Source organism: Pleuronectes platessa, chromosome 20, assembly GCF_947347685.1.
Source record: "Pleuronectes platessa chromosome 20, fPlePla1.1, whole genome shotgun sequence".
Taxonomy (NCBI): domain Eukaryota; kingdom Metazoa; phylum Chordata; class Actinopteri; order Pleuronectiformes; family Pleuronectidae; genus Pleuronectes; species Pleuronectes platessa.
This window is the reverse complement of record NC_070645.1, coordinates 7,527,268-7,810,814: the sequence shown is the minus strand read 5'-3', so window position 1 is coordinate 7,810,814 and position 283,547 is coordinate 7,527,268. Positions and strand designations below refer to the sequence as shown.

Genomic DNA, 283,547 nt, shown 5'->3' with positions numbered 1-283,547 from the left:
TCTAGAGGGGGGTCGTCCGCAAAGACCTTTGGCACTACTGCCTTAATTAACCACCTTAAAGCCAAACACCCCGAGCAGCATGCTCAGTTTGAGCGAGCGACGGCTGCAGTAGCATCAAAGAGGAAAGCTCCGAGCAGCACCCACACTCCGTCCGTGGCCGCGGTCTTTGAAAAGACAAAAAAGTTCGCAAAGGACAATGCCAAAGCTAACACAATCACGAAGAAGGTAATGGAGTTTATTGCTTTGGATGATCAACCGTTTAGTGTTGTGGAGGACATCGGCTTTCGGAGACTTGTGGAGCACATTGAGCCCCGTTACACGATACCGAGCAGGCGGTATTTCTCGGACGTGTGCTTACCTGAGATGTACGACAGCGTTGCAACTCGCGTCCACGAGCTATTGGCTAAAGATAAAGATGTTAACCTCAGCTTCACGACAGACATATGGAGCTCGGATGTCAGCCCCACCAGCATGCTGAGCTTAACTGCACAGTGGGTCGATGCAGATTTCAAGTTACAAAATATAGTGCTTCACTCACAGGAGTTCAGAGGATCACACACGGCAGTAGCCATTTCTGATGCATTTGCCAGGATGTTTCAAACTTGGCATATCGACCCATCAAAAGTGCATGCAGTCGTGAGTGACAATGCACGAAATATGACTAGAGCTATGGAAGACAGTGACCTGAAAGGCATACGGTGCATGGCTCACACTTTACAGATAGCGGTCCACGAGGGTGTGTTAAGTCAGCGCAGTATTGCAGATATCATAGCGACAGGGAGGAAAATTGTAGGTCACTTTAAGCATTCCCCTCTTGCTTATTCTCGCCTTCAATCTGTTCAAGAACAGTTCGAAATGCCACCAAAACGGTTCCAACAGGATGTAAGTACTAGGTGGAACAATACTTATTATATGTTGGAGAGCCTTTTTTCACAAAAACGAGTCCTGGCTGCCTACGTAGCAGATTATGATCTGCCCTCTACCTTCACCTCATACCAGTGGCTGTTAATCGAGAACACGCTCTCTCTTCTCGCCCCGTTTGAGCAGATAACAAAGAAGATAAGTTCATCTGATGCATCTGCAGCAGATGTTATCCCATTACTTGCAGCACTCAAGCGTCTTCTCAGTAAAGAAGCAGAAACGGACCACGGAGTCAAAACAACTAAAAGTGCACTGTTAGAAGCTGTCAACAAACGTTTTAGTCAGGCAGACTCCGAACCCCTGTTCTGCATCGCAACAGTGCTTGACCCACGGTACAAGGATCACTACATTGATGTGGAGAAAAAACAGAGGGTTAGGGAAATGGTCCAGGCTGAATTGGACTTATTAAAGCCACTTGGAGACAGTGAAGTGACGCACAGAGAGGGGGGAGAGGGTGCAGAGACAAAAAGAATCCGCACCACGGAGGCAGTACGTGTGCCCTCACTCTCTGACATGTTTGAAGAGATCCTCCAGGAAAACAACCCAGATGCCAGGCAGACAACGAGTGCCACTGCTCAACAGCTGGACTCTTACTTGTCAGAAGTCCCCATCCCCAGGAGTGACAATCCTCTAACATATTGGAGGACCAATCAAGGACGCTTTCCTGACTTAGCACAGATGGCACGCAGGTAATAACAGTCAATAATGTTTACAGCACCTTTCAAAACATACTTACAAAGTGGTTTACAGTGGTAAAACAAAATGTATAATGTAATTAATGCAACATAAAACAATATAGGAATACTACAATGCAAGTGCACAAGAGTAATGGTGATGTACAGTAACATTTAAAACAATAAGCTAAAAGTATGGGAAAGGATTGGTTTTCTTTTTCTCTTTATTACTATTTTTTTATTGCTTGATAACAATGAACTGAACCTACAATGTTGTTTCCATTCCAAGGTACCTGGCTGCTCCATGCACAAGCACTGATAGTGAGAGGCTGTTTAGTGCTGCATCACATGTCCTTGATGAGAAGAGGAACAGACTGACATGTGATAAAGCAGAGAAGCTTCTCTTCATAAAGAAGAACCTGCCACTGTTCCTGTAGGAGTAGGCTAAGTAGACCTATGGCTTGATACAGGCACAGTTGTTTTGTTTTAATGTTTTTGTCTGTAAAGCAATTTGGGTTGTCTTGTCTCAGATGTCAGTTTCTTTCTGATGACAAATCTGTTCTGGTCAGGGATATGTTATGTACCTGTAAGTGTTTGATGTTACAAGCACACTTGCTATTTACCTCAGCCTTTACATTATTGTTTACATTATAGCCTACTGTTACTTAGTAGACTTGTGCCAACTTTTGCACTTTTTTGCACAACATGTCAGAAATGTTAAATAAACATTTACTTTCTTTGAAAATCATGTCTATGTATTTTATTTTTGCAAATTAAAAAAAATAAATAATGAAAAACTTAACAACCACATTCGGTATTCGGTATTCGGCCAAGCGTTTGATTATTATTCGGCTTCGGCTTCGGCCACAAATTCTCTATTCGGTGCATCCCTAATATGGACCAAATAGAAGAGCACTTGGCAGAAGAGATCCGGTAGTATGATCGCTTGTATAACCCGTCACTGACTGGCGGATCTGTCCGACAGAAAAAGGCTACGAGGAGCCGCAGTGGCGATCTAAATAAACAGTCGACGAAGAACAAGACGTCTCTTCTTTGTGTGTTTTGTCTTCGACAAACAACGTCAAGGCCGAATTATAGTCCTGCGACTGCAACCGCGGAAGGCCACGCAGTTGCATCGACGGACTCGTTTTGGTTTATGCTTCACTAACGTGTTGCGCGTGTTGCAACGCAATTCACCGCCAGAACACTAGGCGAGTATCTCATCTATTTGGTCCATTTTTCAGCCCGCAAGGCTTGTGATTGGTCTGCTAACTACATCCCGTCCGGAGTCTAGTTTCCGGTTTCATTCCCCACAATACGCGGTAATCACGGAAGATTTAGAAGAATGAATATGGACCAAATAGATGAGCACTTGGCAGAAGAGATCCGAAAGTATGACCACTTGTATAACCCGACACTGACTGGCTGATTTGTCCACCAGAAATAGGCTATGAGGAGCCGGAGTGGCGATCTAAATAAACAGTCGACGAAGAAGAAGACGTCTCTTCTTTGTGTGTTTTGTCTTCGACAAACCACGTTACTCCGCCTAGTGTTCTGGCGGTGAATTGCCTTGCAACACGCGCAACACGTTAGTGAAGCATAAACCAAAACGAGTCCGTCGATGCAACTGCGTGGCCTTCCGCGGTTGCAGTCGCAGGACTATAATTCGGCCTTTACTCCCTCCTGGCAGGTCTACCTGCTACTGCCATCCGTCCTTTGCAGCTCATTCAGAATGCAGCAGCTCGACTGGATTTTAACCAACCTATATTCACTCACACTACTCCGCTCCTCTGCTCCCTTCACTGGCTACCAGTGGCTGACGCGTCCGCTTCAAAATATTAGTACTTGCGTAGCATGCTGTGAACAGATCAGGTCCAGTCTACATCGAGGACATGGTTTAACGTCACACCCCAGTCCGTTCACTCCGCTCTGCTTCGGCCAATCGGCTCACTGCGAGTTAAACACTCATCAAAATCACGACTGTTTGCTGTCCTGGCTCCTAAATGGTGGAATGAGCTCCCAATCGACATCCGGACAGAAAAAAGTTTACACATCTTCCGCCGACAACTACAAATATACCTCTTCCCTCCACACCTTGAATATAAAAAAACTAACAATTTAGTAGCACTTAAATGGCACTTACTTATAGCACTTTGTAGTTTTGCTTTTTTTTTAAGAAATTGTACTTTCTTGATTCATGTTGTTCTGGGTTTGTAGCCTCGGGGTTGAATGCACTTATTGTAAGTCGCTTTGGATAAAAGCGTCAGCTAAATTATATATAATGTAATGTAATGTAATGAAGTCCCACGTTGAACAGAAAGCCGAGAGGAGCTTTGAGGTTTTCACAGCCGAGACATACAGGGTGCAGACTGTGACCGGGACTAAGTACTTCATTTGGGTAAATGTATATTACAACGATTATATCTAGAAATCCTGTCCACACAAGATGATACACTTGATTTTTAAGGAATGATCTCAGAGCTCTACAATTCACCCAAAATGAGTGTGACTTTCAGCCCTTGTTTTGCTTCAGCGGGCTTAAATGTCCTGGTTCACTGTTGTCGCTCTTGTGATGGAAATCTGAAAATACAAGAGGCTGGAACACCAAATGTGTCTATGTGTATTTTAATAGGGGGTTTCTGCAGAAAGGATCAACACAGAGAGACACAGGGATCTCAGGGCGAAGATGGAGAACAGTCAAATGCAAGGATCTTATATAGGAGAGCTAAGGCTGTTTGTCTTAGCCAGTTCGGACTTGTTCTGTATGCGCAGTTTGAGACAGGAATTAAAACACAATAAATGTTTTGCATATGTTTTCATTAGGTTATTGGACAGTCAAGAAAGGTCATACAGGTTTCAGTTCACAAACACTTCAGGTCATAAATCTCTTGGACAGGTATGCAAAAAGTTACTCTTCAATTACAAAACAAGTTTCAACCACACTTAGCTATTTTCCACTACACTCTCATGCCAAGTTTCTTTCTACATCTCAATTTTCTTTTTGAGAGTTATGCTCCAATGAGGTGCCAGCCAAGATCACACAATGGCAAGTAATAAAGAGACAACCAAGAATTAAACTCATTACTTTTGGCTGGCTGCTCTGTTCGGCGGAAAAAACCGATGTTTATCCTCAGGAGTTGCATGAGACCAAACATTTTAAAACAAGCAGACACATGTTCACCAGGTGAATAAAAAAGCTCACTATTGCTTCCTTGGAGGTCCATGTGGGAGGAGAGGAGCATGTTCACATCTGTGTTTTTAAGGCATTATCAAGTCAAGAAGGCAGCTGACGAACATGCAGCAAGAGAAGAAGGCAGAGGACCCAATGGACTTCTTTTAAAGGATCACAAACAAAACTCATCAGTTCAAATCACATTACACCAACAGCTCTGTATGTTTAACAGTGCTACCCAATTCAAACATGAAACAACATACTGTATACTTGCTGTAGATCATACTGACAGTCAAAATTTAACTTTTTTGAATAATTAAGCGATAATTGAATAAATTTGATTTGTTTTGCGTCTTTCAATGTGTGGCTTTTCTTTCTGTGCTGGTTTATGATTTGTAAAATAGCTGCAGGAACACACACTTGCTCCAGAAAGTCTTCACACACCTTCACATTTTGCACATTTTTTAAACCCCTATGTTTTCACCACTGTGGCACGTAAGCTGGAGCTGGAGCACAGGAGCTGCAGGAACCTAAGCTATAGTGGGAGTGCCACTGCCAGACGGCAGATGTTTCCTTTCTGCTTTCTGATATGTTTCCTGTTTAACAAAATGTATAAAAACCTTCCTTTTAAACTATTCGTAGCTGTACTCTGAAGCATTTTTTCTGACTGTGTAAACCTCTGCAGGGCTTATAATTAAAACTCAAAGACAACTCCGGTCCGAGAAACTCTTTATTTCACAACTCAAGATTAAATTTCCAATACAAAATGTGGGTGTATCAGAGGTGTTGCCTTATCTTGAATCCATGGAGATGATAAGAAATGATTTACTAATCAAATATAATGATGTAGTATCTCCAAATATTGTCTTTCTTACAAACGAATAATGAGTTAATTTTGCAAATAAATAATTGCCAATTCAAAACCATTACTCAAAACAATGACTTTTTATATCAAAACAATAACAAATTAAGTTAAATCATTACATTTGATACACAATGTGCAATAAGAAGATATCATCACATAAAAGCCATAACAACAACAAAAAATAAGAAGAATCAGTGAAGGGGAGACAACATTGCACAAGAGCAAAAAATGGTAATTAAATCAATATATCAGATGTAAAAAAGTGATTTAAAAGAGGTCACTGAATCTGCAAACCATCAGCGACGGATGAAAAGTTTAACATGAAAACCTTTTTGAGGTTACTAAACATTTATGTGTATTACACTACATTAAATGAAATCAAGAATACATTCCACTTACTTCTACGAATGTTACTTTAATGGTTTCAAATAGAACCATAATACATTGTATCCTCATGCAGTGTCACTCCCCACCCTTCTCCCCTGCAGGTGGGTGGTACGCTCCATAACATCATGTGATCACTGACTAAAGGTGACTCCCCTGTTAGAAGAATAAAAGACCCTTCTCGTTCTCGATCTTAGCTGCACTCAAGAGACGTGAAGATGTCTGTGGGAGGTGGACTCTCCGAGGTTCTGGAAGCAGATGGAAAAATCCAGTTGATCTGTGACATGGTGAGTAGAGAAACTATTGTTCCTCTCTCTTCTCTGGGATCAATTCACACATGGACAGGGTTTGCGTTTTATTGTGTTGTTCTTGTCGTTGTTGTTGTTGTTGTTGTCACTTATTGGTGTGTAGGTGAGGACCGAGGTTGAAGCAAGGTTACGGAAGAAGTACGACATGTTCAAAGCCGAGATTTACAAGATGCAGGTTGTGGCCGGGACCAAGTACTTGATTAAGGTAGAAAAAGAAGAACAAGTCCTGGAGGATGATACACACACATCACAGAAAATATCATCTTAGAAGTGGAAGTTCACCTAAAAATTTAAATCCGCTCTTTGTACACTCACCACTATGACGATCCAATACAATTGAAGTATCTGGTGACTACTTCTTCAAACGTTAAAAAAAACTATAGAAATAATAAAAGCCTCCATGTTGCTCCTCTGGTGTCATGTATAGTGTCTGTAGGGTCAGACATTCAAAGTCAGTAGCGGAATTGGATTTGGCTGCAACACTGTTTACTTACTGATACTTACTGATATCCACTGAGGTGCCAGTGTTATAGAAGAAGATGACACAATGCTGCTTTTTACAGGGTGACATTCAAAGACTAGATAGTGCACTTAGTGGAACCAGATTTTTTTCTCAGAGGAGCAAAACGAAGATGAACTCGCATTCATCGGGTGAACTAAAACTCTAACCCTTGTTTCCTTGCAGGTTCATGTGGGAGGAGATGATCATCTTCATCTCAGCGTTACCCATAAACTGCCATGTGATGGAGGGAACTGTCTGCTGACTGACATACATCAAGACAAAAGCCACCACGACCCCATTGAGTTTTTCTAAAGGGACCACAAACCAGACAAAGCATCCTATCAGTGCCTACAGGCTGTTCAATCAACTAATCTCACATTAACCCGGCTCTGTATCAAGCAAAGTTACCCTACATCTTATTATATACTGTCTTAGTAGTGTAGCTGGAGATGTTAGGAGAATGTCAAAAAAAAATTGTAAGCCTTGAATTAATTAAAAATAATTGAATAAATCTGATTTGTTCTTGTTTTTGTTTCTGTGCGGGGGGCGTTAGGATGATTCCAAGGTCCCAGCACAAACAGGGTCACTCAGAGAACACTTATTGTCATTATTATTAATTAGTTCATGTAATTAAAGTATTTATTAACAAGTTATGACTGAAATATAATAAGGGTTTATTTCTCCAGGACAGCCTTTATGTTTCACCCTCTCTCTGTTCAATGCGTGGTTCGGTCTTGTTTGATTTCCACATTTTCCAGTCAGCAGAACAGAGAGAGAGAGATTAGTGCCCATCCACTGTTTTTCTTACAAATAAATACCAATAAGCAGAATCAATAACAAGGAGCGAACACTGTACAACAGCAAAAACGTATTATAATAAAAGCTATATGTAGGGGGGAAAAACAATGACATCACATGCAAAAATGTGATTTAGAAAAAGTCACTGAATCTGCAAACCATCATATGGGATGGACGGAAAGTTTAACATGAAAACCTGACTGAGGTTAGTCAACATTTATATGTATTACGCTAAAACAATTGAGCTGTATCTAGGTGTACAATAATTATAATAATAAACTAGCAGGTACAGGGGAGGTTTGGTACTTTTAACAGTATACTACAACTACTACTACAACTACTACGACTACTACTTCTAATAATAATAATAACATGGATTAACCTTTACAAACATGTTTAAATTAACCTTTTGTCTGAGGTGAACATTCCTCGTTTGTTACTTCGACCGCAGACGCGCCTCGGACTAACACACATAGACAGTGAAGAGGGGGTGGAAAAAATACTCTAAATCAATAATTCATACCACTTACTTCTACTATTTTAACTTTAAATGGTTTCAAATAGAACCATATTTTATTTTATTTTCATTCGGAGTCACCTTATTTGATTTATAAATCGGTGTATAAGACTCCGTTGACGGCTCCTCTCCACCCCTCTCCCCTACAGGTGGATGGTACGCCCCAAAATATCATATGATCACTGACTCACGGTGACTTCCTGGTTAGAAGACTAAAAGACGCTTCTCGTAATTTTATCGTGACTTTTGCTGCGATCAAGAGACGCGAAGATGATGTGTGGTGGATCCTCTGAGGTTAAAGAAGCAGATGTACAAGTCCAGACGATCTGTGACGCTGTGAGTAGAGAAACCATTGTTCGTCTCTGTTCTCTGGGATCTATTCACTCATGGACAGGGTTGGTGTCACGTTGTGTTGTTTTTGTTGTTGTTGTTGATGACGATGTTGTTGTTGATATTGTAGATGAAGCCCCACGCTGAAGCAAAGGCAGGGAAGACCTACGAAGTGTTCACAGCCAAGTCGTACAAGACGCAGCTTGTGGCCGGGACCAACTACTTCATTAAGGTAGAAGAAGAAGAACAAGTCCTGGAGGATGAGACACACACATGATAGAAAATATCATCTTTAAAGTGGCAGTTCTCCCAAATATGAACATTCACTCTTTATACACTCTCCACTTTGACCAACATCCATAAATGACGTGGCTAAGTCTAAAAAGTTGTGTTGCCATTGCACCTTGTTATTGATACACAAACTTCTCCTTTGGCTATGTCTCATAACTGTTAAATTTTTACTTTATGGTGTTTCCAGAGCAGACGAGTGGAAACAAACTGTCTGACTCATAAAGCATAATTTTCAAATGCAGCAGGCTGCTGTTTACAGGGAGACATTCAACGACTAGACGGTGCACTTAGTGGAACCAGATGTTTTTCTCAGAGGAGCAAAACGGAGATGAACTCGCATTCATCTGGTGAACACAAAATCTAACTTTTGTTTCCTTGCAGGTCCACGTCGGAGGAGATGATCATGTTCATCTCCGCGTCTACAAAAAACTGCCATGTCATGGAGAAACCCTTGAGCTGTCTGAGATACAGCAAGACAAAAGCCACTCCGACCCCGTTGAGTATTTCTAAAGGAACCTCAAACCAAACAAAGCATCCTATCAGTGCCTAAAGGCTGTTCAATCAACTAATCTCACATTAACCCGGCTCTGTATCAAACAATGTTACCTTAATTATATACTTTCTTAGTAGTGTAGCTCATGATTTTAGGGGAATGTCAACACATTTTTGTATGTCGTGAATTCATTAAAGATAATTGATTAAATCAGAGTTGTTTTTGTTTCTGTGTGGGCGGGGGGGATTAGGATGTTTCCAAGGTCCCAGCACAAACAGGATTTGTTATTATAGTTATTATTATTAAGTTATGAATGAAATATACTTGGGGTTTATTTCTCCAGGATTACCTTTATGTTTCACCCCTCTCTCTGTTCAATGTGTGGTTCACACTGGCAGCGTGGGTCTTAGAGCTTTGTGTTTTTCAATATCCAAAATAAGTTTTGTATCATCAACCCTTGAGTAGTGGTCCGAAATGGGAAGATTTGAGAGAGAGAGACAGAAATAACACCCCATGCAAATAAGGACATATTTTCTAGCAGTTTAAACCAACTTCCCTCTTCTTTTTATCCATCTCCAGGCAGCATGTTATGACTAATATTTTGAAGTAAAATTAATTTTGTTTAAAAAATGTTTTATATATAGTGTCCATCTATGTCTCACAACAACGTTCGTCAGTAGCTTTGAGGACTTTTCCAGGCAGTTTGTCGGTTTAGGTTTCTTTCCGTGGGGGGTGATTGGGTGATGCCAGCATTATATTCTTCATAGGACCAAACATTTCTAGCTTCACCCCGAATACACCTCCATGTATTTGGAAAGCAATTTGAATAGTCTTTTGTCTGTAAACTTGCAATACCTGTTTCTTAGAAGATTGTGATTTATTCTTCTGAAACCCAACCAAAGTAAATTATGCACACCCTGCAATTCCATATGTTGAAACTCACCCATTAAACCCACAAACACGAGTTCAAATAAGCAACTGTTGTGTAACCACATTGCATTGACTTTACTCATAGTCATGTGTACCATGGGACTGATGTTCCTCTTTGTTCAGCACATGACTCTTTTTGTTCCCACAAACAAGTGTAACTAGTTTTGTTTAAACTTTACCTTGTTAAATCCTGGTTTGCTTTGCAAGGTAAAAACAAATTCTCTTATCTCATGAATTGTATTCTGTTTAATAAAACAACTGATGAGGAAATTGGGATGTTATGATATATATATTTAATGATAACTATATTGAGGCTTCTATCAACTTTTCTCTCACTATTCAGAGCTTACTTGAGCTTTAACCATTTACCTAAACCACAGCAACTAAAATGGCTACTTTGCTATGCAGGACTAAATCATTTTTTTTAATCTGCCCCAAAATCCTAATCATTTAATTTAGATTATTCATAAGAATTTAATCTTTATTTTTTCTCAGTTTTTCTGAGGCTGAGGTTTCACACTTGTTTTGGCTCCCTCCAGTCTAAGATCTGTCTTGATCGCCCTCTGCAGCATATGTCCTGAACCCTGCCTCCTGCATGTTAGCAGATGGAACATGGACCAAACTAGAAAGTCAAAGTACACATTAAAAAAAATTCTATCAACTTTGGCGTCACACTGAGGTTCGTTCAAATGTTCATTTTCTATTAAATTTTGTTTTAATTAGTTATTTAATACTATAAAAACAGAGTTAAACAACATGATTGACAGCTCAGACTGTCTTGTGAATGGACCTTGACATCGCAGCTCCACAAAATGATCACAAATGCGCAGACTCCGGCTCCAAATGAAGTCCAAGGCACAAGACGGTGGCACCCATATCCGAGATATTTTGGAAGAAGTGGAGACGGGTCGTCCCTCTTTTGAACAGTCTATTGTCTGAACTGAAACGGTGGCACAACAAACCACCTTCCTGCACATTTGCATTGGACAGCAGGGATTAAACTGTACCACTTATTTTCCTTTGGATGCAAAAAAGACAGATTCAATCAGACAGCCAACATTTCTCTGTCATTTAAAAAAAAAACTCCTTTTGTACACAGTTTCTCATTAAAGAAGCACACAGGGGACAGTTTTACAGCGATGGTAATGCAATAACAATAATCACAGAGGAATATACTCTAGGTGTGTTGGACAAGAGGTCAGAGAGGTCTCTCTGGGGAAGTGCCTGCAGGCAGGAGTCACAGTCTCAGCTCCAGTCTGGGTTTGAACCTCAAGTGAAGCAGCTGATCTCACTCAGAGCTTCATTTCACCTTCGGAGGCGTGTAGTGGACTCTGCACCTTTCACCGAAAACCTGAAGAAAAGGAATCAGCAACCAATGACGTGCTGTGTGACGCTGTGTTAATACAGGGTGTTAACACCGATTATAGGGAGCATACCTTCAGACTTTGATCATTGACAACTTCTTCAACATTCAGTTCTGACTGCATCATCTTTAGCTGGAGGAAAGAGGGGGGGTAAAGATAGATAAGTGATAAGTGACACGATCCTGTCCCAAACGTGAATATTTTCGTAAAAAAGGGTTAATCAAAAAATAAATTAAAACATTTTACATGTCATTTGTGGTATTTGTCCGAGCAGATGCAGGTCAGATTGTTATTTAAATTTTCCTGAATAAATGTTTCTCAGTGTCTTAGATCTCTGTTGCAGACACAGAGGAGAAATTAATCCAAACCAATGAAAACCCCCAAAGAGTGAATATAAAAAAACAGATTACAGCGAAGGTACTTCTGGGATTTAGTATTTGACTTTTACAAAGTCTGGGACTCATGAGACACAGAAAATGGTAAAAATAAGAAGCAACAGAGGCTGAAATATTGTGACTTTTGGTCTGTAGTATGGGACAAACTGTAAAAACACAAGATCCTACATTTCCCATTATGCTGAATAGTGTGGTCCATTAGATTCTCCTTTTCATCACTTTGTTTTAAAGTCCAAATCTTTCGTTTGTAGCACAGACTTTATCAAACACGAAAAAAGTTTTTAGGGCCAGAGAGAAATAATCTTATCAAGCTTTTCAAATGCTGGTAACCTTTTTTCAATAGATAACCAGACGTACTTTGGTCTGCTCCTTCCTGAGTTGTTTGAGGACTGCCAGGTCCTCGCCGTCTTTTGCCCTTTCCTCACGCAGCTGTCCCACCACTGCAGAGGTTTTGGCTATACAGGCCTTGATAGCTTGGTCTCTGCTCAGATGGGCCTCCATCATCTGTGTGGCGCACGGACGACAAAAGATGCATTGTGGCGGAAACTCTGGAAGGGACACTATGGAGGTCTATACTTCAGTCTTGGTCGTCACACTCACAGATTCATACAGCTGTTTGCATGTTTGTGTGGCATCAACTTTGCCTGAGAAGGAAACTGTGGGCACGGTGGTGTTCAGTCCGTGGACGATCCGGTCATCCATGTTGCGCATCACCTTCAGCACCTCCTGAGAAACACAGTGGGAGAAAGTGACACCCAGGAGCTTCAGGTCAACCCCAAACCATCCAAAACAAATATATATGTTTTTCATTCAAAATGTATTTGTGGTTTGGCTCTGTTCTGGTGCTCACAGCAGAGCAGCAGCTAAAAGCCCCCCCGGTATGAGCTTGGCCTATTGAAAACATAGGAGGGGATCAGCTGACCTCTCCGATGCTACGTTCAGTATTTAATACATGAACATAACATAATCCCATATATGGTGAATATTTTTCTCATTTCATCTGTGGATGTTTATGACTAATTGTCCTCTGGAGAGACTGTGGCCTCTCGCACAGCTGTCTGTCTGAGAACCTCCATGTAGAACTGCAGCTTCGTCATGTTAAAGATTCAACAGATTGGTGGATTGGAAATACATCTGAAAGCCTGAGGAGGTGATGGTGAGCAGTCATTTGTTTTTTATACAATTTGAGACAGTTGTCCTATTTTATCTTTACTTGTACTTTCAGAAATGAGAAGAAGTTACAACGCTCCGAATCCCATCATGACAGTGTTAAAGTTATTAGTGCTACTGAAGTGATCTACTTCAACCACATGCAGCCACTTCTCCGATCGGACCCACATCACAGTGATCATGAGGGTCACACAGGAAATACACGACACGACGCCGGAACCTCCGAACCACAACGACCCGGACTGACACCATCCCGGGACACGATCACACAAATTGAAAATCTCGTTGAAATTTACCTGGAACATTGAAAAGTCCTCACAGTTTAAAGTCGCACTGGGCGCCGCCATGGTGGACTGTGGGGTCCTGCATGGACCAGAAGGGCTGTTCAAGAAGGCGCCTGACTGAATATTAGGGATGTTGTGAAGCGCGTATCGAAGCTTTTGTTGATGACGTATGTGGTGACGTTCAAAGCCGGCCGTACCACGTGAATGAGTCAGGTAATGGTCCGCTGGTTTGGCGTGCGATTCGAAATATAAGGGGCAGCGAAACGCAATAGATTTATTCAATTCAAAGCTTCACACACCAAAGCCATGGTGTCTTTATAATCACTGCCTGTTTTGAATTTATTGTCCACTTGATGGCGCAGTAGAGCAAATGAAGCACCATGAAGCTTCGGCCCATTAGTGAACCAATTGGAGGGAAAGCGTCAATGCTTCATGAAGCTTCATCTGGCCGTCACTACTGAATATACGTCATGTTTTTTAACATTATCTTAAACAATACTAGTGCAATGGTTTCACACGAAACTACGAGATCAGCCAATCTGAGTCAAAAGTTTATTGTATTATCATATTTTCGAATGTTGAACAATCAACCGGAAACCAGAGAACCTGGAGAAAACACATTACATTTATTAAAAGGCACTTTGCATAGAAGATCAAGACCTTAACAATCATAGAGGAACACACAACTACCAAACATATAGGGTACTCCAGGCAGAAAAAAAGTCAATGTGGGCCATCAGCATTGACAGGTCAAGCACGCAGAAGCAAAGAAAGGGGAAAAAGTCAGAGGAAATTGGCTTCAGAAGCTGATCTTTGAAGGTAGATACAATATATTCTTCCAGTGCTGGGTCTTTCATTTCCAATTCCAAAACCACACTTATACCACTGTGCCACTTTTTGCAAATCTTTTTATAAATGACTTTGTCAAGGCACGTCATCGTTTTTGGGGTGATTTCAAAATCTTCATCCTTGATTTCGACCCATATTTTCTCGACCAGATGTTCCATGATGGCGTTTGGTGACCTGAGAGTGTTAAACACCTTTGCTTTATCAAAGATCCTCGAAACCACCTTCATAACAATTATCCTGAGACGTGATTTTCTTCCGTCCTCTGTTGGCTCTTGCTCTTCTCTGTATTCTTCCTTGAATTCAGGAGTGGTCACCTCGCTTTCTGAACCAGACTCTTGACGAGCTGCTGAAGGCAGACTGGCCCCACCGATTGGCCCCTCTGACACAGCTTTTTCTAATGTTTGTGTTATCACCTTGGAAGTGAGAGTTTCTGACTGTGTGTGAAGCCACCACCTCATTACTCCAAGGAAACACCACACAATGGCAAGGATGTCAGCTGATATGATAGCTCGTGGTGGTAAAACAATTATGCTTGTGCGCTGTGGTTGTGAGGCTTTTGGTTGTGAGGTGATCTTAGGTCTCATCCTATCAATGTGATTGTTGAGGATATTTTTCAGCTCATTGGTTAACTCAAGGGTATTACCACTGAAAATATCATCCATCCATTGAGACACATTCTGCCCCTGCTGTATCTCACCAACTGCTGTTGGAAGCAGAGCGTCAATATCACTCATGACAACCTGCATTGACTGCCTACTTAAAACCTTGTCAAAGGCTGGGTTGTCAGGACTGTTAAAGTACTTGATATTCAGTCTCTCCACAATATGACAAATGGACGCTTGGGCAAACTGCTTTGCAGCGCATGTCTTAATCCTTCCCCACATTTTCTTCAGAGACGGTGTGCTTTGGGCTGCTTCTAGATCAACTTGGTTTTGCGACATGATTTCTTCCACAATCACCTCAACAACGTCATCTGCAACATTCTTAATCTCCAGACTGGAGCCAGATTCCAACTGCTCATGATCAGAGTCGGAAATTTCCTCAGAAGAAGATTCGGTGAATTGAGAGACCTCATCCTTAATGATCTCCTGGACAATTTTGGATGTTGCAGACAGAAGACTTTCTCTGTCTTCTGAGATTGTCTTCCGGGATGAGGATGATTACTGACTGTCTTCTTTATTGACCAGTTGTTGGTTTTTCAGATTCTTCATGAGTCCTTGGATCATTTTGCCGGCCTGTTGAATCAGACATTGTAGTCTTTTTGGAGGTGTGACACGAGGAATAGTTTCCTTCACACTGCCCACGCTCATGGAAAGGACAGAGTTGACACACTCTGCAATCTCTTTAGCAATCAACCTTGTCAACTTCTCTGAGCTGGCCAGATTGACCTCATCTGGAACGTCAAGAGCCTGAACAAAAATCTGAGGAAGTTGGTTGCCCAAAGAGCAAATCACACTCTTCTCAGACAAAGGCACAGCTGTGCTCTCAAGACCCTTAAGGATGGATTCTGTCATCAAAATGACAATTTCCAGCAGCTTCTCTCCCAGTATGGTTATTGTGGCCACATCAGGTTTGCCTGCTTTCGAAAGATTCCATTGTTCAGATGTCATGCCTTGGAAATAGGACGTCACAATGGCTAAAATGCTGTCGATGTCCATATTCATGTTTCTGTTATTGCTTTTCAATACTTCTGTTATTGGCATAGTTTATAAACATAGGGTTGTAAATCCTCTCTGTGCTCTCTCTGTTTGCTGTGGACTACTTATAACATTCACCTATCATCTAGAGTAAAGGGAGAAATCAGAGATGAGATTATAGCACACACCAAAGAGAACACACATCATAGAGAACACACACCAAAGAGAACACACACCATAGAGAACACACACCATAGAGAACACACATGTTCTCAATGCTGTCGATGTCCATATTCTTGTTTCTGATATTGTTTTTCTATACTTCAATACTGTTATTGGCTTAGTTTTTAAAAATCAGGTCGAATATCCTGATGTTCCTGTGTATAGTAAGTGCTCTCTCTGTTTGCCCTGGACTACTTTGAACATTCACCTATCAACTAGACTAGAGGAGAATAACACACACCAAAGAGAACACATGCACCAAAGAGTACACACTAAAGGGAGAACACACTCACCAAAGACAACAGAGGCAACTCATTGTTTTTATGTCCTTAAGATTGATTTTGCTGACTTGTTTTTTTGGAAGTATAAACTAGAACATGAATAAATGACCTTGTTGAGAATATCAGCAAACTATACAAGGAAACATTGTCATGTGGAAAAGAGATATATATGGGGTTATATGAAAGACAATTTATGGATATTTATATATGTATAATCCTAAATATTTTTATTATAGATAAGAGACCGTTTATTTTTAAGGGTTCAGGGCTTAAGAGGCATAAATAAAAACATCAAGACATTAGGGTTTATTGAATATCTTTTTTTTGTTTACTGTTTTCTGTTTTCAAATGTTTGATTCTCAAAGAAACAGAAATAATCATGTTATCTTTAACTCTTTCTCTCGCAGACATTAAATTTGAGACTTTTCCCTCATAACTTAACAACTTTTTCAGATTGTATGTTTTCTTTTAATAGATAGGCGACTCACCGATACTAAGAGGTAGAATCTGTACATTGAAATAAAGACTTGTTTATATTGTAGAAAAGAAAAGTTAACGTGATGAAATGCTTCAGTTTAAGTAATTTCAGCACTGATAAAAATAGTTTTTTAGGAATCTTTTTTTAGCTCTTAAAGGAGTTATGGATAAATTAAATGCTGCACCGTTTGCATTGCACCCTGTCTATGTTGGCATTGCTATTCTAACAAAAGATCATAGCAAGACGTTTTTTAATGATCAATTAAAAGCTGAAGTAATATTCATCTGCATTTTTTCAGTATGCATAACGGGGAAATGTCTCTTTACTCTTTCAAGCAAAAATAAAGTGTTGTTTAACAAATCCACGACTTTTGTGGATTGTGCCTGATCATAAATGAAAGCTTTAAACCACCAGCTTTCATTTATGATCAGGCACCCATCTCCGGGCCTGATTACGTGACGGGGTCCTGCGGGGTCCTGTTGACTTTCACCAGCTGAGAAAGAAACTGCGACTGCTTCGCATCTCGCACTTTAATGGACCCGTGGACGCGTTGACTCGTGTTTTTCTCATTTCAACCATGAATCTCGTCAGGTCGCGCCTTTCCATTGGCAGATTATTAGGTTCGTATCGTTTCGTTCGACCTGTCGTGGGGTTTTCGTGTTGGTGACTGTATCGCTAATTTAGCTAGATTAATAACCCAACATTATACAACTCTTGTTTTAAAACCCACATGCTCTTTAGTCGCTGTGCCATGTTTCTAATGTGGACAAACATAAAGACGAATGCAAGTCCCGCATCGTGACATTTGTCCCCTGTTGAGTCACACCATTAAAAGTCAAACACTGTAAAATTGCAACACTGACAAAAATGAGACACCTCCACATTGTTATGTAAGTTAACATCACACCAGGAGGCTGCTGACCTCCTGTGTACTTTCTCGTTGTACTTGTGTATGTTATTATACTAATATTTCTTGCGTACTTTTTTTGTATCTTGCATAACATTTCATGAAGTTACCCTTAGCTTTAGAGAATTCCATCAGGGTATATATATACATGTGTAGGGCGTTACGCTGTTTATCAGTGAATATTGTACTGACAGAAGATTGTAGTCAGCAGATTCATTTGAAAATAATCTAACTTACATGTAAGGATTCTCTAAGGAAATGCGAACCCATTTAGCATAAAACAATCTGACCATTGATCACTCGTATCAATCAGTGACACTTTGAGTGTTTCAGCAGCTTGGATTTGGCTGAGAAATAATGTGCCGATGGATCTTCCAGGTGATGAAAAAGCAGAGTTTGTGGCAGACCTGCGGCACATTGCTCATTGTTATTATTTGATTTGAACAGGTCAGCGCTGCAGACACGTCACAGAAACATGGAGCCACAGAGGGATGTGCAATAAACCACAGGAGGTCAAAACAGAGCCTCTGCCTGCAGCCCCAGTCGAAGGTACTGCTCTGGTTCCAGTTCAACCACAGATATTTACATTTCATTTGCTCTTAATCTCTAGTCTAGAAAACCATTGCACGTCACATAAACATGGAAGTTACCACTATAAATGGAAAATTGAGCATAAATCAACATGGTTTGAAAGGACTACATTCATAGATTAAAACACTTCCATGTTTATTTAGATTACATTATATACGTCAGCAGTCACGTTGCAAGTGTGTGAAGGTCCCAATGGACGGGGGGGACACAGGAAGTGGGGTCAGATTCTGAAATGTGTTGGCTCTAATCGGGGGGCTTGTGAAGAGGAACATTTCTGTCTTCTCTTCACAATGTGGGAGTCACGGACTTCACGGACTTCCGCTCTGTTTATTTGTTCTTGATTGCATGCTGTGTTCTGTCATACAGCACCTCGTCCTGCGTTCAGAATCCCAGGCTCCAGACCCTCGAATATGGACAGGAGGATTTTGATCTGGTCGGGACGTTTCAAGACCCCAGACCAGATACCGGAGCTTGTGTCGTAAGTAGCCCTTTCCTGTTTATACCAGACCTCCCAGCACACTTGAATGCGATTGGCTTGGTGCGTGATTGAGTTAATTTTCTGAACAAGAAACGGAGAGAGATAACTAGATGAGCAGCATTGAGACTGCTGTAGGTCAAACCTGGGTTTTGTTTGTAGCTGGAGGTAATTACTGACAAAGGGTGGGGGTGATTTCTGATGTGCTGCTTTGATAAAAGACCTGATTGTCACGCATACAAACTGCAGACCCCCTCCTCTATACACAATGAACATAATACATGTTGAAAAGGAACACAAGCACACCACTTTTAATGCCATGCAAGATGTGCCTCGATGAAAAGCCTCGCAAAACATGTCAAAGGATTGACGTGTTCCAAATGTTTTTGTCACCTATAAAACGACGTGTGTTATGATGTCAAATTATATAACAAATTATAAAATTTGATCAAATTAAGTCTTATTACTATGTATACAGCATCGTGTCTTGGGCATATCGTATGAGCTGCTCCTCTAGAGTTTCCAGATCATGTCTTTCTCCTCCACAAGTCAGGCACTGTTCACTGTAAAATCTGTGAGAATTATCTATTCATGCTCCTTTTGACGTGACACAAAAAAATCTTTTTAGAGGTACAATGTTTATATTCGACTCCCGACATGTATTCCAAAGGCCTTAATTTATTAATGATTGTCTTTTTTTATTCATCTCCCTGTGACGCAGATACGAGATGATCGATGCTGCCCGAAACAAAGTCAGAGTGAAAATGTGCTATTTGATGATGGGGGCAACAATAGTGGCGTGTCTGATCACTGTGATCCTGGGCAAGCGGGTGAGTAGCAGTAGATGAGTGCATTGTTTGCATAGTTCTCCAGTATCTGTTTTTATGGGACGTTAAGTCAGGCGATCTGTTCACAATGTTGTGAAGGAGCAGTATTGGTCTGAGCATTTTCCCCGCTTTCAGCTTTGACTTAGTTTTCTTATGAATTAAACGTTAATTCTGTTTATTTATTTAAAGTGAAAATGTTTCGGACCTTATTTTTCTTTTTTTTCCTTTTTTGCAGGCGGCCGGACGAAACGAGTCCCTGACTGCTCAAAACATGGCGAAGAAAGCTCGGTGGAGGGAGGAACTCCACCAACAAGAGGAAGCTGCTGCTGCTGCTGCTCTGGCTGAGAAGGCTCAGTGAAGGACTGTGTGTCCCTTCACAACTATGTTCCCTTCCTACTGTATGTCTCACAACTGCAACGCGCTCCACTCCCATTCCTTTGGAGAAATGAGCAACCAAATGATATTGAAGCAGTCAATACTGAGTGCTTTTAACAACCAGCAGATTGACTCACAACAATGGCTTCTTTAATGAATTTTGAAACTCTGTGTTTGAATGTTTGGAGGTTAAAAAGTGGAATCTGTTTGTCAGGATGCTACACTGATAATTTGTGGTGTTATCACATATTTGGAGAATGGAAATATTAATTTTCAGACTACAAATCAGTTGCACAAACCCAACACATACCTCTCAAGCTCTCCAATATAAATGCCTTAGATATCTCTGTTTTTAAAGTAAGCTCAAAGGCAACGGTATTGTTTTTATCCGCCTTTTAAAGACTTATATGTTCTTCAGTAAATACCAACAACTGGCTCAGGCTTAACCATCTGTACAATCCTCTATCCTGTTCTGTCAATGTAATCAGGCTTGTTTGTGAGATGTCTTTGTACATAGTGAGCACCAAAATAATTCATTTAAATAAAGTATCGCAACTTGAAAATGTGAATTTGATTTAATGAACGGATCTGGTTCTGCGTCATCTATACTGTAAATCTAAATCTATATTTTCCTCATTTGGAATCTGACCCACATTTTCCATGAGGTGCAGTTCAGTAGGTGCCGGGGTTCACCGAGTGTTTCCCACTATATGTGGCAGGAGTAGAAGAGCTGAAATGGAAAGTCTCCAAGCAACACTTTGCCTTTTTTTAAACCCTAAAACAACAGAATCAAAACCAGTTTGATGGTTCACTGACTTTGAATCAGGAGAATGGGGACGTTTTGGTAGGATCTCCTGAGGCGTTGGGAACTGACTGAGATTGGCAAAAATCGGGGAGATTAAGAGTAGACAAGTTTAGCTCCAATATTCAGCAAAGAAACTTAAAAAATATGAAGACTCCTAAGCAGTTTATTTTATGTTGCAGCGGCTTTTCCGGTCCAAGATGTCGGGGATCATGGGTAACATCTCCCTCTCAGTTGTGTGTCAGTTCAGTGAGTGGGATGACAGTCAAGAGATTGATGGGTTTGTTTTTTTCCCCGACATAAAAATCACTTAACAGCTCTGAGCCGAGCAGAATTTAAAACCCTGCCTGGCTGCACAGGGTCACTGTGAAAGATACATTGACGTCTTTTCTGTAAATAACTAACCTTTATTTGTTGCCTTATATGATTTTCTGTATTGTACGACAATTGTAAACCAAAAATACAATTGGCTGATTAATCAATAAATTCCATTCTAAATGAAGGTCAAAGTACATGAACGGATCAACAAATATTGTGTCCCACTACAGGGAAGCTAATTCACTTACACTGTGGTTCATGAAACGGCTTTTATGCAAATGGCATAACAGGGGACAGGTGCACAAACTCAGTACAACAAACAGTAATGAACACGTAGAGCTGGTCATCTCTTACAGAGATTAATGACAAAATTAAGCAATGTAAAGAGGACATGGTAAACAAACATTCAGTTTAGCTAACTTAGATCACCAGTCTTTTCAAGTTTTAATCTGGATTTTTGTTGAAATTATCTGGAAGGATTTCTGTAAAGATTATGGCACCATCAGCAACATGGCAGTCGCTAACCTAAAACCTAAACATCCAATTTTCAGGAAAAAAAAGAAAAAAGGTTGATTTACTTTGTCCTAATAAAGTTCTTGTAGCTTTGCTGAGGCAGTATGAGCTACTGACTGTAATTAGTGTGCTAACAGTTTCTGTCCACAATCTGCTTGAGTCCCTTTGTGTGAAGGGTAAATAGTGAAGAACATTGTAATCCATGTCATTACCAGTCGGGGACCAAGGATACAGATCACACCGCTCCTCACCCAACTTCCTAAGGAGGGAAGAGGGGCGTCATCAACCAATTAAATACTTAATGTAAAAACTACGGTCTTTTCTCAATGAGGCATCAGTCCTGAACTAAAGTGCTGCAAATAAAATGAAATTATTGTGAGATAATTCAAATTCCCGCTGGTTTGGTGCTGGACAGAATCCAGGGTCAAATAGTCTGTTTTGTCTTGTCCAAGTCTGTCCAATTGTCTCAGTGCGAGGGAAGACTCCAATACCCATGGTTCCATGGGGTTATTCATTTCACACCAGAGCTAGGAGGCAGGCTTGACTCTTCAGGGATGGAGCCTGTGCAGGTGGAAAAGTCCCATTACTGGATAGAGGAATGTATGATATGAGATCCAGGATGGTACGCAAGCAGCCTGGTGTGTCACCGACAAGCTCCACCCCTCAGCAACACGGTCAAGTTCCTGATTTGTCCATCTGTGGTCACCTATCCAATGGCTGGAAAAAGGAGACGAGGGAATTCCCCTCCATATTTTTGAAAAGTCGTGTAAGTGCCTTTCGTCAGTTGAGTCTTGGGGGTTGGGACTGGTCACGTGGCTCTGCTGTGGGCAGTTCAGCCCAGTGACCACAGCTTCACATGCAGTCAACGTCTCACGGTCAGTCCAGTGTTTAGGCTAGATCATCCTTCTGTGTGGGTGTGTGGGAGTGGAGTTACAAATCACGTCCATGTTTGTCTGTCTTGTGAGTCATTTATGCTTCTATCAGACAAGCAGAGCACTGGAAATCTCCCACTGACTCACAGATGGGAGTCGCCTATCCCGCGGGAGGGCGTAGAGAGGTGCCTTTCATTTGGGATGAGCTGAGGAGGAAATCCAAAAAGAAAGAAGAGGGACTTATAACAGGGAAAATCTGCTAGTACAGGATGCTGGGGCCTGAGCAGGTAGGAGAGACTCGGGCGCAGAGATGAACTCAAATGCGCGACACTGGATCTTGAATGAAACCTTCACAAACTGGCTGACACGACTGTAGCACTCGAACTCACACTGGACGTATGTGCGCACACATACACGTGCTCCTGTGATGTTAGCATTTTTCAGAATCATGACAATGATTGAAAATTGATCGCAGAGGGTCGTCGTCGCCCTTGATCGTGGCAGTGGGCAGAGAGCGAGAGAAATGAGCAGAGGTGAGGATGAAGGTGGAGCACAGGGGGAGTGGGAGGATCTAGCATTATAGCTGGAAACCCTCCATCGGGGCCTCGCACTGCTGGAAGAGGAACTGCTGCTGCTGCAGGTCGACGGCCGGAGCCAGAGACGGGTCCTCATCATCAGTGTTGAAGTAGCGCTCGATCAGGTCGAAGGCTTTCTGGTAGATTTCCTGGTTCTCGTGGCCCTGCAGGAACTCCAGCTTGTCCAGACCTGAGGCGAACAGAGGGATGTAATGTCAATATTGACAAATTATTGATTGAAAACTATTTAAATAATCAGTGGTTCAAGTTATCAACCAAACCTGCCGACAACCATTCAGCACTTGCTTGTCATTGCACTTGGAACCAGCTTGTATGTAATGTTTTCTAATATGGACACCTACCGTAGGCCTCTTCGATGTGTGCGCAGTAGGGGTTGATGCCTCCACTTCTCTTGGCCTCTAGTTCACCCAGTCTCAAGATGTTCTCCAGACCGTTCAGAGCCACCTGAACTATTTTGGAGTCCATAAGTGTGAGCAGGTCACACAAAGGTTTAATGCAGCCCAGCTCCACTAAGTGCCTGCAGGAAGCAGTACACACAGAGAACGATCAGTGCACAAGACAAATACGATAAGCTGTTGAACCATCCTCAAACAATAGATACAAATACACCACAGCCATTACAGAGGAAGATGACAGAAACAAGAGGAGCTTCAATTCACTACCAGCAGTTAAACCTCTGAAATTAAATATTTACATATCTACGAATTCAAAAAATGTGAATGTGAGAGAATTGTAGGATTGTAACACAATTGAGCTTTCTTGTGGAAAAGGAAAAATATGAGACACGTTATAAATACGAAAATTATATAAATGATCTTACCTGATTTGCTCTGCGGACCCCCCCGAGGTGGCGTTGGTAATGGCCCACGCTGCCTCCTTCCTTGTGCGAAACTCTGCTACTTGCAGGATAGTGATGAGAGGAGCCAGCAGACCTGAATCCATTACCAGCTGCCGAGCGGGAAAGAATAAAAAGAGCCATTGCATTAGGAGGAGCTAGAGTCAACCTTTAAATCGCTGTGATTAAACATTTTCAAGGAGAAGAAAAGCCATAGCGCACACACCCACCTGTATTTGTGCTCGGTTCCCTGCAGTGATGTTGGAGATCGTCCAGCAGGCTTCCTTCTTGATAGACTCCTTGGGGCTACTCAGGAGGTGAAGTAGGGACTGCAGCACTGAGCAGTTCAGGATCACCTACAAAAAAAACTCCACCAATTACAGTACTCAGTTTCTGCATAGGTAGTTCAACTTCCTTTGAATGGATGTGTGTCTATTACCTGTGTCTGTAGATCATCTCCAGTGACTATGTTCCCAACAGCTCGCAGTGCAGGGGACACCACCTTATAGTCAGAGTGCCTAGAATGAAGCAGATTTGTGCTGCAAGATCACTCACATGTTCTTTCTGAAGTTTGATACTAATGACATAAAATAATTCACCCTTCAGTTTATGTATGTTAGCAATAATAAGTAAGTCGTACTTTATGTAGTGTGTCATCAACAGTGAGTTAATGGTTTTTTTTTTGTTGTTTTAATGTCAAACATCCTCCCCTGACTTATACAGTTTGTCACTGCTGGTAATGAATTCGTAAAAAACTTGAATGTTAGAGAAAACTTAAATTCTTACATCAGTAATTCGACCAGCCTGCGACAGACTCCCGAGTCAATGACAGCCTGGATTTTGTCATTGGGGCCATCAGATAAGTAGGAGAGCGCCCAGCAAGCGTCAGCCAGGATGTCCGTGTCATTGACGAACAACAGCCAAGACAGCACACTGAGACATGGGGACACCTGGAAGAAAAATAGATTGGACAAAGACAGGTGGTGGGTCGGACAGTGGGTGCGACTGTTTCCCAGTGTAGATATACAGAAAGCAACGTTTGACCACGGAATAAGAGGTATGGCATGTAGAGGTGTGCTGTTAGCATAGAGACATGTTTATCTTGGCTAATTACCTTAGTGAAGTCTGGAGGTGGGTTTTTTCCTCGGCACAGGTTTGAGAGTGCCCACACTGCGTTCCTCATCATCGTTAGACGATTCTGTTTGGCCAATAACCTGCAAGAGTTTTATAAAGCATGTTTTCTGAAGGGCACCAAATTTATTACATATAATTATGTAATTAGATGATTTCAATTGAAGACAAGTTGTTGCTGAGCTGCTACTTACTGCACCAGGGATGGTAGAATGTTGCAGTTTATGACAAAGTCTCTGCATTCTGTGCTGTCTCCTGCTATATTTCCCAAGGCCCACACTGCCTGAAAAATGTAAATCCACACCATGTTTTATTCATTTAAACATGCCAAAAGGATATTTATAGCCAGACAGGGACATTAATATATGGAAAAACATCACAAGAGACGTTTTAGTGACTGTCAGGAAAAACTTCTTACTTGTTCCTGTACGTCTTCAAAGTCAGAGCTGAGCATCTCTATGAATATGGGCACAGCTCCAGCCTGGATTACCACCCGTGTCTGGTGAGATGTACCTGATGCGATGTTGGTCAACACCCACGCAGCTTCAAACTAAAACAATATCCAAATCAACAATCAAAATAAAGAAACGTATTGATTAATCAACTTGTGTTGGTCACTCAGGTAAGGCTACCTGTAGAATTACACACAGAACAAGCAGTTTGAAAAGCGAGATAAAAAACGATTTGATGAGGAAATGTACCTGCAGCGTGCAGTTTTCTTTCCTCTTCAGGAACTCAATAAAGCACTCCACCACCCCTGGAGTGGCAATGACTTCATCAATGGGTGGGTTAGGTTCTGTGTGGAGATTGACAATACGGCAGAAATTTGAAATGCAATATCCCTCACAACATTATCTAGATATCAGTAGATTAGAATGTTATCAAGGATTCAACATTTATAATTCCAAATGGCATTAAATCGTCATCCAGCATGATAAGGAAACACCAGGATAATGAAATGAGGTGAAAAGTACTTATCTTACCTTTGGAAAGGAGTTTCCTAAAGCGCTGAGTGCCTATTAGCTGCTGCTCTGGGGAACTGGAGAAGATCATTTGAGTCATATCCTCAGAGATGGCCCCACCCTGTGCAGCATTGGAGATTTGACAAGACACAGATGAAATAATGTCCCGTCTGACTTTAAAATAAAGCTAAGTAAGAAAAAACGATATTTAATTTGAGGATTTTCTTCTCACCATGAGTGGGTCCATGTTGTTAGCCTGGGACTCCAGGTAGCCGCTATCGGCCATTCCATCGTCCTCCAGGTTGCCATCATCCTCCACTGTTGCAACATTCCTCCTCTTAAACAGCTGGAACAAAACAGTTATAAACTAAATTACTTTGGCCTTTTTTAGATCTGCTCTTCCTCACCGCTGTGACACAAGAAAAGCCGCACAGACCCAAGTGTTCTATCGGACACCAACAACACTGACAGGAAATTACTCAGCCCCCTTAAAGACAGAGTATGGTATGTGAAGTCCCAATTCCCCTGTCTGCACTTTGCTCACCTGTTCATCCTTCTTCTGTTTGCGGAGCTGCAGGCCTTCCTCTTCCCTCCTTCTCCTCATCTCATCTGTGTTGAGAGACTTGTTCTTGTAGCTCTTGAGTCGTGCATTGTCCTTACCCTGATTCATTGTGCAGCCTGGGAGCATGCAGGGATAAAAGTGTAAATAATATGTGGGCACATTCTTATGTAAAAACAGGTCTTAAGAAAATATTGCCATAAAGTATTTGGAGCTGGGCACTGTGTTGATATGGTGACCTCCTCCTGTATTGCACCAGTTGTATAACAATGCATGTATCTTCAGCCTGGATACATTGCAGCTAGCTGTCAGGGTGAAAGCTTTCTTTCAGCAAGTGTTCATAAAGGCTTATAACACGATCACAGCCTAAGGAAGCTGCCTTGACATGGAAACTCCATTTGTGGTGTAATAACTAACTGAACAGGGGCTCGTTCCCTCCATCGAACACTGTTTAAACAAATGGGGGCATCTGAGGATACTAGCTAACCGGTTAGCTCTGTGTGTCTTCACACTGCGTAATACACAATCAACCAAACAAATCGTTATGTAACGCTGCGGTGTCCCGCCTCCAGTTATCGACCCACTGTTCACAAACGCACAGAGCAGTATTAAACGAGGGAGAGGCCACATTAAGCCAGTTAACTAATGTCACAGTCGTTGTTAGGACGAGCTACTTCTGAAAGCTAGCTAGCTGGCTAGCGGCTGCTAGCTGACTTAGCTAACGTTAGCTCAGGAAAGCAGCGTTAACGTTAGCTCATGCGACGGCCCGGCATTTCCCAAACGTAGCCGAGATGGAGGATTCAATCCGGCTGTTGAAATGAAGCGTTACCACACACAGACAAAAACTTGGAGTGTTATTATCCCACCTGTCAAAAATCGGGCTCAGTGATCCCTGCGTCTCTAGGCCACCGTCTGTACAGCCGTTGCCGGTACGTTACTGCGCATGCGTGACATCCAGTGCTCGATCCCCCCACGCACAGGGTGGCTCCTGGTACAGGCAACGTAGGCGGTTGCCTAGGGCGCAAAATGCCGAGAGGGCGTCACAAGAGACTGATTTATCATGACGTGACACATGCAATGTAAAACAATATAGTAACGTCACACCATCATCCTCTAACCCCGTGACGCACCGACAGCACTCCTTTCCTCGCCCATGTTAAATACTTGGGCTGTTCGCACCCGCAGCGTAGTGCCAGGGAGAACCGGGAAGCACCGCGGCCACAAACACACAAACACACACACACACACACACACACACACACACACACACACACACACACACACACACACACACAAGCACATACTCTCCTGTGGGGGGGGGGGGGGGGGGGCTACAGGCTTGCGTAGGTCAGTCACCTGTGAACAGTGTTGTGCATGAACACTGAACGCAACGCAACTCGATGAACTGAACGCAACTCTATGACACATAATGAATTTGAACGGTGAACACGTTCATAATATGGAGACCATCATCATATACCCCCAAACCGGTACATTGAACGGGTTACATTCAACAACAAGCGGAGAAAGCAGAATCGCGGGCTGACCGGCGCTGAGAAATGCGCGTCCGGTGTGAACAGCCGTACGCCTCACTTTCCACCTTAAAACTATGAAATGAACTGAACTTTGAACTAGTGCGTGAGAGGTTTGAGAGGTGAGATTAAAGGCGACAGAGCGCGAGTCCACTGCCCGACGGGTCCATCAAAGCGCCGCTGGGTCTGTGTGAGGCTGCGTCCCCCGAGTTTGATCCCCAGCTCAGACGATCCGGCGCTAGCGATCGTTTGACTGTGGACTCGGTGGCTGCAGTGTGCAGATGCATGGACAACACACACACACACACACACACACACACACACACACACACACACACACACACACACACACACACACACACACACACACACTGTGACAACAACTACAACAACAATAATAATGATGATGATAACAATAATAATACAAGTTATGCTACTTTTAATAACAATAACAATAATAATAATTCAACCCACCTCTTTTCCATCATCTCCATCCTCAATTTTGTTAACAATTTTCAAAGACAGACGGATATACAGTTATAATGATGATAAAATCCATAATAATCATAACAATAATCATAATAGTGATGATGACGATGGTGATGATCCTCTACAGATAGAAATATAGTAATGATAAATGCACCTGCCCTAAAAACACTTTAAAAGATAAAACGCATAAATATGATACAACACATAATTAAAAACAGATAAAAAAGGAGACATAACAAGATAGTTATTTACCACCACATAATCTCCACAGCTAGCATATTCTTGAGAAAAAATGTGACAAAGATTCTGGTGGATTGGCAACAGAGCACAAAGGTAATAGAGGAACAGCAAATCCTCAGGGAGGAGTCTAATTTAGATTGAAGCTGGGACACATTGGACGAATTGTAACATGTTTAAGTCAGTTTCATTTCTTCTTAAGGCTTAAGAGTCAAGCCTTAAAGTCTTACGAGGTCTTTTGTTATTGTGATAAGAGAGGTGGTGGTTGCAGGTGATGACTGATCCTGTGTCTGACCCTTCAGCACTTACAGGTGCAATGTCCCCATGTTGGATAAAACAGGCCTGTTTCTCTAATGTCACACTCCTCTGACGTCCCTTATTCTATCTATATGCACCCCAACTCACCTGCGATCAAACAAGTGCCATGATAAAACCTGTGGCAGTTATTGGGTTTGTTTTCAGGAAGAAACGTTCTTATATTATAGATGTGGTGATTCCAGTTAAATGACTTCTGAGATGAAAGACGATCCTCCAACCTGCAGACACCTGCCAACAATCTTGCACTTTAAAGCCCGCTCCAGACGGCTACATATAGGAGGAGGCGACTCACAGACGCGCAAACTTTACGCACGAGCTCTCCAAATATGACAACAATGCGGAACGAGGTCCAGGGCTCCCCCCTGACTGACGGGGACGGCTTCGACATGTGGCACGATTACATGAACCTGGGCAGGCTCCTGGAGAGGCTGTGCGTCCGGCGTGAGGCGCAGCGCGGAGAGGAGCCACAGCTGGAACCTCTGGCGCAGTGGAGCCCCTTCCGAGACCAGTCCGATCAGCGGGAGGAGGACAACAAACTGTCCGCGGAGACGAGCTCAGTCAGCAGCCTGTCCGACACCAGCTGCGGCGCCAGCGTCTCCTCGGACCACTGTCGCTTCTGCAAGCAGAACGGGGAGTCTCCCAGGGTGTACGGGTCGCACAAGCTGAAAACCGGCGACGGCAGGATCACCTGCCCCATCCTCCGCAAATACACCTGTCCCATCTGCGGGGCCACCGGGGAGCATGCGCACACACGCCGGTACTGCCCGCAGACGCAGCGGAAGGGAGGCGGGAAGATGCTGCCCAGGTCCAGATTCTGGTAGCTGGTTGGACAGGGAAAGACTGACGACACTGAAAGGACTGTACATAATTACATGTTTTTATCCACGTGTTCACGCGCACAGACTGTTTCATGTGCAGCCTATGGAAATGTGCAGTTTGTCTTGAGTCGTGTTTGAGACGACCGCTGCCATGTTTAGTATATATTTGGACTTCAATATGCAGGTTTTGTGATACAGTTAATCTATAAGTGACTTGAGTCTAATTCTGCATATAAAACTTGATTCCAGTGAAGCTGGATTCAGTCTGGTTTATTAGGAAATATCAGTGTTGGGATGTGATGCTGTGATTCTGTTATGTACACAAGAGTTAAATATTGGGCTTTTTACTCAACACAGTAATAACAGAAATAATGTTTTGTATTATTATCGTTCTTGTTCTTCTTATTGTTAGTAGTAGTATTTAAAAGCACAAATGGTTCGATCCAGTGCTACCTGACTATTGTTTGACTGTTTTTTGAATAAAGAAAAACATTTTGGTTTCTAATACATTTGTACCTTTACTTCAGTACAAATTTGATAGTGGAACTTGTATCTGTTGCAGACTATTAATACACAGCATATGGCGTCTTTCTCTAAGTATAAATACAGTTAAGCAGTGAAACTTTAGCACAATGTCAGAGTAAAACATCTGATGCTCAAATGAGCTAAAAAACTGAAACTGAAATATTCCAATGTTGTAAAACTTCGGTGATGTTTACACAGTATTTACACTACAGAGAAAGAAAATCTACAACAAAGAATTGTAGAAAGACAACACAGAGATGTAAAATGACAACAAAGAGACACAAAACAACTGAGAACAGACGCAAAAAAACAACAACCTCTCTTTGGCTCCTGTGCAATAGAGTGTGGGGTCTTCTGTCTGGGCACTGAGCGTGACCTCATGGCTCCATGTTCACTCTCTGCTTGTGTAACTATTTACTTTCGGATTGAAGCAGTGTTTGTTCTCACCTGCGGACCCTCCACCCACTGCCCTTGAAATGTCTCCCTCCAACACTTCATCACAGGTTCCTCACTTTCATTGGCTTCTTATAAAAGGACTCTTACCTGGTCTAACCTGCCATAAAGGCCCGTTACCAAACATGACCACTGGATCAAAGTCTGGCTTTTATAAATGATTAGAATTATGTATCACAGTTATAAGGTGTAGGTAGCTGCATCTTATGAAAACCGAGGGCATGTGAGGGCAGTCTCATAATGTGGATGTCTCAGTTTCACACATGTACACGTGCCGCGGGGCCATAAAAGCTACACAGTTACACAACCTGATCTTTTCTATGAAATAAAAGCCCCTCCCTGGCTGCTCGTTGTGTAGCATTTCTGACTGTTGACAGGAACGCACAATAGCTGGGACGTCAGAGGATTCGTTCTTCACACTCATACTGGTAAAATTTAGTTTTAATGCTAAATTATCAATGTGGTATTTCTAGAACTACTTTCTCATATTGTAATATGTTTTAATTTATAATACTTGTATTTTTAGACAGGTTATCCACAATGGCAAAACATAACTTCAGCCTTCTGATTGCTCTGGTGCTGTCACTGATTGTCTTCATCGTCACTCTAGTCTTTAATGCTCTGGCAGGACCGGGAATATGTAAGTCCAACTCTTAACGCTCCATTTATACACATATTTTTTTCAAATTTAAATAGAGTTTTCATTATACAACAGTAGAAATAATGTTGCATCTTTTGAACTTTTATATTTAAAAGAAACTACAGTGATTTAGTTTCAGCACTGGGATTTGACACTTTTGAATTTGTGTCCCTCAGATCCATTTTTGAGGAGCACCGCTAACATTTCCGATGAGTTTGTGACCCAGATCACACCCTCAGGATGGACCTTTGCCATTTGGTCAATCATTTACATCTTCCTGGCTTTAGTGGTGGTTTACATCTTATCTGGCATCTGTAGGAAGTAAGAACCCACCTAAACGGAAACCTTTTCTACAAAACCAGCTTAACTTTGTTTCCCCACACTGAACCTGGGGCATGTTATTTCCATATCCGTGATTTCATTACCTGTGTGTGATTTACTTCTTCAGGAATGCCTACGGTTACGTCTACTGCAGCCCTGCTGTTTTGCCACATGGGTTTTTCGTTATTTGGTGTTTGAATATGGGCTTGAACACAGGGTGGTTGTTCCTGTGGGACAGAAGGTGAGACTGGACGTTTGTATGTCTTTCATATCTATGTTTATGTCATTGTGTTATTTTTTGGTCCATCCTGTACATATGAAGCTTATTGGAGCGGGGATCCTTCCTTTAAATATTAGATTTTGTTTTTGTTTTTGTGAGGGTTATGTTTTGTTTTGCGATGTTTACTCTGGGTTATATGTGTCAATAAAGTTGACCTGAAAAGAAGGACATCCACACAGTTGAGTTGAGCTTTACAATCATGCTAAGCAACATGACCATGAATGGAAGATTAGATAAGAACAATGCTAGATTTAAAATGTGCAGATAACTTCACAACACAGAAGAAAAATTAAGACATAAAGTGAGATAAAGGCATTGACGGAATCATAAAACAGACTCAAGCTTTTTAGATATGACACGGGGACATAGAGGAATTGTTATGAGGATAATAAAGAACCTGGCACCAGAAGATCATCTATATAACAAGAGGCTATACATTTGTGAATATTCTTTGTTTTACTGGACAGCACCAAGATTGGAATGCTTTATCAATGTGTTGTCCAGAGATGATCACATGTAATGAAACACATTGTCGTCTCGGTCAGTATGATGACCGCTGCTCTGGTCGTCCTCATCCTCATCGCCTTGACCAACTACCTGGTGATATTCTTCTCCTGCTACGGCCTCAACAACTATGGAGCCTGGCTCAGCAAGTACCACAACGTCGACCTGTGGCTCCACCGTGTGTTGGTGAGAGGTTTTATACCTGCAGCCTCCCACTGCCAGCCCTATTCTCCTAATGTTCGTCTCCTGAAACGTATATTCTCTTTCCTTTCATACTGCAGATTCAAAACGGTGTGGCCATATATGCAACTTGGACAACCATCGCATCCATGATCAACCTGGCTGTGGTGCTGAACTATAATGTAAACATGTCCCAGACGGATGCTTCCACTGCGTCCCTCTCCGTTTTGACTGTGGTGTTATTTGTGTGGTGAGTGCAAAGGAGAGAAAAATGGAGTTATACGTTTAATGAATGGATTAATATAAAAAAGCACATATCTGGATTAAATGGGTTTGTCTCCCACAGGTTTATCCTGGAAAACTCTGTCCTGGACAAACATGTGAGGTTCATTCTCACCATTTACCCTGTGGTGATATGGGCGCTGACCGGCGTGTTCATGGCAAACTACAACGCTGAAGATCCAACTCGCAATAATATCTTCATTGGTGAGGAATTTAGCATGTTTTTGTTTTTATTGTCATCAAACCTGGTTAAGCACCTGCTTGTCTGCGTTCAGTCTATATTTCAGACGACACCCACACACACTAACACACACATCTGCTGCTTTCCCTCCTCCACAGTCTCCCTGTTGGCCATCGCGTGCGCCTTCTTTGTCACACGGGTGGGTTTGTTCGTCTGGAGGCAAATCAAAAGTCCACTTTACAAAGATGTCAACCCTGAGGCCATGTGTCCGATGGAGATCGCTGGGAAGCAGAAAACGATTTTTAAGTGACGATGCAGCTGAATATATTTCTGATATGTTTCGTCTCTGAACATGTTGTAACTGATGACTTTTATCCTGGAGACGCTGCAGACACAGGAGGAAGCTTCATAATATAAATACGATTATTAAATTATACAATGATGAATGTCCTTTTTGTAGTCGGAATTCTTTTAACATCTCACAACTATTTTTCAGAGAAATATAACGACTGTGACGTTACTTTTTTGTGCTTGTTCATGAATTTTATCTTTTGTTTTCTGCACTATTTTAATAAATATATATTTTCCTGAATTTTAAGCCCTTGTGAATAGATTTGTAGGGATGATAAATAACACAACTGTTCAGATAAACAGTACAATAAAACATCATAAGGAAGAATTATCTTCCTGGTCACAATGCATATTATCAAATCATGCTACTGTGTGCTGCTGTATTCTGCCTCTGCTGCATGTTTAATTACAGTTTACTACTTATTGATCTGTACTTACCTGACACTTTCACCAGACTCATTGTTTGTACATATATCACTCTCCCCTAAGCCTTGTTATAATGTTTTTTTGTGTTTAGTAATTTGATCATATGAATCACATTTTCTTCTTTGTCCTCTGAAACATCAGCTTCAACCCACAAACAAAGATTAGATTGTTTTAACATCCTACATTGTCTGTTTTTAAGTTTCTGCTGTAACCTTTTTCATTTAAAGAACACTGAGCTGCATTTTATGCTATGAAAAGTGCTTTTTAATCAAAGTTTATTATTATTATTAGTTTTATAAACTGAACTACTGTGGTTTACAGGTTTTTGAAAAATAATGTTGAAAAACTACTACAATAATAAATATGAAAAATAAAACAAAAAACATTCAATACTTTTATACGAGTGCTGAATCTATTTAATTAAATGAACGCACGAAAACCACATAAACCGGACAATTGAGTGTTGAGCTCCTTTTTAAAAGTGTTTTTATGAAAAATAAATAGAGCTGGTTTAGTGTCTGAATGGCCTCTGTGATAACTACACTACATTGAGGCGGACCAATACCCGAATCTCTAGTGATTCAACAAATACAATTGTAACAATTTCTGCATTTAATTTTATTTACAAGCTGATAAAACAGTTATTGTGATACAACTTTCTTCTTATATACAAGTTTAAATGTATTGCTTTTAATTTACATGGTTTCATATTACGAAGTTTTTGGGTACAACTATTGACAGTCAGTATTTTAGGAGCGAAGGCAGTGACGCCGAAATGTAAACGAGATAATAGACACACGCGGCAAGTGGTCACACCTTCCTCTTACACAACTTGTTATGTATAAAACAGGCAGGTCCCGTGCACAGTCCCTGCTGTTTCACTCTGATGAGTGCGTTCACACAGAGAGGAGCAGAGAAAGGTACGTCTCCTGAGTCTTTATCGAGTCTTATCAAGTCTTATAGCTGCCAATTTTTTAATTACCATGGACCGATGCAGCCTATTGTTGCAACACGTGATCCAGTCCAACATTATACAAGCATCGTTTTTGTAACTTGACCCAATTGGGTCCTTGAATTTTGAACATTAAAAATGATTTACTTCAGAGTTTTGTATAGGTTTCCTGGTGAAACGCATCAGAGGAGGTTATAAGAAAAAGCTATAACTTATCGTTATTTTCTCTGCAGCCTCTGAATGTGCTGAAAGGGGTTATTATTATCAATAGCGCTGCCCCTGAGGGAGGTCAGAGGTCAGGTTCAAACACGGGTCATCACAGTGAAGTTGGAGGGAATTAACTGTCTCTCTTCAGGATATTTCAATACTTTTCATCCTTTTCTCAAACAAAACAATCTGTGTGAGTTGTACCAAATGATTAGCCTATAAACAGGACGTCTGTTATATCATCTACAATGTCTTCTTTAACAAGTTGCATACACTCCTTGTGCAAACTCAACATCTTGACTGTTTTTATGTAATTTTCATTTATGACAGTGCTACAATGGCAAAGCATGATTCTGGACGTCTTGCTGCGATCGTGGTTTCTGTTGTCGGCTATGGGATAAGCTTGGTGTTCAATGCGCTGTCAGTAGTTGGGATCGGTGAGTCGGAAATCCTGTTTATCTTTAGCAACCTTCTCTGTGACATAAGTAATGGACACTGTGAGATCAATGATTAACCACAAATAACAGTTAAACATGAATTCTCTATATCTGCAGGTCCCTATTATACAACTACAGCCAATGTGTCTGCGGTGTTTGACACCCAGATCACACCTTCAGGATGGACCTTCAACATCTGGAGCATCATCTATGTCTGGCTCACAGCCATGATCGTCTACATCGTCTCCGCTCTTTGCAGAAAGTTGAGACCAACTCTTTATATTTCTTTTAGAATTTAAAATAATGCCAACTCTTATGCGATGGCAGCAAGTTGTTTCGTACTTAGAGCAGACATGTGTGGGAATATATAACACATAACTCTTTCCTGTTTGAGATGACACTTTTGTTTATTCTCCTGAAGGAAATTGAACAATTGTCAGTACCTTTTTAGAGTTTGACTAATCTGACAATAAATCAAATTTCTCATGGATTGAAAGTTAAACTCTGTCTTGTTGTTTCTAAGGAATGGTCTTGGCTACGTTTACTGCAACCCTCCAGTGCTACCTTATGGATTCTTCATCAGCTGGTGCCTCAATCTGTGTTTTAATATTGGCTGGCTGGTTGTGTGGGACAGAGGGTGAGGTTTTCAATGGCTTCTCTGACTTTTTTCTCTGCATTAACCTTGTTTTGGTACATTTTATAGGTTTATATACCGGACAGGAAAATTAACTATGTCTTCTTCTTGTTGTTTATCGTCCCTTATTCAAGAATAATGATTGCTGCCCTGGTCTTTCTCATCCTGGTCATCTGCACAAACTACTCCATGATCTGCTTCATCTGTCATGGGCTTAATGTGTACGGACCTTGGCTCAAGAAATACCACAAAGTCGACCTGTGGCTCATCCGTGTGTTGGTCAGTAAAAATAATGTTTTTTTTCTGCATTTTAAGCGTAAACACTGAGGTTTAATAATATATTACACAAGTGTATTTGCCTTGTGATATGTCCTTCAGGGCCACCTTAAATTCAAGCAGGGCGTTGTCTTAATATCTCTATATTTGGAAATAAATATACTTATTAATACTCTATTCGCAGATTCAAAACGGTGTGGCGATATACACAACATGGACAACAATCGCAACTCTGATCAACCTGACCATTGTGCTGACGTATGAAGTGAAGATGTCTCCAACAGACGCTGCCACCATCTCATACTCTGTTTTATCTGTTGTGTTGCTCGTATGGTAAGTTTCTCTTCGCCCGGAAGACCTCAAGTGTACATCAGTGAGATTCTGAGGTTAAAGTACTAATGTCGGATTTTTCACAGGTTTGTTTTGGAAAACTTGGTCCTCGACAAACATGTGCGGTACATCCTCATCATCTACCCTGTTGTGATCTGGGCTCTGTCTGGAAACCTGGACAAAAACTATGACGAGGTGTCACCCGGAGTCAATGGCATCTTTATTGGTAAAACACCCTAGAGAATTTATATATATATATATGTATATTATTTGAAAAAACTGAAATAATAATCTATGTATCACATCAAAAAAAAGTTGGGTTATAAGAGTAAATAAACACGATATACAGGAAAATAATTGTAATACTTAGTACTATCCTTTTGCTATTTGCTGAAGTAAGTACACTTTTGCGATAAAGCTAACATTTACGTCAAAATTTGTAATGTGAAACCCTGTACAAAAATGCATTTGGAGCAACTGTATGTAGCAAAAGTGTTATTTGCCACCAATATCAGTTAAAAAAGTTGTATGACTGTATTTTTATCTTTCAGTTGTGCTGCTGGCCGTCGCCTCTGCGCTGTTTGTCGTCAGGATTTCTTTGGTGGTTTGGAAACACATCAAACAGCCGCTCTACGAAGACGCCAGTGCAGATGCCATGGAGCCGATGGATATCGCCCAGAAGCAGAAGAAGATATTTCGCTAAACCATTTTATTTTTTAACAGTCTTACATGTCATGTCACATATCATTGAGAATATATGTTCTGCTTCACATTACATTGTTAATAATCGTGAAGCAAAATGTTTTATTTAGCTAATTTTGATGTATTTAATCATTTTTTCATTACGTGTAGTAAGCTATAAAATGCAATAAGCCATAATTTGCATTGTTCTAATCTGCAATATTATTTTCAACCTTGGCTGACTGCTCCCTGGACCTTTTATGGCTCTTTTCTAACACATTGATTGCTCACACCACCCATAATACTGTGATAAGGAGATGCTATTACACTGCATATCATATGTCAACTGTAAAAGTATAAACATCGTGTACGTTATCACATATTCTTAGAAAATGCAGTTTTATTGTGTTGGGTGGAAAAGTCAAAAGTTGTAGATTGAAACAATGTGAAGGAATTAATGGTTGAGGACTTGCTGGGGAAAACGAAATAAAAATCATACATTTTCGAGAATATACTTTTACAGGGATTTTGTCATGTGTTTTGAATCTTCAGTATTTGTATCATATCAAGATGATGTTTGTCATTTATTTAGGTTGTCATGATAATAACTTACCTGTAGAAGGCAGCAACGCAAATCGTCCTTTCGGTTGGAAAATATAGTATAGAAGAAAAAGAAAAGGTGGTGTTCTACCCAGACCCTAGTCTTGCAGGCATGCACGGTTTTGCCCTCAAGATAAATGTCAATCGTTCCGATGGTTTATATTGTTATAAACTTTAACTACAATCAAGTTTACATTATATTTGGTTTTAGATCAGATATTAAAGCAGAACATTAGCACGGTCAGCCAAATTGGCAAAACCCCCGCTGCCGCGCTGCCTGACAGAACTTACTCGGGGAAAGAATATCCCTTGATAGAAAGCGCGGGGCACATCCAAATTGTAAACAGCGCCATTGTTGTGTTTGACGCAAACTTTCATTCTCCAGTGAGGGAAACAAATCATCCGCACGTGTTTGAATGAGTGTGTACGTGTCTGCTAGCGGGATTCTAACCGAAACAACAGGAAACGCTTAAAAACAAATGTTGTTGTTGACTAGCTAGCTAGCTAGCTAGCTGCTAGCTGGGCTCGCGCTTTGGAAGGGAAACACTCATGCAACGCTACTGTTGAGAAGAAGACTGCTTCGCTACGTCGATGGAGACGAAGTACCCCACCCTGGTGAGTGGAAGACGGCTCTTTGTGCTCGTGTGGTGCTGGTGGAGAAGGGTTGAGAACATGGAGCGATAGCCAGGACTGGGACAGGGGGGCTGAACCCACAGGGAACAAACTACACTCAGTCTTCTGAGCTTGTGAAAGAGCTAAAAACCAACAGCACAACCACACAGTACATGTTTACCACCATGAAGATCACCAGGTCTCGTTTGAACCGTTTTAAGAGATGTTGATTCAGCTGTTTGACTCGCTGTTATCTGTGATGTTGTTATATTGGGTTGTGTACTATTGAAGTTCCATCCAAATAATATCTATCTATCAGATTTTCATCTCTAACAGCTGTAGTTTTGTTATGCTGCCAAAAATGCAGAGGGAAGTTGTAAATATAATATATAATACATTGGGGCTGTCTTATTATGATATTAAAGGTTCAGTGTGTAGAATTAAGTGCCATCTAGTGTTGAGGTTACATGTTGCAGCCGATTACCCCTCACCTCTCCCCCCCTTCCAAACATGAAACCTGTGGAAATCCTCAGTTGTTATGGAAACTCAAAAGATCTTTAATTTGTTCATTTTGGAAGAGTGGACCCACTCCTGATGTAAATATTATGTATTTAAATGTAAAGGGCCCATTCTAGGGTAAAGAAAACTACAATTTGTATAATTTAGACGATTAAACACTAGTGACAAAATCAGTAGGATTATTTATATTCTATTTCTGCCAATACATCCCTTTCACCTAAATCTTACACACTGAACTTTTACAGTCCAATATAATTGTTATCAATAGCAATATATTGCTTAGCTTAGAGTTAAATACTACAACCTTCATTCAGAGGCTGAAATTAGTCTTAAGAACTATTAATAGAAATGTTAATGTTATGACATTTGTTGTGATGATTATCAACAAAGACTCGTGATTTTTTTTTAATCAACAAACATTACTGCTTTAAACCATAGAGTACAGTCATTTTTGTATAGCGTATTTAATAAATTTTATAATAATAATAGTATTCATAGTTTGTCTAATATTCAAACATTCTTCACAGTTAAAATGCAAAGCTAACTTTCTTTGTACCTCCTGTCTGTTCAGAGGCGACCAAAGAGGAAGCTCTGCTACCTTACAAACAAAGACAGGTAGGTTTGAAATGTTGAATGTGTTTTACGGAGAATTTCTGTTTAAAATACTCAGAGTATTGATTAATGTGCTGTGTGAGTGTAGCATCTGATATTATAAAGTTTTCCATCTTTCATTTTGACCTTGACATGTGTGTTTTCAGTGGGTCTAAAAAATGGACGGGGACCATGACACTTGGAGATGTTGATAAGATGTTTGATGACTTAGGTGAGTTGTGTATGTGATTCACACGCTTATTTCTCAGTCAGTTGTGCGTTTTATTACATTAACTTGTGCTTCACAATTCTTTTCAGATTCACCCTCACGCGACGATAGCCTGTTGTCCACTTCTCCTCTGATCCAGACCTCTGATACCAGGACACCACACAGTGACAGAGCGGTTTCACCGGCTCCACAGGAGGGACACCAATCTAAAAAACTCTCACCATGCAAAAAGGTAAAATAAATGCTCAAAACCAAGTCCTATGTGTGAGGTATAAGCCTCTGCTTGTTTCTCTGAATATATCCGACTTGATGATTGATTCAACACAGTTTTTGGCCAATGACTTGCTGACAGGGCCTATGATAGATTAAGTATCACCTATCACCCATGATTAGATCACTTTAAATATGTTGAGCTTTTAAAATGTATGTTTTTAATTATTTAGGGTCCTGAAGGAGCTGCCCATCCTAGGTCACCCAGTCCTCAACTTGACATAGGTAAGCTATTCAAAGGAATCAATGAAATATTTAAATTCTGAATTTACGTCATATGAAATGTTTTGAACATTCTTTACTGTGAGTGTGTTTATTTTCTGTGTTGCAGTTTCAGACTTATTTAAACTGCATGAGCCAGTGAAGACATCCAGCCCTATTGAAGAAATTGTGAGTGCAGTGAATGTAGAAGAGGAGAAGAATAATGGAAAACAAGTTGTGTCTCCAATCCTCTTTGACTGTGGAGAGGAGGAAAAGGAGGAGGCACAGGTGCAGCCGCCAACCATCCAAGAACACCAGGTCAATGGGCACGTAACCGAAATAATGTAAGAAATAAATAATGCAGTGTTGTTGGTATAAAGTGTGGGATTTGAGTCTGTACATTTTCACTCAATTATCTCTATCTCGTTTTTCCTCTTCAATAATCCTCTCGTCCTCATTAGTGGGGAGTCTGGTTTGGATACGCCTCCCAGGAAACTTGCTTTTAAAAGACCCACGGTGTCCACTCACAAAAACAAGGTGGACGGGTCATGGTAAGGACTTTTTAGTTTTCTACAGAATGATTAGTTTACTACAAGGGCTTCATCAATATCTAATGTATAGACATACATGTGAAAATTCATTTTTTTAAACTTTTTTACTCTGCAGCAAAGACAGTCAGCCTGTCACAGAAAAAACACACGAGAAACCACAAACAGCCGTTTCCAAGTGCAAAAGAAAAACACAGAGGTAAGAAGTGGTGACTTTTTTAAATGTTGTTATTATTTTGCAGTTTTACTTTAGTCCAGTGACCCAACAATACTAGATATATCATACCATATCCACCTGTTGGCTGGCTACTTCTTTATCCATATTGCAGTTTTTTTCTTCAACAGAGTGGATTAAATAAATGTAAATCACACATGAAATATTTTATTGTGGTATTTTTTATTTATGTACAAAACTTAACTCAACCGATTCTGATTTCCATTTTTTTTTATCAGACAAGAAAGCACAGACAAACCTGTTGGAGCAGTGACACGGGAGCCTGAACTCGCAGCTCCTGACAAACAGTCAACAAGTGTTCACAGTCAGTCTCTGGGTGAGACGTCCACCCGCGTAGGAAACGACATGTCAGCATTTCTACAGAAGCTCAGAGATGCTGGACAGTCCAAACCTGCATGGTGAGTTGAGAGGAGAGCACATGAATAACCTTTGTATTAAAATATAAAAGCTTAGAATAATGTATCTATAATCCAATATTCTTGTAGTGGCAGGAAGTCGCTGACACCAGTTAAAGTTCCTCCTCCTCCCGAGCCAGAGGACGATTTCCTGATTTTGGAGGATGATGCACCTCTGTGGTTCACCATCCCAAGTAAAACTGCCACAAGTAAGAGACAGAAGCAGAGCAGAACTGACAGCTCGGACAAAGACAGCTCAACAGACAAGGCATCAAAGGACAGTCAGCAGGAGACTGGCCAAAAAGAGGTGGAATCTGAAAAGGGCGAACTGGGAATTCATCCTAGTGATCTGTCAACAAAGAGTAGGAAAAGGCCAGAGAAGATGAATAAAGTGACTGGGCCTGAAAATGCTAAGCATGAATTGACCACTCCTGAAGATCTTCCTGCGGGTGACTCGAAGGAGCAAGAGAAGCCAAATAAAAAGAAACGGCAACAACTCAAGAAGATTCCATCGAAAGAGAGCGAAAAGGCAGAGGAGGAACCTAAAGACATAGCAAGCAGGAAAACGGATAAAGAAAAACTCTCTCAGAAAACGGAGAAGAAGAAAAGCGCGAAGGCTTCAACAGATGTGAAAGAAGTGGCCAAGGCGAACACGGCTAAATCATTAAAGCGGACCAGGAAAGTGACGAAGTGCACTGAAGACATAAAGGACACAGCGAGTGACGAGGCAGGGAAGGAACAAAGTGAAGATCAAAGCAAAGCGAAACCAGGAGATGTTGAAGACTTGGGTTCTCTGTCAGGTAATTACCTCCTACCTCCCTGTTGAAGTAAAACCAATGTTTTAAATAAAGATGGCAATGATTTCTTAGATGTCATTTAAAAACCCTTTTGACAAAGAAATGTAATTGAGGCTGGATATGTAACAGTTTAACCATAAAGGTATCATTAATAGTTACTTTAAATATAACAAATACACCCAAATCTCTATAGAGCTTGAATTAAGAAAATATAAATACATGTTTTTGTTATATGAGACATAAATGCACATTTTCACTGTTTATTCTGTTAAATGGAATTTTTAGCGATATGTCTGTGAAAAGCTTAAATCAGCAAATCGAAAAATCTGCAACTCTATTATTATTACTCATTTATTCTTTATCCAGAGCCCAATTAGCTTGGTCCAAATTATTTTTCCATGAATACAAGTAGCTAAGATAAATAAAAATGTATTAAAATCATTGTATTTAAATTCTTGAGCAACAGTTTCCCCCCCTCCCTTTATTTACAATTGGTGTTAATGGTTCAAGCATCTTTTTTAACTTGTAACCTTGTTTTCAATATTTTTCTGTTCCACAGACAAACAAATGATGAGTTCTGAGGCTCAAACGGACAACAAAGTACCCGCTGTGACTGCATCGAGTTCGTCTGAAGAAAGTCCAATCCTTGGAAAAAGGAAAAGAAAACCAATTGGACAGTGGTGGATGAGCTCTACTGAGAGCACAGAGGAAACCAAGGTCCCAGACAACCACCTCACACACAAGAGGTCCAAACAGCACAGCAACGAGCCCAGCGCAGCAGAAGCTTCACCTGTAAAGACTAAGAAGGTCAAAGTTTTAAAGAAAATAAATCAGAAACGGCCTGTAACGTCGACCAGTCAGAGCACAACTAAAGGCAAAGTGAAGAAAACAAGACAAAACAAAAACAGACCTGCAGGAAGAGACGCACCAAACAAAATGAGAGCGACAGATGAAGTGTTACCGACGGACACGGAGCAGATTGAAGCGCAGCAGCATCAGCCAGAGGAGGATGAGGAGGTCCTGGATCAAGACCAGGATTGTGGGCAGTCTAGCCCTATGTGCTTTCAAGAGAGAGACATCAATCATATCTCAGGTAAGGATTGGTCATTAAAAGGTCATCAGGTAAATCTGAGAGGTCGTAAACAATTAACTGAAGAGGAGAGAAGAAAAACAATGTTCTGCTCCATTGATTGTTTTCATTTTTAGATTTCTCTTAGTCTTTTGAACTAGTAACAACATGCACATCTAAAACATGACCCCTATCACCAATGCTCCTTTTTTCTGTGTAACAATATTTAACCAAACATTGTATAGTAAATTAGCATCAAATATAAAAGTACTGGTAAATTACAATTGTAGTTAAGCACAATATTTGATTGAAAGATTATAGTTACACATCACCTCTAGGTAACATCTGGGGTTTAGTCCTCACCCTAAAGCCTTTAAAATTTCAACTGAAATGTGCTTTCAGTTCGTTTTGAAGTATATCTGATACCCGTGTAACCCTTCAACTAATTCAGATTTTCTTTGTGTTGTTTTACAGGGCAGCAGGTATTTCAGAAAGTCTACCATAATGTCTCTGAGAAAATGTCTGACACGTCAGCATCTGTCTCTCCCAGAGGACCTCAGGAGCATCTCAGGGCAGAAGATCCAGACAAACGGAGCAGGAAACCTCCCGGTAACTGGTGGACGACGAATGGCATGTCTGAGGAGGTGGAGAGCGTCTCCACACTTCCTCAGCAGCTTAAACCAAAGGAGTCCAAATCTCTTAAAGAGAGAAAACAACTTTCCAAACAGAAACCGAGCCGATCTTCTGGACTTAAAACTCCCAAAAAAGGCAAGTCGGTGGTCGCATCCAAAACACCAGGGGGCGTTGATGTGCCTCTGCTGAATCCGAAGCCAATGTTCGCTCCAAAAACCATCAGACGCACTCTGTATACGTTTAAAGACATTTTCACGTCGGCGTCAGAGACCCCGACTGTGGTTAGCAGCAGACACACAGGTCACAGTAACAGATGTGAACCTGCAGAGGTTTCTGTCATTCAGCATGTTACATTCACTCCGACTGATAAAGACACACACAGCGTGGATGCTGGTGGATTCAGGAGCCCTGAGAACAGCCCCCCCACACATGATACCCCACAGGACAGCAGCTGTCAGCCAGAGAACACGTAAGTAAACGTTTAAATATAACATTTAAGAATGTTTGTCAATGTCTTGAATATAATTCAAGTGTTTTTATTGTTATGACTTTTGTTGCAGGTTAAAAGACCTGAGAAGTGGACCGTCCTCTATGATTGAGGTTCAAGAGTGTGAGAACCTGAGTATGTTTCTAAATATTCCATTTATTAAATTAAAATGTATATTTCACTTATACATTTTAGATTAAAATACGTTTTGTTTTAATTTTTTGCAATTTTCTGGTTAATCCAAAAAGGAATAACAATTATTGTTATTGTAAGTGTACAGACAGCACATACTGTACAACTCCTTACAATCCAGGGGTTTACCCATGACACTGTAGCCTGAATAAAACCCCCACGGAAAATACCACGGAAAATGTTGCCAATGAAATATCAAGTTGCATAATTTGAAAAGACATTCCTGAATAAACAACTAGGGGAAACACTGTTATTATAAAGCTTCATAGTGGGAGATTAATAATGTTCATAATGAGAGATTCCACTGTCGAGGATTTTGTTTAGTGTTGCCTTCTCACAGTCTGGTACACATGCACTCTGGGCTGCACGGTACAAGGCTGCAAACTTGCATACATAAGACTTTTTATCGCATCTACAAAAACTAGACTTCATCACCAGGGTGAGCAATGGGAAGCAGAGAACACCGAGTGAATATGATGTTCATCCTAGATACCGCAGAGGGAAATGTCAGTGTGAAGTCAATATTGAATAATTAAAATGAAATAAACCAATCTGACAGTTGGCATGTATGTGTGTAATATTCCCATCAAGCACCTTGCCCTTTTCTGATGATTTATAACTGCAGCAGCTTTGATAATTGCACATGTCGCTCTCATCGCCACGTCTTCCTCGTTTACCTTATTGACCAGGAATAGGAATGACACAAATCTGATCGTTGATTGTGTAGATGCTTAAATCCATAACTTGTTTTTCGTTGACTTTGTTCTAGGTCTCCAGCCATCCAGCGTCCGGGGTGAGCTCTCTGTGTCCGATCTCTGCGCTCCTCCTCTCAAACCGCTGGTCCTGCAGCCGGAGGACAAGGCCGACCTGAGGGAGATGTTTAAGACTCTCTGGCCTTCCACTGACGCCGGTAAGGAATTGCAAAACCGCCCTCTGTTTGAAATTATTTATTCATGTTTGCAATGACTCTATGGACACATGAAATAAGCAGAAAAGTAATCAGCTGGTGTTTGAAGGATCAGGCTGTGAAAGTGGAGAGGGGATGTGTTTTCCAGAAACGAAGTCCAGGCAACGGTTTGTCTTGAACAAACTAGGCACAGTTCCATTTGCACAGTTTTATGAAGCCAAGCAGGTTTAGGTTTACTCCCAGAACAAGTTTAAACTCTTATTTGTATTATATTTAATGTGTGTTGTATTATACGCCTTCTATATTCTGTAAGGATAAGTTTTTAGAGGTGTCCCAGAAGCCCAAGATTGGATTTAGCCAATGGGACTAATCAACCTACCTTTCTGTTAATTAAAAAGTAAAATTAACCTAGCAAGAGAAACTTATGGAGCCAGGGAGTGGGGGCAAGGACACTGATGTCCCATTGCATCAAAACCGATGATGACACAGCTAATTTTCATGTAACTCATAGTTCTTTATCTCATTTAAAAGTGTTTTCATATTTTTTGACGTGTATCTATAATATAACAGATTTTAAATTAAATCTTTAAGTCATTATAAAGAAAAGCTTTAAAACATATGTAATTATTGGCTGGACATCTCTTTGAATGATCTTAACTGTGTAATATGATCACAGACGATGGTGAAATCTCTCCGGATCAATTTGACTGGTACTTCTATCAAGGCAAGGTGTGTGGCTTCCAGGTGGATTTGAACTGTAGCTCCATCTGTAATGGAAAGATTCTGCTGGGTTCCTACATGAAGAAACCTCTGTGGGTGGATCACAGCGCCACCACGGTCAGTTAAATCATTCTCTCACGTAAAATCAGGTCCCCTTAGTCTCCCCCTCCCTGAGTTTGAATACACAAAAGATTTAAAAATAGTTTCTGATGTTCATGTCATTTTAATTTTGTGTTTTTAAAGGTTTTTAACATATTAACAAGCTCTGTTGCTGTAATCATCGATGGCAGGAAGTCACTCTTCCACCCAGGACAAGCCTTCATGGTGCAGAGTGGTAAGAAAATAATATCATCACATACATTAGTGCTTAATTTAACGAATGTTGGGAAACTTGGGAAATGGAAAAAACCTTGCCCATTTCAGAGTAATTTTATAGACTTAATATGGAAATCTAATAATGTCTTATTGTAAATGTAAATGTTTTGTCTGTTGTGTTCACACAGGACACGCTTACAGCATAAACAACATCACCGCTCAGCCTGCAGTTCTCTACTTCACCAGGATATTAGCTGACAGCTCAGAATGAAGTCACATGTTCCTTTCAAATGACCAGATGCCTTAGGACGTTCAAACCAGACTGGAGCTGTGGGACTTTACTTTGTATTTAAACGTACTCACATTTTGTATTGAAATTGAAGATGTAAATAGAAGAAAAAAGGCTGTAATTTTTTTTTATGTTCTTAAAGTTAGCTGTGCTCCAAGCATTTGATAAAAGACATTGAAAATGATTTGTAAATAAAATCTTAGTGCTTTTTGTTACCTTGAGTTTTATTTGGCCATTTCCTATAATTATGCATGTCGTGTTTTCAGCCTCTAGGGGTCAGTGTACAGCTGCAGTGTCAGATTTCAGATATGGTTTCAGTCAGTTTGGGTTTAATACAAACTTTGTGTTAATGACTAAACAATCAGAACATGTGTGTGATTTAAAACATGATGTTTATGACAGAATATGCATCATCTACTCTCAACTTTTTCCGTGCATTACAGAGATCTCCACTATTGCTGTACTTAACACCATATATTTAATTGATCAAAAGTGAATGTGTATTATTGAGTCATTAAATACTGCATTAACATATAACCACACTTACATTAAGTTGGTGGCAAGGAGACACGAGAAAATAGTACGACTTTGAATGTAAAAAAAAAGAGATTACATGTAAACCCCGTGAGTCCGTTTGTGTCGTTCAGTCGACAAAACTCTTAATTGAACTCGTGACGAGCAACAGTTCTGTCTGACGAACCAGAAACGGTGACGTTCCCACGGCGACTCAAACATCCTCCGGTGGCCACTGAGTCGTCATGAAACATTCACTGACCCACTTCATGAAGACTGAATTATGTTTCTGTAAGTGACCATGGTGTATTTTTTTCCCCTGACCACACCGCTGAATACTTCATAACACACTGACACCAACATGAAACCAGAACCCTGATGCTGCAACAATAATCATGTAGTATATGATGTGTGACTGAGATTATTTACTGTCTGAATGAAGGTCCTTCTAAAATGATCAGTCTCTTTCTGGAGGCTGTAAAATATCCATCTCTCCCTGATGGAGACACCAGAATGAAGCTAATCAACGTCCATGACTTGAATACCAAACAAAGGGATACACTCAGTCTCCTCCTCCTCCTCCTCTTCCTCCTCCTCCTTCTCCGCAGAGCTCTAAAGAGCCTGTCACTTTGATAATTCATCACTTCTGAACGTCTGGTCTTCGCTGTGCTCCAGCGGTCCGACTCGCCTCAGGGCAGGATCTCCTTCAGAGAGCAGGATGCTGCAGCGAGCCCCACGAGCGTGCACTGCCTCGGCCTCCCACCTCTTAAATTATCTAGCTCGTCTATGAGCAGATAAGTTGCTTGTGACACTTTGGTGCAGTCAAACAAATGCTTTTCATCAGATACACTCTGTTTGTGTGTTCGTCTTCAGAATAACTAGTGTTAGAAAGCACAGCACAATACACGGAGGTAGATTCAATGTGCTGTACAGGGGCTGTAAAAAAATTCGATTATAATAAAATCAATTTATAAATCCGAAAGCACAGTTTCAAAACATTTTCAAGCCAAATGAAAGAGGTGAAATAAATAAAATCATTGTATTATGATGATACAACCAAATTTATAATACCTGGTGCATGAGGAGCACATTCTTTAGAATAAGATATAACATTTTATACCATGGTAAAATTACAAAGAATATCAAATTGCATAAGATGATGGATTTAGAAGAATTATGGGAAATCTGAGAAAATGGCTAAAGCGTTAAAAAAATTGATTAAACATTCCTGGATCCGCTCCTTCGTCCAGATGCTCACCAAAACCGGATGGATTCTTTGGTAGAAATCTATTCAGTAGTTTTTGCATAATCCTGCTCACAAACACACAAACCGACGCTTATGTCTCCTCAATGCTAACATCCGCGGTGATATCAACGAAGAGATGGTGTCAGGGTTAATCTGGCCACATGTGACTCCTTCACCTCTCTGCAGCAGGAAGCAGGAAGACATAAAGACGTAGTAAACAGTAGAGCAGCTGTGTGAGGCCCTACGTACACACAGCAGAGCTTTGAGATAAACACTAACTCCATCGTAAAACATCAGCACCAAACATAAAGCTCACGTGAATTGAGGGAGATGAAGAGTTACGGGATCACCGAGGTTATTCCAGGTCATCTTGAGGGAGAGTGTGTCGGTGATCAGATGCGAAGGGAGAGAAATGGCCGATGTGTCCGTCTTTGAAGTGAAAGTGCAGAATCCCATCTTTGTACAAGTTTGTCTAAGTGGTGAGACGACCACTGAATAATGTACGACTGAGCAGAACCTACACTCAGCTCCCACCACTTAGTTCGTCTGACAACTGTAATAAACTCCAGACCCTGTACACCTCGCTCGTCTTCTCCTGAGGATCAGCTCTAATGAAGTTTCCTCCGAGCTGCCGCAAAGAAATGACTGGTTTTAGTTTTTAATGTGCAGAGATTTCACCGGAGAAACAAAAGTTATTCCTCAGTGAGATCAAACTGAGGTGTGCTACTTTTAGCCTGCTCCCCACACGACCCCTTGTACTTCTGGGACAATTAACGTGAACGCCTTCTGTAGTTGCGAAAGTAACATTTTGATACACAATTTTATGTCATCATCACTTTTATGCCAATTAGTATCTTTTTGCAATCAGCTCGGAATAGAAGCTTTTAAAAAAACATACTTTTGAGCCAAAACTACAGTGGCCCTGAAGGGCAAATCCCAATTTCAAATGGTAAAACATAACAACAAATAAAAATTGTTAAACCTCTGATGAACAATGGCGGTACCTTCTGTCAATAAGGAGAGTCGCTGATTGGACAAACACACACATCCGTCTTTTTAACACGGAGGAAATATGCCATAAGCGTTCGGTGGCGGAAAAACAACAAGGAAACCAGAGGGGATTAAAAATAGGCAGCAGGTTCTGCCCTTTCCTGTTAGAAGTTAATGTTGTTGTGTTTTTATGAGTTGTTCCCATTTGGACCTCAGGGCCACCGTACAATTCGACAATCAGTTTTTTATATTGCTCATACAACTTTTCCTTTTTGCTAGTTGTAGTGCAAATATTGGAAAGTTGTGACAAGTTGTTGTTTGAACTCTCCTGACACATTTTTGTTTATCAGCGTCCACGTTTTTTCCATATTCCAGCAAAACATGGTCCGAACAACAACTTCACAGCTTAGGAAATGGAACTCCCTGAGGCAGTTGTTGCTGTGAGTTCTCGGTTCATACAATTTCTGTTGTTACGATGAGCGAACAGCTTTTACTGTGAGGAGATGAGACGGCTGCAGACACTTCAGAGGAGCTGGAACCTGCCTTTTATTTAAAAAAAAAAACTGCTTTGTCAATGTAGAAAAAGTTCATTTGAGCCACTTTAGCTCAGCAAATGTTTATATTTCTGAATAACAAATCCAGCTCGGTGCTTTATAATCCTGAATTAAAGCAGCAGGAAGAAACAATATTAGGGAGAAACAGCCGGTGAGCACACTCAATACTCAGAGAATATTAACTACACATTTATACGTCCCTGAGCTTCGCATGCCATGAATTAATTTGTTCATTCAAAGGCTCTACAGGTTCTGTGTGATAAGTGCATTGAGGACGACTTCCTTCCTTTGTTCCATTTCCACTCTGGATGTTTGTTCTTAAGCTGAAGAGTGACAAGTAAACTCTGAGATGTGAATCATCCTCCAGTAATCCAGGAATTATTTCCCCTTCTATGTGAATAGTACAAAATATTTATTGTTTTACATTTAATTTACAAATTTCACACAAAAGTGCAGTTGATTCAGGAGGAGAATTAAAGTCAGGATGTGCATCATGTCGACAAACAAAAAGAGCTCAGGCCGAACTGATCTTTAGATGAATCTCTGCTCTGTTGCTGAGGATTTCACTGATGAATTATCCACAACTTCCCCCGGAGACTTCCCTCCTGTAAACATGTGAAAGTCATTCGAATAAAGATGATACGCAAAACCGCAATGTGGAAATACACGGAAGAATCGCGAACACATCATTTATAACCACGGAAAAACACCACATTCCACATGATAGTAATTGACAGAGTGTGTCCGTGTTGCGTTGTTGTTTACGTGCTTCATGGCCTGAACTTTGTGTTTGTTTATGATGGTTTAAGGGAACTGGACATTTTTCAGCGTCTGTGCATGAGGTGTCTGGGGTTACATGTTGCATCTGTTCAGAAGCACTTTGAACTGACTTGATACGATATCACTCTTATATCTCATTCTTATTCTATTCTATGTAATTATTTTACCCATATTGTATTGTTGTACTTTCTTCCTGTATTTTTGTATTTTGAGTGATGACATTCAAATTGTAATCACTTTTATCATTTTGACTTATAAAGCAATTGTAACTTGTTGCTATATAAATCTATCTAAAAGTGCCATATAAGTAAGGTTGATTATAATTATGAAAATGTATATAAATGTAAAAGTTGTCATATCTTTCACCATATCTCTGTAAAGATCACTATGATACACTAATGTCTCTCTGCACCACTTCAATATAAATCCAGTTTCACCTACGTGAATTCCATCTTTCTCTCTCCTCAGCCTCCGACCCTGAAGTCGATCCCGTCACGTCCACCCACCACCTCCTCGTCGCCTGATCCTCTGTTCCACCACGCCATCACACAGAGGATGAGCTCTCAGAGGAGAAGCTGGGATTTATGTTGCACCTGAGTTTCTCTGGAGACTCGAGCTAAGTGAATGAGAGCAGGAACCTTGGAGCTCATGCTCAGGGCTGCAGTTGCTGTTGATGAGGCCTCTGGTAGATTCCTCTGAGGCTCTGATATCAGATTCCTTCAGCACCGAACACGATCCTTTGTCAACATGACGGGTTTGTTAAGAATTATTGTTTGAAAGGAAAATCAATGAACAGGCATTACATATTTGATTCTCCTTGTTGTAGAGGGCGGACTCTGGGGAAACGCATTTTTCATTCGTCACGCCAACTTTTCTCTACTGAGCTGAAATATGGTGAAGTAGCTCCAACTAAATTGAAGAAGTAGAAGATTCCAAATTGCTTTATATTTGGGTCGGCAACAGATAAGTCCGATAATTTTTAATAACCTTCTTTGTGGAGGTGCGGCCAATTTGGAACATGACGAGTGGGGCAAATGAAGCGATTGAGTTCAGCAGGGCGGCAACTGTTGGGAAGTTAAGAGCATAAACATTTATTTACAAAACGTATGAGATAATTATGACAATGCACAGAGAGCCAGTAATTGTGTCGTTGTTGCAGGATTATGACAACAACAACGACCACAACAACAACAACAAAATCCCACAATCAACTATAAATGTTTATTTTTACACTGTTAGGTGAAGAAAACAAGTTGAATAACCATTTTAAAAATGTAGAAATAAACTTGTTTGCCTCAGGTTGTCAGTGCTGACCTCTCTCCTCTGGTCTCTCCACCGCAAGCGCAATGCATTATGGTATATATAGCTTGATTAGTCTTTTTTACACTGCTTTTCACGATGCATTGAGGGAAATAATGAGTCCACTATATAGGGAATGAAAAATGTCACTAATCTGACAGCTCTACAAAATGGTGAGCTCTCTATATGGTGGCCTATATAGTGATTAGAGGAGGAACAGAGGCGCAGTGGGGGGTTATAACAAGACCACTTTTCAGCATCGCACTACAGATTTTCTCTTGTTGCTGATCTGCATCAACTAAATCTCAATGTGAGTAAATGAAAACGTTGCATGTTCACGTCGGTTTCACTCGAGCGTGAGCGCCCTTCCCCTATGATCCCTGTCGATATATAAGATGTGTCACACAGCTTGATACCTTGTTTTCCCCTGCTGTCTCAGATAATTGAAAATGAATTGCAGATTTTCAAAAGCTCACCACCTGCAGTGACTGATTTATATTCTTCTGCGTTCCCACTGTCCATATAACCTTCCTGTTTGACGGAGCTTATAGTTAGAGCTGGTTCGGTGGGTGTCAGATGCTGCTGTGGGCCTGGGTTGTCAGAGGGTTCATGACACATGGAGCTTCTCTTTCCTCTTCTCCCTTTTTATCACATTAATGTCTCATCACTACATGTCACTGACTTGACTACTTCACTTCCCCTCAGTCCTTGTTGTAGATCGTTGATCCGTGCTGCGGCCACATCGTGGATAGTGTTAGTGGTGGTGGATCGTAATGGTGGTGGTGGATCGTCATCATAGTGGTGGATCGTGATGGCGGTGGTGGATCGTCATCATAGTGGTGGATCGTGATGGCGGTGGTGGATCGTCATCATAGTGGTGGATCGTGATGGCGGTGGTGGATCGTCATCATAGTGGTGGATCGTGATGGCGGTGGTGGATCGTCATCATAGTGGTGGATCGTGATGGCGGTGGTGGATCGTCATCATAGTGGTGGATCGTGATGGCGGTGGTGGATCGTCATCATAGTGGTGGATCGTGATGGCGGTGGTGGATCGTCATCATAGTGGTGGATCGTGATGGTGGTGGTGGATCGTCATCATAGTGGTGGATCGTGATGGTGGTGGTGGATCGTCATCATAGTGGTGGATCGTGATGTTGGTAGCTGATCATGGACTAGGATTACGACCCCCCCCCCACTCACATATTCTACCCCTACCCTGCTCCCTTCATCTCTATCAGACATTTTCAAATGTTTAAATAATTTAAATATTTACACACTTTTCCAATATGTTACAAACTGTTTCTTCTAATCAATGCTGTAAATAATGTCATTTAGCATTTTAGTTGAAACTGGAGTGAAGCTTTGGTCACAGAGACATGAAGAAGAATCAGATCAACTGGTGTTTTCCGCTGCAGTGGATCTCAGCTGTGCGCTGCTGAGAATTCATGGGATTTCAGTCCCACTTAAAAAACCCACCTGATGAGGTGTAAGAGTAGAGAGGCTGACGGCCCCGGTGGCATGTAGCCGTGACATCTCAGGTTCAGCTCAGCCTCAGAGCCGTGCCCCGCGTGTCTTCACCTGCTCATTTACAACACTGCTGCTGCTGCTCTCTGCTCCCGAGTGACGCAGACATACTGCCCAAAAAGATTTCTCCATTTTCTCTGTTGACTTTTGAATTGGAACAGAGGAAGAGACGGAAATAAACTGAAGATATGTGTCTTTGACGTCGATTGCGATCAGTTATCACCTTCGCCCACAAAACTTGGTGACAGGATGCGATATAGGTCAGGAAGTCAACACATAAATATGTTTATGTTATATGTTATAGCGATTAGATTGCATTGCACAAATACCAGTTATATAGATCTTTGGGATTATTTCAATATAGAAAGGCATCAGGGTTTTATTGCAGGTGCAGCTTTCATAAATAAAAACCTTCAAACCGCTCAAACTAAACGGGAAAAATGTGTGAGTATGATTTTAGCCTCACAGACATATCAGTTGCAGTAACATTTCTGTGAGGTTCCCTCTGTAGAGTGACAATGTTACTGCATAGTGATTTAGTGAATAATCATGGGAGTAGTGTGCATGATCTCCCATGTGCAGCGGGGCTCCTCCTCCTCCTCCTGCACCCCAACTATTAAACCTCCACTGCTACAGACCTGGATACATAGCGTCTGTAAATCCACCGCGCGGGGGAGGAATAGATATGAGCCGGTTCAGCGAGTGACTTCCTCCGATACATTAAATCATAGATTGGGGAATACAGTCTTTTAAAACCTATGTTCAATATGGGCATACCATACGTTTTTATTGAGAAATCTTAACCACGGCACCTGAAGGTCTAAAGCTGTTCTGGGACTGAGCCCAAAGAAATCGAAGGCCTTTGTGTTTCACGAGACAGAAAACTTCCTGCCACATTTCCATCGCCAGTTCTTTTTCAATCTCCGCCTCGTCCAAGGTCGGACACGAGTAAGTTTGATTCACTTTCAAGGCAAGTTCAGATTAAACCGAAACTCAAACTTCCGAAGACGAACACACACCACTCAGTTTACCAGTTTGAAAATTATTCTAAATTTTTCTCATCGTCAACAAACCTGATGAAAAGACCACGTTCGACAACAGTAAAGCGGGAGCACTTTTATACCTGAATGGACAAAAGACTTCATAGTTTGTGTGTCATTCACGAACACACTGATAACAATGCAGCCTGTGTGACCAGCAGGAGGGACATGGCGTTGGGTCTTGCTCACGGACACTTCAACACATCGCCAAAAAGAGATGGGAATTGAACCACCAAAACTGTGTGGACAGAGCGCTCTGCCTCCCGAGCCACAGCTGCCTCGACCAACGAAATTACTTTAATGACAAATCTGATATAGCCTGGTTCTCTTCGCCACAGTCCTACGTTGTTGTCCGAAACCTATTTAAGGGGAAGAACAGAAGAGCAGAACAATAACATGAGCCATTTATTTCTGAAAAAAAATCACTTATAGTGGACATTATGTGAACTGTCGCCGTTGCCCCATGGGATTACATCATAGCGGCTTACCCTCTGTAGCGGTTAGCCATCAAATCACGTTTATGCAAATTGAGATCCTGTCTGATGTCAAAATGAGCCTGTGATTTAGGAAAATACCAGGCTGGGATTGGTTTGGGTATAAATCTGAGGCCCAAGCCTCACTCCAGTTCTGATACTGTAGAACTCCTGCCTCCTGTCATTTTTCAAATTTAGATTTATAGATTTTTAGATGAATGTCTCGGGGCCACACACAGAGCAGGAAAGTTGGAGAGAGTCTTGAAAGATGCACTGACACATTATTGATTTTTTTTCTCCTTGTTGACAGCGAGAAAAGAAAATGTATGCTCTAACCTTCCGTCAGATTTGTCACACGTCTTTTGAAGTATTTCTTCTGCGCTTCATCACCTGTGTTCCCGGTGAGATTGATCACAGTGGGTAACCGAGGCAGCACTGTCATGATCGGGTTTATTTCTGGTCACAATCAACGTTGGGCAGCTTGCGCCCCACGGAGGCCCGTTGCGTCATCAGTCTTGTAAGAGGCTGTTAAAGCAGGACTGCCCTCCCTCTGTCCCATTCGTAAAGCCACCAATTAGTGTAAAAGCCCAGTGAAGCTTCTCTCTTTCACCTTGTGAATGTGACATTTCACCGCAGATATAATGGTGTTGAAAAGCAGCCAGCGGCTGCTGAAATCCATCAGAGGCCAGATGGACCAAATGAATCCTCAGCAGATAATGACTCAGCCCTCTCAGGTACTCTCTGACTATGAATTCGAAAGCTCATGATAACAAACCCTAAAATGTTTAAAGGTTTGGGCAGTAAAAGAAGGACACACTCCCTCCTCTGACATTAATGAAGGAGACTTAAAGTTTGAAAGAAACAGAGATAAATTTAAAAGGAGAAACAACTTTGGATTTGCACAGTTTGTTCTCCATCATCAATCTACAGTGTGTTTGTGCATTGTGTTGTGTTAAAATTGACTCTTCAGCCTCGCTTGTCTTTGTGTTTTCCCCAAAGGTTCTTTTTGACACCCACCAATGAGGACGTCAACGTGTTGCCTTCAGCTCTGTGGTACAGTTTTTACCTCCGGGGAAAAGGTGAGATTTTCCACTTCAGAGTCACAGTTTTCACTCACAAACGCCCAACGTCTTCTGGCTGTGTCGCACTAAGCTGTGTTGATTCCACCGTCACAATGAGATATTGATTTCTTTTTTGGTGCTCCCTGATTCACTGACAACAATGCCCGACCGAAACCTTTTGTTATTTTACACTGCTGAGATAATTTCTGATTTTAAACTCGATCTGTGGTTGTGATGGAAACATTTTGATTTGATCTTGTCCATGTTAGTTAAGGGAATAAGAAATATGAGCATCAAACCAGAAAAATGTGTTAGAGTACTGAAATGAAATAAATCTGACATTTTGAGAATTATAACAAGAATTCCATTGTAAATTTGAAATATTACAAGAATAGAGTTGCAATATTTAACAAATAAAGTTTTAATTTTAAGCAATGTGTATTTTAGATGGGGAATATGAGAAGCTTAGGTTGGCTGTAAGGATATCAGTGTTTACATCTCCGTAATATATTAAGGGGTTTGTAGTTTCTCAAAATTATGTTTTTCTCTGAAAAGAAATTGCGACTTTATCCCCCCTAATATTATGACCTCACAACTATCTTTTAATTGCGAAATTATTCTTTCAATATTAGGACTTTATTCTCGTAACATTATGACTTTACTCTCAACCATGGCTTTATTTTATCATTACCCTTGACTCAAGACCTGGACTTTAATAGCCCTGAAGAGTATTTTGTCTATTGTTGCTATTTTAAGCATTTCAAAGCACCAAAATATGGATTTTTTCTTTAAATTGGCTTCTATAGCTTTTGTTCTGGCCTGCTGTGCGGCTTGTTGTGGACAATTCCAGATAATTTGGCAGCAAATTGGATTCTATCTGCTGTATGAACTGACCGGAACAAGACTGATCAACAGCAGCAGGATTATTTCTATAATTGTTTGTCAGTATTCCTCTCACACCATCATATCTTGTAGGTCTAACAACCACCTTAAAGGCATTTATGTGCTTCCACTGCTTCTCAGGGTTATTCAAGCGTCTTCAGGGAAAATGACTGAACCATATGTGCAGCTCCTTCTATGAGCGCTGTGTGTGACGCATGTGCTGTTTGTAAACAGTAAATGAACCTCTTAGCAGTAATTGTATGGGAGGTGTCTCCAATGTGGGGGAGAAGCATAGGTTACTCATTGCGAGTGTGCACCAAGAAGCACAGCTCAAGGTAAATGCACCAAACTGTGTAATTGTTGTATTACAGGAAATCAATGCTGTGGCTGAAGCTGCCAAGTGATGTTTGGCACCTAAGTCAATTGACGATGAAATAACAACGTGAGGGAGCATTATTATTTTTTGTTTTTTCTTCCTGGTCTTGAGGCCATCACCACAAGGATCTGAACCAAATAAGATAGGTCAGAGTGTTCCATGTGCCCCATTTAGGTTTTTTTACGCTCTCTGACGTTTTGGTCCCAAGAGGACAGTGCACAAACTCCTGTGGGGACATCCTTACTAAGAATCTGTATGGACTGTCCACAACATGTTTATGTCTCGTCCTTGGTCGGATGCTTTTTAAGAGGCTGCAAAGGTGTCTTAACCCAAAAACACAACTTTCTCTGTCTGGTAGGAGGTATAACATGACATTTTCTAACGTGCATCTTTGGAACACAAACCCTCAACTGCAGTATGAACAGAAGCGAACCCGTCTGATGTCAAGTGGAAGCCAGGAACTAGTTGTTGGTTGTGCCTGTTTGCAGCAGAGCAACATTCATTTTGTTCTCAACAGAATCCTGCGGGAAATATATATTGATTACTCGACTCTCTTAATTGGCTGGTTGCTAAAATAAAATGGTTAACTTCTTCATCCATTCAGTGGAAACCGTAGAGACTGGTGATTTTCTGCTGGAGTGATGCCTTTCCCATTCAATATGGCTTAAATATTTTTCATCCATTGTCGATATAACTAGTGATTAGTGCAGCTTCAAGCTAAATAAATCAACTGATGATGGTAAACATTGGAAAAGATAAAAAAGCAATTTTACACAAACTCTGAAAATGAAAATAAGACACTTTATTTGTTTTGCCTTTTAACAATGTCATCGTACTTCTGCCTTTGCTTTCAATAGGAAAGTGTTGATAATAGGAAGTCACTTATCACTTGTGTTGTAATTTGTAAACCTTTGAACACGAGAGATTGTGCCTTTTTTTTTCGGGTGAGAAAGTCGTTCGCGTCAATCTCTTCTCAACATTTCCCTCTATTTTACACTTTGAGATAGTTTTCCCTCTGGGTTAGTGAAGTTAAGTGGGTTAAAAAAATAATAACAATACTGATGGCGAACGTGATCACCATTTACATCTTGTTCACAGAAGAGTCTACTACAGCATGCATATACAGCATATACAGACGACCTGTATATGCAGTAAGAGCCCATCTTGTCCTGTGACCACATTTGAAATGACAGGTCACTGAAGCAAACGTGCAGCCCTGAGGTTCAGCTGTGGGGGTTTTAAACTGATGATGATGATGATGATGATGATGATGATGATGATGATGATGAAGAACAGCAGGTTAAATCAGCAGCAAACTGAAAACGTGTGTTCCTGCACTTGATTTCAGGTTCTGTTTAGTATCTCCGCGTTCTTTGTGAACACACAACTTTGGTCGTGAAAAGAAGCGGGTTGGAAATTGTCAGTGTGGAAATTCAAAGTCTTCAATGTGCTGAGTGAAGGCGTGCTGCACTTTTATTTGAGCTTTGCTGATAATTGGCAATTTCACACAGAGCCGGAATCAAAGGCTGCGGAGGTTGATACACTGTCCGTCTCTGTGAGCTCCAACAGGGACTGTGATGTGACAGTGAGAGGTGAACGAAGGACGCGGGAGACGACGCGATATTGTAAATATTCACGTCCGCAAAATGAATTTTCAGCAGATTTTATTTACATGGAACCATAAATCGGCGTTTATTTTCTCCAGGGAGTCGCTGTGATGGTGGAGTGACATCTCTGACGTGGTTTATTAAATTCCGATGCTGTGAAGAAGAGATTCAGAGCAGACGGACACTTCCTGGATCGCAGAGAGGTTTGAAACGTTGACAGTCTGTTGAAAGAAGACGAACAACAGAGGCTTTTTTAATAAAATGTGAATGTGACGATAATGAATAAAGAGGGTGCACAGTGTTTGTCTGAAAGGCCCAGAAGGATGTTGAAATATTTAAGCAGGGCGCTGGGTTTTTCCACGTCCATTCTCCGCCATCAAAAGAATATTGATCTATGATGTCATCAGGCTAATCTGATTGGTGTGAAGAAGAAGAAAGGGCGACGACAACAGGTAGACCACTGGGGCTGCAAAGCGTCGCACAATGTCGTGTTCTTGTTAAAAGGCTGGTTTCGAAGCTGCGTCTTTGAAAATGCTAATATAACTGGTTGTTTTCTTTAAATGTATATGTTTTTCATGTCTTTAGCAGCTCTGAACTGCTGCAAAAAGCAGATACTTGTCAAAACCTGTCAGGAACACAAGAGAATTGATTTTCTCAGCTGGAGTGAAGAAGATGAGGTGAGTCTCGCCGCTTTCAGGCAGCGCAGGTCTAATCCTGACAAGAGTTTATTTGGTGGATGAGTTGAACCCTTTAATTAAGTGACCATGCTGCTAAGGCCTCAGCCGCTCACCAGCCTCACAGACTAGAAAGTCAATACACCGGACTAACATGAACATGGTTGAAATATTGAAACTCATTTGAAATTTAGATGCTTGTTGTAATTTGTCAACTTTTGCCTGATTATACTCAGTTTTCAGGCAGAATTGCCAAATGTTCTCTGATGCAGCTTCTCAAACATGAAATTTGCTGTTTTCTATGATAGAACTTTCATGCTCAGACAAAACATGACATCATGACATTATCTTGAACCCATGGGGGCATTTTAAGATTACTCTACATATTTATAATAAACTTTCCCTAATTTATATAAATATTTTAATAGGATGCTTCTTTTTTCCATAGCTCCCAAACTAATGCTGAATCAAAGACAAGTAGGACATCCCTCTTTTGAATGGATTTAAATGTAGACTTATTTTATATGAATATTTCAATGTAAAAATCTACATTTTTTTAATATGCTCTATACATTAGAGTCAGTGTATTTGTTTGTTGCCAAAATATATAAATGAATATAAAATGTACATAGTGAAACAGTATAATAGACTGAAAATGTTAACTCTAAAGTGTAAACAGAAAGCTGTCAGGTAGAGATCATAAACATCTCATCCTCTTTGGAGAAAAATAAGCAGCATGAAATTGTTCTGAATGTGTAAGAATATAACGTAAGATACTTCATGTGTTCAGCCAATCAGGACAAAGTTATGTTGTCACAGGGCTGGTGCCATAGACTGTGGTTCCCAGGTGCTGCAGCTGAAGAACAACTGCACGGTCTGATTGCAGCTGACAATATTTTGAGGTCATGTGACATGGTGATGTTTTGCAGCTCTGGTAAAAGTCAAACAACATTTCTAACCACCATTGTGTTAAGTCCAGCATGCATCACGTTAATTCAGTGCGGTCCAGAGTCGCATGAAGTCTTAAGAACCCATGGCTTCCCAAGGTAGCTACCCTTTCAGATGAGGTCAATCTGGTCAGCTCCGAGGAATTGAACCAGTTGATTGCTAAAGAGGTTGCAGAGAGTGTCAACTCTGTCCTTTCCATGAGCGTGGACAGTGTCAAGGAAACTATTCCTCGTGTCACACCTCCAAAAAGACACCAAGGTATCTTTTTGTCTACCTTGTCTGTTGACTAATGTTCTTAGTCAACAGACCGGCAAAATGATCAAAGGACTCTTGAGGAATCTGAAACGAATGTGTACACCTTGTAAGAGCAGTAAGAAGGTCTACCAACAACTGGTCAATGAAGAAGACAGTCAGTCATCATCCTCATCCTGGAAGACAATCTCAGAAGACAGAGAAAGTCTTCTGTCTGCAACATCCATAAGTGTCCAGGAGATCATTAAGGATGAGGTCTCTCAATTCACCGAATCTTCTTCTGATGAAATTTCAGACTCTGATTATGAGCAGTTGGAATCTGGCTCTACTCTGGAGATTAAGAATGTTGCAGATGACGTTGCTGAGGTGATTGTGGATGAAATTATGTTGCAAAACCAAGTTGATCTAGAAGCAGCCCAAAGCTCACGCTCTGAAGAAAATGTGGGGAAGGATTAAGACATGCGCTGCAAAGCAGTTTGCCCAAGCGTCCATTTGTCATATTGTGGAGAGACTGAATATCAAGTACTTTAACAGTCCTGACAACCCAGCCTTTGACAAGGTTTTAAGTAGGCAGTCAATGCAGGTTGTCATGAGTGATATTGACGCCCTGCTTCCAACAGCAGTTGGTGAGATACAGCAGGGGCAGAATGTGTCTCAATGGATGGATGATATTTTCAGTGGTAATACCCTTGAGTTAACCAATGAGCTGAAAAATATCCTCAACAATCACATTGATAGGATGAGACCTAAGATCACCTCACAACCAAAAGCCTCACAATCAGAGCGCACAAGCATAACGGTTTGTCCGCCACCTGCTATCATATCAGCTGATATCCTTGCCATTGTGTGGTGTTTCCTTGGAGTAATGAGGTGGTGGCTTCACACACAGTCAGAAACTCTCACTTCCAGGGTGATAACACAAACGAAAAAGCTGTGTCAGAGGGGCCGATCGGTGGGGCCAGTCTGCCTTCAGCAGCTCGTCAAGAGTCTGGTTCAGAAAGCGAGGTGACCACTCCTGAATTCAAGGAAGAATACAGAGAAGAGCAAGAACCAACAGTGGACGGAAGGAAATTGCCCATCAGGATAATTGTTCTGAAGCTGGTTACAAGGATCTTTGCTAAAGCAAAGGCATTCGTAGATCTCAGATCACCAAACCGCATCATCGAGCGTCTGTTCGAAAACATATGGGTCGAAATCATGGATGAAGATTTTGAGATCACCTCAAAAACGATGAAACGCCTTGACAAAACCATTTACCAAAAAATCTGCAGAAAGTGGCACGGTGCTGTATGTCTGCTTTTGGAATTGGAAATGGAAGACTCAGCGCTTGACAAATATATTGTCTCTGTCTTCAAAGATCTGCTTGTGACGCCACCATAAACATCCATCGTCATCAGTCGGTTCTTCTCCTGACTGTGCAAAGCCTTTCAATCAAGAATATTGTTACCAGATTATCAGAATGAAGTTGTGTAACTTGGATAAGTTTTAGTCTTTAGTCCCCATAGATTCCCATCTCCATTAAAATTGTGTTTGCCTGAAAATGAATGTGTCTTTTTGATTCCCCAATGGCATCTCCTTGCAGAGTCCTCGCAGAGTGATCACAGTACAGATCCTCCGGCTGCAGCAATAAAATCTGTACCCTAATGAAAAATTATGAGAGGACTATTAAAGGGGTGAAGAAGAAATGTAAAGTAAAACCCTCCAGTTTTTCTTACTCTGAACCAGCGTGGTTTTGACATGTTATAATGATGATGCAGTTTGCACATGTCCTGGTGTTTACTGCGGCCATCACAATTACAGTTTAACAAATTTAAAGATGAACGACATGACCTGGCTGCAGTCCATCATAAATCCTGCATCGTTCTTGTTAGTGGTTGGGACATGGACCAAACTTAACAGAAAATGTTGACTAAAGTTTCACAATGATTCTGAAAGTTTCTGTCATTTTATGTACTTATATAAATGAGCTGACACATCTGGATTGACAGCTTGTGATTTATCGACGGTACTGTTTGATTTAGGTTTTCGCTGGACCCGAAAGCAGACACAGAGAGGGATTGGTTGTGAATGAAGAGTCTTTAAATGAAGAGCTGGGGAAGGCAGATAACAGGCTGGTGGCTGGCAGAGAATGAGCAGACGATCCTGTGAGCCTGAAAAAAAGGCAGGCGGGTGGGCTCTGGCGATCCTGATGAGAAAAACACCATTAGAAGTTTCACAAGAAGCATGCAAAATAAGATTCCACCTGAAGAAGTCAGCATGGCTGAGAGTGTGTACCACTGAGTTAACTGAACAATCTGGCGATGAGTGGGGAGAAGACCTGGATTCTTGAGACTGCGCCAAAGAACAACGCACATTACCGTCACAGGTACCTCGCTACTCCACAAACTGTGGCTCTAAACAACTTCACCAGAACAAGATGGCATCGTTAAACTCTATGATACTTTGGTTTAACTTCTGGATAGTTAGCGGGAGAAGTGGAGACCTGTTGTCCAGAAGTGTAGACCTCTTGTAACATTGGCACAAAAGCTTTAGTTATGCAGATGTTGAGATACTTCACTGGCTATAGGTGAAGACCTAAGCTATTGGTGACATGGTTTGTATGTAAAGCCACAGGATAACCAAAGTCATTAGATTCATCCTCTGGGCACCATGAATGACTGTTCAACATTTCACGGCAACCACTCAAACCTTTTGTAAGATCTTGACGTACATATGCCAAATACAATGATCAGCCTGGAGCCAGTTTAATCAACCTGCGGGTGGTCATAGCTTATGGTCAGGATGCCTCCTGTTTCCTGAGCACAACCAGCTGCATGGAGGAAGACTTGAGACGAGGGATTAGGTGTTCTGTCTGGAAACGCAGTGGCATCCCCCCTCAGAGACAAGAAGACAGGGCTTTACCTGCTGTCGACTTGACCTTGGACCAGATAATCATCTGCAATGGGTTTACAGACAGAACGTTCGACAAACTGATATAGTGGAGCTGCTAAAATTAACATCTCATCGTTTACAACCCTGACCCATCGGGTCAGGGTTGAAAATGAAACCTACATTTTTTGCTCGGTGCTTCATTCATAATTGATAAAACAAACACGTTCGCGCTTAGGGACAAAGATTCAAGAGCATCACTAACCATTTCTTTGAGTGGCAGTAAGACATCAAGTGGCATATTTTCGAAAATTGACATTTCAGAACCTCAGGTCGTTCAATTACATTTGAAGGCCATAACCATTTTACACCCGAGAAACATAATGATTACTCTAGGCCGAAAGGTGGGGTCTCGGTGTGAAATGGCATTCTGCCGAGCTGATGTCCCCTGGTGGGAGGTGTGAGTGAGGTGCTCTCTGTCACAGACGGACAAATGTATTTCTCTGCAGCAGCAGCTCAGTGACACTGATCCACACAAAGAACCCAGAGGCTCTGGTGGATTCTTGGTGGAGCATGACGCAGAGACTCTGACTTTGGTTCGGTCACATCACTCCCTCTGTGTAGAGATGTTTTTCAGTCCCTGTCATCAGCGCGTTCAAAAACACATTACACTGATTGCAGCCCCATCTCATGTCTTCCTATTGGGCCATTTACCACTGATGTCAGCCATTCCTCAGGTCCCATTATCTCCAGTTCAGCGTCAGGGGTCTGTTTACTACAATGATGCCATGATTGCCAAGTCTTCATAGAGAGTTGGTTTAACAGGTGAAAAGAGGCTCCACTGTTTGTCCTTGAAGAGATGCTGCAGATTCAGATGGCTAAAAAGACTCCACTGATCTGTTTTGTCACAGATGAGTCACCTTGTCACAAAAGGTTTTTTCGAATTTAGATCAGCTACGTCAAATGTCAGCGTGGTTACAGTGTAAAACACAAACCTGCAACTCCTCCTCACTTTAGACAGAGATGCATCTCAATGTTTAGTTGAATCTAGACTGTTCGGCGCTCTCTCATCCCTCTGAGCAATGTTCTCAGCTGCAGCATGAAATTAACGTCGAGATCAGCTCTAAAAACACACTGTACACAACCTGCTACAAACGGCACACAGATATAGTTAGAGCTGCTACTGTTGGAGCGTTTAGAATATTCGTTCAGATATTTCCCTCAGGAACTGGTAGAGACCAAAAACTGAGCTAAAAGAGAGTTAATACGATTCACATTGGCTAAGCAGACATAGACAAAACTCTGATGTTGCTGCATAACGATGAATGTATAAATCTGCAACTGTTTATGTACTGTTTTGCCAACCTGCAATAAAAGCAGCCCTATCATTGGGTGAATTTTAAAGGCTTGCATTCAAAATCTGAACATAAATAAGTATGTCAGTATCATCAGCAGTATTTACTTAAATATAAAGTAAAAGCACCAATTATGAACATTTATTAAGGCAAACTGGAATTCCACTCTTATTCATAACACTACAATACACAATATTTCTTTATACTCTCATATTTTGTATAAGTCTTATTTTGGTCCTATGTGACAAAAAGCAAATAACAAAGTAAGCTTTATTTAACTATTGTAACTTGATTACAATACTGATTGTATAGTGTTATCACAATATTGTCTAGCTGCAAATTTGTGTTCGAATAAAGTGAAGCCTATTGTGTATAAACAGTATTCTCCATTAAATTTACAGTACGATACTGCAAATCCATTTTCACCTGATCAGAAGAGCATTTTTTTTTTCTTTTAAACCTTAGCTGCCAGACCAACGAGGAGAAGTTTCATCTCACTTGTGAATGTAATGGAGTAGAAAATTAACTCTGCAGCTTAGAAAGATTTTGAGCATATTCAAACCACTGCACCTCAGAGTTACACTTAAGCGCAGTGATCAAGCAAATTGCCCCTGTCTTTGTGTTTAGGTGGCTGAGGCCGAGCACAAAGTCAGAGAGAAGTGCGTGTGGAGCCAGACATGCATAAGCACAGCATCTATAGAGTATAAAAGATGACATCTGAGTGGCTTCTCCGCAGCTGGAACGTCTGTGTCAAGACACAGTAACTCCACAAGATGCAGCTTGTACATCATGTCTCCCATCTCGCCTGCTGCTTGTAGAAATGTTTACCACATCACCGCTAACAGCACGGCTGCCGGGCAAGAGCGCATCCCAACCTTTTAAGACACGGGGAGCCTTTAAGCTGAGAGAGCTTATCCTAAGCTGCCAGACCACACTGGAAGTAGAGGTTTGGCACTCATTACATAAACAGATGCCTCTGACACACAGAAAGCCTCCGATAGTAAATACTTCCAACCAATCAGCTGCTCCACTTATCCTCAGGTCCAACAGCCTCTAACCATGTGTATGGAAATATCTCTTGTAGGACAAACATAAACTGAGATATTAAATCCACAGGGCAGCAGGGAGAATGCAGTTTATGTCATGTGTTTGTCTTCCCGAAATTGAGTGTCACCTGAGGGGGAAGCCGTGGCCACTGGATCAAAATTAAACCAAACACAAGAACTGCCTCCCCTGCAAACGGTACAATAAACAGCTTTAACTGCGTGAGACCGCAGGAGGACGTTCATGGGGTTTGATCGGTGATTGCAGCAGCTCAGATAAAACTCGTAGGATTCAACAATTGGCCCAAAACTATATTTTTCTCTAAACTTTGGATTCACAAGAAGAAAAAATACCACAAGTTGCCACATGGTTCTTTCTTCACTGCCTTTTTCTTTCGTTTAGTACGTTTTTAGGTTTCCAGCCTGAAAAAAAAGAGCTTGAGGTCCGAATTGGACAGAGAAGATGGAGAAATGATCGACAGCAAAAGTGATCTCTGGGTGGCGGGGCATCAGAAAATATGCATCTTAAAGGGAAATCCAAAGTTCTTCTGTTCGCCTCAAACTGTATTGATACGAGTTTCGACTTAAGCTGTGCTGCTGCTGCTGCTGTCGCTGCCCTCCGCCATGTTTCTGAACAACTTGTGAAGAATTTCCGGCGGCAGGCATCCTGTTCTTTCCTTCCTGTGGTAAAATTCATTCCAATATTTTGTCTCTAATTCAATTTAAAATTCAAGATTGACTATTATGTAATTGATCTGAATAGGACCATTATTTCCTTTTGTGCGCGGATCACAAAGAGAGATCTCTAATGTAAAATATTTTTGTGGAGACCCAAAGAACGCAGGTGTAGAAACTCGCATCCAATTTCCTGTTGCTCAGTTCACTTTGACCAGGCTCAGCTGGCTAACGTCCTGCCTGCATACAGCATGTGTGTGAAAACAATGACATGCACTCCACTAATGCTCTCACCTTCACCTTGGGTGAAGGCTTTTAAAAAAAAAAAACGTGGCAGGAAAGACGTGTTGCTTGGTGCTCCGATGAATGACAGCCACAGTGATGGCAGGATTACTGGAAAATGATTGTGTGGTGATAACAAGCCGGGGTTATAATGATGGCAGTTGTATTGAAAAAACATTTTCATTCTGTTAATTGTCCTGTGTCATTGTTTAACACACAAACAAATGAGATGTGGATCTACTTTGAGAGCAAAACCCCAAACACATGTATTCATGTTTATATTACGTTTAGTTTATAATATCATGCTGATACACCTACAAGTCACCTTCATGCATTAGCATGGTCGACAAGTTGGGAGAGTAGGAAGGAAATATAATAATATCTGAATGTCACTGATGATTATCAGAACTGAAAGAGATGGAAACATGATAATAATGCCGGATTTACATAAATCCCCCAGATTCCAACTTTATACACAACTATCTTGTATTGAACCTTCATGAAAAATGGAACGACATTATAAATGGTTAAATGTCATCAACTGAAAGGGCTCATTATGAAGAACAGTTAGGGTTTAAAGCACTAAAAGGTTCTTTCAGCTCAAAGAAATATTTTCCTTGACGAAATCAAAAGTGACTCTTATGGGATCATGCTAAAGGCTGAACTGCTGTCGAGCAGTATTTACGAACCTCTTAAGTGTCCTGAGTTGAGCGGAGGTGAGCAAAGGCATCTGATTTCACTTACACTCCGACCACGTTCATCTGTATACGTGATCAGAATGTATATTTGTGTTATGTCCTTTTTGGGAGCACTTAAGGATTGAGCAGCGTTTACACAACAGAAGATATGTGAGATCACCTCGGAAAGTGTTCTGATTGGTCAGATCACCTAAGGTAACAAAGCTAATCAGAAAATAAGTCGACAGTTGGAGTCATCGCCTGTATTTAAAGAATGACGACATGACTTCTCCAGAGTGTGTACATTTTATGTTAGCCTGCTAGCCATTGTTAGCAAAAACAGTTCATAATAACGCATTACTCAGCATTTCACACATACTTACACCATGGTAAAACGTCCACAGACAGTAATTGGACAGTACTACTGTTGATACACCGAGGGGGGCATCTGGGATTTCGAAGTCGGGGGATGATGAGGTTCCTCCGATCTTCTGAGTCGAAATTCCAGCTTGAGGAAGTTCTCGCTGCATCTTCCGACTCTGGGGACAGAAAGTCCAAGCTCCGAGGTTTAATAGAATGCAGCAGAGGTGCTGGACATGGATGTCAAAGTACACTTCAAATAAAATGTTCTCAAACATTGATAGAAATAGATGAATCCGTTAACAGATACGGTTCGATTGTTCAAAAGAAACAGAGATGGTTTAAGTGCATGTCTAAATTAGGTTTGTAATCCTCTCCTTGCTCAGAGACCAGAGGAACAGTTTATCTTGTTAATGGTCCACTTTCATGTGTTATCAGTTATTGCCTCAGATCATTCAGTAGCAGACGACTCCTGACCTCACTTAGATAGAAATACTTTGTGGGGGTCTTCTTGTTTTCCAATGTCTGCTTGTCTAATGCATCACCGTCCAGAATGTGAAGGTCAAATCAGTTTCTTATGCATCTTAACTATTGATCTTCTTTCTTCTATTGATTTCTTAAATTGTCACTGTCAAAATGCTGCTCTTTGTTGTTCATCTAGAGGCACAAAGGTAGATCTGGTCATGCTATCAAAGAGACAACATTTGAATTTCGAAAGTGGACGTTGTGCTCTTTGTCCATTAATCAGCTTTTATTGCTTTAATTATCACATGACACTCGAGTATGCTTTGACCGTAACGATCTTTTCATAGTATAACCTATATGCGGCTGTCACAGGCTGTTGCACATATATGGTAATAGAAAGTATTATGGAAAACTGGAAGACAGCACAATAACATTCATGCTCAAATTAAACTTGACCATGAAGTGTGACGGTTGCAGCAGTAACACGTGATGACACAAAGAAAAGTTATATGGCTGAAATGAATCAAGTCTGTGGCCATTGTTTGGTTTGGTGATTTTGTTGTGTTACGCCGCTTTGTGCAAAGCGTATTTTTCATCAGTATTAATGGGTTGGCCGGTGCAGAGAGACGCCTCGGAGGGTGAACCAGGGCCTGTCACAGAGACTGAGGATGAGGCTGCGCTGTGAGGTCCAGTCAGCTGTGACAGCACGAGCATGTGGGACTGAGGCGGAGGAGGACGGAGGAGGGCGGACGTCGGATGCTGCTGCCAGGATGGAGGATGGGTGGAGTTTGTGCGCCCTGTGGTGATGGCGCTGAGGACCGAGAGGTTTGTGGAGGCACCACAGGCGGCGAGATCGATCGTTTTGTTTCCCCTCCCTTTTACCCTTTTACCCAGAAGCCACATTGTTGTCCACCGCCACCACCATTGTCTACTTTTCTAAAAGCCTGTTTTCTGGATTCCTCATCTTGAACTCACAATTTCAACACAATTCCACTGAGCTATTTAGGTTATAAAGTCTAACGTGTCTAATGGATTCTTCTTTTATTCTATTATTTACTCATAACGAACAAATTATAATGGTTTAATAAAATTAAAAAACTCCATGCAGCCTACAATAGACGTCCTTCCTCCTCCGTGCCTTTCTTTACTTTCTGTAAGACCATGGCTGATATGTTTCCTATGGGAGTAACATGCCTTTGAGGCTGTAATTATTTTCCAGGTACGTGACCCCATGTTGCACTAAATTATCGTAAGTGATAATGAAAGCTCAGGGTGGCACTGACACTAATTAACCTGGTGGAACCTTTATTATTATTTCATTTGACAGAAATCAGCATTTGGTTAAAGGCACCTTGTAGATATTCTGGCCCCTTGAACCACTACTGAGCCAAGTCTTTCATGTTTTTATGTGTTGGTCCATGATGTGATTGTATTGTGCACGCACATGACAGCTTGGTACCTCTGGGATGCTTTGCAGTGTTGTTCTTTTGGGGTTGGAGAAGTGGATCCAGGGGATGAGGTGTTTCCATGTGGGTTTGTTGATTTGGCGTTTAAGTCTACTCCGATAACAGATTATTTTCAGTTTGCGTTGTAAGGTTGTGAGAATAAATACCTTTTGTCAAGCTAGATAAACTGGATGAATGGATAGATTTATTCCTGTATCATTTATTATTATATATTTAAGGAATTAGTAAAGGTATGACAATAGAAAAAGTATGATTAAATGAAACTAGCTGGCAGAAGTGCAGAGATCAGAATAATGAATGAGGAATTACCTCTATCATTATTGGCTCAAATCAGGTTTAATCCGTTCAGTCTCTTCATATCTGATGTCACTGACATCACAAAAGAGGAGTCACCGCTTACAAGGCAATTAATCAGAGGTCTTCTTCTTTAATTGCACCATCTTAGACCACATCATTATCATCATCATCATCAACAGCAGCAGCAGCAGCAGCAGCAGCAGCAGCCTGACGGTCTGGACTGAGGCACTGGAGTTGTGAATGGACGGGGGGGCGGGTTCAGTGGAACACTCGCAGCTCTCCTCCTGCTGCCTCTGGAGGAGCACACAGAGAAAAGAGCAGTCAGACATGGAGCAGCAGGAGCTCTGAACAAACACACACACACACAGATCCTCGCTTTCTTCACATACACATTTACTCACTTAACAGAATTAACAGGGGAGCGCATGCGGCATCGAGGAGTCTTGAATAAGAAAGCAAAAACAGGATGGAGGCTTCACAGCTGCTTTTCCTGCTTCTCTTGTACGGATATCTGCCAAAAGTAAGTCATTAAAAAATCTCATATAATCAGTGTTATCACGTAATATTGTTTTTATCTCATAAAAAGGTTTTTATTTATGTAGTTAATGGACAGTATATGAAGTGTATGAAAGTGAGTAAAAATATTTTTTTTTATAGTTTCATGGTTCTATTTAAACAGGATTAAAAAAAAAAGTGATATACTGTATCGTCTGATTTTAGCGAACATCTCAGACGATGTATATGTAAAAACAATGTATTTCCCACAGTAATTTTTCAATTTTCTGGACATTTAACCCATTTTACTGGTCTTTGATTTTACTTTGTTCAAATATGTTCATAGTAAGTCTCACTGTGAGAGAAACATATTTCATCTTTCTGTCTGTACATGAGTCAGTAACTGTGAAGGTGAAGTGTCGTCTATAACACAACCGTTCTGCATTTTAATAAACACCATCTCAAGGCACTTTAGACAGAAGGCCAAGACCTTCAAAATGTAAAGAGAAACCAAACAGCTCCCACAATGAGCTGCACTTACCTAAGCATAGTCACGAATATGAAAGTGGGCAAACTCAGTTTCCTATCTAAGGGGGATGTAGGCTTGACTTATGCAACTTTTACATCCAAAGTCTCATGTAAACAATTCCATTATATTTACAGTTTAATCTTACTTGATATAGGACAGATTACAATAAGATGAACTTGTGTCTTCTTTAAATTAAGATGCATGCACAACTGTGAGTTGCTGTATTGATTCTGCAGGGACTCTCCGTGTTCCCGATCAGTTTTATGTGTGTGGTAAATGACCAGTTTCATATTTACGACTTTGCAGTTAATAGTTGTTTCTCCCTCTGGGTCGAGATAATTGGATAGAAACCCTCTGAGCGCTGCCTTGTGGTGATATGTCACCTGCTCTGCAGCAGGGGATGCTGGTGCTGTGTGAAGTGTCCGCTGAGGGTGATCGGTCTTCCCTGCGTCTTGGCTTTCAGTGACACGTACAGCTCTTAAGATATATCCCAGGAATTAATTGAACAACCGACGTGAACATGCACCAAAACCAAGCACCTGGTGGTGGGATATCCTGATTCACGCCTTTTTCGTCAGGCTCAATAACAATGTTCTCAACACTTACTCCCTTATTTTCCACAGATGTTTTTATCAGTGTTAGGGGATTTCTGAAATGTTTTCCTCTCACCTCACACGATGCCTTTAAACAAGCATATTATCTCTGTCAGGTAGCCTATCTGCAATTTCACCAACAAGGAAAGGCAGCTTTATGTTACAACTTCAGAAATATGTGAGGAAATCAAATAAAAGTCTGAATCAAAGCAGTTTAAGGTTCCTGGATTATGATAATGCATTTTGGTGGGTTTTAGTCGTGACGCTCTTTCCAGGCAGAAACGACAGTGATCATGTCTCTTCCTCCTCACCTCTGACAGACCACCCCCCCCCCCCCCCCCCCCCCCCGAGGCTGCGAAAGATACAATCCAGATACGTCACTTGTTGACATATTTTAGTGGCTCTTATAGGCACCAGTGTGGAACACGTTTAATGGTTTGTCATTGTGCCCCCGCTGTGCAGCAATTGTGTCCTTTCCCCAGTCCTCGCAGGCTGTAATAACACACCCTGACATGTTTCATCAATATATCTAGTGAGGAAATGTAGTATTGAGGGGGGGAGGCAGTAAAATCCCATTTGTGGTAAAAGACAAGAAGAGTCTGAATGTGGCTGCACGTAGACGTTATTAGTTTAAAACCACGCAGTGTGTGTGTGTGTGGGGGGGGGGGGGGCGATAATGACTTCTCCTCCTGGTCTCCTTCAAAACATGAAGCTGCCTGAGAGAGACGTCGGGAGATTCGGAAGACGCTTATTTCCAGAGCAATTTACACGTCAGCTCAATATTACGCACTGATGTGTTTCGCTGTGTCTCATTTCAGATACTTTAAGTACATTCAAGTAGTTCACTATTACTTGTCCCGTGTTTGACAGGATCGTGGAAGATGGTAGTTGAAAAGGACGGTCTGCACCATAGACTGTGAGTAAAGACGGGCGAGATGTTTCCCAAAAGTGAAGCCAAAGCGATTTGATCACCACCTGGTGGCTGGCTGCAGTATAAGTCATGGTCCCTGCCTCCTCCATGTTAGCAGATGGGTGATGGACAGAACTAAAAAGCAGTAAAGAAGATTTGATCTGTCAATTTAGGTATAGTTCAAATCTGATATTTGCTCAATTTCAAAACTGTCCCTGATAAGTTTGGGTTTTTAATTAGTTAATTGATGCTATGATAATGAAGTGAAATGTCACGATTGACAGCTGAGATTCAGACTCCAGACACCTCTTTATAAGGAGCGTTCCACAAAAAGTGAATGTAGCTAAACAGAAACTTGTTGACTTTGGAGGAATCTGAATGTGTCAGGTAGTAACTACTGACATAGGTGGTTTTACATGTTACAAATGAATATATGTTACTCATATTACTCCTGTATAATTGGCATTGTAATAACATACTCACATTGCACTGCATGTTGCCATAATAGTCAGCCTGAACATGCTTATGAACTCAAACTATAAAGTGTCATTATTGAAGATTCTGAAATAAGACATGTTTCAGCTGGATCCTCAAACACTTCCTGTGTTTTGTCCTGTGTGGAAAAAATCTTTACATGTTGTCTACTCATGAGTGTTGAAAATCAAGGTGACGGCTGCAGATGTATACAAACCGTGGAGCTGCTGCTCTCCACTAAAGCTTTTAGGGTCGGGGGATAAACACGTCACTCTGCATTGAGCCGCCACACACAGACTCAAGTTTCCCACTTCATTTTCCTGTCGGCTCGCCTCATTTTTTAATTTGAGCGTTATCTCATAACTAAATGACAACAATCGACTAAAATAGCCTGGTGGCGTTCAGGAAGAGATCAATGCTGAGGTATTTGTGTGATGTTCTGCACATGGACACAGTTTGTGTTTCCGTGAGCCCCTGAGGCCTTGTAGAAGTCCAATTATCATCTGCTTAGTTTGGGATTGGCTGTTTGATTTGTTGATGCATCAATCTCCACAACTCAACTGGCTGTAGATACTATTGGTGCGTTTTCAGCATTGTTTACTTGTGAGCACTTAATATTTGTGGTCAGTATTTTAAACTCCACCGTAAATCACTGTCAGGACATTTTTACCTTTGTCTCTTGTATTATTTAGATTAGGAAATCTACCCCAAACTCAGCCGGTGCCATAAATCACACACTCTGAACTCTAGGATTGGTTTGTTATCATGGTGTCCTCTCTGTGTATTCTGGCTCTGCTCGCAATATACAGGGTTATGTGTGAGCTAATTAAAGACCTCAATGCAACAAAGAGAGCCTGATCCTCTAAAGTCCCTGCGCACATTCCTTCATCATGTCTGTTTTCCAGCCTGATGGGAGACATGGTTTCAGTTTTCTGTTGTTTATGCAGCTTCAATGGTTTCGGGCTAACTTTATTCTTTATTGACATTGATTATATTTCTCAAAAAACTGAAAACAAGGCAGTGAACTACTTGCATATCAATTTCAACTGAAAATATGGGATGTTAGTGAGAGTTTTCAGATGGCAGTTAGGGGTAAGATGATTTTATTCAAAGTTTCAGCAGAAGTACGTGATTTTGAAGCGAGACTATGTAGCTGGGGAAACAGCGGCCTCTATGGCAACAAGTGGTACAGAACGCTGGTTCATTTCTTTGGGTCCGAGTATAATGATATAATTTAACGCATAACGTAACATAATTTAAATGCATTTATCTTAGTTGATCTAAACAAATACACATTGATTGAACAATACAATCATAGCTTCACTTGACACTATGATCACAACACTGATATTAAACCTAACGTTCACTGTGATATAAGATATTAACTTTCACTCCGAGGAGCCTGTGGTTTCAAATCCTCTCCCAAACGCTCTACTATTACGTTTGCTGGACACTAAATTTCTTGGTAATCAGAAATAAGGTTACCAAAGGGTCTGGCCAACATGAGATTTCCTCCTCCGTCCATGTTCCTGTGCTCAGATATTGTCAGCAGATTAATCCCCTGCCTCCTGGCTGCTGCTGCTGCTGCTATTACTGCAGGATATGTTGGATTTTCTGTGGTAATCGGCTGCAGGCAAAGACTCCTGTGAGCAAACCTGTGGGGGTTATGACGGTGTTAGGAGAACCTCACGGGGGGGAGAGATCGAGTGAGGAGATAAATAAAGCTCAGGGTGTGCAGATAGAGATAGTTTGTACTTTTTTATATCTCGTGTTTCCATGTTTACCTCCAGGTCACCAAAGTCTGTAGCAGAACATGATGCATGTTACTGAGTTCTTCTGATCATGCTGTGATGAAAACCCTGCAGCAGTCTTTCCCCCTCCAGACGTGTTTTAGAGGGATATAACAGTAATTTTTTCCCTATTATCACAGAAGTTACACAATAATATCTCCGCCTGAGAAGTTGTGCAACGTGACCTGCTCTTATTTTGTGCTCAATTATTTTCTGCACAATCAGACTTCACTAAGCACAGCATGTCCATCAGCTGTCGGGTATTTACTTCTTCTTTAAACGTTTATTTCCGCCTCATTACGTCGAGTCATTACACTAACGTGCGCGTTTCTGTCGCTCTGTGAGCTGTTGTGTCGTGTGTGTGTGTGTGAGTCGAGTTTAGTGTATTGTCTGCTCTCTGCTGGTTTAATAAAGTCGTATATTGGGAGCTCAACCTCCGACTGAACAGGGCGTTTGAGGGTGATGGATGAGGATGATTTCATGTCTGACAGCTCCATGGGGGTTGGGGCTCATGAGAAGAGAAAGTAAGGACATCCCTCCAAGAACCAATTAGAGAACATGAGTTGTACAGTTGTAAATACATCCAGCGCTTTGTGCATCACTCTTTGCTGCACCCTGACCTTTCCTGCCTCCAGTGTCCTATGTACCATCGTATGAGGGTGAAGCCCCTTTTCTCCTGGAGTCTATGATTACGCTCGGCTTCGTGCCGACTTCTCCTCCCTCTCTTTCTCTCTTCATCTCCACTGACCTTCTCAAGCTCCTCGCTCATTTTACATATTTCCATTGACCCACCGGCTCTCCAACCAGCGGCTATCGCTCCGCATTTTTCAGCCTGTGTTGACACAGATGAACATTTGCGGTAGATTACTCAGTGGCTGCCTTCTCCACTTCCTAATCCATTTGCATGATAGCATCTGTTTGCCCAGCGAGAAGGAGCTCTGTTTGAAATTCAGAAAGTGAGGACATTTCTGTGTGTTTACTGTGTTATAAGCCTGAGGTTCATCCTAAGAACAAAGCTCGGAAAGCTTCAGTTGCAGGAATGTCTTTTATTATCAGCAAATGTTTCCTTCCACGTAACCACTCTACCAGTCTTGACCTTTTAATAACTGTGATGCGATGGAGGCATATGTTCGATACCGGATGCCTGAATGTGCTTTTCACCTCTTCCACAGGTGTTATCGGTGCAGATGTGTGACGTGGTGAATGAGATCGAGCAGGAGAAGGAGCGCTGCGAGAACAGCACCTCTGGGAACATCACTTCAGGTCATTTTCTGAAATACATTTTCCCCCATCTGGCTGTTTGGAGGGTGCAGGCGGCTATTCCGAGGAAATGGGAAACAGTATGAGTAAATAAATAGTGAGGTATAAGGTAGCGCAGCGTGGGAGTTTTCAGATAAAGCTCCATTAAGGGCAGAAATACCTTTTTTCAGACACAGCTGATTGAATTAGCCTGAGTGTAACCTCTGCCAACTCTCACAGTCACTCAAAGGTTCAAGGAAATTCACATTTAGTTGCTCATTTAGTTCAAAATCCTTAAGGAAGCATATGAGGCTTTGGAAGTTTCTCTTTCCTCTAGTGTGTTATTCAAGTTTATAGGCTTATGGCGGAAGAGGAGTCACATGAGGTAAGGTGAAAGGCATAAAAGTACTTAAAAAACCTCAGTGGGCAGTGTCTGCAATTTGCATCAAAATTCATACTCCTTCTCTTATTCATAAGATCTGAACAAGCTGATACAAATATTTGTAGTGTGACGTTCTCATGATTATTATCATTATTTCTGATACCAATCCAGAACCTGTCTTAGAATCATCATGTTTCTCAGTTTTCTTCAGTATCAGAGTGCTTCCACTAGAGTGTGGATACCCAACCTGAGCCTGTTGGCTCGGGTTCGGACAGAAAACATTGAAACGATGTGTATTTCATTTTGTTATGATGCACACCGCTGAAATGAGCTGAGATCATAAATACAAGTGTGAATGATTTTCTCCCCCACAGCCGTTAAAAGTCATGAGAGTAAACTGGATGGGATAGAATATTACATATATACATATTAAATTGAATAAAACTAAAGATCAGTCCTTCATATGACCCCATGAACAGGGTTAGAAACCCATCTGTTTTAAATATAACGGTTCTGTCTCCATTTACTGTCATTTTAATAAAAAATCACGCTGCGCCGTGTATCCGCTGAATAAACATGAACTGCCCGCGTGGAAACAGCTTTGCCCCTTATCTCTGCGGCGACCCTCATTTCTCCACTTCCCTATCTGCTTCCTCCACAGGAAGGTGCTGAGGAGGAGAGGTCACGTCCCTAATAAATGAATTAGATGAATGTGCCTATACGTTCACATGGTTTTACAGCATATGAAATATAGGCATTGACAGAACAGATGCAAAAATTACTTGACAGTTCCTGTACCCATCAACGCATGTTACATTAATGTTATACACATAATTACCTTTTGAGATTAATGTACAGAGTTATAAATATTGTGTGCTTTCATGTTTTTGTAGCTCAGAAATTTGTCTGTCGCAGAAATTATGCTTGTGTTTTGTTGATTTCCCCTCTGTCCTACCTACGCCTTCAAATTTAAAGGTTATGAATTCAATTTCCAATATAGAGAGGCGTTAAAAAGAAAAATTCCAGTTGAGTTGCAGCCAAATAAACAATCTATTCATGTGCTCCTAATCTGTGGCATGTGTCTGTTTATGCCCCAGCATGCAGTGTGTCAGAGGAAACTAAACATCCAGGGACTGTGGTGGTGCTGCTTTCACCATTTTAATCCTAATTGAAATTCAATGGAAGCAAAAAATAAAAATTAAACCAAAATAACAATAAGAGTAATTACTGATGGAAGTGTTTCCTGAGCTGTTGGAAAGAAAAACGAAATAATATTTCAGAGCCACAAAGACGCTGTGGAGTTCCTTTTCCTTCCCTTTCCATCGCTGGGAACAGTTTCCAGAGAGGTGACAAATATCTAATTATTTATTGATTGATAAAACTCAATAAATTGGATTCTCCCGTATCTCTCCAGCCAGACGTCACAGATACGAGCGTGTAAAATGTCTCCACTGTGGATTCACAGCCTGCTGTCGACTGTTTATGAAATAAATCTCACTTGATTGACTTATAACCGAGAGTTAAACACTTACATATTGAGTTGTGCCTGTCAGTCCCTGCTGCATCACCGCTGTCGATTGTGTCACGGATGTCACGTCAAGCACATGATGAAAAGTCACCACAGTGTGTGTACGTGTGCATTTGTGTGTGTCAGTGTGGGACAGTCTGAGTGATCCAATGTTAATCTCTCCCGACAGGTTGCCAAGGAGCGTGGGACATCATCGCCTGCTGGCCGACAGCCAGGGTGGGAGAGGTGGTCACGATAAACTGCCCCACGTACTTCAGCTACTTCAGTGACCAGCACAAAGGTAAAATCCTCCTACTTCTGTTACTGCTGATACAAAATCTATCCATCCATTTTCCACCTGGAGCCAATAGCAGCTGACAATAGGTGTGAGGTGGGGTTCACCTTGGACAGGACGCCAGTGTATCCCAGGGCCAAAATATATATATATATATATATATATATATATATATATATATATATATAAAGATAGAGAGAAAAACAACCATTCACGCACACAACTAGAATGTGGGATCATACCTGCAGCAGCTGTCCCCTTTAATTCTATCAAGCTGCACCAAGTTGCACTTTTAGAATACAGTTCTTAGAGTTCTTATGGCTTTGGACTTTGGGAGGAAGCAGGAATACCTGGAGAACACCCACACAGGCACATTAGAACATGCAAAGTCCACATGGACAGACCGAGGTCGTCCCACAGGTTTGAATCCAGACCAGAACCTGCTTGCTGTGAGGCGATGGTGCTATCCGCTGCCACACCAAAAGTTACTTTCACTTTTACTTGAGTCATTTTTTGTGTCTTATACTTTTACTTAAGTGAAATGCTTGAGTACTTCCTCCACCTCTGCAAAACACATTATATTCAAAATACTTTTTGATTATTTTTCCCTAACCGACAGTTATATGTTCACAGAACTGATGCACATTAAAAACAATGAAAATCTGTCTTTAAAACAAATGCATTGTCCTTTATGGGTCTGAAAATGTATTCACGCTGTAGTAATGTGATAATGTGGAGCAGTTTTAGGTTATTTTCCAGTGATTACTATTTATCTAGCTGGGAGTGTTTTGACATCTATTCAAAGTATCATTCGTTGGGAAAATCAAAGGAAGGACCATTTCCGGATTAATTAGTGAGATTTGCATACAGTCGAGCCTTTAGGAAGATGAATTGTGTTGCTTGCATGCAAATGGTCATTTAGATTCATCAAGGCGGTTTCAGCTTCAGCTCCTGAGGCCACGAGGAAGTTATGAGGAACCCTGCAGAGGGCTGAAGGCAGACGACAGACAGGACAGTGGACGTTGACTCATGAGCCTCATAGCGAGCCTCATTACAGCGATGATGTTTGCATCCATAATTTTTTTTGGACCATTTCTCTAATGTTCCCGTAGAGTGAGAAGAGTAGACCTCTCTCCCACTCTCTCTCCACCACAGCTTCTCTCAGACAAAGCTCTGGTCTATCCTGTGTTGACGCTGTGGACTAATGCATTAAAAAGTGTTTCAGATAGAGGGGGGGAGGGGGGGGGGGTTGTTCTCCAGGTGCCTCAAACCCGGGATCCGAGTTGATCCGGGTTACTGTAAACAGTGTGTAGTGTTTACACAAGCTGAAGGGGAGAGCAGATTTAAAGTGAGCAAGTAAAAAACAGTCAGGGTCTGAGAAAACAAGGAGGAATCCAGATCCTCCTGAAACCTTTGCTTTGGAACCGGCACACACTCAAAGAGGAGGGACGATTCACCAAGATGAGATAAGAAAGAGAAACGGGCCTCATGGCACAGACAGGTGGAATGTAAGAAACTCTTTAGATTGCTATTAATAATTTTTTTGGTGGTTTTACATCTATTTAGTATATTTATTTATTTGTTGTGCTAATTTCGATGTTATTTCTTGTTTCTGTTGAGGTCGTTTTGCGGTGTTTTGAACCCAGTGATAGTTTCATCTCTATTTTTGTCCATTTGAAGCCATTTTGGGTCTTTGTGCTCATTTTATGTACTTTTTGGGGCCGTTTTTTTTTTTTTTTGCATCACTTTATCAATCAATCAATCAAATTGTATTTGTATAGCCCATATTCACAAATTACAATTCATCTCGTAGGGCTTTAACAGGGTGTGACATCCTCTGTCCTTAACCCTCAGCAAGAGTAAGGAAAAACTACTAAAAACCCTTTTAACAGGGTAAAAATACGTAGAAACCTCAGAGAGAGCCACATGTGAGGGATCCCTCTCCCAGGACGGACAGAAGTGCAATAGATGCCACGTGTAAGTCTCTAGCAGCATTTGATGAGGGTAAACATCCCGAAGGACAACCCCAACATGATATGCCAAGCAATCCCACTGCAATCACAGTCCATGGTCAGCAACCATCCAGACCACGATCCACCATCTAGACCAGACGCCACTCCAGTCCTCAGTCACCGTCCACCGCCGCCCACCAGGACCCATCACGAGCCACCACCGCGGTCCTGGTCCACCGCCCGTGCCCAATGCCAACGCGACACAGGGTCCGCCACCAGCACCACGATCAGCCCACATGACTCAAAATCCGCCACACTGGATCCAACACCGCGACCCCCGGTGCACGATCCACAAACCGCAAAGTTGTTTTTGTTAAGTTTTTGTCTTTTAAATGTTTTTTTGGTGTCTCCAGTCAGTTTCAGCCCCTTATAGGTTGTTTGTGGTCTTTTTGTAGTCATTTGTTTGACTTTTATTGCAGCTTCATGCCGGGGCTCCATCCTTCCTCCATCCTTTACACTCGTGAACAACATTTTATACTTTGAAAATTTCAAAAACTAGAGCACATTTTTGCGTTTTTGCAATCTTTCTTTCCTACGTGATGTCCTTGGATATCGGTGCTTTGTTGTGGATGAATTTCTACCATTCACTTCCCTTCCCTTAAAAGCCTGGTGTCCTTGTCTATCGCTATCACCACATCAACTCCTCTGCTGCCCGGAGACCTTCAACATATCTGTCAACACCTGAACCATCAAAACATCGGCTGCCTGACTCAACAATCACAAACTTATTTAAAAAACTTTGGCTCCTCTTAAATTACATGAACCTTTTCACAAGGTTTCTTCAATTAGATGTGAGTGAGATACTGAGTTATTAAATGAAACACACATCAATACGGGGGAACATGGTGGCTCAGATCAGCATGTACACCAGTTTGGATATTTTCTGACCCGAGCTTCTCCTTCAGATCTTCTCCTTCACTCTCAGTCATTTTCCAATCTGTGCTGATGGAAATCCATTTCCTCTTTTCAGCAGCTCGGGACTTTCACCTGCAGCTCTTTCACCTGCTCCTCTTGTGTGTCTGTGTGACCCAGCCGTGCAGTCGCTGTTCACTCTGACCTCCTGACTGAGATATGTGCTAATAGACCACTATTGAGAGCACCACTAGACACAGGGATTTTACTGACTGGTAACCAGTACCACACTAACAGGTGATACCTCACTGTAAAATCCATCTTGTGCAGGTCATATAAGCACAAGCTCTGCAATGAGATGGATAAGAGTCTAACTCTGGTGTTAGTCTGGCAGCTGAAATCAGTTTGATTGTTTTTTCTCTGATAAAAGTTTCTATTTTTACAAAGACCAAAGCTCCAGTTTGGTCTCTTGTCATGATTCTGCCCCTGAACAGACTCTGAAACTCTAAAATATATCTTTGTAAATCTTATTGTTGGACTGTTTCCTGACTTTAACCCTGTTATTTAGCGTATTACCCAGTTTTAGGGGGAAGCGTAGCGTGCATTGCTTTAGAGTTGTTGTTATCTTCAGAAGACACAGGGCTACCTCTTTCCACCTGTTTCCAGTCCGACACTAAGCTAAGCTAACAGACTACATCTCTAACAGCCAGAAGGAGGGATATTGATTTTCTCATCTAATTCTTGGCAAGAAAATTGCTGCAGAGGATGACGAGGTGTAAATTTAGATGAGCTAACGTCTATAGTTGCAGTTCTGCCCTGATTTAACGTATAAGCTTGATGTTGTTACACAGTGTCTAAAGTTTTAAGTCGTGTTCGTATATATTTTTTGTCGTTTTACTTCCAAAAATCCTCGACTAAATGTGGGTGATCTCTTTTACCTTTGCACAAATGTAAATGAAGCCAAACCATCACCTCTTACAAATCTGATATCCAACGTGTGAGTTTGGATGTTCTTAAAACTCCACCTGTATTGATGGAGCGACGACAGAAGTTTAACACTGTTGGTTGTGGGGGTCTTGAATTTTTAATTTTTACTGTCAAAGATTGTGTTCTTTGTAAATTGATCAGTAATAGTGATTTACATTAGATGTACAGTATGATGGGGAATATCAGAGAAACATTATTATCAGTCTGTAGAAATAAATGTATATTATAAACATTGTTGTGTGATAACAACCTCAGTGTTAACTTCCATTTCACATGATGCACAGCTGAGCCACAAGTTACCTAAGCGAGGAGTTGACCTGTTATTTATTCAGTGAACACACAAACAAGATCGAGACATTCTAACATACTGGGACTTATCCTTTATAATAATATAATTTACTCTGATTCATCTTCCAGGTAATGGTCGATTCATCTTGTTAGAAATCATAACAAAAAAGACTTTGACACCTGGATTTATATTTTTAGTATCAAAGAAAGACAGAGATAAATGTTGGTGCATCAACTGATACAAACAGGAACTGATAGTAAACTGACCTAGATACATTTTAGAGATGCCATATTTTCACAATTAAAATTTCTATAACGTGGCTCAAATTTTTGCCCACAGCTGACTAACCAACTTGTGCTTCCTGTGATCTTAATGTGTGATGCAAGAAATCAACCAAAGAAAGTAATTTGATTTTATTCTACAAAATATTTTCATTAATTTCTATCTTAAACTCAGGATTGCCTTGACATGTCTTTCACTCAAAGAGGTTTTAAATTGAGTTGTAAACAAACTAATCCGCCTGATTTCTTTAACTTCACACTCCTTTTATCGTGAACCTGACCTTGTCACCACATCGAAAGTTTGGGATTTGAATATCTTAGTGTAATAAGTTGAAGGGTCTGACTGGGGAGATGGTAGAAAGATTTTAAAAGCTGTTAACTTCATTGTTGAACCCATGCAGGTGAAGCCACACTTCAGTAGTACGACATGAACTTTACTTTGAATCCTTGAGACTTTTTGTCTGACTGATGTTGAGTGGGCGTCTGCAAATTGAATGAATACCAAATATTCATGACCTTTTTCCTCGTATTGAACTATTGTTTTGCTTGCCCCCACATATTCACAGAAAAAAATCGTTGTACCTTTAATGGGAAGCATCAGTAACTTGTGATATTTTTCATGTTGATTTATATCATCCTCTTTTTTCTCTTCAGGCACCAAAATATCCTTTTCACATTAATTCTATCTCAGTGTGTCACAGCAGCCTGGTTGTATTACACAGAGATGTAAACAGTTTCCTGAATGCTTCAGTCCTCTGGGTTCAGGGATAGAAACAAACATTATTACAACCGCTGCTGCTCAGGAGACCTGTTCCACACCACTGAGTTAACACCACACACACTCACATGCACTGGAACTAAAGCTGAACATGCACTGAAGTCCACATTTTCCAGAGGGGCTGTTTGTGAGGAGGTAAATGTCTGAGTCAATTGTTCCGGACATTTTCTGGATCATTACCCCCTGGTACGATGTCCGAGTGATCCCATGTGAGAATTCAGCAGGAAAATGTCCAGAGAATCTACAGTTAATGTTGTTTCTAACCCGCGACACAAAACCAATCTGAGAAAAAATTAAGAGCACAAGTCTCAGGACAAAAAAAAGGAGCCATAAACATGGAAAATGCTGATGAAGATGTGAACTTTGAAAGACAAGATTGGAGAGCTTTTGGCGATAAGAGCCTCCGCTGGTGCCGAAGTGCTATATACAAATCTTGATTTCCACAGTGGAATTCGTATCTCCTCATCCTGAATGTTCCAGACATGTTCTCTCATCTCCTGCCTCCGTCTTCACATTTGAAAGGCAAAGTTGGTAAAATGTCTGGACCCAATGTCCCAGACGGAGCTCACATCTGAAAACTGCTTCACAGTTTTGCTGCAGAAACTATTCAGATCCCTTCACTTTCAGGACACTTCTTTGTGTTGTACATTTCACAATAATTAACGAGCTTATTGAAATACATTTAACAATAATTTTACTAGAGACATTAACCTGTAGTAAAGGAAATCGGTTGGACAAAGTTTGCAAAGCCAAACTAAAATCCTGAAGTCTCCGTAGAGCTCATTGTGGAGCTGCATGAGTCAGAGAAAGGTTAAAGCTAATTCTATCGCAGATCCAGAGTTCATGTCTGAAAACAGAATCAGAGAGAAAAGTCACATCGGGTCCGATTAACACCTGACATTTGCTTTGACCAGTTTAACAGTTCGGACTTTTTCTGTCCCTCTAGTCATCGAACCGTTCACAATCAAAGTAATGTAGCATTTTAAAGTGATTTTCTGAAGATGAGACTGATGGATGTCCTCGAACTCGGCGTTCTACTGATCATAAAGAGCGAATACCAATTACTGAAGCTTGAATGGAACTTGAGAAACAATGTAGTACACGTACATTTTCGCACCTTTTCACACCGTATGAACAATCAGCACAAAGTTTCTATGCTCAGTGACCCTCACAGAAATGAGTCACTGTGAGAGATGAAGTTGAATATGTGCTCATCTGCATGATTATACGCTGTGTAGCAATCGAAACACACAACATTACATTCAAGTGGGAGGTAGAAGGAACAAAAGAGTCAATATTCCTCTGACATTTCTTCAATTGTACTTTATTTTCTTTTTCTTTTTCGTGAACACAGGACTAAACGGCTCTAATCTTCTCTGGACCAGACGAAGACTGTCTGAAAAGTGAAACAACTTCAGACAGCCAGCTGTCCACAAGAACTCGTTTTAGTTTCCCAATCATCAAGAAGTCATGTCAGATCAATTGATGAGGCAGTGATTTTCTCTTGCGCTGCTCACTTTGATGGATTTGTTGATGTGACTCCTCTTTGGTTTCTGTTGAAATGCTGCTTTAAGATCAGATGCAATCAGCTGTACTGCAATCAGCAGTACAGAAGGAGGATGTTGTCGTCTATTTGCCTCCTCTTAGTCTGTGGCAGCAGCCTCAGGCTCTAAATAAAATCATTCAACTGAGGAGACTATATGACTTCGAGCATTGGCACGGCCGGAGAATCGGACACTGTGCAGGCGATTATAAAACATTGAAAGGAGCATGGGACGTTTACTGACAAGCCTGACCACGACGTTTAAGACATTAACAGCTTGAGGTGAACTCCTCTGGAGACTTTGCCTGGTTCGGCTCATTCTGTCTTTCTTTTTTATTATTATTCCGTCTGTCCGTCCATCCATCATCCCTCCTGACTCACTTTAAGTTTTCACCATCTTGACATTTCCAGGCGAAGAGGACACTCGCACAGTCTGACTGCTCCGACCTGAGGGAGCACCACGAAATTACATCTATCTATTTATCTATCTATCTATCTATCTATCTATCTATCTATCTATCTATCTATCTATCTATCTATCTATCTATCTATCTATCTATCTACCTACCTACCTACCTACCTACCTACCTACCTACCTACCTACCTACCTATCTATCTATCTATCTATCTATCTACCTACCTACCTACCTACCTACCTACCTACCTACCTACCTACCTATCTATCTATCTATCTATCTATCTATCTATCTATCTATCTACCTACCTACCTACCTACCTACCTATCTATCTATCTATCTATCTATCTATCTATCTATCTATCTATCTACCTACCTACCTACCTACCTACCTACCTACCTACCTATCTATCTATCTATCTATCTATCTATCTATCTACCTACCTACCTACCTACCTACCTACCTATCTATCTATCTATCTATCTATCTGTTTATCAACAGAAAACCAGCAATATTTACAACATTCAAAAGACAGTTTCAAAATATGGAGACACTAGAGGAGGTTATTACATCAGGGACCATGGCAGAAAAAAAGCGACAACAGATCCATCATGGATGATAAATGAGGCCCTTAATCAACAATATTGTGACAATGGAGAGTACCTGCCCCAATCATTAGATCTTGTGGACATGCAGAACCGACACACCGAACGAACGCAGGATACACGAGGCAGCCCTGCTTTCCTTCCTTAGTCTTGTTTATCTTTTTTTTTCAAAATCTAAATATCATCTCGCTACTTTCAGTTTTGTGGGCTTTAATTCTGATTCCAGAGTCTGCACCAATCAGATGACACATGCTGTGCTGCTGAGGAACAGGTCGAAGTATCCAAACACTTATTAAGTTTTCCACCCAACACCAACACAAAAATCAATATCCAACGAGCTGATGCCATCCCAGTGCAACACCACGTTCGAAAACTCCATATCTCTTACAGTGAGAAACCAAATCTGAAAATATTGCTTTCATCAATCACGCAACACTGTATAGGGATACGTCAAATCATTCACCTCCCCCTGATCGTGGAGGCAATTCTGGGCAACCTATATTTCCTAGCTCTGCTGTTATGATGCAGTCAATACGGATAAAAAAGAAAGAAATTAAAGTGTTCTGTAATGACACAGATGCATAACAGGAATGACTCGAGGTTTTAAGTTTAAGTTAAAACGACGGCTGAGGATGCCCCCTGTGTAAAAAGACGTGCTGCCTCAGGTGACCATGACTCCGCTCGATGGGGTCATTCCTCTATTTCTCTGCTAATGGCTCGACGCTGTGGCTAATGACAGAGCTCCACTTACTCTTCTGTCGCACACAAGAGGATGTGGCGACAGCTGCTGCCATCTGCACCTGCATCATCGTTCGACCGTGGCTGTCTGGCAGCTCCTTTATCCATATTGTGAGTTCCTAGAGTATAGAAAAATAGGAACTAAACAAAAAGTTAAGAATAAAACCAGAAAGATAGATAAATTGTAAAATGGTAATAATCATATCATTCATTATTTCAAAAAAATGTAATGTTATGTTTGAAATGCGGTTGTGAAATTGTACTTAATATGTTTGACTCATTCGGTCTTAGCCATGCAAGCAGAGTTGTTCTGGTGATGTCATCTCACCACTATTGGAAGGCGTGTGATAAAGACAGCTTAATGTCCCTGTATCGAGACTCCCCAGACCATGGAGGAATGGGTCCATGGTCTGGAGAGTCTCGATACAGGGACATTAAGCATTCGTGTTGATTCCCCACTGTGGTAGGTTGTCCCTGGTTTTGTTTACTTTTGTAAAACTTTTCTAACCCAGTCCTCCTTCTGCTGAAGGTTGTTCCATTGGGTTCAATCAACTTCTAAAGCCTGAAAACCTCTTGAAAGAGCAATTACATGATTAGGTTCACATTACTAGGTTTTGACATAAATCAATGAAAATCTGTAGTTTCTCCCATATAGTCAAATATATTGAGTGAATGGACAAATAAACGTTACGTCAGACTGGATAAAGGAAGAAGCTCTTCTCCTGCTATTGCTTCAATTCTGATTGGATAGATGTTTACATGTCAGAAGTGAAACCTTGGAAGAAATCGAAAAATAAATAAAAGCTGCGATACTGCTTAGTGAAATTCTGTTGTTGATGTGAAAGCTTGCATTGACTGGATAAAGATTTAAGAAATAACAATACCTTGTGAATTAATCATTTCTAGTGTGCAAAAGCCTTCATATACTATATATATATTTAATCTCTTCAAGTATTCTGATGAGAAAAATGTTTCTGTCTGTGCAGCAGCCTTGAGTTCAGGCGCAGCTACTTTAATTTCAGGTGCTTTGCTTTCCCCTCTCTTCTTTCCCCTCCATCCGTCTGCTATATTTAACAATTGAGCAATAAATCTGTTGAAAAGATCCGTGGTGAATCATCCAGAGTCAACGGGTCTGAAAGATGACTTTACTCCTACTTTAGTCGATGTTTCATTCAGGAACCTCAGGCGAATTCAGCCCACGCGCTCCCATTGCAGCATTTCCAAAAACCTCTGAAAAGTTGTTTGGTGACAGCAGAGAGGATGTTGATTTAATGAGGTGTGTGTGTGTGTGTGTGTGTGTGTGTGTGTGTGTGTGTGTGTGCGGCGTAACAGACGCACAGACCCATGAAAGAGTTTTTCGATTAATAGAGGGATGGATTTAACAGATAAGGAACAATTCACTAACATCCTTCGAGCATCATTCTCAAATGCAGCCGCATCCCTGATGGAAAATGGGACATTTCAATCACATGACCTTTCTCTGACTGAGCAGCATTCATACAGTTCCTCCCCTGCTTCATTTGCTTCCCCCCCACAGCTCATTACCTGCATACAGCATTCGGCCGTAATGGGTTGGCTTTGCAGGCACTGAAGCAACTTGGCTGTCGGTCACATTGATCACAAATGAACCTCTGATGCCCCGTAAATGAATAACCCATAAATAAATATCATGAATAAACCAAATTTCTGACATTTTCTGTTGCTGCCTTTACAGAGCATTTCAGCTGCAATTAAATACAAAACGTATGACTAGTCACAAAAAAAGAATCATATATTTAGATCACTATGTTCGATAAGGATCCGTTGTTTTAGCATTTCAGTCAGGCAACTCATGTTCAAATGTTTATTGCAGGTTAGGGTTTGGCGTCTAGTCTGAGTCCATCCCCCGATAGAATTCCATAGATATGAAGGGAGTGATGAGCAAATACTTGTAACCCCCCGTCGAAGCCTACAGGTGAATGCTGGGGGCGGTTGAGGGGCCAAGGCAACATGGGAGCAAAACTGCCGCAGCAACCAGGGGCAAGCAAAGGGAGGGAAGGGAGGTTGTTTCTGCTTAAATAGATAAGGCGGGTGTGTATTATAGATGATGGTGGAGAGTGAGGTATGTCACGTGATTGGAGCAGCGCAGCTCGAGCTTCTGCTAAAAGCAAAAAAACGATTTCCATCAATAGAATTTTGGTGAGAATACAAATTCATTTATACAAATACATATTAGCTGCATCTGAATCCTCATCTAAAATTCCACCCCCCCGATCCAGATCTTCCCTGACCTGTACCACATATGAAACAAACAAAAGCAGAAGAAAACATAACCTCCTTGGCAGAGGTAAAAATAACTGAGGTATCAGGCCCGACCCTTGTTCCTCGGATGTTTCTACTGTGAGAACTAGACAGTTATGTGTCGGGATGTTTGGCCTTAGCAGAGGTATGTGCTCGCAATGCCATTCTGGTCTAAGAATGTTAATGCATCCTGAACATTACATGCGTATTTCCTGTATTTGCAGTCAGATGAGCCATGTGAGAGACCGAGCAGGAAGACCAGAGAGCCACAGAGTTTCTTTGAACGAAAAGTTGTTTTTTAATTCAGTTTCCATTAACAAAAAGTAAAAAGAAAATCTCACAACCGGTAAAAAGGCAAATGATCCTCGAGCAGCAGCTGGCGACCAGTTGACAGCATCTCAACAGAAACACCCCCCCCCCCACTTGACTGCGCGATGGGAACATATATGGTGGCTGGTCAAGCCACTCAAAACAAAGAGGGGGATACACATAGACATGATAACGTTGAAAACAAACTACTGCCACAACATCACATCCCCGTATTAGACCATATAATATTAACTAAGGAAAATGAATTAAATATAAATATCAAGCATAATTAAAGATTTAACAATTACAAATATAGATAAGGCAACAATGTCCTTCCCCATGATGGCAATAGACATGGTGCAGTCCAATTAGGACTCACAGCCATTTAAGGTGGTCTGCTGCAGCTGGGCCTCCTTTTGCTGAATGGCCAGATGACTCCAGAAACAACCCCCCAGGAACTGGTAACTCAAAGAAAACGTAATTAATTATCACAGAAAGAAAATATTTAACAAATAAAAGTGTTGTATTAAATCAAAATGTGTCCAGTTATTTGTGGGTGCGTGTGCAAAAACAAACAACTAAGCAAATTAGAAATCAAGAAGTTACCACCATCTTTCGGAATGTTAGTGTGTGGTTGCTGGTGCGGCCATCACAAGCCACAAGATATAAGAATGTCAATTTCTATAACAGCCGAATGCTTTTCTGCATGCACAGATATGTACAGGTCAATAGCCAGTGTGCGATTTCAGCAACAGGAACGATTAACAGTACGTCTCACAGAACAGAAAGTGCTGCATCGATTTTAAACTCATACTGGGGAGCAGCTGAAAGAGAAATCCACTGCCTGGGCGGCCTAGGTGACCTCTGAATGTGTTCTCCATCTCCAGGTAACCTCTCGAAAACCTGCACGGCACATGGCTGGACCGAGATGAGGCCTGTAGATATCGCCGTAAACTGTGGATACAATCTGAACAGCACCAGCGACGATGTGAGTAAACTGCTTTGGTCGATAAGAGCCTGTAAAGGAATGAGCTCAGCGGCACTGTGGGAAACCGTCTGGAAAGCCTGCTGGGTAGAAGGGATTAGGTGGGAGAATGACTTGTATTTATTCTGTGGGTGAGTGTTGCTTGGCCCATCAGTGAAGTGGCTGAACTGATGAACTGTTGGTGTCACCACTCCAGTGATTACCTTGTTCATTCAGCCCTCTTTCTGGTATTTTGTAACGTCTCAAATGTCTGGGTTTAGGCTATTGCAATTTAACTTACTGTACACTATAGTAGAGATCATAGTCATTGACATCTTCAGAAAGGTTGCCTTTAAGGCCAAAATGCATCAAATGACGTTCTTGTATTTTTTGTTTAGAGAGAACCTCTGTCTGTGCTGTCTCCAGTGCAGCAGGGTGAAGTGTGGATGTGCAGGAAAGGGCTGTAAAAGCCGTCTCGTGGGTTCTCTGCTCCCTGAGCCTCAGAGGCCGCCTCATTACCAAGAAGTCTGGAAGGACCTTTCTCTAAAAGCAAACCCATGTCCGTCCATCTGCTTTCTTTATATCTACATGTCGTTTTCTTCGAGCACAAAACCTACTTTGCAACGGCAGTGACCACGTGACACTGCCCTGGAAGAATCTATTATATTGAATGACAACCATTACCTTGGAGAATGTCAGTGGTTCAGTTCAACAGTTCAACAGTGTGTGAAAACCAAAAAAGCTCTTAAGCATCTGTCTGTTTTCTTCACCATGACTTGTATTGATTGATATTGTTTGATTTTCTGTTGATGGAGTTTTTCTTTTTTCTATGCAGGGCAAGTTTTTCTTGCAGGTGAAGATTGGCTACACCATCGGTCACAGTGTTTCCCTCGTCTCTCTCACCACGGCTATTGTGATCCTCTGCATCTTCAGGTACATAAAGTACAAAATCAACAGATGCTTAGTTCATCAGGAAACAGTAACTTTAACTTGGAGTCATGGGAGTGAAATAAAATAAGGAAATCAGGAAAATATGAATATCAATCAATGTGGAAAAATTAGGAAAGATAAGTAAAAGGTCAAACAAGCAATAAAGGAAAGCAAAAAGCAATGATAAAAGACGAAATATCTTGCATTACATGTTTTAGACATTCAGAAAATAGCACATTTATATACAACAGGTGCATTCATTTAACGAATAAATGAGAAAGTATTGAAATTCTCCACTTATTTTCAAATTTTTTCCAGATTTATCTTTTTGTATGTCCCTCCAATGACTCCGAACTTCTCAACTTATGAGTTGCTTTGAAATCCTCTTGGTCTTTTGCCCTTACACAAGAATTTGCAATCCTTTGTACTTTAATAATTTCCTAGGCCTCACATGGTCAGTTTCAGAAAAGGATAAAAGGATCGGATGAAACAGAATTCCCAGCTGCGGGGCCACAAAGCCACGAAGCCACAGTGAGGTTATCCCTGCTGTGATGCAATGTCGGCGCCGTTTCACTGGCGAGCATCAGAACTGGGATTGGATAATTTCAGATCAATGCAGCCTCACGTCTGACCAGATATAAAAGGCTTAGCTTCAAGAATGAAAGACGAGAAGAAAGATACAAACACGTTCTAAATAAAACAAATTGTCACTCAGGCTTGAGGTTCACATCAGCAGCAGTTTGGAGGTTTAACATCTGAAGTGCACAAACCGATCTGTTCCCTGTTTGACTGAGTGTTTGCTCGATAACAATTACTCTTCCCTATCGTGAGACTGACGGAGATCACAGCCTGAGACTTTAACATGTAGAGGAACATGAATAGATAATATATACAGTGTGACTCACACAGTAGGCTACAGGAGAGTGCTTCTTCTTCTGAAGGTCATTCCTCCACTTCATTAACATGAGATCTGAGCACGACCTCCAGAAATGTTACAAGGAAACGTCAAAGAAATACGTCTGAAAGAAAACGCTCATTTAATCCTCTGCTCTTCGTTTTGTTCACCAAACACCAAATTTGTCTTTTCTGTTGCTTTGAAATAATTCCTCTTGTCACATCACCCACCATCGCTCACTTTCTCTCTTGCCTTGTGGACGAGACTTCTCAGGAGCACCATGATGATATTTGAGTTGGACTCATTACAGAGGTCAGAGGTCAAGGTCACATTGACCTCACATGAGTCTGAACTAATACATTATTCGATACTGCACTGGTTGGCGGAGGTGTACAGCTGCAGGCCTGTAATTCTAGCTTCTCTTTAACTGCAGGACATTTATTTTTGCATTATTCATTTGTCTTCTATATTCTGCCTCTGCCACTACACTGTGTGCTAATGCATTAGTGACTGATGAGGGCTATTTTTCAGGTTGTGTACACAGGAGAGTTATAATCTGTGCTCTCATGAATCAGTGCCATGATTCATAAAAAGGGTGTTAACATATTTCAGTTTCCTTTTTCCTCTGTATGAATCCGACAGCTTAAATTTTGATCTATATAAAGATTTATGAAAATAATTCCACACACTCTAAAGATTGTGACTGCCTCTTGATCCAGATTTAACCTCAAAGTGACAAAAAATTTACTGAGGAGCTTTATTATGCGATAATTCAGTCTTGAGATTTCACTTTATTAATGCCAAGGACATTGTGTAAGAAGTGAGAAGACCGTGTGTGTGTGTGTGTGTGTGTGTGTGTGTGTGTGTGTGTGTGTGTGTGTGTGTGTGTGTGTGTGTGTGTGTGTGTGTGTGTGTGTGTGTGTGTGTGTGTGTGGTCTTTTTGCAATGATCCCTAATCTTGCATCTCTTGCTGTCTGTTCTAGGAAGCTCCATTGCACGAGGAACTACATCCACATGCATCTGTTTGTGTCATTCATCCTGAAAGCCATCGCCGTGTTCATCAAAGATGTGGTGCTCTACGAGGTCGGGGAGGTGGACAACTGCTCGTCAGGCTCGGTGAGTTGATGGCACAAAATGCTGCTGTCTGTGACGGGAGGAACGACTCGGGGAATCCTTAGTGTCCCTGAACCTTAAAGGAGTCAGGGGCCGCTTTCTGCAGAGGATGTGGTGGGGACGAAGGCAGGATTGAATTGAGAAGGATTTAGGATGTAAGATTTCCTTATTGCTTCACCAGCTTGTCTATTGCATCGCCAGGTTCCCCGAGTTGCTTTGCTTACTGCAGCTCTGACAACAGCTAGGTCCTATAGCTTTGACGCCATCGTGCAACGAGTCCTGGGATAGGCTGGTCCCGTTGGAGCCTTTGTTGATCGAGAATGGAAGGCCACATTAAAATGAGCTTTCCAAATAGGACAGCCTAGTTCCATCGGTCTTACAGTGCAGCCTCAGGAGGACTCGGCCCCTGAATTGAGCCACGGCTCGTGTGTGATGCAGAGCTGGTCGGCTGTGTGTCCTCATTGTGCAACATAATGAGGGATCTCCCAAGCTGGAAAAGATGCATTTCTGTAGTGCTGACGTTAGAGACAAGACAAGATGGGAATTCACGTGGTTTTATGAAACGACCACTTCCATTTTCACACAGACAAATTTAAGTCAAAGAATAGATCAGAATAACAAGATAAAGCTTTACTGCAAACATGAGCTTTAGGCTGACGTACAAGACCATATGAGATTTCTTGGTCTGATACATAAAGTGCAGCTTGGTATTCTGTCGTACAGGGATATGGGCTGTGTGATATTGATTCACCCTTATTACTGTTACACAATTTATTCTGTTGTATTGTGTTATTCATGTCGAGAGAATTACGTGAGTGAGTTACAAAACAATTTTAAGAACATTTTCTTTATTGAGTCTTTGCCAGAACAAGTAAAAAAGCAAATCTCACAGATCTTCTGCAGTTCTGAATCGATACACAGATTCAGAAATGTGTGTTGTTAATCAGACTGATTGTGTCTGTGGTGTTGTGATGACGAGTCTCACCAGTGCAGAGAGCAGAGTTAACGTTGGTTGCAGCTCCCACCCATTGAATTTAAGTATCTTATGTAATCACATCTGTGTAATGAAATCTGACTTTATACTCTGTATTCTAAACTTGCATCTTATAAACCACATGGGGTATGAAGTTAATGTTTATTTTGTATCTTTATTTTAACACACACATACAGTGTATATTATCCCTTAAATTTGACTATAAAAGGAGTTAGTTTGAGAATTTGCATTTACTATAAATGATTGGCCAAGAAAGCAATCAACGACTTTAGAAACTGGCAAATGAACGTGGATTATGTATTTTCCCAAATTTCCTATCTTTTCTTCACACTGAGTGGAGACACAACACTCGGATGGACAGGCTAATTTTCAAAATCCCCTTTTCGGGTGCGATGTTATGACACACGTCAAACTTCACAGTAGATATTAACGGCCATCGTGGAGGCAAATAAACAGAGAACAGGGAACTCATCTAAGATTCTCCAAATTCCAAAACAAACAGGATCACACACTTAAGATCTTAAATTCTAGTTATGTGGAGCTTACAGGCCATTTATTGCTCATTTGTTCTGGGACATATATCAAACCACAATGTTTGGATGTCTCCCCGCCAGCTCTCTGTGCCCCCAGCAGCACCAGCAGCAGCAGCAGCCCACCACAGACCAGTGGGCCCCTGAGGCCACAGATAAGCCTGTAAACACTGTAAACACAAGGTTTATATTACACAACGGGGCCACTGACAAGAGGAGTGTGTTTAATAGTGAACTCTCCGAGAGGCTTCAGAGTAGCAATGGAACGATTAGGTTGAGGGGAGACAGGTGCTGTCATGGGTCGACTGAAAGAGACATTATGGAACCGGGCAGAACTTAAGTTAGTGTCTCTTTTAATGTGTGTGTGTGTGTTGGCTTAATTACCATTCTTGTACAGTGTTATGTTGTGACCCATTAGATTAATTCATGATATAACCGCTGTGGGCAGGCTTGACTCAATGCATTTTTTAAGGCACATGTGTGTTTCTGTGTGGGCCTGTTTATTCAAATACATATTTTCCTCTGCCTGTTCCCACCAGCAACGAAATCTTTTTGCACTGATTAGCAGAATTTATTTTTCTTCCCACCACACGCCAAGTGGGAATCATTTCATATAGGCAGCCAGATCCTCCCTGGTGAAGATGTGCATCCACACAAAACCACACTGGGACAACGCCTTTCTTGGTTTGCGTCAATAATTCAACAGCGTAACCACACTTCCATGAGAGACTGAGTTGTGTTAAGGTGTTTGTCAAAGTATACAACTTTTCCTGAAAAGTAGTTATGTAGATCATCAGCAGCAGCAGAGACATTTGGATCTTTAACATAAGTAAATAACAAAAAAACAAATATTGTGAACTCCTGAACTCCCCATGATACCATTTGGACTTTATTTTATCAGTGAGGGCTCAATAGTCATAGACTGGAATCTCCCAGGGCTCATTGGTTTGCAAATCGATGGCCTCCTACTTTCCTTCAGGCTCATGAAATCCCCATATCCCCCTTTTATATTATATCAGTGGCACTTATATGTGAAAAAATTCATACTGGCATTTCTTCATATAGACAATACGTTTCCCTTATAACGAACACAAATTAAATTGAAGGGGAAATCATTTCATATCTTCAACTAGGCAAAATAAACTTCAAGGCTTCATGATAAAAGGGAGTTTTCAAGAGCAGCACACTATTCTGGTATTCATTGTCATGCAAACAGCATTTCAGCCTGTTATTTATCCTGAGCAAAAACATATGAGACTGAGTGGATTTGGGGTTTATTTGAGTTGAGAAGGAGAAATTCTTAATCTTCTTTGGACTGCAGTAAAGAGGATGGATTTAACTTAAGGGTTCAGTTAAATCCATCCAAAACTATCATCTCTTAAAAAAACCATCACACGTGTGCTGTTTCAAAACCATCAGTGCAAAAATAAATAAAGTAAACGCAGGACTCTAGTATTTCTTTATCAGTTTAATGTGATGAGATAATCCAACATTATCATCAGTGCTGGTGAACTATGAATGAGAAGCTGTTCGACCACTTCCTCAGTCTTCAGTGATGATCGATGATGAAGAGTCCCTCTGCTCTGCCGCGGCACCGACATCACGCTCGAGTTCATATTTCATCTGACACTTTCACACTCGTTCATCATTCTTAGCGTGTGAACTAGAAAGAAGAGGTCTGGCATTTTCAGCACTATACCATCACTCGTCCGTCCTTGTTGGTCAAGGGTGAGCTGAAAAAAAATGTATGCCGTGGTTCCAGCAGTAGACTAATATCACATCTTTGTTGACTACTGTCTATATTCTTTTTTTTCTTTTTTTTTTGGTCACAACATCCGTTCATCCATCCATCCCACCAACACTCATGTCATTTCCCCCTTTCCTCCCTTTTCATCCTCACTTTGGTTTCTTCAATAGATCTCGGCAGATTCACTCTCATGGGCCATTTCTACTCTGGGTACAATGAAATAATTTGTCTTATCTTGTGTGTATCAGCCTGTGTGGCCTGTGCATTGAAAGTGTGTAGCAGTATGTGTTAAGCTGAAAGGGTTGTGAAAGAGCTACACACATCAAACCGACCCACCCACACCATTAGGAAAATGAAACTCTGACACACGTCCTTGTTTAACAATGGCAGCCTCCCCACTCTGCAGGATCGACAGGAGCAGGATGAATTTTGAATGAGTTCACTGTCATGGTGGAAGAGTTGCGTTGATGTGATATCGGCCAACCAGAATAGAACGTAGTCGTGCATGCTTTTTGCAGAATTTTCCCTCCTGTCCTATACTTCTGTCGAAGCCTTTTTTGCAGTTACACTTCGCCATGTCCGGTTGATGAAGACATGCAGTTTACGAACCCAGTCCACATATAGCATCTCTGGAAGGCCTGTAGAGGAAAATACAATAACTGAGCACTTTATTAGGAGCAGCACACTTTTGCTGGATAGGGCCTCAGTCGTTTTGCTCTCAAATCCTCCCCAGTTCTTCGTGGCATGGATTCTACAGGATGTTGGAAAACGTTTCTTGGACATTCTGATCCCCGTGATTGTAACTTTATCCCATCCCTGAGATGTCCTATTGAATTCCATTCAACATGTGCATTCTTCCTTTTGCCAATATTTCCCCCACTAAAGGGAACCGAATAACCCTGTAATTTCTTCATTGCAATCTTGGTCTTGCTCAGCGTGTTTCCCCTTTGATTCCTCGAGTGATTTCTTGTGCTTTTGTCTGCTGTCTCCACTTCCAGGTCGGCTGCAAGGCAGTGATTGTGTTCTTCCAGTACTGTATAATGGCCAGCTTCTTCTGGCTGCTGGTGGAAGGTCTTTATCTTCACGCATTGTTGGCGGTCTCTTTCTTCTCCGAGAGGAAGTACTTCTGGGCTTACATTCTGATCGGCTGGGGTGAGAATGTCTTTCTTTCATGTCTTTCTACGTTCCTGCTCACCCAGGGTGAGACCCCACCGGCGCTCAGCTGAACACAGGCTCCAGGTTGTGACCCTAGCTGCTGGAATGCAATAATAACATTGTTGTGTACTTTTATGTTGTTTTTTTTATATCCCTAGGAGGTCCGACAATTTTCATCACAGCTTGGAGCATTGCTAAAGCCTACTACAACGATGTGGGGTAGGAAAAACATCAGAGCGTTACCAGCAGGAAATCTAGTATTTGGTTATTTTATTTGCAACATCCTGTACCTGAGTATTGTTTTATATCTGACCAGGTGCTGGGATATAATCGAGAACACCGACGTCTTCTGGTGGATCATTAAAACGCCTATTTTGGCATCAATCCTGGTAAGTTAACAAGCCCCCAGCACTTTGAGTTCAATCACTCAGATTCTTGTACAACGGCATGTTACACTGTGTGAAGTCAAACTGATGAGAGAGAAAACATCTTTGTCTTTCACCATCAATCCTCCGCAGAGTTAACAGTCACTGTAATTTATGTGAATGCTTTCGAGCGCCACATCTCTTTGGGTAGTGCGACAGTGTGTCAGCGCAACTGAGAGGTCGGCGTGACCTTGAAGTTCTCGTTTCACATTGAAAAGTTGGCAGGTTGTCAGCGCTGTAAACGTTTTTATTGACTGACAGGTCTTCTTTTTTTATTAATTTAATCTTCACTGTTATCTTCTATCATTCTGAACACAGTAATATACAAGCTTAGCACAGTGGAATAAAAAATCACATGGAAATAGACACGTAAATACAAATGCAGGAATGCGCTGCAAATGCGAATGTGTCATCAAATTCACTCTGAAACTCATTTTATAGCTTCCTTATTTAATCCATTTAACATTTAAAGTGTATAGTTTGCACCCTTTGTCCTGAAGAAGATTAAATATACTTACTGGGGAGCTTTAAACATGTTGAGTGGATCTGGGAGCAGTCAGATATTCTCACAGGTTACAGGCTGTGTATCTAACACACGTACTTGAGAGCAAAAAGATCAATTCCTATATTTCACTATCTCTCCTGGTCGGGGAGGGAACCCCGAATATAAAGAAACAACTAGCTGCGCCGCTTTATGAACAGCAAAAGCAACGTGGGCAAAAAAAAGCACTTTCACACTTCACTTTCACAGAGGTGTGAAGAGGAAGGTAAAGATGGGTTCAACAAGCATGAATTGAGAGGCGACAGTGGAGCATGTGAAGTGGTGGGAGGAAGAATTACTTACAGAGCAGTGAACACAGCACAGCCCCGGATTCTTTCTGTATTTGACAGATGTGAGATTTTGTTCTTATTTTGCAGAAGTTTCTTAATAGAACCTGTTAATTTGACACGAGAGAGACGACAGGACGGGCTGGTGTTTGTGTTCCTGGTAGTGAGGCCTGTAATGGCTCTTGAAAAAAATTAACTAGAGCATTGATGGTTTAATTCGGGCCGGGTTCCCACTCGTTTTATTTATTTAGTTTTCTCGCGTTTCAAAGCTTGAAAACTTGTCAAAGTGGATTTCACAAAAAATATTGACAGAATAAAGTCGTATATTAAACTTTATTAAGTTTGCTGTTGCCTGGATACAGAGAAATAGAACTGGCATGACTATCTTTCTGGTTCAGACGTCCGACTGTGCTCTGACTAAAAGACCCGGGAGAATAATTTGATCGTTGCTTCCTTTTTCCTCTCTAGGAACCTGCTAAATTGACAGAAATACGTATATTAGTTCCTTCCTTGAAAATGATAAGAAACCATAGATAAATAAATAGAACGCATTCCCATTTCGTCATGCTTAATCAATTATGAAATGTTATGGTGAACTTGAAAGGTGCTGGTGGGTGGATTATGTTATCTACAGACAGAGCTGTTTCCCTGTTTCCAGTCGTTGTGCTGAGCCTTGCTGACGAATGCCTCCTGGACTGTAGCATATTTGTAATACAGATATTATTGTGCTATTGATCTTCTCATGTGAAACCTGGCAAGAAAACAAATGTGGGATTCCCAAAAATGTCAAACTCTCAAATTGATGAAATGATATTTAGTGTTTGCACAACTAGATTTGAAGGGGAAAAAAACAATGTGTGGTGTGGTAAACACAAAGCAAACGCCCTTTTCTCATCTGTTATTGATGCCCTGCTTTTTCTGTTCTTTTTTTTCTCTCTGTGTGTTTCTGGACAGCAGTTGTTGACAAAGCAGATTCAGTTGTGTTGTTTCACATTAGGATCAGGCTCAGCGGCAGCCTGGCTGTCAGATCGCTCTGTCTCTGTCTCTCTGCGCTGCCGCTGAGCAATGTCTGTGCTTGTGAGTGATGTTTGTGATATAGCATCATTATACGTGTGAGGCGTTTCCAGTTCAGAGAGTCCGATCCAAATGAACTTAATTTAAGAAATGCTCGTTAGCCCTGCAGTGCACGAGCCACATTCCAAATCAAAGCCAGATGAAATGCGACATCCGTCTTTGTCATGAGACGCATTTCTCAAACATTCCTAAGAATCTGTTAAATGAAACACTGAAGAGTTGTTTTAACTTTCTTTAGAGCAAGTTTTTCTGAAGGAATTCCATAGAGGGCGTATTAAATATTTATGTTTTAAATATTAACATTGTGACACTTGGATATTCTTCCCCAGATGAACTTCTGTCTGTTCATCTGCATCATTCGAATACTTCGCCAGAAAATCAACTGCCCAGATATTGGAAGAAATGAGTCCAACCAGTACTCGTGAGTGGAACTTCATGTCTTTGTTAATATTGTGAATCTGGATCATTCATCAGCTGAGATTACATGAAATGTTATCGGTCACCTTGAGGACACTGGGAATCTTCCAAAAGTTAACTGCATTCAACAAAGATGATATAAGCAAGGAAGGCTGAGATTAAAATGCACATAATTCCCCTGTAGATACAACTGGTGCTTTATTTTCTTTGTGACTCCCTTCATTATTATTTATACACTCAGAGTAAAAGACCATTCATTTCTGTTTTCACTGAAGAAAAGCTCAGTGTAGTCTCCCCCTTACAGCTGCTTTATGCAGAGATATAACGCTCCATGTGTTGAAATGATTTTTCCCTGAGAGGGAGAAGCATCTCATGAGTCGGCCATAATACATCTATTTTTCCACCTACATTTTTAATGGTGCTTTCTGCTTTATCTGTGCTCCTCTGAGTTCAAATGTAAAAATGTAAAGTGCTCCGGCGTTGCATTTCATTATTGGCAGATACAGAGTCGGATCTAAAATTGGTTTCACGGGAGAGAGGGAGACATGTAAATCTGTTCTTTTTTTTCTGTGTGTTCATTTCAGGAGACTGGCAAAGTCGACGCTGCTCTTGATTCCGCTGTTCGGGATCAATTTTATTGTGTTTGCATTCATCCCAGAGCAAGTGAAGACTGAGCTCCGGCTCGTTTTTGACTTGATTCTCGGCTCATTTCAGGTAAGAGTCCGAATAACTATAATTCTATAAGTTTAACGACCTCTGTGAGAAAGTTTCCCGCCAGTTAAACCATCCTGAGAAGAAACGTTTCCCATTCAAAGCTCCAGTAAAACTAATGAAATGACCTGTGAGTGTTTCTGCTGAAGAAACCCTCTCAGAGGGACGTGTGGAAGGTCTCCAGGCACTTTGCCGGCCCATTCAGTGGCAGTGTTAGTGTGTTTAGCCATAACATAAGGATGAGGAATGAGGGAGAATGCGGTCTGACGCTCCAGCTGCGTTCCAGACCGCCTGGAAACCGAGGAAACCATTCCAGCACATTCCTCCCATCATTCCTCTCATCCCTCCTTCGCAGTATTACTATAAACCAGCTATTCGTATATGGTATGCGATGTTTTTGTCGGTGTTATCCATGTATATGTTTCATGGATGTTCCTCTCAAAATAGGACAATAGTTGTATAGACAAGATGAGGAGATTTGACTGAAAGTTTCAAACTGTTATTGCGCTCTTATCGGTTTTCCTCTCCCCGCAGGGCTTTGTGGTTGCCGTCCTCTACTGCTTTCTGAACGGAGAGGTGCGTACACCCACCCCCCCTCACACTGATCTATGAAGACACTGATGTAATCTTAAGAGTCCCACGCAGAGGTAGCTCACGGTGGTGTATCCAGTTCATCTGAAGTTTCAGTGTTGCTCCCTCAGTGCACCATAACAAACACAGCCTTTAGAGGTTGGCGAAGCAAGGAGCGTGAGTCACGAGCGCCGGTGGAATCCGGGCGTCCCTCATGTCTTGGATCGCCTCCTGGTTTATTCTTGATGCTTCTCCCAGCCTTAATGGCGGCAGGATCTCTTCAGTTGTGTCTGCGGAGGCTCTCTAAGGGCAGATTAGTTATGTTCCCGCTGCAGGGCCAGAGTGAATCACACTGAGTGGCTGGATGGCAAAGGCTTGACACTATGCTGTCTGAATTTTAATCCAGTGCAATATTCAGGTGTCCACTGTTAAGCACTCGGCCTTGTGTGAATTTACCAAATCAAAAGGACAAAAACATATTTAGCTGGAAGGTAAAATTGACATATATATAAACTAAATGTTACTAACAAATGGATCAGTCACTGGAAATCTTTATCTTTCATTTTTTATTATTATTAATAACATTATTTGTTGGTATCAATACAATTATAAATAGACTTCAATAAGGGAATGTTTGTCGAGCTTGACTCATACCAGGAACTCAGAGTGTTAATACATATTCCTCTTCTGCTTCTGTTTATAGAGTCTTAAGAATGGTCTGTAGAGTTAGAATTATGATATATACAGTATAGGAAATGGCTACACACAGGTTATCACCCATCACATCCACTTACATACAATAAAAAAGGTTACCAGGGCAGCACTTGTGACTGCGTGTCCCAAATAAGCTTTATCAGGCTAGTGATGAGTTCAAAGGGAGGGTCCATTAAGCCCTACTCAGCAGGGACACATCAATCAACAAACGGAGACACTGCGTTCTGATAGAATCAATGAAAGGACACCAGCTGATTTACTGCCTGAGCCACATGTGGAGGCTCGAGTCTCCAACGAATAAAGACAGGAAACCATGTAATTGATCCACCTCTCCAAACGAGGAGAGGAGGCAGATGTCCATTCTGACAAAATGATCCAAACCAAGTCAGCAAGTTCACAGATTGTGTCACAATAAGTAATAATATGAAATTAATATGAACATTTGTTTTTAGACCTTTCTCCTTTAGAAGTAAAATACAAAATCAGAATCGCGCCATTTTACTTCCTGCTCTGTTCTTTGAAAATGCACAAGAATGTATATTTTTTTTTAATATTTTTGGGGAATTGTCCGGTCAGTTTAAACACATAGGTCAACCATAATAAAGTATTTTTGCTGTTGGACTCAAAGAGAAAATAAACTGCATCACTCCTCGGTTCCTCGTGTGGGTGCCGGAGCTGTTTTTTTAAAAGTCTTTTAATCTCTTATTCTTCCATTTTCTCTGCGGATGTTTCTTGTCTTTCCTTCGTCTCTTCGGCTGTGGTTTATTTTGGTGGCCATGCCAAGCACCCAGTTTTTCTTCTGTTTAATGTAAAATGCATCACTTTCCTTTTCATGGGAGACATACACAAGCTAACAGGTTCTCAACACAACACGTCTCAAAGCCTTTGAGTACTACTTCTATTGTCTCATGAATGTTAGGGGACGAAAGTTGCAAATAATTCACGAGCTGTTGCAAAAACTTCCACAATTAACTATAATACAAGGCATCGTGTGGATATGTTTTTGTTTTAATTACGCTCTGAATATAAGTTGGTGGAGAGAATTTAAGTATGGGAAACAAAAGAGTAACAATTAAACATTTTAGATGAAGGTTACCTTAAGGATATAAAGTGCCTGGACCAAAGCCTCTGTGTGAAGTGTCTGTAAACATTTCATGCTGGAAAACAACAATTACAAATAGCCAACAAAAGAGCCAAAGGGAGAACAGACGAGAACGAGAAACAAAACAACTTCAAAACGATGCAAAACAACCACGGACAGACAAACGGCAAACCCAAAAAGAGAAAAAAGACACAAAATGATACGTCAAACACCCCAAAGACATTCAAAAACTATTTAAAAGAGACAAAATCACCAGAAAGAGGCAAAAGAGGAACAGAGAGATGCAGAAACCGACCCCAAATCACCAGAACGAGAAACAAATCAGTGAAAAGAAGCGAAACAACCACGGAGAGACAAAAATAAACAAAATGTCTCAAACCGCCACAAAGCCATGCAAAACAATTACAGAGAGACACCGAGTCCTAATCCCTTTCAACAATCGGAACAGTTTATCGGTTCTTGATTGTGGTGAATTTCTTTCTTGTTGCTACACTATAACGTGTTACCCTGACTTCTCGTTGTGCTATAATCCCTCACAGGTTCAAGCCGAGATCAAGAGAAAGTGGCGGCGGTGGCACCTGCAGAGATACATAAGCTCCGACACCAAATACCAACACCCGTCTATCGGCAGCAGCAACAACTTCAGCACCCAGATCACCATGCTGACCCGGTGCAGCCCCAAGACACGGCGCGGGTCGTCCTCCTGCCACGACGACCTGTCGAGCATGTGACTCCCGCCGGCGGCGAACCGGAAACACATCACATTCTCATGCCATTCAGAACACACACTGTTCATGTGAGCTCCTGCACAGAAAGAGTCACACACTTCCTCATTAACACACGCACTGACGGGGGTTGTGGGTGTAACAGGGACAGAGGACAGGGATTTAAAAGAGAGTAGTTTGTAGTAATCAGCCTTTGAGCAGCTCTCGATCTCCACGCTTCTTTAAAACAAGCTTTGCGCGCCTGACTGAGGATCTCCTCATGAGTCAGTGCACGTGTGCAGATGAATTGTGGGTCATGTCATTATGGATCATTGGGTCAATTGATATTAAGTTCCCCCCCGTGTGCTCAGACACCGGGCCAAGCCAAGTGTTTTTCATGTTAATGGAGTTAGGTGAAGGATCCAAATGTGAAGTGCACCAGCAAACACACAATCTGATGCAATTATACGCTGATTAATAATCACTTAGGGGAGATTGCTCCGGCTCCAAATGAACAAGGCTGGTGCAAAAAAAGACACAAACTGTTAGAAGCTGATGCTGTGACTATTTCATTTTTTTTACGGCAAGTGCAGCAATATTTCAGACGAAGAAAAGCTCCAGTGATGCATTGTGGTTTTTGTGGCGAGGGAAAAAAGTTTGCAAGCATATCTTAAGTCGACCAAAAAGAATAACACAGCGTGCGACTTTTGGTTTTCCTCACCGTGTAGGCAGACGGAAAAAGAAAGACTGGATGAAACCCAGGAAACTTTATTTCCATGCCCGCTAAATGGATGAGGCTTCACGCCGATCCACTATGATGGTTCGGGAGTACAGATGCCCTTCTCTGCACTCTCACTCTCAAAAAGAGACTGATTGCCCCTTCTCCTCCCTATTATCACTCCATCCCTCTTGTTCTGCGTGATTCTGGGCCCGTGAGAGGCTTCAAGTGTTTGACTCTTCGAGCTGATCACTGACAAGGGCCTGGTTCTGTGTTTTCAAGAGACACTTTCACTTCGCAGCAGCTCTGCAGAGGAAATGCCTTTTGAGCAGTGGAGTCCTCGAATGTTTACATTTACATGGGAGGAGTCTTTTGACATTGTACAGTAAGTATACAGTGTGAAGTGTAATGAATTACTGTGGATTGTGGCGCCTTACTGATTGTAATGCGGCTACAATACCAGTAGTAAGTCACCGTAACTGTTTGTTCATGTAATTGCAACATGTGAGATTTAACGCCTTTCCCTGGGAACATAAAATCGTCTTGTACACAAGCTTGTTTATGTAGCGGCCTGTTTTTTAATTGTCGGGCATAAAAGTGAAAGCCCAGCGTCACATATTACTGCACAGATTCATAATACAGAACACTAACACATGCAGGCGGAGGAGAAGCTTTCCTGGTGATGCTTTGGAAGGAACCAACTTGAGATCCTCAATCCTCTGCTGGTGACGAGTGTGATTCTGATTCCAACAGGTCAGCGGACACAAGCTGACAGGGATGACTGGCCCTGTCACCTCGATGTGCTCCTTTCAGCTCACAGGGTCGGACCTGAAAAGTCACTTCCATGTTTACGCACGAGGGAACATCAAGAAGGTCAAGTTATATCCGGGAAAAAAAGCAAAAAAAAAACAGCATCTCAACCTATTTTTTCCTCGGACAGAACGCAAAGCAACATTTCGCACAATTTAAGAACTTGGCGGCTGGATGGACGATATCTATTTTGCTCAAGTCGGCCGTAAAGCTGTTAGAAGCAAACAAGTCAACCATGTCTGTGTTTAGGTTATCCTCATGACCCCCTCTGTAATCACCAATCTCCTCGGGTTATTAACCTCCATCTTTACGCTCTATTTGTAAAGCTGTTAAAAAAAAATCCTTGGGTTTGGTATAAATTTGTCTCTTCGCCTTGAAACATTTTTGAAATAATCTTGAAATGCTCTTACCATTGACTTTGCATGCAAACGGGCGGCCTCTAAAATTCACTTCACGCTCATTCTAAACTGATATTGAGTACTTGAAAACTGTGTATTTACTATTTCCCTCATTGTTTGGGGCCTGTCTTCTGTTGTCCAGCTCAATGTGACTGTGAGAATATACCAGATTTTAGTGCTTTGCATAAACTGGCGTAGTCGTTGTGTACCAGTGAGATAACTTTGAAAAGGGATATTGAACCAACAAGATGTGCACTTACAGTAACTGTTGACATGTGTATAATGTAGATTTGTGTATTTGCAAACTGGATATTCTGTTGTGCATATTTAAGAGCTGAGGTTTGGTCGTTCGATGTTTGTTTTTTACGCTGGTGCGATGTGTTGTGAAGCTGCAAATGTACTGTGAGTATTAAATAGCTTCAGTTCTCAATTGTGTCCACGTAAAGCCACACGTTTTTATGTTTATATATATATATATATATAACTTGTTGTGCAGTATATGTAAAGGGTGTTATAATTACAGGACATTTCACTTTCCATAACAATGTGACCTTATTTCACTCAAACTGTACGACATAAATTATTTAGAAGTATACATAAAGGTGGAAGTTTTAATTTTAAAGGTGAAATGACTTCATCATTATTCTGTAGAAAATCCTTCATGACTGAATCATATGGGGGTCTAATTAAAGCTTATTTTCACAAATGCTCTTTTCTACTTGACAAGATCATGACCCCAAGCTGATTCATTCCCTACTTTACTCCCAGAGATGCTCAATTAAAGCTGCACCGTCAAGTGGTCCCTGCTTATATGCCAGTTATTTCAATGAAAATACGTTTGATGCATTCAGATCATTTTCATTTCACAGTCGCAGCCTCCTCAACTATAATTATATTCATGTTAAGCTGGGAAACAGACAATGATTTGCTTAAATATATTTAGCCTCATTATGAAAGCAGAGGGCTTGATGTTCCAGCTGATATGAATGTGCAGAGGGGGATTATGAGAAAGTGGCACATTAGGTTCCTTTGGAGACAGTGGACTTGTAACAGCTCAAAGGGTTTGAGCTGCTCTCTCCGGTGCACAGATAAGAATTACCTCAGTAACTGACTGTGCTTGTTCACTTCATTGAGTGCTGCCGCAGGTCACTGTGCCCTGAAGACACAATGGCAAAAGACAATTTCTGAAGACAAACACAAAAAAAACACACACTTTCAGAGGTTTGGATTTACAACCCTGCAAAACCAGTACATTTAAATAAGGGCAGACAGGAACTAATGAGAGTACTTAACAAAATACCTTATTCACATGCTTTTGTTTGTTACTACATCATATTATTTTACACCACTGCGTTCATCATATCAGTTCTTCCCAGCACCAGTTGCACCTCACATACAGTGTTTGTCAGGTGTGGCCGACCTGCTGAGTTTGCTTTGGCGTGATGAAACTGCAGCAGCTTGAGCGAAGCCGCTTGTTGTGGACCTCTGGCTGTGCTCATCACCATGAAGAGGACGGAATTCAGCCGAGGCAAGACGCCATGTGCCGTTAAAGGATTAAGAAGCACACCGCTCAATGGCTGCGCGGTCAGATCAGCTGCTCTTTAGTCTAATGTTTGATTAGCTCGATCCATGGACTGGAAAAGGTCATCATATAAGACGATTAACTGCTGTAGTTATGGTAAATAAAGGGATTTCTAGGCTTCTGCAGGAATTTGTTTGCACATAGGATAAAATAAAATAACGCTGAGGCCCATTTATTGTAATATGGAAATCAAATGCAAACATACTTTTTATTTTTGGTCTGAGAACTTAAGAATACCTGTTTTGAGTGTTTCAGTAGCTGTGAGAATTCATGAAACAGGCCGCGGGATACCGACGGGAGAAAAGTTATTTTCAGATTCTTGGTGACACTTAAAATGTGAGACAGGTGTCCTGCCTGTGAGGATCTTTCATTATTCATGGCATCAGTTAAATATTCATTTCTCAAATAAGGGAAAGTTTGGGGACGGCCGGTGATTGAGAAAACAAGTGCGCTCCGGCTGAGATCACCTCGGCTGTCCTCAGCTCCGAGGTGAGCGCTCCAGCTTTAAAAAAGAGGTTTTCTTCCAAATCGGCTCTGACCTGTGGCAGCAAGTCAGTCATGCTAATGAACATCAGAGCTTCACCATCCTTTGAAAGGCCGAGCTGCAGGAGCGGTGCATTTTACTGATTTCATGGGCTCTTTGGTGGGGGAGTTAGCGCTTGAATGGATGATGACAAACGCTTGACTTTCTCCTCCGGACAACAACTCACAGGGAGGAGCTCTGATCTATTCAGTTGTATGTAACAGAAAACTTACCAAAAAAAACTTTCACTTTTAGTTTTATGAACATTTCACTCATTTGCTAGCTAACCAAAGTCTGGTAGCAAAGACTGAACACGTTTATATCCTTATGAGTGAGAATGACAGCCTGTAGAACAAAATGTATTTTCCACAGATAACCTAAAAAAGAAAAAAACACAACAATGTTAATTAGATGCTGGTCACATCACATGATGATCAGTGTTCCTGAAACTGCAGATCCTGCTGTGTGATTGTTCTCTCAACACCGTTTGATTAACAATTTAATGAAGGGCAGCCAATTAAGCTTTGATTTAATAATTCCCTCCAATAATTGATAAGGAAAACGCTTGTGTCAGATAATCCTGTGTTTTTCAAACAAAGGAGAAATTTGCCAGGTACAAACGACCTGCTGGGTTTGCTTTGGTGCAGAGGAACTGCAGCAATTTGAGTTAATCCGTGCGTTGATCCTCAAGGTTTATGGGTCTGCCTCTGATACAGAGGACCTCTGACTGTGCTCAGCACCATGAAGATGACAGATCTCCAGGGCCGGGTCTAGGCAGGGGCAAGAGGGGGCCTGGCCCCCTCAAATAAATGTTGTGCCCCCTCAAACTAAATAGGGTTAGGGTTAGGGTTAGGCACAATGCCCCCTCAAGATTTGTGGCTGCCCCCTCATACATGCCTGTCTAGACCCGGCCCTGCAGATCTCAGTGCACACACTCACACATACACGCACGCACACACACACACACACACACACACACACATACACACACACCCACACCCACACTCATGACTAATGCACACCACAGTTTATTAGAAAGCCATTCTTCTAACATATTTACTTGCTTTGAGGAAAGGGACCTGTCGCTGCCCACACACACACTACGGAAGAAAGTGATGGCGCTTCACACTTTGATTCATGATTAACCAGGGTGTAAACAACCTTGGGGAAATGGGTCCACAGATTTTCACAATGACAGGATGCTTGGTCTTACTTTGGACATAAATACATAATTTAGTTTTGGGAAAATATGACTCATGTGGTGTTTGAAGCGTGCCACCTCGTCTGGCTGAAGCCACGGCATTGTACTTATGTGTCTGGGTTGGTGCGGCCGAGAGAGTTCTCACATGAGTTTGGGAAACGGGTGTTTATTACACAGGAGCAATAAGCTAAGTGAGCATTTTCGAGCCCTGACATTTACATTGAAACCTCTCAAACCCTGTCAAAGCATAGGTCAAACTATAGGTCATGCTGTGGTTAAATCATGTTGCATGTCAAGGATGCTTTGGACTCAGAATCTGTTGGGACCTTGTTTTGTCTGTATTTAACCTTTGACTTCTTCATTTACTGTTTTATTTCGATGTCACTTTCCTTTTCTTTGTCTCGATTCAGGCGCTGCATTGTTTGGAGGACACGGTCCATGCAGCATACGAAGGACAAATCTAAATTGTCTCATATTTGGTGGTTTTCTGTCAATGTCCCGTTTCTCACACCTGTCCTCTCGTGTCCCTGTCCCCCTTTGTGGATTTAGTCTCAGTCTGTCTGCTCAGCTCTGGTTCTGTTCAGGTGGGTTTCTGCTGCCTCGTGATGTTTTTGTGTTTTTCGACCTTGGCTCCAGTTTCAAGTTACCCTGTGCTGCTGGACTCTGGATCCGGCCTGGATGTTGTGTTAAATTATTGGAAACGTCTTTGTGTCGGCACATGGATCCTAAAAATAACCCATTACGTAACATTTACCAATTTTAACATAAAAACAAAATTCTCTGCTTTATTCAAACAATTGATATCTCAGCATGGGCAGAAAACATTTTGTTTGTTATAAATAAGTACACAGCATCATCCCGCACTCAAATTAAAGTGATAACATAACTGCAGCTGCGCTCTGTAACGTGCCATAAATCTACAATACCAATATTATGGTAGAATATTTATACGTGGCTTATTTAAATTATGTAGTTGATGCAACTGATTCTATTGAACTTCTTTTAAAAGCCGGATTGAATCTTCAAATTATGATGCTGAACAGACTTATGGAAATGGGCTGGACGTTCCTTTTCTCCTGATTAGCTCTGTAATGTCTGTGCTTGGCTTTGTGGGGAGCTCTTAAAGGAGCAGTTAGTGTCGGACAGATAACAGAGGCAATTCAGCATATCTCTTTGTCCTCTGAATTTCTTAAGAGAGGTCATGGATGAAAAATAAATCAATTTTAATTGTGCGTTTTATGGCTTTATTACGAACAGACCTGTTTGTATACAGACTGGTGAAACAGCAGTAGCTCAACCGTGTCCTCTTTATGTGGATGGAATGACCTTCGAAGAACAACAGCCTATAGAAATCTGAAAAATGTTCGTATCAAATCATATAATCCTCATAAAGTGATGAATTTAAGCAGTGATGTTATCCTGGGATTGCAGATCCTGTCGTGTGATTGTTTCCTTAACACCATTCGACAGATCATTTAATGGAGGGAAGCTGATTAAATGCATTGTGATTCAATTTCCCCTCTACTACAGTGAAAGCCCTCTCGTGCTTTTGAAAGCTCTGGAACATCAATGAAAGGGATTTTGTGATGGCATTGTTTGTCAACTATTCTTTCCACGGTCAAGAAGGAAGTTTGAAACCCAACATTTGAGCCAATATGGAGGAGAAGTTACTGTGGCATGAGAATTCAGGGCCAGATAGTCCCTGTGAATTCAAATCACTAAATTGCACACACTCCGCTAAGTATGCTTGAATGACAAACTTTCTGCAAAGCAAGTTTAACGGAGAAACAAGGGGGTTGGTGGAGAGCTAAGCACAGACATAATTATAACAGTAATTATGGACCCAAGTTTCAAATAATAGTATAATGTAGACGTCCCCAATTTTATTCAAGATAGCAACACATTTTGTTTTTGGCACCTTTTAAATATAACATATCAGCTTCACTTGTGTCTTTGTCTGTCTCTGCCAAAATCTTCACAATGTATCACAATTATTCAAAACTTTAATTCAACAGGATTTAAACCTGAGTCGCGTCAGGTAGATTTTGAATCGACAGTGAATTTGAAGACAACAACTCCCATGATATCACGCTGCTTCATTCATATTTTGTTGTTGTTGTTGTTGTTTTGAATGAGAGGCCAAAGTTACATATTGTTTGTTCAAGTATTGCTCAATAGGCTAATGCCTGCTAACATAGTCCAACTGTTAAAAGTGATCAAATGTAAATGTTTTTGTTTAAATGTTGTTATGTCCCTAAATGGTAAAAACTACGCAAATGAATGTTAAAGTACACAAGAACTGTTGTGGTGCAGTAGAAAACAGCTTGGAAGAGAGTAAATATTGGGTTTTGCATTCAGCTGGTGGACACAAACACAAGTGATTTTATTCTCTGTAACTGATGAGTTTGTATAAATGTTAAACTGTCTCCACACAAAGTGGCAATAGGAACATAGTGTTGTGTTTACAGAGGTAGTTTCCACGTTTCTGTCAAAGTGACCCAAATGCCGCTGTTTGAAAACACATCATCAGTCCACTGACCTTTAACTCACATGTCTGTGCCGGCTGCAACTACAGCAGAGAGAAAAACTGTCTAGTTAATTAGTTTCCACTTTTGATATAGGAGACCTCCGCACAGCTACAGTCATGCCGGCCTGAAAGAGTGTTGCGTTTGAAATAAACGGAACAGGCAGTGAATCTAAGACAGAGATTGGCTGCCAGAGTGACTCGCCTTGATTCAATCTACCACCGCTCGGAAGAATTTAAGTCCTGGAGAGGACTCCGGAAAAAACTTTCTGCTATCTCGGAAATTATCAGAGAAAAGGTTTGACCTAGGGACTAACGATGTTTAGATTGGTTATTACTGCAGCCACTGTCAGGTTAGCCGTGGAACAGCAGTTTCAACCTTGTCAGTCCTGGGTTCCAATCACAGACTTTATATTAAGGTGGACGACATGACAGCTTTGGAACTTTCAAGGAGTTTGTTGTCAAAATGCGTCCATACTGCTCCTGTGGTGTCATCCAAGTGTCTGTTGTATGCTTCTTCTGTCACACACTGCTGGATGGGACAGTTTGGGGTTCAAACCAACATCCTTCTGGTGAGTGGACGACCCACTCCTCCACCTGAGCCACAACCAACACCCCCTTTAGTTACTATGACTTTATATTTCAAGCTATTATACGTATGAATATATCAGGTATCTTATATAGGATAAGAATGATCTGCCAAAATTGAACAGATAGTTGCTTAGGAGGAGCAGCAGACGGGTGTTAGCGAGATGTGACGCCCTTTAATTGGAAGAACAAACCTAAAGTCTGTATATTAATGATCCGAGTTACTTCTCAGTCTGCCCACGTACACAAGACGCTCCCTGAGAATACTGATTCACTGCGGCCGCTTGTTAGAGCATCATCACACCGACGCCTCTGCTGTTGACCTGCAGCTCAATGTTCTTTACTCTGCAGTAGTAAATATAAAAGAAGCACAGGTCAGCTGCTGTCAAATGTTTGATTGATGCAAATTTATGCCCGTCAGCGACTGTCAGTGTCACCAAAAGGCCCGGGGACAGGAAATATGTAAGAGTGTGTGTGTGTGTGCACCAACCATCACATTTGACGGATATTAGGAGACTTTAGATGATATAACTTCCACAGTACAACGGAGATGGAAATGGTCGCAAACGCTGGATTAAATCATCCATGAAAGGTGTTTTCCGCGTATTCTATTATTACCCGGGACTGACAAAGGCAAACGTCCGTGAAAAACAACAGTGCCGCTGTTCTGTGAACACGCAGGAGCAGAGGCGGCCGCCAGACAGCGAGAGAAATGGGAGCCATAAACATTTGGGCAGGACCACCCATGCTGTAAAGCCTGTTTGTTGAGGGAGAGGGGGCAGCTTCTCAGCCGCAGCAGCTCCCACCAATTAGGATAAGACAAGGTTAATCCCTGTAAATGAGAAAGTGAGGCCGACCCAGTCATTAGAATGGTGGTTGTTGTAGAAGGACTGATGGCACTGTGGATTTATAATGTCACTGGGAGCCCGGGGGGGGACGTTTCATTTGTTATGGGTTGCAACCTCAAATATCCCTCTTTAATATACATGAAAGTGCTGACAAACACTTTGCGATGCTAATAACCAAACTGTGTCAATGTCTGTTAACGATTCAAAGCGGTGAAGGGACAGCGAGTCGGACATTCATGGGATGTCGTTTCCAGATATTCGACAGAAGCTTTTTTTGTCGACTTCACAGCGACTGACAGCGGTTTAGGTCAAAGCTCATGAATCCCAGTGCACGTCAATGGATTAAAACTGGATTATCTTTTATCGAGACCCTTGCAGTGAGGCCTGGTTGAGGCCTGGAACAAATGTTGTGGCTAAGACACCAACAAAGGTCCTGGATAAACATCCCACATTCTAGTTTGCATTCTCTACCTTTGATTTATTATTACAGAAAAAGGTTTGAATTAAATCCCTGGGAAGATGGAAATACTCATGAATTTACTACCTGCCCCTTTGTGATGTAACTGACCGTCATGGCATGTCACTATTGAAAAGCTTCCTCCTTTATCAGCTCTGCCAAGGAGGTTATTCATCGCTGTTTGTCTGTTTGTTGGTGAGCACAGTACAGATTTCATTAAAACTTGGTGGAAGGGTCGGGGATGGGCCAATAAGTTTGAGCTCCGAGCGCCCTCCTGGTTGTGGCTGTAAATTGCATTAATTTAATTTGATCTCCTTTTGAAATACAGGGCATGAAAAAGGGCTAGCACACTTTTGAAATAAATTGTACTCAATCTCACAAGGCTTCTCTATCCAACCTGACTGTTTGTTCTATGAAGGTTTGTCTTAACATATCACCAGTGTTTTTGAATAAATGTATTACTATAAATCTATAATACTTACTGTTTGAAACTTTAATGTGACTCAAATTTGTAAATTAAAAAAACTACTTATCAGGATGTTTTCTGTGAGGCTACACAGCATTGAGGTTTCATTTGCTAGGGATGAGTCATTAACTTATAAATGTTATTAACTCTAAAATCCCATTACACTAACAGGACAAGTATTAAAATCTGTTGTCAGCAAAATAAATGAGATTAATCAAGTTGACAAGTAGAGAAAGAGCGCCATCTGCTGTAACTAAAAAGAAATACAGCAGTGAATTTGTTAGTTATTTCTTCCATTCTCTTGGTAATGCCGATTCAAGCATTACAATCAAATCCAATCAATTAAATTAATAAAATCAACAATTTTAAATAAATTAAATTAAGATTTGGCCAAATTATCAAGGCATTAGAGTTTTTATTAAGTTGATTTTGTTGTTTTTACACAAATAAAAGAGCAACACATGGAAAAAAAGACACTGTTTATTAATGAAATGTCAGTTTTACCATTGCAGGAAAAAAACAAAGCCCCGTAAACACCAGTGTATTTGGCAGATACAATGAATGACAATATCCCCGTAACTTCTCATCATTATAAACAGGCTGTAGACACAAACACAGCTGCATCAACCTCGTGTGAGTCTCATTGAATATAAAATCACGTTGCAGGTTTTTGTATTGAACAAGACAAAATGTCCTCGAGACTCACACATCGTCCTTCAGCTTTCACCTCTGAACGTCAATGATTATCAAATTTACAAACTGTTTTCTTTCAAGACTTTTGATGATAATAAATAAAAGATGGCTGCCACATGTTTCACCTGAACAATACATTTATACTGTATGTTTAAATACCTACATATTAAACATTGGTATCCTTAATGCTCTTTTTGAGTATTAAAATATCCTCCACATTATTTGGTTCTTCGTGGATCTTAAAAACACTTAATTCTTACATTACATTCGGTCACCAGTGGAATTAAAATGGTGTAAATATGCACTAATCTAAGTGGAAATGGTGAGTTCGTATCAAAAGTATTACGTCACAGAAAAAACCATGCAGCATCATACGTACTTTGACTTGTTTACTGTGTTTAAAACATTTTAAAATCAGCAATCACAAAGTTTATGTCCACCCAGTCAAAGAAAACCATAGTTCTGGACTAAACTACAAGCTTGCTTTTCTGAACAACTTGTACTTAATGGTAAAGGACGTTTGGCTTGTGGGACGAGACAAAGGCCTGGTATTAACATCCGCTAAAGAAGATCCCATCACAAGGGCACTAAGTCCATCTGTTCACAACTGGCATTTTAAAAAGGGACTTCCCTTCTCTAAATGCTCTTAAAATGTTTGTTGTCCGTCTCACTTTCCTGATTAAATGAGAGAACAATTCAATAAAAAGGCAAAGCTTCTAAAGTTCTACAGCAGCCACAAAACTATCACTATCAACTAACACTTGAATTCCCTTTGCCTAACTGCCACCAGTGCAGCATTTCAGCAATTAAAAACTGAATAACTAAGATAAATACACAAAATTACCCTCAAGGAGACTTGCACTTATTAAGCAGCGCTACAATGATGTATGTAAAAGTGGAATCATAAGATTTCTATGTTTATAACAATTAAGGAGCTAACACAAAAAAACTCAATCAAATAAACTGGAATCAGGTATTAAATATCATTAAGCTAAACCCAATATGGAATATATTCAATAATGACAAAAAAAAGGAACCGAATAGTGCAGACATATATTTTTTTTCCGACATTTTCAAATAATTACCCTTCTAATCAGTGCTTTCTATATTTTTACCCGCAGTTTACATTTTAACAATGTAGGGATCAGTAGAATAAGATGAAAGTAAAACACTTATATTTGCTTTGACTGTACAAAAATGTTTAAATTGGAGATTGTGATAAAATCACACAAAAGCTGTGTTGAATGTAGATTGTGAGTAAAAGATATGTCTCAGTACTGATGTCTTTTCTGTGAAGTCTTTATGAATGGAGCCCTTAAATTTGAGCTTGCTGAGCACTTGACGGTGAATCTCTTTATCAGATGATGAAATTAAATAAATGGAATCAATTAAATTCGCATCATCACACATTATAAGGCAGAAACAACCTAGTGTTTAACAATTACATCTTGAATTTTGGCCATTTTTGTGGCCGATTGAGCAAATAATTAAAAACAAATAAAGCAGCTGCGTTAACTTTACATGGATTTCTCTCATTTTTAAACAAACTAGTTTAATAGTTTAAATATCTCCTGCCACCAAAACCCAATGGAGTATTTAATTATCTTTCCAATTGCCCATTATTCAAGTACAACTAAATCAAATGACTGTTACAATCAAGAACCACCACCGAGCATTGTAAACTGATTATTGCAAAGATAATCAATGACCTGCGGTTGCAGAAATAATACTGAGTGCTTAATTTAAAATCCCAAGTATAACCAGCTTCAACAACACTGTAGATTCTATGAGAAAAACTTTGGTCAACGTCTAAAAAAAAGCTAACACCTGCCTCCCCTTTACAAACACTTAGAACAGGACGGGTGTGACAGAGATTGATCAACATTTTCATCTCCTTCTTCCTTCATTTTACAGATTTAGTTTAAGGTTAAACAGATATTTGTAAGAATCCAGAAAAACAAAACTGCAAACAGTGTATGTTTGGTACAGTCTAGGAAAACAGTTCACACAAAGTGCAAGTACACAAGTCATTGTCTATGATGACACAGAGTTTGTGAATGTTTTTGTTAAAGGGCAGGGCATCACCATAACTCGTCTGGATCAACACATTGTCTTCCATGTTATTCTCACCTGTGCTGGGTGCGGTGCAACACTGTTAAGTATGCTGAGCTCCTCACACCCCACAGTCATTGGTTCTGTCCTGGACTTTGCGGCGGAGGGTGAGGACGGTGGAGAGCGAGGCCACTGAAATGTGAAAGATCATCTGCCATATGTTCCTCAGGCCGAACAGGTACAAGTTGCATAGGACGACCACGCTCAACAGAGTGAAGGAAATCAGTTTCTTCAGAGATGAATGGAACAGGTAGAGGTGGCACTGTGGACACGGGCAGTTCGATCACAAGGATTGCAAGGACACAGTGTAATCTTGGGTAGGAAAAAGTATAAAGTAAAATGGGATGATTTACCTGAGACACACAGCAGACAAACGCCAGAAGAAATGCCACAACATTCCATATACCTTCGTAGTCGTCCTGGGTGAAGGGAAAACACTGTGCTGATTTGTCATGAAGGTAAAAATCTACTTAACCTCATATGTATGATAAATGTTATAATAATAAACTAATTCACATCATCTGTGTCATAATACGTCCCAATCTGTGCAGTTTTGTGCCAATCATCTCTTTAATTTATTCTATGCGAGCACCATTTCCTTTCTACAGCAAAATGCTAACCCGGCAACCAACATCTATGATTTACCACAGCTTATGCATGGATAAAATCGTACAAATAAGATATAATCAACATGCTGCAAATTCATTCAGCAGTACTCTATCTTGAGTATTACCTGGAACGTGTTCTCTATGAGGTGCACACCACGAATTACATTCAACGACGCACACACAATGTTCAGGACCAGAGAAAGGATTCCTGGCGCCGTCACTGGTTGAAGTCTCACATTCGGACCTGTTTCGTAAAAGGAAGTGAATAGTGTCAAATAAGAAAACATGAATATGTTTTTATTAATAAAACCATGTTACAGTGCTGTTGTAGACTGTGAGACTTTTACCGTATTGCTAATTTTACAAGTCTTACCAGATCCAGGACCTTGCTCCATATGCCCATTTGCGATGCCGTTGGTGAGCTCCACCTCATCCAAGTTAATTACTTGTAGTGGATGGATCCTCAGATCCTCCTGGACTTCTGCCAGCGTCACCTCGAGGGCCGGACCACCACTCTGGTTGTACTGCTGCTTCAGCTTCTGAATGGTGCCGTCTATGGATTGGCAGCAGGGAAAACATATGTGTTAACCAACTTGTTTTATTCGAATGCAAAGAAGACAACACGTCATAATTAAATTCAAATCCAAATCCCGTGCAAGCAACAGTACATCTAAGAAACTGTGTCTCTTCCTACTCACCAAATTCCAAAAATGGATATGGCCTGGCTGCCAAGGTAACAACGGTGCTACTGAAACATGCTGTGAACTCCCAACGCAGATCTTCCAGGAAGCAGAAGGCCTTAGCAACAGGGAGGCTGCAGTGGCACACAGTCATGTAGGATACACCCTCTGAAGAGATGAAGCTGAACAGTGGAGAGGGGAAAAGGTGTTTAGTAAACAAGCAGCCTGACTCAGCGTGGCATGGATGCCCCTGTGATCAAATGGACATTCTGCCCGTCTTCGGGTTCAAGATGGACAGTATATATCAGTGTCTTTGATTTCTCGGTCCTTACAATATGTTGAGCTCCTGGCCCTTGACGGAGCCTCTGTCAGGGAAGCGTCCCAGCACTTTGCTGATGGTCCTGAGCTGCTGCTTCCGCTCCTGGAGCTCTTGGTTGTGTTCAAAGTCTGTGGAGGCTGACAGGGGGAGTCCATCCCTGACCCGAACCACGAAGGCGAACAGGATCAGAGACATGATCTTTTGGGTCCATGAAGAACACACTGCCTGCATGGGATGAAGATCAGAACATAAGGATTACTATTTTAGGGTTGTAACTACATTCTTTCCAGAAATGAACAATAATTTCTTGAATATTTGATTCATGTTTGTCCATAAATGACTATAATATAGTGACACATGCCAATAACTAATCCCTAAAGCCAAACAGAGATCTTTAAACGTTTTGTTTTATCTTAACAGCTGTCTGTGAACCAAAGAGTTCAAATTGTCTCCCAAAAGACGGAGAAGAGCAAATAAAGCTCTTTGTTTCTCATAAATAACTTTTGATTGATTAAATAATGAATTTTTCAAGTTGCATAAACACAGAGCCTGGGTAAATATTTTTACAATTATTTGAAAGCACTATACGTATACAATAGTATTATTATTAATACTACTACATTGTTACATACATATAATTACTTTAGCTTGCCAATTTATTAGGTACACGTTATCAGAACTATTACAGTGTAATAGAGCAGCCCTGAAACACAACCTGCCTTCATAGAGGATACAACTGAAAACTCAAGTTGTTCAAGACGAGTTCTGTTTGAACTTCACTGAGTCTTGTTGTGTTGTTTCACTACATTTCGTTATTCTGTGACAGATTATTCCTTTTCTATTAGATCTAGATATCAGACTAAATACCACAAACACATACGTACTAACTACTAATTACAAATTCAGCAGAAACCATAATTACAGCATTAAATTTGCCTCGGAGGTGAATCAACATCTTCCCTCATGGAGAGAAGTATTGGTAACACAGCTGTTTGGACCAAACTACTTTTAACATGACAAAGTGTATAATTCTAACTGCGCAGGTTTAAAAACAACGTTTCCTGAGGTTTAAATCCCACTCCGATATGTGTAATATGAAAGCGAGAGTTAAATAATATCATAAAAAGTCATTCTGTGTTACACCTTACCTCATTAGCATGGCTTTCATGCTGCACCTTGTTCCTTAGCTACCGTAGCTTAGCTGACTAGCATCATATCAAACAAATACTCCGGCAGCAGGAAGTTAGCCACGACTCCAAACTCTATACTTTATATTAACTGCGATTAATACCGAGCAACGAATAACCGGTTGTTGAATTTACGTAACGGATTCCGGTAAAAACAAATAGCAAACGAGCTAACGTGCTATTTGCTTCCTGGTCACACCAAACGACAACAAATCCTCTACGGGAGCTCAGGAGGGACAAAAGCTAACACACTGGGCTACAGCCAGTCGCAATAAAGTTAGCTCATGCTACTTCCCGGACCGTCAGTGACTAGCTAACTGTCCGGCTAGCTACTGCACACAGGTTTGTTCTGTCATTTACAACTGCATAGTACATGTCGTGGGATTAGTATTGTAAATTTAATTAGCCTCGGCTGCTAAGAGAAAACGAAGCCAGCTAATTAATAGCTAGCTGTTAGCTGTTAGCTCAACCATTTTGGAAGCGCAGTTATCTGTAGCTGTTGTTAGCTTCGTAGCTAGGTGGTGTTTTGCCCTCAGCATGACCTGATATCATCATTAATAACATGTCTTATCTTGATCAAAACAAAACCAAGCCCCGAGTGAAACGTGTCTCACTGACTGTTAGCCACTTCAGCCGATAATATGCAAAACATTCATGTGCAGGTCGTGCGATTTAACAATGTTTATGGCTCTTAAGGTTTATATTTTGATGGCTTTAAAAGAATCAATCCGTTTTTTTTTAAGCTAGTGTTTCTTTTATGGCCTGTCAGACATTTGGTTTAGATTATTTTGTCCTGTCCTTTCTGTGTGAAGTTCACAGTAAAGTTTAACAAGCTGAAAATGCCAATACCAGCACATTAAACACTCGATATGATTTTGGCTATAAATACAATGCATTCCTGGCTTTGTGTTGAACAGTTGATGGGGGGGCCAGTTCAGTCTCAGTGCACAAGTAGTACCATCACCTCCAATGTTTACTAATCAGATGTGTTTACTTCCTTCAGTTTATCACAGCTTCCCTGTTTCGGATCCTCTTTCATTAGCTTTTGAGCCCATGTTATATTTTGAGGCACCAGCGCTCACCAGCTGTCAAATGAAACGTGTGGGACTTTACTTATATATATATATATATATATATATATATATATATGTGAAATGCAGGTGTTGATTGGGCACATTGTGAAAGATGCAAGTTGCTTTTATATCACACTCAATATCATAATGTGAACTCATAAATCCAAGCGGATGCACTTAACCTTCAGCAGTGCCCACAAGGTTTTGTCCTTGCACATTATTCTGAAGGGCCTCTCTTGTACAAACAGGAAGGCACAGACTGCAAATAAATCACTCTCGTCAACGAGAGGGTGGTTCCACAGCCAAATTCACTTAGGCCACTGTTGCCAAATTAGGTTGCAGTGCTATTTGTCTCGTACCCTTCAATTACTCCTCTTTTGTGTTGCAATACTAGTGTTAGATACAAGTTTGGATCAAATGGAAGCTGTGGTTGTTTACTGCTCCCCAGGGCCAGAAATGAAGTGGAGCTCAGTAATGCCTTCTCCATATTCCACTTGTCAAGACTACAGCTAATGCAAAATACTACCAAACAAACTGTTGACAGAGTAAATGCTTCCATGCACTGAAATTATAATTAAGGTTGATAACATTTTTGTTCTCGAACTGAGAACACTGTGCTTCTCATCTTCTTCACGAGGCAGTGCAGGAACACTGTCACTGAAAAAGCTGAGGCAGAGTTGACGTGAGAGAATTTAGTTTGGTGCCATGATTTCCTCAGCATCTGACTTTGAAAGATGGTCTACAAGCTCCAGCTGGTGATGTACATGACTCAGGGTGCATTGCTTTCATTAAGGATAATCTTCACCTTGCTCTAGTTTAAATCTCTTCAGTTTCCGTCCATTTCCAGATTCACAAAGCCCCCGGCCTCAGTGGCCTGGCTTAGAAATGGCTGAGGACGTTTCACAGTCTGTACAGTAAGCTGTCACACAGTGATGTCCAATTCCTCAGTGGAAACAGGGTTTACAATGTACAGTGTGCAGGCTGAGCTTTGCTTGGATTTGCATCTCCACATTTCCTCATAGACGTCTCTCTCTCGCTCTCTTTTTCTCCCCTCCCACCTTTCTCTCTCCTCCTATTTCTGTCCTCCCTCTCTGTGTCTCTTAGTCTCGCTACATTGTTTCCAAACACACTCTTCTCAGTATGCTGTACTTTCATGGCTGATGAATAGGGATCCTGAATATGGCTCTTTCTGCTTTTTTCAAGGGAAGACAGCGTTGTTATTTTTCCTGCACAGCTTTTTATTTCTTTTGTACTCTTTCGACATTTTAGGTCACCTGGACTTTGATCGCGATGGGGGTGAAAGACCGCCCTCAGTGTTACTTTGATGTGGAGCTCAACCGTGAGCCAGGTAGGAGAATTTAAAATCACTTGTGAAGATTCGAGGATTAGTTAGTCATGTAAACATCCTGGCCTCACTTTGGTAGATGATTATTCTGAACTGACACCATGAATAAAGATGTTTAAACTCTTATATTTCTTCTTAGTCTCAGAGCTGTTGATTCATATTTTTGTACAAAATGAAAGTGGTGCACTAGTACAATGGTCGTCGTTGACTGGTTTATTGTGACTAATCATGTTTGTGCTGAATTGTTGTAATTAAGTCTAGATTTGCTTCTAGCTATGGAAAAGTTTCTCTAATGGCTGAGCTTCGCCACAGGATCCTTGTTATTTTGTGCCGGAAGCCAATTAAAAGTGCACAGTACAGTGACATGAGGGCTATTAAATTGTAATTCTTAATTATTTATTTTGCCTATTAAAGATTTCCGCCATTGTTGCCTTTTTGTTTTTTGGAGTTGATATTAAATGTGTGTAGCTGCAAAAGGAAGGAATTATTCTTTTGCTAATGTTTTTTGTTTTCTGTTTTCCAGTGGGGCGCATAGTCTTTCAACTATTTTCAGACACAAGTCCCAAGACAAGCAAGAACTTTCTCAGTTTGTGCACTGGTGAGTATTTTAAGTCAAGTGAATGTTTTATTCAAATTGGCCTTTTTCTACATTCAGTGCTTTGCATAAATTTTTGTTCAGAAAGCTTCGATACAACTAACAGCTGCCCTCAATACCATTTCCACAATTTTGCACACAGTTTGATTGATTTCTTCTATATAACCAAAGACCCTCAGGGTACACTGGTTGCCCGTGTGCATTCTACACAACAATAATTTTCTTGGTTTGAATCTGGTCTGTTCTCTGTTACATTTCACTTCTCTTTTTATATAATCGTTCCTGTGTGTTCTATCAAATTACCCCTGTGAGTAGCAGGGGATTGGTGGACCAAAAAAATATGCGGTGCCATGCTTCACACCACTCTTTGGTCATTTAATACCATGAGGAAAAGAGGTATGGCTGTACTGTAAATGTTACAGTAACAGATGGACTCACTGGATGGATAGAGGGGTCATGGTCTGTCCCCCTGGATATTTCATCCCACTGAGCAGAACGCAGTGTACTGTAGCTGTGGTGGTGGTCTGCCCAGAGATAGCCATAAATCTTCAAACCAACGGCAGATCGATGCTCTCGCTTATTTTTCACCCTACCTGGCCAATGGGAATGTAATCCTATAGCGAGGGCAGACGTCTGGTTAGCCTGTTACTTTACCTAAATAATGAAATCATACACACCCAGACAACATTTCACAGCATGCATAAAAATAAACGTGAGTCAGCTGGGTAGATCTGTGGCTTTCTCAGAATCTCTCATGTGTCCTTTTAGAAGGGGATCAGCTAACTCTGTAAGAAACCAAACCCTTAGAAAAATCCCGAAGCCAGTCAGGCAAAATACTAAAAGATTAGCAACCCAAGCTGCCTGTTTGAACAGCAGGTCCTCTGTCTGCTGAACCCAACCTTATAGACATCATCGCATCTAATGAAATCCCTGCTTTCCCCTCTCCCCCTCACCCCAGAGAAGAGAGAAATCCCCAGGGTACATTTGGGCCACTGTTCTGTCCCCAGACAGTTTCAGTCCAGTGGAAGATTTTTTAATGAATTCTACACCGGAGTATTAAAAACAAGATGCCTGAACAAAAGCATCACATTTCCTGAAACACACGTTGCCATCTGTGGTTTAATTCCCTTGTAGAATAACACCATGCAACAACACTCAAGACCAACATTTTTTCACACCTCAAGGCATCTGGTTCACACACATTAGTGTGTGCAGCAGCGGGACTGTTCTCTATGCTTCTTGTTGTCTTTTCGAGAGCTCAGTTAACATGCATCTAATTGCAGGTGAACGGGGAATTGGCAAAATCACAGGAAAAAAGCTTTGCTACAAAGGCTCCACATTTCATAGAGTTGTAAAGAACTTCATGATCCAGGGAGGCGACTTCACCGAAGGTAATAACGTCTTATGTGTGACTTCATTTACTTTGAAGATGTGTGTTTAAACAAATTTACAGAATAAAGTGAAATAGAGATGTTCGGAAATGCCTATGTGCTGATTCAAAACCAGGTCTTTAAAGTATATAAGTCTCATTCAGATGAAACTCCCAACTCCAAAACAGCAATTGTGCTCTACTGCCAATTGCAAGCACTGTTTTTTAGAGCAGCAAAGACGAAGTAAGTGTAACAAGTGAAAAAGATAATGATCTATTCAAAGTGTCTTTGCTGTGAGTGTTCATGGGAGAAAATCATGTAGATATCAATAACTACAAAGTATTCGAACACCAGAAAGTCTTGGGTGATGTGTCAGAGTCAAATATTCTAAACAAAATTAGTTTTTGTCATTTTACATGTGCTAAGATGAAGTGTATCATCCACTTATCTGATTTTGTATGAGACACCACATATATGTCGTATGACTTAAATGCAACAAGATTAATTATTGTACTCTTTTATGTCTGCAGGTAATGGAAGAGGAGGAGAGTCTATATATGGTGGCTACTTTGAAGGTAAGTAGAGTACAAAGTTATGAGCTGTTCACATTGCTGATGGCTTGTAATTGTATATCGAAATACTGAACCGCTTGCATGAGCATAACGTTGCATGCGTCTATTGTTGTGAACAGGTTTCTTGTGTATTTTATTATGTACGACTCCATTGACCTTCACCTCTTTAATGTATACCGTGTCTTCTATCTAGTTACAGTAGTGGGATTGATCAGGTCAGCATGGAGAGTAGGCATTCTCTTTCTTTCCAAGCTACGATCTTCCTGCCTAAAATTTTCAACATATTCTTTTATTTATAGAGTGGTCTTTTGCAAAATGAGAAGGTAAGAGATGTACACAGCTCAGTAAACACCATGTCAACATTGTCCCCACCAACGTCCTCAGTCACTGAAAAAAAAACCCTGGTGCAAATGTTTGTACAGGTGCAAAATTTGTGCTGAAGGATTTGCCTTTCACACAACCTGTTAGTCCCCAAAGCCTTTGACTGCTCAAGTGACTTGCATTTGTGTTATAGCTGCTATTTATAGCTTCAGTGCCCCTAACTTGACTGTTATGACATGTAGACAGGTAGAGAGGGGCAGGTTCTCTGCAAAATACGATGACTACAAAGGAGCGCAACAGTGGGTGAAAGATAATTTGTTTTCCAACATATATATAGTGATATATAGATATAGTAAGGATGTACACATTGAAATAGTTAAGGTTTTTAATGTTTTACAAATAGAAATAACTTCGATGTGTGCAGATAGTTTATCGAAGACACAAATAATATTTCTCCTTAACGATATGTACTGTATTGATTATTACGGTACATTCAGGTCCTATTGATTGATGCATAAGGTGCAGTTTAAAACGAGTTTGATAAGAAAGAAAAAAGAAAACTCCAAACAATAGTGGGACCTTGAGAAGAAAGGCAATAGAAGGATAATCTTTCTTAAGCAGAACTTCGGTCTGAACAGCTCGCTTCCTATAACATGTTGTTTTTTAACATGGTCAGAATAATGTAAAATGTAGTTGATTTGTAATTGATAGTTAAATTAATAAAAAAAGGCACTTTATGAGAGGAACGCTTGGTGAGGCAATGATTAGGTTTGCTGGATGAAATTATTTCTGATTTACATCCCTGAATATTTCTGTCGACACTAATCTGAGAACGCACAGTGAGACTTCCGTCCTTCTTTCTCTGCTTCCAACAGACGAGAACTTCACTCTCAAACACGACAGAGCATTCCTGTTGTCGATGGCCAATCGCGGGAAGGACACAAATGGTTCCCAGTTCTTCATGTGAGTAACGCTCAGTAAAGCAATTCACTCTGCAAACGTACCATTTAATTCAGTGCCATTTGTAATACACTCTGTCTTTACCTTCTGCTCCTCCTGTTTTGAAACTGTAGAGTAGAATTTTTTATTAAGTGTGAGGTCAGCAATCCCCTCTCTGTGTGCAGTTACATTTCAAAGTGCAGAGAAACATGGATTCGTTCTTTTTCACCTACAAATGTGTTACATTTTTTCTCTTGCCGTTTTTGTGTAAAATTTGCAGAAACTCTAGCATCCTGCTCTTCCAAGGTAATGTGTCTCCAAGGCTGTGTTTCTCTCTCTCCTGTATATTTATCATTCACTAGTTTGTAAACAGGGCACTCTGTTGATTTCTGACATGTTGAAACAGTATACGGACATGGCTTAAGTTGATTTATGTTGTTTCTTTATCATTAAAAACAAGTTGGACATTTCCACCATCAATAAAAGTATAAAGGAGGAAATGTTCACAGATATTATTCTTTAATTTCCCACACTCTCTTGTTGAGTGTAAACCTGCCTGTTTGTAGCTGTTTTAATTGAAAATGTGACTTAAATTGATTTGCAATCAACTATTATCAAACAAAGGGTGGTTTTACAAATTCTCCATCTTTCAGATGGTACAGAAGCACCCACGCTTTGTTGACGTTTATTGTTTATGCTCATTCTTTTCCTCTTTTTTCTCCTTTTTCATGACCCTGGCTCTGCCATTGGTTGATCCTCCTGGATCGCTGGATTTTCCACTAACAGCACAACCAAGACGGCGGCGCACCTCGACGGGTAAAATCTACTTTCACTTTGGCAGTTTTCTCTAAAATTATTGGTTTAAAAGATGTGTTAACACTTAAGGCCAAACCTTTATTTTTTACTTGAATTTACTTTCGAATCCTTCAGTACATATATTCAAGGTGTGATCTCTAGGGATGTCCCGATACAACTTTTTCACTTCCGATACGATACCGATATTGTAGCCTTGAGTATTGGCCGATACCAATATCAATACGATACGATATAGGCACAAATCATACATATATTTATTCCTTATTTTGTTGTGTGGAATGTTAGAAAAGGCTTGATAAAGTGATGTTACTGTTACTGATGTTGTAGTGATATAACAGAAAACAATAGTCAGCAACAGTAGGTATAGGAAAAACTGACCCATTTATTATTAACCAATTGGTTACATAAATTTTAACCTTCAACATAAGAGTATTACCTCAACAAATCCAATGAAAACAAAATGTTATATTTAAAGTGCAAAATAACCACTGGTTACCAACATCATTATACAATTGAATAGAATTAAATTTTAAAGTGCAAACAATTCAAGTTCACTTCAGTTATTTTTCTACTGTCAGCATATGTTGGAAACAACTGTGGGCAGGGACAAAAACAACAAAAACTATAGGAATAATGTAGCGAGGTTCGAGGTGCTCCATTAAGCGTTTAAACCCGACATTACTCACCACCGACAGGGGCTGGTCATCAAGCACAATAAACTGGGCTATCTTTTCTGTTATGGCCATTGCCTTTTTGCTGTCCCGTGGTAGTTTGTCACGTCTTGCAAAGCTTTCGGCCAGCGTGGGTTGCTGAAGCGAGCCAGAGGCTTGTTGCTTCGCCTTGCTGCTCTCGCGAAAATCCTCATGTTCTTTTTTGTGGTGTTTTTTCAAATGTGCGATGAGGTTGCTTGTATTGAACCTTCCCGGTTCTGTCCCTCCACGGGACACTTGCGCCTGACAAATGTTGCATTTAGCTGCAACGTCTTTGTCCGAGTTTACGGTAAAATACTTCCACACAGCCGACATCACTACACCTTGCTGCAGGCACACACGTTGTCGTTGTTGTGATCACGTGGGCTGTGCATGCTGGATCAGAGACGCTCTTCTTCCGCGGCCGGCACCAACGTTAATTAAGGGGCATTACCACCTACTGTGTTGGAGTGTGATCAAACCAGAGTCACCTATTATAGAAGTCCTGGAGCGGTAAATGGACAGCTTATATCGGAGCGCTTATATCGGAGTTTTTAGATTCAGTCCGATAAAATCCGATATTCACTTTTTTGGCTGATATCGGACTGATTTCCGATATCAATATCGGATCGGGACATCCCTAGTGATCTCAAATGTTTGGCGTAGGCAAACAACCACAAGGCATTAATTCAAGCTTTTCCAGTTGAACCCTGTCTCTTCAAACCTGTGAGAAGATAAACATGGAATAGAAGAAATGCACCAATGTAAAATATTGAAAAATGTTCTGAGTTTGGCAGGAAAATAATATCAATATATAGGACCCAATCACTCGTATTAAGAAGGGGACTTTTTATTGAATAATAGTCAAGGTACTGCATAGTTCTGACAAGCAAAAATGTTTTTTGCGTCTGTGCAGAGTCCACGTCGTCTTTGGTCTGGTCATCTCCGGCTTCGAGGTGATAAAGAAGATTGAGGGGCTGAAGACTGACTCAGCCAGCAGACCCTACGCTGACGTGCGAGTGGTGGACTGTGGTCAGCTGATCACCAAGTCTGCAAATGATGGTACCTCCTCAGTTACTTATCTTTTTCTTCAGGGGTAAAACTGACTATTCAATAAATCTAATGAAAAGGCCAAACCCAAGAATGTGTGTATGTCCAAATACACTCTGAGCACCCTGTCCTCAGTTAACCTCATCGAGTTGAGCTCATCGATTCCTCCTGAAAAAGAAGGCGATGATTAAAACCGGGGTTCTCATCTCTGTGAGTTTATTTAGTTTTTGGGAATCAAAGTAAAGATTTATGACCCGGATTGAATAAAGTACATCAATACACAGACAATAGTTTTTATTAGGATTAAAGAGTTAATGTGATTTGTTGTTGAGAAAAGTTCATAAAATCACCAAACTTGACCAGTTGAGTTGATCTCCTACTGTATGAGATCTCTTCAGCCAGTATGATAACAGTGTAATTTCTGATTTATACGATGGCTTGTGAAAATTCCTAATACAAAAGCTAAAATGTTATTCGTTTTCCAGTGATCTGAACCAAAGCTTTAATTAATTAATTTCTCTTTTGTCTTTTTTGTCTCATGTCTGGAGTAACATGGTTCGCCTGTGATTGTATCTGGGTCATATTTTATGCTCATTCTGTGAGAGGTTGGCATTTGGACGCCAGCGTCTTCCCCCCACTGGCTTTAGTACAGGGCGTGTAACCTGATCTTCTGTTTAATGGGGGATCAGTGAGGTGATCTCTGTGGAGTTCGGTTGGCATCTTTCCACCTGACTCTGCCAGGCCGGCTTTCATAGCCTCCAACATACCGAGAAGAATCAACAAAGCCTTTGTTGGAGCAGAGTCCTGCCACCCTGAAAACGGCTCCTGACATTTCAACTTTGCTTTATGCTTCATTTTACTGGTGTGTTGCTAAAAAAAAGCTCCATATTTCTGATGATGATAACATACATGTTGTTATATTTCTGTCTTAAGTGCTTGAAGGCAAGAGGAAAAGAACTTCTCATTCTGCCGACTCATCTCTCAACTCCCGGGATTCGTCATCTCTGTTCTCCTCATCGGTGGAATCTGACTGTGACGATGATGAAAAGCAGAAACATCGCAAACACAAGAAACATGCAAAGAGTAAACGGTCAAAGAAGAGAAGGAAGGAATCAAAGATGGAGGACACTGATGTTCAGCATCTCCAGCAAAAGTAGTTTATTAATTGACTTACAGCTCCACAGTTTTGAGCTCTGCATCCCAGACATTAGAGACATGTTGGTTCTTTGCATAATAAAATAATATTCGCCTTTTGTCGTGTTGTTGCTGATCTCACAGCTCTGTGGACAGACAGATCCCGGAGGGAGAGAAAGAAGTGGAGGAAGAGAAAGAGCATGGTGGAAAGAGAGAGAAGCCCGTTGTCCGACCAGAGGAAATCCCACCAGTGCCAGAGAATCGCTTCCTGCTGCGACGGGACATGCCGTCTCAGGAGGATAAAACTGAGATGTGAGTTTTCAGTTGGGCTTCATTTACACATTGGTTGTTGTCTTACTCTTTTGAATTGATCAAATTTAAATGTTAACAGGTAGTTTTTTTTTAAATGCGATCTTTTTAGAGTCGAGAAAGAAGAATCGTCTCTTTCAGCTGAACAGAAACCAGCCGTCTCTAAGTCCGGACGTAAGATTAAAGGCAGAGGAACAATGGTAAGTTCACCTGAAATGAGTCCTGAAATGTATCCGTTTGTGTTAATGTAGTTATCTGCTTCATACTGTATCTTTTCCATTTGGACTAATTGAAAATGGATTAACAGAAGTGAATAGTATAAAGTAGCGGTTCCAAACATGAAGTCCGGTTCCCTCAATTGGTCAAAAACTTTATTGCAAAGTACTAATAAGGAAAAGAAGCAGAATAACTAAGTATTAAGGGAAATTTATCAGCAGAAATTAAATATAATATTCATGGTGTATAATCACCTTAGACTTAGAATCATTGTGCTTTACTTATATACTGTTTATTTTTTGGGGAGTTGATCTCGTTTTATGTTTTATTTTGTCCATACTTATCTCTGCTTCATTAATCTTTTGAAATCTACACAGTGAAAGAAATTTTTATTATAATCGTACCTGAATCACTTCATCTTATGATGTGACCGGCTGTCAGGGGCATACAACTACAGCCCAGTTATTCTAGATTTGACCTTTTCTGCAGAGATATCACACTCCCACGAGATCTAAATCCCGCTCTGCATCGGTGGAAGAACGTGGCAGCAGTGAAACCCCGCCACACTGGAAAGAAGAGATGAAGAGAACCAAAGTTTATCAACCACCCAGCATGGAGAGATGGAGCAAAGGAGACAAGTATGACCTAATACTTAACTTTGTCACTTTGACTATACCTTTTTATGTTACTTCATGCATCTTTTGACTTAACAGATTGAATGAACATTCCTCAAGCAGATGGGATGACAGAGGGGACCCTGCCTGGTCCAGATCTGCCTCTGCAGAGCCCTCCTCAGACCGCAGCTCTGGGAGGTCCAGCCAGCAACGCGAGCAGAAGAAAGAGAAGAAGAAAGCCAAACACAAGAAGAAGGCCAAAAAACGGAAACATGGCAAGAAGAAGAGTTCCCAGGACAAACCTCAAGAGACTCATCTGTCAGAGGGGGAAAAGTCAGCGTCTCCAGGAAAAAAGTCCAATAGATCCTGTTCTCCGACTCAATCAACCTCAAGTAAATGCCACTCGTCCGCTCGGAAGAGGCAGCGGTCCTCGCTGTCTTCCAGGGACTCGAGATCCTACTCTAGATCCTACAGATCCAGTCGATCCAGATCTCGGAGGGGGTCTTATTCGAGATCCAGAAGCCTCACTAGATCTAGAAGTCGATCCCTATCCAGATCTTCATCCTATTCTAGATCCAGATCAAGATCCAGGTACAGATCCAGGTCTCCGTCTTCATCCCGAAAGAGGAGTTCATCCAGATCACCAAGGAGGAGGAAAGCCCACAAGTCCAAATCAAATACAGTTATCAATGTGACTGACAAGCTTCCTGATAGCAAAGTCGCACCTGTCGGTCGAGTCCCAAAGCTTCCGGCTCCTGAAAATCTACCTGTGATCCCGATGAGCGATAGTCCTCCTCCCTCTCGCTGGAAACCGGGTCAAAAGCCCTGGAAACCCTCCTACGTCCATATTCAAGAAATTAAAGCAAAAATCGTGACTAATACTCACACAGGACAAGCGGTCAATGTTACTGAGAAACCTCAGACCTCAGTTAAAACAAAGTCTCTGCCAGACACAGAAAGCGTCAAAGCAAACAAACGTGTTGGGCGCTCATGCAGCAGGTCCTCCAGGAGCAAGACCTACAGCCGATCTTACAGTCACTCCCCGAGCAGGTCCAGGTCCAGATCTCCTCATGAGTATCACAGCAGGTCATCGTCATACAGCAGGTCAGAGTCCGAAAACTCCCCGAAAGCCAACGGCAACAAGAAGAATTCCTTAGACAAGGAATGGGAGGAGTACTACAGCTCTTTGAGGAGGGTAAAAAATGTACTCTCAAAAGTCGCACTCTCCAATAGTAAAGATGCTCATTCAGGAGCTGAGAGCAGGACAGGCAGTGAGCACAGTCCTGATATCAGTGTCTCAAGGAGAAGTGGCTCTTTAGAGAAAATAAAGGAGAAAAGCAGCTCTCAAGATCAAGAGGCGAAACCCTGCAGCTCGGTGCCAGTTGAGAGCTTTAATAGCAGGTCTGAGTGGGACAGTGACAGTGATAAAGTGAGCCAAAGCAACAGCATCGCCGTGTCAAAGAAGCAGAAACATTCGGTTCCGTCCGGTGAGTCTGTCGACAAGAAGTTATCTGAGCTCACTGGTTGGAATTCAGAAAGCGATTCTGAAAACGTGGCAGCCAAGACTTTAGCCATATCTGAAAAAGAGGAAGGGGAGGCAAGTTCAGAATCGGACTACGACACCATTAAAAAGACGTCAGAGGCGGTGAATGCTTTGGAGAACAAGATCGCTGCTGGATCCAGTTCTTCAGTGGGAAGTCCTGAGAAGGCCGCACAGCGGTCGAGGCACAAGAGCAAGAAGAAATCCAAACGCAAACACAAACGCAAGAGGCGACGTGAGAACAAGAGTGGCTCCCATCGCAGTAAGGACAAAGGAAAGAGATCCAAGAGGAAACATCAGAAGCTGAAAGAGACTTTTCACTGGCAGCCACCGTTAGAGTTTGGAGAGGAGGAGGATGAAGATGAATCCAAGAAGGAGAAACACAGTCCCAGTAGAGTTGGCAAAGAATGGCCTGGTGAAGATAGAATGAATGATAAGGACCAAAGTGTTGCCTCCTTGAACAAAAACTCCAGCAGAGAAGAGGACAGAGGGCAACAGAGGGCGAGAGAATGTAGTAATAAAACCCCCAAACAAACTGAAACTGCTCATCTGTCATCCAATAGAAATACTGCTAACAATGCTAATAGTGCTCATTTACCCAGTATCAAAGAGCAGGAGTCATTCGATGATATGGACATTTGTACCCCAGAGCACGACGCTGTAAAGGTAGAGCCAGTTACACATGATTGTTTTGATAGTATCCCTGATTTAACCCTAAAATCTACCTCCCAGTCGTCAGATACGACAAATATAGACAGAGCTTTACCTCACAGCAAAGAAAAGTCTGCTGTTACCTCCACAACGACAGCTGGGGGACTACAGGATGAAGCAGCATCTGCGATTAATTTTAAATGGAGGCCTTTGAAAGGAATGTCAGCGCTGCAAAATATGCATGTGCCACCTGTCGTGGCAAAAAACATCCAAAGTCAACAGAAGCAGAATCCCAACACGCAAGGAGTAAAAATGGAGATAAAAAGCAATAGCCGGGTCAGACCGGGGTCTCTGTTTGACGAGGTTCGTAAGACGGCGCGGCTCAACCAGAGGCCGAGGAACCAGGAGAGCTCCAGCGAGGAAGGATCCCCGTCTGTGGGGAAGACCAGGGGAACCTCCCGCACGCGGTCCCCGAAGAAGCCCAGGCCTGCGTCCAGGAAGTCACGCTCCGGCTCAGGTCACCGCTCTCGCTCCAGGGGCTGGACGCACTCCTCCAGCCGGTCGAGGAGTCGATCCCGCAGCTCCAGCTCCTCGTCCAGGTCAGTGGAATCCAGCACTCTGATTAAATGGAGAGCACAAGGGCTCCCATCAGTAAATCTTTCTAAATGCTGGAGAGTGTTCTTGGATGTAGATCAAGATAGTTGTTGAGTAATAAACTTGATGGATGCGAAGCATTTAGTCCAGAAGACAAACGTCTGGGATACAGACCTTTTGTTCTGGCTTGAGAAAAATGTCATCCTGACGCTGTGTGATTCTTTTAGGAGTCGCAGCAGAAGTCGGAGGAGACGTGGAAGAGGACGGTCGCGCTCCCGCAGCAGCACATACAGAAGTTACAGGAGGTATGTCCTGAAACACTAATTTAATTATGGAGCTTCTTGTTCAATAACTTACATTTTAGCCATGTAAAGAGTCAAAACCCTCAGTTAAAGAAAACAAGTTTTAAATGTGCAAGCAACCTTCCAAAGACATTCCTGTGTATGTAATCCTCATTAATCTGTGATTGGTCTTTATGTATGTTTCAAACCTTCTGTTGTCTCTTCCTCCCTCAGTCGGACGTACAGCAGAAGTCACTCCAGAAGTCGCTCCTATAAACGCCGTCGCAGATCAAGGTCTGTGAGCTTCATATATGTCCTGACTCTGAATTGGAAATATTCACAATTACATACACAATTATTTATCCTGTATTTTAGGATTAAAATAACCCCTGCAGTAAGGATTGAAATTATATTTGTTATTTTGGTTTCCTTAAAGGGGATATGAAGTTATAGCAGAGGAAGAAGAGATTGTTAAAAACACAAGATTTATTTATTAGCGATACCAGCAGCTTGAGAAGAGATCCTTTCATATCTTCATTAAATGATTATAAGCATTTGCAGCAATAACCAATGCGTCTGTATGTTAATGCAGGTCAGACACATACTCCAGCCGGAGTCGGAGTCGGAGCGCGAGCAGGAGACGAGGGCGCAGACGAAGTGACAGCTACAGGAGTTCAGACCGTCGGTCCCGGTAAGACTGTGCCCCCTGGTGAACCCTGACACATGTCAACAAGGTGACGGGTCTCAGGGCAGACCATTTACCAATTTACTCTTTTCTCCTTCCTGCGCTGAATGTTTGCAGATAAATACTAAAACATATTCTTCATTCAGTCTTCTGCACAAATCGCTCTCGTCTGCAAGAATGTGGGACCATCTGATCCGCTCACTTTGTGTTTTATGTCAAAAATGAATACGTCTCCCTCATGCCTTGGAGATTAGAATCCTAAATGTTGTCCTCTGCAGGTCGTCCCGCACCTCCAGTCGCAGTTCTTCCAGGCGCAGAAGCCACAGTCGCAGCAGTCGATACAGCTGAGCCTCGGCAGCTAGTTGGGGGAACAGAACCACAAAGTCTTGACTCTGTGCACAACAACACACAAGCAACTAAAGCTACAAGAGGAAGAGTTGCACAGGACAGAAGCTGACATGACAGGTTTTCGTCTTGTTATTGAATGTAAATAAACAAACCACTTTACAAGCTTAAACAAAGGGGGATCCTAAAGCAAATGGGTCAAACATCAGAAATGTTGAAGGTAAAATAATATGAGAAAACAAGCTGCAGATATTTTATATGATCGTATATTTGTCTATTCCTTCTCTACTTCTGGTTTTCTACACTGTATTGATTTAAGTGTCTCAGCCTCTCAGCTCCTGTGTGTTTGAGGGGTCGCAGGTTATTGGTTGAGGTTCCACCTTAAGTTCAGGGTCAACATGAGTGGATGGTTTCTCTCAAAGCAAACTTTGTGTAGCAGTTTGAAGATGTAATTTCTCTTTGTTCCATTAGTTGTATTAATGTACCATGAATGTTAAAACAACTCACAATTGAGGGGTGACTGTCTTTGGTTTCATTCAAACAGTTATGAATGTTCATACTTAATAAAACCACCACATCTCGTGACTATTTGTGTTGTTTTGCGTTGATCATAGTGCAGAGGGTTTTTTCAGTTTCCCAGGAAATAATAATGAACTGTGAAGATGTGAACTGTGGCAATTGAGGTTATTTATCTGTATACGCCATAGACTGTATATAAAGTTGGACGACATGACACATCTCCAAAACTGAGGCCAAAACATCTGGATTGCCATCTGATGGCTGCAGTTTGTCTGACATGTTTAAACACCACTGAATCTATTATTAAATATATTACAAATAAAATACCTTTATTCATTAGAAACCACCAAATACTAAATGTATTTCCATATTGTAATCCATCGGTTTGACAGCTTCTCTGAGCCACATGTATCCACACTGATGCTGCAGCCCGGTCCTGGATGTGAAGTGATAAATGAGACCTCCTTCAGGTTGCGATCAATTCTTTCCCCCACCTTGTTATGAGTGTATTGACTTCTTCTCCACATCGTCTGCTCAGGAGTGAGCGATGGCGGTGGGGCTCAGGAGGCCCTCGGCTGAATTGCCAAACGAGTGGGCAGCTGCCCTGTGGCACCGACCCCTCTTGGAGTCTGGAGGCTCCAGGTTCTCTAATGGCATTTATAGCAGTAACTATTCATTAGAAAAAAAGCTATCACTATTTTCATAACTGATTCCTTTTAATTTATATTTCAAGCTGAGATGTCCAGCATTCACTGCATTTACCAGTGTGTCGTAATCTCGTTAAGTATTTTATTCTATTAAGTATTGAACATTTGAAGGCGTCGCCTAAAAACAGCCTAACAATAAATTGATAAAGTAGACTATTGGTCAGATTAATTGATATTGATTAATAGGTTTCGGCTGAACTGAAATGAGACGATCTGGTCTTTCTATTACGTCACCAGCTTGCCCCGCCCATTCCAGCTTTCGCCTAGCAACAAAGCTCGGACGAAAACGTATTAAAAATGTTGAATTACTGTTCAGTTGATAACAAACATTTTAAAATAAATTATTCTGATGTTTTTGCCTTTACTTTTTGCCATCATTACCGATTTGAAGCCATCGAATTGTGACAGCCAGGTGGCGTCGCTGTTACGTAATTGGTGATTGTCTTCCGGTTTCTGGTTGACTTATGAATGACTTCTCTGGTGTTCACAACAATGGCGAGTGGATCGTGTTGGAGTTGGAGCTGACACATGTTGAAGAGAAGTTACTTTTGATTAAAAATTCAATTCAAAAATTTGCGTTGAGTCTGGCGGACCAATCACAGCGGTTGTGGACATCTGTGCCGCCTCGACTCAAGGATACATTTTTTGGAAGGTGCACCTCAGGGTACAGTGTAGAAGCATGAATTTGGCTTTATGATGGTGTCCCCTGTAGACAGGGCCTGTCTTGTAGGGGGCCCCCTGGTCCCCATAATAGCATAATCAGGCCCTGGTAGACAGAGTTTTATTCTATTGGAGTAAAACTTGTTTTTTAATTCACATTTTTCATTCTTTTGTGATCATGAAATCACACAAATGTGGTCAGAAGGTCTGATACATGTGATTTGTGCCTCCTGGGAAAAGACTGAACTCCCTGACCTCCTCATCTGTCTGCCCGTGTGACGTCACACGGTGGGCATGGAGCGCGCAGGAGGCGCACCGGGATTTGCGCCATATGTCCGCGCGTCCTTCCCGGTTCCTCCCGCTCCTCCTGCTCCTCCTCCTGACGCACCGAATAATCCAGGAACGGCACAAAGAACCCGAGCGCCTCGCGTCCGACTCCACGTTGAAACAAGCACCGTGTCCCTTTAAAAGCGTCTGACAAAAAAAAAAAGAGCCCATATGATCCCCGAGCTCCAATCACCAATTCCTCCTTCCACGAGCAGCCTCTGCACTTCTTGTCTGTGTGGAGGCTCCAGCAGCAGCAGCGGCACGGGGAGGGGGGGGGAGAGAGAGAGGAGATTCACAGACATACCGGAGAAATGTGACAATTCAACGGCGATTTTCATGGCGGAGGAGAAACTGCTGCGAGAGGAGTTGTTGTTGGACTCCGGTGAGCCTCGAAACGCTGGATCAAAATGGTAGGCTCCGGAGCTGCGCTGCATTTTTGTTTATTTTTTTTCCTCTCTCCCTCTGTGTGTGTGTGTGTGTGTGTGCGCGCGCGTGTGTGCATGCGTGTGTCCCTTCTTGATCTCTTGCAAATGTGAGCTACTCAGCAGGCCCATCAAACTTGTGCCCGGGCTGTCACCGTTGTGCCCTGTGCGCGGAAGTTTGCAACTTGCCGCACAAGTTGGAAATGGAGGAGAGCTGGAGGAGCAGCGGCGGCGGCTCCATGGATGCAGAGAAGGAGTTAAATTCCTTTTCATATCAGGGCGCTTCTGCAAAAAAAAAGAAAAGAAAGCCCGCTCAGGTCGTGACTGGTGCACATGAAGAAACTGCTCCCTTCTTCCTCCCTGAGCCTGTGCAGGACAAGTTGATGAGGCTTTGACATCCGTGCATTAATCACAGGCTCTGCTCGGTGTGGGTTGACAGGAGGAGGAGATGTCCCTCTGCCTGTGTAACTTCACTTCAGCATCCAGGTGGAATGCTCCCACAGGGACATGAGACGCAAGGTTAGGCTGAGGCTGCAGACTGCCATTAAAATCCACATGCTCGTTTTGATGTGTGAAATCAAAGTAGAGAATGCTTCACACTAATATTCTAATGCACAGTGTTTTGATTTTAAGTTTCCTTTCTGCTTCTCCTTGATGCATCCGTCCTTCCTCTGTGATGTGTTAATCCCTCCATCAGCACACATGAAGAAGTGCAGACAGACAGACAGCGTTATGGGAATAGAGGCAGACAGTCGGCCCTGTCTCCAGGGTCATGTTAGGATGCCTCATTAGGAAAGCATGTGGAGCCTGATGCAGTGGTGGAGTAATCCCAGCGCGTGTTCACATCTGGAGGCTTGGGTTAATATCTGGGTCAGGTCAGAGGGGTTAGCCCCGGTGCTCGCTGGGTGGCTTCTGGTGGGAGCGAGAGGGTTTTGTTATTGCTGTGTTTTCCTTCCCTTTTTATTTCTATCTGCTTTTATTTATTTATTTTGGGCGAGAGCATGAGAGTATAAGCTGCGATGAACTGAGTACAAACTGTGCCCTACGCCTGCCCTCAGAGATAGTATATATCCTTTTTGTGACTGGTTTGTGAACATGCCCCAGATAATTTCTGCAATTAATTGACATCAAAAGCGGATTAGCCTTAGGTAATTTTGTTTTGATCAATAGTCTGAATTTATGCATCCCTTTTAAATTCCCATGTTCTTGGATTGATTACTCAGCGGAGCCCAAAGGACTCAGGCCCAGGGCCCTCAACAGGTCAGAAGGCACCTGGATGAGAACCTCGATATGAAATGACTCATCAAATGATTAGAAATGACCAAAACGAGATGCAGAAAAACTACAAATGGATGCAGAATAAGTGCAAAGAGAAGCAAAACAACAACAAAGAGATGCACAATGAGTAAAGTGCGTAAAAAGAATTGTGCAAGGACCTAAACAAGTTAAAAAAAACTACAAATGGACGTAGAATAAGTACAAAGAGAATCAAAACTGAAAAATGTATTCAAAATAACTTCTCTTGTGTGACGGGCGAGGGGCCCATTGTCTCAAAAGCCATAATCCACCTTGATAATGAAAAGATTTTACTTGTCTCCTAATTTTTGGGACTTTTGAAAATAAATCCGCGTCAGCTCCCTGCCTGCTGAAGATGTTTATAGTTTACGTGTCAGTCTTTTTTTAACAGTTTAATTTCGTCGTCCCGACTCGTCTCTATCCTCACAGGGAGCTGTGAGTTTTACGTAACTGTCTATTCAGGGCATTCCTGCCCACCCTTGACTTTGAGGCTTCACTGTCTCTGGGTGTTAAGCAAGGAAACCGTCTTTAGTCCTTGTGACAAGTGCAGCCATTCCTGAGCCTCGGCAACAAACTCCGGCAGACATCTCCGGCCCCTGGTTGGAGGCCGCTCTCCTTGGAAACTCGCTTCGTACTGTAGGTGCTGTTAATTTATGCCCCCGAGATTAAGAGCGGCGAACAAGGCCGCAGACAGCAAGGTCAAAGTCGCTGGGCTTATGTAAGGTTTTCTTTTGTTGTTAGTTCAAATGGCAGAAGTTAGTTTGAAGCGATTGTTTTTTCGCTCCTCAAAATAAATCTTTGTACTGTTTGGGTTCTGAGCTGTGCCAGCCAGCATCTGGGTCTCTTCATCTGGGGAGAACGATGGCACTTTAAAAAAAAGAAGACTTTGAACTCCATTATCAAAGAGGCCAAACAGATTTCTCTCTCCGCACGGCTTGATATGAGGACTTCTATTAGCCTTTCATTGTCAGGAATTTAAGGATATTAAGAGAGTATAAGAAAAGGGCCCTGTCTAAAGAGTTCTTATATCTTTTAGTTGAATTCAGGCCAGAGAAAGAGAGAGAGAGAGACTTAGTAGGAGCTTTAAAGCAGATGGGGATGAGTTTTCATGCTGTTTTCCAGAGAATAGCCAAGAAGGAATGTAGAGACCGTTGATCAGATAGTTACCACAAATATTTGTTTGACGTTTAGTCACACACATTAATGTTTTGGTTTTCATGCTGGAATGAAGTTAATAATCACCCGTCTGCATTTTTTTACTTCCTGTCTCTGTTAAAGCTCATTTATGCTGCCTTTACTTAGAAAAAGATGTGTGTGAAAGCTCGTTGATGGTGGAGGAAGTTGTGATGATGTTCTCTTATAGTTTCTTACCAGCTCGCAATGTCTCTCCTTTGTTGGGCCGTATGTTCATCTCATTTGAACTATTGGTTACACCGCCCCCTCATGATTTCTGGTGGTACTGCTCCACTCTGTCCGTTTTGTCCGAAGTTTTTTAAAGATGTGCCATCAAATACAAAAAAATTAATGCAGACTCCTGACAGAAGGCTCCGTCCAACACAAATCTATTTTCAAATTATTTTATATTCCTTATCCACCTCAAACAACCTCAAACCAATCACGTATTAATTCAATGGTAGCATTCACTTAGCTTAGCATAGCATATCGAGTGTAGACTGAGGGGGTCTATACATCATAAAATCAATATAGATTAATTTTGTTACAGTTTGACGATACACCCATTTTACTGTTGTCTGCTATTACAATAAAGACTCTTGAGTCTTGAGACCAAGCTAGCCTTTTCCCCCTGTTGACAGTGTTTGTGCTAAGCTAAGCTAACAAGCTGCTGGTTGCAAACATCACAGTGGTTTCCGTCTTCTCACGTATCAGAATAAAGCAGGTAAACATTTTTCTTAAAACTCCAAACTCTGCCTTTAAGCTCGTATTCCACATTTCACCGCCGTCCATTGATTGGCTGCGCCTATAGAAAGCCGACGCTCCTCCTCTACCTCTTTTCATCCTCGTCCTCTCTGACCTTCTCATCGAACATATCAACTGCCACCACACACACACACAGACACACACACACGGGCAGAAAGAGAGTTGCCACAGCAGAGATTCCTGTGATAAGGAGCTCTCTAGAGACTTGTGTCAGCCTCTTCTCTCTTTGTGTCATGCTATGAAAGGGATAATGAAGATATCACAGTGTAATAGCCCTCGGGTATGTGTGCACCTGCTCCCTGCTGCACATCAGAACCATCTTTTTTCTTTAATAGCTCACCTCGGAGCTTCATCTTTTGCCCTCCGCGCCGTGCATCTATGAGATTTGATCATTTAGCTGAGTTTTGTTGTTGTTTAACTGCGTTTTACAAACACAAATATCTGCGTCCGTTCCACCGTCCACACTCTGTTGTGCCACAGGTATTTGGCACGACGTCCGCCTGTGTGTTACCGGTGAAGCCGTGCACAGCGGGTGAACTTGTGTGCACCCACATTGCCTACATGCGTGTGCAGCGCCGGCTTGGGAACAGTGTGTTATGACTCCAGCAGAGCGGTGGTGTGTGAAGCGTTGTAACGAGTGTGTGTGTGTGTGTGTGTTTGTGCCGAGGAGATGCCAGCACCGCGGGCCCCTCTCTTGGCCAGGCTTCCTGACTCAGCGCTTCCTCCCCCAGCTCATTGGCCCAGACACAAACTTCCTGGCAGAGCTTCAGTGCGGACGCTCTAACCTCGTCGTGCCCCCCCCCCCCTCCCCACACCGCCTCCAGGCAGCTCCTTTCATTATCCAACCGCTCGTCACCTCGACTCCAGACGAGCGGCAGTTGATGTCTTCTTTCAACGTGACTTCGGAATGTCCGGCACAAACGCCGTCTTCGGCTTCACCTCGGCGATAAAACAGTCGTTCAGTTTGTTCCAAAGGTCAAGTGTCAAATTTGAATGTACAGTGCGTTGGCAAGATGCTGCTCGTGCTATGTTGTCGTCCTTATTTTTGTTTGTGCATCCCAATTTCATGCTTGGGTAAATGCGTATCAGCTGTAGATTGGCTTGTCACCTGTGGTCGCATTAACATATAGATGGAAGTGTATTTAAATCTAATGGTGAAAGCTGGTGGAGCTCCCCACCAGGGCAAGGCTGGGCAGCTCCAAACTGGTGGATGAGGACAGGGGGAAGTTTTAAGTGTTTAGGGGGGATTAGATGTCCAGGATTAGAGCAGCACTAATACTGATAATGTTTTTATTTATCATAGCCAGCAGTGAAAATCTAAAATTATTCTGCTGTACATCTAAAGTGCAATCTCATCCAGTGTTTGTGTTTTACAACTAATGTAGATTTTTGTTATTGTTTACCAACTTAAAAAAATACTTTAAGTTGGTAAACAATACACACAAATTAATCTTGTTCACCTAAAAGTAAAAAAGTTACATCAACACAATTGCCAACTTGATTGTAGTAATTTAAGTAATTTATTTTTGATTGGCCCAACATTTTTTTAAAATGTAGCCTCACCTTCATCTCAACCATAGATTATTTGCTATCACTGTGAACTTTTCTTATCTTTTGCCGTACTGTAGACGCCAAGTGCAGATTTTAAACATAATCCAGACCTTTGCATAATAGTCCAATAGTGACGTTCTGGTGTGGTGATGTCTGAAATTGTCAAACATTTCCCATATTGTTGGTCAGTTGTATCTTTCGAACTCTATTTGGACAGTTTTATGTTCTTTTCCTTCCATTTTCCACACCACTTATCCTTTGAGGGTCATAGGGGGGATGGATTCCCAGCTGACATTGGGTGAGAGGCAGGGGACACTATGTACAGGATGCCAGCGTATCACATGCAGACAGAGACAGAGGCATACAGCCATTCACATTAACATTCACACCTACGGTCAATGTAGAGTCTCCAATAAACCTATCCCCCATCTGCATGATTGTGGACTGTGGAGGAAGCGGTGGGAAAGCTCAGGGAGATCATGCAACCTCCACACAGAAAGACCCCGGCCAAAATGGGATTCGAACCGGGAACCTTCCTACTGTGAGGCGACAGTGCTTAAAGATGAATTACCAGAATAGTTTTAGATTCATCTTCTGAGTATGGGGCCTCCTCAGAGATTATCGAACATACCTAGATGTTTTTATATATTTCATATCTGAAAGAATTTGAATTGATTTCTGAAAGAAGTTGTATTTAATCTTATATTCAGCACAAATGGACCAATAATCTGACAGGTAAGACTGTCTTTAGCATACAGACATGTCTGTTTAATCAAACCAGCAGGATTGCAGTCTTCAGAGGTTTAAAGGAAGCACAATGTGTGTGTTGCTTTGATAACCAAGCGTGAATTTGTATGTTTGGCATAATCCGTGAACTCGTCAACCTTTTTTGAATTCAGGATTTCCAGGAGTCTTTCGCAGGGCAGCTGCTTGATGATTTATTACGTCGTGTTTTTCCCCCAATCTGCATCACACGCGCCACTTGTTTACTGGATTATATAATCCCATCGCCTAATATCACAAGGTGTAGCTATCAGCCTTAATACCGTTATTATCCAATAAACAGCGGCAGGCCGGCGAGTATTAAACTCCACAGTAATGTGGCTGTGCATGTGACGGTGCTGTGTGTGACCTCGGCAGTGACTGTGATGCCATCCGCCGCTGTGGCTCCCCCTTTGGTCATTGGACATTGATTTTTATTAGCATTTTTTTATCATAGCGCTGTAATGATCACTGCAGGGCTTGTTAAATGCGAGACCTTGTCACTTGTGCACTTACCAGTCTGGCTCGCCTGTGCATGAGCAACATGACTGAAAACAGGAGGATGTGAGTCCAGTCATTCAAAGCCTCTTTTTCATGCTTAATCAGCAGACTACACCACATGTCTTTATATCACGATTATGATGCAGGTATGCACGCGTAGGTGCTCAGTTCAGGGTTGCAGGCACGTGGGCGGATGTGCATCTGCTACTGTATATGCTGCTTCTACCTCAAGGTCAGTGCTGGGTCTCTGTGCTGATTGGATTTGGAGAGAATAGCAGGGAGCGCAGACTGCAGACACAGGCGAAATCTTCCACTAGACTCATGGACCGATTATGAGACAAAGGAGAGCTGGGTGCAGATATGTGGAAGGTCCAGCAGCCGTCCTACACCAGCAGCAGACGCCCACACCCAGACAATAATGTTTCCTGGTTGTGGCTGTGATGGGTCTTTTGCTTCTCTGTTGTGTATCGGTATTATATTATATCTTTGTCCTTTTGTTGACATTTTGCACCTCTACGTTGTCGCTTTGCCTCTCCTTGCTGTCTCTCGGTGTCACTTTGGTAAATTTGCGTCCCGTTGTGATTGTTTTGCATTTTGTTGGACTTGTTTTGCGTCTTTTCAAAGTTGGTTTGCATCTGTTTTGTGGTTGTTGGATTTCCGTGTCCAACAAAATGTTGACAGAGAGTTTGTCTCTCTGGGCCGAGGTCTCAAGTTGACCAGTCAGCCCATTCCATAATCCACACATGACTCGACACTAAAACAGACACAAAACAATATCAAATGATAATGTCGCATTGTGGTTGTGTTGTGTCGTTTGTGGTAATTTTGCGTATCTATTGTTGATTCTTTTTTTTGTTTTGTTTAATTTGGGTATTTTTCTTGTCATCATTTTGCATCCCTAGGTAGTTGTATTGTTTGTCTTTGCGGTCATTCTGTGTCTTTGAGTTTAATATCTCTTTGTGTTGTTTTACATTGCTATGAAGTTAATTCGTGTCTTGTAATTTTCCTGTATTGTTGTCTTTTCATTCTCTTTACGATATTTAGCATTTTTAGGACTTGATTTGCGTTTCTTCAAAGTTGGTTTGCATCTGTTCGCGGTTTTTGGATTTCCATGTCCAACAAAAGATGTTTACAGAGGGTTGGCCCGAGGTCTCAAGGCGCCCACTGGGCCCGTTCAATAATCCACCCATGACTAGACACTGAAAGCAAGGAGACAACAAGACAGATTGCTTTGTCTTGTCCAGTCTGTATACCTCATAAGACCCAGACCACTCGGCCATGCAACACTTGCCACCACCAGAATCTGTATTCACTCCGGCTTAGCATCTCTGGGACTAAACCTGTCTGTTGTTTGGCGTCGGCAGCAGGGAAGGTCTGGTGAGCACACAGAGGACACAGTGTCAGTCATTACCCTGATGACTTTTTAATGGCGGCCTGATTAGACTCTGCGAGGAATGACATGCCCTTGTCCCTTTCCGTTTGCTTGTGTTTACACGTGAGCTGATCCATTTCCCACCATGTAAAAGCACTGTGTCGTTCCTGCGAGGCCAGTTACTGCTGTAACTGTGTGATCTCTTTGTATAGAGTTTGTATTCGGGCCTGTCATGCTCCGCTCTCGTCTGAGCTGATGATGACTCAGGGATATGTGTGTGTGTGTGCGTGTGTGTGTGTGTGTGTGTGTGTAGGGGTCGGCGCTGCTCTCCCACCATCTTCATACCAGTGAGTGAGATGAGCCCTGACACGGTGCCCATTCGCCTTCCTCCGGGTGTCAGTCACGTCGAGCCCTGCACCGGGCCCCTGAGCAGGGGGGGCTTGCTGTGAAGAGGGCTGCTGGGTGTGCTCGGTGCTGTAGGTTGAAGCGCCCTGTGGGGGGAAGTGGCAAAGGCCCCGGTAGTCCCAGCTCCCTGCTGGGGGACAATAGGTTCTGGGCAAGAGCTCATGGGATTGTTATCTTCCTGCCTGTGAATGGTAGGGTGAATCTGTTTTCGTTCCCGATGGTCATTTCTAATTATTAGCTCCTTTTTACAGTTTGACATTTCGCTGGTAGCAAGTTGCGTTTGTGTGCAAAATCCTTTCATGAGGGTTTTGTGGCCTGAATGAGATTTGTGGAAATCAGACTGAGCTGAAAAATTGCTTTGCACTACATTATTGTATTGAGATGGGGGGGGGGCAGCTGGACTCAACTCTATTGTCAGAATAAATGCAGAAACTAATGTTTATTTCTGTTATGGATCAATTTGCCTTAAATAATCACATTATTATCGGTGTCTAAAATAGAGGGGACAAGTCCATCATGCACAGTGACATCTTCTAATAGTATTATTTGGTCTGAACAAAATTTTAAATCCTAAATATGTTCAGTTTGAGATATTGTAATAGAAGGAAGGAAAAGGAAATCCTCATGTTTAATAGATTACATTTCTATTGATCATCCACGCAATTAAGCAACTAGAATGGAAGCCAGTGAACCGCAGACACTCATGAATATGAGTCCCTTAAATACGTCTGAACTCTTTTGATCAAGATCCTTAAAATACTCCCTGGAAATTGGTGAAAATGTTAAAGAGACAGTGAAAGACAATTCCTGGATCCGCCCCCTTTGTCCGTATCCTGGCCCATGTCCAATCCTCCCACCAAGTTTCATGGAAATACGTCCAGTAGTTTTTGTGTAATCCTGCTGACATGCAAACCAACCAACCAAGAAACACTGTGCTGACCTCACAGGATTCGCCAATGGTGATGAACAGTGATGCTCATTCGTCTCTGTGGCAATATCTAAGACGCACATGTATATGCCTGTAGCTCCTCCCATACAGGACATTGATTGGTCTGAGCTACTATTCACTTTAATACGAGCTACTTCGCAATTGTTCAAATTTCAAACTTCAAATTTGAATGTGAAGGTTCATGATAAACAATTGTGTATAATGGCATTAATATTGCCTCTAACCCCCCCCCCCCCCCTCAGTGTTTTCCCCCTGGGACGCCCTCCTGCCAGAGTGCAACCTGCCCTCCCTCGGACTATTGATGTGTCTATGACTCTTTGCTGTGCTCGGACATTAGCCCCCCCGCTAATGCACGTCTGTGCACTGGTCAGATGGCAAACGAGACCGTCAGAGTAGGTGTTGTTTAGTTAGTTTAGTTAGTTTGTGTGGCTTTGTCGTATTCCACCCAACCAACAAGCAAACGTAGGGTGAAAACATAACCTTCAGGTAACGCCTAACGTATAAGACATTGTTCAGTTTTCCAGTCTGAGATTTACACGTGCTGCCCTTGCAGGAGGCCTGGTTATCAGAGATCAGTGTCCAGCGTCACAGCGACCAGAGAGAGAGGAATTTTTAAAATGGCAGCTCGGCGGAGGTCGCAGCACGTCCACAGTTTGATGGAGGTGCAGACTTTACAGAACTGTAAATCTATGTGGATCCTCAAGTGCATAGGTGTGGGAGAGAAAGGGCACACTCACCAGGGACACTCAAATGAGAGAGAGGGTTTTCATTTTCACACTCAACTCATTCTGGCTCACCTCCAGTCGGGGCCACTGCCAAGTGCATAACACCGGCTCTAACATGGCCGAGCCGGGTGAGGATTCGACACTTTACTCAAAAAACTCGTTTTAATCACCAGCTCTGACTGACACGTCGGCCGTGAGCTCGACTCGCAGCTCGGAGTCTGACCATCACCGACGATAACAACAATAATTAGCGATTTCCTTTTTTCCTCCTATGATTGATGTCGGCTTCTCTCGGGGGCCGGGCAGTAATCTTGTGCATCATCCATCACAGCTCCATCAAAACTGGATTAGTACTGAGGTAGTTTCTGAGATTGTATCTTTGAATTTTAATTAGAGCTTCGCCGTTAGGTCGATGAGGTAAATGTTTTTAAATACTCAACCATTTCTCACAAGTGCATCACCCTCAACATGTGGGCAGGTTCACGTCTTACTTAAAGACACCTTTGTTTCCTTAAATGCAACCAATCAAAAATTTAATTGATTTGTTTTTATATAAATCGTTGCATTTTAGAAATTCTATTTTTGATATTTAATTACAAAGCCTCCATCAGGCCAATTGAAAAAATTCAGCTAAAGTCAGCTAAAGGCTTTCTATGCTGCCTTTACATACGAAAAGAGATGCATCTGTTCCTTCGGTGAATGTGACCTTTCAGAAGACTTTCACTAACGGATAGAAAAGCTCTGTCCATTTAAGTATCTGTATCATCGAGCGTAAGTAGGAGATATCAGCCTCCTCTCCAGCTCTGCCTTTATTAGGTGTCGCACCACACTAGCTGCTAGGTGCACATTATGCAAATGAGGGGTATTGTGATGTCACATGGTGCAGAGGTATCGACCGGATTACTGACTAGGTGATTCAGGAGCAGTGTTTTCTGTGGGGCAGAATAACCTTTAACTCAACTGTTACATTTACACAAAGCAGTGTAGAGTCTTTTCAACACCGCATTGAAAAGACTCACGATTTTCTCATACGGACTAAAATGCCGTAGCAGAAAATGCTGCAGCTATAGGGACAATAATTTTTTTCTAAATCACATAAAGGGCAGAAAACAATCTCCTGAGTATAACAAATAACGTTTCTATTGGATTAAAGCAACCTTGACAGTTGACTCGTGGAACGGGTCCTCTGAGGCCGCCGCAGTGCAAGAGGATCCCCTCCCATTGTTGTGTTTGGCAGATGATGAGATGATCTGCGTGGAAAGGGCGCGCAGAGCTTTGATTGAAGCCCGTTTAAATGACACCTCTCGTCGGGTGCATCATTAATCCCCCCGCCGCATGTTTGTCACGGATCAGGCCAAATATGAATAATGTATTGGGAGACATCTGACTGAGAGGCTGGTTAAAGGTGACGCTCGGTCTAATGACAGCAAACAAGCTCTCGCCCTGACATTTCCAAGGAAAGGAGAGAGCGAGAGAGAGAGAGAGAGACGGAGAGAGAAAGAGAGAGAGAGATGGCCGCAGTTGGATGTTGTGTTTAGATCCAAAGTAAGTACTCCCTCACTTTGATTGGCTACTGTAAGTGATGAAATGGGACAAGATGGCTTCATCTTTATGGCACATTGTGACAGACACGTAGCTGCAGGCTAACTGCATCTGTTTCTTATCGGATTAAAGAGATTTAAAGCATCTGTTGAGATGATTAATGCAACAATCGTCCTCTGATGGAAACGTCATTCAGCAGTATACAGGTAAATAGATACATGCACCGTAGTCTGTATATAAAGATGGACGACATGTCATTTTTGATAGATTTTTCCAGTCTATGTTGTTATCTGATGCTGAGACTGACTCATGATTGGTCTATTGAATTTACTGGCGGGACCTTCGAACCTCGGCTCCTTCCCCTAACTGCCATCAAACCAAATGGGATCCGAGATGGCCCCGTTCATATCCAGCACAGTTAGCTACATATAATATAGTACATTCATTCATTCATAGAAAATAATGACTACGTACATGATGTCCCAAAGACACAAAGCTACATGTTCCAGCAAAACCTTGATACCACATCCCCAGTTGAGGATTCATACAGAAAATATGGAAATAAGGAGGAGCGTTGGTCTTGTAGTGCACGATTGCATATTAAAAAATAGTTTTTAAGATGTTTTTGTTTTATATAGGGCAAATTAATAAATCTGTGAGAAGGAGAGGTCATTAATTTGTATTTATACTTGTTTGCTTAAATTATTCTTTGTTTGATACCAGAATAAAACTGTTTCTAACTGCAAATTAAATTGTCTTTGAGCCAAACGTTCAATGCCATACAGACACAGTCATTTGGGAGCTAATTTGGGATCCTGTTTTATAGTTGCATATGGCAAACATCATTATTTTGTATTTTAAATCCCTGGGCTGAGATTAATGGCAGTCCAGAGTCCAGACATTAAAATCCTGAGGAGGTAGAAGAATAATAAGTGTCACTGGAACAATGTGATCCCACAGTTTTTGATGAAATAAACACAAATGAAAACTGAAATCTTTAGAGTAACTGTGGGTATTCCCTATATTTTGACCCCAAACTGTTGATGTTGTGAATATGCTGACGCTCGTCCCGTTGAAAATCCTCATCTTTGACTGCGTCGTCCGATTTGAACCCCAGAAGAAGAAGAAGAAGAAGAAGAAGAAGCAGCAGATCGTTATCGCTAAAGGAGCATAACTTCCAGTCTGCAACTTACACTTGATCTGATTAAGGCTGCAGCATTTTGCCCTTGGGCGATGTCTGTAGCCTGGCACGGAGACAGATAACACGATCTCCACTCATCTCCAGTTCAGAGTCCAATTTAGCAGCTCCAAACTATGAATAAATCTAACACTCCATAATTGAATTCTTTCTTCAAACAGGCCAGATTTTCAAGGTTAGGGCCCAAATGCAAATCCATTTTCCAAGCCTGAACAATGAAAAGTCATTCTCAGTGAGCTTAAAAAGAAATTACGTTAGGCAGCAGGGAAAGGCAAAGATTCTTTTTTTTATTATTATTTAAAGAACTGCTAGCTGTGTTTGTCGTGCGATTCATTCTCATTTGGACTCTACTGTATAAACGCCCTAAATTATTAATTTGATACTTGGCTTTTCTCGTATTGTATGTTTAATAAACAGTGAGAAATAACAGCTATACAAATGTAATTAGGGTTCATGTCTCCATCATCCACGGCAACATATTAACCAAAACCTGCCTCGTATCAATACTTGTCCTATTCTGCCTCCGAGAGACGCCAGGAGTGATACATTCCATTAATTGTTCGGAGGGTTGGTTATTTATTCGGCGTGGTTTCCCTAATTATTTCTCGGGACGTGTTTTGTCTTGTGCATAATTCGCCGCTCCTCGGGGACAGTGCAGCGAGTGGGTGTGCTGAGAGAGCCGGCTAATGGGAGGGTGATGGCAATGAATATCAATGCTGAGACCAGTCAGTCCCTGCAGAGACCTGACACTGTGTTTGTGTTTGTTGTGTGTGTGTGTGTGTGTGTGTGTGTGTGTGTGTTTGCTCTGTTTGCTGCTCTGTCCCTGCTCACATCCCGTCTGGATCGAAACCCTGCCCTTCCTGTGCTAAAATAAACCCACCTTGGGAAGTTTAAGACCTTGCACAAAGCGCTGAGTGTTACACCTTTTGATTCTTGACTCGTATTCTGCAGCAGCCGCCCGCTGAATCAAACTGAAACTGACAATGAGCACAAAAAGCAATAAGTGCTGCAGGATCTAATTATTTAGAATTAATTTCAACAGCGGTTATGTTTCGATTTTAATGACAAATGTCATTATTGCAGAATTTTGACAATGTAATGTGACTGAATCATTATGAATTACTATTCTTTCTGAGCATGAACATTTGACTAAAGACAATCAAATAACGTGTGTGGGTATTTTAGTGTTTATTTTTAAAGTGATAAACAATTTACAGCATTTCTAAACTAAGAGCATTTGCAGCAAATCTCCCGTGAGAGGCTCTTATGCAAATACACACAGTCCAACAAGAAAAAGCACAAAAACACAACTATGAATGTGAAAATATCATTAAAACCCAATGACCCATGTCTACAATGTTCTTCAAACATTTTTCCACCTTGATTTTTCTGGGGATAAAATGTTACACTGATTCGGATTTAGAATGTGGAGTGATCCAGTAGAGCTGTGGTTCGTTATCGCATCTCCAAAACCTTATCAGATGGATTTGATGTGGGACTGTAGACGATCGTATGGTCACACATAGGTGAATAAGGCCGTGGTGAACCTTTGTGTTAGGTTCACGTCCAATCTGTACAAGCAGAGGGTTAAAAATACAACGGCTTCCTGCAGCAACGCTGTCCGCAGTGTGGCTTGGCGTAGAGTTCATGAGTGTGACCATGTCCCAACTGTGTTTTTCTTTTCAAACATGTTGGCTTAAATCTACAATTTCATGTCAAGTTGGAAAAACTGCCTCTGCTACCTAAGATTATGAGATATAATTAAAAGAACTGCTGGCTCTGTCACCATATTTAGTTTCTTGACATGACAATGAAAGGATATGAAAAGCGTAAAATCCCTTATTTGAATTTCTGTAATGTTCCTAACTATGATAGTGAAGTTGTTTGTATTTAAATCTTGTCTCTGAACTTCTCCCTCCATGTTTTTCTCTTTCAGCTCATAGTGGAGAAGACCACAGACTTCCCCTCTGCTGAGTTCTCTCTAGTGGAGGATGTAGCTCTGCACTTCACCTGTTTGATGGACAGGCTGAACGAGCAGCGCCTCTTCCAGCCCGACCTGTGCGACGTCGACATCGTTCTGGTCCGGCAGCGCAGCACCTTTCCGGCCCACAAGGGCGTGCTGGCGGCCTACAGCCCTTTCTTCCACTCCCTCTTCGCCCAAAGCAAGCAGCTGCGGCGGGTGGACCTGTCGCTGGACGCCCTGACCTCGCAGGGCCTTCAGCAAATACTCAACTTCATCTACACCTCCAAGCTGCTGGTGAGCAGACGCACCGTGCGCGACGTGCTGAACGCAGCCACCCTGCTGCAGATGAGCGACATCGCCGCCTCCTGTCGCGACCTCATCAGCAGCCACTCGCTGAGGACCACCTGCACGGATATGGCAAATCAGGAAAGGCTTGGCAGCGGTGACCCAGCGGTGGCCATTACTGCCAGCCAGCTGTACCGGGAGATCAAACAGGAGTCGGAGCTGGGCAGGGTGTACACGAGGGAGGGCAGCAGCCCGTTCTCAGTGCGGGTGGAGGAGGCGGGGAAGACGCCCTCCCAGCAGAAGCAGTACTACCAGAAAGAGGAGGGAAAAGGGGGCGGGGCCGGCTCAGGTGCTCTCTGCAAAGTAGAAGGCAACGGCGAGGAGTCCAAGTCCGCAGACAGCCACTCCTCCTTCAACAGGGATCAGATCATTGTTGAAGTGAACCTCAACAACCAGACCCTCAATGTGTCAAAGGGATCGGAGGGCAAGTCAACATCTGCCACCGAGACGGCCATCATGTTTGCCCGTTGCCACGACACCGAGAGAGATTCAGATGATGATGACGAGAACGAGCTGGAGAATGATGCAATTGAGGAAGATGAGGACGACCTGAAGAGGGGAGACCTACTGGGGCAGAGCAGCGAGGAGGAAGATGAAGAGGAGGATGAAGAGGAGGAGGAGAACACCCTGAACATTCCAGGCTTGGAGCAGACGTCCATAATGGATCGGCCTCGACGGGGCATCAGGGCCTTGGCCATGGCGGGAACCACGACCTCCATGCGGCACACGCTGGCAGAGGCTACACTAGCCAACCAGCGGCCGGGTGGGAAGAGGAGTCTGGATGCCGAGGGCCTGGGCCAGAAGGTGAGGCTGGAGGAGAAGCAGCATTTCCCGTGTAAGAAATGCCCCCGCATCTTCAACAACCGCTGGTATCTGGAGAAACACATGAACGTCACTCACAACCGCATGCAGATCTGCAGCAACTGCGGGAAACGCTTCCTGCTGGAGAGCGAGCTGCTGCTGCACCAACAGACCGACTGCGAGAAGAGCATCCAGGTAGGAATCTGACAAGATGAGTTTCACTGCAGCTTTAAAGCAATGCTATACAACATTTTTTATTTACCTTAAAGTCGGTGAACCATCAAAATTGGTTTGATGGTTCACTGACTTGGAGTACGGAGAAAGGCGCAGCTTACTTTCCCACTTCTTACCCTGACTGCATATAGGATCGGGTCCTGCAGGTTTTAGAGCAATGCTGAACTTTAGATAAGTTAAAAACACATAGAAATCATTGAAAACCAACGTTTATCTCCAGTGTTCAGCAAGGAAACTTAATTTAGCATAAGATAAGAATTCTAAACAGAGTTTGGATTATTTGTTACAGCTTCAGCTCTTTTTATTTAGGAAGAAGGGGATCATGGGTAATATCCACTGTTTTAGTTCAGTGGGTGGTATTCACCGGACTGATATTAATCACCACAGGGGGCGCTGTTGCTCAGTAAAAGTAACATAGTGCTGCTTTAACAGTTGACTGTTGACTTGATTGCTTGTTGACGTAAACCAGCTCAACTGACCAATATCAAGCCATTTCAATAGTGAGTGTGAAGCCAGAGAGATGCTAATGTAGCTAATTGGTTGTGTTGTCCCATCTCTATTAATCCATAGGTCTGAGAATGAACTCCTCCCCAAAAGAGACATAATTTGCAGTGAAATTACAAGGAAGTCAATTATACAGATGCTTTTTCATGAACAAACTGTGTATTACTAAACCGCTCAGTCAATAAAACTCTGTATTGACTGAAATGATGTTCAGGGCTGACAGCTGTGTAAACAGAGAACAGGGTAAAGGAGAAGAAGCTCTGGGAGCTGCTGTGACCGACTGTCCTGCCCCGGCTTCGTCCCTGTCACCAAATATTTCTTGCAGCTGAATTTTCCTGTGCCACTTTCTAGCGTGACTGTGCTTTTAAGGTTCCAATTTTTGTTTTCTTTACTATTTTCAAGCCTTAGCTTTGCCCCTCAGGCAGCACACAGGCTGCCCGACCCTCCTGATTGGTGGAGCTTGTTGGGTCTGGCTGCAGCTCTAGAGAGTGAGCTCTGCTTTCAGCGCTCCAACCGGAGAATTTGCATGTTTTGAAAGGAAATCATCAAAAAGATATTTTGATTTCATGGCACAATGGCTTCAACATATATATATTTGATTAATGCAAATTCAACAGACCAAACATGATTGTAGTGGTTCAATGGATAAATAGCACAGCTTTACTTGTGGTTTTTATAAGACCAATATGAAAGACACAGATGAAACCTGTACATGCAGCAAAGAGTCTTAAGGATAATTTATGCCGACTTTCCGTATAAAAAGGATGACATGCTTCCTTTACGTTGGCCTGTTGTTAAGCACTGATTTCCAGTGGAGCTGCTCTGTTTCATCTGTTTCATCCTCAAGCTTTCAGAAGACGAGCATAAATATGGATGTGAACATAGAGTATATAGACAGAGGGATCCGTCCGTTTCCACACACGTTTCTAAGGTTCAGCATAAATAAATAAATCAATAAGCCTTTAATAGTATAGCTGGGTATGTTAATATCATTTGTTAACATACACTTGTCTTTATTATGTCGCCATCACTGCTTATGCTGGTTTTTGAAAGAGTTGTTTGTCACTTTTAATCTGATTTGATTTACTATAGACAATCACTTAGTAATACATTCTGATGTCTCAGCTCCTCCACCATTACTCCTCTGCAGTGAGCGGTTGGACTCCTGCTGTGGTTTTGAAGATCATTTTCTGCTTTAATCTACTGACTCTAATAGCTTCTTTGGTACAGTGCACGCTCAAGTATCTGTGGAAATCGCACACTCACACACACACATACACACACACACACACAGGCAAACCTGGATTTTATTTGGCTGGTCCAGATAATGACTCTCTTCATATCACTTACACAAACAGCTCCAGCACTAACTGTGTTTTGCCCTCTCTCCTTTTTAAAGTGTGTAACGTGTGGCAAGGCCTTCAAGAAGCTGTGGTCATTACACGAGCACAACAAGATCGTCCATGGCTACGCCGAGAAGAAGTTCTCCTGCGAGATCTGTGAGAAGAAGTTTTACACCATGGCTCATGTCAGGAAGCACATGGTCGGTAAGCGGCAGTAAAATCGCTGATCCTGCTCGGTCACTTTGTTCCCGCGGGTTACTTCAGGTTTCCTTTTCAAAATCCCACTGATTGTTGGGCAGGCTTTGTTTGTTGGGTGTTGCTTTCCTCTCCTACATTTTTAGGGAGATAAGCATCTTATTTCCCTTGGCGGTTTTACCTCAATATTTGTGTACGTTCATATTTCTCTAGCTAAGAAAGGGTTAGAATAAAGTACTGCATGTCACTGAGTCCTATTTATTATTCCTACTGAAGAACTGATGAGAGATCAGTGTGGAAACTGCAGCAGAAATAACTGCAGCAGAAATAATTTATTTACTAGAGGACTAACCATTGTAAATAGCCTATGACAAACCTATGACAAACCAGTGTTGTTTTTTTAAAAGAGCTAATTTAGGGAAGCCTTTGCTTATTTGTCTTTCTGCTCCTAATTGATGTTGAGTGGGTCTATGTTAGATACCAATCACAGATTTTTGTTTGTTTGTTTGTTTGTGTGTGTGTGTGTGTGTGTGTGTGTGTGTGTGTGTGTGTGTGTGTGTGTGTGTGTGTGTGTGTGTGTGTGTGTGTGTGTGTGTGTGTGTGTGTGTGTGTGTGTGTGTTGTTTAGCCCACACGAAGGACATGCCGTTCACCTGCGAGACGTGCGGGAAGTCGTTCAAGCGCAGCATGTCCCTGAAGGTTCACTCTCTGCAGCACTCAGGAGAGAAACCCTTCAAGTGTGAGGTTTGAGCTCCTCCTATACGTCGCACCGCTCTCCACTTCACTCACACCAGGACTTTCCCTCCGAACCCAATCAGCTGCAGCCAGCTTAGAAACCTGTTATTTGTAAAATCATTGGTGTCTCGGGATGTTATTTGCATTTTATGAGTCTCTGTGGCCTTCGCTTGTAAAACACTTGTGTTAAGGTTAAGGGTTTTGGGACGGGGACGAGATCCAGATGTGCTGTTTCACACACACGAATGAGAATATGATCATTAAAAAATGGTATTGGCTCTCTTTACATATAGGCAGGCTCATTAGGCCGTTTAACTGGGGATAGTGATTGGTCTATTAGTGCTTGTGTCTGGCATCTTCGCTTCACACCACATGAAAACAATTGGCAGAATGACCTAACGTCTTAAAAGAATAGTTAGACATTGTTTTGTTAGTGTAGCTTAGCATTACAGAAACAGGAACACCACTACCCAGGCTCTGTCCAACCGTGAACAAGGTGCCAACAGACTGTATTTCCATATTTACCATAAAAACATCCGATTGGTATTAATTTTTTTTTCAAAAAAGGCGATCCGCTTCTTTGAATCAAAGGCTTTGAAATTCTTGTGTGGTGTGAGCAAGTGTTTTCAGAATAGTTTGAATGCTCATGAAATTGGAATTCACGCACAATTTGTTTTTGCGCGTTCAACATACGTCAGAACTCAAGGATGAAAAGAGAGGGAGTTTGGAGGCTTCCAGCAAATGGTTACCAATTTCTTTTTACTGCTGTAAGCCCCACTAATTGTGCAAGTGGTTTAATTAAAGTTAGGCACAACACGCTCAACTCATTTATAATGAGTGTAACAGGTGAGCAAGGCATTTTTACGATCTTGGAGCCGTTAGACGCAACCGTCTTCCAGAATTTGAACACTGGGCAACAAAAGAACATTCTGAGATATTGGTTTGATGTCAGCCTCAGCAAGAGCAGTTTCAGAAAAAATGGAGAGTCAGTGTTACAAGGGTCTTTATGCAAAAAGTCCTCAGAGTCGACTCTGCACTTCCTTTGCTCCTCGGCAACACAATCCTCCAAGTCTGAAGTCGATTGAGCGATTTTTGAGAAAATTGGAAGTAGAGAGATTTCTGGATTTATAAGTAGGATATACTCACATTTCTGAATGACATGTGACAGTTCCTCAGCGTTTGTGCATCAATTAAATTCACCAAATTTAATCTTTGTAAAATAAACTTTAGCAAACTCTTCACTGTGTTCCAGAACTGTAGCGAACGCTTCCAGTACAAGTACCAGCTGCGCTCCCACATGAGCATCCACATCGGACACAAGCAGTTCATGTGCCAGTGGTGCGGAAAGGACTTCAACATGAAACAGTACTTTGATGAGCACATGAAGACACACACTGGTGAGTTACTTCCTGTCTTCGTGTCGTATTGATAATATCGTTTTTGAAATTGTCATCCTAAATGTTGAAAATGTGTGAGGAAGTTGTGTTTTTAAACTCTTTGTGTCCCACATTCTGCAGGAGAGAAGCCGTACATCTGTGAGATCTGTGGGAAGAGCTTCACCAGCCGGCCCAACATGAAGCGCCACCGCCGCACCCACACCGGAGAGAAGCCGTACCCCTGCGAGGTGTGCGGCCAGCGCTTCCGCTTCTCCAACATGCTCAAGGCCCACAGGGAGAAGTGCTTCCGCGTCAGCAACCCCATGGTCGCCGACGGAACCGACCCCACCGGGCTCGACCACCCCCTGGGGTCCCCCTCTATGGACTCGTCCGTTCAGGGCCAGCTGGGGATGGTGCTTACCGCCACGTCTGTCACCACGCCCCCTGCTGCCTCTAGCCCCCACCCCCTCCACGGCACCCAACTGTCCCTCCCCCTGCTGCACCCCATAGGCGGGCTTCCTCCCGTCCCTCATTTACGCCCACCGCCTCCCCTGTTCTCTGCCGGTAGGATGAACTCCAACAACTAACAAATCTCTCTTGCATCGAAAGCACTTTGTTACCTTTTTGTTTTTACTGTTTTTTTTCTCTCTCTCTGAGCTTTTAAAGACGACTCATGCTGCGGGAGAGTGGTGCACCTCCGTGACACAGAGGGGAGAAACGGATTGAAGGCCAGACAGAGGCCTCATAAAAATACATATACACACACACCACAATAATAAATAATTATTTTTTACTCTCTTTAATACAATAGATAACCTCAGTGTCCAGTAGGACGTGTCGTCATCACTCTTCTTTCTCCTCGTTTCACAACCCTGTCCTGGTTTCATTTGGGATTTTCCGACACCACATTTTTCCAGAGCCTTGCACAATGCATTGATTGTAGCATCTTTAAAAAGTGGGTGGATGACTTTCCCTAAATCTTCACTCATCCGGGGGCTCATCAGTCGAATGAGGACCACATTGGAAAAAAAACTGTTTTATTTGCTGTTCTCTGCCAAGATGTAGCGAGAGGTTCTGGTTCCTACCCAGCAATAACCAAATGCTGATTTGTCTTTGAGCATATACATGTATACGGCGGCGTTGCCAATAACCAAATCCTGTTAGCTCACCTGCTATAGATAGGTAACGTTATACAGCATTTATAATCGATCCTGCACCTTACATTTAACTCTAGTGATATTTAAAATGTAATCCTACTTGTCCTCATTTTTATAATTGTGATCGTGTGTTATATGTGGCACGTTAACGTCAATTTGTAAGGACTTGAGAGAAGTGGCGACGCGTGGTTGAGTCGACTGTGCAATGCAGTGTGTGGTGTTTGTGATGATGTTTGTGTGCGTGAGTGTGTGTTTTTGTGTGTGTGTGTGTGAGACGGACAGAGAGATGTGAAGCAGAGATGGGAGGTGAGAATATTTAGATTCTATATTCGCCTAATTAACGCTTGAGCTTCCCCTTAAAGCAGGAGATGGAGAAATCTGTCGACTCGTTTTGTTGCTTACATTAAGCAAGCTCGCTCCTCTCCTGCAGATCTGGCTCCGAGACGATACAGCACTTTTCTGTGACTTGTTAGTAAAACATAATGTACTCTGACCTACAGTGTATCTGTAGGTTTACTTCTAATGTTAACGTTCAGCTCATTTCTCCACTAAACCCAATCTGTGTAATTAGTTTGCAGAATACCAACCCTATAGGGATAATAATATTCACAAACTTTGCTTATGTAGCTCATTACGTGTGCACATTTCATCATGATGTATATTGTGAAATGTTTAACATTATATTCCAATGCCTAAATCTCTTAAAGAGCACTGACGGTGATTACTTTTGGCACAACAGAGCTCATCACTAAAAGGGCTCGTAACTGTTACTGTACAGACTGACAGCAGTGACCTGCGGAAGTGAAGCAAAGTTAGGGTTGTGTAATATACGTGGTGTCACAGCCGCTCAGAAAAAAGTGGCTCAATGTGCACTCTTGACAAGTGATAGTCACAAATCTACTGGAGTAGAAGTTAAGGAAATGTAATCAAATCCTTCTCAACAAAAATGTCTCAAAGGAATAGTTCAACAATTTAGGAAATACACTGATTTGCTTTCTTGCGGAGGAATTAGATGTTCGATAGCATAGACTGTAAATCAAGGTGGACGAATTATCTCCACCTCCTTTTACTGTCCGGAAACGAAGCCAAATATTCTGGATACGAATATGTGCCATTTTGCACATTTAGACCCCGAACAGCTGATACACCCCCTCGACCAATCGTTAGTCAGCTGTCAATATTGAACCCCCATTTTTATAGCATCACATAACTATAAAACCAAACTTACTGCAACAATTAACACTTGTACTGTTGTACACACATCACTGTGATAAGAACTTTCCGAAAATGACTGAAAGCTTTAAAAAAAATGATATGATGTGTACTTTCTGTCCATGTCCCATTGACTAGCATGTGGCAGGCAGAATGACCTATACTAAAGTCAGCCACTAGAGGGCAACCAAGACATTTTGGCTTCATTTTTGGATAGCTGGAAAGATGTCCATCTTTATAGACAGCATACGGTCGATACGATTTCCTACACATCGTATATGAAGCTACATGCTAGATTAGCATAGACTGGAAATGGCTCGTTATACAGCCACCGACGACTAAAAGTAATCAGTAGGTGGATTTTGTCACCTAATGACAATCTGTATGTAATGCTAAGCTAGCTGCAGCTGGATACAAACTTAAAGACTGAAAACAGGGAAACAGCTAGCCTGGTTCTGTCGATGCATACAAAGCTCCACATTTAACTGTTTGTATCTTTGTTTTATCTACACAATGCATTTTAAAAGTGATCAGTACTTTGACTTCTTGCGTCTCCAGAAATGATCCAATTACAAAATAATAACCTGTACCTGTTAGCAACATAGCTAAAGTGGTGGTTGTTACTTTTGAGCCAAACTAAGCTAACTGTTTCCACCTGTTTCCAGTCTTTGGGCTAAGCTAAGATATCAGCTGTATCTTGATGATAAATGGACATTTATCAAGTTGATGTAAGGATATGACTGTCAGCAAGAAAGCAAATAGATATTGCCTCTAAAATGTCAAACTGTTTTTTTTAATCAGACATTTCTTATCCGAAAAGTGTCTCTGTGCACTATCGATGCACTCCCGCTCACTTAAGCTCTATCTAGCCTTCCCGTAGTGTCGCATTAATCTGTAAATATTGTTAAGACGTGTTTCTTCCTTGTGATTAATTCCTAATGTTTACATTTGGAGAGTCAGTTGAATGTGCCCCCACATGTGTCTTGGCTGGTGACTATAGAGGAAATTGGAATTTTCCGATTAATCTTCTGTAAATAGGCCGTTGACTTGTTTTATTTAAAAGACAGATTAAAGCACCTTCGAGTAGTCTTACTTCCAGCTCATCCCAGTAAAATGTATTCCCTAAACTGCCATGGATAAATGGACAGGGCCACGTCAGATGATATTCGATGATGGTACGTTTTCAATGTTTTCTTCATGTGTCAAACACATGTTTTGTATTTTTTGATTTGCTGCTTTTTTCAGGGTCCAGTGAGACTGCCCTTTAAATGAGAAGTCCAGAGCTGTTGAATTTTTAGCTGTGATGAATCTGATTGAGCCTTACTGGACGGTGAGCTCCAGGGTGGGAAATGAGATACATTAGAGGAGGAGGTAACTGTCAACGATTTATACCTGACTAAGGTTTGATCTCGCCAGTGGTGGATGTGGACGATAGATTGTTGACACAGAGGGGAGATGAAGGCAGCCTGAACAAGGACTGTTGCTCTCTTGTGGCAACTATTTAAATTGCACTCAATTAACAATCCTACACTAAAGAAAGAAAAAAGCCTTCCTCAAAGTAGATTATCATTTATTTGAGAAGCCCGTCCCCTAGAGTCATGAGAGGTGGCTAGAAAGCCACTTAACAAGTGTTTTCCCACTTTACTGTTTTCAGAAGCACGAGCCCGAGAGACAATATTGAGATACTGTGGTAATAGCTGGTGTGTTTGTCTTATGAGGGATCTGAATGTGTTCTGGATGTAGCTGACAGTAAACGAGGAGGTATGGTAGTTCAAACTACTGATTTATGCACTTTGATCACCACACTTGTCCATTATAGGGACATGTATGCACCTGCGAGATGGAAAGAAGAAAGCAGAGATGTGTCACGGTGGAAATGTTTAAATCCAAAGGCATACATTTTACATTTAAATGTACCGGGTGGATTTTGATGCTCATGAATTATTAACAAATTGAATACAAATCAGTGATTTTCTCATTTGTTTCAGACGTCACGGTTACTAAGTTGCAGGCCTTGACCTCACTTGTACTTTGTCTCCTTGAATAACTTAGAGGATGATTTGCTGTGCTGGGACTGTGGACGATTGAGCTGTAACAACTCAGTTATGTGTCACTGGGCCACTAAAAAGGCGTTTCTGAGTATCGGCCTGTTCTTTCACTGTGCTCCTCTTTAAGTATTTGTGACTCCTTCCTAAGGATGCATTCAATTCAGCTAGAGCTGTCTGTGGTTTGTTTGTTCCCTGATCACAACCACACATGAGACTGTTATGTTTCGTGTTCTGAGAAAGTATCAAGGTAGGGATCATTTGCCAAATTGATAAATGGGAAAGATTCAATGATTATTGTGAGCACTTTATAATCCAGCTCAGCTGGTCGGTTTCGAACGCTGATGCAGTAGCACTTATTTGAATTTAAAAAAAGCTGATGATAGTATTGTTTTTTATTTTATATATTTTGTTTGTTATATTTCCATGGCAGATGATTATAGGAAATTTCAAAAGTGCAGTTTCTGCCAAACTTTTGTTCCTGGCAGGTGCTGAGTCCTCTGAAACAACATTTCAACCAAAGGGAAAAAACCTGTTTGTTCAGACTCTGTTAAAACAAAACATCTTACTGCCTGTACCTGATCGAAATAATGTTACACCAGAATCTGTTAAGTTATGTACTTCCAAACCAAATGATGCAGTGTTAATCAGCTGCTGTTCCGATAAATCAAACAAACAGCGTTTTAATCATCATTTTGGAGGGAAATGAATCTGAGCAGATAATCTGTTTCTTTACTGGCCAAGATTCATCTAATAAATGGGGTTGTGTGTAACATTTTTGGTAAAAATGTAATTTGATTTAAACATGTGGAGTGTATAACACTGTATCAAGGGACAGTTCAGAGACTGACCTGTCTTTGAAAGTCTAAATCCAGCCTAGAAAGCAGCATTTGCCTGTCTTGGATTATTTAGTTAATTAAATCTTCCCAAAAATCCAGCTGCAAAGGAGAGAAATCAACCCTGTGACATCAGTAAAGCCAATGGTTTATAGAAACACATTGTGTGGGTATTTTTTTAAATACAGTTTTTAAAAGTTAAATGGCAGTAAAGCTGAGATTCTAGTTAGTGATAAAGGAGATTTTGCACAGTGTTTAGGATTCCTAGATTCAAGGCAGGTAGGTTTTTATGTCTTTTAATTAGCCAAAGTCTCCGAGCAGCCAAAGGCTTGTGTTAAATGAGGCAAAGGTGGACCTCCTCTTGTCCTTAAATGAGGGGTTGTCAGTGATTGAGTGGCTGCCTACAGCATCATACTGACTCTGCATTCTGTGTCGCACCCAAGGAAAATGCTCGTAACATAATGAAGCGTTGAGAACAGCAGGTATCTCAAGCCAGAGCGTTTGTCGAAAAAGGAATTTCCTCTGTGGCCTTCAGGTTCCGAAAAAAATATAACATGACTCTGAAAATGATGAAAAAAAAGCTAGAATTTGTTGAAATGTGTTGGAAAGTTTCCTTCTCTTTAGAAAAGAATGGTGGAATAGGAACAGCTTTTGTTTGTTTGTTTGTTTTTGTTTTACCATATTTTGGGCAAATGTACGGGGCCACAAAACTGACAATGTTTATCAAATGAGTCAAAAATATAATAGAATACATCAATAAATCAATTTAAGAAAAATTATGAGATAGAGATTAGAGATTTAAAGTTTGGGTCGTATTCTGTCAACAGTAAACATGTTTTGTTTTTGAATGTGTTGTATGATTTATGTTAGATTTGTTCAGTTTAAATTTAGTTTTTGAAAAAGAATGAAATCTGACCCTTTAAGAAGCTTTAGCATTAGTAGCTGGTGTAGTTTAATGACAAAACCGAGCTTCAGCTTGGTAGCTTGCTGTCAAAGCTTGTGTTTCACTGTGTTTAACCACTAGTGTTAATCAGCTAACATTAGAGGTCAAGTGTGGACGATTTAGGTGAAAGGGTTCTATTGGCATATATCAAATATAAAATAATCCTAGTAATGATTTCACCAGTGTGTTTAAACTGTACAAATTGTTGTTTTCTTTACCCTAGAATGGGCCCTTTTGTATTTAAATACTTTATATTAATATCAGGCCGCCATGTTTTTTACAGTAGCCTAGACTGGACAAACTAAACACCTTTAGAGTTTTTATGACAGCTGAAGGCTTACACAGGTTCTCTTTCATGTTTGTCAGGGTGAGGTATTCAGCTGCAACATGCAACTTAACCACTAGATATCACTAAACTCTGCACACTGAACCTTTAAGTTAGGTTTGCAAACACACAAACCCAGGACCAGTCACTGCTCTGAACAAACATGAACGTTTCATCTCATGTATAAAAAGGAAAGAGCTTGAAAAAAATACACAATACTGTTGGAAATACTACTTCAAATATAGGCAACGTATTAAAAAACAATTAAAGTAAAATCTTTATATTTCTCTTAACACTCTATTTAAACAATTGGACCAACTAATTTATTTGTTTGTTTTGATGTATTTTTGACTCATCTGAAAATATTTGACCATATTTGGACAGTTGCTGGGCTGACACAAGAACGTGAACACGTGTTGTTGGTTATTTTGCATGTGAATGTTTGGTTAAAACCTTTCTTCAACGGTGACGTCAAACCTCTTATTAAATATGATGATACTCACCCTAGGCAACAACGCAGTGGACAATTCAAAGATGTATTCTCCACAAACCCTCCATGTTTCCCATACTTTGCAGTTGTGTTGAAGACATCTTAATGTGTACTGTCATTTGCTGATTCTCCACTTTATAATGTAAACACTATGTCTTAGTTAACTCTGGTGTACAAAGACCATGTGTAAGCAGTAGTCGTCAAGTTCAGCTATGTTAAAATACTAAAAACAGTACAAGGACAGTAGTGTCTAGGGGTGCTAATAACATTAGACTGTATTTTCTGTCTTTTCTTGTATTCTTGACTAGTGTCTACCGTCTGTAACACAGCAGAGCGTAATGAAATCATTTCAATATTAAACAGTATAGATATATTATTGCAAATGTGGACGTGTGCTGTGTTTTTGTTTCTGCAAAGAAAAAGTGAAATTGTTCCCTGAAGCACTTGTGACTTTGCTGCCATCTGTTGGTGAATGCACGGCGTCTTGTTGAAACCCATTTTCCATGTTTATCATGACAGGTTTGGTAGATTAGTTTAATATGTCAATTTTATTCCATCCAGTGCAACAAATGTCAGCACACCTACACATTGTCTACAGTTTTACAAGCTGAATCATTTGCTGAATCACATAAAAAAAATTATAAATTTAAAAAAAGAAATTTGTCCGTTACAAGAATCGGGCCACAATCACAAACTGGAGCAGTGTTATACAAAATAAAACAAACACCGAACACACAAGCTGATTCACGACATGATTGCTCGTGTTGGATGTCATTGTGACCTTGGGTGTGACTCTTCTTGTCCTTGGACTGTGCAACTGCTGTGGACTGTAGCATTGATTTCTCCCGTGAGACAGGAGGCGGCGGGGGGGTTTCACATCTTGGTGAGACGCAGTGTGTTGAGGCGGACCCCCAGGACAGTGGCCCCCGAGGCGTATTGGATCTCTCTGAGGATCCCGTTCCACTTCTTCTCCGACTCATTGTACCTGACGAGGTCGACAGGAATTCATTTGTCTTAAGATGCAATGTTAGGACAGACTGGTTTGATTTAATGTGTCACTGTGGGATTTTATTATAGTGTTGTGTAAAAAATTACACTGAACACTGCAGATAACAATCTCTTTCTATAAGAATTATGTTTGAAGTACTTAAAATACTTGAGACATTAGACTGATTTCAACATGCAGGTTTATGTTACAGATTGAAGAGTATAGCAGGTGATAGTTTTTAGCATCGGTTGGTAAATCAGAGTGAAAATATTATATTTGAAGGATACATATTTCAAGTATAATCCCCTGCATGAATGTGCAGATTACCAGAACTGTGTCTTTGACTGTGACCCACCTCCAGACGTCGTTCATCTCTTTGGGAACCAGCTCCTCGCTCTCCTCCAGAGGCATCATCGCAAACCCGCCCACAGCGTACAGCGTCCCGGCCAAAGACACCAGGTTCAGGGAGCTACGTTCCTGGAGGAACGGTACGAAGTCTGACCACCTGGGAAGTGAAAACACGTAAACAGGTAGTGGATGAGAATCCAAGTGAGGGAAATAGGATCATTTAGCCTTTATACAAAGTGGTTAATGTTAATGCGCAAAAATACAAAACTCCAAATAAAGTACAAGTCAAAGTTACTGAAAGAAAAGGGGACATAAAAAGTTTGAGATCTTTGTGTGACTTTCCCTTTCTTTTGGAATTCTCCCAAGTCTCCCCTGTGTAATATTTATTTATCTTATTCATCAGTTCACTTTAAAACAATACAATAACTATACTGTTTATCATACCACTTAAATGCACTGTGCAATATTCAGATTATTCTATATCTCACTTTTCCCCACCGCCACTGTTTGCACTTTGCACTCGCGTTATCTCTACTTGTTTTCACTTGAAAAACGTATATCTTGAATATATGGTTGCTTATTTTTTATATTTGTATATTTTCCTTTTGTAAATCTTTGCATGAGTATGATTAAGCTGCTGTATGAGACATCCTCGTTCACCTTTGTCAGCCATGTTGACGTGTGTTGGATGAACTTACTTCTTGGTGGCGATGTCGTACACTTCCACGGTGTCTGTCAGGCCGTCGTCCGTGACTCCTGCTGCCACGAAGATTTTGTTGTTGTGAACGGTGGCTCCGAATAAGGAGCGTGGGGTCTTCATGGGTGGCAGCTCCTTCCATTCAAACTTCTTGGCATCATATGAACAAATCTTATTTAGACAGTTCCTGTTCATGAGAGAGAGAACTGAGGTTTGTCTTTTATGTGGCATTTATTTAAGGGGGAAATGTTAATGAGATAATTATTGAAAGCCTCACTTGTCGTCCCCCTTTCCTCCGATCACATAGACAAGATCATTGTGGGATATCGTCGCATGTCCATAAACTGGGTACGGGATTGGCTCAGATTCACCCCATTTAAAAGATCTGTAAATGTCAAATACAGTATTTTAGGATTTAACTAAATTCATCGAAGGGTTTGTTTTATAACTGGCACTCACATTCTGTCGTAGACCAGAACCGAGTCCATCGTGTGCTCCTGCTCCTTCAGCTCCCTCCCTCCCAACACGAAGATGCAGTTCTCCGCCTCGGCCAGTCCGAACAGGAAGCGGGGAGACGGGAGAGGAGGCATCGCCAGCCAATCAGCACTCACCGGGTCGTACTGGGTCACAGGGGGAACAAACATCTGAGCATGGCTTATAAACTTGAACACATGCATCTAGAAGTCGTGCATGTGCAACCTCATTATATACTCATCTTAAGACCTTTTAACATCAACTTTTCTCTTTTATGTTTCCTAGTAAACAACAATATTGACGACAGTATCACATATATTCAGTTTAAGCCTATTTAGTGAAGCTTTGTCAAGAGTTTTCAGATTGCCGTATTTGGACGGCTCACAATTCTGTTGTCTTTTAAACTTCGAATAAATTAGTTTTGCGGATTTTAGCAAATTCCGGTTAGTACAATCTGGGTATCATGAGTATTTAATGCAATCGTTTTTATTTCATCGTATTTAGAATTTTAAGCAATGAGAGTAAAACTTCACACCTTATTACTTCATCAATCTATTTATTGTATTATTTATAAAATATCAAGAGAATAGTTTATTTAACTGCAACTTTTCTTCATTCGGATCTTTATATCTCGTACCTGCAGGAAGTAGGAGCACAGTGGATCCTCCTTGTTCTGCTCGTCCAGGAATAATCCTCCCGCCACAAACACCTGGTTCTCCCTGGTGACCAGGCTGGTGTGGTTCTTGGGGATCTGTGTGGAGAGCGAAGCTACGAAGCAGTCGTTCCCTGACGGATCGTACGCCACAGCCCCCGCGTCGTTCACCATCAGGATCAAGTTCCTGACAAACATGCCAAACCTCAGGTTATCATTCAGGATGCCAGGGAGAAGAGCTTCCTCCTCCTCCTCCTCCTCCTCTTTAACCTCCCCCTCTCCATCTTTCTCTGCTTCACCACTTTCCTTCTTGATTTTTTTAATCTCTGGCATTTTCCCAGCGTGAGCATCCTTAACCAGCTGCAGCTTCTCCTGCAGTTCAGCGTTTGAAGAGATCAGCGTGTTCTTCTCCACTTTTTCTTTCAGGTAATCCTCTTTGACCAGACGCAAACGAACGCAGTCCAGCAAACCCGGCAGCTCCTTCTCTCTGCTCACCACGTCCTGGGACACCCAGTTCATCAGAGTCTCAAATACGGCCTCCTCTGTCTCTACGTTCAGGTTGTCGTTGGCCAAAATTGCTGCCAGCTCACTGGGGAGCAGCTGGAGGAAGTCCTCGTCCCTGGAGATGAGCTGGAAACGCTCGCAGGCGTAGTTCCGGGCAGAGACCGCCAGCCTGGGGCACTCCAGCATCAGGCCGAGTCGGAAGATCGCCAGACAGTTGCTGAGACTCAAGCGCTTTTGTAGGAAAGAGACGCACACGGTGAAAATCGAGGGGATCTGGTACACGTTGGCCACGGCGAAGATGTCCTGGACGTTTTGCTCTGTCACGTTGATCTTCGAGGTGTACAGGTACTTGAGGATCAGCCCCATGACACCAGGCTCCACATCCTCCAGGACGATCTCCTTCTTTTTGCTCTCGTCCAGGTCGGACAGGAAGATGGAGCGGAAGTACGAGCTGCAGGCGCACAGGACCAGCCGGTGGCAGGGGAACTCCTTGTCTTTAATCTTCAGCACACAGTCGACCAGCTTGTCGTTCTCCAGCAGTTCGAACAGGCCGTCCTGGAGCAGCGTCTGCTGGTACACCCTGGGCTCGTCCATGGGGTTCATGGGTAAAGCCATCTCTACAGGCAGGTGAGGGCGAGGAGCCTTTCAGGGGCTGCGAACAAACAAAGAGTGGAGCTTCTTGTACGTCTAGTTTCTAGCCTGGAAAGAGGATTTAGAGGCACAGTCAGTCTACTATTAGCTCCCACCAGCTGAACACGGGGGCAGCCCACTTCCTCAGCTGTTCAGACCCTTCAACCCAGCTCCAACTGGTCGGTTATTTATAGACTGGGTGCTCGCTGTGTAGCTATGAGCTTCATTATGGAACATGAAACGTAATATCCCTGCTTCAGCCTCCCTGTCCATCCCCTGACCCCAGGACCATCCGCCCACACGCAGACAGCTGACAATTAACGGGGAGGGCGAGGCTGGGTGCAATATGCAGCTTCACCACCAGATGCCACTAAATCCAACACACTGAACCCTTTAAACCGTTGAGCTGGTGCTTTTCACTGCCTCGGCTGTTTTGAAGTGAAAATATGTCATTGTCAAAACAAACACTTGACAAAATGTCCCTCATTGCGACATCACTACTGAAAACTAATTATTTACAGAATTAATTGTATTCATTATCTAAATTTGAAGGGGTGTTTCCAATTTGAGTCTCCACTATGTTGTCCCTCAATAGAAAAAGTGCAGGAAAGATAAAAGCGGATTACTTTACACTCTTTCCTTCAACATCAAGATAGAAAGAAAATTTTAATTATAGACAAATACCCTATCCAACAACTTACTTGGTTACTAATAAGAACAATTCACATCTTTATACATATATATAAAAATATTTTTAGAGATTTAGAGAAAGAAGTCATTGTTATTTTTCTTATATATGAGCCTAATACTCTGTTACAACTTGTGAGGATGTAGTTTAGAACAAATCAAACCTTTAGAATGTCCGGGGCAAATATGGAAGTTACTAATACTCATTGTGATTTCAGAATTGAATTACTATAATAAATCATTAAAATGTATTAAAGTATTGGAGGATTTATAGAGATAGATAGATTTACCTTTTTCCATACGTTTTTTTTTAATAATATATACACTTTATGATTATTTATGGTAAAGAGAAATGACAAAGTAGTCAGATTCTCATCTTTACTTAACAAAATCTGTAGCTGCTCTGTTTTTACTTCGCAGGACAGAGGTGGTCAAGCTGCGTAAACACTTTCCATGATACAACCTGACGTCATCTCATCCTCTAAGCCCTTTGGAGTCTCGAGCTAAAATAACCTCAATGACTTCATCAAGGTTGTTCCCTCAGACTGTGGAAAGGTCCTCTAGAGCCACGGAAGACTCAACACACCTGCAGTGTTCATGCACGCCTCACGACAAACAAACTGATCTTCATGTGTAAAATCTCTTCTCTTGTATGGTCGGCTAAAAGAAATTCCCCTGTCGGATTGATAAAATCCCATGTGCAGCACTGAAATCAGGGTAAAAACTGAATCTCTGCTCTTCTCACAGCATTAAATATCTTTGACTACACATTGTTCAGGGCTCGGGCAGTGACGCGGCACAAGTGTGACCACAGCTGCTCCAACTGGACGCTCTTCAAATCCGTTTCCAGCGTGGAGGCGCAAAACAAACTGCTGATGTAATCCTGCAGAAATACCTCACACCCACGACCGCGAGACACGACAGTGACTCAGATGGTGTTAAAAGCTTCTCTGGGTCATTCGTATTCAAACAGATCCAGTGGAAAGGTCAGAAGAGACACAAAACGTGACAAATCAAAGTTTATTTTTGTGTATTAACACTCAATGCAGCTTTTTCAGATCTCATTAAATTTTAACTTCCCTAAGGTGTCGTGGACCAGTTTAATATGACAAGATATCAAATGTGATTGTCTTTCATCGATATTCATTTTGATCAATTTGAGTTATAAATACAGCGAAAATGATGGCAAACATATTTACAGTTAAAGTTGTTTGACATTACTAAACTTTAATAATACTTTTGGCTGCTTCATCCTTCATTATCTGACGAACATCAGATATCTACTCTGCTTTTTCCTTGCTGGGATCAGCAACGGGCTGAGCAGCGGCAGGTGTGGCTGCAGCACTGGTCAAGGTGGTGGTGGTGGGAACTGGGGCCGGAGGAAGAGGATCAGGATCATCGATGAGGGCCTGCTTTCTTTCTCTCTCCTTTATCACCTGAATCAGGCAGTAGGTCATGAACATGACAATGATGGTGGTTATGGGGAAACCTGTGAGGGAGAGGAGACGCACAGATTGTTTATTGAAAGAGCCCGTGGGTGAAATGAAACCTTCTTCAACGAATACAAAGAAAGAATCACCTTTGAGAAGCAGACGTTTGGCGACTAATTTGGCGAAGTCCAAACTGTTCAGTGCCAGGATGTTGAACAGGACGATGCACCAGAAGTTAAAAGTATTGGCAACGGCTCTGATTCTGCGGGACATTGCTTCCGTCATCGACATCTGTACAATACATAAAAGAAATAATGAACTAACACATACAATATATTTGATTGATGAGGACCATGTGAAGACAGTTGTCAAATCCTGTTTGATCCAACTGTTACAGATCAAATAAGATTTCTCTCTGAAGGTATTATCTCCCTGCTGCCAGGATTATCAAGAAACCTCTTTAATTTTTTTCGCTAACTGTCAATATGCTCTCTGATATATGACCCCACCTCCAAAGAAGCAAAAGGCTCCATGGAGAAGAATTTGGCCGTCCACAGCTCAAAGTTGAGGCCGAAGCAGTTGAAGAAGGCCCAGAGCAGCACCACCCAGCAGGGGCCCAGCCAGAGCGCGGTGACGCCGAAGGTGCACAGCGAAGCCACCAGCTCCTCCACCACGTTGTCGTGCTTTCCCCCCAGGTGATCGTACACATACCTGTGGACAGCAAACATATCACAATGCCCAACACGTCACAGGAGAAACAACACTTTCATTTTAAATCATTCTCTGAGGGACACTCACTTGCACAGCCAGTCATTGATTCCTCTGTCAAAGTGGCTACGAAAAGGGAAAATGAAAGATCAGGTTTAGTATTAATAATACATCATGAGTGTAATGTGCCAGTTCAAATCAAGCTTTGTATTCTGAACTCACGTCTCAGAGAACATATAGAGCATAGTGATGCATTTTGGCGGCTTGGGAGGGTCCAGATGATCCAGTCTTGAAACTGTGCTGATGACTCCGAACATGACGGCTGCTTTCACCCAGTCATACACCAAGTTAAAGTATGCCAGGCCCACTGGAAATGATTGGAAACAAATCAATCCTGCATTACACTAAGAACAGCACAATATTTGTGGAAAAATACAGTTTAATTCACTTTGAATATATTTCCAGGAGGTGTTTCAGACCTAGGGCCCAGTCGGAGAGGTGTTTGAGCAGCTTCATGTCGGCGGGGATGGTGAGGATGTACATGAAGTGGAAGAGGACGTCCACTCCGATGATGACCCCCAGGTGGATCAGGCCCTGCCGACGGATGTTCCACATTTCCCACTCCTTCCTGGTCAGAGCTGACTTGTTTGCCTGCAGGGGGCAGCAGACACATGTCTCAACTCACCTGCAACCTATAACTCAAAGTGTACAGATTACATCGAGGGAAGGGGAACTGATTAATTGTATTAAATTATATAATAATTCTCATGTTTATTAACTGACCAGAAGAGAACCTGTCAATTATACATCTGGAAACATTGAAGCCTCCTCTAGAACAGTGGTTTCCAAACTAGGGGTCCGGATCCCCTAGTGAGGGGGTCATGAGGCTAAGATTATTTACAAAAATTTTATAAAATATTTAAATAAAATGGGGGAATCCATCACAATCTTATGACCTTGGATCATAAATAAACATTGTTTTGTTCTATGGGAAAACAAGCTGAATCAGTTGTGAGCTGCAGACTGACTGAGATGAGTAATGAGGCCTTAGATTGACTTACTTGAATATGAAATTTATCAAAGGTCATGATGGGCCCGAAATAGAAGAAGGGGAGGTAGAAGTTGTACTTGAGCAGCTCCAGGATGCTGTAGTTTCCATCTTTCCTTTCACAGTTCTCCAGGGCAAAGCTCATACAGCGCATGATGGTGAACCCACAACCTCCATAGAAGAGAACGTGGCGCAGCTCAAAGTCACCGTACACAAACCCAGCCTGTGAAACAAGGGCAACGGAGAATAAAGAAAAGAACCAGGTGCTTTTCGTGTTTTTTTAAAAACTTTTCATCAGCTGCTCCCTCATGTGTCCTCTCCCCAGATGTGTGTGCAGCGCTTCACCTGCCAGGACACGAAGGGCTCACACTTGAACGTGGCGAGGGTACAGAGACCAGTGACGAAGCAGAGCCAGCGGATTTTCACCAGGGAGATGCTGTAGAGCAGGATGCAGTGGGACAGGGTGAGGGTCAAGTAGGTCCAGCCCATACTGGTCCACACGGCCAGGACTCCATACACCATGTACACCAAGGACCTGTACTGTGAGAGGGCAGAAAGCACACGTCTCTTAATCAGTCCAATGATGCAGCTTTGGAATTTGTCCGATAAAATCTGAACCGTTTCAGTGTTTAGCCAGAAGAACTGAAAAGTGCCCCCTTGAGGCCAGTTTATTATGCGGCCATGTTTTCTTTATGAACAACAAGGGGTTCATAAATTTGTACAACCTCAGAATATCCAGTGTATCGTTGTGTCCTTGCAAATATTCTTTAAAAAAAATTGTAATACACCCAGGCATATTCAGAATGAGTGAACAATAAGCTCATGTTCCTCGATATAGTATTTCCTCATATAGGCAAGTTAGATCTCTAGTAATTCTACGAACGTCTATCTTTTCTATAATAAAAATAATAACTACTTTGATTAAATGACTGAGCCAAAAAGAAAAGCAAACTGATTTCACTGATGTTTTAATTTTTGAATGATCATTTGGAGCATTAAAGAATATTGTATATGATTTAAATACAAATTCCGCTTCCATTTCATTGAATGTTCCTTATTTTCAATGATTTTAGTGTTTTCATTGACCAGTTAATTCATATTTCTTTGTAATCAGTGCAGACAAAGTGACAAAACAGTTTCTAAGGAATTCACTTTCACTTGAGTGATATAACTGGTCTTTTTAAATATGGATCTACGTTTCAGTTTATTGCTCTGCCTCTTTCATTCTTCAGCTAAACTCACATCCCTCCATTGGCTGTGTTTTCTTTCCACCTGGTCCTGTTCATCATCTGCGCTTTAGCTTTAGTTGATATTAAAAGCCACTTGTGTGAATTGTGACAAAGTGGATTTCAAATCAAGTTTGCAAAATAACAGCATAGTATGAGATGAATTAATTGCGGCAACTGACATGATCGTCTCCTCCACCTAATTTTATAGTGGTTCAGGTCTTTCCCTCTTTTACCTCATCATCCCTTTTTAGAAGCTCAATAAATGCATCATTTCATCCTGAGAAGCACCTGAGGAGCCAGCATGGAGCAGATCTTGGCAAACAGCACGTGACCCGACAGGGCGAACAGGATGTGCGCTCTGAACGTGGAAAACCACATCATCCACTCGAAATCAGCTGTTTCCTGCAGAGTGGTCAGGGACAGAAAAGTAAAAATTAGAATAACAGAACAAAATTTTTTTTTAAAAATAAATCTGACTGTTCTCTCACCATTTTCCTCCCGAAATAGTACCATCCTGGTTTCACGCTGGTTTTGAATGACTTCCTGTTTGCGTTGGCTGGAATATGAAAAGACAAAATAAGATGAGAGGAATTTATTCTAGATTTAATGAATGACATTTGACTGGAAACTATATTCTGAAACAAACCAGGCACACACACATTTACATTTTGTGTCACTGGACTTTAAGAATCGTCTTGACCTTGAGTCCATGTGTTGTTACAGTGACAGTGAAACACACAATATGCAGCAGCAACACAGGACCTATTTTCTTCCTCTGGTTTGTGTGTATTAATACTGACACTTGATCTCTGCGTGGTCTGCATAGCTCTTCACTCACACAGTGACACAGCCCCTGTACTGTTTGCACACTGCCGATTGTGATGTCTGTGTGTACAACAGGAGGCTTGAGCTCTAACTTAACAAGTTAAACTAACGCTCCTTGTTTTTTCGATGCGTTGCAGATTTGCGGCTCTCGTCTACATTTAGAGCGTTGAGGATTACAACCCAATAATACAACTTCAGGCAATGATGGGGCAGCTCTGGCCTCCTTGTGGCCCAGACAAACATCTGAGCATGCAGTGGCCCAAAACAAGTTTGCTATGTGGGCACAGTTATGATGTTACCCTGACACAATAAGGACGGTATTTAATATCTGATAAATTTGAACTTTTCTCATAACGCAGTTTGTGCAAATTTGAAAATTCATGTTTCTTTTCATTGATTACATAAAAAATGATTTACAACGCAGACTGTATGTAAATGTGGAAGACAGCTCCCTCAAAAGAAATATTAATGTTTATTGGACTGCATTGTTTACATGGCGCATGTGTTGTTTTATGAGGAATCTGTTGTTTTGTTACCTGTGTTGATAAGAAGTAAAAATCTACTAAACATTGATAACAAAGCTCGGCTCTGCATCATCCGGAGCACAGGTTTAAGACATGTGTGCAAGTGTTCTGAGCTCTCGTGATTATATTCAAGGCAAGTGCCAAAATACTTTAATGTTATTTCTCTGTTGACCTCTTCGGAATAAATTGGCAACCTTTTAATAAAGCTTCAGCACAAGTGGTTGGACTCCGAGACAGACTAATCAGCTACAAAAGACTGGTGTGTGTGTGTGTGTGTGTGTGTGTGTGTGTGTGTGTGTGTGTGTGTGTGTGTGTGTGTGTGTGTGTGTGTGTGTGTGTGTGTGTGTGTGTGTGTGTGTGTGTGTGTGTGTGTGTGTGTGTGTGTGTGTGTGTGTGTGTGTGTGCGCCTCCTCGTACTCACAGCTGGACACCTCAAAGATCCAGCCGGCTGCCCAGACCATGGCCAGACACAGCACCGTGTTGTAGAAGTAGATCTCATATCTGGGTAGAGCGGATTTGATCCCCATAGTGACAGGAAGAAGCTTCGATGTCCTGAACACAACGACAGAAACTACAGTCAACAATAAAAACAGGTTTCACAGCTGAGATGACAGCTCGTCCCCATTGTCACCTGCTGCACCTGTTCATGTTTCTCATTCTTACACTTACACAACATCAGGGGAGGGGGGGGGCCATTATAAAGACCTGAACCTGCAGTGTTCAAGTGTTCAAAAGTAAAATAGAAGACATGGACTGAAGGACTTTAATGATGATGCAAAAACTTCTCAACCACTGTAGCAGTAGACCGGGCCACGTGGCATACTTTATTTACACACCCCACACCCACATGTGAACAAACATAAATTAACTAACTTAAAGGGTCTAGGTTCCCCGCTCAGTCCTTTCTGGGTTTGTGTCTCTGTGACTGTCTCTGTGAGTCCGAGAGTGTCCTTCAGTCCAGTGGGTCTGACTTCCTGAGTGTTTCCCAGTCTTTTCAGCTAACAGCTCTCACCTGTGCTGATTGATCCTCTGTGGTGCAGGTGAAGCTGCCCTCCCAGCCCCCCCCCCCCCCCCCCCCACCACCACCACCACCACCTCCTCCTCCACATTCACATATCGTTTAATCGAGTTCAATCGTTTAAAGTGTAAACCCAGAAGAAACAATATCAAAATAAAGTATCAGAAATTCAAGTACTCTGTGGTAGGAAGTGTTATTGGCTATGATCGTTCAGTCATTGGATCAAAAGTATTTTAGAGAGAAAGCAAATGCAAGTGCTTTACTATTAAACTGAAGTGTAATTGTAAATATAATGTTGCACTGAAATATGACAACAAGAAGTAATTATATCCGTACACAATGCAATGTAATATTTGTGTAATTTTCTGAAATAATAATTTCATGCATCTACTAACTAACTTTGATACTTTTTGCTGATGAGGACGCAGAAGAATGTTTTATAATTTTCTATAATCACATGAGAAAAGCTGCATTTTCATTTTATATTTGGTTGAGCTGCTCCTCATTTTAATCACGTTTTATTTGTTTGATCTGCAACATTTCAGCAAAACAAAGATTTCATACGTAAAAACTTTATCTGCAAAGTAATGACCACAACTGGCAGATAAATGTTGCATCGTAAACTGTGACAACACAATTAAGTAGCATTAAATTTGAATGATCAAATAGATAACATCCAAATTGCCTTTAAATACTTCACTTGAGTAAATGTACTTTTTGACTGTCTTCACATTGATGCATCTTTGGACCCAAAGAAGTGTTATCTTATATGTTAGAGACTCAGTTATAGACGTATATCAAGGAGAGAACAGTGGAGGGCAAATGGGCAAGTTTCCATTGATTAGAATTCAGAGCCGTGAAGACAAAGTACAGCTGCCTGCTATTTTTAACCAAACTGCTTCTCTCCTGTGAGCTGATTCTGTTGCTTAAGTTTGCGTTCAATGCTGAAAAACAACAATAAACCGCTTTGTGATGCAGAAACTGAAGATTACTTTCATGTTTCTGTAGCACGGCAGCCGGAACTCACCAATATGAACTAAATTATGAGCCACATTAAAAGCCCTGTTCCCCCGTCACAATGTGTGGCGGAGATCCCTGCTGTTGAAATGCCACACGGTCCTGCACTTCAAGCTTGTCCCCTGCAGCACCTGTTGTGATACTGACCTTGAACGCAACAATCGTAGGCCCAGAAGAAGTCGCTGTAGAACAAAATCTTTCTCAATTTGTCTCAGAAGGTTAAAGCAACGTGTTCGACAAAACACGTAACAAAATGTCAACTTTCAGAGCTGCTGTGCATCCACAGGGCGCAGGCCAGGCTGCGGGTCCCTCTGACTCCCGGAGAGGGAGCTGCCACCGGTTAAAGGTGAAATGATGTATTTATACTTTGACCACTGACACAGAGGGGGTGGAACAGCACGACTGCTAAATCAGTTTAATGGGGTATAAGCAGGACAACGACATCACAGCACCAGGGTATCTGATCTGGGCTGGTTTAAGATATCCTACACCTCCTGAAATAATGAAGCAGCAGTCTATTGTGTGTAGAATGATTTGTAACATATCATGTTCTGTATCACACTTTTACGTTTTAAGACCTCCTCTCTCTTTTTCCTCTCGTTGCCATTTTCCATATTCCTGGCTGCCAGATCTGTTTTGGGAGGGTATAAGCCTGCTGTGATTTTGAGCTGTAACCAAACATCCATGATTCACATTCGACAGCTGCACAACGATGCATCACAAAGTACAAAGTGCACTCCATGTGGGGGGGTGGACCACGACGGAAGCCTACATATGACTGTAAGGCTGCCCTGCGGTTGTCTGTCTCCACCAACCTGTGGTTTCGACCTTTGACCTTTAACCACTGAAATCTAATCAGTTCATTTATGAGCCTAAGTGAATATTTGTGCCAAAATGAAAAGGATTCTCTCTCTTTTTAGATAATGCGTTAAAGAAGCAAAAAGTGTTTTGGGCCAACCTTGACCATTGACCACCCAATTCTAATCAGTCATCCCTGAGTCCGAGTGAAAGGTTGTACCAAATCGGAAGAAATTACCTCAAGGCGTTAATGAGATATTGCTTTAACAAGTGAGCTCACTTTGGCTTTTGACCACCAAAATCTAATCAGGTCATCAGTGAGTCCAACATTACATTAGCACTAACTTTGAAGAAAATCCCTCAAGGCGTTTCTTAGATATCGTGTTCAAAACAATGAGACCGACTGTCAGACAACCAGAGATCATAAAAACAAAAAGGTGCAGGACTCAAAGATTAAAAACGAGGTGTGGTTTATTCGGAAAAGCCAAGCAAGACATACAGTATAATGCTTCTCTACCTTCATTGTGTTAATGCTAAACCTCGATGCAGAATTAGAGAGACAGTTGCTCAGATGATAAAGTGAAATGAAGGAGGCCACAGAGGATTGTGTGAGTCCCTAAGTGAGGGTGTTAGTTTCCTTCAGTCAGTGCTGCTGCATCATAAGGAGCATGTCTGAGCACAGCTACAGATACAGTGCCTGGAATGAATTCAACATAATAATAATGATAATATTTGGCCTGTGCATTATCATCATCAAAAAACATTGCCTATTGCTCAAGGTTTTTTTACACTTCACATTTTTAATGCCAATAAAAATCCAGTTTAAAAAGCTCATGGATTATATTTTAAAGCTACATCTTTATTGAGAGCTTGGTCCCTGCAGAGAGCGGAGGAGGCGCAGCCTGGTTACTCCTTCTTGCTGGTCTCCTGTCCTTCAAATAACGGATACTTGCTCTCCACCTCAGCCCAAGTCAAGGTGCCGTGGGCCAGATCTCGAACCATCCCCGGTAACTCAGACACCTGCGATGCATTTGAATAAATTAGTTAAAAAAAAGATACGTAACACCTATTTATACAATTATTAATTCAAGTTAAAGTTATTTTGCGTGTTCTACCTCAGCCCGGATCTGCCTCATGGAGTCGCGGTCTCTCAGAGTGGCCGTGTGCGGCGTCTTGTTCACCGTGTCGAAGTCGATGGTGATGCCGAACGCCACGCCGATCTCGTCCGACCGGGCGTAGCGCCGCCCGATGGATCCAGAGGAGTCGTCCACCTTGTGAGTCAAGCCGAATTTGGTCATCATCTCAGCTGAAAGGAGAAAAGAGAACGCTGATCGAAAGGAGTAGACTGAAGATGTAAAGAAATAGACATTTTGGAAAAATGCTTATTTACTTTCCACCACCTCGGAAGCTCCCTTTTACAGATCATATCTCATTTGTTTACATGAAGAAAGCAACTAAACACGTGGTTTCACAATCAAATCTTTAAATAATGTAAATATAAAAGTCAGTATCATACTCACATAACTGGGAGATGAACGGCGTGAACTCCGGGTTCTGGCTCAGAGGCAGGATGGAACATTTGTACGGAGCTACAGGAGCAGGGAAGCTGAAATACTGGACAGGAAATTAAAAAAATATCATCAATGAAATGAAACAGTCAAATCAATGCTAACGAATGATTCCAAGTCTTAGTCCCGTTTTGTGGCCGTCTCACCGTCCTCTGCTCATCCCCCTTCCGGATATGGAACGAGTGCTCAAAGATGCAGTACATGATCCGGCCGATGCCGAACGACGGCTCGATGACGTTGGGGACGATCTCCTCCACTGCGGGAAGAGACGGCATTTGTTTTAACACCCAAGAAAACTCAGTTCTACTCGACAGCTACACAATAAAAAAGATTGCGCAACTTAAGACATAATTTTGTTTAATTCCTAATTTTTCCTCATTCAATTACAACTTTATTCATTTGATATGACTTTACTCTCGATTAAGACTTCATTACCCTGATATCACAGCTTCATTCTCAAAATTTCTATAATATCCCGTCTTAGATGCCACCTCTCACCGTGCAGGGTTTTCTGGAACCTCTTCACACTGACCATGTCCTTGGTCAGTTTGAAGGTTTTGCCCTCGGTCTCAATCTTGAACTCCCTGTAGACACGAGCACAGCGTTGCCAGATATTTGAAAATTAAAATTAAAAAAATCACAACCACATTTCCTCTACATCGTGCACTGATGAGCTTCAGTTACCCGGAGTCAGTGAGAAGCTTCTCCTGATCAGTAACGTAGCATTCGTCACAGACGGCCAGGAAGTCCAGGACCAGCTTGGCATCCTTCTTGAAGGCCATTCCTATGGCGCCTTTGTTGGGCTCGAACTGGACCATATTGACCACTTTGTGTGGAGGAGTTAGGGAGTAAAACGGAGGCGTGTGATATTGATGTCATATCTCACACAACCAGTGCAATATTTCATCAGGTTTTGAAAGTTTGTCCTTTAATGTCTTTGGTCTAAACTCATCTTAAATTTGATTTGTGCTCAGTTTCTAAGTCTCAAATTACTTCATTACTTAAGAGGGAAAAATGTTGGTGTCGGTTAACAACTTTCACAAAAACAGCATTGTAGCCTGAATGTGAGCATTTATGAAAACGATTTTTTTCCCCAGTGTAAGCCTAAAACATCCTTAAACTATAAAATACATAAATAATATAAAAGCAATGTGTATTATTATAAAACGATTTTCTTTTTTTATAATTGTTGATGTTAGAAATATCTTGCAATGGAACAAATGAAATCAAATAAACTGACTAATGATGTGATTTAAAGTCAGGATGATTAAACTGAGTCAACAGAAGGATATGGGTTCTTTCAAAGGCTTCTCAGCCACCAGAGGCACTTTGGTGGCTCTGGTGTGACATGTGAGGTCGTAACAGGAGCGATCGGCACAGCCCACAATCTCAATCCAACCCTGAGAGAGACAAAACAAACAAACACGTCACGTAAAAGACTTAAACAGGTTGGTGGTCCTGTAAGTGAGAGTGAAAAGGGAAAAGCTTTACGTAGGAGGTCAAGGACTCGGCGTCCCAGCAGTCGCAGGCGTAGTGAGCCATCTCGTTCTCCATGTGCTGACGGAAGCGCACTTTGTCTTTGGAGAGACCCACTTTGAGCAGGTACAGGTAGATCCTTCCGATGAAGTATCCCAGCACTGAGTTGTTGATCACCCCCTGCAGCAGGCGCAGGAGATTTGAAGACGTTATTGAGAGAGAGAGAAGGAGAGAGAGAGAGAGAGAGAGAGAGAGAGAGAGAGAGAGAGAGAGAGAGGGAGAGGGTTTTACAAGTTCTCTTTATTAAATTCATGTATCATATCGCCTGTTAATTATGTCTATTCTATGCAAAATACTAGAGCTGCACGATTCTGGGAATTATGGTTTATTTACTCACAATTATTTCCATTATAATTTTTTATTGCATTCATTCATCAGAATTAATTGGGCAGCCCTACATGTACTTTTTTTTTACAGTTTACATTGATAATATAATTTGTCTGCTCTTGCATTAATATTGCTAAATGAGGGATATAATTAGAGACCATCAGTTACTATGTTCACACAAGAGCAGGTGTGTTTTCAGCAATAACTTTTAACACACACTTAATCATTCGTCAAATGAAATGAAACTCCTACCTGGTCCACAGCGTCCCCCAGCCTCATGAGCCCTGCAGGCTGCCCGCTGGTCTGAGCCTTTGAGGAGAACAGCAGAATCTCCAGGTCGGCCACGTTGGAGAACTTCGGGTGGATCTTCTCATTGGGGTCCACAAAGTGCTCGATCTCAGCCATGGTGAACTCTCTGTAAGAGGGAAACACGTTATTCTAAACTGTGCATTGGGAACTCGCAGGTGATCCCTTTGTTGAGGAGCTGGAGCTTCTCGCTACCTGACACGGATGAGTCCAGAGCGAGGAGAGATTTCGTTCCTGAAGGAGTTTCCGATCTGGGCGGCGCCGAAGGGCAGTTTCCCCTGGTTGAACTCCAGCAGACGCTTGAAGTTGAGGAACATTCCCTGAGCGGTTTCAGGCCTCAGGTATCTGCACAGAAACAATCAGTGGACACAGCGTCAACACAGCAAATCGCTTCTATTCACACGAACATAGAGGGCTCAAGCTGCTCAGTACCCGGGTGTGTTGCCCCCCGGCCCAATGGACGTTTTGAACATCAGGTTGAAGGAGGTGGGAGGTGTGAGGTCATTTCCTGTGGCGGGAGACTTGACGTTGTATTTCACAAAGAGATCAGCCAACTCCTGCTGGGTGTAGTTGTCCATCTGAAACAGCAGTGGTGGTGCGTGAGATGCCTGTTTCTCCATCAGCAGAGATCAGTATTCACACCTTACTGAAGCACTCACCTGAGTGATCACATCCTCCATCTCCTTCGCCTTCTCCTGCGAGCACTTCTCATCAGACATCAGCTTTTTTAAGTGAGCTGCAGGGCAGAAAACACCTCGATTAGCTGCCGTCAATCGAGTATTAGCCTCGAAAGTGAAAAGTTTGCAGATTGCGTTTTTATCCAGAGCAACCAGTAAACGTTTGAAGCACTTTAATTTCCAGGATTTCTTTCTAATTGGCCATCTTTTCATTTTGTTTGTCTGTTAGCAGGATTAAGGTGGATTTTAGTTAATCTGGATCAGGGGGCAGATCCGGGTTGAAGGTTAGATCAATGCTGGGACTGATATTTATGAGTGTTTGCAATTTAGTACAGATCCAAATTAAAACAAGGATCTATTGAATTTAAGTGTGGTTTCATGAGGCGACTATTTGGCCTTGTCGGAGTCATAAATGAGTCTCAGTGTGAAAGCCCAGCATCAGCACTTTCAGTTGAGTTTCTCTGCTTGGAACATATATAATCTTATGTAACTCTAATTACAAAATACTCTGCATTCTTGGATGAATAGTTAGACTCCGCCCACAGCCCTGACTTGACCTGCAGCCTCCCTGGGGACATATAACTCAGTAAGACAAGTAAAAACCTGTCCCGTCAGATGAGCTTGCATGATCTTTTAAAACTGGATCTGCACAGACGCAGTCACAAGGGTGGAGGATGACACCATGAGGAGTGAGTCACCTTTGAGGAGGTGATCAGCTCGGTAGCATTCTCCGGTCTTGGCGTCTTTCACCATGTAGTCAGCAAATTTATCCACGTGCCCTGACGTCCTGAAAAGACGAGGCAGGTTTTAACACAGATCTGCAGAGCTGAGATTTCAATTTTAACTTTATTTTTCTTTCCGCAAGAGCAGTCGGAGCTTGAGTGCACGTACTTGAGGACGGGCTCAGGGGTCAGCATGGTGCAGTCGATCTCCAGGATCTGCTCCTCCTGGATGAAGTGCTGCCTCCACGCCTGCAGGATGTTGTTCTTCAGGGCACAGCCCACAGGGCCGAAGTCATACAGGCCGCTCACACCTAAGAAGAAAGTGAAACATTAACTTTGAACAGAGCTCAACCTGGTTTGCTTTTGGTTTTGGTTTTACTTTGTTTCTTAACGATCAATCTTGCCTCCATATATGGCAAAAGCCTGATCGTAGAAGAACCTCCTCTTCAGGGTGTCCTCCATTTTCACCCTGTCGACCACATCTTCTTTGGGTTGCAGAGCGAGCTCCTACAAGTGAGGACAAATCAGCGCATAAAGAAGTTATCAAATAAATCATAGAGGCAAATATCACACAATGAAAACTGAACGTGAAATCAAAAGGAAACAATAAAGCAGCAGTTGAGAAGTGGACCTTTGCTTCAAGAATCTTCTTCCGGGCTTTCAGCTCCGCCACGGCTTTGTTCACCTCCTGCTCTGCGGCGCCCTTCGCCTTCATCTGATGCACAAGGTCACCCTGCAGGAAGATACCACGTTAGACCTCCTCTTCACACACAGACTCCTCATTTAACCTTTTGTTCCCTCTTACACATATGTTCAACTCTCCTCTGCACTACAGCTGCAGTAGATTAAGAGGAGTAGACACGTGGTAACCAGGGGGTATCTTCATCGGCTGCCAGTAACATTTAGAATCGATTTTCAGATTCTTTTAATAACCTTTAAATCTCAGCACGGTCTGGACCCCAGTGATATTACAGAGCTACTAACTGTCTATGGTCCAAGCTTTAATCTAAGATCTTCCAACCAGCTCGTCTACTGGTTTAAGGCGGGAAACAAAGATGGACCCGCACTTTTCCTATCAGGGCCCTCGCCAACACTTTAACTGTTTTAAAATAATTTCTATAAACTTTTCAAAAATTAGAAGTAGAGCCTATATTTAAACGCCTGTTGTTTTTTGTGTTTTTTTCCCCCTTATGTTATTTTATATATTGCTCATCTGTGAAAAGTTGTTTTTCACTCTTGTTTAGGGCATCTGACACCTTGTTGAGCCTTTAGAGGCAAATTAAGATGAATGGCTTAACAATCAATCGAAATATTGAGTGATTATCTTTGATTTGTGTTGTTGTCCTGTATCTTTGTATTTCCCATGAACTGAACGTCGTACCATTGTTTAGATAACCCTAACCCTATAGAAATAAAGTTTCTCGTTATTATTTTTGAATGAACTGTATCGTCTTCTATCATCTTTTCATCAACAAAGTGACATTATCCTGTGATATTAAGAAGGGAGTCACCCTGCAGGTATAACTTTCACTTTTGATTTACACGCAGCCAGGCTCTGACATAAAGTTCCCTAAAACTTCTCGTGCACATTCAAGTGAAGTAACCAGTCATGTTTTCACTGTGCAACAAGTTTATCTCTAAGCGTACCTCTCCATAGTGCGACCGCGCGCGCATTGGGAAGAGGACGTAAACAAGGATTAAAGTCAAATCGCGTATTTAGGGGCGCGTAATCGCGCGTAATCGTGCGTGTCGTCTCACCTGCTCGCGCACGGCCTCTCTCAGTGGTGCCAGGACTTCTTCCATCTTCTTGACAGGTGTGCAAAAAGCTCGCTGAACGGATGAGAAGCTGCTGTTTGCCGCTGAGGACTGAGGAAGCTCCTGTGTTCTTCAGCTCGTCTTGAGGGCGGAGGGAGGAGGAGGTGGAGAAGGAAGCAGAGGGGGGGAGGCGCCTGCGATGTTTCCTCTGAAACCAGGGCCTTTGTTGCATCAGCCACGAAGCTCATCCATAAACTTTATATAGACTGAGCAGAGCAAACAGTCCCTGAAGTAAATATGGTGGAACCTTTATTATCAGCCCTTTGTGTTTGTGAGTAGATGCATTGGTCTGAGTGTGTGAGGGGACGTGGCTGATCCGGCGGAGTGTACACGGTGTACCCATCTCTCGTCTGATCATATCATATTTAGCATTAGAGCCCTGTGATGTAAAACACCCTCCCGTTTGTCAATCCCAGTCCAGACTGTCCCGGGACGAGCTGCCAGAGCAGGGGCGTTCCTCTCCATCTGCTCCTGGAGACCCCTCAGCCGCCACCCCCCCAGTAACTCAACCTTTAACAAACAGGCCTCACCAGCCTTTTACTGGGTTTACAGTTTTCAGCTGTACTAGAGTATTCAAGACTAATGTCGTAATTTTGCATCTCTGCCTATTTCTCTGGCTGCACCCCTGAGAACAGGAACGCCCTTCAGCTCAGAGGATCCTGGAACACTGGAAGAAATTCACAAAACCTGCTGCATCTGGAAATCTGAACATATATATATTTTCTTTTACCCTACTTTTATAACATTGATTTCAGCCCTTATATTCTCATGTCATGCATGTAACATAATGAGGCCTCTACAGAAAACTTTCACTTGACCTGCACAGTGACAATAAAAACCTCTTGATCTGGAAATACCCAGCAAGGTCGCTGGAGTTCCACTCGTTAAGATCTGAAATCTTGTTAACCGATCTCTTTGTGTAGCACGCAAATGTAAACAGTGATATCCTCACAAACACTCTCAGGAATTTCCTCCAATTCGGTTTTCTTCTCTATTCAGAAGGGACCTAGTTTAATGCACTCGTTTTATTGCAAGACATATTTGAATATCTGCTTAAATTCTGTATGTACCCATCTGTGCTGTGTTTTTAATCAATATCCTGAATCTCATTCAGAGCAGGACGCTGACAGTTAACAGCAGATGGAGGTGGTTAAAGGTGTCTGCCTCCAGATAGAGCCACCCATGAACAATGAACCTCTATCTCCATCCGGTGGTTTAAATTAGACCTCACTGTTAAAAAGAGTTCCAATGAACTGATTTAAAGCAGCAAACATTTACAAAACAATTAAATAAACAGTTGAGGCTCAAACTCCAGTTTCCCTTTATATTTAAATAAATAATAACAATAATTAAATTGTAACCCCATCATGTTTTAAAGCCCTTGCGCCTCAACTTATTTTGCTGGTGTTAGCGAGAAGTGTAGGGGGAGACAGACGACTGGACATAAAGTGTTTGTACATCACTCTGTTGCGGTTTGAAAACTTGATAAGAAACATTAGAGTTGTGTGCCCATGTCCAGAAAGTGCTGGCTGTTTTTATTGAAATGGTTCAATATCTCAATCTGCCTGAAAAGTGAAAATGGTGGAATCCTCCTTCCACTGCACTCAAACAACCTGATGATATTTTCTCCCTTTTAAAACATATCGACATGATCATACGTGAATGAAACACTGCTCGTCAAAGAAACATCAGCCCTGTGCCAGCTTTCCCCCACAACTGTTAGATTTGATGAATACATGACATTTTTAGTGTTTGCAGTGGTGTGGAAGAAAAGGAGGGCTCGGTGCACCACTGTAGCTTATCACATTACAGTTGCAGCATATTCTTCCTATTGGTGCAAATGCAACAAGTCCGTGGATTTTCATGGAGTGACGGGGCAGGCGAGCAAGCTTTACTCTTCGACTGTGTCCTTCTTGCTGGTCTCTTGTCCTTCAAAGATGGGATACTTGCTTTCCACTTCCGCCCAGGTCAAAGCGCCGTTGGCCAAATCCCGGACGATCACAGGCAACTCACTGACCTGCGGAGAGAAGAGACGGTTTAACTTGATTGTTCTTAAAAGTGCGATTGCAACTGAAATGCTGCTTTGTACATTTAAAAAGTTAGAAGCAATATCCCTGACACCGAGACTTTACACCCATAACAATTTGTTTACCGAAATACAGAATTATCAAAGCCATTGTTGCCGTTACCTCAGCTCTGATCTGCCTCATGGAGTCGCGGTCTCTCAGTGTGGCCGTGTGCGGCGTCTTGTTCACTGTGTCGAAGTCGATGGTGATGCCGAACGCCACTCCGATCTCATCCGTCCTGGCGTAGCGCCGCCCGATGGATCCCGAGGAGTCGTCCACCTTGTGAGACACGCTGTTCTTTGTCATCGCCTCAGCTAAGGGGAGGGAGAAGGAGGGGAAATAGATTTTAACCAAGATGAGGGAGGAAACCATTTCTTCTCTTCAGACAGAAATATACGATATAATTACGTGGGTACTTACATAATTCCTTTACAAACGGCACAAATTCCTGGTTTTGACTCAGAGGCAGGACGGAACATTTGTATGGAGCTACAGTGGCAGGGAAGCTAAAGAACTGTTGGGGAGAAAACAAATGGTCATTGCTGAGCGCAGGCAAACTTAAATCACAAGCAGAACGCAACAATTCCGTAGAAAGTGACTTGAAGTTAAATGCAATGTGGAGACACTTCAAAGTTTCTATCAATACTTCGAGAAGAAGAACAATTCCGTGCTTTCATCCTCTCTGAATAGTTTGATTCATTTTGCCAGTCGTGAACTAAGGATCCCACATTTTGAAAAACTTTCCATGGAATGACAAAACTCTTGTCAACACTAGTATTACCGCTTGTGTCAGCTCAGTATCTGTGGATCTGTACTGTAAGCTATGGGCAGCTTCACTCTTGTGTGCAGTGTATCCCTTTATTTCAAACTGTCAAACACATTGACTAATCTGTCAGTTGGCCGCTGTACCTTAAAAACATCCGTAACGCTTTTAACATCCTTTAACATTGAATGCTCATCGTACATATCAGTCGACTCTCCTCTGATCGTGTGATAAAACCACTTGGTAAAGCTGATGTCAATCTGCTGCTGCACGGAGCAGACAATCAGACCTACAAGGTAGGGCTGCTCGATTAATCGAAATTTAATTGTGATTACGATTATTGGGTCAAACGATCTCCAAACTACTATAATCGAGTTGAAACGACTATTTGCCATTTTTTTCAGAAGAGACGCGCATGCACAATTCAGTCCTTCCCCTAAAGCATTCAGCGGCCCAGCTGACTGGCTCTCACTCTTAAGCAGCAGTAAAGTGAAGGAGGCGAGTTGTGTGTGTGTGGTGACCGGCGGTGAAAAAAACTGCGCGAGTGGAAAAGCAGGGAGGGCAGCAGCTGACCATGTAGCGGCTGCGCCGTGCATCGCTATTCTCACACCGGTCTGACCGGACCCGCATTTCTCCGCACCGGTCAGTTGGTCAGAGAGTGTTAGGGTTGCCATCATTAAGGGTTTGAATAACCGGGCACCGATATCCTGGTTTCACGGAGGAATAAGACACGCAGCCGTCATCGGTGTTTACAGGAACCGGAAGTTATTAAAAAAATAAAGCATAGACTTCAGAATAAGGGCACATATTAATAATCGTTTAAATAATCGTGATTTTGATATTGTTCAAAATAATTGTGATTATGATTTTTTCCATAATCGAGCAGCCCTACTACAAGGTAGTGCATTTATTGATGAATGTGGGTTCTAGATTTTATCTATGCATTCATGCATCATGTTATGTTATCGTAAGTGACTGAACACCATGCAACTACTGCAGCAACTCTACTGGGAACATTTTCAGTTTAATTGATACTGTCAGACTGGGCGACCTCAGTTATCTCCAAGGTCACGAAGCCACATTACAGTAAAAATGTTTGAACATCATGTCCTGACACTGAATCTACCACCTGCTTCATTTCTCACTTTAATCCGATCATAAAAAACAAAAGCATTATGTCTGCTTGTAAAGTGCTTTCACCTTGATGCTATGAAGGAAACAAGCTCTTAAAAACAACTCTTAAAAAGAGCGCCATTAAAACTACATTTAAAAATCATAAAACTGTGTTAACTGACAGCAGCTCGGTGAGGCCTCCGTCTCCGAAGCAGCTGCGGATTTGCGACATGCACTGAAAATCTTAATTAGTTAAAGTTGAACTCCCTTGAGAAAACTTTGAATCTTTTTTATTGCCATATGAATCGTAATGGACTTCACCACATATATGACAGTGTGTCCAGTGGCAAAGTAAAGTAAAGTAAATAAACAATACAAACATAGTGCTGATCAACACGATCTTCTTACCGTTCTTTGTTCGTCTCCTTCCCTGATTTGGAATGTGTGCTCAAAGATGGTGTACATGATCCTTCCGATGCCAAAGGAGGGTTCAATTACATTTGGAACGACTTCCTCCACTGTGGACAACAAACACAGAGTGAGGTTGTGAGTTACACAAGTTGTCACTCTCAGTTTCCCCGACACAAACCTTCCTCACGTCCCGAATGAGTGAATCTCACCGTGCAGAGTCTTCTGGAAACGCTTCACGCTCACCATGTCCTTGGTGAGTTTGAAGGTCTTGCCCTCCGTTTGGATGGTGAACTCTCTGTCAAGTAAAAAATAGAAGACGCTTAATGATTTTTAAAATACAAAAAAAAAGTGCTTTATATCACTGAACTCCTTGCAACCTAATCAAAAAAACATTATAAATGCTAAAATGGTAATGACGTCATCACAAACAGGAGACGTTTCTAGTACAAAAATAAAGCAGTTTGAGATTTTACTTTTTTTATTTTAGATTGATTATAACAGAATTAAGCAGTCTGTGATCTCCTAGGGGGGGTTAGGGGCCACCCATGGAAGGTTTTCAGAGGGTTAAATCAGATGCCTGTATTTCCTTATATGAATTTGGGTCATTAAGTTGCACTCACCCAGTCTCATTGAGTAGCTGCTCCTGTTCTGTGATGAAAGACTCGTCACACACGGACAGATACTCCATGGCTAGCTTTGCATCCTTCTTATACGCCTTCCCGATGGCTCCCTTGTTGGCTTCAAACTGGACGACATTTACAACTTTGTGTGGAGAAATTAAGGAGAATGATGGATATATTTGTGTGAGATATGGGACGAGTTTTTGAAGTGTTGAATGCTGAAATTAAAAGGATATGGGTTCTTTAAGAGGCTTCTCAGCGACCAGAGGGACCTTGGTGGCTCGTGAATGGCATTGTAGATCAAAGCAAGACCGGTCTGCACACCCCACGATCTCGATCCAGCCCTGCAAGGGACAAAACATTTACTCTGAGGAACTGTAGGCGGTGTCGCTGATAAGCCCCTCAGGAAGGAAACTGCAGCAGAACATACATAGGAGGTTTTGGTTTCAGCGTCCCAGCAGTCGCAGGCGTAGTGAGCCATCTCGTTGTCCATGTGCTGTCGGAAACGCAGCTTTTCTTTGGCGATACCAACTTTAGTAAGGTAGAGGTAGATCCTCCCGATGAAATATCCCAGGACGGTGTTATTGATCACTCCCTGCAGCAGACACACAAGATTTAAAGACACTGTCATGATGAATGTCTTCCAACTATTGATCATTTTCTATCATTACATTATTCAACCTTTGTTATCACACTCTTGAATTAAATTTACAAAAAGGATCATGGTTAAGAAACAATTCTCAGGGCTCAAGCTGGTCTCTTCAAGGTTCCATATTCTTTCCCCCCAATGTGATTTTCATTTAAAGTTCGAAATTTGACAACACCAATACTCTCAAGTAGTTTTATCAGTGTTGCTCTAGCGACGCCTACCTGCTCCACAGCATCTCCCAGCCTCATGATATGTGCAGACTGTCCACTGGTCTGGGCCTTAGAGGAGTACAAGATGAGCTCCAGGTCGGCTACATTGGAGAATTTAGGGTGAACCTTCTCATTTGGATCCACAAAGTGCTCAATCTCAGCCATGGTGAACTCTCTGTGAGGACAGGAAGAGTGGTTAAGTTTTTGTTTAATCTCTCAATTTAAAAAGCAAACACTTGTGAATAATGGTAGTTGAGCCAGAGTCTAGCTCACCTGACACGGATGAGTCCAGAGCGAGGAGAGATTTCGTTCCTGAAGGAGTTTCCTATCTGAGCAGCAGCAAAGGGCAGTTTCCCCTGGTTGAACTCCAGAAGACGCTTGAAGTTGAGGAAGATTCCCTGAGCGGTTTCAGGCCTCAAATAGCTGCAGATGAAAGCCGAGGTGAGAATAGCTCAATGATATTTGTTCACATGCAGGAACACTTAAAAAGGGTTGCTGCATGTTACCCTGGCATATTCCCCCCTGGTCCGATGGACGTCTGAAACATCAGGTTGAAGGAGATGGGAGGTGTGAGGTCATTTCCTGTTATGGGGGACTTGACGTTGTATTTCACAAACAGATCGGTCAGCTCCTGCTGGGTGTAGTTGTCCATCTGGAAGAGATGTTAGACAAAAGGTGAATAACCATCGGACAGCTTTTCCATCGAGAACATCCATTTGCATTCAAATACTACCGACCTGGGTGACGACTTCCTCCACCTCAGCCTTCTTCTCTGCTGTGCACTTCTTATCAGACATCAACTTCTGGAGAAAGGCTGCAGGATTCAAACATGAACATATTATAGTTTGAGGTCAAACTGGAGTGTACACTGAGTAGAGCCCACACACGAGTGGCTCATTCATGTTCCTTGTCTTGACATATTGCAGGTATTGCATAACATTTTCCAATTTCATTATCTGATTTTTCTTTTAGTTTCTGATCATATTTGTCTTGAGGTCTTTCAGGGACTGAGACGTTCTCCCCAATCCAGAGGTTTTCCAGTTCTGTGGCACCGCTCCAGCCTCAGTCATCCCAGCAGCTTGTATCGCTATGAAAGCCCTGTGTGATTTCTGCTGGTCCAACCACTTCCATTCTCCCCCGGGCACAACGGTGATACTCAGAAACTGGCCAATCAACAGCAGCCAATGACTCCACAAGTTTGGATAGTGTCCAGTGTCGGCCTCTGCAGAATTTCTCGGATATTACAGATGAATAAACTTACAAATCCTTTGGCTGCAGGTGCTTTCAGGATGACTAATCTTTAGTTGGCAAAGTAGTGAAAGCCAAGTCTAAAATAAAACAACAACATACAGGCGGATTTACAACAGACTCACCTTTGAGGAGGTGGTCAGCCCTGAAGCATTCACCGTTCTTAACATCTTTCACCATATAGTCAGCAAATTTTTCCACATGTCCTGATGTCCTAGTGAAACAATAGTGCAACAAACAAGCTCAGATCCAAATCGATGGGGGGAAAAGAAAGTGTCTTATCCTGTTTAATATTGTATCTGCAACCGGGCTATGGAGGGCTGTGATAGTGACAGTTTCCATGCATGAAATTGCAGAATCAGTATGCGCCTGTTTATCAAAACCCACAGTTCAGCACTTTGGAGCCGACTCTAGGAACCACAAGGCGATCAATCTAATCAGACAAGCACCATAACTAAAATCTGTAAAATCATATATTCACCCAGAGGGGATGTGATATGACAGGAATTTAATTTCAGTTGAATTCTTACACATTTTATGGTGACACAAACATGACATCAGCAGACAGGAGGCATGTCGTGTGCACGTACTTGAGGACGGACTCAGGGGTCAGCATGGTGCAGTCGATCTCCAGGATCTGCTCCTCCTGGATGAAGTGCTGCCTCCACGCCTGCAGGATGTTGTTCTTCAGGGCACAGCCCACAGGGCCGAAATCATACAGGCCGCTCACACCTAAGAGGAATCACTGCGTGGTAACAGAGTGCTTACAGACGATGTGTACGGCTGAACTGAGAAACTGAAACCTTCATCCCCACTCTTAACCCTCTGAATCTTACCTCCATAGATGGCAAAGGCCTGGTCGTAGAAGAAGCGCCTCTTGAGGGTGTCCTCCATCTTGGTTCTGTCAACGATGTCATCTTTGGGTTGTAATGACAGTTCCTGAAAAGATAGGAAAAATTACAGTTTCAGTTTGAGCCGTCAAGGTTTATTTTTGAACGTGAGTAAACCCTCAAAAATAAGCAGATTGACTCATTTCCCATTTCCAGAAGAGGAGTTTTCCTTCCTGTAGATTTTCCGGTGAGTCATGTTTAGCATCTCAATCTTGTTGGTAACATTGCTGCCTTACGTTGCAAAGTTATTTAAGCAAAGCTATTTAAGCGCAAATGCCAGAAAGTTCTAAGCAAGTCTGAACCTTGTGCTGGAAAAGATGCAGCGTCTGTATCTGGACTGCCAAAATGAAGAAGAGCCAATTAGCAGGTTCACTGAGGTGTCCTCTTTCCATCAGTGTCAGAGCACTGGAGTACTTTGACACTGGAGTGAACACCACTGCCAACAAAACCCAGATGTTTGTGGGTGTTTTAACCAATGGAGGGGGGTCTTTTGTCTGATTGCTAACATGGTGGATAGATCCTCGTGAACAAAAGCAAAGTGTCCACTTCCGACATCTTGGAAGAGAATAAGACCATTGCTTTTGGCTTTGAGGAAGAGCTGACCAGTGCGATGAATCACACTTTCACATCTGGCTCTGCGGAGAATTCTAAATGACGTTTGGTTCACTGGGGGGTCTGCGATCAGCCTTTTGCTCAAATCCAGAGTTGAATTAAAGTGGATCTCGATCACTCACCTTTGACTCCAGGGCTCTCTTCCTCGCCTTCAGTTCAGCCACAGCTCGAGTAACATCCACATCAGGGACCCCCGTCTGCTTCATCTGACGAACCAGCTCCCCCTAAAACACACAAGAGGCTTGTGATTTGCACCTAAAACCCTTGAGCCAGGCACTTCCGCTGCACCCGGGTCTGTGCGCGTTGACAGAGCCATCAGCTGGTTGATATTATTTGTTCTTTGAGTGTAAAGCGGTGTGAGATCGGCCTGTTCTCTTTAACCCCACCCTGCTCACAGTCTGCACCAGCAGCCCTGAAACGTGGCAGAGGGCGCAGACTTCACTGTCAGCTAGCGTTAGCGGTTAGCTAGCGGCGGCTCTCATCCATTGACAGCTTTGTGAGCTAGCCTGTGAGCTAGCCGGTTAGCATGTGGCGCTACCCGGCTACACCCGAGCAGGTCCCGGGCGGTGAGAGTGCATCTGACCCGAAACAACCGCACCTCGATCGTGAGTGTTGAGGCTGTGAGAGAAGTGAGCAGTCACCTGTTCTTTGACAGCGAGCCTCAGAGGGGCGAGAATCTCCTCGATGTGGCCGTCCATGGTTTGTTCTTCCGCCAGCTGCAGCAACGGGCTCCCCTCGTACTTCTTCTTCTTCTTCCGCAGGCACACCGACGTGGAAAGCGGCCTGTCTCCGGGCGGGTAGCGGAGCCGAACGCAGCGGACCGTCAACACCGGGCAGAGGGAGCGGATCTCAGTGGTGGTCCTCAGCAGTGCTGATGCTGCGCTACGAAGAAGCATGGACCTCCGTAGTGCAAGGGGAGAGGAGAATGATGCAATGAACGAGTGTAAGTAAACGCCGCGGCAAGTCCCGGAAAGGCACTTTCGCCGGCGCAACAGCAGATTCGCCACGAACATGAGAGGATTTGTCATATTTTTGCCAGAAGAAAATAACAAATATGAACAATTATATATATATATATATATATATATATACCAAATTCCCATACATATACAATACAATATAATGCTTTTATATATATACATACATCCAGTATATGTGCACACAACATTATATACTCATGTTCTTTTTGTCTAGAAGTAGGCTATAGACCAGGGGTGTCCAAACTACGGCCCGCGGGCCATCTGCGGCCCGCCATCCATTTTAAATTGGCCCGCCACAAAACAATTTAAATAAAAAAAAAAAAAAAAAAAGTGGCAGTTACTTATAGCACTATGTAGATTTGCTCTATTTTTGAAGAAATTGTACTTTGATTCTTGTTGTTCTGGGTTTGTACCCTCGGGTAGGGGAGAGCGGGGTAATGTGAGACATTTTTTACATTGCTCCCCTCTAGGTGAGCTAAAATCATATATCAGTAAAATGTTCACATTTCCTATTAATTCAGGATGTTTCCTAGCAATGGAAATGATCAGAATGTCTTCAGGACAAAGGGCAGTGAAAATATGATTGTTTGTAAAAAAGTGGTCTTGTGTCTCACTTTACCCCTAAGCTGGGGTAAAGTGAGACAGACCAGAGAAATCAAGGGGGTAAAGTCTCTTACCTTTTCCACTTTAAATTTACCATAACAACACATGTTGTAATAGGTCAATTAAGCACATTTATGATTATTATGATTCATGTGATCTCTTGCACACCATAGCTTGCCTGCACATTGTTTCTCTGTCCAATTGGCAGGGACAGGGATATTGTTTTTCTCTGCGTATTCAAATACCAGTTCACGGCTCTTAACTGGAGCAAGGCCATGGAACTGGTCAGCTAGTTGTTTCAAGTGTTTGGCTCCTCCTCCATCTCATCTGTGAATATTCTCTTTACCTCAGCTACTGCACCCCAGGCTACTGATTTTACTTTCCCTTTCTCTTGTTTCTTTATGAATCTTTTGAGACTTGTCTTATCAATATTTTTATCCCTTCCAGCTTTTCTTAAGGACTTCTTTCCTTGCATGACCTCAGCGGCTGCACTCTCCATCTCTGCGAGGGGTGTTTGGCCCCAAGTTGTCTTCCTGGTGTAGTTTATTTGCATGATGGCTTTTCTACAATGTTTAAGGCATTAAAAATAAAACATATGTAATGTAATATTACACTAAAATATGGTAATAAACTTAACTTGTGCTACATGTCTCACTTTACCCCACAGCCAACATTTTAGAAAAAACAACATCTCTTAGCAATTCAGGTTAATCTTCAGCTAGCATCGATCAAATGGTTTTATATGTTGGAAGTCCACCAACATGTATGATATAAGTTTTTCTACCTGAATCAATTTGTTTTGACAAAACAGTTGATGCAAGATAATTTACTTTTACATGCAAAAAGACAATTTTTGTGAAAAAAAATTGTAACCACTGCATCAGCACCAACTTCTCCTTCATGGCAAGGGGGGGATGGGGGGGCTTGAAAACATAATGATCACATGACCACAAATGTGTTCCGTTGCCTAGATACAGGGGGTGTCTCACATTACCCCCTCTCCCCTTCCCTTGAATGCACTGATTGCAAATGTCAACAGTCCGCTCCAGGGCAGGGGGGCGTGGCGGCGTGAGTGGCCCAGACCTTCAAAATGTTTTCTGTATGTGGCCCTCAGGATAAAAAGTTTGGACACCCTTGCTATAGACGTATCAGAAGCAGATTGTATTTCAATGATGCCTCACTTCCGGTCAGTCACCTGTGAAGACCAGCATCATTTACACCTGAACCAGCGCGGAGAAATGCGCTCCCTGGGCCACTGGGACGAGCTAGCCCCACGCCACTACGCTGCCATGGTTGGAACCAGGACACCAGTGGACACGGGAGCTGGGTCAGGCTGTCGTGTTGGCAGAACTTCAACCACCTATTCATTGCACAATATCTAATTGTTGAGCATATTTGATAATATGAGTAACAATGTCATGTTAAATAGCCCGTAGTGATGTCAAATAAGAACCTGTTGTGCCTGAACGCATCAGGATGCTGTTGTGCGCATGCGCAGAATAAACGGTCTCTTGAGTTCACAGACCAGAGAAACGCAGGTGTGCTGTGTTTATTCCCCCGTGAATGTTAGCTACTGGAAGCTACTAGCTAACCACTCTGGTGACTGTCAAACGATAGACTGCTGCAGAGATGTCTAACGCTACACTAATAATATGTCAATTTAAAAACAAAAATGAACCATAACCAATTAAAAACCAGAAGCCCACTTCGCATATTATGCGCAGAAGCCCACTGCGCACATCCTGCACAGAAGCCATTGCACATTCTGCTCAGAACCGAACTGCGCACATCCTGCACAGAAGTCCATTGCGCACAGTTTTTTTTCTTTAATTAATTTAAATAGTGTAATATATTTTGTAATTTATAGGTGATTAAATTCCTGCCAATTTTAAGAGTTCAGTATATTGCCGGCATGAACATGAGAAAGAGTGGGGCTCCAACCCTGGACCTTCTAGTTGAAGTACGATCACTCTACCGACTAGGCCACACCGCCTGCTGATTCCCGTGAGGAATTAAGCCTAAGAGGATGGACAAATTATCGTGTGTGCGTGTCCGTGTCATTCTATGCTGCTTTTGATAAACACTAATATACTTTACTACATATATTTGACCGCCTTACTTTTATATTTTTGGATTTTAGATACTGGATGATTTAACATGCTTTAAAAACCTATTGTTAGAGAATAACCGTTGCTTTTTTCAATGTGATGTCCTGAGGCTGCCCCCTGCTGGCTGCTGGGTTCCACTGCTGCTCTTGTTTGGTTTGTACAGCTTGTAATGAACTAAAGTTGTCCATAAACGAAAATTGTTATTATCCTTCAAGGGCAATTTGATGTACAACCAGTGCACGACAAAAATAAACCAATATATACAATGTAAATAAAGCACAATATAAAAACCCTATAGACTAAGTAGCAGGGGAAAATTAGATTTTAATAAATGAATTAATAAGTCGAGCAACAGAAAATTACCCGTCAACTATTTAGATATTCTAGAAACATTTCTTTCTATTTTTAAACGTTTCTAATTATTATTAATGTTAGTGATATTTCCTTGATAAATGTGTGGAGGTTTTATTACCTCTGCTAAGGAGGTTATGTTTTCACCTCTGATTTGTCAGTCAACAGGTTTATGTAATAAACTACTGGACCAATAACCACACAACTTGGTAGAAGGAAGCTGCATGGATCAGAGAATAACCTATACGGCTCTGTTGAGCTCTACTGAGTGCCAGTCTAGTGAATGAATCTGGAATCTTCTCTCAAAAAACATTCCCCCCCAGATAAATGATCAGGTACACAATTCAGAAAGCATCACAAAGTGGAGGAGAAGAAAGAACAATATAGAGGTAAGAATCACCCCGATTGTGGACATCATTAATGTTTATTTGTGTCGACATGATATGCTATCAGTACAGGAGTCTTTTTATATTTTTTATTATATATTTTTATTGTTTTTTGTAGCTTACAAATGTGTCTGCCTGTGCGTGCATCTGTTTACAGTCCAAAAGTTATTGGGGATGCATGACAGTTTGCGTGTGTATGTTGGGGGGCGCCAATTTGAAATCTCGCCTAGGGCGCCAACATTGCCAGGGCCGGCCCTGATTCCCATGGGAAACTAAGCAACACAAGCAGATGGACGAAGTATTGAGTGTGTGTATTTTCTACTTTACTACATATATTTGACAGCCTTACTTAATGATGATTTAACATGCTTTAAACATGCTTCAGTTCGTGCTCTGTTGAACCCAGCATGTATATACACTGAGTTTATCAGGTGCACCAATCTAACACTTGTAATACAATAGTCGTTCATAGTTGTGTGTATGTTATAATTTGCAGTTTTAAATCAAACAGAGAAGGTGGAACTTTTTTGGCTTGTACTGTATTGAATCCTTGTATAAGACTGCAGCACCTTTAAGTGCTCATGATGAACCCTCGTCTGGGTGGATGTTACTGAATCATTTTGCTAGATGTCTCCACATTTGAAACAAATGCATTCCAGGAGCTTAAATTAAGTGTACTCCACAAGGTGGCGCCACAGACGAACAGGTGATAGATTATTAGGAGGAATCTTCTTTTAAATCATAAACATATTCTAATAACAAAAAACAGCCTCACCATGTCACTGTTTATATGTGAAGGACCTCGAAGGTCTGACAACTTGAGGAAATTGTCGGAAAGGCTCATGCAGGGGAAAAGGATTATGTGATTCCAGTTCCTTACCGACCTACACCCACGTTCATAAAACATTCAAGGAGCCACACTCTGACAGCCCACCAGATGTATTTGAAGACCGCGAAAAAAGATCACATGTGTCAAATCAAAGTTATTTTATCGAGACCAGATTCATTTCAATTATTCATCGAAAGAAAAACACTGCAGGAGGGGCAGTGCCACTCCATTCCCCCTCAAAGAGAGAAATGTCATAGGCCAAGAGAGTTTAATGTCGATGATCAAGGAGTGAGTACTCCAGTGTTTGCTCTCAACTCACAGGTGGCGTATTAGCATTCTGATTGGATCTGTCTTTATTCCTGTGTCACTCACCACTCCCTCCAACAACAACACTGGGCAGAAGGATCTTTTCCCCTGTTGCTGTAATTTTCCAAAAAGGTCCCAAACCCAGATAGACTATGATAGATAGATAGATAGATAGATAGATAGATAGATAGATAGATGGATACTGGCATATATTATAATGCATGTGGCGTATATATAGCATGTGGGCCACTTCAGGCAGTGATGCGGCCCTTCTGGCCCTCTTGTGGCCCGGACAGAATGGATATGAAATAAAGCCACTGATCACAATTTCTACCCCTCTCAATAATAATAAAGAAAGTGGCACTGTTATAGTTATTTGTAAGTCCATGACTGATTATCAATATAAAAAAATGCGAAATGTACAACATTTAGCAAACTCATACTGAACATTCCTCTGCACCAATAATTTACACTTCCTGACAAGACGTTTTATCCATAAACTCTTGATTTATATTATTTCCCCTTTCTTTTCCTTTGAATATTTACTCATCTGTGTGAAGTAGCCATTCTGAAGTCGTACACGTGCTCGCTGTCATCAAGTGGCACAGTAATCGGAGACAGTCAAGTGCTCAGAAGAGATTGTGGTCGTGCAGAGTGGCTCGGGGAACTGTGTGGCCATGTCCTTTGTACACAGGCATTGTTGTAAACATCAGTGACAGAGCCAGTGACACACACTGAGAGGATTATGTTGGCCCGGACATTACATGCTAATTATGAGCAGCATCAACAGATGACAGCCTGCACTCATTGCTGTTGGCGTCCCGTCCCTGTGCCACCACACACTCGTCTCTCAGGTGGGGTCATTTAGGAATGCGTGGGCCTCGGCTCCATTAAATTGACAGCGAAGGTGAAGAGGGACGAACTCTCAAACACGTCACTGCTGGAAATGGACCAGAAAACCACTCTATCTCCTCTGCTGTTATTCCTCGATCTGCTGAAGCTGAAACTGCATGAATAATGTTTGTGTATCAGTGCATGTGGAGGGTGTAGGGCTCTGTTGCACAGGAGGAACTTCAACGGAGGGATGGGGACTAGGCTACATAATGTAAACAACAGATTAAAGAAGAACTGTACTGATTCTACTTGTGCTGTAAAGGTCATTCTAAGAAAACAACCCTGATGATGTCACTGTGATGTCATCTGGTTACAGCTTCTCTAAGTATACATAACATTTTACAAAGCAATTTTTCAATTTAACTTGAAATATTTATTGAAACTTGTTTAATATTACAGTGCTGGGATTGGTGGAAAAGATTTGTCACAGCATTTGGGCAATAGTGAAGATATGATCAAGTAAAATTTAAGTAGATCAAATTCTTAAATGCAAATTTATATCACATTCATTTCAGTATGTCGGATAAAAAACATCTGTAATATTTTGTAGATTTGAATGTCGATAAATAAATATGAATATGCTTATGTGAGACAACACATCTGACAGAATTGGTTCGTATCTGGTTGCAATAATAATAATAATAGTAATAATTAACCAACTAAATAATAACTATTTGCAATGACTTAACAACGATCTTTGTGCAGCTGTATGCCTGTGAAACATATGCAAACACGCGCGTGTGTGTATGTGTCTGTGTGTGTGAGAGAGAGAGGGGGGGAGAGAGAGAGAGAGAGAGAGAGAGAGAGAGAGAGAGAGAGAGAGACGGCTGGACGGACTGAGAGCTTCTGTTTAAGTCTGGACTGAGGAGGGAGACAGAACATGTTGAAGGCTTGTTGTTGTTGTTGTTGTTGTTCCAGGGAACCAGTGTGACCCTTTGGCAGACAGACAGGCAGACAGACAGGCGGGAGGACGGCCGTCATCTCTGGGTAAACAGCTTGTCATGCAGCAGATATAGTTGTGTGCGCGTGTGTGTGTGTGTGTGTGTGTGTGTGTGTGTGTGTGTGTGTACAGTAGCAGAAGGCGGGGGCTATGCTGCCTGCAACAGCCTCAGCGGACACTCACGGCAGCTTCGGTGCAGGACTGACGCTTTGTTTGTCTCCTGCGCGTCGGACTGTCACCTCCTCACATGCTGCACGCGCCGTGGAGCTCTCCTCTTCCTCCTCCTCCTCCTCGTCTTGTCTGTAGGCTCTTGCGGGGGACCGGGACCGCACGCTCCGAGTAAAATGGGATTTTAATGGTGCAAGCAGCGGACGCGCTCGGCCGTGCACAGCCAGGGGACCGTCGGACACTTGGTAATGTTTACCGAGGAATAAAACGGTGTAGCCGAAGGTTGCAGAACATCTCGTGTCCATGGACAACACGTCCATAATAACACAGGTTGCAAATCCGAAAGAGGAGGAGAGCATCTCTTCAAGTCAAGATAAAGGTAAGGCGCATTCACGGAATTCATTATCTTCCATTATTTGGTGTTGTGCAAATTTCTCACACGCTCCGTCCTGGCTTTTGGGTGAATTATGGGATTTGCATGTATTCCGGTGCAGCCCTACGTTGTTGACGTTGGGATGTGCAGCCCTCGGTTCACACACACACAATCCTGGGTCTGCAACAGCAGAGACACAGAGTATCGACGGGAGAAAACCTCCATTGTTCAGCTGAAGCAGAGAAACATGCACAGAGCAGGGCTTGGATATCATGTTGTGAGTGCACTGTGCATGGACTGTCTAGAGCTTTATTTTGAAGAGCCCAGAAGATTCTAATATCTTATATTTTAAAGGTTTTTGTGTGACATTAAAACATGTGATATTTTCTTTACCTGTGTGTGTGGAGTGAGATTGGTTTACTACAGGGGGCGGGTTCTCCTCCTCTCTCAAACTGGTGACATCCCTGTATGCACCAGTGACACTGAAAAACCAACATATCCCTCCAAAATCATCTGTAAAACAACACATTTTTAAAAGTTTATATATATATAATAAGAATATATGTTGCCTTAGAAAGGCTGTTTTTGCTCTTCTCATATTTTGCCCATAGTTTTAAAGCAGGACACGTGAGCAAATGCCTTTTAAAAGAGTAAAATCTGTGTTGTTTATCTGTATCATCGGCTCCTTCGTGCAGCGTAATAATCATCATGTATCAGACAGTGTGTGCGCACGCTGCTAGAAACATCCAATTCCAGCTGTGCCTGAAAACAACAGCTCAACAGCTGCCCTGCAGATTACAGGGGCTGAGCGAAAACACATTTTGTCCGTCTTGTTTTGCAACCAGAGTCCCCACTGACCATGTGGTGATGGCATCAGTGACAAATCCCCCCCTAATGATTAAGGAGCTTTTCAGTTTCCATCAACTTGCAGAAGGGTTTGTCTTCAGGCTGAGCGGTAACACTTTGATTTTTAAACCCTCATCTGAGGGGAAACCCTGGTATATTTAATTAATTTCAGCATAGCACACATGATGTCGGCGCAAAGAAACAAGTGTACACACGAACAAATGCAGGTGTCCATGGGGGATCACGGCAGGAGACCCCCCATCATCCCCCCCCAGCCCACAGGGTGCCTGGAGGCCGGAGGGACCACAGCTTCCTGCTACACCGGGTGCTCTGCGGGAGGAAAGGTCACCTTCCTGCATCACCCTCTGCTGAGCAGCACTGACATACATGAACCACTCTGACTCACTGGCCGCCCAGCCAGCGGTCATGAAACGAAGTGCTGACCAAGATAACTGGGACTTGTTTGCTTTGACAAGTAATTGGACACAAGTGTTCAAATTGACGAGTGAGGTTTTGATAACTCTCCTATCTTTGCTACTATACTGTATTTTTAAACGTCGTGTTTTCAGATCTGTCCCATTCTTGGGAACACGATATCTCAAGGACACCTTGAAGGAATTTCTTCAAATTCAATACGAGTCTTCATTTAGAGTCAAGGATGAGCTGATTTTGGTGGTGAAAGGTCACAGTGACCTCACAGGACACATTTCTGCGTCATCATTGTTTATTATCTTAAGAGAGAGAGAGAGAGAGAGTTCTTTCAAATTTGGCGCAAATGTTTAATCAGATTCACAGATTAAATGAGTAGATTTCAGTTGTCAAAGGTCACAGTGACCTCATGCTGTTGTGGAAGCAATATGTCAGGAACACCTGCAGGGACTGAAACTGCACTGTCTACTATTTTGTCTAATGTTTTTCAGCCTTCTCCAATCTTGGGTCAATGCCTTGATAATTTAATTTAAAGGGAATTTGTAGAAGAATACAACTGCTGTTTTGTCAGAATGTCCCACACTTCGTGGTCCGCAAAATCCTGCTCGTCTTGAACAGTAAATCCCAGATGACGTACAGCCAAACATTTAATCCGGCAGGATAAAATCCAGGGTCAGTCACTGACCAGATCGGACGTCACACACACACACACACACACACACACACACACACACACACACACACACACACACACACACGCACACACACACACACACACACACACACACACACACACACAACAAAAACACTAACACACAGAATCGGCGGGGAGCTTCCTGAATGTAGTCCCTGCTCTTCACCACTGCCTCAAAGCAGACAACAAACAGCGCTTGTTGTCCAGGACAGTTGCACAGTGCTCGGGGTGCACTGAAGCCACAAATGACTACACACCCACACACACACAGACACACACACACACACACACAGACACACACACACACACACACACACACACACCCTGAATATTTCAGAACACTGGCAAGCTATTTTCGGAGTCCTATCAGTTTCATTCCAAGAAGAGACATAGTAACTCATTACAGCCTAGATTTTTGGACATTTGGTCAGGTGCAGATTATATCTTTATGCATTATGGATGATGTTCAGTGAGGTGAGGGCTGGAATCATAATGTGGGTGGTATCTTTCTTCAGACAGGCCACATACATCGGTACAAAGTCAACCATGATATACTTATGGAAGCTTTTTCAAGGCTATTTTCTGCATGAATGACTCAGGTTTGAACAAATGTCTTATAAAACAGATAACTGTGAGCACATTTAGACTGTTAAAGAAAATATAAAGATAAGAGATAAAGCAGTATCATTGTATTCGTATAAAATTACTTCAAAGAGCATTAGGAGGCTGAGGAAACAGTATTTCTTGCCTCCAGTTGGTGTTTCATGTGGCTTCCATATACTTTTCAAGGTCTGATGCAATAATATGTAACCACTGGACCGTAACAACGCACAGGGTCTGGTGAGCCGGCCATCTTCCATCTCGCTTCACAAATCAGTTCGGCTTTGCTCAGATGACTTCACAGTCCAAGTAGTATCAATGGACAAGCCGTTTACCTTAATAAGCTTATCTTAAATCTGACTTCAGCTCTTCACTCCTGCTGGCTGAGTGTTGACAGTTTTCAGACGTGAAAGACAGGATCAGGAAAACGTCCAGAAAATTTGGGCAAATTTCCAGAGTTTGCAGTTCTCATGTGAAGAGGGTAGCAGAAATGTCCTTTTTTTGAGAATTTTGCGTCATGTCCTTATCGCCAAAAGCTCTTGAATCTCATTGTGTTTTTCAAATCGACATCCACGTTTGAGTCTTCTACGAGTATGGCTCCCCTTTTTCATCCCGAGATATTTGTATTTCACGAATAGCAAGAAAAATATTGTATACATATGTATAATAATTCTGCTTTAGCATCGCACAGGGACAAATCTGTGTTTTTATCAGCTTTGCTTCATCTACACAGCTGAATAGAGTCAGAGGAATAAATGTTTACAAAAAATCCCCTTTTTGGGAAAGAGCTAGAAGTACAAATTCTAAGTTTTCTTAAATGCATGTTTGGTTTTTCTTGCAGAGTCTGAGATTTATGTACAAGTGAACGGCAAATAGGAAACCCTCGAAGGCCTCTGGGTGAGAAGATCCTTGCACCGCCAGAAAGAAAAGAAAAAGGAAATAAAATACAGAGGCTCTTTTTTTATGTGAATTCTTAGAAAGGCCTGTTATTATATACGCTCTTTGCTTTTGAGGTTATTCCTGGAACTTGCTGCTGTACTTTAATAAAGTGTTTATGATGTGTGGACCACACCTGCGTGGGTTGTGCGGCACAGCTAGCGAGGGTGAGCCTGCAGAGTTTGGACCGCCCTGGCCTCTCTGGCACAAGTTACCACTTGACTGTGAACTCAAAGGGTAAAGGAGGACAACAGTCCTCTACTCAATAGGTCTATATATATATTTATTTATACATGTATAAGCCATCCATCTCTCTTGAGAACCGCATTCGTTTGCCGTGTGCATACAGTGAAGTCAATATTCAGGCACCATTTTGACTGAGAGAACGAGGGAGGGGAGAGCTGGACTCTGAAGTGCTCGTCCTTATTACAGATTTATGAGCCTATTTCAGCCAATGCAGCTCAGAAAAGCAGATTATCTGCACATCCAGGGAAGTGTTGAGGTGTCAGATGTTTCCCAGCACATCTTCATTACTTCAGTCCAGCTCCATACTGGTCAGCTGATTGGGAAGAGTTGAATGTTTTTTCTTAAGCTGCTTGACTGATAAGCTTGTTAAGTGTATGTGCGGGCTCGCCGGCCCCAGTGCGTGCATCAGCACGGCTGAAGTGGAACACGAGGGATTGTATTCATTTATGTCTTGTACATTGATTCAGGCCCACAGGACGAGGCGATGTCATCATGTTTTTACAGCTGCAAGTAGAAAATAAGAGCGTGGTTGGCGTTGGTTTGTGCTGTTGTTGCTCTTTACGGAGTTTGTTTTGCTTTGTAAATGACCACCGTGGATTTGCCAGCACTGAATATTAAATTATACCTGAGCTCATAAACGGTCAATCACCAAAAATGGCTCAAACGCTTGGTTTAAACTGAAAACGATGTCCTAATACGATTTCAAAATATTGTCAAAAAGAAAAAAAAACAAAAGACTGAAAGCGACGTCGGAATGCAAACTTAACACTTTATGTCATATTTACTTAATGGTTAGAAAAACATATCAATTATTATTTAACAACAGATAGCAAGACAGGCTACCGAACCACGCAAATCCCAATGTCTTTCTCTTTTCTCTCTTTTATTCCAAGACACAAAAATACAAATAAATAATGAAGAAACTTAAATAAAAATTAAAGAAATCGAGGAGTCAGCGACTCTATGTACACAATGTAAAGGTGTAGAATGTAAATACAGGTGGGATATTCATATGTTTATAATCTGTAACAAATATTAAGGACATCTGAAGCCCAGATGAGTATCAGCCCCGTGTCTCTCCCTCTCCTCAGTGCATTTCTTCCCTCTAGGACTTTAATGGTGGCAGCATGTTATTAAAAAGTCATTTAAAAAAAAAAATACTGTGTTATAATGGGAGCCAGGTTGGTGTGTTTTTCCAGACCTAGTAAAGGTTATCTTTTGAGACACGGAATGCATTACAAAGATTTATGTCAGAATTTCACATCCGCTCGCAATAAAAAAGAACAAAGTTAAAAAGATCAGCAGGATCCTTAAATTGGGAGGAAGCCTGTAGAGACACAATGAAGGAGATGTAATCGAGCTGCAATCCCTCCTCAGAGAGGCCACAGGGGAACAAATCGCGTGGGTTGACTGGTTCTTCACTCCCACACTGGCTGAGACTGTGAACGCTCCAGCCTTCACTCAGAATGCTGATTTAAACAGGAGGAAGGGTTCACATCGCTGCTGCTCTGAAGTCCAGGCTCTGGCTTCTGGTCTAAAATAGACTGTTAACATCCTTTTACTTGTCGGGGAATCTTAATCACAGGGAAACCAAAGTGTCTTTATCGCTTGGGTAGTTGTTATCGCACTGATGTATGCTCTAGTCTTCATTTTGTGTTTAAGTTTGATTTTAATTCCTTTAATGGGGTGAAACATGATTGACCACTTGGCTCCATCCCCTGACCGCTACTTCACAGACGCTGGCTCCGAAATGAAAACGTTCAACTGCAACTACAAATTCTGCATCCAAATTCTTTTTGACAGTTTCTTTGTTATTACTCATTATACAAATTTATTCACACTAAATCTGTGTAATATAAACTGAATTTCATTGTCACAGCTGGTGAAAGTGGGGATGTTTTATTTGAAAAACCTCCTAAATGTAGTTTATGTAGTTTGTAGTACTTCAAAATGAACTCTCTCGGCACCACTGTTTCTCCTCTCGTTCATCTGACTCTATTTAACTATCATTTTATTTGTGTAATCCTTCATGCTTTTGGTCAGAGAAAGTATTGTCGGGCCTCAGAGTCACATGAGGACATGTTCCTGTTTCTATTCCTGTTCATAGTTTCATTCCTGTTTTACAAGATGAATATTGATTGGGCAACAGTGCAGGAACCATTTCAAATGTGTTAGACTCTTCTTTTGAGTTATAATTCACGTCACAAATGTGATATATAAAGATCATTTTATTTAAAACGTATAAACAGTGTTAATACTCAAATCTTATTCTTATATCTTGCCCTGTGATTGGCTTGTTTTTGAGAATTATAAGCTCCACATTTCTCTGTATTCTCCAAGTCTGTTTTCCCCCGTTGGTTGGTTCTGCTGCACTGGAAGGTTTGGGGTTTTCTGGGCCTCTTTTCATGTCTGTGTGCTTTGGAGTGTGTGTTCGACAGCATTGTGGGAAGTTTCATGATCAAACGTGGCCCCAAGTGTAGCTCACTGTGCTGCGGCTGCGGCTGTTTTGGATGAACCCTGTTTGCAAATGAAAAGAAATGAGACCGTTACAGCAAAACATCAAGTAAATTCTTTAAAAAAAACAATGTAATGCCTTGTCGACCTCCCCTCGAGCTATGATTTATACCATGATAATTTTTTTTATAGCATTTTTAGTGCCAGATAACTGAGAAACACAACTGACATTAACTTTAATGAAGCACAGAAGATAGAAGCTTCGACTTGTTTCCAATTTTCAGTGATTTTCCACCTGCAATTCCTCAAGATTGACTCCTGAAAACAAACAAATGTCCCGAATAGCTGTAAATACACAATATTTTTGTGGAATGACATCACTCAGTCTTCCTCTGCGTATCTTTACACGTCGGTGTTCAGTGGCTGTGAATAAGTAAAGACAATTATTGATGCTCCAAAAGCCACAGTCCCTTTGGAGCAAGCAAGGCCACACGGCCGCCGCAGCAACAACCGGAGGCTGCCCCTTTTAAAGCCTGTCTCTAACTGGACGGGTCTGCTGATTAAGTGAGCGTCCATTCAGCCTAACGGACGTTGTCAAAACAGATCAATAGAATCAGAGAAAGGTAGGGCTGGGAGAGGAAAGGGTGGAGGTTTGTGTGTGTGTCGAAGAAGAGAGAGAGCAGGAGAGAGTGTGACTGTGGGGTTGCAGGCAGGTACAAGCCGGGCTTTGACACAGGGACGGCCTTTCTGCAGATTTTGCCCTCTTCTGGCTGCCATTCATCACCAGTAATTAGCTATCTAAAGGGGAGACCATGTTTGGCCCGTAATGGTTTTCTGTCACCCGTCCTGAATTGTGCCGCGTGACAGATTGGGAGATATTTCACAGAGGAGCATAAAAGGTTTATACATATTTTAAAACGATGAGCCTGGAATAAGCAAATGCAAGAGCACAGAGGCTGCAGCAGGACGCCGACGGGTGTTTTTTCTGCCTCTCCAGAGGTAAAGATGAACACTGTTTAACTGTAAACCTCAGGGGGCACTAAGTGGGACATGCTGTGTGTGGAAATGTAGATATGATTGCCTCTCAGTGAGCAGCGGTATACAAGCAGGACAAAACTATGACCTACTTGTTTGTTCCCATTCATAGCGAGCGGCATTTTAATGTGCATGAATCTGATTTACTGCTATTTTCATATCGGCTGTGTGAGAATAAAACTTGAAGTGACTTTGAGAGTCACACACTCTGTGATCCTCTCATTATATAGAGTACTGCTCAGTCAGTCAGTACAGCTGATCTCATCAGGGTCATCTTAGCTTTCTAAACAGAAAGCGCTAAGTTACAGACTGTGTCATTATGCCTGCTGCGCACTCTTCTGAAATCTTGGGAGACCACCGACATAAAGATCTTAACGATTTTTTATCTTTAAACCGTGAGAACACACACAGTGGACAAAGAGTTACAGTTTCACACGTTTGTCCTCCTGGTACGGGACACACTTGACTTATTTACACTGTTAGCAATTCCGGTTCTCAACACAAGTACTGGGTTAGTGATTTCTACTCTCTCACTCCCGTCACACTGCAGGATCATTTGTCCGAATAACCAGTTCAGATCAGATCGGATTACTCTCTCGTAAGGAGCCACCCTTAGTTTGAAAGATGCCTTCAGTTACCATAGGGGGGAGGATTTAACAGGATCTTTTTAGCATCATGGGAAATGTAGGTTGTGTTTGTGGTCTAAAGTTCCAAACTTTTGTGGAACATCAAAACCAGATTGTTGGTATTTTAAGCCCCTGCACTCACTGGACCGACCTCCAGCATCCAATTGTGCAGCTGCAGGAGCAGCATCACTCGGGTTGTCAAGAGCAGCCTGAAGACAGGCCTTTAATTTCATTTGACATTAATTCTTCTATCCTTTTTTTCTTTTTCCACCAACAGAGGAGCAGGAAAGGTTTCCCATCAGTCACGAGCCTCTGGCATGGAGTATATAATATAATAAGAGCATGTCGATGAGGATATAAAAGGATATATAAATAATGATCCACCGCAGCTCCAAACAAACGTGGGCTGTGTTGTTTCTGGTTGCGTAACTCAGTCAGATCTCCCTCATTATTTCTCTCTGAGCTCTCAGTGGGTTAATTTCCTTGCGCTTGTCATCTCCTTCCTTTCACTGAGCGCTGGAGATGCAGCAGCCCTCGTCCCCCCGGGGGATGCACGCAGACTGGCACTGCCATCACTCCGCTATAGGAAAGCAGGGCCAGACCCAGCCAAGGGCGAATTAGTACCTTGCATGACATGGGTGCCAACCAAACAGATATGTGGTTAAATCTCACAAAAGACCCTGTCCTGACTTGTTCAAATCTTACTGGGTTATTGAGTGAATGTCAGTTGCATAACTCCACGTAGGATGCAAACATATCCACGAAACCTCCAGGAGAAGCAGGGGGAGTAAAAGCCAGAAGGGCAGCTGAGGGTCAGTCAGCGTGAGTAAAAGCATCTGCTGGAACTGAGTGTACCACCACAGCCGGTAATTTTCACCCCGGCCTCAGCTGTCTGTGTGGGGGAAGTGAGGAGGCTTAGTGGGAGTTTATTTTATCATACTGTGCTATTATTGCCTTGATGGCCTCACTCATAACCCATCCAACGACCTCGGCACAGTGAACACACACAGGCTGAACTGTCAAGCTCAGCTCATCTGATGCTACCTAACTCCACTCAGCTGTTTGGATTTGCTGTTGATGTGTGTGTGTGTGTGTGTGTGTGTGTGTGTGTGTGTGTGTGTGTGTGTGTGTGTGTGTGTGTGTGTGTGTGTGTGTGTGTGTGTGTGTGTGTGTGTGTGTGTGTGTGTGTGTGTGTGTGTGTGTGTGTGTGTGTGTGTGTGTGTGAGTGGGCACACGTTCAAGTGTATTGTGGAACAGATGCTCTTAAGTGTAAATGTGTTGGAAACCAATCTGTTGTAATTATCATCGCCTCCCTCTGTGGGATTTTGACTTGTGTAAAAACAATCAATAGTCAAGATTACATTTCACTGTTAAACGGGGGCAAAACTGTTTTTTCAAAATCCAAAATGATCAGTGAAACAATTATTTGATTTCTTAATTAGGTAAAAGAACAAAAGAGCTCGTCAGCTCTTCTTGTTCATATGTCAAACTTAAGCAAATCCATTGGAACTTTACAGTACACATCCATCCATCTGCCTATCCTTTTGATGGTTGTGGGGGGGGGGGGGCTAGAGTCAATCCCATCTGACACTTGGAGAGAGGCTTGGTAAACCCTGGAGAGGTTACCAGCGGGTCGCGGGGTCACTATGGGTTAACTGGAGTTAATTAAGAGTCTCCAATTGACCAATCTGCATGTCTTCGGACTGGAGGAAGCTGGTGTACCCAGAATAAACCAGTGCAAACTCCACACAGAACTGGCGAAACAGGAACCTTCTTGCTGTGAGGCAACAGTGCTACCCACTACCCACCATGACACCCCCTCTGTGATAATGATTGGAATAGTCAAGGGATTGATGAAAGTGTTGCAAGCTTCCCTTTTCTTAGTATCCAGTGTTGTTTTGCTGACACAGTGAACAACAAGGACTTCCCTCTTGCTGCAGTCTGTTGCTGTCAGTGTGAATCGGGGACAGAGGACAGGGGATAGGGACGATTTCAGGAGCTCTTTGCTCTTGAATGATGATCAGGTGAATTACTTGTTGGTGTATACTTGTCTGTGTGTGCGGATAATTATATTGTGCATTGGCTGCAGCTGAGCAAGTATTTTATGGTGGTCCCACTTTTAAAACAAAATCTCAGTAACAGGTGTAAAGTGCAAAATCCAGACCACGTCCCTGTCATTTTTAGCAGTTGTTGCCGTGTCAATGTCTCACAAAGGGGGTTTCTCTTGATTTATACAGCGCTCAGCACAGCAGAGCTGGTCTGGAACTCCCTCTGCCTCCTGGCTGATTTATCTCAGTGAAGGTTAAGTTCCCAGGCTTTGCCATTTAAAACCGACCTGTTTTCCACCTGAATTATTCAAGCCACCTTCTCATGGACTGTTCTCCCGTCTACGCTCATGTCAGCCAGGTAGTTTACACTTTACCTGCCTGGCTGGTCATGACCACACTTTGGCGTCTGTCACACAGGCTTTACAAACTTTAATATAGTACTGTAGTTTAGAAGCTAACACATAACAAGAATGGGATAACTTATATTACTGTTTCTAACAACAAGTGCTCAGGATTAGAGCTCACCTGTAGCTTTGCTTTTCTGTTGAGTTTGGTTTCAATTAATTATTTGACGCTAGCCTCGATTGCGTGGCTCTAAACCACGATCACCAATGCACAGAATCCAAATAACATCAACCCAAGATGGCGACACTGGTATCTGTGAAATTTTAGCATACATTTATCACCACAGCAGTAAGTGGAGACACATTGCCCATCTTTTTATACAGTCTAGTAATTTGTGCACCTCTGCTAATATCTGGGCTTTTATTTTATATTTGGGAAAGAATCATGGACACTCAGAAAAAATCTTGACTGATAAAAATGTTACCTTGTGGGTTGTAATCCACTATATTCTATTTTTACACTCACACGGTGCAGTGAGGGATTATTAGAGATATTACACACGTGGCCTTATTTGGCTTATCCTCCAAAAAAATGATTTAGATAATCTGGCTCCACTGCTGGACGGTTTACAACCTTGTTTTTATTTTTCGTTCACCGACCAAAATAAGACTCAAGCTGTAATGAATACAAATTATAAATTTTTCTGGTCAGCGAGCCTGTCTCACCCTGGACCGGTTGTTTTAAGGATGCTCAAAATCCTCACATAACCCTGTGAGATCTCATGCACTAAAAAGGAGACAGCAGCTTAACATAAAAATACTTAATATTGCATGTTGTGTTTTGACTGCTTGCGTACACTCTGAGCTTTTAACAGCGACAGTAGAGGAGGCCACCTCAAAGGTCTTGAGCTAAGCCGAGGATCATATTCCCTCCCGGAGCCTGGCATTATTCCATGCTGTGGGTCACGGGGTGATTATCTCTTCCTGTCAGGAATGCTGAGAATTTCCTGCGTTTTCTCCCTCTTCCGGCCTTGTTAGTGGTTGAACGTGTGACAGAGAGCCTGGGCCCAGCTGGCTCCCATTGACTCTCTATCGCTGTTACCTAACGTTCAGCGGGAGCCTTCACACAGGCGAATGCTTGAAGGGCCGTTTTTTTTTTTTTACAGCTTTAGATCAAGGGAATATGCTGAATCGAATGAAGTGTATTCAGTGGGCAAATAAACACGCACCTGCTCTGAAGAGGCAGCCGATTTAGCCTAATATCTCGTGCTCTGCAGGGAGCTTTAGTCAGATAAAACCAGTTGTATGCACCACCCTTTTAAAAGGGTGTATACCTCATGAACAGGGCCGTTCAATCTGGGAGCTTTAGTGTCTCATTCCCCAGATTTATCATGTTCCTGTGTTGGTGCTAGGTTCAGGTGCTTGTTTTTCTTAATGGCAAATATAGCTTTAACCTTTGGCTGTTATTCTCAGGGCCGACGAACGCTGCGTTACTATGGCATGTTGACCTCGCTCGCATTCCTGAGCAAGGACATTGGAAGAAAAAAGTTTCTGTGTGCTTCAGATGTGTCCGTGTTTGACGCTGATCGCTGTACACGTGGCCCTGTGCCCGAACATGTGATCGTACGGTATATGTGTGTGTGTGTGTGTGTGTGTGTGTGGTGTGTGTGTGTGTGTGTGTGTGTGCGTGTGTGTGTGTGTGTGTGTGTTTGCTCGGGCTCCGGCAGCAGTCAACTCTCAGCTATGTTATTTGTCTCGTAGGGAGAAAGGAAAGCTCTGTTTGTGTAGGGTGGTGGTGCAGGAGGGGGCGGAGTAAGAACCAGACCCAAGTATAGGCTGTCTCGCCACAGTAACGCTCCCCACCCATTCTACACCCTTCTCCCCCCCCCCCTTCCCTTTCCGAGCTCCCCCTCCCACACCCTTTTATTTTCGGGGGGAAGTCGATCGAGGCAGCGGACCAGGGCGGGAAAACGCAGATGGTCTCAAAATGGTGGAGTGAGGAATGACCTCAAGGCGAGTGAGGCCAACTTAAGGGAGAGCGAGGGATGAATCTGGGCCTGGAAACTTGTTTTGTTGAAGGTCCATTCGTTCCTGTCTCAAGGATGTTTTCCCCTCAACTTACCTCTTGTGGTATAACAGCCATCCAAATTGTTTTTGTTTTGAATTGCCTATTGCTGTCTTAGTAAATCGATTTCAACTTATCCACATATTTTACAAAAAGTAAGGTTTTAATAAAGACTTTTTAATAATTTAGTCTAAAATACGTGTCAGAAAATAGTGATAATTAATGTCCCGATTTCGCAGAGCTCAAGGTGACATCTTTAACTCGGCTTCTTCGTCTAAAAACCCAAACATCGTACATTTACAACTATTCAAGAAAGAAAACAGCAGCAAATCATCACACTATAGAAGCTGATATCGGTCCATTTATCTCAATTAATTGATTATCATAATGGCGTCAGACTAATTACCTAATTAATTAAGCAGCTAATCATCACATCCCTAAAAGAAAGCCATCCTGTTGGAGGAGGAAGAACACGAGTGAGTGAGATTTATGATCTGGGAACACAAACTGTAAACTGATGAAGAAAGAACTGGCCAGTGTTTTGCTGATCTTTTAGTTACAATGTCATAAAGTGGAAGCGCCACATAATTTCTCAGTAATGCGAGTTCTGAAAATGGCTAACAATATTCCACTTAACTAATACTAATCAGATTTTTTAGATGTTTTTCCTTTGATGAGACGAGGTCCTGTTGTGCTCAAACTATGAATGTTCTGTCTATATACTGTCCAGGTATCAGCAAACATTCAAGTTTACTTTTATTTCCTCAGACAGTGAGAAATATTGACTCTGCACTCGTAGCCAGTTTTAGCTGCAGCGATAAAATTGAGTTTCTCCTTCTATCACTGCACAGGTTATAGAAACACACTATGCCTCCTTCCTTATCCGAACTGTTATCAAAGTGTTTGTTTCGGAACATCTATCAACGATGAGAAATCCCCTCAGTGGACTACAAAGATGGCGAGAACAAAGGCGTTTGTCGAACTGCCTGCAGCCTGTCATTCCGTCAAGGCAACCCAAGGATAGTTCTAGGCATCAGTCTGAAGACTGTCAGAATAGGAGCAGGCTGCAAACAGCCTCAGCATGCACGGCTAACTGTGCTGCCTGTATCACACGGCTGTATGAACACGTTACCAAGACGGCAGCAAACAGGGTGATGGCGGCTCGGAGGCACGGACACGATGATTTGAGCTGAAGTCGGCCCGTGGACACTTCAAAGTCACAAACTGATTTGGAATTTCCGTGCCTATAAATAACCTTTTGAAGCAATTAAAATGGCAGAGTCTCCACTTCAGGAACACCTCAGGATAATTGCACTCCCAGATTTCAAGGCTTTGTGCCGAAGTTCCCCTAGTTTTTGAATTTTTACCCGCTCATCCTCACCAACAGATATATAAAGAAAATCATAATCTGTGATTGAACATTCGTGGAGGCCGACAGACCTTTGGAGCCACACTTGTTTCTCCTCTTTCGATGTGAAAGTAGGCCATGGACTTCAGAGACAGGGAGGGAGGATGATCTAACTTGGGATCTCTATATGTATGTTGTATCCTCTTTGGAGCTCTGCAGCACTGATCACTTCTTCTCCCCATGTATGTGAACGTAGGTTTCATCGTTGTCAGATATAATCACATGACTTAATGTGACTAGATGCTGTCTCTTGTACTAGAAGTATCAGGTATTCTTACTTTTTCTCCCTCTTATATTATATCATTCTGTCTGCTCTGGTGCCGTCTCCTTTCTGAATGTTAATTACCTGGACTAACTTCCCTGAGGGCACTGATGATGGCTATTTTTGGCCCCGTGCTCCCTATTTCAAGAACTGATGTCTCACTGAGTTGTACAAGATCCATCTCAGCTCTTTTTGTCACAATAATGTGATGACGCACAGCCCGTCTGCAACTCTGAGCTGCATGCGTGTCTTCTGCTGGGAGAAGAAGCAGCTCTGCTTAGCATCAACGTGTCTAAACAGATATGACACCTGCTTTCGACGGCTGACACTTGATTCAATTCTGTGTATTGCAGCAGCCACTATCATTTACTCAACAAATTATGATTTCTCGTACAAATCAAATCAAAATAAGTTTGTTAAATGTTGAAATGGTCATGGATTGCGAATCTCTAGGCAAAGACTATGAAATTGAGAGTCCGGTTTGTAAACTGCGCATACAAATTCCTCAGTCTACCATAAGGGGGTGCTCTGTAGCATAACACAAATGTTTCCTGTTTGAGTAACTTTGTCGTGGATACTTGAAGTTCTTTTTTTATTATAATGATTTTACCTCTGAGAGTTAGATGAGAAGATAGTAGACACTATCCTGAAGATTAGTAAAGCTCGCCAGTAGCCGGATTTGCTTATTTTAGCATCGGTTGGTCTAATCATATATAACAAACTCCATCTGCTCGCACCTGTAAAGGTAACTGATCATCCTTTGTTTACACTGTATGGAGGGTTTTGGACTATTCTTGTCAATATTGGTAATAAGCACGGTTTAGATACGCTCGTTTTTATTCTGAGTGTTTCATCTGATGTGTGGAGAGCAACCGAATCTGACCTCGCTTCTTCTTCTGTCTGTTTGTTTGTGTCTCTCTCCCCAGTCTCCCAGTCCAACAGCAGCCTAAAGAAGCACAGGAGCCGCAGCATTTTCAGCCCCTTCTTCTGCTGCTTCCGCAACTACAATGATTACCATGTGGAGCCACCACCCTCCAACAACAAGACCCTCTCCCTGCCCCCGCCACCAGAGGAGAACGGCAGTCCTCCAAAGGTGAAGCTCATTTCTCTCTCGCGACACCATCGTTGGCCCCGAGTTCAGATAACACACCATTTGCATCCACGTGCTGAAAAGATAAACCCCTGTGGGAATTAGTTTTAAGCTGTTGCAGAGATCCACCCCGAGAGATTCAGTATCATTTGTTAGTTTTTCGTCCCAGCGAGCTTGTGAGGGTTTGCTCTTTCCTGCAGAGAGCCGTGGCACCGTGCTGCCTCGCCGAGCTCCCTCCGCAAATCTTTCCAGCTGCTTCAAACCCGCTGAACCCGGAGCTTGTTTACCATCCGCTCCTTGAAACTACGGGCTCGCTTCCCATCTTGCATTCTTCGATATCTGCCTACGCACACAACCGCACACACAGAATAACACACCGAGCGCGCTGAGGAGCTCAAACCACACACACACACATATCCACACTTGCGCTCAGTCTTTGTGTAGCATGCTTGCACAAGCTTGCACAAGTCTTACGGTATACCCATGACAACACATGAACGCGCACACACACACACATGCGCTCATACTGCCGCTTCTTTAATCCCCATAAAGCGAGGCCTTGTGTGGGTCCAGTGTGATGGATTGCCTGGCCCCCCCCACGCCTCCCCCTCTCCTCACACACACTCTGACCAGTGTAGTGAGCATGTGTGAAGCGAAATGTTCTGGCCGCTGGAAAAGGCGCCAAAACCACAGAGCTCCTCCGCAAACAGGGTGCTCGGCTGCCAAGGCAGGTACACAGGGCTAAAAATGGAGCGGTATGGTATCCACTCCGTTTTCCCTGTAAATGTCTCTCATTTAAGGGGGAGGAATGCACGGCCCCCGCGCAGACACTATGCATGTGGTCACCGCTGACCTGCGTCGAACCCCTCCTGAGCAAATGAGCTCCCGTTAAGTTCGGGTGAACCGGGCGAACCTTGCCATAAAAAGCCTCGTTACAGAGAGGGGCTGGTTCTCCGAGCTGGGTCCTTGCCCACGGTCCCTCCCAGCAGTTTGCTCTTTACTGGATTTCTGGCCAGCCGTGTTTGTTACTATGGCAGCTCGTTTGTTTTCGAGCAAGCTGCTCTCACTTTCTATCACTGTTTGTCCCCCTTTTCTTTTCTCTCCACTCCCTCTCTCCCCCCGCGCATTGGTTGATAAGAATATTGATGTTGTCGATGTCTTCCCCTGCAACAATTTCTCAGTTTTTCTTTTTGCATCCCCCCCTTGTCTCTTTTCCAACCATCCTTTTTCAATCCTTCTTCTCCTTTTTCTCTCCCTGTTTATTTTCTCCAGTGTGACCAGGTCCAAGTCATCCCCATCCCCATCCCCAGTGTATGTATTACTATCTTTCATTTTCTTCCTCTCGCTCCATCACAGTAACGCCAACCCCCCCCCATACACACACACCCTCCGCTTGCTGTGCCTCATCATTCTCGCTGCATGTGGACGTTGACACAGAGGTGATTTTTCTTTGCGCTCAGGCGAATCCCCGCTCCGTCCCTCCTCTAAAGGGGAACAAGGCGCTGCTTTCTGCTGTTTACCCTCCACTCACACATTCAGTCCTCATATGACATGTTTTGATGCTGTTACCTTTTCTTCGATCACTGGAAGAGAACATGAGAAGGATTTTCTTGACAGATCAAATTTATTCAATCTTGCCCAGGAACTTTACAGCTGCAGTTTGGGTAAAAATATACATTAGTTAGGTATCGTCTTCCTAGAGAAAGATAACACATTGTTAGGATACATACTGTAGGGCTCAGTTTCAGTGATATGTACAACATTCAGTCGAAAGGGGGGGGTTCATCTGAGCCCTGCTTTGTATGTGCTGAAACGACAAATCATTTAGTTATTTGGGAATGTGCGCAATGCCTGTGGTTTACTGTAATTTAGGATTTCACACTCACAGCATCCCACATGGCAGCCAAGCTTCAACATATACCACGCAGCAGACGCCTCCCTCATACGGCAGGAAGTGCATGCGGCGACGAGGCCTGCTCTTTGTATCCCCGGCTCGGTCAGGACGAGGTCTCTGAGAGGCGACTTAAATAACTCAAAACGAACTACAGAGGTCACGTCTGTGTAACTGTTTACTGTAACATCCGATAAATCAAGTCCGCAGACAAACAACATCTACATGTGGTATTTATATGTGTCCCCAGAAAGATCTTAGTTAGATCCAGTTTACGACACAGCCTCACCTTATTCATGCAGGTCCATGAACACAGCAAAGAACAACAATGGATAGAAGAAGAACAGACGATGAACACAGTGATCTGTGAAGCTGTGTTATTCTGTTTGATTGCTTTTCCAAGCAGCGGGAGAAGCTGGTTGCCAAATGATTAGCCAAGTTCTGTGGTGGACTTTTGTCGCACAAAATTGAGAGCAAACACTTGGTCTCGTCTTCACTCCAACACTCCGACAAGTGTCTTGAATGACGTTAGTAGTTGAGGACTGAGGAGAGAAATGCTCTATCTATCCATCTATCCATCTATCCATCTATCTATCTATCTATCTATCTATCTATCTATCTATCTATCTATCTATCTATCTATCTATCTATCTCTCATTGTCAACAAGCAACAAAAACCTTGACTCTGGTTTCTGGTGAAGGGCTTTTTTGTCTCAGTGCAGCTGCCTGGTGAAAAGGTCAAGGTCCCGGTCAGTCGCTCAGTTTGTCGTTCTTTGGTCAACAAGCTTGTGAAAATCCCATTCATCAGGAGCCTGCCAGGACGTCGCTCTGTGTCCTTGCTCACAGGGAATTCTTCCTGTGATGCATCATCAGCATGCGGCCCCAAGATAACACATGATGGTTTCGGTCCGCCTAGCCGAACGCACTGCGAAACACACACACATGCAGAAAAGGACTGTTTGTGTGTGTGTGTGTGTGTGTGAGAGAGAGAGTTTGATTGACAGAGTCCTTGCTCCTCACCTCTCTTTAGATCTTGGATTGTGTGTGTGTGTGTGTGTTTGTGTGTGTGTGTGTGTGGTGTGTGTGTGTGTGTGTGTGTATCGACGAACCATCTGCCCGCTGCCAGTCTGTAACTCCAGGCCCGCTTGGCAAAGGACCCTGATGGCATCTCAGTCAACATGAGGTCATGCAGAGAAAATAGTGATCAGTCAAACATGACCAGCAGTCCTTGACATGTGATGACTTAACAGTAACTAATATACATATTTTTAACATTACCCCATAATAATAATACCCTAATAACTACTATACGCCATCAGCACAATATAGTGGTGTGGGTGATATGTTACTAAATGCTAAATCTAGTTTATAGCTTGGTAATAATTCAATATACCCTTTATTTCTCATATACAAACTCCTTTTGTCCAAATTAAATATTTCAAGCAAATCTTGATCCAACCGCCCTGCTACCTATTGAGTTTGATAAAATGTATCAAAGTGGAATACTTTTTACTTCATTTCTTTTATGATTAATTACATAGTTGATTAAATGTTGTCTCTGTTCTCCAGAATAACAGGTTTTAATTCTCCAGAAAATACTGAATCTCAGGTTCTTCCTCAATGGATGACATTTTTCTCAGTTGTCATGGCAATAGCTCAGTTGTCACAGTCATCTCTGTTTTCAGTTTTTTGTCTTTAACTGTTTTTCCTGAGGTGCATCACGACTATTTGTCTAATTGAGCTTCAGAGTTAATTGTCAAATATAAGTGATAATGTTCTCATCAGTTTGCCAGCAACGATTTTAACCATATTGCTCAGCCTCAATAATACATTTAAGTTGCTTTATATTCAACAAAAAGCAGAAACCAACAAAGCCAATGTGTCTTTATAGGTTCACACAGAGCAGGAAGTGATCATGTCCAACACTGTGACTGAGCTGCAATCGCACCCCCAGTACTATATGATTCTGTGTGTGTCTGTGTGTGTGTGTGTGTGTGTTCCCTGTTCCCTCTACTGCACTCGTGTGTGCAGATAGCATTGTGACGGCTGTTTGTTGTCTCTGCAGCCTCCAGCCAAGTTCCTCCTGCCTGAGGTCAGTATAGCAGACTACGGCAAGAACTGTGTGGTGATCGACCTGGATGAAACCCTCGTGCACAGCTCCTTCAAGGTATCTCACCACACTCCACCTCTCACTACTACACACACACTCACACACACACACACACACACACACACACACACATACTTTTTTCCTGGTTTCAGTCGTGTCATCCTGTTACTCCATAGCCTCAGAGGGATAATGGGATTATACAGAAATAAATCCGGAAGATGCCAGTCTTTGCTTTAAATATGGATACAAGGGTGTAATGACAATTAAGTTGAGGTGCCGCTGAGCTCATGGCAGCCTCACTGACGTGTACATAATCACAAGAAAGCCTGTCTGCGAGGGTATTATTGCTTTTATACACCAATTAACACGGGAGAAGGCAACAGGGAGAAGTAACTGTTACTATGATAAGGTGTTGGCATAGCAACCGATACATCCTCACTGGCTGTGCAGCTGGTAAGTGATGAGCGGCACTGGGATTAATCTCTGTCCAGTCCAGTCGTTTGGCAGCAGGTAACTACAGCAGCCTCTCTGCCCTGTGAAAACCATTTACAGTGAAATGGAAAACTCCGGTTTGCACTCCTCTCCTCCTATTGACCATGTGCCTTATTACTGCATGGTTGAGTATTCATTATGTTCTGTACTTATATGTTCACTCCGGAGAAACTGCATTTCAATCCCGTCTATGTCCTGAACATCTTTTTATCTATAGCTTTTTATTATATTGTTTATATAACATTTCGCTCCATATACTGGAACTCTTACTTCACATCATATGTGATATGTGCTAATATAAATCATATTGATATTATATATCATTTATACAATAATATTGTCTTTTGCACACTCTGTCTACATATTCTTACACTGATAATATATTATATTATCTATTGTATAGTCAAATACTTATATTTATACCTCTACTATATATCATATCATATTATATCATACTCTTTGTATATTCTTTGTATATATAAGTCTATATACACATATTTATACATGTGTACATGTTATTATTATTATATTTACTATTATTATTAAATATACTGTTGCTGCCATTATTACTATACGCTGCTATTATATTGGTGTAATTACTATCATATATAAATATATATTATGTTATATTATATACTATATATACTGTACTATTTTTATATACTGCCTAACAATAACATTACCATCATATCATCAGTACTATTACCATCATCTTGCCACTGCACCTTATCTACCTATTTATCTTGTGTTTCTGTTTTTATTTTTTCTACCTCAATATTTTTTATTTTTTTCTATTGTATTGTATTTTATTGTATTCAAATATACCGGCTGCTATGACGTCTTAATTTCCCTTCGGGGATGAATAAAGTAATCTATCTATCTATCTAAACTATAATATTTTCAGCCCTAATTGCATTTCTTTGTCATCAGTGTTGTAGAATATCGTTACCAAATTCCTTTTTTTATAAAATATAAATATATATATTTCATGTTCCAATTCATTTCCAATTCCATGTTCCCCCTTATTTAATCTATTTTGATAACAAGAACTTTCTGAGGTCTGATCCCATGTCAGTACATTTGCAATATTAACAACCTATATGTATTTAAACAGCTTTATGCTACTAAACCTATATCGAAGTGATGACTGTTGTATGGCCTGGCTTAGGTTTAATCCTTTGGTGAAGAAGTAGTAATGATATCAACATCAGAAGAACAAGATGGTTGCTCCCTGATCCAAGATATATTACAGCCTCATTTTGTATGGGAGGAGGTGGAGACTTCTACAATCTATGCTTCGTCTTTGTTTGTGTTGACCTGATCCATCAAAAGTTCCCTCCACTGACACACCTGGCACACCTAGTGACCCACTTCAGCACAGCTCAGCCCCAGCTGATCTCAGGACACGTGTGTGTACTGTATCTACTGCTGCTGCCCTCAGTGTGCGAGCAGCTCGAAGACAGAGAGCTGTGCTACAAAATATTTTCAAGGTGAAACTGAGGAGTGTTTTTGTGTTTGCTCTGGTTTTACTCAGGGAGTGAAGGGAAACTGAGGAAACGTCTGAGAAAAACACTTTTCATATGACTTGGACTTAATTCCTTGTTTTCTGTGGCGAGGCAAGAAATGTACACCGACTGTTCTGGACCCACCCATCCCAGTCACGTGTCAGGGGCCACACACGTGCACTGTGCACGCCAGGGTGTGTCCAGCACAGTGGGCTGTTGCCTGGAATGACCACGGGAAGAATTTCGTGGAAATCCTGGATCTGTTCTCAGGATCTTGACGGTTTTTATTTTCTCTCCTGACAACAACTCACACAGGAGTTCCTTTTTTCCCCCTTTGGATGAAAGGCAGCTGCACAGCGGATCCGCAGTCCATCAAAATGATTTTTGCTCAGTGATCAGTTTGACATAAACTCAGGCGGAAAGGCGACAGGCGCGCAAGCAATTTCACTTCCATTCAGAATCCTGCAGGATTTCCTGTAGATTTGTCTTTGATGTTTGGAGATAATTTTGGATCAAAACCCAAAGCACTGCAACAGACAAGCTAATGCTGGAGTTGGACAATTAGTGCGGCAAAAAAACAAGCACAACCAACAAGGGACATTTTCACAGAGATGATTCACAGATGGACGTGGACTAAAATAGAACCGTTGCATAACATGTCACATACTGTATGCTTTATCCTCCATGTTATGGTTGAGAAGATAATTCCAGGCCTTGCTCCAGGATTAGATTCAGAATGTGTAGAAGAAGCTGAAGGAAAACAAGCAGCTACATATTATGAGCTAACATTGCAGGAACGAAAACACATTTTATGGCCACACACCCAGATTTTACACCCACATGGGATTGTTGAACATCTAAAAATTAAAAACCATGAGCATTAATCTGCTGTTGTGACAGCCCCCCCTCCTCTGGGGAAGATATTTCCACCAGGTTTTGGGGACTTGATTTGATCCCTTTCAGTCTCAAGAGCGTTAATGAGGGTTCGGCTCACAGTCATTAAGTTTTCAGGTTGTCAGTCCATCCCTCCGTCGATCATATTATTGGTAACTGATTAGAATTTGCTGTTCAAAGTTCAAAGTTGCTGTGATCTCACCAAGCTCATTGTTTGCCTTGTGGACACAATATGTCAAGAATGGCTCTAGAGAATCCTTTCCAATTTGGCCCAGATAATAGCTCATGGTCTTGGAATAATCGATTCGATTTTGGTGGTCAAAGGTCAAGGTCACAGTGGTGCCACGAAACATGTAGTTGGCCTCTTGAACTTGATATCTCAAGTCTGTCCTGAGGGAATTTCTTTAAATCCTAACCAGATGTCACTGGAACACAAAGATTAAGTGACTAAATTTCAGTTGTCAGGGGTCAAAGGTCATTGTGACCTCATATGAGTCTGGAATCTTTTGAGCAAATAGTCAGCAGATAAACTTTATACAAGTTTATTTGAGGTTCAGCAAAGAAGTCACTTTCAAGAGACAGGCTCAGAAAACAATCCCAAATGATGAAATATAGCTGTAGGTTTGTAAATGAAGAAAACACTGGACCACAGTCCCACTGTCATCATCTGGTGAAAAGACCCAGAAAACAATTCTGCCATCAACTGTGTCGCAGTCGACTGAGGTTCAGCAGAGATTCATAAAACAAAGCCCTCTTCGTTCCAATCATTTACTTCATCCCTATCCCTCCATCTCTCTCTTTTTTTTCCTGCCCACCTCCCCTACGGCTGCATCACTCACTGTCTCCCATCCGGGTCCATTACAGAGCAGCTGTTGAGTGCTCAGTCTTCAGATGATGGAGTGATTCAGCGGAAGAGCAGTAGGCAGAGGCCAAGTCTGTTTCTGTATCTCTCCCTCCATCTGTGCCTCTCTCTCTTTTCTCTGAGAAAGTTCATCTTTTCCTCTTGTCTCTGGTTCGGCTCATTATTGGTCCTGTTTTTTTTAGAAACAACTGGAGCTACAGTCAATACGTTTGCTGGTGTAAACAGGAACCAGTGCTGAATATTGCAGTTGCCTGAAGGGGAGTCTCTGAAAGTGCACGTACAGAACAATCACTGTGGGCATGGGGGCAGGTTGAGATTCAAAGGGAGCTGGTGAATTGTTTATTTAGAAAGAAAGAAGAGTAAATGCATCCATCTGACCTGAGGACAAACCTGCTCTGCGAGAAACTTTCTTCTTTGTCTGTCTAATTAGCATTCATATTCATTACATTTGTTTAATAAATTATGTATCACGCATTATAACGTGGTTTCTCAGTTAGTGAAGAGTTTCTTAATGCACAGTAATTGTAACTTTTCCCCTTGAAGACATATTTAAATTATTATAGCTGTTCATGCAGCAGCAGGGGGCCCACAGCAGCTGCTGCCAAAACAATTTAAAAGCTGTTGTCAGACACTGAGGAAAAAGATTCTATAATACAAAACGGTCTTTGCTACTTACCTTTTTTCACAATATAGTAAGGTTTTAGCTGATTTACCGAATATAAGTGGACAGATTCATTATTTTCACTTTGGAAATAACACTTATAAAAGATCCTCTATTCTTTTCTGTCTCTACAAGTCAAACAGGTTTAAGTTCTTGTGTGTGTGTGTGTGTGTGTGTGCGTGTGTCAGAAAGCGCAGAGAAAACCTTCTTTATCTCTATTTTCTCCATCTCTCCCTCTCCCCGAGACGACACCGCCATGCCTCCTACCTAAACCTTTCATCCTCGTCTTTACGCCCTCCGCTTCTCTTCCGCCCACGACCCTCCGGCATCTGTCTTCCTCTGCCTCTCGCACCTCTCGTCTCCCCTCTCCCGCTTTTTAAAGATGACACAAGTCACACTGAGAAAAGCAGCGCCGCTCTCCCCTGTCCGTGTTCACGTCCGTCATCTCACCCAGCTCCTGGGTTTGTCCCCAGAGTCATCACACTTCAGTTTTTTCCTCTAACACCGAGACATAGACGACTGGAGCAGAGGGAGACACAATATGCTTAAAGCCTCACGAGATACCCCGGGGCACCTGAGAGGAGTTTTTTAACTTTTCCACTATAAAATGTGGGCATGTGGTTCAGCCGTGGCCTTGTCAGATCGTGTTGTTTTGAGAGAGTAACACAGATTCTGTTTCCTCTCGTCCTGCAGCCCATCAGCAATGCAGACTTCATCGTTCCAGTGGAGATTGATGGGACTGTTCATCAGGTAAGACTGCACTGACGGGGAGCTGCTCCAGAAGGCCTTGTATAAAATAACATGTATTAATTTAAAAGAGCTCCCATGAAGTAGCCTTGGCTCCGTTTTTTCCCCCCCTTCGTATTTATTATTCTCTATTATCCCACAGCTGTGTCAAACTGGGACAGCTCGCACACTCCTCCCGGAATTTAGTGCTTTCGGCTTTATTCTTTGTGTCTTCTTCATCCTTGCTCGGTGTAGAGACACACGAGCTGCAACGTGACTGTGTCACCGGCTAGACAAACGTCACATGTTTGTCTGGAAGATGGCGTCTAAGTGCAGCAGCAGCAGAGATGCTTCGCTGCATAGAAATGTTTGTGAGAGAAAGTAAGAAACAGAGAAACTGCACCTGCTCTGTGACAACAACGTGTTTGTGTAGTGGTGTTAAAGGATTGTTTCCTGTGTGAAGCGGATGAAGTCGTACCTTCGCTGTAGCCTGGTTCAAGTAATCCAGGATAGGCTTTCTGTATCTGCTTCGGCCTATGCTTGATTACTTGCTCTCGGAGGCAGCAACAGACACAGACTGAAGAGGACTAAGAAGTGAGGATATTCCAAATACAAGCACATATTATGTCCGTGTTTCAAGTATTTATTTAAATGTATTTATTTAAGTCTGGAATTGTGTATTTTGTGAAAACATTCAAATGGATTGGATTTTTATTTCTTTTCTTCGGGAAGACTTTGGCGATTTGGTTGTATAAGAATTGTGTGAATGATTGGGTTTTGGAAAGCCTCAAAACTTTCCTTGTGTGTTTTTTATTCTTTCTCTGCTCCAGGTGTACGTTCTGAAGAGGCCCCACGTGGACGAGTTCCTCCAGAAGATGGGGGAGCTCTTTGAATGTGTCCTCTTCACAGCGAGCTTAGCCAAGGTTGGTTCTCACACTGTTTCAACCGTCACAGTAGTGCTTTGATTCCTTCGCTGTACCGACCGGATGTTTCTCTGGTTTTTCAGTACGCTGACCCTGTGGCAGACCTGCTGGACCAGTGGGGGGTGTTCCGCACCCGGCTCTTCAGGGAATCCTGTGTTTTCCACAGAGGAAACTACGTCAAAGACCTCAGCCGGCTGGGCCGAGAGCTCGGTAAAGTCATCATCATAGACAACTCGCCTGCCTCCTACATCTTCCACCCTGAGAATGCTGTAAGTCCTTTCGCATCTCAAGGGTTTTGACCTAAAACTTACAATCTGTCAGTTTGTCAACAAATGTTTAACTTATATGAGCCTTTCACATATTTGCTGATATGATGTGAAAACTCTTATTTTATTAGAATAAACGACAATGCATACCTCTGCTAAGGCCCAACAGTGCCCTTATTAAACCCAACTTAAATTCCCTAGATCTAGACTTTTATTTGGGATTTTTCCCATGGGAAAACTGTGAAAATGTTGAAAACACCCTATTTTGCAATAAATCGGCTGATTTATCAGCATCAGAAATGTTTTCCTCCTTAGTTGCGGTATTGGCATCTGCCTCCAGAAATCCATATGAGACTACTAGTGCTTATTTCTGTTCATGCTGCTGTTGCTGTTTTCTTTTTGTTCCAATGGAACCAGACACTGTAGGTGAGGGAACAAGGCACATGGTAGAGGATAAGTCGTATGCAAGTCTTTTTCGTCTGTGTTTGAACCAGGAATGATGCTTTAATATAGAAAAACATGAAGCTGCTTCGTAAATGAGGGCAACAATGAAATCTGATGCACAATGTTGTTGTTTTAGAGCCTGAGCTCCTGACTACATACATTTGTGAAATATGTGCTTAATTAACAACAGCGTGACTGATTATATCGGTGAGACGTTGTCGTAGTTTTGATCTGCAGTGCTGTGTTTGAGCCAGCGGCAGTGTTCCCAGCTCGCACATATTCCTCTCCTCAGTGGAGCTGCTGCTAGTCCTCGAGTCTTTGATGCATTTCTCCCATTAATTATTTACACAAAAGTTGCACCAGCTCCTCACCTTTAATGCAACACTTTTACATCGACTGTCAGACAAGTTTTTTTGCCTTGATCATATAAATTAATTCCGTCTCTCTCTCTCTCTCTCTCTCTCTCTCTCTCTCTCTCTCTCTCTGCCTCTCTCTCTGTCCCTGTTTAACCCACAGGTCCCAGTGCAGTCCTGGTTTGACGACATGACGGACACAGAGCTGCTGGACCTGATCCCTATGTTTGAGGGCCTCAGTAAGGAGGAGGACATTTACAGTCTGTTACAGAGCCTGAGGAACAGGTAGCAGACGATGCCCGGCTGGCCCCTCCCGCCTGGCCCATCCCGCCTCGGCCCCCTGCTGCACCTAGGCCCTCCCACCTCGCTGCCACGGCCCTGCAGCCTGGTCACCTCCTGAACTGAGGACTTCAGGCAAACGATCTGGTTCTAATCAAATCTAGAGAGAAACATCTATACGGATTCTCTGGATTTTTGGACTCTTTGTACAGGACTCTTGCAGACAAAATATTATATTACTGTATGTACATACTCTATGTTTGTAAAAGCAAGACATACACAAAGTAATTTTTCTATCAGAGAGATTAGGTTTTACTATTCTATCAAGTAATATTTTAGTTACCAAAAATAATGAAATACGCAGGATGACGAGTGTTTTTGTTTCTTTCTGAGAACGGGTGACCTTTTGGTTTCATGTCGAGCTTCGTTACGCAGGCTGGTTTTTCTTCTTTTCCGACCTTTTCTTTCAAACAACTGTGATTTATCTTCTCTTACAGAATGAAGTGCCTTCATTACTGTGCTGATTTTATTGTGTCTGGTTATGGGGTGCACAATTACATGCTGAATATTTAATCAAATCTTCGCAAGCGTCTGAAGCAAATCTTTAAATTGAAAGTGAAAGTGAGTCTATGGTAAATTGTCATTTAATCTGAGAGAAAATGAAAAGACTGATTCTGAGAAATGTATAAAACTAACCTGTCAGACCTGGATGATTTATTTTGCCATTTCCTTGAACAACATTGAACTGTTAAATTTACCAAAGATTTGTACAATTCAATGTGATTTGTGGCTGAATCTTGGACAGTGACTGTAAATTGATCCTTCAACACAATGAAAACCCCCACTTTATAATTAATGATGGAAAAAAAAACCTTCTTAAAAAATCCCAATAACATCACCGTCCACCAATAAATGTTGACGTTTTGAAGAAAATATAATGAATAGCTTAGAATATATGGAATTATATTTATTGGGGAAAAGGGGATTGGGTGCATTTTAAAGAATGCTGTTGAAATCGTACTGTACAACATTAATAAAGTTGCAAATTTGCACACTGTCAGTTTGCATTGTAATGAAATGACTTAGGCGATTTGAAAGACAATGATTGTGAATGAGCTCTCACACAAATATCGTCCAGCTCTGTGGCTCACTGAGCATAGAAGTGTCTTTCAGCTCCTTGCTTTGGTTTCCGGTTGGAAACCAGTGCCATCTTGGTTTTATTTAAACCAGAAGGAACCATATTTCAAGAAGCTGACCTCATGGACACTGCACGCGGAGACACCCATTGGACCTTACGAGCTTTCAATCACATGGTATCCATGCATCAATGCATACCATGCTTTATCTTATATCTAACTAGATGGGACCATCATTTTAAAAAATTATATTATTTTGTATTGAAGAAGACTTTAAACTAGTGATTAAGATCATAAACTCCTCAGGAAAAATGTTTAATATCTTTATAAATCAATTGAGAAGTATAGTCATGTTCCCATAGACTTCTTTAGAACATGACTTCTCTTTGCCCCCAGAGGAGTCGCCCTCTGCTGGTCATTCAAGAGAATAATGGTTTAATGTTCCAACTGGTCTGTTTACTTTCAGTTCCAATGTAGGTAGTTTTATGCAAAAAAAAGAAGCTAATAATACAACAGCTGCCCAGTTCAGTTTGCATTAAAGGAAACAGGGTAAGTCAGTTTAAAATTCTTTGTAGACCTTTGAAACAGCAATTGACAAAACAGTGATGTGCTGTGTGTGACCTCTCGTTGTTCTTCACATCAGGGCCATGACAAGTTCACATTGGTGTCTGATACTGGCCACATTTTACTAGATAATGTGAACAGCCGCATTAGATAAATCAGGCCTAGAAAGAAATTGAAAACTAAGGATTGCAGTGTTAAGTCCTTGTATTGGAGTGTCACCGGTAACACTAATGGTTTTCCTATGACAAGTAAAAATGTCTGCTGAGAAAAAAATACGTCCTTATGGCCCCATTACATCTGTGAAAGACCATGTGACGTGTTGAAAGGTCCAGAAAGGCGGCTAAAGAATGTTGTTTTCTTTATTATTCTCTCAAAACTAATCATGTCAATGGCTGAATAACATCCATGTATATTATGCTTCACCTGCTTTGTACTCAAGGACATTTCAATCCTGAATCGACCGCTTGACCTTAACGACTAAGCTTCCCTTCGAAGGGTCAAACTCCATTGTCTGCAGGCTAAATGATCGGCAGGTGCATTAAATATGTAGTCTGGTTAATGTGCAACCAAGACGAGCTCGGCTTTGTGCAATATCACCATGTGAACTCTCAGCTTCCGCTTACGTTGCAGCCCCTAAACTGCAGCAGTGGATTAGGCATTACAGAGCCAGAGGAATTATTATTCTCTCCATTTTTCTTTTGGCACCTAACTTTCCACTTGCACCTCAGATATATGCAGTCGGAAGTTGCTGAAATGATCATAGTCTCATGATGGAGTCCAGGATTGGATCTAAAAATGAGCAGCCGTGGTCAAAGGTAAGAGAAAATTCCGCCTGTTGACTTGAAGCTGCTGGTTGACGAGAAAACCAGGTTGGTTACGTAACGTTCTTCAGATTCCACTGCCAGGGATTGTGTGTGTGAACTACATATAAGACAAAGACAGTTGGAATAGAGCCTGATCCATAATTTATACCCTGACTGAATGATGTTTATAGGTTTTTCACACAGGTTCGAAATGTTTGACGTTCCAGCGGAAATCATGGTTTGATGATTTCTCGAGGGGGAACAACAGACTTTATGAGAGAAGTCAACAATTGCAGGTTGTTTTAGCTCCGATGCTCAAAACCTTTATAAAAGTTTATCGTTGGCAATAAAAGCCTATAACCAACAGTTAATTTGGTTATCTGCAGTGTGTTAACGCATCTCCACCACAGACTTACCTATATAAGATGAACCAACTGTCTTCACTTACACCCCCATATCCGGACATTAAGCTAAAATATCGCTGATACAAACGCTGCCATTTTGTCCATTTGGAGACAGAGTTAGCGCAGTGATTGAGGGATGTAGCCGTGGTGGGGAGGTCCTGCCAATACTTGTTGATGCTGTCAATCAGGATGTTTCGCTTTTGGGAATGATCGGTAAAATGTAAAAAAAAACACATAACAAGCAGGAGGATATATTTTTCAAATAACTGTGTCAAAGACAATCTGAAAAAATCCATAAAACGTTTTCTCAATGCATTTCAAAGTTATATAATGTGGGTGAAAACCATCGACCTTGTATTAAGATGGACGAGGCGTCTCCGCCTCCTTCCAATATCCAGAAATGAAGCCAAAATATCAAAAACACAAAGGCTGCCATCTTGTGGTGATGACATCATTTGGACCAAGAGACTTAAGAGTAGTTGTGTTGTTACACCTGTCGTATCCCTGAGCAGTAGAGTGTTGTTGAAGTTTGTAGATGATGAAGGAAGGACTCCGAGGACCAAGTACTTTCAGTATAATAGAATTTATTACAAGAAACTACAGGTCAAAACGAGCATCTAGATACCCGGAGATTCACAAGCCGAATAGTGAATCTGATTTGCAGTGGTCTAAAGCACACATATATAGGGAGTTTGGATCCACCCATGACTTCAGGTTAAACACATCCCACATGGAATTTCTGACTATAACGGCACATTTTTGTGTCTGAGGCCCCAGATAAGTTAATCAAAAGACAGTCCATCTGAATCCATTCATCAGCTGGTCAGAAACAATTCCCTAGATCAAAGGTCATACCCAAGAGTTAGGGAATAAATAAGATAACCATCTTGAGGACTCTCTGAGAATGACTAAGAGTCCAAAAGGCAGTCATCATCAATCTAAGCCAAGTCATTATGTTTTAAGCACACATACCAACATGTTCTAGTCTAATGAATACACGACATAACCCCCCTTCGAGACTAAACAGAGTCTCGAAATAATCAAAAGAATAAAACATACAGGCATATGATCATCACAAATCATAATCAAAACAATGTCCAAGGTCAGCCTGGTTATCCCATTGGAGCTTCCCAATGGACCTTTCCCTGCCTAACACCACTATCCTTAACCATCACGAAAAAGAAAACATCTGAGGTCCCAGTATATTTACTCAATAATAGAAAACATCATTTTTCGTAGTAATTAACACACAAAGAATATAATTCACTTTTAATATCACTCATGCAATATATAAGACATAAGAATGTATAACACTGCAGTTTCTCAGCAGCATTGACTCTCGATTGTAGTATTGATGATATGTTGAATCTGGAGATTTTATCTTTGTTCAGAGTCCTTCAGTCCATCCGCATTTTCATGTCTGAAGTGTCTGAGTCCATTCAACACATCAGAGTCCCTGAACATCAATCACCCTCTCAGTGATCTTTCCCCAATATGTTCTAGAATGAAAAAGAAGAAAACCAGTATCTTTGCATACAAGACAGATACAAATCAAATCAAAAGATCAAATACACACTAACATTCTATATGTAAACGTGAAATTATAAGTCCTAGTGTCCATCTCCCCCCTGCTAAAACATCACTAATATAAGAAGAAACCACAAAAACCTAAGAAATAACAGAGGTAAACATTATGACCACAATAATCGTCAAATATTCAAAATGGATATGTCTCCACCCTTCCTGTCCTTATCACATTGTCCTCATCAACGTCCGTGTCATCACCATATAATAATGGCATCTGAGTTTGATCACCAGGCATCACCACTCCAACCCATCTTAATATCATAACCTTCGCAAAGGTCAACAATAACGTACAACAGCAAAACATCACACTCAATGACAGAAAGAGTGCTGCTAAAATCTGTATTAACACTGCTCCTACTGGCCCTAATCTCTTCTGCAACCAAGAATTTGCAGACCATCCAGCGCTTTCTGATGGGCCAAACGCATTTCTTATAGCCTTCATTGCATCTATGACACTAGTCATATTATCAGAGCTATCAGGAATCAAAGTATAACAGGCATCTCCAGTTAAGTTCAAAGCCAGACATAGGCCACCTTGTTTGGCCAAAATATAGTCAAGTGCCATGTCATGTTTTAGCAACGTCAGTCTGTGGCTTTTCTGAGTATTTGACAATAATTCAAAACTCCTTATGGTTTCGTTTGCAAAACCCTGTAGAGTGTAGGTAATGTTATCAATGTGATCTGCCAAGAATGTCACCCCATACCATGGAAGTAGTCCTATACCCCACTTCTCTGCTATACTTATCCTCCAATGGTAAGATTCCAAATTGTGAAACTGCGCCATCTCCCGCTTCTTCTTGCTTCCGGGAATGACATTAGATTGAACCTCAACTGGCTTTTCTCCCTTCTGGATAGTAAGAACCTCATATGGGAGTTTCAATGTTGCCATATGACAGCATCCTGTCCACCCATACGGTAAAAATATGTATGCCTCTTCACCACAGACCCACCAAACATCCTTGAAATTCCCTATAGTAACATTCCCAGGCAGACTTTGGTTACGTACCTTTAAAGTTTTATTTTGTCTGTGATGTGGTACATAGAAAGTTACCTCGTATGTATCTTTGACAATACTATGTCCATGCTTACCTAAATCCATCATATAGTCGTCACAATCCGATATCCCCATAAACATCCCCGGCCCATCGTAAGTTTTGTTAGAACAAAAACAGCTGTTAGCTCTCACTGATGTCACTCCCATTACATCAGGGACCGCCGTTTTGATATCTTCATGCCGATCAAGTAAATTAATATATGATAGATCCTTTAACCATGAGCAAGTGGATCTCGGCTTAAACAGATTAACTGATATGGCCATCACTACATCTATTGCTGACTGCTGCTGATACAACAGCCAAGATAGTGCATAAGATTGACATAACACCGTCAGTGGCTCTGGTGTAGTCTCTAAAATTGAGGACCATGAGTTTGGTGATGGAATTTTTACCAAACATGGACCATTCCATCTAGTAACCGATCGTACGGAATGAGTCAATTGCTGGAACCATAAGTTCCTGCTTGCCCATGGGTCTGAGATTCGTAATACTGAAGGATCAAACCCAAACGCTTTCCATTTGGTGTCTCTCTTTTGTATTGTGTGGTATTGATCAGTCATTGGTTCTGGTGTTTGATCAGAGTTAAATAAATCATCATCTATGTCTGAAATAGTCCTCTGAGCTGTCACAGATGAATCTGCAGCCTTTTTTCCCATCACCCGTGAGCTATTTACTAAAACTCCAATAGGACTCAAATCTTTTATAATAAGTGTCACTACATGAACTTTAAATCCTAACTTGGACCGATCACTCCCAAAAAATGGATCATAAAAAGAGCACCTATAATCGCCTTGATCTTCCTGTTGAAGATTTCTTATATAAAGACTACAATCTCCCTCAACCTTCAGTCTCCTTTTGGCATTAACTAACATATACTTCCTTAACAGTAAAGTCTCTGACAGAGCTAGAACCCTACCATAGCTATCTCTCCACTCAACTCTATGTTTCCCTTCACCACTATTTTCTCTGGTACACTGACATGGAAGCTGAACTGACTTTCCCAAGGTTACTTCAACCCTGGTTCTAGTAGTAGTTTGGTTTAACTCTTTTTCTAACTGGTCTTGGGCTCCTTTGTCTAACTGGCTCCCTGAGTTGTCCTGTAGCAGGGTCACATTCCTTTGATATCTCCGATGTTTTACAGGTAACTGAAATAGGTCCTGCTGTTTCTGGGACATGTCGGAAGACAATGTCACTAAATCTTCCTTCCTTTTCATTAACTGCAGGGTCATTATCATTGTTATCATGATCAGAAATGTGAACAGAATCATCAACATTATCCACAAAATGGACACTCTCTCCTTCTGAGTTCTGACTTTGATGATTTTCATGCATCTCTATGTCTGGTGTAGGTTCTTCCACATTGTCTCTTGGCTCTCTTGAGCCTTCAACATCCTGGCTCTGTAAATATAATGTTTCTTCACTTGGTGCTTTAACACAATGGGATAAATGATACCACGTTGGAGATCCTTTAACCTGGACCGCCGTTCCAGTACTGCGAACCACTTCAAACGGTCCTTCACGGCGTTCGTTATACCACTTTCTTCTAAACACTTTCACGAATACCTTGTCTCCAGGTTGCACTGTGTTCCTTTTTTGCTCATCAAGCTTCTCTTGCACCTCCTCTTTTCTTTGCCTGTCAGAAACATATGTGGATATTCTTTTATGCAGATTAACCATATATGTGACATACGCCCGCATTTCATCTTCCAAAAGGGCCAAGCTTGGACCCTTTCCACTTGTACGTAAACAAGGTGTTGGCATCAGTCTTCCCGTAATCAACTCATGAGGTGTCATATGTAAATCACGTAGCTCACTAGAGCGACATACCATTAACGCCAGTGGAAGTGCTGCTATCCAGTTCAAACCTGTGTGCTGACATATTTTAACAATACGATTTTTCAAAACACCATTCATTCTTTCGCACATCCCTTGACTTTGCGGGTGATAGACTGCACCAAGACGCTGCTTTATTCCCAGTCTTTGTAAGATCAGTTTAACCGTCTTATCCACAAACAAACAAAGAAACAAATTGTCTCTTTAGCTTTAACTAAAACCCCATTAAAGAATTGTTTTTAAAACACTTTGTAACTCTGTCCCTGTGACTCACAAGAGATTGTTTATCACAGTGAAAATCCCCCCCTACGTTTCTACACCAGCCTGTTTGCTCCAAAGGGGAGTGGTGCAGAGGGATCTTCAAACAGAGAAACTCACAGACACACAAAAAAGGTGAGGGGTGTGGCGACAAGGGAAAACAGCCTCATGTATAATGTCCCCTGAATGGGGCGAATTGTTTTATTTAATACAGAGAACAACATATCTGTCTTTATAAGTTTATCAAATTTCCCGTTTGCAACCACAACATATATATATATAATCACTCATAAAACCTTTTTTGTTATTAACTTTAGACCACATAAACCAGCGACTGCTGCATTTTCCTCACAAAGCTGAAACACAGCAATGTCCACATTCATCATAAACACACACCAGCACATGGAAAAAATGTGTATCAGTGGAAGAAATTTAAAGGTGTAGTTATATTGATTAAGTCCTCCTAAGGAGATTCATTATTTCATTACGTCTGCTTTATAAGAGCAGCTCATAGTTTCAAGTCCCCTTAAAATAGGGGCTCATTGTGATATTACAAGGCTCATAGTTTATCAGTCCTTTCATATATTTATTCAGTTGTGCTGATTCACTTCTGGCACACACATCCAAAAAACACTGCAAATTCAATTCACAAACACAAACCAGCACTCATCCTAAACACCCAAAAACAAATTCATATCACAGTCACACAGCATGCCTCTCGCCGCTTTTTCACTCTATATCTCTTTTAAAATTTATGCTACCTTTATGAGATGTAGATATTATTCGATGAGAGGCTTCACAAGTCACTTGTTCGTCAACAAATGTTCAGAGTGAAAGCATCAATCGGAATTTTCTTTTATATCACAATCTCCAGTTATTTAAACTGACCTGTGGTGAGGTTTTAACGGCCCATACTACTGCTCCTTCACTGAGGGCTTTACTATCCAAATTCAGCGGCTTATTGATAATTTCCTTAACCTTATTTTTCTCTCTTATAACTCTGGTTTCTTACCACTTTTACTTTTATTTATTCATTCAAATTAACCTGGGCCCAGGTTTGTCCCAATTTTCTCTTTAACTCAATTCCTGTCTATGCCTTAGCTTATTGCAACGCAGTGGTTAATACACACATGTCTTACTGTTTTAGAAAGTTGAGGGCCCGTCTCTCCAAACTTGCACAATGTCATTTAACCACTTTATCATTACAATGAAACTATACTAAACTATTTCCTGTACCTTTAGCACTGTACTTCGTCTCAATATCTTTTATCCCCCCTGTTTGCATCATGCATTATGCAAACAAAATCAAATTTAGCACGGAGCTTCACTTCACATCAAACAACACAACTCCCCCATAAACAACAGGTTCTTTTAACGGTGTGGATGTACAGCAAACACACACAACAGCCACAATGGACTACCAGCGTCCAGTCAAAATGAGAAATTCTCACCGTTTAGAGGCTGCTGGAGGTGCAGCAGGACACAACACGCCCAAGTTCCGTGACGCCAAAGTTTGTCGTATCCCTGAGCAGTAGTGTTGTTGAAGTTTGTAGATGATGAAGGAAGGACTCCGAGGACCAAGTACTTTCAGTATAATAGAATTTATTACAAGAAACTACAGGTCAAAACGAGCATCTAGATACCCGGAGATTCACAAGCCGAATAGTGAATCTGATTTGCAGTGGTCTAAAGCACCCATATATAGGGAGTTTGGATCCACCCATGACTTCAGGTTAAACACATCCCACATGGGATTTCTGACTATAACGGCACATTTTTGTGTCTGAGGACCAAGATAAGTTAATCAAAAGACAGTCCATCTGAATCCATTCATCAGCTGGTCAGAAACAATTCCCTAGATCAAAGGTCATACCCAAGAGTTAGGGAATAAATAAGATAACCATCTTGAGGACTCTCTGAGAATGACTAAGAGTCCAAAAGGCAGTCATCATCAATCTAAGCCAAGTCATTATGTTTTAAGCACACATACCAACATGTTCTAGTCTAATGAATACACGACACACCTACTTGTTCAATCACCAATCAGGCTAAGCTGTAAATAATGATGTTCAACCCTGATTTTATGGCATCAAATCAAAAGCAAACTTACGGTAAAAATGATCACTTACGTACATTAGTGTTATAGGAACGACCTAAAATCCACTTTGACCTTTTAGTTTGGTCCATGTCCCATCCACCAACATGGAGGATGCAAGATTTATGACCTACAATGCACAATCACTACACCTTGGCTTCTCTGTTGGGTCGCAGCCATGTCGTCCATCATTGTGTGGCGTCTCCACAGTCAGCGAACAAGTGTAAACACGAGCTGCCAGCTCCTTCTCTGCAGGGAGATTAAACCCCAGAGAGGAAAACCCTCAATAATGTAGAGCGCTGCTCCTTTCGTGTGAGGAGACAGAATGAGAAACGCAACCAAGCTTCTGAATCCTTTTCCAATACCACTCGCTGCTCCTTGAATCCCACGCCCCCATCTGTCAGTAGTTGTGAAATGAATAACTGGAGTCAAGTGGCCTCTGTAATGCCCGCTCTGCTGCTGAGGGCTCACTCCAACATAAAAACACAACTCTGGCTAAACCTCCATCAGGACCAGTGAGGCCCCAGTTTATCCCAACCCAGGAAATGTGGATGATTTTCTCCAGTTTCTTTGTTTTTATGAAGCATTTTCTTTGCAAGTCTGCCTCCTGTCATTCAGCCTTAAAGGTGCAGTGTTTAAAATGTTGTGACATCTAGTGGTGAAGTTGCATGTCGCAGCTGAATCAACCTCACCTCACCCTCCCCTTCCAAACGTGAAAGAGAACCTGTGGAAGCCTGCTGTCATACTTCATAAAAAACTCAAAAGGTGTTTAGTTTGTCCAGTTTGGGCTACTGTAAGAAACCGTGAACTTTCATCTAAATCCTGCACACTGGACCTTTAAGCCAGTATCTCCCCATCACATGTGGTCAGAGGTGTGTTAAAGGCCGGCGGCTGCCTCGTCCGTATCAGAAACAGGAAATTGCAGGTGTGTTCAAACCTGGGTGTGGAGACAAATACATCCAGCCCTCCCCGTGCCACGCACGCACTCCAGCTTGCACACAGGAGGAAAAGCAAGCAACTCTTTATCACATAGAGGGGTCATATCACTAAACTACCTCTACAACTTGCAGGAGACGGCCAGGCCTTCACTCCGCCAGACGCAACCCAAGGTGAGATCCACACTGTGACATATTTCCCCAGATGATCTTAATGTATTTTTGTATTATTTTTTGAACATGTCTGTATCTATTTATTTGAAGTTAATCACTGCTATTTGGAAAGATCTTTTTATTGTATCAGCCCAAAAATGTTGTTCAAAGTAGACTTTTTATGCTCTTTTTAAGATGTTTATTTCCTTGTATTAGCAACAGATCAACACATTAGGAGATGATGGACATCAGGAGGTATTTAAAGCATTAACAAAGCTCACTGTGTGTATGTTCAGTCAATGGACACCACAGGTTAATTGATGTGGAAACCAGTCTTTCTGGTCGCAGTGATGGACTCAATGCTGGTCTTCAGTTTGTCTAATAGAAATACTCTTTCATCAGTTTCGGCTGGGATCAGATTTCTGAGCAGTTGTTTTCCATTCGTAACTGAGTGGCCACCACATACTCAACACTTCTTCTTTCTATACAACTTTTCGTTAATATTTATAAGGGAAATTTGAATTAGACAATCTGGTCATTTCATCACATCAGTTGAGGATCAGAGTCCTGTATTATGAATATAGAGTTTGTTTACTTTGATTTAATAGTTTTTCACAGATAAATCATCTTCAACCTCCTCCTCCTTAAATCTAATCGCAACTCAGTTTGATTTTACTGAAGAATAATGTCGTCATTGTTCTACTTAAAAAGAGAAGAGACATGTCTGCAGGGTGTGGCCCATCCTTTGACCACATAGTTAAAAAATATGTGAAAGGGGAAATGTGAGGACAAATGCTTTCTAGCAAGAGGAGAACGAAAAATCTATTGTTTTCTTTTACCTTGTACGATTTATAAACTCTACTGTAAAGTTTATATTTATCTTACTCCCTTAAATTTAGTTAATACAGAAAAGTACTGAACAGTTAGGACACAGAAAGGATAGATTATTACAACATAAGTACTTTGCATGGTGCATGTCAGCTGTATATTGTTTGTGAGAGAAATTTGAAGCAAGGATAATTGTATACAAAGCAAACAGCTTTTGAAGGCAAATTAAATATTCAAAATCTAAAGTTATTGTGGAAAACATTAGCTAATGACCTACTACTGTTACTCTTTATCACTTAGTCCTTAGTTAACTTGTCTTCAGGGTTAACTCTTAGTACAACATTCTTAAGATAAAAATGTTTCATTATGACTCAACCTGAGCCAGCCCAGATATTTAATTCAAATCTTAAATCTGTGTTTCTGTTTGCTTTGTGTGTGTCTCTCACCTCTTTATCTGATTTCATGAATAGCGGAGTCTTGATAGTATTAATGAAGGGTGTGGTCGCCATCCTGGTTGAGCACATTTCAACTGATCTGGCTCACCTCACCTCACGCCACCCCCTCCATTAATCAATCCTGAGTTGGCCGTGTTATTCCTCGACAGAGATGATTAGACTCTGACGCAGGGAGCATGTATGAGCCATGAAGAGCTGGTTTATTTCCCTGGAGAATAACTGCAACCACAGCCCCCTCCCCCCCAGCTATTTGAAGAATATATCATGTATGCATACAGCCAGCACCACTGAGCCTGTATGTTTCGCTCAATATCTGTTGATAGTGTATTTGCATGTTGTTTCTGATATGTGAGTGAAGAGGCAGCTTAATACCAATGATTGTTTTGTAGGGATAAGTGAGTTTTTGCTGACAGTGATGCAAACAGTTTAAAAATCTTCAGTTATTTCAGAAACTATGTCACAAGGAGGATGTCTCCTGTTTTGTTCTTTCATTCGAGTACATTGGAGGAGTTTCAATTAAATTGATTTTGTGATGAAGGAGCATCCTCCAGCTCAGGCTCCAGTGTGACAGCTTAAAGAGAGCGACCATGAACTCTCTGTTTTATAGTCTGAATTACAATGAACCGAAGCCCTCGGCAAGCAAGCATCACGAGAAAACTTCCATGTAGCCCCTTTAAAAACAGAGTTAATTTGCGAAGATACAAAAAAGTTGTGGACTGAAGGTATAAAGTGGCTCAAAGTAGGAATAGTCACGTAAAATACAAGAAGCAGGGAACTGCACTATTGTACTTAAAGATCACAATGTAAGATCTTATGTAAATCCAAACTTTCCCTCCTCATGTCTTGTTGTGTGATTCAGACCCATGCAATTCCTTTTGTGTGCACAGAACAAATACAAACGCCATTGTTCTTTTCTCTGTGTTTGTTTCAGTCCAGCAGAACGATGAATGAAGACAATCAAAGCACGTTTAAAAATGTCAGTCGAAAGCCAGGCCTGCAGATATGGACCATCAACGTGAGTCAGGCCCAGAACAAACACGCAGCCCACGTTACTATGAATGTTGACATTGCGGCTCACTGGGCTCGACGTTAAGTAGGGTGTGTCGCTAAATGGTATTTCTGTGGAAGATTTCCTAATGTTTAACGCGTTGTTGTTGTTGTGCAGAACATGCAGATGGTGCCGGTTCCATCCCAGGCCTTTGGTAACTTCTTCGAGGGAGACTGTTACATTATCCTATACGTGAGTTGAATCATCTCCCAAGAGGCTCAACGATAATTAAATCGTGACTTATGCACGCCTGGATGGCCTGTGTGTTACATTTGTTTTCTGCCTCTGCGTTTTTCACCAGACGAGTGCGAACAAGGGCTCTGCTGACATCCACTACTGGATAGGGACCTCCTCCTCTCAGGACGAGCAAGGTGCGGCCGCCATATTCGTCACCCAGCTGGACGAGTACCTGGGCGGGAGTCCGGTGCAGCACAGGGAGGTGCAGGGCAGCGAGTCGCCACGGTTCAGGGGCTACTTCAAGAATGGCCTCATGTGAGTCAAAGCAAAGAGAAGGAGTGTCTCTCTCTCTCTCTCTCACACACACACACACACTAAGGCTGTAATCTCCCTGAGACAGGGTTTACAACACTAATCCCACGTTTGAGTTCACTATGACACAAATTACACTTGTTTTGTTGAGGCTTAGCGGAGAAAAACACAATTTTCTCCGGTCCAGTGTGTTTCAACCTTCAACTTCACATGGCACTTTGGATTCACAGCAATGTAACATGGAGGTTTATCTCAAAATTAACCATAAAGTTGATTTGGTGTTCACATTTCCTCACGTGTGGACATTTTATTACACTTGAACTTTGGTCACGCACAGTTTGCTGATCTCTCCACAGCTACAAGAAGGGCGGAGTGGCCTCGGGTTTTAACCATGTCGACACAAACGCCTACAACGTCCTGCGATTGCTGCACGTCAAGGGGAGGAAGCACGTCACAGCGAGAGAGGTATGACACATCACAAGCAGTGCTGGATCTCGCTCAGAAAGAAATTAAGGCGTGCTTGTTGATATATGCAGGTGTTAATGACCAGAGAAGAGTATTTGATCAGTATTTTCCTAAGTTAACAGCATTCAGTTCTCTCTGAACTTTTTTATGCTTTCTCTATTTGAATAGAGGGAAATTGCCTGATAATCATCCGTCATGTTGAAGTTTCTGTGTGCATGTGCAGGTGGAGGTGTCGTGGAAGAGCTTCAACAATGGTGACATATTTCTCCTGGATATGGGGAAGGCCATCGTGCAGTGGAACGGCCCCCAGAGCAACAGGAGAGAGAAGCTCAAGGTACAGTCGTAAAAGTCCACGTTACCTGATGTATTAACAATCAAGCAACAAGGATAAGCTGGATAACAAATCATTATATGTGGAGAGTTTATTACTAATATAAAATTGTGTTGTAAAAAGGAGTGGCGTTCCCTATAAATCAATTTAAACGTGCATATTTTGGAAGTCTTCCAGGAAAGTAAAAGTCAGAAGATGTCCAGTACTTGACTAAATGTGCTTAGTTTATATTAACTATGCAGAGCCACAGAGTCACATGTTCATGTGGACATATAAAAACTTCGAGGTTCTCTGTGGAACCCCTTTGGAATCACCAAAACTCAGTATATACTTGACTACAGGCCATAGACGTTATATAAAGATGGACGACGCGTGTCCACTTAAACCACTATCTAGAAATGAAGCCTAAATATCCTGGATACCAACGCTGCCATCTTGGCCATGAGTCTCAGCTGTCAATCATGACGTTTCATCCCTTTTTACAGCGTCAAATAACACATTTAAACTAAACTTAACAGAAAAATTATGCTACATATTCTACATCTTCTCTCTCTCTCTCTCTCTCTCTCTCTCTCTCTCTCTCTCTCTCTCTCTCTCTCTCTCTCTCACTCTCCGCAGGCAATGTTGATGGCTCAGGACATCCGTGACAGGGAGCGAGGCGGTCGAGCTCAGATCGGATTGGTGGAGGGAGGAGACGAGCGAGACTCCCCGGAGCTGATGAAGGTCATGACCACGGTGCTCGGCCAGAGAAGCGGTCAGCTAAAGAACGCCACCTCTGACGACCAGCCCGATGGGCCACAGAACACCAGCGTCAGGCTGTACCAGTGAGGACTCTTTCTTCACCCCATCACAACGCTGCCACAATAACAACAATGGGGCTGTTGTTTACTGTTTTCTTTCTTGTTTCTCTCCTCAGTGTTTTTGACAATAGCGGGAACCTGGTGGTTCAAGAAGTGGCCACGCAACCTCTGACACAGGACCTGCTGCACTCCTCAGTAATCAGCCTCTAACATGCTCCTCAGATGCTGATTCTTAGAGCACAGGGTTCTGTCTCTGTCTCGCGTTCACTGTTTCTTCTTCTTCTTTCAGGACTGTTACATCGCGGATCAGGGCGGCTCCAGTGTGATGGTGTGGAAAGGCAAACAGGCGTCGAAGGAGGAGCGACGGGAAGCTCTGAACAGAGCTCTGGTGAGTTCCCTGAAAGAAATGTACTTCAGAGGTCAAGGTGGAACAAAACCTGACAGCCCATAATTAATTAAAACGATATAATAATGATTCTGCGCGTCATGACCTTTGATATATCTTGTTTTGACTTTTTAGTTATTCATTGTGTAAATTCTGTTATTGAATCAGTGGAATTCAGATTTTTGCATTTTGGATTTGTTTCTTCCTGTTTTACTTAGAAGCTTTTTTTCCTCTTTTCCTTATTTCCTCTTTTCTAACTTCCTCCTCACTTCCTGTCTTTTTCTGATTTCCTGCCCCTTCCCTCATGTGTCTCACCGGACTTCAACTATCCCTCCTATATGTCCTCCCTGCTCCCCTCCCTTCTCCGTTAGTTAGATTCCTAACTTTTGGAAATCCAGTTTTTTTGTGAATGTTTTTTTTTACTTCGGACTTTTGTTTTGTCAACGTCTCGAAAGATGAACTTTGTCCACTCCACATTTCTCCCAGGGCTACATCAAGGCCAAGAACTACCCACCCAGCACCAGAGTGGAAGTGATGAGCGAGGGGGGAGAGTCAGCAATGTTCAAGCACTTGTTCAAATCCTGGATAGATAAAGGACAAACCCAGGGTCTGGGTTCCACCTACAGCGTGGGGAAGATAGGTAACCTTCACCAAACCGCTGCTTATTCACATCCAGCTCTGAAATCTCATACACATGTGTAACGCCTCGTTGGTTTAGGCTGGAACCGATCGTTCAACCTTTTTCTTTTCATAATAACTGAGTTTGTAGTCTGTTTTCACACAGAGTTTTCACACTTTATCTAAATGTCTCCTTTAAACTTGTGTCCTCTCAGCCAAGGTCGAGCAAGTGAAGTTTGATGTGATGCAGCTTCATGCGCGTCCTGAACTGGCAGCACAGCAGCGAATGGTGGATGATGCATCTGGGGAGGTGAAGGTGAGTAAACGAAAACAAAAACCCACAGAGCAGAAACACGACTGACTTCAGTGTCACATTCCTGGAAATGTCCCCGTCTTCATCAGGTGTGGCGCATCGAGAACTTGGAGCTGGCCGAAGTCAATCCCAGCACGTACGGCCAGTTCTACGGTGGCGACTGCTACCTGGTGTTATACACATACCAGATATCGGGCCAGCAGCAGTACTTACTCTACATGTGGCAGGTCGGCATCATCACAAACACGTTTAAACTTTCATTTAGAATAAAAATATGAGTAAGACCTACACATAGATATAATGTCTTGCACCAGGGCCGACACGCCACTCAAGATGAGATCACAGCCTGTGCCTACCAGGCGGTCAATGTTGATAACAAATTCAATGGAGCCCCAGTCCAGGTCAGGGTGGTGATGGGAAAGGAGCCTCGCCACTTCCTGGCTATTTTCAAAGGCAAACTCATCCTCTTTGAGGTAGGACTTTACATTGTTAGAATCATGAACCACCTAACCCCAAAAAACTATTAAACGCATGCTGCAAACAATATATTTGTGTTTTTGCATGTGTTTTATTCTATGTTTGTGTGGCCACAGGGCGGCACAGGGCGGCCGGGTGTGGTGAACCCTGACGCCGCTGCCAGGCTGTTCCAGGTAAGAGGAACTAATGAGTTCAACACCAAGGCGACAGAAGTGCTGGCGAGGGCGTCGTCCCTCAACACCAATGACGTGTTCCTGCTGAGGACGGATCAGATGTGCTACCTGTGGTATGGAAAGGTCAGTGTTTGCTTGTTGTGCAGTTAATTGTGAGCATTATTTGCATCTTTCTTCATTTTGACACTAATCCGTGTCTGTCTGACGTCTGGCTCGATCTGTGTGCAGGGCTGCAGTGGGGATGAGAGGGTGATGGGGAGAGCCATGTCTGATGTACTGTCCAAGCAGGACAAGCAGGTGGTGATGGAGGGCCAGGAGCCGGCTGAATTCTGGGTAGCTCTGGGAGGAAAGGCCCCCTACGCCACTGACAAGAGGTAAACACAGACCATCACACCTTCAAACCTTCAAACAGACCTTTAATTATGATTTGTAACCATAAATAAGCTTACATTTAAATACCCATAGATAATTTTTATATCAAGGTTAGTTGGATAAGCCCGGTGTCAATGAAATAAAGCATACACGCCCACACACACGTAAACAGAGCAGATGACACAGTTATGATGATGGAAAAGCGCTGTGTTTATTTCAGACTGCAGAAGGAGGAGCCTCCTCACAGTCCCCGCCTGTTTGAATGCTCCAATCAGACGGGTCAGTTCAGGATGACCGAGGTGGACGACTACGCCCAGTGTGACCTGGACGAGGAGGACTCGATGCTGCTGGACACCTGGGAGGAGGTGAGAGGTCAAAGGGCCCCACTCAGACCTTGGGTTGATTTTCTGTGGGAACTGGAGAATAATCTGTAACGTTTATAATAATAAGCAGGAGGATTCTGGATTCATTTTTAATTTTTTAAGTGCAAACCAGAATGTGAATAAAGATGGACGACATGACATCTCCCCAAAAGTAGAGTGTCTCAATCGCCCTGTGGTCACTCGCGGCAGTTTATGTCATAAATCCCACCACCTCCATGTTAGCAGATGGAAAGTCAAAATCAAATAATTGTTTCTCATTTTAGAAGTGATCATTTATCCAGTAGCTTTGGTTTTAATTACTTATGTGATGCTGTAAAAACGTGAGACTGACTCTGGCTCCAAATGCACAAGATGGCTCCGTTCATATAAGGGATATTTTGGCTTAATTTCTCGATAGTTAGAGCATCATCTAGCATCATTTAGTAGACTGGTACAAGAGCACTGACAATCTTTGCTAAAAAAGAATATATATAAGTGTAAGTTTCTTCATGTCCTCACACATTTTCCTCCATCGGTTTGATGAAACGTCTCAATTTCTTATTTCCCTCCCCCCTGTCTCACCTCAGCTTTTCTTGTGGGTTGGAAACTTAGCCAACCAGTACGAGACCAAAGAGGCTTGGACCTGTGCGCAGATATACCTGAGGACCCACCCTGCAGGCCGTGACCCCGACACACCAGTCCTCTTTGTCAAACAGGGTTATGAGCCGCCCACCTTCACCGGCTGGTTCAATGCATGGGATCCTCATAAGTGGAGCGTGAGTTCATTAGCCTCTCCTATCGCAGAGGGAGGCGCCAGTGTATCATTAATAGACTAATAAAGCACCATCAAAGCATTGCTAATCACTAATGATGTTATTTATGGTGGACGAGCGTCATGCCTGCCCCATGTGCATGGTGTTATGGAATGTTTGAAGATGAAGACGACCCTGCATGCTCACTAATTTTGCTCCCTGACTCACTTGATCTTCTCCACAGGGAGGCAACTCTTATGAGGAGATGAAAAAAAAGCTGAGAGATCCAGCTTCTCTCTCACAGATCACAGTAGTAAGTGATTGACTGACTCTAATCCCAACTCTAATTTACAGAACGTACTAATATCACCCATGTAATAATGACTCATGTCTCAAGTGTAATCACAATAATCTGTGTAGGTTTACTCTTTTGATGTTTTCTCCCAAATATCATATTTGAATTCACTAAAAATACAATTTCACAAGCTCACCTCTGTCGCAGGACCTGAAGAACTCTTCCCTGAATAAGAGTCCTGTGAGCGGGGGTGGTTACAGGGCTCCGGGGGGTCCTGTGAGCTCCCCTCCGCCCTACAGGATCCATGGAGGTGATCTGTCACCCAGACCCTCTACTCCCACCAGCCCATCCATCCAGAGAGGCCAGTCCCCCTCCTCTGGCTTCTCTCCATCGTTGTCTCGAGTTGGTGGCACCGTGTCCCCCTCTGCTGGAGGATCTGGGACGTATCTGGACCCTGACCTCCTCCTCAACAAGTCTGCAAGTGAGCTGCCACAGGGAGTGGACCCCAGCCAGAGAGAGGTTGGTGCATCCTCATTCGAAAAAGTCAAACGCAGCAGTTGTTTTTGTCGATTTTCTTCTCACTGCAGGGTACTGAAGATACAACAAAACAAAAACACTAATTTCACATAACTTTATTTGGTTTTGAGTCAGACAGCCTCTCTTCGTCTCCATTGTGAACTAAATGCTGACGTTTATGTGTCTGAGAGTTCTGACTCATCTAGAGACAAAATCCCCACAGAAAACGAAGCATCATTACAAACACAGAAAACAGATGCATATAGATGCAAAAAACTACAATGAAACTCAAACGAGAAATGATAAGACATGCAAAACGAGTATAAAGAGACATAAAAAGATTACAAAACAGAATGGAAACAACAGAAAATAGACTTAAAAAGGCCGAAAGACACACAAAGTGATTCTAAAGATACACAAAATGACCACAAGAATACACAATTATTATAAAGGCATTCATAATGATTATAAAGATACACATAAGGACCACAAAGACACACAAAATAACTTGAAACAAAATGACACATCAAACCATTTCATAGTTTTACTAGCCTCACGTCACTCACAGAGGCCTTTTCTGTCATGATGATGACGGTGGTGATGATAGTGATGGAAGTTGTGGAGCTGGAAGTTGTGCATGCTGATGTGGTGACCGTGTCTGTACAGCAGGTGTCAGCCTCTGTGTTTCTGTGCTCTGTTTGCAGGACTATCTGTCCGATGTGGATTTTGAGAATCTGCTGGGGACGAACCGCTCAGACTTCCGGCGTCTGCCCAAGTGGAGGCAGAGCGACTTGAAGAAAAAATCTGGACTTTTCTGAGAAAGAGGAGAAAATAGGTTTTATTAAACCAATCTCACAGGACTGATGGATGCCACCGTGATATCGACGGAATATGTTGTGTTAACTTGAAGATATTTGAAAAACCAAAGTTCTAGTGATTAAAACTGCTGCATACAAATATATGGCTTAAAATGATTGTTATTAAAATCAGTAATATCATGGCTATGATATTGATTCATTTATGTAAAGATTCTTCAGAATGGTCGTGCTTTATACTTTTATCTTTATTATAAATGTTAGAATGTGATCAGCTTCTCTCACCATGTCTTCTGCTGCTTCTGAATCACTTAAATTATGAATAAAAAACACAAAAACTTTAAATCCGAGACCATCAGTTTTTATTTGAGATCTAGTGCAAATGCAGGTGAGATAATGAATACACTGACAGTCAGAGATTTGTCATGCGGGGAAAACAGCTCTGGTACATGAGGGGATAAAAAAATACAAATTAATTTGATTTTAAAATACCTTTTGTCAATATGTCCGGAGCAGATTTATTTATCACACGGTAATTACCCTCTTCATACCAACGATCAAAAAGAGGAAGTTATGAAGCATTTAGTTCTTTAGAAAGAAATATTAATCACACTGATAAAAGAACAGTTCCCTTTGACATACTGCTGCTACAGACTCCGGAGGCCAACATCACTGTAGAAATAAATCTGAGATCATTTAGATAAAGATTTGTCCTCAAGTTCTGTATAAACAGTTGATCGCTTGTTTTGCTGCTCTAAAAAGCACTGTTTCATTGATTTATGGCCTGTATGAATGACAGGAGATATGAAGTCTGACTATCAGTATCACTCTTCATCAATTAATATCATCATATAATATATATATATATTTATATACAGTCCCTGACAAAAGTCTTGTCACTTATTCATCTAGTAGAAACAACAGCTTATAACCTGACTTTTAATTAATCCATTGGTTTTAGAAATGGCTCATATGAAAGCTAAAACCCTCCCAAATTATGTTTAATATACTAAAATAAATTTGCGTCACTGAAGAAAGATTGATCATTTAATGAACACAGAAAGGTCAGATTTTGGCAAGACAAAAGTTTTGTTGCCTACAGATGGTAATGTGAAAATTTAACAAATAATTTACTTCAAATAGAAAAATATGTTGCATAGCATCAGTGAATTAAGTAGTGGTGCTGTGAGATCCATATTTAATTTCTTGTATGACTTCCATGAGCTTGAAGAAATTTATCCATGCGGTTCGACAATGATTCATACAATTTATTGATGAACTCATCAGGAATAGCAAAGAAAGCAGTCTTAGATGCCTCCTAGAGTTCATCAAGATTCTTTGGTTTCGTCTTCCATGCTTCCTCTTTCATTCTACCCCAGACATTCTCAATGATGTTCATGTCTCGTGACTGGGCTGGCCAGTCCTGGAGCACCTTGATCTTCTTCGCCTTGAGGAACTTTGATGTAGAGATGTAAGTATGCGATGGAGCACCATCCTGCTGCAAAATTTGACCCCTTTTATGGTTGGGAATGTAAGAGGTAGCTAATACTTCTTGATATTTTAGGCTATTGATATTTCCTTCCAACCTGCAAATCTTTTGCACACCCCCACACTGGATGTAACCCCAGACCATGATTTTTCCGCCACCAAACTTAACTGTTTTCTGAGTGAATCTCGGATCCTTGCGGGCTCCAGTAGGTCTCCTGCAATATTTGCGGCGGCTGTGATGTAATTCAACCGAAGATTCATCTGAGAAATCCACCTTTTGCCACTTTTCCAGCGTCCATCCTTTTAGCAGGCTGTGGGCCTTGGCAAATGCCACACGTTTTTTTAATTGTCTTTTGTTTAGTACTGGTTTCTGGGCACTGATTCGACCATGGAAGCCATTTCGAGACAGAATTCTACAAATTTTCCTGGTTGACACAGGGACTTGAGGTGACCAGGCCTGGTGGAGCTCGGCTGCAGTGGGAAAGGGGCTGGCCTTGGATTTTCGAGCCAACAAACGGTCCTCCCGAGCAGTTGTCTTGCGGGGTCTGCCGGACCTGGGCTTGTCAAAAACATCTCCAGTCTCTTCAAATCTTTTTCTTATTCTTTGTACTTGACGCTGAGACACATTGAAGGTGTCAGCCACCTCAGCAGTGGATGTGGTCTTCAGCCTCTTGATAATCAACGCTTTGGTCTCAGGGTGAATCTTAGGCATGTTGTCAGAGGTCAAGTTGCAGTTGATGTGAAGGTCTGGTGTGCTGGGGTTCTTTTTATACACACCCACTAATTGATTGATCAATTATTGATCACAGTTGAGGCTGTAATCTAGGATTGGGTGCATCATATCACAAGGCGCTGTTTCGTTTGGCACCAAAACATTATTTCAAAAGCTGTTGGGATTGAAATTAGCCATTTCTTGTAAAAAAAAATGTATTACAAATTAATTGAGCGGCACTTAAGGTCAACTTGTATCCAAGCGACAAGACTTTTGTCAGGGACTGTATATAATAAACAAATTCATGTTTTTCTTTAAATTAGTTCCTTCACTGCTCTTTCATACACACTTTCATTCATTCTTACTTTTCTATCAAACACTATTTATACAGCTTAAATTACACAATAAACAGGAAAAATGTTACAGACAGTTGGGAGTCCGCCGCTTTTACTTGGAGGACAAAAAAAAAACAGGAAAAAAAGAAACTGTTCCTGGCGTGAAGCTTGTCTTTCCACATGCGAGTCTAGGGGGCGTCCACGAGCATGAGATGCACAAACAGTCCGGCGGAGCAAATGACGTCACCTCTCTTGGTGAACAACGGGACGTGGCGGTAGCCTGGGGGAGAAAAAGGGAAGTGAGGTTTAGCTTTGTCATTAAAATTAGAGTTTGAAGTCAACAGGATGACATCGGAAGATGCAGAGCTGTTGAACTGACGGAACAGATCTATTTTGAATTAAGACATCTACTGTTTAACGCACTTAGACAAAAGATAAGATGATAGCATAAAATAAGAGGAGCATAGACTGTATATAAAGATGGTTGTCACACTTCAACCTCCTCCCACTATTCAGAAATAAAGCCAAAACATCCTGGATAGGGACGGCGCCATCTTACGCAGAGTATGAGTCTATGCTGTAGCGATCGGTGGATGGAGGAGCTGCGGTGACGCAACTAATCACGAGTCAGTCTAATTGTCAATCATGACAAATTTACTACTTATTAAACTAATAAAACTAACCCATTAAAACCAAGTTCATCGGACACATGAACACCTTCTTTGGGAAAAAATTACTCAACGTGTACTTTGACTTTTCTGCTTTTTTTTGGTCCATGTCTCATCCGCTAACATGGAGAAAACGGGTTTTGTGAACTATACTGCTGCCAGGAAGGGCTTCAGACACTTCAGCTTCACTTTGGGAGAGCTGTCAGTTCGTCCATCTTCATTTACAATCGATGGTAATGAGTGACTATTCAAGTCGGAGAGACGGCAGGTTACGTTAGGTATTCACGTTGTTCTTCCTTGTCTGTTAAATAACCCAAACCCTAATTGTAGTCACTGTAGTCTTGAATTTAACATGTGACCATTCACCGGTCTCCCCCCTCACTGCTCTTTCTTCAACATCTGGACACAATGAAATTTGTTACCGTTCTGCACACTGGTGAGCGGTAGACAGTACTGCCCGATGAGATCATTCTGGGATGTTGAGTCATAGTCCTCCACCACAAACTGCACCATGGCCAGATCTGGCACTTGGATGTTAAACAGAAAGCTTTCGTTCCACATGGGGTTGAAACCTGCAGGGATGGATTGGTGGATTAGGATTTTGTGTATGGAAAAATTCTGTGTATATATGCATGTACAGTGTTAGTCTGTTACGCTCACCATTGTTGTCAATGTAGTGTGTCTCCTTGCTGGCGCAGTCTGCTGGTACACCGAAGATCTCCACTCTGACCAGAGGGTCCACAATGGATTTGTGTTTGTCCTTATTGATTTTGGGTAACTGCTGAGCTGTGATGACCTGTTGTATTGAGACACGAAACACAAACACACAAAAATGTACCTTTTGAAGTAGTTTGCCTCATGATCCAGCAGAGGGTGCTCACTATCAGTTAAGTTTTTTTTCTACGTTAATGGAGGGTGCTAGCATGCAAAGTCATCCTAAGGGGACAATCAAGACAGTGTATGGACGTATTTTCTGTTCTGCACCATAAAACATAAAATAATGAACAAGGGTAATGTCGCGTTCACAAAAAGCACGATGTCTATAAAGTATATACAATTTGCATTAATCGCACATTGCCAAACGGGCACCATTAGGCTGTTTTTCGACTTTGAATACATTTGAACGATTTCCATGTCATCTCAAATTCGCTTAAACAAAATCAGTTTCTCGCTGCTCAGCTGATTTACAGGTGGTGGTGATGTGCCGGGAAACTTGGCATTACACCAACAATCTAAACAATGTGGCTTTCAAACATTTACAATATCACTTATGCAAATCGTTTATGTGTAGTCAATGTTTTCATAGGCCTCAGATACATATGCAAAGTAACACTGGACGTTAACAGATCTTTTTGTTTGAAAGAAAACACCAATGTTTCAGGTTTAACCACAAATCGCTCTCACCATGACGTGAAAGTTCTTCTTCTTCAGCCCGGGCCCTGTGGTCAGCGTGTTGGGGTCAAACTGAGAGGACAGACTTCTCTGGAATTCGGGTTTCAGGACGTAGCCGCAAAGGCCGTTCTGCAGAAACCGTCCCTGGTTTATGTGCATCTCCTTTGAGGTGTTCTGGAAGTTCAACGCCACTAAAGAAACACGTCAGAGAGAAGTGATGTCACTAGTCCACTTAGTATCAGTATCAGTGCTGGTTATCTGCGTGTAGCAATGCGACTGTACCGATCTGGCAGCCAACGTTCCACATGGGCACAGGGTTGTAGTTGGAGGAGTCGGTTCTGGAGCCGGCCGGGTAGATCCTGCTGAGTTTGTCCATGTTGTGATGCATGAAGGCAGTAGCTACGAGGACACATTCAAACACTGGTGTTAAACACTTTAACACACATAACAAAGTCTGTGCGTGAGTAGTCATGATCGGGTTTGTCGTCAGAAGCGGATCTCAGACGTTTCATGTGTGAAATAACGTGTCAGTTCAATGCAGTGTTTACCTGAGGTATCAGCCAGGTTGAACGCTTTACTCTCCTTTAAGGACGACATCTCGTAGAAGGCCTGGTTCTCTTTGGCGTGCTCGAAGCCGTTAAAATGGACGCTCTTACAGTAGATGACGATGTCTGAGAGCTCTTTGGCAAGTTTGATCTTTGATTTCTGGAGGGATACAGGATGGCAGCTCAGGTTCTGCGCCTTTTACACGGAACATGATTTCTACAACAAAATATGACTGTTTTGCTTTGCACTTAACGCACCTTTGATTTGGCCTTTTGTCCGTTCACCTTACAATCTGCCGCCTCATCCTCCTCAGACACGGTGTCTTCTTCTATGGTGCTGGTGTTGGTGAAGGCAGCGTCCAGCTTGTTCATTCGTTTTCCCTTGACGAGGAACTTGCCCTTCAGCTCCTGCACTCAGACACACAGATATGTATTGTTGTGAAATGTCTACGTACACAATTCAAGATACTGAGCAGTATAAAAGCACGTCACAGCTAAATGCAGGAAATCCTATTGTTATTTCCCAATGACAAAAAGCATTGGTGATTCCTCCTCACGCCCTCTGATAGAAAGGAAAATGTTGTGTAATGCACGGATCATAATTTCCGCTGAGGCTGACAGAGCCACAAGCATTCATCCCATGGGTGTTGGATTTTAAACAGGAGTGCACACAAGCCCTTTGGTATGCAACTGAAAGCTGACTTGACATTCTAGCACTCTTCCTCCTTGCTTTGTGTCTCTCCTTGTTGAAAATCATTTTTAAATCCTCCTGTAGCGGTTTTAAGAGAGACGTATGTCCTCGCTGTTAAAGGGGATGAACACAATGAGGGTTAAAGAGGAAGTACATGGGGGAAAAAGAGGAATGAGACATTATAAATAGAAGGAGAAGCACTGAATAATAGAGTTACAAGAATTACCGCCCTGCAGTTTCAGTCGGCACGCATTTTTTTACAGCATCAAAAGTAGTCATAGTGACGTTTGCCATGTGACCACCGAATTCAAATCAGTTCATCCTCGAGTCTGACAGAAGATTTATACCAGATTTGAACAAATTCCATCAGGGTGCTTTTAAGATATTAATGGGACGGATGGACAAACGGACAACTTCCCTTATGAAAGAAGACATTCTCTAACAAGGGGTCAAGTCTCACAGTCAGATCTGCCCTCAAAGCACTAAATGAGAGATGAAAAACTCAGGTCCATCCACAGTCAGAGGAGGAGCAGAGGCTCGAGCCATCTGTTATTGTGGTTTATTTGGTGCTCAGATAATGAGATGGGCTTTACTTTAATCTACTCAGCTTCCTTTCCCAGACAAATCTAATAGTCAAGATAAAGTAAACAGGAAAGTGGAAAGTGGATAGAAAAGACGGCACAGCGGCTCATTAAGTTAAGAGGTGGAATTTTTAGGTGTGGTCTTCCGTTGGTGATTATAGAGCAAGGCTCTAAAGTGTCTCTCTGAGTCACGGGTAAGGGCCACGCACCTCAGGTGAGGGGAAGTTGGTGGGCATGGTGCTGCTCAGAGGCTTGGTGACCAAAGCGTCGCCCAGGATGGAGATCAGGTGATGGGCCATGAGCCTCTGTTGGTCCACGGTGCAGTGGTTCTCCAGGGACAGGATCACTGGGTAGTCAGACGTCTGGAAGACAAAGTGAAGTGTGAAGGTGGAGCTTGCGGCCGGATGAACCCTGACCCGCAGGTGAACACAATATCTCACACACCTTGAAGGCGTAGTCTTTGATCGCTTTGATGACGTCTCTGAAGATAACTTTGGAGGTGAGCGTGTAGCCGTGATAAATAACAGGCTCGCCGTTTGCCCCGTCCCAGCAGTCCAGCTCCACACAGCGGCAGCTCTTCATGAGAGCTCTGCAAGAAAGGAAAACCGTCATGATCGCCAAAACACGACGGAGATCAACTTCTTTACAAACCAGCCAGGAACACAGGAGTTTCATCTGAATCTCAACCAAACCAAATTGGCTCTGAACACAAAACTTACAAATGGACGTTCACAAACCAATGTGTGTCACTCAGTTAAAATAGGACTTGAAATTGGATTCTGCTTTAATATTATTCATATTATTGATCTTTCAATGTGGCTGATTCCCTCACAACTAGTATAGGGAGCAGGAGAGAAACATGTATTTGATGGTAATTTCATTGCAGATGTGTAATAAGTAAAAAAATCCAGAATTCTCCTGAATTAAAATTGCATCACAAACCAAACATTTTTGAATCTTATTTCCTGAATCTTTAGTTTGTTGGATGTGATAGTATTTTGAGTATTTTTGTTCTTAAGTTCAGTTCCTGGTTAACATGATGGCCTATATCTGTTATCAGGGACTCAACTTTCATGTCATGTACAAAGTAAAAGTAGTTACTTTATGTAGGCCTCCGTGCTGCTGGGTCCTTTCAGTTGGTCTTCCATCAGGTATGTGTTGTGTGAGGACGAGATGTAATAATGGTTGAGGGGCTGGCTCATGTCCTGGTACACATGTTTGTGGGCCGGATTGAAGATGGATCCCTCCTCCAGGTGCAGGTACATCAGGAAACCGTCTTTTGTCATTTGCTTCATCTGTTTCGCTGGTGAACAGACGGACGTGATATGAAGACAAAGCGTTCAACGTGAACCACACCTCAGAGTCAGGGCTGACTGGGTTATAAACGTACCTGTTGCATCCACCTCGTATTTCTCGATCAGCCTGTACGCGTCCTCCATGGTCGCCTGCTCCCTCTGCTCGTTCCGCAGGAAGTTCATAAGGTCTTTGGCGCTCATCTGACCCTCGGTTTGAGCGCAATTCCCATAAATCACATCGATCTCCTCCCGTTTCGTGAGTAGGTCGTAGAAGTGCTTGATCTCGGCGCCTTCAAGCGATCCTGAATTGGACTTGTCACACGTCTATGCAACATGAGACATAATGAGGCAATCAATCAACCAGATAACTTGATTTTAACTCTGATGAACCCAGAGGGGTAAATAAATTGTTGAGAGAGACTCACCTTGAAAATGTCCTCCGCGTAAACATCGTCAACTTCAACGTTGACCTGTCGCAGAAAGTGCTTCAGCTCCTTCAGGGTCATCTTGCTGTCCTCGTTCTTGTCTGCTTTCCGCATGCAGTTGAGGATCCAGCTGGTATTTAGATGTAAGGATTTGGTTTACACTTCATCTCAGGAATTACACAACTCTGCAACAGCTGGAAGTGCAAAAGGTGCTAAGCAACTCCTCCTTAACATTTCACACAAATCTATTCAACATATTTCTCGATTGAAATACTCCTCCAAGGATACTGCTCGCTCTTCTGCTGGCGGCTGAGGTTGTGCATGTTGCTGATGATCTTGTTCAGTCCGCTGACCCACTGTTTCGCCTCCGGCCCACTGAGCGCCATCAGGTCAAGGTTTTTCTTGCGACCCTTGAAGATGATGGAGAAGCACCGCTCCTCCTCACTGGGGTCGGTGTGTTTATTAAGCCCCTCAGACTGTCGGCCCATGCGCACCGAATCAATGTCGTCAATGGTGACTGTTTGGAGAGGGGAAAGGAAAAGGGAATTATTGGAAATTGGAGGCTTCGCCAGATGTTGGTTTAAGGACCCTTATTTACTGTGTCCTGAATTCGGGGACCACATCCTCCGGAAGCCGCAGAAGACCAATTACAGCTCAGCCATAGGAGGATGCAGCTGACATCAGCTACGCGAAGGATGCAGCCTTTAAATTGAGACACTGCTATTGACTTGAAAAGACCAATCCAAACAATGCTTAAAACATAACTGTAATTACTAAAAAACTAATTGAAATTACTTCAATTCTGACAAAATCCTGCATCCATCTCAAATCCAGATGTGCAAAAAAATGTAATGGGTTCTTCACTGACTTCCACCAAGTTCCGTAGTAGTCCATATAATTGTTTTTGTGGGATCTTGCTGACAAACAAACAGACAAACAAACAAACAAACCAACAAAAAAATTGACGTGTGGCATGAGAACATAACCCTCTTGGTTAACAAAGCTTTATTTCTTGCAATTCAGCAAGCAGTTGAACTCAAGGCTTCCAGTATTTTTCTCACAATTGTCCTTGGGTTTCAGTGTGATATCTAGGCCCGACCATGAAGTAGCTGTCAGTCACCGCGGCACCTTGAAGAGCAACGTGACAGTATCTTGTAGCAGCAGACGTTTTGTTCTCATGACCACAACAGCACCAGAAACCGTAATTACATCTTATCAACAGGAAGCCTGTGTTTGTGTGTGGTAGCTCAGTTCTGTGGCCTTCACTCACAAGGGCCATGACGGCTACAGATAAAAACCTATGTCCACACGCAGATACCAAACACATTACATAACAATGGGTAGAGACAGAATTTTGTTTACCACGAACTGAACTGAGCACTTGTTTTTCTGTCTGCTGAGCACAACCCAACACACATTCCATGGAGATTTCATGTCTACACATAACAACATCCTCTCTTGATCCCATCCCCTCACACACAGGTAACACATGCACGTCGAAAACATCGTGATCGACATTACAGGGGCGAGAGATATTTTTGTTTTATCAGACGCCCGCACAGAGACAACAAAACCTGAAGGTCTCTGCACACACAGCCTGTTTTTAACCCACACATCGGGGGGGGGGCAGCTCTATTGTCAAGCGGCTTAATGTACGGAAGAGCATGCGTGACCGTGGATGATGTAATCACGCCAAATGGCAACAGCTGCCCCGCTAACAAAACACAACAAAGACTAAAGGCTTAGCACAGAGGCCCTGTATTGTAGCCGGGCTACACTGTCAAAACAAAACCTCGAAATTGCTCACCTAAACATGTTTTTGAAATAAAATGAGCAAAAGACATCTAATTGCATTAGAAATATTAATTATTGGATTCAACAAACTTAATTTCTTGTGTCAAGTTGACCCAAATACTGTAAGAGGAATTGTATTTGTTGAATTAAAGTTGAGTGAGGGGTGTTCCAGACACTTAACAAAGACCCAGAAAACTATTTGAGCCTTTTTATTTGTGGGAAAGAATCTTTCATCGGGACCAAACGCATTTAAGTCAGGTCAAGTTTAGATCAGGGACTCCCAACAGTTTTGCTGCAATCCCAGCGTTTTCAGCCTTCACGTCCCGAGGTGAGAGAATCTGATCAAGAGCAGCCTTTGTTCTCGTGAGAATCAGAGACTATCTCGGGGCAGAATTAATCTGAAGGTCAGACTACTTGAAGAGAAAAACACAACAGTGAGGGGGGCGGTGCGGGCGAAGCGCGCCCAAGGCTCGAGGATGAAAACACTCAGCTGACTGCTGGATGAACCAAATACCTCGAACGCTCCCAGCAGAAGGGGAGTGTTTGTTTAATCTGAGCGTGCGCGTTGTCCTCCAGCACAACAGCCCACTGTGGAGGAGTTTCAGGAGTTTTCAAATTTGGACCCGTTTCAGAGAATTCCATCTGGAGAGGTCCCAAGCAGTGTCCGAGACATGTCGACCGTGTCACGCAGGCATTGCTTGAATACCGCACCAAACTTCACACAAAGAGATTACTGTGCTCAGCCCGGCAAAGTTTGCGCTGCTGTTTCTAAAACTCTTTTCACGTAAAGGAAACTCTGCAGCAAGGAGACGGATTTCCACTGTAGTTATTCAGCCATATCCGTGTGGGTACAAATAACTTGACCTCCAGGTTAATATTCAACTCTGGCTTCACAGTTATAGACTCATTAGACTCGGTGAGAAATTACCCAAATAAAGGCACGTAAAAAGAAAATGAAGCAATAACCACCTATACTTATCTTATCTGTCAACTTGTTTGAGCACTCTGCTGATACTTTTCATGTTGGATGAGATTTTACAGCAATCGTCTGCTCTGTGATAAAACCACAGTGATAAAATGAATGTGTCCCCTGAGATATATGTGCCGTCTTTATGGTGGCGTGTCTGACATTTACCTCGTTTGACCCAGACAGTTTATACACAAGTGTGTTTGTGTAAACTGTGTGTCCACGAGTTTGGGAAAAAAAGAAAAAAAGACATGGTCAATAAAACCCAGCCCTCGAGGCTTATGAGAATAGATATATAGAGTGAAATACGTGTGGCTTGGGAAACTGATTATATAAGGGCTTGGTCACAGAAGTAGAAAGAATCCGAAATAGGAATTATTATTGATTCTCATTTTATTCATATTTCTCGGGCAAACTGATTGAATATTATATTGTTTTGGTATTAATAAAGAAAAATATATTATCATAGTGGCATTGTCACAGAAAGATTTTAAATGTTATCCAGCACTGCCTGTAGGCCCAGATTTAACGAGCTGTCGTTTTCAGACATGAACTCTGGAAAACGGCTCCCGGGGTATTTTCCTGCTGTATCTAGCATGATCTCACTCTGACATTTTACCAGGGGGCTGGCATGACAAGTTTGGGCAAATCTTCAAAGCTACTGACTCTGACATTTTTAGAGGTTTTACAGTATGAAACCCTCTATTCTTACATTCCTGAGTCAGGGAAACTAATAAAAAAACGACAAGACTGGGACAAAATGGTGGATTTGAAATGAAGGAAGAAACCTCAGTCAGAGCAATAAAGGAGGGCTCAATCTTCAAATGCCATGCCCTGTATATCATGTAGAATAACAATGTGGAAAAACAGACGCCAAGATTTCATAAACAGTCTCTGACTCACTGATAAAAGGTTAAACTCATATTGCTTTGATTGACACACTCCTACCCCAGGGTCGTACCCAATGGAACTGATTGCTAGTTGTCTGTTACAACAGGGAAATACCCCTGAACGAAAGGCCCTAACTACGTAAATGTGGTCATGTAAAAAATACAGTAGCCCTGGCACATGGCTGTTCAGTGTCTGTATCTGTTGGTTGTGTGTGTGTGTGTTTGTGTATGTGTGTGTGTGTGTGTGTGTGTGTGTGTGTGTGTGTGTGTGTGTGTGTGTGCGTGTGTGTGTGTGTGTGCGTGTGTGTGTGTCTGTGTGTGTGTTTAAGGCTCAGGCTGTTTACAACGTTATTGGGCCTAGGAGCCATAGCCGTCGCTGGAATGGGAGGGAAATCCGAGCTGCCGGAGCCCCAGAGGCATATACATTCACACCCTGACAAAGGATCGCTGGACCAGAAATCACAGGAGCATAACCTCTCTCTCTCTCTCTCTCTCTCTCTCACACACACACAACATGGAAAAACATACAGTCAAGATTCTCATTAGTAGTTTCCAGCCTGTCTTAGTCCACACCACATTATCTGTGTGAGGCTGTTTCCTTTCCACGACCTCTCAGACGCCTTTTTCAGACATGAACGATGGAAAAAGTTGGGTCGGAACAGCTGACTCACACTTTACAGTCTCACATCCTCTTCGGAACATTTCAGAAGAATGTTCAAAGTTCAGTGCATGTCTGCGAGCAGCTACATCCTGTATTCTCCCCTACCAGTGAGATTTGAGGGCCACGTTATGTTGTAAGAAGTAAAATGAACACAAATTCACATGCAGAGGATGACACTCACATGTTTGATTCTTCTTGAACATTTTATGGGACTCGTGCCACAGGGTCTTGCAGTCCTCTTGCAGTCGGAAGAAGCGGATCTTCTTCCAGTGGGTCGAGCGAACCTTGACCAGGGTCCCGCCGATCAGCAGGAAGTGGAGATCCGAATCTCCCTCCAGACCTGCGGGAGCGAGAGAGACAAATTATGACGTAGGGATATTTGGCATTGTTCTTAATGTTAACCTGTAAAAAGATGAAAACCAACCATTGATTGGATTCTGAAAAACTCTCTTTCCATCCAATCACAGCCCAACACACTCGCCTTGAGCCAATCACCTGCATGCCAACTAATGTTCTCTCTCCCTCCTGTCAACTCCCTACAACTGTCCAACCAGAAGCCCTTCATGGGACGCCCAAACTTCGAGCACCATTTCCATCCCCACCACCAGTGCCACGGCTCTATGGTCTCCTTCATATCCAGAGCCCCTATTTCACAGAAACTGCTTCCATGGTTTTCCGATGTCTACGCCAAAGTCTATTCCTGTTGTTGACAATAAATTTAATTTGATTCAATTTCATTTACTCATTTGTTTCTCCTGATAAAAAATAATTGTACTATAGATAGATAGATGTAATACTTTGCCTCCCAGTTGAGCTTCAACCCAATCACAGTGTTAGTGGTTTATCATTCTGGTGAATAAGCTGATTGTGACCTGGGTGCGTGCACGTCTGCTGAGAGACTTTTTCATAATTCATGTGAGGCCACAGTCGAGGTCCAAGGACAACGGCTGCATTGCTGTTGTTTACTTTTATTTGTTTTCCATCTGGGTGTGTTTGTGTGTGTGTGTGGGTGGGACTGAAATGACCTTAAATGAATACAGAGCTCTTTCAAACAGATGTTATCAGATGTTATGATTTGTCCTCTCAGTAAGCAAAGGCCAACTGGGGATAAATGCATCATCTCATTGGGGACTGTCTCAGGATTGTGGGCAGAGACATGAAATTCCAAACTTTCAATTTGTTTCCAAGCTGCACCACAAACCCTCAGAGGCTGTTTATGAGTCTCTGCATCCAGGCAGAGGAGGGAAGTCCAGAGATTCAGCACCGCCTCTTCTCAGTCAGCCTCTCTGCCCTTTTGCTGGCACAAATTGTTTTTCCTGTAATCTCCCTTTCCATGTCGTCTAAGAGAAAGTTTTTTCACTGCTTCTCAGGAACAAGAGAGCAGCCAAGAACACGTTAATGATTTCTTACACTTCCCAAATCATAAACGTGAGTCACACTGAATGGAGCTTGTGACAATCGGGTGACTGTTCTCTTTTCTATTCTTTTCTTTTTTGCAGGGTAACCACTTTGAGATTCAAGGGCTGGATAAGTGAGGCAGGTCAGGACAAGAGAGTGGCGAAAACCAGAGTCAAAATAACAGGGAGCTGATGGTGAAGTAAATGAGGGTTTGCATCACAGAGGGAAGGAGAGTCAGAGTCCTGTGTTCGGTTTGAAGTTGGAACATGACACGGTGTCCTCTCTGTGGAGATTAATAACGCAACTGTGCTGGTGCAGTGCGTAAAACCAACCGAAGCGAGAGAAAGGAGGGTTCCCTTTCTCTGTTTGTGAAGCTTTCTCTGACTTTTTTTTTAAACGCCCTCCTGTGTGTGTCCCTTTATCTGAAAAGACTCTGAGTTGTCATCACGGCAGTAAAGGGAAAAATGCAGCGATGCAGGGAACGAGGAAGAAAACAAACTTCAAAGGTTTACGCATAGTTTACATTTGGTTCATGGAGTACGGATTACGATCTGGGAGAAGTTAGCGGAACATTGATTGCATGTGTGCAGACTTGAATAATAATAAATAAATAATCCGCGTTTTCGTCACCTTTCTCACACACCCACGCACATCTCTGGACTCACCTATGCGCCTTCCATTCTCCTGCGCAACCTTCTTCGCCCTTTCCTGGAAAGCCCGCTCTTCCGAGGCTGTTCTCCTGGGCCGTTTATTTAAACAAGACATTACGGAGGACTGACTTTTGAACTTTTACAAAACTAAACCCAGTCGTCGTTTAGCTCAGTGTGGAAGAGAACCAGGCACCACGTAGTCCCCCTCCAGCTCCACAGGGCGGGTCTAAACTCATCCACTGCTCTGTTATAGCCGCTATTCGCTGCGATGGCTCCTGTTCAGCTGCGCACACCCTCTGAAAGGCTTTTAACTCTGTATATCAATATATGTCTGGTGATATATAGTTGTATTAACTTATTGGTAGTAAAACTCTCTCCCCTGATTGGCTCAGCCACAGAATGGTTCCACTTATTTTATTATTTCAATAGTATAGTTCCGGTCATATGATGATTTCCTCTTGATGTCAGATAATCTAATAACATTATGGCTTGAATTAAGTATAGGCGGCACCCTGCATTCTGCTGGTATCACATGCATCAAGTCTTGGATCCAAATTCATTGTTTTGTTGATTTTAAAAAGAATGTATTATGAACTGAAAAGGAAAAAGTCAATGTCAAACTGAAAGGTCAAGTTTTGATCCTAATGTTGACAAATGCAAAGCAGCGTATTCAAGTTAAAATTAAGGATACAAAAAAGACAAATGTAAAGGTCAAGAAGATCCAAAACATAAACTCAACATAAGCTGACAATTGACTTTAACACTTTACTTGAAAAAGTCTGGTAATATAGTCTGAAGATAAATTCTTATTCGTGTTAAAGCATGTTTAATGTCTCTGGGCCAGGCTCCTCTGATTGGCCCAGCCACTGTATTTTACTATCTTACTATCTTAGTCTCAGACGCAGCCTCACTCCATGATGATTTCTTGTGGTTTATAAGAAAATCTAATTATACAACTGGCTACATTATGACTTTAAATGGACTATAGGCTGCATGTTGCAATTTGCTGCTGTCATGTGCACCAACTTAAGGGGCGAAATCATTGTCAATTTTTTTGTTTGAAATTGGGACATTTAGTCAGATATCTTGAAAGTCGTCTGTCAGGTTTTGCTGAGCATCTAAAAAAGGTATGATGTATAATGATGTTGCAGCATTACCCAGCATAACAGTCACATGATAATAGAGTTGTTTTTTAAGGAATGAGTTGATCGGCAATAAAAGTCCAATAAACATTTATTTTTAGTTTATTTTAATAGAGTTTAGGAGAAGTTTTTTTTAAATTGAAATAACATTTTGATTTAAACTTATTTTTCCACGCATATATTTTGACTTTCAATTTTCTTCTGTCTTTCAGGTTAGGTTTGTAACTCTGACTTTCCTTCATGGCCTCAGCTGCTCTCTATTTTTCCACACTCCATTAGTAATGGTATTTATCTCATCTTTTACATCTTATTGACTACTGAGAGCTGTGAAACATATATCATAATAAGAAAAACAGAAGAATGCAAACTTTATTGAATGGTTTAACATTATCAAAAACCCAAACAAAACTAAAATGTTTCAGTGTGTTTAAATGTCATTTATAAAACGACTTCACCTTATCAATTAAAATCTGTATGAGTCACTGATGAGGAGCACAAGCCCTTGTGTTGTGACATCAACATACCTAATCCTCCTCATGTATGTAACATGATATATTCCTGGCAACAGATATTTCACCAAACAAAACAAGACATTGCCCCCCCACAATGTTAACCTTGTTATTTACGATAAAGGAAAAAGCAGCACAGGGACATAAAACTCATCTCGTAACAAACCACAAATAGTACATAGAGTCTGTCATGCTTAAAAAATTACTTTTCTATTACATAATGTATAAATAAGTTCGAACTCCAGCTGAGAAACGACACCCCAGGACACAGAGAACAGCAGGGGAGCTCTTGAATATACAGCAGAGGCAGTAGTAGTAAATCTGGAGGTCACCACTCACCATATTTACCAGCTGTGCCATTTGCCTCCATTGTGCTGTCAGTCAAAACAAGCCACCGTTCACAGGGATAGAGTCCTCTCCTATTCCAGTTTACTCTCACTTGTTATACGACAGGATGTATCGCAGCCACCATGAAGCTCGTCTGTTCGTCCAGTGAAGGGAAAATTCCAGCGTGCTTGTGTGTGTGTTTCCCCCTTGGAGCCGACCCACACAGTGAGCAGTTAATGCCAGCCCATCAGACTCCTATGCTCCCTATGTCCACACCCACTGCAACACCGGTCCGACCAGTCCACCACTGGGTGTTCTCGTATAACTTCATTCTGCAGCCAATGAAAACTAAGTTCAACTAACACAGACTAAAAATAAACATACTCACCAGGACCTTACATTGATAATAATTAGTTTTAATGGCATGTACATTAAACTGATGTTGTTGTGTAAAAGTTTGTGGTATTCTGCCACCTAAAGGGTGTTTTGATTTATTCAGGGTGTTGCCCCATGTCTCGTACAGACCTGCCATTTACATTGTGACGCGTGTTCATGCCACATTCCTCTACCTTTTGACAGCACACACTTCATGTAGGGACTATCAGCATTCCATATCACGCCATGTTTGTGTTTGTTAGTTATACGTGAGGTCTTAACAGGTTGTAGGCCTGATGGCAGCAGCTGAAACCAGAGATTCGTAACAGACATATGAGGGCATGGCGTGTTGTTTTAAGCCCAGAAGAATGCGTTAAATAAACTAAATCACAGTTGAACAGAGTGGGTGTTAGTTAACTTGACAACTAACACCCATTGTGAACACCAAACCGCACTTTCTGACCTGGTGTCACTGATCAGAAAACCTTCAAAGCGCAGAGTAGTGTTTGTGCATTGGTCCTCTTCATTGTGAGTGTCATATCTGAGGGTCGAGACAGATCCCTCTTTGTGATTATCAGCGTCTGCCAGCCTCTTCTGTCCCACATGAACTCTGGTGCTCGGGCAAGTCTTGTGGAAAAACTGCTTTCTTCTGACGGGACCACGAGGAGCCACAAAGCCCAGCTCAACAATCGCCTCTTTGAGAATCCCACTGGAGCACCACATGAGCCGATCGCCACAGTCAGGGATTTTGGAATCTTGACCTCCTAAAATCAAAACTTTTGACAATGATGTTTTCTAACCGCCTGAGGCCTCAGGCAAATGCTTTGGTTTGATTCTATGATGCTTTGAAAAGTATTTGCATGACAGAGTATTGTGAAACCAGCTCTGCTTACATGACCTTAGTATCTGTTAGTACGTCTGCACTACTGCGCTATTCAATTCTAGCTGGATGAGTTAATGGAAGGTTCCAAAGGTAATAGTGACAATGCCACACCTCGTATGACGGCACAGAATTTGGGTGTGATTGTTTAATAAACATGTTGCATTTGTTCTCCTGATTGTCTGCCTCACGTAGCAAGTGGCAGCTGAATGTCAAAGATGAATGTGAGCTGGTGATCTATTACTGCACCTTCAATAAAGAATTTGTCAGGTAACTTAATGATTGTTCACTAAACCGATGTTGGTTTAGTCCACAAACGATATTCTCTCCTCTTACTTAAATGAAAGACATGTGTTAGATATGATTTTCTGATGACTATGAATACAAATAAATAATCAAATACAATATTAACTTTTCCCTGTCTTGTATTGCTTATGGTCTGTAATGTGGCCTTTAAGTTGCATCAGAAATATGTCATATTTAGGGCCCTCAACATTACTCAATAACTATTGCATAATATTTAAATTCATGAAGATTTGATAAACGTTTAGTTTCAGTAACTTTTAAGGAATATGTACTTGATATATTTAGCCTATTTATTGCAAATATAAGATAAGAATAATCTCTCAAATAAAATATTCCCTCATCCCCAGTGAAAATAAAAATAAATGAAATAAATAGTATTGAGACAAAAACGTATAATGTATGGTTTAAGTATTTTAATGTTTGTCTGTTTTGAATATATTTGAGAGAATGAAAAATTAAATTACGTAAAATAAGTAAGTTGCGATTTATGCAATTTCTCTTTCGCCTGTAGGGGGAGCCCTCACCCCAATGGCGTGTCGCTATGGCAACCCCTGTACACAAAGATGGCCGACAGGCAACAGTCAGTAGGAACTTAGTTAACTGAAGTTGTAGCTGCTTCTTTTAGTAATTCATTGTGTTCTATAACGCGCCATATTCTAGACGTTATCTTTACGAGCTTCACTTCTTGCGCGTCCACCTTGCGAACTCTCAGCCGTGAAGCTAGTGACAGTTAGCTTCAGCTTTTAGCCTCCATGGCAGCTGCTGCGGAAGAACCGGGGAGACGACAGGTGACTCGACAGGTGACCCGTGTGTGAGCAGCCACAGACCCGCTTCAGGGGATACACAGGTACGATCAACAGTAGCCTTCTTCACTCTTAACTCCATGCTAACAACTGCTAGCATGAAGCCCCCCCCCCCCCCCCCCCCCCCCGAACGCACAGCCGGTTCCTCATCCAGCCCAGGAGCCGAGTGGAGAAGAGGGGACGTGGGAGGAAAGGGATGAGGGAACAAAGGTACGCTCATTGTTTGCTGGGGTATTGACATTGTGGGTCACATTAAAAAAACATGTATGGATTATAGTTGATGAAACACAAGAAGTCCTTTGCCTCAGTGCAGACAACTGTTGTCCACGACCCACAACAGGGACAGCTGGGGGACTACTTGTCCTTTTGTTTTTTGTGAGTGTGTGGTAACTTATAACTGTAATTTAAATATCTAACTGTCCTTCTTTGTGAAATATATGATTGAGATTGAGTTAACCGTACATATGGATGAGTTGGTTTTTTACTGTAGGTGTTAAATATCAGTTTGTTGTCGGTTTATATGTTGTGTCATGGCTGTGTTTTCACTTATACCTCAAATCCACACAGCGTACATGACTGGGTATTATGGGTCAACAGGAAGCCTCAGTGGTCATGAAGGTAGGCTGCAGGCAGATGCATGCTTCGATAATGTTTCAGTCCTTTTATTCCCGCATTCATTCGTACACAAGGTCAATTTGGAAAATGTAGAAATAGTTGCTTTGCGGTTTTGAAGGGTTTTGTGCCGGTAGCTTGTCACCGTGCTCACCACTTCCTGTGAGACAGCCAAAATGCTCATGTGTTGCTGTGTTTGTGATAATGTGTTGCTGTGTTTGTGCTCTTCCTGTCTTCAAGCTCAACTGATGATCACGTACCAGTCTTCCTGGCAAATCCTTTCGGTGGTGCTTTTCACCGTCTACAGTGTGGGACATGTTAGTGAGGTGTGTCTCAGTGACCGTACACAACACAGGTTCAGTTCCAACACTGCTGATCAGCATCTTTTACTGTGACACGATGCCCAGTAACTCTCTCTATCCTGTCCTGCCTTAGACAACACTGGAGCTGAAAAACCTGACTTCCTCAAGCCGTCATATCCGAGTCAACCCACCTACCACTCCTTACTTCTCTATTGGCCTAGGTGAGTGCTTCCTTATTGCTCTGAATGGATAATACAGCCTTCTGGAGCCCTCCTCTTTGTGAGGAATTCATAGAATATATCAAGAATCAGGGATGGTATCAAAAAGGCATGCCAGAGTTTTCACCATAGACTGCAAATATAGATGGACAATGATTCTCCGCTTCCTCCAGTCCAAAAAAAAGCTCCTACTCGTCCATTTACCGCAACCATGTCAAACTTTTGTCTGAAAGGCCTCAAGACATTTCATCGAGTCTCCATGACACACAAAAATGCTCTAACTTCAGTTCATGTCCCTTTAACTACATGTGTGTAACAATGTAGTTTCTGAATCCCGAATTAATGTGTCGTCTGAAACGAGGTGTTTTCAATGTGTTTTTCACCTAAAAAGATGTAGGTGTATGTAGTGATAGTGGTAGCACCACCTACTGTCAAAAGAAAGTAAGCTGCATCAGGGCCCGAGATCGCAAATACTCAGGACCTTACAGTGCTGCTTCGCAACCTTAGTAATTGATTGTGTCTTGTTTACTCATTATATTGCAGACGTTAACTTTACGAGCTTCACTTCTTGCGCGTCTGACCTGCGAACACTAAGTCGTTAAGCTAGTGACAGTTAGCTTAAGCCTTGGCCTCGATGGAAGCTGCTTTGGAAGAACCGGAGACGAGTCAACACTCAACAGTTGACACAGGTTTGAGCAGCCATAGACCCACCTCAGGAGAATCACAGGTATGATGAACAGCGGCCTTTTCCCTCTTAACTTCATGCTAACAACTGCTAACATGAAGCTACTTCATTATTGGAATTTCAGGATATTTCCCATATATTGGCAAACACTTTCAAAGACCTCTACACGCAAGGCATCTTTGGGACAGGCTCTTTGAACGACCTCATCAAGAAAGAGAGTGATTGGAGCAGCTCCCATGACAAATATGTGGAGGAGCTGCAGCAGGTGACCTCACACTGCCATTACAACCATAATATTCAGAGTCAATGGATAAATGATTATTATCGTTGTATGTTTTTTTTTTTTAAATCACACAGCAGGCTAACTCTGAATACAGACGCTGTATACAAGAGGCAGACATGTTGGAGAGTCACATAATTCATGCCAGAAATCAAGCTACAGCCATAGAAAGCCAGGAATACAAGAGACTAAATCCAGGGGGCGTTTGTGATCAAGAGGGCATCTTTACAGGTCAGACAGTAAGGTTTTATTAATTGATGTATTATATTTCTGCACAGCTATCTTGTTTATTATTAATAACAAAGATAAATATACTGGTACAATTTTTTATTTCAGTCCAATCAGCCTTTTCCTGGTGTGTAGACAGTGATCTCCTCGAAATGCACAACCTGATTTCCCCCCAGGACTACTTACCCACACAAAAACCACGAGTCAGACCACCACCACCAGGTACCTGACCCTCTCTTTTGGACCCATCTTAAATTATTAATGACTCATGCTTTTTCACCTTTGTGTTTCTCTCATCCTGTTTCTTGTCAGTAAAATTGAATCCTGCCAAGTCCACCATCTCCTATGCCATGCACATGTCCAAGGAACCACAGGATGATGGTTATACGCTCATTCCCAGTCCAGAAAAGACTGTGTTGAATAAGTCCGACCTCAGCCTGATGTTTGAGTCAAGCTTAGAAACACCAAGGGAGAATACTCCCAGTGAGGTGAGGAGTCAGCAGTCAATCAGTCGGAGCTGAAAAGAGTAATACTTCAATACTTCAAGCAATAACAATTTATGAATATATACTGAGATTTTTCTCTAAAAGTGATTTACAAAAAAACAAATGAAGACATTGAAATAGAGAAATAAACATCATAGGATTAAACAATAGGAGGAAACATCAAGAAAATTACATTATCAATAGGATTCCCTCTGAGTTCTGAGAATCCACACAACAGAAAACTCTGATCTGGCAAGGCCGAGTTCCTCTGGGAAGGAGAGAGCTGTAGTTACATTACAAAGCATCATTCAATGATGCTCATAACATTCTGTGTGTTTCAGAGGCCGAATCAGTCCAAACCCAGCCCGAAGTGGAAGCCAAGCGCGAAAGAGAAGGCGGAGGTGAGGGATGTGCTCAAGAGGCTGAAAGATCGACACACCTTCCTTCGGAATCCTCACTTCCTTCCCCCGAACGCTCAGCATGGCGGCAGGTCCCTCATCCAGCCCAGTAGCAGAGTGGTGAAGAGGGAGGGTGGGAGTGAAGGGATGAGGGAACAAAGGTACCCGGAATGTGCTGATGATGATATCAGTTTACAGTAAATGTGCATTGTTTGGTTACAAGGCCAGAAATATAAAAAGACAGGGTATTTACATAGTGGGCCACATTGAAATCATTTATGGGTTATAGTTGATGAAATATAATGAAGGTAGGTCAGACGATGAAAACACAAGTGCCCTTTGCCTCAGTGCAGACAACTGTCCATCTCATATTTTGCTTGTGTATACAAACGCTGTTGTTCACTACCAACAACAGGGACAGCTGCGGGAATACAACGTCCTTTGTATTGTGAACGTGTGGTATCTCGGAAACTGTCATTTGACTGTTCATATGCATGGATGAGTTGATTTTTTACTATACGTGTTAAAAGTCAGTTTGTTGTTGGTTCATATGTTGTGTCATGGCTGTGTTTTCATTTATACCTCAAATGCACACAGTGGTTGCACGCCTCAGTAGTCATGAAGGTAGGCTGCAGGCAGATGCAGGCTTTGATAATGTTTCAGTCCTTTTATTCCCGCATTCATTCAAACACAAGGTCAATTTGGAAAATGTAGAAATAGTTGCTTTGCGGTTTTGAAGGGTTTTGTGCCGGCAGCTTGTCACCGTGCTCACCACTTCCTGGGAGACAGCCAAACTGCTCATGTGTTGCTGTGTTTGTGCTCTTCCTGTCTTCAAGCTCAACTGATGACCCCGTTCCAGTCTTCCTGGCAAATCCTTCGGTGGTGCTTTTTACTGACTACATTGTGGGACATGTTAGTGAGGTGTGTCTCAGTGACCGTACACAACACAGGTTCAGTTCCAACACTGCTGATCAGCATCTTTTACTGTGACACGATGCATAGTAACATTCTCTATCCTGTCCTGCCTTAGACAACACTGGAGCTGAAAAACTTGACTTCCTCAAGCCGTCATATCCGAGTCAACCCACCTACCACTCCTTACTTCTCTATTGGCCTAGGTGAGTGCTTCCTTATTGCTCTGAATGGATAATACAGCTATCTGAGGTCCTCCTCTTTGTGAGGAAGTCATCAAATATATCAAGAATCAGAGATGGTATCATAAAGGAATGCCAGAGTTAGACATGCAGCTAAACGATTTTGGCGTTATCGTTGCATACATGTAAACACTAACACCACCTGCTGTAACAAACACAGATGATAGGAAGATAAAATGCAATGTGAATGTAGAGTTACACTGATTCATTGCAAGGGAAGAGAGATTTTCACATATGTTTTGACAGGGCGATTCCCTGGTGAGGGTGGTGTTGTTGCCCCCGGGATGAGCTGTAAGTACACGGTGCAGTTCACTCCAGACTCCTTGGCGGACTATGAGGACTTCATACTGGTAGAGAGCCATGTGGAGACCCTGCTGGTGGTGCCCATCGCCGCCAAGCGACCCCCTCCAATTCTCACCTGTAGGTCTCATTGCTATCTGCCAACCTAACCTGTTACAGTGTGTTTGTTCATTAGTCGTTAGTTAGTTCATTTTGCCATAATTTGTTGATATATTTTCTCCTTATTATCATGTAGTACCAAGAATTCTGGATTGTGGCTACTGTCTGATTGGTGGAGTGAAATTTGTTGAGTTTCTGTGCCGGAACATTGGTCTCAGCGCCGGGACGTTCTGCGTCATCCCAAAGAACCAGTGGCCAGCCTCAAACCTCAGGGTAGAAATCAGACTCACAATAACTGTATCGGAAGCTTTGATTGTGAAAAGAAGAATTCTCGTGTGTTTGACAGGTTCTCTTTTTTCATGTAGTCCGTGGCCAGAACATACTTTTCTGAGCAGCCACCCTTTGCAATCAGCCCGTCTCTTTTTGTGCTGCAGCCTGGAGAGGCCACAGTCGTGGAGGTGAGAGGAGGAACTGTAAAAATGTATCTGCAATAATTCAAAAACATGGTACATTTTAATGGAATAAAATGTCATATAGTATCAGCTCTATCCATTTAGATTTGACGTATACTTGAGATACAGTGGGGCCAGTCTGAGTATACTTGCCACTTTTGAGACACAAGTTTCCCTTCTCTGCAGCTCTGTGTGTTTCAGATTTGTGCAGCATCATATATATGTGTGTTTGCAGGTGGTTTTCTTCCCCATCATTGCTGCGAAGAGCTGTCAGGTTTTCACAGTCGTCTGTGACAACTGCCAGGTGAAAGACATCTCCATCGAAGGTGAACCTCTTTGGAGTTTCTAAGAGCTGTAGCGATGATTTACTCCTCTTTTGTAAGGTTAAGTAGGATATAAATTGTGTTTGTTTTCCAGGTGAAGGTCAGATGATCGCTTTCGAGCTCGTGTCCGTGTCTGGGGAGAAGGAGCGTCTTGTAATCGGGGAAGTGCACGACCTCACTGCAGAGCACTTTGTCCGTTTCAGCTCATGCAACCCTCACTCCATGAAGCATAAAAAAATCATCATTAGAAACAATGTGTAAGCTTCACACCTTGATATATTGTGAAATAGCTCAAAGACTATATTGTATATATATATATTTTTTCAATTGTAATGCCTCTCCTCAACAAATAAACACATCTGTGCCCTTTAAGGCCACAGTAGCAATCATATAGTCGAAGTGTCCCTGAATAAGAAGCTAAATAGTAAGTAACTAACTGACCCCGTGTAAAAAGGGAATTCTCTCTCTCTCTCTCTCTCTCTCTCTCTCTCTCTCTCTCTCTCTCTCTCTCTCTCTCTCTCTCTCTCTCTCTCTCTCTCTCTCTCTCGGGATGAAGCCACGTGGAGCTGCCTTTCCACTGGCAGATCATGAAGCCCAACATCCACCCTCTGCTTCCAGGGGAAACCCCTCTGCCTTCCCATATCCAGTTCCACCTGGCCACAGATGATGCTTTCAGTGTCAGCCCTCTCACAGGCATACTGGCCCCCTGTCAGGACCAAGAGTTCCTGTTAACGTTCGGGCCCACAGAGGTAGAAAAGACATATAAACCGTTTCAGAATCAAAAGAATTTTATATCACAAGTAATGCTGAGCGAATGGATTTTTATGTAACATGTTTTCTGTCATGGATTTTTTTTTAATCTTTGTCAGTTGAAGGACTACCACAGTGTCTGTCACTTGGTGTTGAGAGATGTCCCACAGCTGCAACCTCAGCCCAGTGAAAATAGGTAAAGTTCTTTACATGTGCACTAGTAGAAGTCAGTGTACTGTGATTTCCATGTAACAACAAAAAGGGCACTCAGTAGAGCCCATATATGAACACATCCCAGATCTGCTCCTTTCTCTGCATCAGTGTCGCAGTTTAATGGAATCTCTCTTGGCTTTCTTTTGATGTTCTTAACAGCATACTTACTTTTCTTCAATCTATGCGTGGGTTTGTGTCTCTGTGTTTGTGTTTATGTGTGTGTGTGTGTGGGGGGGAAATCTAGTATCCTCCAGCCTGTGCGCACTGGCTCCAAGTTGAATGATGTCATCGTCATGGAGATAGAAGTCAAGGGGTCAACGGAGCAGTACCAGGTCCTGCTTGATCCCTACGCTGTGGTGATACCTGGAGAGATTTTTATTTGCACCACCACCAAGAGGCCGTTTAAGGTAGTTCAGATCACGGTCACATGTCTGATTTCTGTATCTATTCTCTGATAAAACTGTGATGAATAATGTTTTCATTGTATTGCGTGTTTCAGTTGTGGAACCACAGCAAGACCTTCATCTGTTTTCAGTGGGAAAGGATGAACAGCAGCAGCCACATAATAGAAGTAGAGCCCTCTACTGGCCGAATAGGTGTGTTGCTTTATACGATGTAATATGATAGATAAATATTCCCTTTCAATGCACATTGTAATCTTTAAACAACATTTCATATTGTTTGATTTATTCTTTTATTGACGTATTTTTGTACAGAGCAGAATGAGTGCTTTGATTTGGATTTAATTGTGACTGGAGGGAAACCGGAGAGGGTCGTGACCAGTCTGGTTTGCCACATAGAGCACCGACATGAGCCCATCACACTGCCTGTGGAAGTCTCCTTCAAGGTAAGAGTAAACCTGAACACCTTCATCCTTCATCAAATGACTGTACTTCAGGTTTCACAATAAGAGTTTGTATGTCTATGAACTCTGACCTCTCTATGCTCATCATTGGATTTTGCATAGGGTCCCACAGTGACCGTGGGAGTGCCCAGTGTGGACTTTGGGCTCATGAGGCTCGGGGAGCAGACGCAGACCAGCCTACTCCTCACCAACACCACCCAGCTCGAGGCCTCCTGGACTATCGGGGGAAGTCAACATGACCATCAAGACACACAGGTACAATCAGCACAGGTACAATTCCAAATTATCCTTGGGCAAGACACTAAACTCCAAATTGCCTCTGGTTCTTAGATGCTAGTGGAGCCATGCAGAGGTGTGCTGCCCCCCCTGGCCTGTTGCAGTGTGGACGTGATCTTCAAGCCACGTTTCTGTCAGCAGTTTGAAACAGAGCTGGAGCTGGAGGTGGAAAATGGAACCGGATGGTGAGGATGTACAATGAAAACTTTCAGACCTCCTCCTTAAGATTTATCGTAAGGAGTACGTCGATTTGTCCATAGCTGACCGATGTATTTCGAAGCATCTTGAAGAATTTGTGCTAGGGGATGCAGCCTCATCAACAACAGTGCAGAGCATTAATGATGTTATTACTCAGTGGCAGTGATCTGTTGTTAACAAGTTACACCACCTGTGTGTTGCAGTCACCTGTCAGTGCGAGCAGATGTGCAGTCTCCTCAGGTGTGTCTGTTAAACTGTGAGCTGCTCCTCTCTGAGCTCTACGTTGGAGTTCCTGCCAAGGCCGCTGTCACTCTCTTCAACCAGACCCTGCTGCCTGCACACTTTCAATGGAAGGTATGCTGTACCACTTTTTAATTGCTTATATCTCCACGTACAATACGAAGAAGAGTAATAATAACTTATTTGTATTTAACTATGTTTATACCACTTATCTAAACAAGGTGCTTCACAAAATCCTTGGAAAAAATTGTATGAATAAAAATAAAATTATTCAATTACATTTTAAGTGCCAAATCATAACATTCTAAGGTAGGGACCTTAAACTTTATAGAGAAACACAACAGTTCCCGCTATGAGCAAGCACTTTGTTAAGACAAGAGAACCTCCCTCATTAACTGGAATAAACCTCAGTTACTGTTTTGGGAGTAGAAAACTATATATTTTATCTGCTAATGATTTCTAAGATGTTGTTATCAAACCCTCATATAAAGAAATATAATGGAGGCTTGATATGCTGCTGTTAAACCATAAACTGTATTATAAATACCTCTCAATATTATCTGTTGATATCTGCTTGTCATTTTCTCCATCAGGCTCAGCTGCAGGGCAAACAGGCTTCTCTGTGTTCAGCCTCTTTTGACCCCTCCTCTGGTTCTCTGGGACCTAATGCCAGCGTGGAGGTCAGCGTGACTTTTACCTCTCACACAGACGTAAGTACCAGTTGCAGAGCACAAGCTGTCACCACAACTGAAGCTTTAACACCAAAGAGAGAGAGGGCTGCAGTGTTTGCTCCGCTGTCACAGACTCTTATTCTCAGTGTTTTGATATGTGGTGTTTTATCCTCCTGCAGCTGGAGCTGACTGAGATGGCTGCTCTCTGTGAGGTCCGGGGGATGAACTCTTATCTTGTTCTTGTCATCTCGGCTTCCAATATCAAGGAACTCAGCGTGACGTACTCACTGCCAAGTGTCGGGTAGTTACATTTTCTTAAAAGCTTCCAGCCAACCATCCAGCAGCTGAAGCAGCTTAGTGTATTAAGTGTTTAGCAAGTCAAACGCACAGACTGATCATTAGCACTCAAAATATGATCCCCTGGTCTTTGCTTTCCAGCTCCAACCCGGATGATAAAAGCCCCTCGACAATACTCGACTTCGGAGTCGATGTTGTTTGTAAGAGACCTGTAACCAAGCAGTTGCTGATGACCAATCAAACTGCCATCCCCGCTCCTTTCACCATAGAGCCTGAGTATTTCAGCTGCCATGCCTCCAAGCCAAATAACCAGCAAGAGAAAAGGTAAGGCAGGTAACTGTCTGACATAAATAATGCATCAAAGTGTGACTGTGCTGTCAATGTGACACAGGCTGCATCTTAATTGCAGATTCGCATATGTTAAGAAGCCGCTTCACTCCATTCAAGCAAAAATCAAGGGGGAAAAAGCACATGAGGGTATGATTTCACTTTTTATTCTTATTGTTTTTGAATACTTTGAGAATTAAGCAGTTAGGAGTTATGATTTTTTTTTTATCCGTCCATCGTCAGAGTTTGTGAGCAGCCTGCTGGCTCATGGGAAAGGTGCGGCGTTCTTTGTGCTGCCGAACACAGGCACGCTGGGACCGTTTGAGACCCTGACTGTGGATGTGACAGCCTACACTGACATGTGGGGAGAATACAGAGACAATCTCATATGCAAAGTATGATGAGTTATTAGTAGTCGCACATATTCTCGAATTTTGATGTTCACTGGTAAACAATGTTCAAATCGTATTTTCCTCCTGCAGGTGGGGGACCTTGACACCACGCTCATTCAAATACAAATGACAGTGACTGGATGTCCACTCTACTTCCAGATTACAGGCCCGCTAGCAGACGACCAAAACCAAGGGCCGATCATACAGTCCGTACCACTGTCTTCTTATTGAGCATATTAGACGACGACTTTAAATCATTTCAGCAACGTAAAATATCTTTTATGTTTTGCTTCGTCAGGTTTGGAATGCATGTATCTGGAGGGGACACAGTCTCCCGCTCTCTTCGCATCAACAATCCCACCATGCATAGTAAGTATAATAATATTAATATATAAAACATCCTGGGTAAGTGGAAAGGCTCATATATCCTTTCATTTGGGTTTACAGCAGTTGTCCATCCATTATCTATACCACTTTTTCTCTGAGGGTGACAGGGGGGCTGCAGATAAACTGCAATCATAGTATAATATTTCCTGTTTTTGGAGGTATGTGTTGCCTTTTAACATAAAATTGTTTTTTCTTATTTGCTTTTAACAGAGAGAATAAATTGATCAATAGAAGAATAAGAAAATGATTTAGCAACTTTGAAATGTCATTGTGTGTTGCCTGTTGAAGTCGTTTTTCTTAGCTGGTAAACATTCTCTTCTGTCAGTGTAGAAAGCTTGTGTATTTTACTACCTTGGCTTTTGGGCTTAATAAAGTTATCTAAACTAAATCCTTATTTTGTGTCAGACATTCGCATGGACTGGGAGACGTACAACATCGATCATAACGACCACAGACTGGTGGATGTTGTGGTGAAGTGCGGACCCGCCTTCCCAATCAAAGACGCTGATGGCAATGAGGTGTTGAGCGGAGCCTTGAGACTTTCTGATGGAAACATTCAAACAGGCCGGGAAAGGATTCGCCCTCCAGGCTCTGATGGATCGAGCTCCTCCCTCCAGAGCCAGATTGTGAGCTCATTTAAGACCTCACAGCTAACAAGATTTTTACGATTTGACCTCTGGGAAATTGTTATTGCTACAATACCAGTAAGTAGTCTGCTTTTTTCTTTTACTGGCTCAAATTCTCTGATGGATTTCAGGACACGGACGAGGAGGAGATGAGTGATGGCTGTGACGAAAATGAAGCCTCTTTTTATCCCTTTCCTGCGAATGAAAAACTCTTCTCTGTCCACATCCGCCCTCACATGGGCAACCTCTCCGATTATCCCTACTGCATCACGCCTCAGCAAATCGTATGTTCGTTAGATTGTGTCGACATATATTTATTTGACCCCTGAAACGGAACAATAATGACGTGTTTTCCTCTTGTGGTGCATTCAAAGGTGATTCCAGCAAAGGGCAGCGGCACATTCCACGTATCTTTCACTCCTTTGACTCTGTCTGGTTCTGCTCTTGAGTCGAGATGTGTGGGCTTAGCTCTGGGCTTCATGAGTCTAGACTCAAAGGTAACATGCTTGTTATAAAAGATTTACAAAAATAAAACCTGGAAAAGGCAAAAGGAAGGAGACTGATTAACCCAATCTCCTTTATTGTTTTGTGTTTGTGTCCACAGGCGGCTGCCTGTGTCCCGGGTAAAGTTGAAAGAGCTCAGGGTTTGGATTTGGAGCCTCTCAGGCTGGATCTTCTAGCAGCCGTTAATCCCGCAGTGTGAGCAATAACAAGCACAATATTGATGTTCCCCAAACCCCAGATGCATCCCACTCAATTTATGCTCCCTAAATAAAATAAATCAGCAGAGCTTAGGCAAAAATGCAGCTCAGAGGTGGTCCGATTAAGTTGCATATCTTCCTCTCGGCTCCCTGTTGCTGCAGGCTGGTGGTGGAGATGGAGAAAGACGATGGGGTGCTGCAGTTTCATGCCTCCACAGGTGATTTACAGAGGGCACCATCGGAGAGAGAGGTCAGTCTGAGATATATCGACAACACTCATTAACTGTGCTCTGACACGAGGTTCACACAAGAGGTATAAGTCCCAGGGGGTTTTCAGTATTCCTGATTTCTGCATTGATTTGTCCAACAGCTGATAGTGAAGGAATTTGATATCACAAAGAGCCTCCAGCTGAAAAACACCTTGGAGATGCCACTTCACTTCAGGCTGGGAACTCAGCCTCCGTTCACAGTGCTCAGACCACAGCCTCGCGTGAGGACCAGCAGCTCCAGCAACTCGCCGACTGGTGACAGAGATTCTCTGGTGCTGCAACCACAAAAAAGCATGCAGGTGCGATGGGGGAAATGAACAGAGGTGCTCATGGCCTGAGTGGAATACAGATGGCGGTGTTTTGTGATGTTTTGTCTGTGGATTTTAGGTGAAAGTGGCGTTCCACTGCTCCCGGTGTCTTCTGGACCATGTGAACCAGGCAGATGAGGACGTCCCCCCTGGGGTGACGTTGATCCAAGATGCCAATGGGCCGAGGAAGCTGAGGTTCCAGCAAAACCTCCTGATTCACTTCAGCAACAACAGCCTGCAGGTCAAACTTTGTAGTGAATCTGAAGAGAATTGGGATAAAATGGGATTAAACTTTATCGATCACATCAAAATCACATGTTACAGCAGCTGATAGTCAAAATGATGTAGACAAGAGAGCAAGTGAAAGTAGAAATAGAATTAAAAATAGGCAATACAAATAAAAAACATAGCTGTGTTCTTATCAGGGGATATTTCAGGTTCATTTCTCGATAGTGGGAGGAGGTGGAGACATCTTTATTTAAAGCCTTTCATATATAGATAGGTATAATTTTACATAATAAACTTATATATACACATATCGAATAATATAATTGGTTTATGTTATTGAAAGCAAAATATTTTTTTAATTTATGTTGAGTAGTTGGTGTTTGATATGAAAAACAGTGCTACATTACAACATGCTGATGTTAAAAAGTCTGACAACAGTTTAATGAAATGATACCGTGGATTAATTTGGAGATAACTGTATATTTCCTCTCTGCTCTGATCAGACCGTCCCTCTCTGTGCATTTCTGGATCTTTCCGCTCTGCGGCTGTCCACCCAGAGCATCAACTTTGGGTTCTGCTACGTGGGCCAGATGCAGACAAGGGAAATGAACCTCTACTGTTGTGGAGTTCAAACATATTGGAAATCAGTTATAGGTAAGCATATAGGCTCTGGGGTTTGTTTGAGCCCAGCAAGCGATTTAAAAGACGTGTTTCACACCCAGCGTATAACTAAAGCCCAATTAAGGCCTAGCTATCAATTAGATGACTATTGAACAAAATACAGAGACACCTATAAGAATCACTGTAGGATTCACTTTCTACTGAAATCTGGTAAAAAGTCAATTATATTGATACCAACTGCCACACTGGGAATTGTCTGATGTTTGTATATCTATGATGTAACACAAACATTCTGATCTTTTAACCTATTTGTTATAACCTGCATGTGAAGTCTGTGAGTTTCACTGAATGTGTGTGTCTTTGTGTAGAGTCAGATGAGGAGGAGTCGTTTGTGTTCAGAGTGACACCAGACTTTGGGCTTCTCAGGCCCAACGAATATGTCAGCAGCTGCAGAGAGTGTCTCCAGATCAGCTTCACTCCCAGGTAACAAACAAACACTATTACATTACTATGTTGACACAGTGATTATTCCAGAGTACAAGATGTCTTCTCTTTGTTGCCTGTTGTAGTGAGGACAGAGAGTTCAGAGCCACGGTGCTGATCCAGTCTCCTCTGGTGAAGACCCCCCTCACGCTGCAGCTCCAGGGCACTGGGTCATTTGATGAAGCATACTCGTCAAACTAGATGTTCCTGTCACCCAATCACCACCTGCTGCATAACCTGGTCTTCTGATATCAATTAATTTATTGTCGTTTTGTAAAAAAAAGTAAAAGAAATGTGAAACAAATTCAAGTCTCCATCCCTTGATTATACGTTGGTTATTTTCATGACCAGTAAATAATTGTAACCATCCGTCTATCCAGATGTTAGGAATATATAGGAAGAACTTGAAATGCAGAGACTTAATATACAGTAGACCTTTTATACAGTCAGTGTACAGGACAAGAGCTGGACTGAAATGCTGAGACTAAAATGTCTATCTTTACGCATCACAAGACAATTAATCACCTTCTATTTAATATACATGTATATAGAGAGAACATGTTAACTAAGAATAAAAAATGAGTAAAAATAAACTTAGATGTTTAATGACATTTTCTTGACATAGTCGATATTTCATTAAGTGATGTTACAAATCTGGACTTCTAGTCTTCCGCTTCCATCCAGTAATCGAAGTCATCTCCAGCTCGTGTTCCAGTCCCGGTATCACATCACATGGACGCCATGTGATGTGCCCTAGAGACAGTTTTCAGAGCAGGACACTACAGGAGATGAAGTGTGTTTAATCATTGTTGCAGCAAGCGTTTTTATTGGAGGGTTTTCATCAAATGAGCCTTGTATTTTTCCAAGAACTTAGCTGCTGTTCCTGTAACTGTTAACAAAACCCCCTCTGCCTTCTGCCATCACCAGACAGGCAGCGGAGAGGACGACCCTGAGCTATGGCCCCTCTATTCCCAGTGGAGAATCCCAGCTTTGCCCACAGTTCGACAGGAAATCCATAATTTACTGTTAATACAAAATCAATCCCCCAGTATTTCCGTGTTTCCTGCAGCGCTCAACGGACTGCCGAGTGCTGTATCGATTTCCAACAAGTCAATACCACAGTTTACAGTGAAGAGAGGATTGACTTTTCAGAAAACTCCATTGGGCAAAGATGAAAAAGAAAAAGCACGTGATGTAGAACCGACCCTCGGGGAAGAGGATTAACACACACGAAAAAAAACTCAATTGCAGATGTGCAACAAACCAGCACCTGTCACCTGGCCAGGGTTCAACATGACTGAATCTATATTCTTTATTATAACAGTTAAATGGCTGAAATGAACATCCACACCTTCCTTTGTCATTTCATGTCTGTAATCTATGAATATGCTTAAATGGCCCAAACAATGATGATGTAAGTGCAGAAAAAACTGACAAATTAACTCATTGCTCTTATTGTGAAGAGCAGTTTGATTGGTTTGACAACAAAGACATCCTGCTCTTCTGAGATGATGCTGCAATAACCACGACACACACCATTGCCTATGATGCTCCTCTCCAGCTCAGAAGTACAGACATCTACAAGCTAGTGAATCCACAGAGAGTTGCAAATGTCCAATTGATATTCATTGCACTCAATACGTCTTACACAGACAAGGGCATGTGTGATCACAGTAAAACCGAGCAGTGTGGACTAGTCGTCTGCAGAGAGGCATGCTGGGACCAAGGTCAGCAGAGCGTTTGTTATTCTGACAGTCGGGTCTGATGCGCTGAGAAGAGGAGACAGGACCATCTGAGACTTTGTTGTTACTGCACAATATTGACAATTTTAGTTCATTGACCGTCTCCCATCTCTGACGTATGATACTGTGGCACTTTGTTGTGCCGGTTGATTTAACACAACATAATCCTGGGGTGACTGGGGCCTCCAGATGTTCCAGATGTGTAACCCTGGGCAAGGACCAAGTTTGTGCTGACTCCTTCAGGCCCTGGGAATAGATTAAATGTTCTCGGTGCTCGTTTTGAGTTGGTACTGATCCCTTTGGCTTTTTCCCTGCTACCTTT

At 42.0% G+C, this 283,547-nt stretch overlaps 22 protein-coding genes and 1 non-coding gene across 30 annotated transcripts in view; 14 read left to right on the top strand and 9 right to left on the bottom strand.

The window, feature by feature from the left end:
• Nucleotides 1–2,471, top strand: part of LOC128425880 (zinc finger BED domain-containing protein 4) — a 2,660-nt gene extending 189 nt beyond the window's left edge. The window contains exons 1-2 of the mRNA XM_053412712.1: nt 1–1,610; nt 1,885–2,471. The exon at nt 1–1,610 is cut by the window's left edge and continues 189 nt beyond it. Coding sequence (XP_053268687.1) covers nt 1–1,610; nt 1,885–2,032 — 1,758 coding nt within the window. The 3' untranslated portion in view covers nt 2,033–2,471. The remainder of the gene's footprint in view (nt 1,611–1,884) is intronic.
• Nucleotides 2,472–6,148: 3,677 nt separating this feature from the next.
• Nucleotides 6,149–7,337, top strand: LOC128425841 (cystatin-B). The gene is made up of 3 exons (XM_053412670.1): nt 6,149–6,303; nt 6,428–6,529; nt 7,010–7,337. Exons 1-3 carry the CDS (start codon nt 6,235–6,237, stop codon nt 7,136–7,138), a joined length of 300 nt encoding a protein of 99 aa, XP_053268645.1. The 5' UTR covers nt 6,149–6,234; the 3' UTR covers nt 7,139–7,337.
• Nucleotides 7,338–8,312: 975 nt separating this feature from the next.
• Nucleotides 8,313–9,465, top strand: cst14a.2 (cystatin 14a, tandem duplicate 2). The gene is made up of 3 exons (XM_053412671.1): nt 8,313–8,477; nt 8,602–8,703; nt 9,144–9,465. The coding sequence occupies exons 1-3, from the start codon at nt 8,412–8,414 to the stop codon at nt 9,270–9,272; spliced, it is 297 nt and encodes a 98-aa protein (XP_053268646.1). The 5' UTR covers nt 8,313–8,411; the 3' UTR covers nt 9,273–9,465.
• A 1,412-nt stretch (nt 9,466–10,877) lies between these two features.
• Nucleotides 10,878–13,551, bottom strand: mix23 (mitochondrial matrix import factor 23). Its single transcript, XM_053412669.1, has 5 exons — nt 13,411–13,551; nt 12,545–12,670; nt 12,302–12,448; nt 11,622–11,681; nt 10,878–11,536 (listed from the first exon to the last, which is right to left on the bottom strand). The coding sequence occupies exons 1-5, from the start codon at nt 13,459–13,461 to the stop codon at nt 11,486–11,488; spliced, it is 435 nt and encodes a 144-aa protein (XP_053268644.1). The 5' UTR covers nt 13,462–13,551; the 3' UTR covers nt 10,878–11,485.
• A 3,772-nt stretch (nt 13,552–17,323) lies between these two features.
• On the top strand, nt 17,324–20,603 carry fam162a (family with sequence similarity 162 member A). The gene is made up of 5 exons (XM_053412327.1): nt 17,324–17,485; nt 18,220–18,321; nt 18,730–18,841; nt 19,560–19,668; nt 19,901–20,603. Exons 1-5 carry the CDS (start codon nt 17,443–17,445, stop codon nt 20,021–20,023), a joined length of 489 nt encoding a protein of 162 aa, XP_053268302.1. The 5' UTR covers nt 17,324–17,442; the 3' UTR covers nt 20,024–20,603.
• Nucleotides 20,604–21,415: 812 nt separating this feature from the next.
• Nucleotides 21,416–27,632, bottom strand: kpna1 (karyopherin alpha 1 (importin alpha 5)). Its single transcript, XM_053412325.1, has 14 exons — nt 27,495–27,632; nt 26,614–26,747; nt 26,302–26,415; nt 26,091–26,190; nt 25,809–25,903; nt 25,526–25,657; nt 25,302–25,390; nt 25,091–25,190; nt 24,763–24,926; nt 24,416–24,494; nt 24,207–24,332; nt 23,962–24,089; nt 23,483–23,658; nt 21,416–23,310 (listed from the first exon to the last, which is right to left on the bottom strand). Exons 2-14 carry the CDS (start codon nt 26,737–26,739, stop codon nt 23,123–23,125), a joined length of 1,617 nt encoding a protein of 538 aa, XP_053268300.1. The 5' UTR covers nt 26,740–26,747; nt 27,495–27,632; the 3' UTR covers nt 21,416–23,122.
• Nucleotides 27,633–29,530: 1,898 nt separating this feature from the next.
• Nucleotides 29,531–30,025, top strand: nanos2 (nanos homolog 2). The gene has a single exon (XM_053412923.1). The coding sequence runs from the start codon at nt 29,531–29,533 to the stop codon at nt 30,023–30,025; it is 495 nt and encodes a 164-aa protein (XP_053268898.1).
• A 1,515-nt stretch (nt 30,026–31,540) lies between these two features.
• Nucleotides 31,541–33,698, top strand: LOC128426179 (uncharacterized). Its single transcript, XM_053413049.1, has 7 exons — nt 31,541–31,640; nt 31,817–31,961; nt 32,089–32,202; nt 32,787–32,931; nt 33,027–33,175; nt 33,272–33,411; nt 33,547–33,698. Exons 1-7 carry the CDS (start codon nt 31,541–31,543, stop codon nt 33,696–33,698), a joined length of 945 nt encoding a protein of 314 aa, XP_053269024.1.
• A 1,306-nt stretch (nt 33,699–35,004) lies between these two features.
• On the top strand, nt 35,005–37,730 carry LOC128426033 (uncharacterized). The gene is made up of 8 exons (XM_053412889.1): nt 35,005–35,085; nt 35,655–35,761; nt 35,879–36,023; nt 36,285–36,398; nt 36,530–36,674; nt 36,856–37,004; nt 37,088–37,227; nt 37,553–37,730. Exons 2-8 carry the CDS (start codon nt 35,662–35,664, stop codon nt 37,702–37,704), a joined length of 945 nt encoding a protein of 314 aa, XP_053268864.1. The 5' UTR covers nt 35,005–35,085; nt 35,655–35,661; the 3' UTR covers nt 37,705–37,730.
• An 834-nt stretch (nt 37,731–38,564) lies between these two features.
• si:ch211-161h7.4 (uncharacterized) lies at nt 38,565–47,506 on the top strand. The gene is made up of 17 exons (XM_053412859.1): nt 38,565–38,897; nt 39,985–40,028; nt 40,172–40,236; nt 40,323–40,465; nt 40,677–40,728; nt 40,835–41,048; nt 41,166–41,255; nt 41,371–41,451; nt 41,706–41,885; nt 41,973–42,682; nt 43,239–43,772; nt 44,223–44,850; nt 44,942–45,003; nt 45,830–45,970; nt 46,644–46,804; nt 46,931–47,021; nt 47,191–47,506. The coding sequence occupies exons 1-17, from the start codon at nt 38,874–38,876 to the stop codon at nt 47,271–47,273; spliced, it is 3,303 nt and encodes a 1,100-aa protein (XP_053268834.1). The 5' UTR covers nt 38,565–38,873; the 3' UTR covers nt 47,274–47,506.
• Nucleotides 47,507–71,332: 23,826 nt separating this feature from the next.
• On the top strand, nt 71,333–105,205 carry vipr1b (vasoactive intestinal peptide receptor 1b). Its single transcript, XM_053412473.1, has 13 exons — nt 71,333–71,520; nt 76,964–77,054; nt 79,110–79,220; nt 91,193–91,293; nt 92,105–92,202; nt 94,078–94,210; nt 98,477–98,630; nt 98,792–98,852; nt 98,950–99,022; nt 101,290–101,381; nt 101,962–102,091; nt 102,623–102,664; nt 105,014–105,205. The coding sequence occupies exons 1-13, from the start codon at nt 71,467–71,469 to the stop codon at nt 105,203–105,205; spliced, it is 1,332 nt and encodes a 443-aa protein (XP_053268448.1). The 5' UTR covers nt 71,333–71,466.
• A 10,550-nt stretch (nt 105,206–115,755) lies between these two features.
• Nucleotides 115,756–121,422, bottom strand: sec22c (SEC22 homolog C, vesicle trafficking protein). The gene is made up of 7 exons (XM_053412896.1): nt 120,854–121,422; nt 119,719–119,930; nt 119,405–119,568; nt 119,080–119,259; nt 118,832–118,950; nt 118,452–118,517; nt 115,756–118,360 (listed from the first exon to the last, which is right to left on the bottom strand). The coding sequence occupies exons 2-7, from the start codon at nt 119,898–119,900 to the stop codon at nt 118,160–118,162; spliced, it is 912 nt and encodes a 303-aa protein (XP_053268871.1). The 5' UTR covers nt 119,901–119,930; nt 120,854–121,422; the 3' UTR covers nt 115,756–118,159.
• nktr (natural killer cell triggering receptor) lies at nt 120,942–136,616 on the top strand. Of its 4 annotated transcripts, none has more exons than XM_053412894.1 (17): nt 120,942–121,234; nt 123,235–123,313; nt 123,834–123,908; nt 125,189–125,296; nt 125,806–125,850; nt 127,044–127,131; nt 127,894–127,923; nt 129,529–129,674; nt 130,596–130,815; nt 130,941–131,108; nt 131,218–131,305; nt 131,811–131,959; nt 132,059–134,725; nt 134,948–135,025; nt 135,236–135,295; nt 135,594–135,692; nt 135,965–136,616. In XM_053412894.1, exons 2-17 carry the CDS (start codon nt 123,256–123,258, stop codon nt 136,032–136,034), a joined length of 4,149 nt encoding a protein of 1,382 aa, XP_053268869.1. In that variant the 5' UTR covers nt 120,942–121,234; nt 123,235–123,255; the 3' UTR covers nt 136,035–136,616. The 4 variants fall into 4 exon arrangements, with proteins under 4 accessions (XP_053268869.1, XP_053268868.1, XP_053268867.1 ...); XM_053412893.1 differs by having other exon boundaries at nt 132,056–134,725; XM_053412892.1 differs by having other exon boundaries at nt 132,035–134,725.
• Nucleotides 136,617–138,352: 1,736 nt separating this feature from the next.
• zbtb47b (zinc finger and BTB domain containing 47b) lies at nt 138,353–165,791 on the top strand. Its single transcript, XM_053412341.1, has 6 exons — nt 138,353–138,654; nt 152,842–154,209; nt 156,152–156,299; nt 156,918–157,033; nt 158,277–158,421; nt 158,542–165,791. The coding sequence occupies exons 1-6, from the start codon at nt 138,652–138,654 to the stop codon at nt 158,985–158,987; spliced, it is 2,226 nt and encodes a 741-aa protein (XP_053268316.1). The 5' UTR covers nt 138,353–138,651; the 3' UTR covers nt 158,988–165,791.
• Nucleotides 165,792–166,281: 490 nt separating this feature from the next.
• klhl40b (kelch-like family member 40b) lies at nt 166,282–169,761 on the bottom strand. The gene is made up of 6 exons (XM_053412340.1): nt 168,553–169,761; nt 167,901–168,061; nt 167,719–167,826; nt 167,443–167,628; nt 166,752–166,901; nt 166,282–166,393 (listed from the first exon to the last, which is right to left on the bottom strand). Exons 1-6 carry the CDS (start codon nt 169,684–169,686, stop codon nt 166,282–166,284), a joined length of 1,851 nt encoding a protein of 616 aa, XP_053268315.1. The 5' UTR covers nt 169,687–169,761.
• Nucleotides 169,762–171,439: 1,678 nt separating this feature from the next.
• On the bottom strand, nt 171,440–178,502 carry hhatlb (hedgehog acyltransferase like, b). The gene is made up of 12 exons (XM_053412641.1): nt 178,335–178,502; nt 176,574–176,704; nt 175,292–175,359; nt 175,092–175,205; nt 173,920–174,114; nt 173,588–173,797; nt 173,006–173,177; nt 172,749–172,893; nt 172,617–172,652; nt 172,328–172,529; nt 171,968–172,109; nt 171,440–171,877 (listed from the first exon to the last, which is right to left on the bottom strand). The coding sequence occupies exons 2-12, from the start codon at nt 176,677–176,679 to the stop codon at nt 171,669–171,671; spliced, it is 1,599 nt and encodes a 532-aa protein (XP_053268616.1). The 5' UTR covers nt 176,680–176,704; nt 178,335–178,502; the 3' UTR covers nt 171,440–171,668.
• Nucleotides 178,503–179,438: 936 nt separating this feature from the next.
• On the bottom strand, nt 179,439–186,034 carry LOC128425560 (glycine--tRNA ligase). The gene is made up of 17 exons (XM_053412214.1): nt 185,880–186,034; nt 184,753–184,854; nt 184,526–184,628; nt 184,291–184,432; nt 184,098–184,186; nt 183,382–183,458; nt 183,155–183,300; nt 182,918–183,067; nt 182,669–182,831; nt 182,045–182,209; nt 181,847–181,953; nt 181,238–181,384; nt 181,052–181,137; nt 180,700–180,809; nt 180,506–180,599; nt 180,101–180,291; nt 179,439–180,005 (listed from the first exon to the last, which is right to left on the bottom strand). The coding sequence occupies exons 1-17, from the start codon at nt 185,922–185,924 to the stop codon at nt 179,892–179,894; spliced, it is 2,031 nt and encodes a 676-aa protein (XP_053268189.1). The 5' UTR covers nt 185,925–186,034; the 3' UTR covers nt 179,439–179,891.
• A 1,403-nt stretch (nt 186,035–187,437) lies between these two features.
• LOC128425931 (glycine--tRNA ligase) lies at nt 187,438–195,439 on the bottom strand. The gene is made up of 17 exons (XM_053412768.1): nt 195,159–195,439; nt 194,640–194,741; nt 193,852–193,954; nt 193,606–193,747; nt 193,141–193,229; nt 192,505–192,581; nt 192,274–192,419; nt 192,041–192,190; nt 191,780–191,942; nt 191,340–191,504; nt 191,147–191,253; nt 190,910–191,056; nt 190,499–190,584; nt 190,287–190,396; nt 188,423–188,516; nt 188,126–188,316; nt 187,438–187,953 (listed from the first exon to the last, which is right to left on the bottom strand). The coding sequence occupies exons 1-17, from the start codon at nt 195,411–195,413 to the stop codon at nt 187,828–187,830; spliced, it is 2,253 nt and encodes a 750-aa protein (XP_053268743.1). The 5' UTR covers nt 195,414–195,439; the 3' UTR covers nt 187,438–187,827.
• Nucleotides 193,307–193,441, bottom strand: LOC128426235 (small nucleolar RNA SNORA84). The gene has a single exon (XR_008333249.1). It is a non-coding gene; the product is annotated as a small nucleolar RNA SNORA84 (small nucleolar RNA).
• A 6,338-nt stretch (nt 195,440–201,777) lies between the features above and the next one.
• On the top strand, nt 201,778–230,004 carry ctdspla (CTD (carboxy-terminal domain, RNA polymerase II, polypeptide A) small phosphatase-like a). Its single transcript, XM_053412858.1, has 7 exons — nt 201,778–202,461; nt 217,375–217,541; nt 221,495–221,596; nt 226,647–226,703; nt 227,510–227,602; nt 227,686–227,871; nt 228,829–230,004. The coding sequence occupies exons 1-7, from the start codon at nt 202,386–202,388 to the stop codon at nt 228,952–228,954; spliced, it is 807 nt and encodes a 268-aa protein (XP_053268833.1). The 5' UTR covers nt 201,778–202,385; the 3' UTR covers nt 228,955–230,004.
• Nucleotides 230,005–231,195: 1,191 nt separating this feature from the next.
• On the top strand, nt 231,196–249,606 carry vill (villin-like). 3 transcript variants are annotated; one of them, XM_053412060.1, is made up of 21 exons: nt 231,196–231,459; nt 239,750–239,788; nt 241,987–242,065; nt 242,216–242,290; nt 242,400–242,590; nt 242,944–243,052; nt 243,276–243,386; nt 244,002–244,207; nt 244,300–244,378; nt 244,473–244,571; nt 245,055–245,208; nt 245,402–245,502; nt 245,589–245,726; nt 245,814–245,972; nt 246,093–246,272; nt 246,378–246,523; nt 246,742–246,886; nt 247,471–247,659; nt 247,880–247,948; nt 248,138–248,449; nt 249,151–249,606. In XM_053412060.1, exons 1-21 carry the CDS (start codon nt 231,440–231,442, stop codon nt 249,262–249,264), a joined length of 2,715 nt encoding a protein of 904 aa, XP_053268035.1. In that variant the 5' UTR covers nt 231,196–231,439; the 3' UTR covers nt 249,265–249,606. The 3 variants fall into 3 exon arrangements, with proteins under 3 accessions (XP_053268035.1, XP_053268034.1, XP_053268036.1); XM_053412059.1 differs by having other exon boundaries at nt 231,204–231,459; nt 241,982–242,065; XM_053412061.1 differs by lacking the exon at nt 247,880–247,948 and having other exon boundaries at nt 231,204–231,459; nt 241,982–242,065.
• On the bottom strand, nt 249,607–266,018 carry plcd1a (phospholipase C, delta 1a). 2 transcript variants are annotated; one of them, XM_053412063.1, is made up of 15 exons: nt 265,744–266,018; nt 261,887–262,045; nt 257,682–257,910; nt 257,394–257,523; nt 257,064–257,292; nt 256,775–256,976; nt 256,118–256,262; nt 255,883–256,035; nt 254,660–254,809; nt 254,405–254,561; nt 254,139–254,255; nt 253,869–254,047; nt 253,125–253,260; nt 252,887–253,036; nt 249,607–252,076 (listed from the first exon to the last, which is right to left on the bottom strand). In XM_053412063.1, exons 1-15 carry the CDS (start codon nt 265,772–265,774, stop codon nt 251,985–251,987), a joined length of 2,259 nt encoding a protein of 752 aa, XP_053268038.1. In that variant the 5' UTR covers nt 265,775–266,018; the 3' UTR covers nt 249,607–251,984. The 2 variants fall into 2 exon arrangements, with proteins under 2 accessions (XP_053268038.1, XP_053268037.1); XM_053412062.1 differs by lacking the exon at nt 265,744–266,018 and adding an exon at nt 263,769–264,005.
• A 2,883-nt stretch (nt 266,019–268,901) lies between these two features.
• dlec1 (DLEC1 cilia and flagella associated protein) lies at nt 268,902–281,725 on the top strand. Of its 2 annotated transcripts, none has more exons than XM_053412436.1 (40): nt 268,902–269,033; nt 269,143–269,230; nt 269,771–269,954; nt 270,037–270,177; nt 270,273–270,423; nt 270,529–270,642; nt 270,733–270,908; nt 271,247–271,464; nt 272,140–272,224; nt 272,334–272,421; nt 272,704–272,877; nt 272,993–273,129; nt 273,222–273,314; nt 273,544–273,634; nt 273,726–273,888; nt 274,188–274,380; nt 274,501–274,577; nt 274,839–275,001; nt 275,094–275,190; nt 275,311–275,441; nt 275,562–275,714; nt 275,790–275,920; nt 276,137–276,287; nt 276,767–276,883; nt 277,024–277,145; nt 277,283–277,465; nt 277,551–277,618; nt 277,712–277,863; nt 277,951–278,066; nt 278,159–278,229; nt 278,653–278,873; nt 279,005–279,157; nt 279,248–279,370; nt 279,478–279,572; nt 279,737–279,824; nt 279,945–280,142; nt 280,231–280,392; nt 280,883–281,033; nt 281,369–281,483; nt 281,570–281,725. In XM_053412436.1, exons 3-40 carry the CDS (start codon nt 269,862–269,864, stop codon nt 281,682–281,684), a joined length of 5,070 nt encoding a protein of 1,689 aa, XP_053268411.1. In that variant the 5' UTR covers nt 268,902–269,033; nt 269,143–269,230; nt 269,771–269,861; the 3' UTR covers nt 281,685–281,725. The 2 variants fall into 2 exon arrangements, with proteins under 2 accessions (XP_053268411.1, XP_053268410.1); XM_053412435.1 differs by having other exon boundaries at nt 270,270–270,423.
• Nucleotides 281,726–283,547: the final 1,822 nt, after the last annotated feature.

Coding starts and splice junctions, on each gene's coding strand:
- LOC128425841 (XM_053412670.1), top strand. CDS start 6,235: ATGTCTGTGGGAGGTGGACTCTCCGAGGTTCTGGAAGCAGATGGAAAA. Junction 6,304..6,427: donor TCCAGTTGATCTGTGACATG/GTGAGTAGAGAA, acceptor ATTGGTGTGTAG/GTGAGGACCGAGGTTGAAGC. Junction 6,530..7,009: donor GGACCAAGTACTTGATTAAG/GTAGAAAAAGAA, acceptor GTTTCCTTGCAG/GTTCATGTGGGAGGAGATGA.
- fam162a (XM_053412327.1), top strand. CDS start 17,443: ATGAATCTCGTCAGGTCGCGCCTTTCCATTGGCAGATTATTAG. Junction 17,486..18,219: donor TTCCATTGGCAGATTATTAG/GTTCGTATCGTT, acceptor TGATTTGAACAG/GTCAGCGCTGCAGACACGTC. Junction 19,669..19,900: donor CTGTGATCCTGGGCAAGCGG/GTGAGTAGCAGT, acceptor CCTTTTTTGCAG/GCGGCCGGACGAAACGAGTC.
- LOC128426033 (XM_053412889.1), top strand. CDS start 35,662: ATGGCAAAGCATGATTCTGGACGTCTTGCTGCGATCGTGGTTTCTGTT. Junction 35,762..35,878: donor GCTGTCAGTAGTTGGGATCG/GTGAGTCGGAAA, acceptor CTATATCTGCAG/GTCCCTATTATACAACTACA. Junction 36,675..36,855: donor TGTGGCTCATCCGTGTGTTG/GTCAGTAAAAAT, acceptor CTCTATTCGCAG/ATTCAAAACGGTGTGGCGAT.
- dlec1 (XM_053412435.1), top strand. CDS start 269,862: ATGGAAGCTGCTTTGGAAGAACCGGAGACGAGTCAACACTCAACAGTT. Junction 279,158..279,247: donor GCATCACGCCTCAGCAAATC/GTATGTTCGTTA, acceptor GTGCATTCAAAG/GTGATTCCAGCAAAGGGCAG. Junction 280,143..280,230: donor AACCACAAAAAAGCATGCAG/GTGCGATGGGGG, acceptor TGTGGATTTTAG/GTGAAAGTGGCGTTCCACTG.
- LOC128425560 (XM_053412214.1), bottom strand. CDS start 185,924: ATGGAAGAAGTCCTGGCACCACTGAGAGAGGCCGTGCGCGAGCAG. Junction 184,855..185,879: donor GAGAGGCCGTGCGCGAGCAG/GTGAGACGACAC, acceptor ATCTTCCTGCAG/GGTGACCTTGTGCATCAGAT. Junction 180,600..180,699: donor AGGGGGATGAGCAGAGGACG/GTGAGACGGCCA, acceptor TTTCCTGTCCAG/TATTTCAGCTTCCCTGCTCC.
- vill (XM_053412059.1), top strand. CDS start 231,412: ATGATGGAGTCCAGGATTGGATCTAAAAATGAGCAGCCGTGGTCAAAG. Junction 242,066..242,215: donor TGCAGATATGGACCATCAAC/GTGAGTCAGGCC, acceptor GTTGTTGTGCAG/AACATGCAGATGGTGCCGGT. Junction 245,209..245,401: donor CTACAGCGTGGGGAAGATAG/GTAACCTTCACC, acceptor GTGTCCTCTCAG/CCAAGGTCGAGCAAGTGAAG.
- nktr (XM_053412892.1), top strand. CDS start 123,256: ATGGGGGTGAAAGACCGCCCTCAGTGTTACTTTGATGTGGAGCTCAAC. Junction 130,816..130,940: donor GTTCAGCATCTCCAGCAAAA/GTAGTTTATTAA, acceptor CTGATCTCACAG/CTCTGTGGACAGACAGATCC. Junction 131,109..131,217: donor CAGGAGGATAAAACTGAGAT/GTGAGTTTTCAG, acceptor CGATCTTTTTAG/AGTCGAGAAAGAAGAATCGT.
- vipr1b (XM_053412473.1), top strand. CDS start 71,467: ATGGAGGCTTCACAGCTGCTTTTCCTGCTTCTCTTGTACGGATATCTG. Junction 92,203..94,077: donor GTGATCCTCTGCATCTTCAG/GTACATAAAGTA, acceptor TGTCTGTTCTAG/GAAGCTCCATTGCACGAGGA. Junction 99,023..101,289: donor CTATTTTGGCATCAATCCTG/GTAAGTTAACAA, acceptor ATTCTTCCCCAG/ATGAACTTCTGTCTGTTCAT.
- cst14a.2 (XM_053412671.1), top strand. CDS start 8,412: ATGATGTGTGGTGGATCCTCTGAGGTTAAAGAAGCAGATGTACAAGTC. Junction 8,478..8,601: donor TCCAGACGATCTGTGACGCT/GTGAGTAGAGAA, acceptor TTGATATTGTAG/ATGAAGCCCCACGCTGAAGC. Junction 8,704..9,143: donor GGACCAACTACTTCATTAAG/GTAGAAGAAGAA, acceptor GTTTCCTTGCAG/GTCCACGTCGGAGGAGATGA.
- hhatlb (XM_053412641.1), bottom strand. CDS start 176,679: ATGGGGATCAAATCCGCTCTACCCAGATATGAGATCTACTTCTACAAC. Junction 172,653..172,748: donor CTCTATATGTTCTCTGAGAC/GTGAGTTCAGAA, acceptor CCCTTTTCGTAG/CCACTTTGACAGAGGAATCA. Junction 172,110..172,327: donor AGCCTTTTGCTTCTTTGGAG/GTGGGGTCATAT, acceptor TGTATTGTACAG/ATGTCGATGACGGAAGCAAT.
- nanos2 (XM_053412923.1), top strand. CDS start 29,531: ATGACAACAATGCGGAACGAGGTCCAGGGCTCCCCCCTGACTGACGGG.
- LOC128426179 (XM_053413049.1), top strand. CDS start 31,541: ATGGCAAAACATAACTTCAGCCTTCTGATTGCTCTGGTGCTGTCACTG. Junction 32,932..33,026: donor TGTGGCTCCACCGTGTGTTG/GTGAGAGGTTTT, acceptor TTCATACTGCAG/ATTCAAAACGGTGTGGCCAT. Junction 33,412..33,546: donor TCGCAATAATATCTTCATTG/GTGAGGAATTTA, acceptor CCTCCTCCACAG/TCTCCCTGTTGGCCATCGCG.
- ctdspla (XM_053412858.1), top strand. CDS start 202,386: ATGGACAACACGTCCATAATAACACAGGTTGCAAATCCGAAAGAGGAG. Junction 221,597..226,646: donor TCGTGCACAGCTCCTTCAAG/GTATCTCACCAC, acceptor CTCGTCCTGCAG/CCCATCAGCAATGCAGACTT. Junction 227,872..228,828: donor TCTTCCACCCTGAGAATGCT/GTAAGTCCTTTC, acceptor TTTAACCCACAG/GTCCCAGTGCAGTCCTGGTT.
- zbtb47b (XM_053412341.1), top strand. Junction 157,034..158,276: donor AGAAACCCTTCAAGTGTGAG/GTTTGAGCTCCT, acceptor ACTGTGTTCCAG/AACTGTAGCGAACGCTTCCA. Junction 158,422..158,541: donor GCACATGAAGACACACACTG/GTGAGTTACTTC, acceptor CACATTCTGCAG/GAGAGAAGCCGTACATCTGT.
- klhl40b (XM_053412340.1), bottom strand. CDS start 169,686: ATGGCTTTACCCATGAACCCCATGGACGAGCCCAGGGTGTACCAGCAG. Junction 167,629..167,718: donor GGAGGAAAGGGGGACGACAA/GTGAGGCTTTCA, acceptor TCTCATGAACAG/GAACTGTCTAAATAAGATTT. Junction 166,902..167,442: donor TACGACATCGCCACCAAGAA/GTAAGTTCATCC, acceptor TTCACTTCCCAG/GTGGTCAGACTTCGTACCGT.
- si:ch211-161h7.4 (XM_053412859.1), top strand. CDS start 38,874: ATGGAGACGAAGTACCCCACCCTG. Junction 42,683..43,238: donor AGACTTGGGTTCTCTGTCAG/GTAATTACCTCC, acceptor TCTGTTCCACAG/ACAAACAAATGATGAGTTCT. Junction 47,022..47,190: donor AGCCTTCATGGTGCAGAGTG/GTAAGAAAATAA, acceptor GTGTTCACACAG/GACACGCTTACAGCATAAAC.
- plcd1a (XM_053412062.1), bottom strand. CDS start 263,868: ATGTCTTGTTTAAATAAACGGCCCAGGAGAACAGCCTCGGAAGAGCGG. Junction 254,562..254,659: donor GACAAAAGGCCAAATCAAAG/GTGCGTTAAGTG, acceptor GTATCCCTCCAG/AAATCAAAGATCAAACTTGC. Junction 252,077..252,886: donor GCTCACCAGTGTGCAGAACG/GTAACAAATTTC, acceptor TTTCTCCCCCAG/GCTACCGCCACGTCCCGTTG.
- kpna1 (XM_053412325.1), bottom strand. CDS start 26,739: ATGAATCAGGGTAAGGACAATGCACGACTCAAGAGCTACAAGAACAAG. Junction 24,333..24,415: donor GAGATGATCTACAGACACAG/GTAATAGACACA, acceptor TTTTTTTTGTAG/GTGATCCTGAACTGCTCAGT. Junction 23,659..23,961: donor GGGTCCGCAGAGCAAATCAG/GTAAGATCATTT, acceptor TGCTTCCTGCAG/GCACTTAGTGGAGCTGGGCT.
- sec22c (XM_053412896.1), bottom strand. CDS start 119,900: ATGTCTCTGATCCTGTTCGCCTTCGTGGTTCGGGTCAGGGATGGACTC. Junction 119,569..119,718: donor GGCCAGGAGCTCAACATATT/GTAAGGACCGAG, acceptor TCCACTGTTCAG/CTTCATCTCTTCAGAGGGTG. Junction 118,361..118,451: donor TTGTCTGCTGTGTGTCTCAG/GTAAATCATCCC, acceptor CCGTGTCCACAG/TGCCACCTCTACCTGTTCCA.
- LOC128425931 (XM_053412768.1), bottom strand. CDS start 195,413: ATGCTTCTTCGTAGCGCAGCATCAGCACTGCTGAGGACCACCACTGAG. Junction 192,191..192,273: donor CCAGGGGGGAATATGCCAGG/GTAACATGCAGC, acceptor TTTCATCTGCAG/CTATTTGAGGCCTGAAACCG. Junction 191,057..191,146: donor GAGAAGCCTCTTAAAGAACC/CATATCCTTTTA, acceptor AATTTCTCCACA/CAAAGTTGTAAATGTCGTCC.
- mix23 (XM_053412669.1), bottom strand. CDS start 13,461: ATGGCGGCGCCCAGTGCGACTTTAAACTGTGAGGACTTTTCAATGTTC. Junction 12,671..13,410: donor AGGACTTTTCAATGTTCCAG/GTAAATTTCAAC, acceptor TGTGTTTCTCAG/GAGGTGCTGAAGGTGATGCG. Junction 11,682..12,301: donor TCAGGAAGGAGCAGACCAAA/GTACGTCTGGTT, acceptor TCTTTCCTCCAG/CTAAAGATGATGCAGTCAGA.